Source organism: Amblyraja radiata, chromosome 6 (genome assembly GCF_010909765.2).
Source record: "Amblyraja radiata isolate CabotCenter1 chromosome 6, sAmbRad1.1.pri, whole genome shotgun sequence".
Taxonomy (NCBI): Eukaryota; Metazoa; Chordata; class Chondrichthyes; order Rajiformes; family Rajidae; genus Amblyraja; species Amblyraja radiata.
Window position 1 is genome coordinate 88,719,002 of NC_045961.1, and position 288,358 is coordinate 89,007,359.

Genomic DNA, 288,358 nt, shown 5'->3' on the forward strand with positions numbered 1-288,358 from the left:
AATGAATCTGGAAATATAAAAGATGGAATTAGTGAAAGGTAACATGAAACTTATAGAGTGACATAGAAATCTAACAGGTTCACTGAGATGAAAACGTTGTGTCCTTGTGCAGTTTGCCCTTTTGCAACTCCTAACCCACATTGTTAACTGCCCTCAGAGGCCCTAGTAAATCAAGCAAATGAACAAACTGTAATAAAGACTGGCATTGTGGTAATACCTCGTGACACATGCTAGAATGATTCACGTGCAAAAGTAATCTCAAAGATTGCCAATAATTGCCAGTCTTGCTAGTGATGCCCATTTCTTGGAAATTGGTTAAAATAAATGTCACATAGGTTTAATGTGAAACGAAGGAACTTTAAAGAGGATTTGAGGGGATTTTTTCTAGTGGTTAATATCTGAAATTCGCTTCTGGAGGATGTGGTGGAATCAGATACAGTCACTGTTTAAGAGATTTTGACAGGCACTAGAACAGTCAAGTCTCAGAACGATACAGATCTAATGTGGGCAAATGGGCTTAATGAAGATGAGTAAAAAGGCTGGATGTGGTGGGCTGAAGGCCCTGTTTCTGTGCTGCATAACTTTATATGACTCTTTGATTTTGATAGAGATGGAAAGATTAATAATTTAATAAGGTGGTGAAAATTTCCTTTATTCTCACAGTGATCCTATTTCATTTAGTGTAGCGCAAAGCCACAGTTAGCAGAGTTGCTACCTCACAGCACCAGAGACTTGGGTTGAATTCTGACTTCAGGTACTGCCCATGATTGGTTTGCATGTTCAATGTTGTTTGCCTTTGGGTGCTCTGATTTCTTCCCATATCCCAAAGATTGTGGATGGAAGGTTGATTTGCCATTGTAAATTGCCCCCAGTTTATAGATGAATGATAGAATTTGGGAGATGTTGATGGGAATGTGAAAGAATAAAAGTAAAAGGATTAATGTAGGATTAGTGTAAATAGGTAGTTGATGGTTGGCACGGATTTAATGAACCAAAGGGCCTGCTTCCACGTGACTCCATATGAATTATTACGTCCACACTGTGCTGTATCTTCCCATATCAATATACTTATAAAACTCTGATCTTGGATGTGGATGTATTTGTGTGTGTGTATTTGTGTGTTTTTCTGTGATTCGCATCCCCTCGAAAACACGACGTGCTAACGGTGACATTTTTACATATTCCGATAGAGATTTACCTCATGATCTTGAAAATTGTCTCATCTGAAAATTTGATTAATTATTCCTTGAGTTTTTATTAAAATTGTTCACAAATCTATGATCTTTTTTAAAGCTAACGAGCTGATGACGTCACAATGGCTCTGCTCTTCGCGGCCAGCTGCGCAGAGTTTTCAACGCGCAGCCTGCTGGGCACTATTTTCCACAAGCTACGAGTTATGTACGCCCCCCCCCCCCCCCGACTCGCAGTCATTTGTTGCCTCCCGCTCAGAGTCGACTCACACTCGGCAATTTTTACCGCAGCCAATTAATCTTCAAACCTGTATGCCTTTGGAGTGTGGTGGAAACCAGAGCACCAAGGGAAAACTCATGCAATCATGGGGAGAATGTACATTTGCTCCGTACAGACAGCACCTGTAGTTAGGATCGAACCTGGGTCTTTGGTATTGCTGCACCACCGTGCTGCACCACATTTTATGTAGAATCAATGTAAGAAGATATATTAAACAGATATGCCTATATTATTTCTTAATATTCCTTTTCACGTGCTTCACCCTTGCAACTATATCTCTTTGAAATAAGGTACTTTATAAACTGCAAGATTCAGGACCTTGAAGTAAGGATTAGTCCATGCTGATATTAATAGAGTGCAATAAACCCAACCCTATAATGAAATCAGGCAAGCGTTGTGACCCCTTGCAATTGGGAACAGTAATAGGAATTGATTCAATTTGCCATGTCGCAAATAACTTTTATTTTAAAGGTTTTCAAAAATAGTGCTTGAAGAAATGTGATAATACATCGACATTTGCAATCAGTTACCTCCTGTTGATCCAAAGCTTGATTAATTACATCCCTGTTAATTTCCATAGCTATCAAACACTCATCCATTCTTGCCTCCTCCAACAATCCTGATTCATTTCCCATGATGACAATGATCATTTTGCTTTCAGGCCTCTACCATTTCCACAACTGGGGAAACTTTTTTGACCCAAAGAGTGGCAGCAAAGGAAAATGCAGCAAGATTTCATTGCTTCAGGTGTGATAGAATTGGAGGGGCAAGAGGTGGTGGTGTTGCATTGCTAGTCAGGGAAGATATTACAGCAGTGCTTTGGAAGGATAGATTGGAGGGCTCATCTAGGGAGGCTAGGGAAGCGGAAAATCAAAATGTGACAGGAGGATCCAGAATGTGTGAAGATAAAGCTCTAGATGTAAAAGGGGCAAAAACGGAAAGGAAGGGTAGTAAAAATCATCTGAAAGTGCTTTATCTAAATGCGCGGAGTATTCGAAGTAAGATAAATGAATTAATGGTGCAATTAAGTATATATAGTTATGATATCGTGGCCATTACGGAGACATGGCTGCAAGGGGATCAGGACTGGGAGTTAAATATAGAGGGGTACTCGACAATTAGAAAAGATAGGCAGGAAAGAAAGGGAGGAGGGGTGGCCCTTTTAATAAGGGAGGGAATAACGGCAATGGAGAGGAAGGATATTGCGTTGAAGGATCAGGATAGTGAAACAGCTTGGGTACAGATAGAGAATAACAAGGGGAAAAAAACACTAGTGGGTGTGATTTATAGACCTCCAAATAGCTGTGACGCTGTTAGTCAGAACATAAATCTGCAAATAGTTGACGCATGTAAAAAGGGAACTGCTGTAATCATGGGGGACTTCAATTTTCATATTAATTGGGCAAACCAAACTGGGCAGGGTAGACTAGAGGAAGAGTTTATAGAATGTATTAGAGACGGGTTCCTAGAACAGTATGTCACAGAACCGACAAGGGGGGAGGCAATCTTAGATTTGGTCCTGTGTAATGAAGCAGGATTAATTAAAAATGTCATAGTTAGGGACTCGTTGGGAACAAGTGACCACAATATGGTCGAATTCCATATTCAAATAGAAGGGGAGCAGGTTGAAACTCAGGCTAGGGTGCTTAGTCTAAATAAGGGGGATTATGAAGGTATGAGGACTGAGCTGATCAAAGTTGACTGGGATAGCAGACTCAAGAATAAGACGGTACATGAGCAGTGGTGTACGTTTAAGGATCTACTGTATAACCTTCAAGAAAAATTTATTCCTATGAAGAAAAAAAGGGGTAAGGGTAAGAACAGTCAGCCATGGCTCAGTAAAACTATAAAGGATAGTATTCGGCTGAAGGCAAGGGCATATAAGGTAGCCAGAGATAGTGGGAGGGTAGAGGATTGGGAAGCATTTAAAGGTCAGCAAAAAGTAACTAAGAGATTAATTAAGACGGGGAAAATAGACTATGAAAGGAATTTAGCGAACAACATAAAAACTAATAGTAAGAGTTTTTATAGCTATATAAAAAGAAAAAGGGTGGCTAAGGTGAACGTTGGTCCATTGGAGGGTGAGACTGGAGAGTTGTTGGTGGGGAACATGGAAATGGCAAAGGCATTAAACGAGTATTTTGTATCAGTCTTCACCATAGAAGACACAAAAAATATTCCAACGCTGGATAAACAGGAGGCGGTAGGAATGGAGGAGCTAAATACTATTAAGATCACCAAGGAGGTGGTATTAGGGAAATTAATGAGACTGAAGGAGGATAAATCCCCTGGGCCTGATGGATTACATCCAAGGGTCTTGAGGGAGATAGCAGTGGGGATTGTGGATGCATTGGTGATAATTTTCCAAAACTCCCTGGAGGCAGGAACGGTCCCAGTGGATTGGAAAATGGCCAATGTAACACCTATATTTAAAAAAGGAAGTAAACAGAAGGCGGGTAACTATAGACCGGTTAGTCTAACATCGGTGGTGGGTAAAATGTTAGAGACAATTATTAAAGAAACACTAACGGGGCACTTGGATAAACATGACTTCATCAGACAGAACCAGCATGGTTTTGTGAAGGGGAAATCGTGTTTAACGAATCTGCTCGAATTCTTTGAGGAAGTAACAACCCGGGTGGATAAAGGGGAACCGGTGGATGTGGTATACTTGGACTTCCAAAAGGCTTTTGACAAGGTGCCACATAAGAGACTATTGCTAAAAATAAAAAATTATGGGATTGGGGGTAATATATTAGCATGGGTAGAGGATTGGCTAACAAATAGGAAGCAGAGAGTGGGGATAAATGGTTCATACTCGGGATGGCAACCGGTAACTAGCGGGGTTCCGCAAGGGTCGGTGCTGGGACCCCAGTTGTTCACAATTTATATAAATGATTTGGAGGAGGGAACCAAGTGTAATATATCAAAATTTGCGGACGATACGAAAATGGGAGGGAAAGTGGGGGATGAGGAGGATAGGAAGAGTCTGCAAAAGGATATAGATAAGCTAGGTGAGTGGGCAACAACTTGGCAGATGAAATTTAATACTAATAAATGTGAAGTCATTCACTTTGGGGAAAAAAATGATAGGGCAAGTTATTTTCTAAATGAGGAGGAGCTGCGTTGTAATGCAACGCAAAGGGATCTAGGGGTATTAGTACATGAATCACTAAAAGTCAGTATGCAGGTGCAGCAAGCAATCAGGAAGGCCAATGGAGTTTTGGCCTTTATTGCTAGGGGGATTGAGTATAAAAACACGGAGGTCTTGCTGCAGCTGTACACGGTATTAGTGAGACCACATTTGGAATACTGTGTACAGTTCTGGGGTCCATACTTAAGAAAGGATGTACTAGCCCTGGAGGCAGTGCAGCGAAGGTTTACAAGATTAATTCCTGCAATGAGGGGATTGACATATGAGGAAAGGTTAAGTAAGCTGGGACTCTACTCTTTGGAGTTTAGAAGAATGAGAGGCGATCTCATTGAAACGTATAAGATCGTGAGGGGCCTTGATCGGGTGGATGCACCGAGGATGTTCCCAATGATCGGGGAGGCTAGAACTAGGGGACATAGTTGCAGAGTGAGGGGGGGCTCTTTTAAAACTGAGATGAGGAAGAACTTCTTCACCCAGAGGGTGGTTAGTTTGTGGAATTCACTGCCCCAGGGAGCAGTGGAAGCAGAAACGTTAAATATATTTAAGTCAAAAATAGATGTTTTTTTAGCTGCCAAGGGGATAAGGGGCTACGGGGAGAGGGCAGGGATATGGACCTAGGTATGGTTAGTATAGTAAGACCTGAGTGATCTCCTGGACAAGTGTCGATCGCCTGGATTGGGGTCGGAGAGGAATTTCCCGGATTTTTTTCCCGAATTGGACCTGGGTTTTTATCCGTTTTTTTGCCTCCCCCAGGAGATCACGCGGTTCTTGGGGTGGAGAGGGGTGATAGCGGTATAAAGGGGAGGGTAGTGTCTTGTGTTCTGTGTCTTGTGTCTACTGTTTGTGGGTAAGTGTGTCTGTTTAGTGTTCAGCCATGAGTGAATGGCGGTGCGGGCTCGACGGACCTGGTGGTCTACTCTCGCACCTACTTTCTATGATTCTATGATTCTATGATAAGACATAATTGAGACAGATATCACTGATGTGCTTATAGATAAATTGGATAGCACGTGACGGATGGAATAAAATTGATATGTTGAAAGTACAGAGGGAGGCACTGTTTTAGGAGCTGTCCTGGTGGTGTTGGTTGTAAGGTTGAAATAATGGAGAGAAATCCGTTGCCTAATGGGCAGCAGGAGGCACCCCAGGGACTGGCTCAGAGGATTTGATCAGAGATAACCATGGGTTATTTTCTGCGGGGAGAGTTCCAAAATCATGGATGTTGGGCAGCTGAGAGCTTCAGTGACTTACATAAGCATTCAAAAGCAATGATTGAATCATTACATGCAGATAATTTTCACTGCAATATTAGTCAAGGCACTGCTCAATTTGGCACATAACAATCACTCACCTATCAACACCCTATCAATCAGAACTCATAAACTACATCTCACTCTTAAACGGAAGCATTCTTACAAATCCCAGTTCTGTATGTTATGATCTGTGTAGTCTGACAGCCAATCCGTCAAGGCAGGCATATCATCCAGTCATCTTGTATGAGCCTCAAAGCTCCCTTGCCCCTCTCGTAAGATAGAAAGTGATACACAACTGGACACAGCATTGACTAATGGTAATGGGGCTATGGGAAGCACCTGAGGTTTTTTTTAATATTTATTTTATTAGAAGCAATTGTACAAGGAGAAAGTAATCGACATAACAATTATACAATTTTCGTACAGCTTCAGTTTTAACATTTTACAAACTGATAAGTGAATCGGTAAAAAGTTAAAAGGAAAGAATGAAAAGGAAGAAGAAAGATACGAAAAAGAAAGAAGAAAACCCCCCTAAACTAACAAAGAAGTGGGGAAAAAAAGAAAAAAGCAGAGATATATCCCACTACCCTTCCCTACACCCGCTCACCTGACCCTAGCGTCGGTTTTGAATTTGTGTTCAACCATTCTGTGTTGAAGAAATTCAATGAAAGGAGACCATATTTTGGAAAATTGATCTGGCACCTGAGTTTTTTAATCTCACTGAGGAGATCCAGCTTCTGAAATCCATCTAATTATGCCCAATTAAGTTTTGCTTTTCCTTGAGTGATGTTCTTCGACCTAAATGTGAAAGAAATTGATCTGTGAGTTGATTCTGATCCATGCATGGGTTTTATTTAACTTGAAGGTAGACACAAAATGCTGGAATAACTCAGCGGGACAGGCAGCATCTCTGGAGAGAAGGAATGGATGACGTTTCGGGTCGAGACCCTTCTTCAGACCAAAGATACTAGAGGAGCTCCTCTAGTATCTTTGCTTCAGACTGATGTTAGGGGAGTGGGTGGGACAGAGATAGAATGTAGGCGGAGACAATAAGACTGGTGGGAGAACTGGAAAGGGGGCGGGGATGGAGAGAGAGGGAAAGCAAGGGCTATTTGAAGTTAGAGAAGTCAATGTTCATACCGCTGGGATGTAACCTACCCAAGCGAAATATGAGGTAATATTCCTCCAATTTGCGCTGTGCCTCACTCTGACGACAATGGACAGGGCAGAAAGGTCAGATTGGGAATGGGAGGGGGAGTTAACGTGCTGAGCAGCCGGGAGATCAGGTAGGTTAAAGTGGACTGAGCGGAGGCGTTCAGCGAAACGATCACCTAGCCTGCGCTTGGTCTTGCTGATTTTATTTAATTTTATTTAAATTGACGTGATTTTATTTAACTTGCTTGCCTCGGGGCATACATAACTGTGAGACAGTGAAACACATACAAAGTTACAGACTATTATTTTGTTTTTATATCTTTCTCTTTGATCAAAAAACCATAGTTTTTACTGAATGATTCATTGGCATTGACTGGGGCTAACAATCAAAGTCTGCAACCAATTACAGAGGTAGCCCTTACATATTGGCCTGGAAATCCATTTAGCTTGACACAATACGATTTTATATTTTTTAATTGTTTGTTTTGGAAGATTGGGAAATTGTTGCTTTTTTTGCTATTTTCCTTCAGGGTTCTCTATGAGACTTACAACCTAATGCACAGATGCTCCCAGATATGGGTGCTGGGGATTAACAGCTGTCAACACAAGCCTTCACAATCGTTGTCCTTTCTTGTGTGATTCTCAGATGCCATGGAGTGCATTTGCTGGAGCAGGCCTTTCCAGCAATTGTGAGGTAAGCATTAACATTGGTTGAAGGGGTTTTACCTGAGTAAGTCCTTGGCCATGGAGTCCATCCTGGGGGCTTACCTCCAACAATCACACAGTGGCTCTCCTTTCTATTTGATTCCCTCCCCTATTTTGCCACTTCCACCCTCCTTCCCTGAACAATTAGCTGATCACACCCTCCTCTGAAGTTTAGGTTTATTATTGTTACATGTACAAAAGCTTTTGTTTGCACGCTATCTAATCAGAACAGATAATACTATACATGAATATAATCAACCCAAACACAAGTACAACAGGTAGAGCGAAGAGAAAGATTTCAGAGTGCAGAATATAGTTCTCAGTAGTGTAGCGTAACCAGTTTTAGAGGAAAAAGTCCAATGTCTGCAATGAAGCAGGTTGGAGAATTGGGACTGTGCCCTAGCTTATAGAAGGATCATTCAGAAGTCTGATGATAACAGAGGGGAAGAAGCTGCTCCTGACTCTGGTGATACATGTTCTTCAGCTTCAGTATTTTCTGCCTGACGGAAACGGAGGGATGAAAGAATGACGGGTGGGAACAGTCCTTGATTATCTTGGCTGCTTTCCCGGGGCAGCGTGAAGTGTAGATGGAGTCAATGGTGGGGAGTGAAGAAATGGCTGGAAAGTGAGGAGAATCAAACATTATTAGTTTAGGATTAGTTCCTATAGATACTTAATAATTTGTGAATGAGCATGGAAGGTATGGTTTTCTGTTGTAGGACTCCATAATGCAATTACCAAAACAAATCCTCCCCAAATCTATTATCACCTTCTTTCCTGACTGGATTCCAGCACTTGTTTCCTTTGTGTTCCCATATACCACCATCCAGCTGCTGTCTCCACCATTGCCCTTCTCTTCCACCACCTGGCACCTTTTCCTTTTTATTCCTTGTCTGCTTCCACCCTCACCTACCTGCCTCTATCTCCCAACCCTATCTCTCCTCCTGCCGCACCCGTCTCCTACTGCCCATTATTCCTCATCCCTCCTTCCTTCCATCTATAATCACTAGCCTCTGTCTCACCCTCTCCTCTTTATATCAGCTACCGTTCCTTTCCGCTCTTAGTCCTGGTGCAGGGTCTTGACCCAAAGCACCGACAATTCCTTTTCTCACATAGATGCTGCTCAGTCTGCTGAGTTCCTCTTACTGTTTGTTTTTTGCATCAAATCTGGTTTGTGGAATAGACTTTAGATTGCTAAATGAATACTTTACCATAAGCCAGACTCCTACCTAAGGACTATTGGAAATTACAGTACAGAAAATAACCTGCTTTTATCTTTAAGAAGCTGCTGTGGTGGGGCAGGCATGGCATTGTGTCAAGATAACAATCTCTCCCTCATGTCAGCAACACAAAGGAGCTAGTGATAGACTTCAGGAAATCAGGTGGTGTACACACCCCAGTTGGCATCAATGGTGCCGTACTAGAGAGGGTTGAGAACTTTAAGTTCCTAGACATACTGTAAATATCATCAACAATTTGTTCTCGACCAAACACATTGACGTTATGATGAAAAAAATAATGTCTCTATTTCTAGAAGACTAAGGAAGTTTGCCATGTCTCAAATAATTCTTACTAACTTCTGCAGACGCACCATTGAAAGCATCCTATCAGGACGCAACACTGCTTGGTTTGACCACAGCTCTGCCCAAGACTACAAGAAATTAAAGAGAGTTGTGGATGCAGCTCAAACCATCAAACAACCAGCCTCATCAATTCCATCTACACTTCACCCCAACAGATCAACAGGGCTATTTGCATACCAGTCATTCTCTCTTCTCCCATCTCCCATCAGGGACAAAAAGGTACAAAAACTTGACAGCATGCACCGCTATATTCAGGAACAGCTTCTTCCTTACTGTTATCTGACGCCCTCCCATAAGCAAGGGTGTAATCCTGATCTCCCAACCTACCTCATGGTCGACCTTGCATATTTTTATTATCTCCACTTTCTCTGCAACTGTAATGTTTATAATTTAAAGCTATTGTACTGTAACACTGCACTCTGATATGGTTTTTCTTTGTATTGCCTCTTATGCTGTGTATGGTCTAATAGTACTCAGTTGTAGTATGATTTGACTGGATAGCATGAATCCAGGCTTTCACTGTATCTCAGTACACATGACAATAATAAACCAAGACCAATACCAATACCCTTATTTAGCTCTTGTTAGACAATAGAGAGTTTAGGGCGTGTGTATAGCTTTGAAATTACAGTTTTGGCATCAATCAATATGTTGCATAGTGTCGACCTGCCATGCACCCTACTGTCAGGTATCAGTGTTTGTCACCACTTGCTTTCATGTCCAGTGCACCTCATGGGATGAGTGAATGCATAGCATGGATTCCTTTCTCAGCCAATTAAGAGTCCACAGATTAATTTTTTAAAATGGGTATCATAGCATTCAATTTCCTAAAAATTATCTGCATTAAATAAACTTCTCGAATGAGATTAGCTACGTTCTCTCACTTCATTATTTTATTATCTTAGACATGCCCACTGGGTGGCAGTGCAGCACAGAGACTCAGTTTCTTTATCCTATCCTGACCTCTTGCACTGTCTGTGTGGTGTTTGTAAAATTCATCTTCTGAATACGTGGGTTTCTCTTGAGTGCTGCGGTTTCTTCCCATATCCCCAAAATATGCTGGTTAATTGGTTGATCACGATGAACAACCAGTGGTGTAAGAGGGGTGGTGGAGAATCAGGGCATTAATAGCAATGTGAGAAAGGCTAGGCTACAGGGAAGCAAGGCAAGTGGGAGGAATGGGATTGGTGTGATTGAACATAAGAAAATAGGAGCAGTAATTGGCCACTCAGCCCCTCAAGCCTGTCCTGCCATTCAATATGTTCATTTCATAGACCTTGATTTTTTAATTTTTCAAAAAATATCTACTCCCTCTTTAAATACCCCTCGAAGAGTAAGCACAGAAATAAAGTTCTGAACAATCTCCTTCTGTTTTGTAATGAATTTGAGAAATAATAGTTATCAACCAATTGGATAGTTGGAACAACATTTGACCATGTCTCCAAAACTTTGAAGATCTTTTACAATCCTCTGAACCTTTCTTCTTTCTCTAGTCTCCTTACATAAGGCAATAGCTTCCTCCTTCTGGTTATCGTCTTGGAAGATATTTTCTCCATTACAATGACACTTTCCCATCATGGAAGCACAAAACCAAAATGAATAGCTAATTTTATAATGCAAAATTGTGGTGTAAGATTACTTCCATATAGGCAGCAAAGCAGACACTGCAGCCCTTGATTTCCATTCCCCAATCCTGATCAGGACATTTGTGTGCTGTGAGGATATTGTGAAATCAACTTTACTATTCTAATTGTGGTCTAACCAATGATTTGCATTGCATTAATATTACCTAAATGCTTTTGTTTTAAACACCACAAGCCCATTGCTAAAACCTGTGATCCGATGTGCAATATATGATTAACATTTTAACATATTAAATAACACTACAATCCAACACCATGAACATTAAGGTGTTCTTCTGAACTTCTTCAATAAACCATGGCTGCCGAGTATGCCATTTACAAAATGCTGGTACAGATTCTCCAGTACCATCTCTCAAATCCACAATCTCTGCTACCAGGAAGAACAAGGACAAAAGTAAGAGGCAAGAGCAGCATGGAAATGGAAACACTGCCAGTTGTGCTTCCCCCCTCGCCCAAGTAACACACCATCCTAATTTGGAAATACATTGCTGTTCCTTCATAATCTCTGCGGTCTAAATCCAAATGCCACAGAGGGTAGTTGAGGCCAGTTCATTGGCTATATTTAAGAGGGAGTTAGATGCGGCCCTTGTGGCTAAAGGGATCAGGGGGTATGGAGAGAAGGCAGGTACGGGATACTGAGTTGGATGATCAGCCATGATCATATTGAATTGCGGTGCAGGCTCGAAGGGCCGAATGGCCTACTCCTGCACCTATTTTCTATGTATCTGTGTAACATCGTAAAGTATCTTCACCAGAAGGACTGTAGCAAGAAGGCAACTCACCAACTTGGTTGCAAAGATATTTAAGGATCATCAATAAATGCTGGCCTCACCAGAAATGTCCAGATACTATAAATAACTAAGAACACTTCAATCGAGAAATGTTTGTGTATCCAGATGCCTTTGTCAACCTACCTTTTTCCTTTCCTTAAAATCTGACCTTTGTCCCTTTAGTCAGAGTGTCATGGTGTTGGAGGTTATGGGAAGAAGGCAGGAAAATGGGGTTGAGCGGGAAAGATAGATCAGCCATGATTGAATTGGGCAGATTGAACTTGATGAGCCAAATGGCCTAATTCAGCTCATATAACATGATTGATTAAATGTGTTTCTGCTCATCTTTTTTTTGAAGCATGTCATAGAAACATAGAAAATAGGTGCAGGAGTAGGCCATTCGACCCTTCGAGCCTGCACCGCCATTCGATATGATCATGGCTGATCATCCAACTCAGTATCCCATCCCTGCCTTCTCTCCATACCCCCTGATCCCTTTAGCCACAAGGGCCACATCTAACTCCTTCTTAAATATAGCCAATGAACTGGCCTCAACTACCCTCTGTGGCAGAGAGTTCCAGAGATTCACCACTCTCTATGTGAAAAATGTTTTTCTCATCTCGGTCTTAAAGGATTTCCCCCTTATCCTTAAGCTGTGACCCCTTGTCCTGGACTTCCCCAACATCGGGAACAATCTTCTTGCATCTAGCCTGTCCAACCCCTTAAGAATTCTGTAAGTTTCTATAAGATCCCCTCTCAATCTCCTAAATTCTAGCGAGTATAAGCCGAGTCTATCCAGTCTTTCTTCATATGAAAGTCCTGACATCCCAGGAATCAGTCTGGTGAACCTTCTCTGCACTCCCTCTATGGCAATAATGTCCTTCCTCAGATTTGGAGACCAAAACTGTACGCAATACTCCAGGTGTGGTCTCACCAAGACCCTGTCCAACTGCAGTAGAACCTCCCTGCTCCTATACTCAAATCCTTTTGCTATGAATGCTAACATACCATTCGCTTTCTTCACTGCCTGCTGCACCTGCATGTCTACTTTCAAAGGTACACAAAATTGCTGGGGAAACTCAGCGGGTGCAGCAGCATTTCTAAAAAAAAAATTTGTGTGTTCAGCGGGGGAAAGATTAGAGTGAGACAGGGGAGTGGAGAAGTTGAGGCGGTTGACGTCGCGGCGGCAGTTCTGGATAAAGAGTTCCAGAGCCGGGGCTTTATGAGCGGGGTTCCACGAGGAGGGGGTGCGTTGGAGACGGGAAAAGGGGTCATCATTGGGGGGCGAGGACTCCTTCCCATGGAAGTTCTTAAATTTAGCCAATGAACTGGCCTCAACTACCTTCTGTGGCAGAGAATTCCACAGATTCACCACTCTCTGTGTAAAAAATGATCTTCTCATCTCGGTCCTAAAAGACTTCCCTCTTATCCTTAAGCTGTGACCCCTAGTTCTGGACTTCCCCAACATCGGGAATAATCTTCCTGCATCTAGCCTGTCCAACCTCTTAAGTCACCACATGATTTTCTACCTTAAACTTCATAAACCTACTCAGTCCCATGCTGCACCATATATGTTCTGCATAAGTCATATATGCATATGCAGGCCTGTGTGTATGCAGGTTAAAACAAAAACAAAAAAATAAGATTGTGCGTAAAATATCTTCAAGTCCAGAAATGGTTCTTGTACTTGCAAATAGAACTGTATTAAAATCACACACTCATAGACCAGGATTCAAAATTGAAACAAGCGATTCAGGCCAGGAAGAAACAAAAATAAATTGTGAGACAAATCGAAAAGTTTCAGTTCCTATATTTGTTAAAGAATAATTTAACGATTTGAATGAATCTTGTATTCCATCCACGGAACACAGTGTTGTACTGACATAAGACTGAGCCATGAGATTCAGTAGTTTCTCCTCTTCTCCAGGGTGTGGCGCCCTTTTCTGCTGCATTGCTTTGTTTTAATCCTGCGCTGAGCCAAACAGCACACTGCGGGATTCTTCAACTGAATTTGTTTGAAGATGATTCCTATTTCTAGAATCCTATTCCTGAATCTACATAATAAAATTGCAGCATATCATACAAGCATTCTAGTGGAAAAGAGACTTTTATTACCACGAGAGCAGGTTATCACAAACAATGCTAATTAAACACAATTAATTCTGACTTATCATTCTGTAACTTGTTCCGCTGCATCAGCTTTCATAAAGGCAAAATACAATCCTGGCTGTTCAGTTTAAATTAAACCCTTTTCAAAGCAGAGGGTGTTTTGGATGGTCTGTGAGTCTTGATATTTGGAATTGAAACAAACATGCAGTCGATGGCGTTAAGTTAACTAATTGTGAGTAAGGCACAAAGTGCTGGAGCAAACCAGCGGGTCAGGCAGCATCTCTGGAGGACTTGAATTGGTGACGTGAGCTATCCATGTTCTCCAGAGATGCTGCCTGACCCGCTGCGTTATACCAGCACTTTGTGTCTTTTTTTTTTTTGTAAACCAGCATCTGCAGTTCCTTATGCCTACTCTTTTAGAGTAAGTTTGTGTGTGAGTATGTGTGTATGTGTAAGAACATGTGCATATCGAAAAATGTGTGTATGCATACCCAATAGTATTTATCTATGTAGAAACAAAGAACTGCAGTTGCTGGTTTATACCAAAGATAGACACAAAGTGCAGGAGTAACTCAGCAGGTCAGGCAGCATCACCTGAGGAAAAGGATAGGTGACATTTTGGGTTGGGACCCTGCTTCAGACTGGGGTCTCGACTCAAAACGTCACATCCGTTTTCTCTAGAGATGCTGCCTGACCCGCTGAGTTAATCCAGCACTTTGTCACAGTCTTCATCTATGGATCTGTTTTAAACTGGTGATGGGAAATGAATTGATCTTGCCTGTCTCACATCAATAGTGAGGGTTGTAATGTACCCTTGATATTTTAAGACAATTTATAGTCTGAATTTCAACCAATGCTGGCCACTTAATCATCGCCATTTCACATTGAATCACCAAAGCACAAGAATTCCTTCCCTCAATCTTCCCATCTCTCTCTTCTCCTTCAAGATGCTCCTTAAAACCAACCACACTAAACAAAAATGTGATCATCTACCCTAATACCTTACATGAATCAGTACCAAATTTTATTTAATAATGATCCTACCTTACAACATTTTCCTGTAATAAAATCATTGTTTAATGCAAGTTGTTGTTATATTACTTAAAACAGACTTATAATTTACTGATTGGGTTAGTGAGCACTTCCATTGAAGTTTTTGCATGAAAATAATATCCTCTGTTTTGTTTTTGATGGTAATGAAGTTACTCAGGTCACATGAGGCTCTTTTCAAACAAATTTGTACTGTAGTAGGAAAATGGAAGATGCTGTTTTAACTTACCAGTATGTCACAAGGGCAGGGTTTTCATGCAAGTTTGTTAATGTAGGTCAGAACAACAGAATTTTAGCAAAAATCAAATTCTCATTGACGGATTAATGCTTTTTTGTAAATCCAATGTTTGCTAATTACTTCTGATCTCCAATTTTCTTTTCCCCCTGCAGTCTGGGAAATGTTGGCTCTAACAGATATATACCTCTATTTACTGCAACTTAGAATTCTGGGAATTATACAACATTTATGAGATAGGCCAGTTTTATTCTATGCCAGTCAAAAAATAGCTAGCCAACCTAATACTGCTTTCCAGTACTAGATCTTTACTAGATCCTTAGCTTATCCTAGATCATGGCTTTTACATACACATCTAGGTGTTTTTTATATGCGAAGAGGGGGTTTATTGATTTATCGTCATTCAGCCAATGAGTTCTAGAACTCTCCTGCACACTGGATGAAAAAGCTTTTCCTCATCTCCCCTCTAATCTTTTTAACAGTTAGTTTAAGTTTATACCTGATGATGTTTTGATCGCTCTGCTATGAGAAATACGGCCTACTTATTCACTCTGTCTTGGCAGCTTGTAATTCAAAACAGATGTATTAAATTATGTTTTGCTGCCTTCAATGTCATTGAAATCAAACTGATCGAACACTAAAAGCAAATTCCGTGTGACTGTCACATGGCACATGATCTCTCCTCATTCCCTTCCCAATAATCTGTGGTCTGCAACATGATCAAGCATGTCATTTTCTTCCAATATCTCTCCCGTTGCCCGCTTGGGATTGCTCCAGTTTGATGGTACTCCCATCTATTCAATAATATCTGTGTCAAGGCTTATCTTCTCATGCCTTGACTAGTGAGTCTGACTCTACTTAAGATTTCAATTAGGGGCTTTCTCTTTCTTATCTGAAGATTACCCATTTCACATGACCAATTGTATTGTATACTGTTGGCATCATCTTGGAAAGAGCAGAAGGACTTCCACTCTGTGGCATTGTCTGCCTCTGTTTTGCATCATTTTACGTAGATTTTAAAGCATTATCCATGTCTCTCAACTTCATTGTTCCAGTGCTCTTCTGCCCAGCTATTGACCAGGTTGAGCAGGCTAGAACATTATTCCTTGGAGCGCAGGAGGGTGAGGGGTGGATGTTATAGAGGTGTACAAAATCATGAGAAGAATAGATCGGGTAAACAGAGTAGGGGAATTGAGAACTAGAGGACACGTGTAAGGCAAGGGGGAAAGATTTAATAGGAACCTGAGTGGTAACTTTGTTACAGAAAGGATGGTGGATGAATGCAATGAGCTTCCAGAGGATGTAATTGAGACAGGTACTATCATAACGTTTACGAAACATTTAGACAAGTACATGGATAGAATAGGTTTAGAGGGATGAGGACCAAATGTAGGCAGGTGGGACTAGTGTAGATGGGACATGGTGGTTGGTGTGGACAAGGTAGGCCCAAGGGCCTATTTCCATGCTATATGACTCTCTGAATGTATGACGATACATTCTAGGGCCAACTTATCCATTACTTGTATAGAAAGAACCGATGTTGCTTTTCATGGATCTTGCTCCAAATTCTGTTTGTCCTTAAAGTACTACATTTCCTCTGGGTTCTCTCATGCCTTAATCTAATATGTCTAAGTAATCCCCCTTCCTATTTCTACAAACTCATGCATCTTTGCGACCACCTGCTCTGCTTGACTCTCTGCTTTTCTGACGCTTGCCTTAGCGTTATCTATCCTCCTGTTCTTTTGCAGCACCAATGGTGCCCATCCTTTTATCAGCTCCATAAAATCCTCCTCTTTACACCTTCTCCTTTAAGAAACTTCCTTAAAACAACACTGTGACCAAGTTTTTGATCTTCGTCTCTTAATCTCTTCTCTTGCTTGGCATCTGTTATTCCTTAATCCTTTCTGTGAAGCATCTTGAATTGTTTTTTAACGTTAAATGCGATATATAGCTAAATCGTTGTTTGTTGTTGTTAAGTTGAATTTATATATATAAAAGTGAAATTGAGACATATGGATTGGAAGTTCACTCTGACCTGTGAAGGAAAATGAGTAACCCAATATTTATAAGTGTGCACAGGTCAGCTTCAGTTTTGAGTTTTCTACTTTTTTTTCGGTTTGATGACTCGGGGCAAAACATGTTAAATGTTAGAAGGTAGGAGAGACCGAAAATAAAATGCAAAAATTGAAATTGGTTATAAGACATTTCACTTCAAATTGAGCCATTTAAGTCAAGCTCTGCAGTTGTTGTTAAGTTGCATGAAGCATCAATTGGATTGATTCATGGTTATTTGGTGTACTGTACGATTTGAGAAGTAAGCCCGTCTGAAACCAGCAGAGCAGTTGACAGGAAATTGAAGTGAAATGTGTATAAATGAAAATTAGCAGATTAACTCAGTGTAAATGAGAAATGGAATAATCTCAAAAGAAGTGCCAGGTCAGAGATTTTCATTAGAGAGAAGCTCGATGTTATGTCTTCATTGTGTATTACCACATACTCAAATTGTTATATCAGAAAAAGTATTGGACATTTAATCTTCTATTAAACTTAGGGAAATGAATTTCATGCAGACCTTTTATTAACTGAGTTGAGTGAATTTGGAGGATGTGGATGGGGTGGGGGTTAAAACTGCTCTGGTCACCAGGTGATAACAAAATTCGAAATATTTTAAAATGTATTTAACATATTGCTACACACAGCTAACAAGATAACTCTTAGCATGGTCTCCTTAAGCCTAATAAGCTGCATTTTTAGGTGAGATGACTTGGGTTAAAATATGTTAAATGTTAAAAAGTGGGAGAGACAGAACAGAGATAGCAAAAATTGAACTTCTCTTTGTCTGTCTAGCTATTCCAAATTCTAGGTCAGCCACGGAGCTAAACCAATGGCAAAGTGTTGGTCATTTAGTGGGAGATAGTACTCCACTCATAAATCCTATACAGCTGATAATTGCCCACTATACTATTCATCACCATGCCCTAAAATAAATGGCTTTCATCTCATAAAGGTTCAAAAGGTTCAAAAGGTTATTTATTGGTCACATACACCTAGGTGTAGTGAAATGCTTCTTGCCAATGCAGCACATAAAGAAAGAATACAGACATAACATTAATAAGAGATTTAAACATAAAGAACATCCCCCCACAATGGCTCCCACCATGAGGGAAGGCACAAAGTCCAGTCCCCAACCCCAGTTCACCCATAGTCGAGCCAATTGAGGCCTCCACAGTTGCCTCTACGGAGGCCCGATGTTCCTGGCCGTTCTCGCCGGGTGATGGTGCTCCGGCGTTGGGAGAATCCTCACAGCGGCTTGGGACACCTGGAACGGCCGCTTCCGTACTGGAGGCCGCGGCTTCCGAAGCTGACAAGGCCGCGCCGGTTGGAGCTCCACTACTGCCGATCTCCTCTAGAGATCCCAGGCTCCCGGTGTACAGTTCGACGCCGCCACCCGCAGCTGGCCGCTCCTCAGACCCGCAGCTCCGCGATGTTGTTCCCGGCGGTCTTCAGCTCACCGGAGCTCCAGCGCGGCGACCCAGGCAAGGCATCGCCCGCTCCACGATAGCGCTCCAGCGCTGTGCCACTGCCGAAGCCGTGGTTCTGGGCGGTCCCCGTCAGGAAACACCGCTCCAGGCCCGCTGGTAGGCCGCGAGGACGGGTCGAAACTGCAGCCCGGAGAAAAGCTGCCTCTCCGACCAGGTAGGGACCCTGAAAGGTAGTTTCCCCCTTCCCCCCCCCCCACCACCCACATAAAAAAGTCTAGAACTCCAGAAACAAAAACACGTTAACTAACTAAAAATAAAAAAAAGATGAAAAGACAGACAGCTGCTGGCTGGGCAGCCGCGCACAGGTCAGCGCCCCCCTGTTGGTGATGATATGAGAACCTATTCGCCCCCAGGGGTGCTGCTTGGCTTGCTGAGTCACGCCAGCATTTTGTGTCTTTCTTTGAATTGTTCATTGTTAGGTGGGCAGTAAACTAATTAAATTCCAGGTCTAAATGTAAAGAAATGATGTGGCTTTGAATATGTGCTATTTTAGTGCTGTTTGGAACAAAATGATTCCGTTTGGATGATTGCTTTTCTGGAAACGGAGTCAGTCTCTAAGGGACAGCAATCTACTTGTGGGCTCTACTTCCTCCACACCCGCGCCATCAGAATCACTTATCAATCTTCTGCAGCATTCCCTCGTTGTGCTGTTGTCAACAGTCTACACCATCTCTTATCACCCAAATCTCAACCTCTCTAATATCCTTCTACCCCCATCTCTAGCCAAATTGCAATGACATTGAAATGCCTGCATCTTCCCCCAAACAACTTGTGGTTCTGGTATCTCCATCATCTCTGGGCAACATCTCTGGGCAACATCTTCCTTGCTCCAATGAAACTGGGTTCTGAATTCTTGTTCTCACTTTAAAATTGGCTCAATGCTCTGCTTCACGCTATGTTTATTACCTGTGTGCTCTGACACATTGTCAGAGGGATCAAATTTTAGATAAGTAGGTTTAGTTGACCAGGTGAATGTTAAAGACCCCACGTCAATATTCCTAGCACAGTAAAGCTATTCTTGTGTATGGACAACAAATATCACTTTGCAAATCTTTCCAAAAATATTTTTTTACTCATACATAGATACATAGAAAATAGGTGCAGGAGTAGGCCATTCAGCCCTTCGAGCCTCCACCGCCTTTCAATATGATCATGGCTAATCATCCAACTTAGTATCCCGTACCTGCCTTCTCTCCATACCCCCTGATCCCTTTAGCCACAAGGGCCACATCTAACTCCTTCTTAAATATAGCCAATGAACTGGCCTCAACTACCCTCTGTGGCAGAGAGTTCCAGAGATTCACCACTTTCTATGTGAAAAATGTTTTTCTCATCTCGGTCTTAAAGGATTTCCCCCTTATCCTTAAGCTGTGACCCCTTGTCCTGGACTTCCCCAACATCGGGAACAATCTTCTTGCATCTAGCCTGTCCAACCCCTTAAGAATTCTGTAAGTTTCTATAAGATCCCCCCTCAATCTCCTAAATTCTAGCGAGTATAAGCTGAGTCTATCCAGTCTTTCTTCATATGAAAGTCCTGACATCCCAGGAATCAGTCTGGTGAACCTTCTCTGCACTCCCTCTATGGCAATAATGTCCTTCCTCAGATTTGGAGACCAAAACTGTACGCAATACTCCAGGTGTGGTCTCACCAAGACCCTGTACAACTGCAGTAGAACCTCCCTGCTCCTATACTCAAATCCTTTTGCTATGAATGCTAACATACCATTTGCTTTCTTCACTGCCTGCTGCACCTGCATGTCTACTTTCAATGACTGGTGTACCATGACACCCAGGTCTCGTTGCATCTCCCCTTTTCCTAATCGGCCACCATTTAGATAATAGTCTGCTTTCCTGTTTTTGCCACCATAGTGGATAACCTCACATTTATCCACATTATACTGCATCTGCCATACATTTGCCCACTCACCCAGCCTATCCAAGTCACCTTGCAGCCTCCTAACATAGATAAATAGATAGATAAATACTTTATTAATCCCCCTATTCAGGGGAAATTCTGACATCCTCCTCACATCTAACCCTGCCCCCCAGCTTAGTGTCATCCGCAAACTTGGAGATATTGCCTTCAATTCCCTCATCCAGATCATTAATATATATTGTAAATAGCTGGGGTCCCAGCACTGAGCCTTGCGGTACCCCACTAGTCACTGCCTGCCATTGTGAAAAGGACCCGTTTACTCCTACTCTTTGCTTCCTGTTTGCCAGCCAGTTCTCTATCCACATCAATACTGAACCCCCAATACCGTGTGCTTTAAGTTTGTATACTAATCTCTTATGTGGGACCTTGTCGAAAGCCTTCTGAAAGTCCAGATACAACACATCCACTGGTTCTCCCCTATCCACTCTACTAGTTACATCCTCGAAAAATTCTATAAGATTCGTCAGACATGATTTACCTTTCGTAAATCCATGCTGACTTTGTCCAATGATTTCACCACTTTCCAAATGTGCTGCTATCCCATCTTTAATAACTGACTAACAGTTTCCCCACTACCGATGTTAGACTAACTGGTCTGTAATTCCCCGTGTTCTCTATCCCTCCCTTTTTAAAAAGTGGGGTTACATTAGCTACCCTCCAATCCTCAGGAACTACTCCAGAATCTAAAGAGTTTTGAAAAATTATCACTAATGCATCCACTATTTCTGGAGCTACTTCCTTAAGTACTCTGGGATGCAGCCTATCTGGCCCTGGGGATTTATCAGCCTTTAATCCATTCAATTTACCCAACACCACTTCCCGACTAACCTGGATTTCATTCAGTTCCTCCACCTCCTTTGACCCGCGATCCATCATCTTTTAACAGCTTGTAGTGGTTGTTAATTTTATGTTATTGTAATACTGTGTTTGTATGCTTCCTTTTTGCAATTACTTTATATATTTTCTCTTGAAGTGTTTGTACTTTCTGAGACAGCACAGTTTGTGAGATGTTTAATTAAAATAACCATCATCGATTTCAGTCGACAGTGAGTTTGCATAATTCGTCACAGGTGCAAGGGCCAAACTGTCGGTTTATACTGACAACAAGGATGAAGGACCTGGGACTGAAGTTGCTATCAATCTGAACATTTAGTATGTGTGAGCACCACCTTCTGCAGATCAAAATGTAGAAAGAAGGAATCGCTGATGTTGGTTAATACACAAAAGGACGCAAAGTGCTGGAGTAACTCGGCAGGTCAGACAGCATTTCTGGGGAACGGATAGGTGATGTTTCGGGTTGAGACCCTTCTTCAGATGGGTTTCTTCATTTGAAGAAATGTCTCGAGCCAAAACGTCACCTATCCATTTTCTACAGAGAAGCTGCCTGTCCCGTTGAGTTACTCCAGCACTTTGTGCCCTTCCGTTGATTACTTAATCAAAAATCCATTACGTAAAATTTCTTTAAGATACACAAAAATGCTGGAGAAACTCAGCGGGTGCAGCAGCATCTATGGAGTGAAGGAAATAGGCAACGTTTCGGGCCAAAACCCTTCTTCAGACTGATGGGGGGTGGCAGGGAAAAGAAAGGAAAAAGGAGGAGGGCAATTAGAGAGGAGGTTGTGAAGCTGTCTCCGGAGAGAGGAGGAGAACTTCTTTAAAGTAGGCATGCCTTGAGGAGATTTCGCAGTGGAGTAGACAAAGTGTTTAAGAAGGAACTGCAGATGCTGGAAAATCGAAGGTACACAAAATTGCTGGAGAAACTCAGCGGGTGCAGCAGCATCTATGGAGCGAAGGAAATAGGCAATGTTTCGGGCCGAAACCCTTCTTCAGACTGATGGGGGGTGGCAGGGAAATGGCAGGGAGGTGGCAGGAACATTTCTTGTTGCTGTGTCTATGACATTTACTCCTGCAATTGCTAAAGATTCAATAAATGTTCACACCTTAATCTGAATTTATGCAAGCCAACTAAAATAAAAAACACACGTTTACCAAAAGAACAATAATCTGTTAATTCTGTATATTTATGCTGTATTTACATACTGTTAAAATGACAATGTCCATGCTTAATCTCATGGCATTCCACATACATTCTGAGCCATCATCAGTCATAATCATCTCGGTTAAAGGGTTTTGTAGGTTTGATCGGACTTGGAACCTTGGGTCATGTTAGAAGAAAAAAAATCACAGCATCTAGTGATCTACACTCTGGTGGTGAGGATTTACATGATATTTATGACATAATCACTGTTCAAGTTCAAGTCCAAGTTTATTTGTCACATGCACCAATTAAGGGACAGTGAAATGCGTTACCATGCAGCCATACAATAAAAAACAACACAATACACAATAGAATTTAAAATAACATCCACCACAGTGGAATCAACATTCTTCACTGTGATGGAAGGCAATAACGTTCAGTCAATCTTCCTCCTTTGTTCACCGTCGTCGGGGACATGAACCCTCCGTTGTCGCCGCTACGGACAGCCCGATGTACAAGCCCTCTCGTCAGGATGATCAAAACTCTGGCGTCGGGACGGATCGGAACACATACGCTTGGAGTTCCCGAATCGGCCACTTTCTTACTGGAGACCGCACAATGTTATAGGCTGCAAGCCGGCGTTCGGAGCACTTTTTCTGGCGATGCCCGGCAAGGGATCCCAGGCTCCGCGATGGAAAGTCCACGCCGCGCCCACGGCTAGAAGCTCCGTAGATCGCGGCTTCACGATGTTATAGTCCACAGGCCGGTGGTCGGAGCACTTCTTCTGGCGATCCCCGGCAAGGGATCGCCCCGCTCTGCGATGTTAAAGTCCTGCCGCGCTTGCTGCTGAAGTCTGGGCCGGTCTCCGAGTAAGGTCGCACAATCCAGTTGTAGGCCGTTAGGGGAGGTGAAGATGCGACAAAGTGAAAAGTAGCATCTCCGTCGAGGTAAGTGACTGAAAACGGTTTCCCTCTATTCCTCCCCCTCACCCCCCCCCCACTAAGACATACATTGAGACATACTAAAAAACAAAAAATGTCAAAAGGACGAACATGCTGCTGGCGAGGCTGCCGCTCGCGGCGCCACCCGATGTCTCCATAGGAGCTAACATTTCACCAACTATATATTTTCTGGTAAATGAGAGCATTGTGTTCCGTTGCCCAGTGCAAGAAGCAAACAAAAGTTGATCAAAAGATCAAATCTATACATTTGATCAAAAGATTGGTTGGGCTGCACATGGAGTTGTGTGTGCTTTTCTGGTCGCCAGACTATTAGGAAGTGTGGGGCACAGGCGAGATTCACCGGACTGATGACTGGATTGGAGGACTTTAGTTATGGGAAGAAATTTGATAGGTTGGGCTTATTTCCCCTGGAGCGAAAGATATTGCGGTATTTTCTTGAGAAGTATTGACGATTATGAGAGGCATAGATAGGGTAGGTAGTCAAGTTCTTATTACCATGGCAGAAGTATCAAAAAACAAGAGAGCATAGGTTTTAAGTTGAGAGGAAGGAATTATAAAAGGTAATCTGAAGGATAAGTTTTTTAACAAAGGGAGTGATTTATATTTTGAATGTGCTGCCTGAGGAGAAGGTGGAATCAGATAGAGTAATACCTTTAAAATGATATGACACTAATGCAGGCAAATGAGATTTGTGTGGACAAATTAAATGGTTGCCTTAGACGTGGGCCGAAAGGCACATTTCTGTGCTGTATGAATCTATACATGTATCCGTGACAATGGCATAAAATGTGAATTTTTCATCTAGATTAGATGTAAAGTGCATATAATCGAAGGATGTATAGCACACAAAATTGATGCAAAGACCTTGAAAAGGATATCCTGATTGCTTGAGTTAGCAAAGTAATTGTTACACTTAGAAAACAGAATCGACAATGTAGAATGACCACAACATACTGCTCTGAATAGAATTAGAGGAGGAAACAAACACTGGGGTAGAACATCACATTCAAAACGGTAAACCGTGAACAATCGCTGGTATCAGCAGGTAAATAGAGCTTCAAGCTGTGCTACAATTATAATGGCAATTCCTCCTGTGCTATAGTGTAAGTCAACTCAATCATTTTGTAAGACTGTCATTCAGCAAATCAGACACATAGCACGTCATCTATTCATGTGGAAAGTTGAAGCAATGCAGTTTGAATACAAATCTGATGATTCTGTGTATGTTTTCATTGTTCCCCACACTCATTAGTGCATTCTTCCATGGAAAGAACATTTGTGGCTCACATCAATGTTCAGTTTGATGTTTGTGCATCTTTCACTGTGAACACACATTCATCAAACTTCTCTATTGTCCTAATTTGTAATGTAATAAAATAAAGACTAAAAGAAAGTATATATTTTCATTAAAATGACAATAATGTTAAGTTCTTGTTATGTTAAGCTAGTAGTTTAGTTAGGAGATAAAGCACGGAAACAGGCCCTTCAGACCACCGAGTCTGTGCCAACCAGCGATCTCCGCACACACACCATCAAATACACACTAGAGACAATTTACAATTATACCAAGCTAATTAACCAACAAATCTGTACGTCTTTGGAGTGTGGGAGGAAACCAGAGATCCCGGAGAAACCCCACGCAGTTCACGAAGAGAGAATACCAACTCCGTACAGACAGAATCCGTAGTCAGGATCGAACCCGGGTCTCTGGCGCTGTAAGTCAGCAACTCTACCACTGCGCCTTTCGTGCCGCCTAGTACTTTTCATTTTTAAATTAACCAGGTGTTTTTCCTCTTTAAGACAGTATAGTTTTGAACACTCCTGATAGCATGGGTTTGGACAATAAAGCAAACAGCTCATTGTTTTGATGATGTTCTGCAGCAGTCTGGATAATAGAATGTAGTCACAGAACACAGAACAGTACAGCACAAGGACAGGCCCTTTGGACCATAATGTCTGTGCCGAACATGATGCTCAGACCATCTCTCATCTACCTTCACATAATCCATATCACTTCATTCCTTGCTTATCCATATGTCTATCTAAAAGCCTCTTAAATTTCACTGTCATAGTGTCTCCACCACCAACCCTGGCAGCACATTCCAGGCACTCACCACCCTCTCTGTAAAAAAGTCATCCCTCGCATCGCCTTTAAACTTTGCCTCTCTCACTTTAAGGCTATGCCATCAAGTGTTTAGTTTTTCTTTACAGGGAAAGAGGTTCTGACTGTCTACCCTATCTATGTCTCATAATTTTACATACTTCTTTCAGGTCTTTCCGCACCCTTTGGTAAGTAATCACAAATGCAAAGGGCCAAGCCATTGCTGGTCTGCAGTGGTCTTACATTGGTTTCTGTAGCATAAACTGTGTGTGCCAATATGTGTGAGTTTCACTGCATTGAAATCTCCTTTATTGGTCATCACCGCATTAAATGTTGTGAGAAGTTTATCTACTTGAACTTGAACCTGTAATTTAAAATAACTGTCCCGTTCTCTCACACTAAGATGAACATTAAGGTAATGTAATAATGTATACTATAAGCATATAATTTGCTATCAGCATAATATTAATTATTAAAATCCCTGCATGTTGGCCAATCAAATGCTAAATGTTTCCCAAATGTAACATGACTACTCGATGAATATAACCATCTAGTCTCCAAAATAAACCATAAAGAATTGTTATAATAAATAATCAAAATGTAATAGGACATTGACCATTATCATAAGGAGGTTGAAATGCAAAACTGAAGAGGTTTATGGAATTCCCTGCCACAGAGGGCAGTGGAGGCCAAATCACCGGATGGATTTAAGAGAGAATTAGATAGAGCTCTAGGGGCTAGTGGAGTCAAGGGATATGTGGAGAAGGCAGGCACGGGTTATTGATAGGGGACGATCAGCCATGATCATAATGAGTGGCGGTGCTGGCTTGAAGGGCCGAAAGGCCTCCTCCTGCACCTATTTTCTATGTTTCTAAGTGATTCTTCCATTGCATGGATCCAAGAAAAGACTGTATTTAGATACTTTCTGAAGATGTGGGATTAACCTCAAGAAGGCCTTGGAGGGAGTAAGGTGTAGATTCGCTAGATCCATTCAAGGGCATCAATGGTAGAATTTAGTTTGTATTCCATTGAGTTTTAAAGAGATAACAATCAAGGTATGTCAATCCAGATGGCAGGAAACTTTCCAAAAACTGTTGGAAACAAATATCATCCCCTCAACAGAACTGGTATGTTTGCAACAAATAAATCTGGAGAAATCAAAACTATCAGCCTTCCCTCTCAATCCACTTCTTGATCTCCACAGTAGATGCTTGGCCAGGAACCCTTCCAACTGATGATGACTTGGTTCTCCTGACCTTCCTTGGATTCTTGACACTCCGTGATAGTTTAGTTTAAATTTAGTTGAGTTAAGAGATACAGCATGAAACAGGCCCACTGAGTCCGCACCGACCAACGATCATCCCTACACTAATTCTCTAGTCTCTGGCGCTGTAAGGAAGCAACTCTACCGCTGCGTTACTATGCCAATCATTGCCCACTGGGGCAGGAGACATTAACAGGACATTTGGATGGAACATATGAAAGATTGCTGGTTCCTTTGATTGCTTTTACTGGCTTCCACATATTTCTAGTGAAGAGACTCAAGATTCTCAGTGCCATCATCAAGGCTCCTTTTCCATTTTCAGCCGTCAGGGCCCAGGATGAGTCAATGAGAGTGGTACATCATTTCAAGGGCTATCTTTGTAGCATTCCCATGATTTCCCTGGTAATCTCTGGCTGTGATGGAGCTTGGAGTGGAATGTGAGTCATGTGAACGAGGTGACGCACCCATCACAGCTGACTTTGAGGCTCAAGGTTTGGGATATTTGCCTGGGAGAGGACACTAATGTTAGTTTACTCATCCTGATTTGCTGATAATACAATCAGATCTTACACACAAACCTTCTCTCCAAATCAGAATAAAATTGAGCTGCTCTGTCTCGATTCTTCTGGCCCATTCATGGAATAATTTGAACCCATTCCCTGCCTTCCCCCAATGAACATTAAAATCATCCCTGTGTGAGAGTGTAGAAGTAGTGGGCGACACAGTGACTTAGCGGTAGAGCTACTGTCTTACAGCGCCACAGCCCCGGGTGATGTCTGTACGGGGTAATTATATTCTCCCTGTGACCGAATGTGTTTCCTCTGGGTGCTCCGGTTTCCTCTCACACTCCAAAGACGCACCAATTTGCAGGTTAATTGGCTTGGAATAAATGTAAAATTGTCCCGAGTGTGTGTAGGGTAGTGTTAATTTGTGGGGATCGCTGGTCGGTGCGGACTCAGTGGGCCGAAGGGCCTGATTCCATGCTGTATCTCTAAAGTAAACTAAACTTATAAATTGCCACCTTTGATAATTTCCCCTTTTTTTCCTTATCTGACCACAGTTCCACGTTTACCTTTGTCCTCCATATTGCTTACTTTCCTTTCTTCTTATTCCCCATCTCGTCCCTCTCTTCCCTACCCCATTTCTCCTCTCTACTCCTCCTGTTTGCTCCTTCTTCCCTAATCTTCAATCTTCTTGTTAAAGAAGGAACTGCAGATGCTGGAAAATCGAAGGTAGACATCTTCTTGCTTGGCTCCAGCTTTCCCACTGATGAAAGGACATTGACCCAAAATGTTAATTCTGTGTCTCCACGTATGCTGCCTGACCTGTAGTGTACTTTCAGAATTTTATATTTTTATTCCATTAATTCATAAGCTGCTCAATTTGAATTTTGCGCATTGCCACAACCACCCATGGTTAAATAAAGGCCACAAACAAGAAGTAATGCTTGCATTGATATAATTTTTTAAACCTTATGAACAATTGTGAAATGTCATGAACATTACAGGTAAAATATTGGATACAATGAAATGCATGAATTATGTGTAAAATATTATATGTGAAATATTGTTACAGTCAAACCTGGCCAAACAAATGACATTGCCAAGATTTACCCGGTATGATACTAAATAGTTGTTGGAAGCTCATAACCAGCTGGTGAACAATTGCTTCTATAGGTTTTGCTTAAGTGAGAATATTTAGTGGGTGCAATTGACTTAAATACACGATGACAACAAATCCTTTTATTGTGGGGCTCATGACAATCTGTCATCTCTGTACTTTCTATACATAGTACGGTTATATGATTTATTCATAGTATTGCTGATATTATATTATATATTCAAAATGCATGTAACTTGTACAAGCTGCGCAAAAATGTTACTATGAGTAAAGTGCAGAGTAAAGTGCCATTGAAGTACAACGTAAATTGCTCTGGGAAGGATTCGCTACCCGATTGAATTAATCTATGCAAGCTTTCAAGAGTCAAGAGTGTTTTATTATCATATGACCCAGATAGAACAATGGAATTCTTATTTGCAGCAGCACAACAGAATATGTAAACATAGTACACTGTAAACAATATAATAAACGAGAAAATAAAGTTCAATGTGTGTATATATACACATACTCACATATACACATATATACAGATATATATACACACACACACACGCGCACATAAAAAAACAAACAAACAATAATAGTGCAATTATAACAATAATAGTCTATGTAGTTCAGAGCTTATTTGAGGTTGGAGTGATTGATAGCCTAAGAAGAAGCTGTTCCTGAACCTGGACATTACAGTCTTCAGGCTCCTGTACCTTCTTCCCAATGGCAGGGGTGAAATGAATGTGTGGCCAGGGTGGTGTGGGTATCTGATGATGCTGGCTGAATGAAATTGACTTTGACTTTGGCTGCCTTTTTGATGCAGCGACTCCGATAAATCCCTTCGATGGTGGGGAGGTCAGAGTTGGTAATGGACTGGGCAATGTTCACACGTTTTGCAGTCTTCTTCTCTACTAGGCATTCAAGTTGTCGAACCAGGCCGTGATGCAACCAGTCAATATGCTCTCTACTGTACACCTGCAGAAGTTCAAGAGAATCCTATCTGACATACCAAATCTCCATAATCTTCTCAGGAAGTAGAGGCATTGATGTGCTTTCTTTATAATTGCATCAGTGTGCTGGGTCCAGGAAAGTTCTTCAGAAATATGTTTGTCCAGGAATTTGAAACTTTTGACTCTCCCCACCATCATCCTGTCAATATTGACATGTTTGTGGGTCCTCATCCTTCCTCTTCCAAAATCCACAATCAGTTCTTTGGTCCTACTGACATTGAGAGCCAGGTTGTTGTGCTGCCATCATTTGGTCAGTCGATCGATCTCACTTCTATACTCTGACTCATCGCCATCTAATTCGTCCAACAACGGTGGTGTCATCGGCAAACATGAGGATGGAGTTCGCACTGTGTCCGGCTACACAGTTATGAGTATAGAGTGAGTAGAGCAGGAAGCTGAGCACACAGCCTCGAGGTGCTCCCATACTGATTGTTATTGAGGAATTTTGCCAATTCGAACAGTCTGTCATCTGTTGGTGTGGAAGTCGAGGATCCAGTTACAGAGAGATACACAGAGACCTAGTTTCATGAGCTTGGTAACCAACTTGGTGAGGATGATGGTATTGAACACCGAGCTGTAGTCTTTAAACAACAGCCTGACGTATGTGTTTTTATTATCCAAGTGATCCAGTGCAGAGTGGCGAGCTAGTGAGATCACATCCTCCGTTGACCTGTTGTGGCGGTAGGCAAACTGTAATGGGTCGAAGCTCTTGTTGAGGTAGGAGTTGATATGCACCATAACCAACCTCTCAAAGTACATTAGTACATGGACATTAGTGCCACTGGTCGATAGTTATTAAGGCACGTCACCTTGGGCACCGGTATTATTGATGAACCTCCGTAATGAGAGGTTGAAATTGTCCACAAATACTCCGGCCAGTTGGTCTGCACAGGTTTTGAGAACACGACCGGGTATACCGTAAGGTACAGACGCTTTCCGAGGGTTCACCCCCCTGAAGGATCTTCTGATGTCAGCCTCTGTGACTGTGACTGTAATATCATCAGGGTGTATGGGGGCTCGGAAAGGCACATCAGTGTTCTCCCTATCAAAGTGTGCTTAGAACACATTGAACTCGTCAGGGAGTGATGCGGTGGCACTGCGCGCAGCAGCCTATCCAGCAGTCTGTCCGTCATTTCACCCTTTTGTTATTTTTTAGTGTGTTAAAAGTATGTTTTACAAGGCTTCTTAGTTTTTTTAATGTGGGGAGTGGGGGAGGGGGGGGAAGAGGGGAAACCGCTTTCTCAGTCACTTCCTGGTCGGACATGTGTCTTTTCTCCGAGCCGCATCTTTGCCCCCACCCCCCCTACCATCTGGATTGGCGCGGTCTTTCCTACTGGAGACCGACCAGAGCTTCAGCAGCGGCACAGCACTGAATTCCATCGCGGAGCGAGACGATGCCTTACCGGGGATCGCCGTGTGGTGCTCTGGAGTGTTGGGCCTGCTGTTTAACATCATGGAGCTGTGATTTGCAGAGCTTCCAGCTGATTCTAACATCGCGGAGTCCTGGGATCCTTTGCCGAGGGTCACCAGCGTTGAATCTCCACCCAGCCTGGCCTGTGGACTTTGGGAGCCGCGGTCTACAGTAAGAAGTGGCCGATTTGGAAACTCCAAGCCGCTGAGAGTGTTCTTCCATTCCGACGCCGGAGCTCCGATCATCCCGGTGAGAGGGCCTGAACATCGGGCCGCCGTAGCGGTGACTGCAGAGGGTTCAAAGGCCCCGACCGTGGGTGGACAAATAGGAAGAGGACTGAACTTTATTGCTTTCCCTCAAAGTGGGAAACATTGATTCCACTGTGGGGGATGTTTATGTTAAATCCTATTGTGCATTGGGCTCTTTTTTTTGTATGGCTGTATAACTCAAATCTCACTGTACCATTTGGTGCATGTGACAATAAATGTAACTTGAACTTGAACTTGCTTCGCTACTGGTTGAGCTGCCCCCTTAATTCACATTGTAGGAAGTGATGGCATTCAAGCCCTGCCACAAGTGCCGAACCATCCGCCTTATCCTCCAGCTTAGAGCGAAAGTTCCTTTTGACCTTTTTGATGGCCTTGTCAAGGTCTTATCTGGACTTCTTGTACACCATTGCATCACCAGACTTGAATGCCCAGGATATGATCCTCAGAAGAATGTGGAACTCCTGGTTCATCAAGGCTTCTGGTTAGGGAACACTCAGATGTTTTTTGTAGGCACACACTCCTCCACACATTTCTCTATGGTCTCTAATAACTGTGTCCATTGCCGAGTCCTTGAACATTACCCAGCCTACGAACTCTAAGCCGTCACGTAGTCCATCCTCTTCCTCCCCTGACCAGCTCTGTGCAGTCCTCACCACTGGGGGCATGCTCTTCAGTTGCTGCCTGCATCAGGAAGAAGCAGCACAGCTGAATGGTTGGATTTCCCGAAGTGAGGACGAGGGATGGAGCGATAGGCATCTCTAATGGTTGTATAGCAATGGTCAAGGGTTCTTAATCCTCTGGTGCTACAGGAAACGTGTTGGTGGTAGTTAGGGAATGCTTTCTTCAGGTTGGCTTTGTTGAAGTCCCTGGCTATGATGGTAAAGGCCTCTGGGTATGCTGACTGGTGTTTGTTGACCACGACATGCAGCTCCTCCAGTGCTAGACAGACATCTGCCTGGGGTGGGATGTAGACCGCGGTCAGGATGATGGAGGTGAATTCCCTCGGGAGGTAGAGGGTGCGGCACCTCTCCGCCAGATGTTCCAGGTGCAGGGAGCAGGAGTTAGACATCTAACCTAGTCTCATTTGTCTGCATTTAGCCCATATCCCTTTAAACCTTTCCTATCCATGTCCAAGTGTCTTTTAAATGTGTTACATAGAAACATAGAAAATAGGTGCAGGAGGAGGCCATTCGGCCCTTCGAGCCAGCACCGCCATTCATTGTGATCATGGCTGATCGTCCCCTATCAATAACCCGTGCCTGCCTTCTCCCCATATCCCTTGACTGCACTAGACCCTAGAGCTCTATCTTACTCTCACTTAAATCCATCCAGTGACTTGGCCTCCACTGCCCTCTGTGGCAGGGAATTCCATAAATTCACAACTCTCTGGGTGAAAAAGTTTTTTCTCCCCTCAGTCTTAAATGACCTCCCCTTTATTCTAAGACTGTGGCCCCTGGTTCTGGACTCGCCCAACATTGGGAACATTTTTCCTGCATGTTGTTGTACCTGCCTCAACCCTCTAGCAGTTTGTTTCATGTACCCACCACCCACTGTGAAAAAATTGGTCCTCAGCTTAAACCTATGTCCTCTGGGTTTTTGATTCCCCTACCCTTGGTAAAAGATTACTGTATTGTGCTCTTTAGTTTGTATTGACTTTTCCGAACAAAATATAATGCTATGCATTTCTTGATGTCACCATTTATCTGCTAACTTTCAACCCATTCCACCAGCCTGTCTATATTTCTTGTAGGTTTCATACTGTCCTCCTTACACCTCACCGTGCTTACAGATTTTGTTTCACGTAATAATTAGGGTTAATTATACCCCATACATCCAAGTCCAAGTTATTAATACAAATTAAGAAAATCAATCGTTCCAGTGCTGATCCCTGTGAAATTCCTTTTACGCATCTCTTTGGCCTGAAAACAACCTTCCTTCCACTCCAGCTCTTTTTCCTATTGCTTGACCAATATCCCATACATGTACTTGCCACCCCTATTAGTCCATGGTCTTTAATCTAATGACAAACTTGTTTTCTGGTGCTACATCCAGGAGGAGGCCATTCGGCAGTGACTTGGCCTCCACTGTGGCAGGTAATTCCATAAATTCACAACTCTCTGGGTGAAAAAGTTTTTTCTCACCTCAGTCTTAAATGGAAGTTTAGTATAATTTAATTTAGTTTAGTTTAGATTAGTTTAGAGATACAGCACGGAAACGGACCCTTCCGCCTGCTTGTTTAGTTCACTCGTTATGAAATGGGCTATTGTATTTACGTGCACTGTAGCTCTGCCTCCGATCTTCATGCTCTCTCCTTTAGTCTAGTCCTATCATAAAACATTTTATTTCTTCTTCTGGTGATATTCATCTCTCCCAATTTCATTTTCCTCCATTTAAAAACCTCCTTTTCCAAGACCGTCTCTCTGTCAAATTAGTTTCTACCTCACCTCGAGGCACCTAGCAAACATCCACATGGGGGTATTTGGCCTGAGCTCTATTGAGATGCCATCCATCCAACTTGCACCAGTCCCACCATCCCCAGCACTGATTCCAATATCGCAGAAATTTAAACCCTCCCTTGCACTTATTTCTTCAACAATATCTGTGCTATCCTTCTGTTTAATCGTCAAAGGTTTATAGTACAGGTACCAGGAAAGATCAGAAGGTTACTACCTTTGAGGACTTGTGTCTAAACCTCTTTCTTCTCCTTAAAATATGGCATAATTATTTTTCCTATCCAGGTCTTTGGTATTATTTTGGACTCCAACCTCTGTTTGTTTAGCTTCCCCATTGAAATTTCAAGCTGCATTTCAAGCAAATTTTAAGGATCCATCCTTAACCAGATAGACAGCTTACCTTCCCGATATTATTTCTGTAACCAGAGAAACTGATCCCCAATCTATAGAATCCCTGAAAACTATCATCTCTTGACCTTTCTACTCCATTAATGTACAATCATGCTATGCCTCATGTAGTGGTTCTGGCTTTTGCTGCACTCATCACCGCAATACTCTCCCTCATCAATTATCAAAAGTGAAAACGGATTGAAAAACAATACCCCTTCCTTCCCCAGAGGTGTCTTGAACAACCTGTCTGCACTTTAGTGGAGAACTGGGAGGGTCACTAACTCAATAAGGGATCAGCCATTCAGAATCGAGATGAGAAGGAATTCCTCATCCTGTTGGTGCTGAACCTTAGGAATTCTCACAAAGATACTGAACAGAAACAAGCTCTTTGACCCATGCAGCTATGTTAACTATCAATTGTCCACTTACACTAATCCTACTTTAATTGTATTGTTTATTCAGTTTTGTTCAGATTCAGCTTAGTTTATTGTCAAGTGTACAGTGAAAAGTTTTTGTTGGGTGCTATCCAGTCAACAGAAAGACAATACACGCATATAATCAAGCCATTAACATGCAAGATACATGATAAGGGAATAACATTTAGTGAAAGGTTAAGCCAGAAAAGTCCGATCAAGAATAGTCTGAGGGTCAACAACGAGGTGGATAGTAGTTCAGCACTGCTCTCTGGATGTGTATTGTATTGTATATCTTTATTGTTATTTTCCTGAGTACTCACATACCCAGAGGAAACAAAAAAACGTTACTCAAACCAGTGTCCATTCAGTGTGCAGTAAAAAATAAATAGAAATAAAAATACATATATCATGAACAAGTTTAACACTACTCTCAACTAAACATCAACAGGCGTTCCGATCGGCAGCGGCACGACAGTGGCTCTGTCCAGGTTGGTGGTTGGTGCGTGATACTTTGGCAGGGGGCAAAGTCCGTTTAACAGTCTTATAGCCTGCGGGAAGAAGCTGAGGAGCATCCTGCTGGTTTTGCAGCTAATGTTCCTGTACCTCTTCCCAGATGGCAGGATGGAGAATATGTGATGCGATGGGTGGTAGGGGTCTTTGATGATGGAGATGGCTCTGTTGATACATCTCTTCCTGTATATGTCCAGCAAGAAACGGAGTGGAGCACCAATAATCCTGCTGGCGGTCTTCACAATTCTGTCAAGTTGGTGCCGTTCGTACGCCTTGCAGCTCCCGAACCAGGAAGTGATGCCGTTGGTTAATGTGCTCTTGATTGTCCCCCTATAAAAGGTTCGTAGATGTGTAGTGGGGAGACCTGCTTTACGTAGTCTTCGGAGAGGGTGTAGTCGCTGCTGGGCTCTCTTGACCAGTGCTGTGGTGTTGGTTGTAGACATCAGGTCATCTGACAGGTGGAGTCCTAGGAACTTCACGCTGCTGACCCTTTCCACATCAGCTCCATCGATGTGCAGAGGTGTATGGTGTTGTTTTCCCGCCCTCCTGAAGTCAACCACCATCTCCTTAGTTTTTCCCACGTTGAGAATGAGGTTGTGGGATTTGCACCATCCTGTGAGCAGCTCCACCTCCATCGGTGGCACGGTTGCCTGTTTATTCTCCTCATTCTCATTAGCACCCCCCCCAGATTCTACATTTATCTACATGCTAGGAGCAATTTACCGTGGTCAATTAACGGCAAGCCCTTATATCTTTGTGATTTGGAGGAAATCCACGGGTCACAGGGAGAACATACAAACTCTCCAAAGATAATCAAACTCTAATTGAGTCTATGTCTCTGGTACGGCGAGGAAGTAGTTTCAGTGGCTATATGTCTACTTTCAACCTAGGAGAGGAATAGAAGTTTCAGTCATTAAATTCAAGAGAGATTTATATATGTTCAGATATAAAGGAAACCAAGGACTATAGGATAAGTACATTGAGTGCCATTGAGGTAAATGATCAGCCATTATCTTATGGGCATGGAGTTGAATGGCTGACTCCTGCTTCCTCTTGATGTCTGTTTAAGTGATGGGGGATAATTTGTGCTTTGATATCACTCTGAGATAGTTTGTCACAGTAAAGGTGTTATATGAATGATTTGTTTTTAGTTGCAGGAGCTTGCTGTGGAAAAATTGGTTGACTTATTTTACAGTTAGTCCTGATTCTTGCTGGCTGACACAAGATTTAAGTGGATTTCTTTTCCATAATTCAATTACTTCAATCTAAATGTTATTGATGCATAATTTCAAGGTATAACCACAATCTATCTTTGAAACTTGAAGATAGACACTAAATGCTGGAGTAACTCAGCGGTTGAGGCAGCATCTCAGGAGAAAAGGAATGGGCGATGTTTCGGGTCGAGATCCTTCTTCAGATTGATGTCTGGGAGGGGGCGGGACAAAGATAGAATGTAGGCAGAGACAGTAAGACAGTGGGAGAACTGGGAAGGTGGCCGACGAGAAGTTCCCGGCGAGAGGGCCTGAACATTGGGCCGTCCGTAGTGGCGACTACGGGGTGCTCGGGAGGCCCCGACCACGGGTGAACATTGGGGAGCATCAGTGAGGAGGTTGTCTGGACTTTGGTTCCTTCCCTCACAGTGGGGAACTTTGGTGCCACTGTGGGGATGTTTGTGTTGTGGACTACTGTGTTCTGTGTTTTGTGTTTTTTTTGTTTTATTTTATTTATTTTTTTTGTTTGACTATAAGGGAAAACGAATCCCGTTGTCTCTTCATTGAAGACAATGACAATAAATTATTTAACTTTAAATTTCTTTATTTATATAGCACATTTTTAGTCAACTTGCATTGACCCCAAAGTGCTTCACATAATTACATCCACACACACAGGCAAAGGTGGGTGAAGTGTCTTGCCCAAGGACACACACAGGCAAAGGTGGGTGAAGTGTCTTGCCCAAGGACACAACGACAGTATGTAACATAACAATTGATTGGGTTCTCAGTTTACAATATTTTAGCAGATCATCTTCCAAGGGTATAATTTAAATTTTATGACCACCGCCAGTTGGATAATAATGACAGGACACTTAAAACTAATGAAGCACCAAAAGATCTGCTGGAGGAACTCAGCGGGTGGAGCAACAGCTGTGGAGGGAAATGAAACCTATGTCTGGACTGAAGGATCCTGATTGTAATCTCGACTGTAATCATTTCCCTCCACAGATCATAAGGTCATAAGTGATAGGAGCAGAATTAGGCCATTCGGCCCGTTCAGGGTACTCCGCCATTCAATCATGACTGGTCTATCTCTTCCTCTTAACCTCATTCTCCTGGCTTCTCCCCATAACCCCTGACACCCATGCTAATCAATAATCTATCTTTCTCTGCCTTAAAAATATCTATTGACGGCCTCCACAGCCTTGTGTGACAGATTCACCACCTTCCGACTAAAGAAATCCCTTCTCATCTTCTTCCTAAAAGAACGTCCTTTAAATCATGGCCTCAGCCATGACTTCTAGTCCTAGACTTTCCCACAAGTGGCATCCTCTCCATGTCCACTCTATCCAAGCCTTTCACTATTTGGTAAGTTTCAATGCGGTACCCCCTCATCCTTCTAAACTCCAGCGCGCACAGGCCGTCAAACGTCAAACGCTCATCATATGTTAACCCATGCTCAGTCCCCTCAGTTCCTCCAGCAGGTTTGTTGCTCCAGACTCCAGCATCTATAGTCTCTCGTGTCTCCATTAAAACTAATGAATTCTTCAGTTTTCGGCAATGCATTCCTTTGGATTGAGAGAGTTAATGATGCTCGTGGGTTCTGTGTGTGCGTGTGTGGAGTCGCTGGGAGTTCCGGCCCCCTGACTGTCATTCATGCAGCATTGAACCAATCGACTCGGTGCCGCCTCCGGGAGGCGGCAACAAGAGTTTTGACTCCAGTCAGAGTAAGGGCTGTGAGGCTGGAGATTGAGAACTGCTCGCGTTCAGGACGGGACGCGCCAACCAGCTGCTAAAACATTCACCCCGCGTGTGTTCCCCTGGCACTAGATGGCTCGGTGCAATGCACTGGCTGCCCGTGTGGCACTGGCCCTGTGGATTACAGCCGGATGGAGCTGGGCTGGTCGCAAGCAAGAGGAATCGTTCGCCACGGACAGTGTTTCCAAAGCTAGATGTACATCGCGTTGTCTGAGCCTGCACATCACTCGTCTCTCAGCTTTGTTCAAGAACTTTCAGGTAGACCGGACATCCCCCTTCCTAACCCCACAGGTAGTCACACACACACATAAACACACACAGTCATTGTTGTGGCTCTTGGGAGCTTCGACACAGAGCGAAGTTCTGATGAGCTTTCGTTGTAAACAAGTAGCCCTGAGAGAGAGAGAGGTTTTATCAGGTGCTGAAGACAGGTTCAGCAGCGATCGGACATATCCTGCTGAACACAATCACTAGTCTGTTGCTTGAAATGAGTTTGGTTGATGCCGTCTCATTTCACCTGCTCGGTTGCCCAGAATTAGAACTGAACCGAATCAATGGGAACCTTGTTTCATTTATAAAACGCTATCATTACTTTTAGTGATTGGAAGTCGGATTGCAGTTTGTTCGTCATTGGGGAGATACCAAAGTTGATGTCTGTTTCTACATTTTTGGGTAAATATCTAGTCTAAGTAGAATTTATGAAAAGGGGGTTGAAGGGGTCTCGATCCGAAAAGTCACCTATTCCTTTTTTCCAGAGATGCTGCCTGTCGCGCTGCGTTACTCCAGCATTTCGTGTGTCTCTTCGTTGAATGGGTCTGTCAGATTAGGTGAACCGACAGGAATGCTCACTTGATTTTATTGGTACATTTTCGAGCAAAAAATCAGGGATTCATAGTGGATATATTCCGGAAATACTGCCAGGAACTCAATCAAATCTCATGCTACATTTTCTTCAATAGAAAGTAATTTGAAGTTATTAAAACCATATATTTCGTGGAATTGACATTTCTGTATCATATTATTCTGTCGCGATTGTATTTCGCAACCCAGGTTGAATTCAATTCGGAATGATCCCAGCTCTCGCATGTTGTCCAACCGTGCCTAGTATCTGCGTAGAGGCGCGTTCTGCTTTATTTTAGTCTGGTTGGGCACTGGGCTGCAGGAGGGGTAGTAGGCGCTAGTTAAAGTTACCTGTTTCAGCGACAGAAGTCGCAACAGTCGCCCTCGTCGGAGCGGCGGTTGGTTTAGAACAAGGTGGTAACTCGAAGCGTAGGGTGGGGGCTGGGGCATGGTGCGATTTTTAAATTACCTGAAGCCATCGGTTACCCCGAGTACATTCAGCTACCTGTATCTCGCACATGCCGCCAATAGAAATAGAAACAAAACACAAGAACTGCAGAGAATCACTGAGCGTGTCAGGCAGCACCTGCACATATAAAGGGGAGAAACATTTCAGGTAATAATACTGGCCTAAAACGACCATTTCAGATAATGATATCGCTGACGTTACAATACAAAAATGTAGGAACAATTTTATTTTTTACATCCCGGTTTGTGATTCTTAAACTTTTAACGCAGAAGTTTAGTTGTAAAAGGCAGCCAAAAAAAAGCGTATCGAAAACGGAGCCAAACTTGGACCCTGGCAAGAAATTAGCAAACAGTAACATCTATTTTAACAACACATGTTCAATGAAAACTCGTAAATCCTCCCCTGTCCCAGCGCACCCACGTCATGTGAAATCTATGCACAGAAATCTAGGACTAATGAAACGGGCGCCGAAAATCTACAGCAGTGTGTGCCCCGTGGGACATCAACATTATTCACTCGGTTGCGATAAAGCAAGCATGCTTTGCATTACAGCTCCCAAAATGATTTTCCGCGGAATGCGGAAAATTGCAACGGCACATGCTTCTCCGTGTACAGTTACACGGAGAAGGATGAGCCGAAGAGACTTCTCGTCGCGGGCAACGTCTTGCTAGTTTTCTGGCAAGCTGCGTGGTAATTAACTTATTCCCTTGCATTTGAAACAAATAACTCCACTGTATTACTCGATGGAGAGAGAGAGAGAGGGAGGGGGGCGGGGTGAGGAAGAAAGAGAGAGAAAGATTATGGGAAGAAGGCAGGAGAATGAAGTTGAGAGGGAAAGGTCGATCAGCCATGAATGAAACAGAAACATAGAAAATAGGTGCATGAGTAGGCCATTCGGCCCTTCGACCATGCACCGCCAGTCAATATGATCATGGCTGATCATCCAACTCAGTATCCCATACCTGCCTTCTCTCCATACCCTCTGATCCCTTTAGCCACAAGGGCCACATCTAACTCCCTCTTAAATATAGCCAATGAACTGGCCTCAACTACCTTCTGTGGGAGAGAATTCCACAGATTCGCCACTCTTTGTGTAAAAAATGATTTTCTCATCTCGGTCCTAAAAGACTTCCCTCTTATCCTTAAACGGCGACCCCTAGTTCTGGACTTCCCCAACATCGGGAATAATCTTCCTGCATCTAGCCTGTCCAACCCCTTAAGAATTTTGTAAGTATTGTTGTGAATGGCGGAGTAAACTCGATGGGCCGAATGGGCTAAGTCTGCTGCTATGACTGACTTGTGGACATATCCCCATATCCTTGAATGCGTTTCGTTTGAAGGAGCGTCTCGACACGAAACGTCAACTATTTATTATCTCCAGAGATGCTGCCTGACCTGCTGAGTTGCTCCAGCATGTTGTGACTATCTTCAGCGTTTGGGTCTGCCTGACCACACCTGCATTGTTCCTCTCCTTTGAAAGTATCGTAATTTGTTAAACCTTTGTAATGAAAGCAGAAAATACTGGAAGCAGTCTGCAGGTCAGGTTGCATCGTTGCAAATAGAAACCGAGTCAATGTTTCAGGTCGAAGCCCCTTCGTCAGAATTTTTTTTGCTGGCGTCAAATGTCAGCAGTTCATGTCGTCGGCACCCAGTGAGGCTAGAAATAGGCTCCTACATTCGGTGTACATACAAAATAGGAGGAAGATAATTATTTGTCACTTTACTCGTTCTCCCTTGATCAAGTACTAACCTAAAACCAGGCAGACCGAGGAGAGTGGAGAGTGAGGAAATATGCACAGCAGGTCGGAGGGCAGTCACTCCAGCATGGGTGGGAGTGAACACCAAATGACTGGGCAGCTTTCAGTGATAGGGCCCAGCTAGAGGAAGGAAAGACAACAGGAGATGTCATTTGGGTGCGTTCCATGCCGCCTTTTCACATATAGACCACCCCAAGCTTTGCAGTAGATAGATCAAAGAGACTTGCTGAGATACGTGATTATTTTGAACAAATAGAGAGTTACTGTACATGCTTGATCAATGGTGTTTTTATCATTAATGTTTTATTATTATTATTAATGTTTAATGTTTTCTGACTCGTTCGTAACTGTCACTATGTCATGTTGTTACTTGTGGGCGGAGCACCAAGGCAAATTCCTTGTATGTGAATACTTGGCCAATAAACTTACTTACTTACTTAACGGTATCAAGAGATATAGGGAGAAAGCAGGAACGGGGTACTGATTTTGGATCATCAGCCACGATCATATTGAATGGCGGTGCTGGCTCGAAGGGCCGAAATGCCTACTCCTGCACCCATTTTCTATGTTACTAAATACTGTGGGTAAAATATTGATCGCGTGCTAACAGTTCCTGTCTAACAAAGATTAGTTCACGACAGATCTCCACAAACGACAACGCACGAGACTGCAGATACTGGAAACTTCAGCCACACACTAAGTGCTGGGGGACTCAGCGGGCCAGGCAGCATCTGGGGGGAGAATGGACCGGTAATGTTTCATAAGGTCATTCAGCGTGGAAACAGGCCATTCGGCTCAACTTGCCCACACCGACCAACATGTCCCATCTACACTAGTCCCACCTGCCCGTTTGGCCCATATTCCTCTAAACCTATCCTATCCATATACGCGTCTAAATGTTTCTTAAACGTTGAGATAGAATCTGCCTCAACTACCTCCATACTCCAGCTCGTTCCCTACACCCACCACCTTTTGTGTGGAAAAAGTTACCCCCCAGATTCCTATTAAATCTTTCACCCTGCACCTTAAACCTATGTCCTCTGGTTCTCGATTCGTGTCGGGATCCTTCAGTGACTCGCTGACGTCCTCCGGCACTTTATATTTTCATCTGCATTAATATTGCCAGGCGCCCTCCAACCAAGTTAAACGTGGCCGGGGCAACTCGCACAGTGGTCCTGGTTTCAAACAACCTTCGGAAGGGGGGGGGGGGGTCGGACATTTCAGCTCAAGAACCTTTAGAAGTATGATCTTAGATTGAACTGTGGCTGTTTAAGGTCCAGCGCGGACATTAACCTGCTCACCGCGAGCACAAGTTTATCCGGCAGCCAGACCACCAAGTGTTAGCTCAACAACTGGCGAACGCCTTCAGCTGATTGAATGCAGCCGTTGGGCTCAGCCGCTCAAGGTTCACTGGTACTGGTTCACTGGTAAACTGATTCCCTCCGACCTTGTATCCCCGCCTCTTCTCTGCACCTACCATCAAAGATCATACCATCGCGTTCCTCAACTCTCCCGCCCACCAATTCGCAATTCCCACCCCATACCTCATCTTCTTCATTTCTAAAGAGCGACAGACGTGTAGTTTTGAACGGACGCGAAACTGTGCGAGATGTTCGCGAGTTATGTCATTTAAACTGTGGACGAAACCCTTCACCTGAATAAACAATACGGGTCAATACCACAGGTTTCTTGCGTAAGTTTACCAGTCGAAAGAAGCATTCTCCCACACTGATATACTGTGTCGGCTTGAACGAATATCAGGTGGAGCTCAGGCCCGATGGAGTAGAGATAACTGGGGAAGATAGATGAAGGGAAGGGGTGGGGAGGAAATCGAAAAATGTTTAAGAAGGGTGAGCTCTGATGCCTTTCTGATGGGGAATGGAGGTACAACGGCACTGGACATCCATGGTAATTATTTTTTTTAACATAGACATTAGGTCTGGTGGCAATAGACAATAGGTGCAGGAGTAGGCCATTCGGCCCTTCGAGCCAGCACCGCCATTCAATGTGATCATGGCTGATCATCCCCAATCAGTACCCCGTTCCTGACTTCTCCCCATATCCCCTGACTCCGCTATTTTTAAGAGCCCTATCTAGCTCTCTTGAAAGCATCCAGAGAACCTGCCTCCACTGCCCTCTGAGGCAGAGAACGGTGGTCTAGGTCTGGTGGCATATCATTATGATGCAGTGGGGGCCTAATAATTGGAGACTAATCAGGTGATGTAAGGTGAGGTGTATTTGAGGTGACCCAGATGAGGGTGGGAAGGAACAGGACAAGGGGGGTCAAGATGGAATTGAGATTTTGGACAGGAGAGGTCCTTGTCACATTTAGGAGAGCAAAGCCCGGAGCAGCAGGAGCGACTGAGAAAGGGCAGAAGGTATCGACACATGGCAAAGAGTACAGAGCATAGGGCACAGAGGGAAAACTGTTGGGTGAACCGTGAAGCAATGGATGGAGTGTTGGTACTTTAGATCCTGGCTGTGCTTTGGGAATTGGGAAGCCTGGAAATGAAACTAGAAGATACTTAGGACAAGATGGTTACGAGGGCAAGCATTGGGGAAGAGCAACAAGCTGTGGGTGGTGAGCCTGGATATCGATTGAGAACTTGATTGAAGAAAAGAAAAACAGCAGGAATCATAAATGGGGAGCAGTGAGAATGGGCCTCATCAGAAAGAGCAGGAGAAGTGGATGTAGTGTACCTGGACTTTCAGAAAGCATTTGATAAGGTCCCACATAGGAGATTAGTGGGCAAAATTAGAGCACTTGATCTTGGGGGTAGCCCCCCCCCCCCTCGGTCATGACTGACCATGGGTGATGATGCATCTTAGTTTGCAGGTGATGTGTGGTCGGATGCAAGCCCTGGCAATGTCATATGGAGGACAGGCTGTTGCCCATGCAGCACGTCCCCCCTATCCATGTCGCTGATCGAACCAAAGGAACAGCAGGGTTGTTACAGTTTGGCACCAGTGCCGTCGCAGGAGCTGTCAGAGCGAGGTTGTAGACAACGGCAAACTGCCTTCGGGGCTACGACTCCGGTTTTTCTTGAAGTTTACTCCAGGAGCCTTTTCCATGACTGGATATGGCCATAAGGTTTTAAATCAGAGTTTTCCCATTCCTAGATTCCCTCTTCTCAGGCTGACGAGCCCCATCTGCCCAAGACTCATGGGGGCGGGAGCGTCTACCTTCCCATGCAGGTCTATAGCACCTGCTCACTGTCCTTTTGGGAGTAGGATGCTGACATGGATAGAAAATTGGTTGGCAGAGAGGAAACAAAGACTAGGGATTAACGGGTCCCTTTCATAATGGCAGGCAGTGACCAGTGGGGCACCGCAAGGCTCGGTGCTGGGACTGCAGCTATTTACAATATATATTAATGATTTAGATGAAGTGATTAAAAGTAACATTAGCAAATTTTCAGATGACACAAAGCTAGGTGGCACTATGAACTGTGAGGAGGATGCTATGAGGATGCAGGGTGGCTTGGACAGGTTGGGTGAGTGGGCAGATGCATGGCAGATGAAGTTTAATGTGGATAAATGTGAGGTTATCTACTTTGGTGGCAAAAAACAGGTAGGCAAATCATTATCTAAATTGTGTCAAGTTGAGAAAAGGGACAGTATCACGGAATCTGGGGGACCTTGTTCATCAGTCACTGAAAGTTAGCATGCAGGTACAGCAGGCAGTGAAAAAAGTGAATGGGATGTTGGCCTTCATAACAAGAGGTGTTGAGTATAGGAGCAAAGAGGTCCTTCTGCAGTTGTACAGGGCCCTAGTGAGACCACACGTGGAGTGTTGCGTGCAGTTTTGGTCTCCAAATTTGAGGAAGGACATTCTTGCTATTGAGGGAGTGCAGTGTAGGTTCACAAGGATGGAGGGACTGTCATATGTTGATACAATGGAGCGGCAGGGCTTGTATACTCTGGAATTTAGAAGGGTGAGAGGAGATCTTATTGATAACATATAAGATCATTAAGGGTTTGGACACGCTAGTTGCAAGAAACATGTTCCCGATGTTGGGGGAGTCCAGAACCAGGGGCCATGTTTAAGAATAAGGGGTGAGCCATTTAGAATGCAGATGAGGAAAAATGTTTTCTGTGGAATTCCCTGCCTCAGTGGAGACCGGTTTTCTGGATGCTTTCAAGAGAGAGTTAGATAGAGCTCTTAAAGATAGCGGAGTCAAGGGATATGGGGAGAAGGCAGGAACTGGGTACTGATTGTGGATGATCAGCCATGATCACATTGAATGGCAGTGTTGACTCGGAGGGCCAAATGGCCTACTCCTGCACCCATTGTCTATTGTCTATTCTTCAAGATAGGCATATTTTGAGGACATTTCACAGCGGACCAACAAAATGGAGACAAAAGAGATTACAGATGCTGAACTCCAGCAACAAACAAAGTACTGGAAAACTCAATGGATCAGGCAGCATCTGGTGAGGGAAATGGACAGATGAAGTTTTGGTTCAAGACCTTTCCGAATGAGGGAGCCACCCATTTAATATAGAGATGAGATTTTTTTTCCCCCTATCAGGGTGGTGTCAGTTTTTAAACTCCATTCCCCAAAGGACGGTCTGAACAGAGTTTATTTATTAAGAATTATTCTTAAAGCAGAGGTATATTGATACTTGACAAGCAAGTGGGTGAAAGGCTATCCTGGACTTGAATAGAGAGTTGAACATAATCAGATCAGCTATGATCTTACAGAATGGCAGGGCTGAATTTGATGAGTGGCATAATTCTGCACAGAATCCATTTCTATGTATAGTTAATTTATTCATTTCCAGACATATGAATTATGAGTTATAAGTATAGAGGGAGAGATGAACATACAGAAATCAACACACAGGGAGTTTTTTTAGCATAGAATCCATCATATAAAATCTCTTGTGTTGATTATGTCTCTTCAGGTGGTATTGTATTATATCTGCTCAGTCCAACAGTGGTCTGAGTGCATTTGCCTTCTGTGTTTTATTTTCCTGAAGAGGGAGCTAGATTGCGATTGTAACATTCAACAGCTTATCTAAAAAAAAACCAGACTAAGCACTAGAACTGTGATTCGTGTTAGGCTAGTTATTTACTTATAAATTTAATGAGTAACAGCATCAAGCAAACACACAGTGCATTGCTTGTTAGCAGAAGGGATGGAAAAGTGACTACAATGGTTTATGTAGACAAAACACTGGTTAGCTGGGAACATCACTGTTATAATACTGTTCAAATGGAAAACAAATATTTCACATGTTCAAGATAAAGTAGATACTAGTCACAGTTAGTTATGTGCAAATAATAAATTCCAGTCTTTTACATTCAAAATCTTGATACAAAATATTATGATAGAAAAACTTGAAAGCATGCACCACCAGATTAGGAACAGCTTCTTCCCCGCTGTTATCAAACTACTGAATGGTCTTCGCCTAACCTAAAGGTGTAGTCATGATCTTCCAACCAACCTCATTATGGCCCTTGAACTTTTAAAAAATCTGCACTTTCTCTGTTGCTCTAACACTGTAACACCACATTCTGCACTCTGGCAGTTTTCTCTCTGTACTGCCTCTTGTGCTTATGTATGGTTCGAGTGTACTCATGCATAGTATGATTTGACTCGATAGCAAAAAACAGTGTTTCACTCAATATCAGTACGCGTGACAATAATAATTCAGTACCAATCCAAAAACCATATGGCTTTTTTCTCAAATGCACACTACACTTATTCTCTTGAATAAAAGGTCAGCAATAAAAATGCAAAATTGACTTAGGGATTGAAAACATATTGTTTTTGGACAAAAGGTACGCAGTAGAATTACCCAGGTTTTAGTACTAGGAAATGTTGCTTTTGATGTACATTTAGAAATGGTACGGAATTTTCATTTTCCTTAGCCAATTTTGCATTTTTATCGTTGACCTTTCATTCAATGAGCTTCCACTGTGCCCAGAAGGTCAAATGTGGGATGATTTAACAAAGTTATTACAGGGAAAAAAAGCAAGAGATGCATTTAAATGGCACTGTGTACTACACCCTAGGATAACTCTTCTGCTATTTTACAAGTTGAGTTATAGAATCCTTTGCTTCAATCCAAAAAAAGGGAAGGGGAATTAGGGGGCAACATGGCTTTGATTTGTCATCTCATCTAAAAAACGCACTTCTGGCAATGCTGTGTTTTCTGTGCATCTAAATGGGTATGAGCACAGTTGACAAAATACTGAACTATTAAGTAGTGAGAGTGGTAGTAATAGACACAGGCAGGTGGATGCAATGGCAAACACATGGCAGATGAAATTCAGCAAGAAGTATATGGTATTTTGGTGCAAAAAAAATCATTTATTATATTCCTCCAAAATGTGAACAGCTACATCAGGGTGACCTTATAGAGGTGTGTAAAATCACAAGGGCCATAAATAGGATGAATGCACGCAGCATTTTTCCCAGGGTTGAGGAGTCATAGAGTGATGACAGTGTGAAAACAGGCCCTTCGGCCCAACTTGCCACACCAGGTAACATGTCCCAGCTACTGTACACTAGTACCACCTGCCTGCTTTTGGTCTATATCTCTCCTAACCTGTTCTATCCATGTACCTGTCCAACCGTTTCTTAAATGTTGGGATAGTCCCAGCCTCAACTACCTCTTCTGGTAGATTGTTCCATACACCCACCACCCTTTGTATAAAGAGTTACCCCTCAGATTCCTATTAAATCTTTTCCCCTTCACCTTAAACCTATGTCCTCTGATCCACTGTTCACCTACTGTGACGTGCATCTATCCGACCGATTCCTCTCATGATTTTATACACCTCAACCTCGTGCACTCCAAGGAATAGAGGCCCAGACTACTCAACCTCTTATTCCAACTGTTAAAATGTGGATTAGGAATATGACGGACATAGCACGCCTTGAAGAAATGAGACCCCGACTAATAGATAAATATGACCAATTCTTAAGGAGTTGGTCCCCTTTTATCGACTTTTTGGAATCATGTGATGCAGCCGTACCATAAAGATTACTCATTTCAGGTCGTGGATAGATTTACATCTCCGAATAAAGATTTGAAAATTTCTCTTTTAAGGGTCTTTTGCTCCTATTTCTACTTTCCACTTTTTCTTTTCTTATACACACACTTCACGTTTTTCTATTTTCTACTATCTATTTTTCCTCTTTTTCTCTTCTCCAATTTTTTTTTTTCCCTTCTTCTTGTCTTTCTTATTTTCTTTTCAAAAACATAAAACTAGAGGTTGTACATAGAATGTATAATTACGTTATGACATAGTTGGCACCTAAAATTAAGTCCCACTGTATTGTTTTGTATTGTACTAACTTCTAATAAAATAAACAACAAAAAAAACAACAACAAAAAAACAGAATCAGGAATAGTGGCCACGGGTTTAAGGTGAGGGGAGTAAGGATCAATAGGAATGTGAGGAGCAACATTTTCACAGGAGGATAGTTTGAAGAAGGTTCTCGACCTGAAATGCCACCCATTCCTTCTTTCCAGAGATGTTGCCTGTCCCACTAAGTTACACCAGCATTTTGTGTCTATCTTCGATGTAAACCAGCATCTGCAATTCCATCCTACACAGGGTATATATATATCTATTATACACACACCAGTGACGTGCGGTGAGGTCAATGGCTGGGGAGGCACTGGCTTCTACCCCATCCTAACTTAGTTGTGTGTGTGTGTTAGTTGTGTGTGTGTTAGTTGTCTATGCGCGATGTGTCTGGGAGGAAAGGAGAGGAGGGAAGGGAGGGAGGGAAGTAGAGAAAGGAGGGAGGGAAGGAGAGAAAGAAGGGAGGGAAGGAGAGAAGGGAAAAGAGAGCGAGGAAGGAGGGGGGGAAGGAGAGAAGGGAGGGAGGGATGAAGGGAAGGGAGGGAGGGAAGGGAAGGAGAGAAGGGAGGGAGAGGGCCGGCGGTGGGAGTGGATGCCGGGGTCCCGAGCCGAGAGTAGATTACTCCAGCATGGGGCCCAATTGGGAGCTCTCAGCGGCCCAGAGCCTCCGAATTGGCTGCTACAAATCAACGCATCAACCCACCAGTCCACACCGCCCGCAGCTGGAAAGTCAGCGCCGCCAGCGGTGGAATCCAGTACTGCGCCGCCGCTGCTGAAGCTAGCTAACGTGGAGGGAGAGTGAGGTAGCGTCAATTACGTGGGCTGAGCCTACGTAATTGACTCTCGCTCTTCCTCCACTGGGCTCAAGACACGCCCCTCAGTGATGCAGATGGGATCGCTGCCTCCCCTGCTGCTTTTTCATTGCATTATTATGATGAGACCAGCGAGCCTAAATTTAATATATTTATATGTGAAATAAGTTACCTCGACTATGGAAGGTGAGGACATGAAGGACACGTTACATTGGTGACATACATAGAGATAGTAACAGGCACACGCTTATTGCCCGCACTCCATACAGTTTCTGAGGGGTTGCGCAATCAGAGGGGAGGCTCAGCTTGCCGCTGCCTCACCTCTCATTTCTCCCTGTATTTACAGCGGAGCTGCGCATATTTGGTGATTTTGACTATAAAAAATTATTGGATTCATATAGAAATGACATTTATAACACAGATCAGTGAAAAATCTTTATATTTATTTTATTTTATTATTATTTTTCTTTACGTTTCTTAACAGCTATTTTCATTGGGAGTGTGACAGATGAGGCTCTGCCTCCCCTGCCTCCTCTGACTGCACGTCCCTGACACACACACACACACACACACACACACGGAATGAGATGCCAGAGGAAGTGGGATATGGGTAAAATGTGAAGCATGTTAATTGGCATGGACAGATTGGGCCAAAGGACCTATTTTCCTGCTGTATGACTCTATGACAATTGAACACGTTGTATTGAACCAACACATTATTATTTGAATTGGAACATTGTTTAGTGTTGGTAATAAAGGCATATCGTATGTATGGGTCAGAATCCCTGTCAAAGATATAAAATGAACAGCTTGTTTTGATATACAGTGAAATGCTTTGTCATGAATTCCATTGTTCGTGTAAATGGAATATATAATAAAAATAATAGTCATATTTTTAAATTAATTTTCAAGAAAGCAATGATTTTGTAATAATTTGAACACTGGCTCTGAATGAATGAATGAATGATACTTTCTTCTAGAGAATGGTATTGATTTATTTTTGACAAATTATTTGAACAATAGAATTTATCTTTGAGTGAATTATAGGGTCTTTATCATTCATCAAACAAAAGCCAATATCACATGTGTGATGACCTATTGCCCTCTTGTTGCGGTAGGTTGTAAAAGTCCTTAGGTTGTAAGAGACATTTTAAATTAGATACCTTAAGGTTACCAATCGCCCCTAATGGTCATTGAACCTATTCACTCTCATTTTGAGAAATGATTTTTTAAGTCCCCAAGCACAGATCCTTCAAGGAATAGCTGTTAATTTACAAGATGGGATAAATAAAACTTGAATTGAAACATCTCCTAATTCCCTAATGTGTGATTTGTAATAAATAGAACGTACCCCTCAACTCATATTGTTTTCTTTTGCTGACCTCCAACATCCTGTGCTCCATTTGAAATGTTGGTCATTGTGTGGAATGCTGATTATGACTGCAAGAAATAGGCGTGTAAATTAATTATTTTATTGGAAAATAAGAATTGATTTTTAATGCACACCAAATGGGCAAGAGACTTATTTAGTTACACACAGAGCTTTCTCCCTTTATAATTATATCTGTTGCAACAGGAAAGAACACTTTCCTTATTTGGACACGGACACACACACACACACACACACACACACACACACACACACACACACACACACACACACACACACACACACACACACACACACACACACACACACACACACACACACACACACACACACACACACACACACACACACACACACACACACACACACCCTTGCCTTTCGCTTTGTTCATATTCTCCCTTCATATTTCTATATTTTAAAATGTGACCTCTCTCTTTCTGCCAGAAACAGAGCATATTTTGAATTTTCTGCCACTGTTTTAGTTTCTAGTCACGTGATTTGAATGCTTGGAGAGATCTTGCCCTGTTCCAGATCCTGCAACTGACAATACAACTTTGGGCATGGGGCTGGTAATTTATCGGGCTAAACAAAGTTGGAAGCAAACAGCAATTAGAGATTGCGGTCCTTAGATTTGTGTGGGTCCTTTCAGTAGGAAGTCATCAACAGTAGAGTGGTATTTGTGGCAATCCCTCTTTCTATTTTTGTGCGAAAATGTTTGTGGTGCAACACTCCCTAATTACAGGGGCTCTTTAAGAGGCCTGGAATAATGATTCACTGTTCCTTCATGAAATCTTCAGCGCATCCCTGATTTATGAATAATTCAGAACTCTGCTATGAAGCCCTTTTTGTTTAAAAGTGGTACAGAAGTTGAACCAGAAAACTGTCAGCAATGCTTGGGGCTGGAAGGTGCCGTGCAAGCTGTTGTACTCACACTGCTGTACTTTAAATAGTGGATCTGGTGGCTTATTGTAAATACTTCAAGGCTCTTCACATTTTATTATAGCAAATGCCTTACCACAGTAAAAACAGCACGGCTGAATCATATCAGAGAAATTAATTCGTATAATAGTATGGGACCTAATTTGTGAATGAACGCCATATAAACATGAAAGTACATAGGGACATAAAAAGAAAGACATGTCTGGTGATTGATAAATGGCTACTTAAATGAGATTACTACTAATTAAATTATGGTCATTTATATAGCTCTTTCTCTAACATTGGAGTGCCAAGGGTATTAATGTCAATTAATTAATATTGTAAAATGAATTGCGAACAAGAGGAAAATGGAACTGACAGCTCACAAAACTTAATGGATTAACAAGGTAATCAGAAGATTGTTGGTTAGCTGTTCTAAATTGCTTCTTAGATTCTATTAGCCCTTGCCATTTTTTACATGCAGTCCTGCACATTCTTCCACATCTTGGCAATCTCATTGTGTTGAAATCATGTCCCTTCACATCATTTTCCAGTGACTATTCTTTCTCAAGAAATTAATGTTGAGAGTTTTCAACCCTTCAGATAATCTATAGGTGTTTTAAGTCAACATTTTTGCGCCACATATATTTCAGATCTTGATTCACTCTGCTCCTTGTTGTTGCTCTTTTTAGCTTTGGTAGCATCTGGGAGAATGGGTATCTGATATAGAGTCACAAAATCATAGAAAGTCACAAAGTGCTGGAGTATCTCCAGAGCTGTGATCTGACCAGCTGAGTCACTCCAGTGCTTTGTAAACCAGCGTCGGCAGTTCCTTGTTTCTACATGTTTCCACATAATCACAGAGTTTTACAGCACAGAAACGGCTCACCACATCCTTGCTGATGCCTTCCTAATTCTCTACATATACGTTCATATTCTTCCATGTCTATTTGAAATTATTTCAAAATACATTGATTCTTCCTTCCTTTCCATTTTTCTCATATTTTCCCTGAAAGAGGCTATTCTGCCCATTATGCTGGCTCTCAGAACACACGTATTAGTTCTTCCTCAATACTGTATCTCCCTACACCCTGTTCTCTCTTACTTGCCCATTCCCTGTTTAATTACCTGTTAATTCTTGATTCTCTTGGCCCTCCTACATAGAAGCAATTCATTACAGTCAAGCAACCCACCAGCATATTTCTAGAAGAAAACAGGAGCATCCAAGGGAAACAGACCTGGCTACAGAACATACAAACTCCACACAGACAGTGTTGTATAGAAACATATACAATTCTTAAGGGGTTGGACAGGCTCAATGCAGGAAAAATGTTTCTGATTTTAGGGGAGTCCAGAACCAGGGTTCACCGTTTAAGAATAAGGGGTAGGCCATTTAGGACTGAGATGAGGAGAATCTTTTTTACCCAGAGAGTTGTGAATCTGTGGAATTCTCTGCCACAGAAGACAGTGGAGGCCAATTCATTGGATGTTTTCAAGTGAGAGTTAGATATAGCTCTTAGGGCTAATGGAATCAAGGGATATGTGGAAAAAGCAGGAAGGTAGTACTGATTTTGGATGATATTGCAAGGATCATATTGAATGGCAGTGCTGGCTCAATGGGCCGAATGGCCTACTCCTGCACCTATTTTCTATGTCTGGTTCAAACCACTGAACCACTACCTGCTGCACCAATGTGTTGCCTTCCACTTCATCGGCAGTTTATTGCGATTGAGGAAGACTTGCTTCTACTCTGTGTCTGTGGATTCTGCGCCGACTAATGAGACCAGTATGTGAATCACAAACTTCACCACATATGGGGAGGAAGGCACCTGATGGAATGGCTGGATGTAGTTTATGAGCTGGTGCACTCCTCTGCTGCTCATAGTTTAGTTTATCATTATTGTCATGTGTACCTAGGTGCAGAGAAAAGCTTTTTTTATTGAAAGACCTATTTTACCTCATTGTTTTAATCTTAAATTTTGACTTCAATTGATGATGCGTAGAAATGTAAACCTTGTGTTTTCCCTATTGTGTGCACTTGCTTTACATTTCGTGATCTGGCTCGATGAGCATCTGTACATGTGTAAAGTGGAATGTGTAAGCCTGTCATATGGCACAGCAGATTGGATTTCTGTTTTTAGCTAAGTCTGCAACACTTTTTTTCCCCCTCTGAAATAGCAGCTCGTTGTCATTATCCCTCGTCACATCAAGTACAGTATGTGTTATGTTTCTTATCTCCAGGAGAGGAGGGAAGGTGATGCATTCCTACTCCTGTGGGAAACCTGGGTGTCCAGAGCGCCTCATTCCTCCCTTCTGAAAGCAGCAGGAAACCAACTGGCTAGCTTGTAGTCAGCTGCACAAATATATTGTGCCTTTCAGCAGTAAATGAGATCCTGATGAGAAACCGAGTGTGCAGAGGTGAGGTTTATGCTCTGCAGTGTACTCAAACTGTGTTGTTATCACTTCCCTGTTGACTAGTCACTAGATATCTAATGCAAATGTAAATGCTTTTACAAATTGAATTGCAATGAACGACAGATATGAACAGCAATTTATATAGAATTGTGACAATGTTACTTTCAATAATTATTTTACTTCAATCTAATAAATCCTTACCTTCACCTTGCATCTTATTTAAACAAAGACAATTTGTTAACTTTGTTAACTATGATGTGACTGTTTTCAGTTGCCATAGTATACTTCAGACTTTTTTGCTGTTGTAATAATATTAACCATATAACCATATAACAATTACAGCACAGAAACAGGCCATCTCGGCCCTTCTAGTTTGTGCCGAACACTTATTCTCACCTAGTCCCATCTACCTGCACTCAGACCATAACCCTCCATTCCTTTCCCGTCCATATACCTATCCAATTTATTTTTAAATGATAAAATCGAATCTGCCTCCACCACTTCCACTGGAGGCTCATTCCACACAGCCACCACTCTCTGAGTAAAGATGTTCCCCCTCGTGTTACCCCTAAACTTCTGTCCCTTAATTCTCAAGTCATGTCCTCTTGTTTGAATCTTCCCTACTCTCAATGGGAAAAGCTTATCCTCGTCAACTCTGTCTATCCCTCTCGTCATTTTAAAGACCTCTATCAAGTCCCCCCTTAACCTTCTGCGCTCCAAAGAATGAAGACCTAACTTGTTCAACCTTTCTCTGTAACTTAGTTGCTGAAACCCAGGCAACATTCTAGTAAATCTCCTCTGTACTCTCTCTATTTTGTTAACATCCTTCCTGTAATTAGGCGACCATTATGATGAGATGCCACCAAAATTAAAGCAAAACTTTCAACACAACATTCATATATGAACTCTCTCCCAAATATCAGGGAAAATCTGTGGGCACAGTAAAGCATTTCCATCCTTGTCTTCATCTGTCCCATGATTTTGGCAAGAAACGTTGTCTAATTAATTTATTTGGTTTATTATTGTCATGTGGTCCGGGATACAGTGAAAAGCTTTTGTTTACATTCTTTCCTGTCAAGGAAAAGACTCTACATGAATATCATCAAGCCGTTCAGCGTGCAAAGATAAGGGATAAAGGGTTAACTCAAGAAGGACCATACTGGACCTTGTATTGGGAAACCTGCCTGGCCACGTGTTGCAGTGGAAGAAGAATTTGGAGATAGTGACCACAAGCAGGAGCTGATTAGATGGCTTTGTTTATTGTCATGTGTACTGCAGTACAGTTAAAGGCTTTTTGATTGTATGCTATTCAGTCAGTGGGAAGACTATACATGATTACAATCAAGCCGTCCTCAGTGTACAGATACAGGATAAATGTTTTGTGCAAGGAAAAGTCTGATTAAAGATAGTCAAAGGGTCTCCAATGAGGTGGATGGTAGGTCCAGACCGCTCTCTAGTTGGTATTAGGATGGTTCAGTTGCCTGATGGGAAGTTCCTGTATCTGGAGGTGTGCATTTTCACACTTCTGTACTTCGTACCTGATGGGAAAGGAGTGAAGAGGGAGTGTCCGGGGTGAGACTCGTCCTTGATTCTGCTGGCGCCCTTGCCAAGGCAGCGTGAAATGTAGATGGAGGCAATGGAAAAGAAGTTGGTTTGCATGATGGTCTGGGCTGCGTCCACAATTCACTGCAATTTCTTGTGATCTTGGTTGGAGCTGTTCCCAACCGATTCTGTGATGCATCCCGATAAAATGCTTTTTACTGCGCATCTGCAGAAGTTGGTAAGAGTTGCTAGGGATATGCCCAACTTCATAAACCTTAGAGGCATTGGTGTGCTTTCTTGGCCATTGCTATAATATGGCTGGCCAAGGACAAGCTGCTGGTGATATTTACTCCTATGTACTTGAGGCTTTCAACTATCTCTACTTCGGCGCCGTTAATGTATACAATGGGTATGTGTACCGCTTCCCTTCTTGAAGTCGCTCACAATCTCCTTTGCCTTGCTGACATTGAGGGAAAGGTTGTTGTCTTGGCACCAGGTTACGAGATTCTCAATCTCCATCCTGTACTCCGTCTCATTTGATATCTGGCCCACTACGGTGGTGTTATCTGCAAATTAGTAAATTGAGTTTGTACATGGATGCACAGTCGTGGTTGTATAAGGAGTTAACAGGGGGCTGAGAACGCATCCTTGGGCACATGAGTGTTGAGGATTATCATTGAGGATGATCAGTTACCAATCTTCACTGATTCTGTTGGTCAGGAAGTCGAGGATCCAGTTGCACAGGTGAATGGTGACTCCAAGTTCCATGAGGTTGGAGATGAGCTTGGATGGGATAATGTTATGGAGAGCAGTAGTCTATATAGTCTATGAACAGAAGTCTGACATAGGTGTCTGTCTTATCCAGTAGTATTCCAGGGATGAGTGCAGGGCCAGGGAGATGGCATCAGCCTGTTGTGGCGGTAGGCAAACTGCAGTGTGTCAAGGTTGTTTGGTAGATTGGACCTATTTTTCTATGTTTCTAATACATTCTATAACCAGCCTTTCAAAGCACTTCATGATGGTGAATATCAAGGTCACTGGACAGTAGTCATGTAGGCATCTTGGTTTTTTTTGGCACCGGCATGATAGTGGTCTTCTTGAAGAAGGTGGGTTCCTCAGAACAGAAGTTAAAATGGCCATGAACACCCCCGCTAGTTGGTTCGCGTAGTTCCTGAGGATGCAGCCAAGGACTCTGTCCAGGACAGTTGCTTTCCGTGGGGTCACCCTCAGAAAGGCTGATTTAACTTCTGTAACAGTGACCCCTGGGAAGAGGCACACATGAGATGGATGGCCTTCTGCTCAAAACGAGTGTAGAATGCATTGTTCATCAGGTAGGGCCGCACTATCAACAGCGATGTTGCCTGACCCTTTTGTACCAGTTATAGTATCCAGACCTTGCCACAGTGACACCTGCAGGTGCCCGAATGAATATACTGGGACTCCTCCCGGTATTGTCTTTTGGCATTCTTGATGGATTTGCGAAGATCATAGTGAGCTTTCGTGTACCACTCGGGATCACTTCACTTGTATACAGCGGTCTTGGCCTTCACCTGGGAATGTACCTCAGGGTTCATTCATGGTTTTTGGTTGGGATTGTCTTCTTCGGCACACACTCCTCTACGCCCTTGTTGATGAAGCCAATCACGGCAGTGGTGTACTCATTCAGGTTAGCTGCAGAATCCCTCAATATGGACCAGTCCACTGACTTGAAGCAGTTGTGTAGCATGTCATCCGTGTATGCAGACCAGCATTGAACAACTTTCGGTATCGGATCTTCCTGCTTCAGTTTTGGTTTATAGGCAAGGAGTAGAAGCACAGCTAGGTAATCAGATTTCCAGAAATGTGGTAAAAGGCATTTTTTAATGGATGTGTAGCAGTGGTCGAGGGTGTTCTGGCCCCTGGTCAGACAAGAGACATGCTGGTAGTACTTTGGTAGTGTGCCCCTGAGGTTGGCTAAGATAGGCCCATCTGGCTTTAAGTTCATTCAGCTTGTTTCCATAGATTGTACATTAGCCAGTAGTATTGTAGGGAGAGGGGTCCATATGGAATAAAATGATAATTTTAAAGCTAATTTCATTTGTTACCCTTATGATTCATCAGAAAAAAAAAGATGCTGGGTTGGATTTGAACCCAGTCTCGGAGGTGAAAAGTACAAGTTCCCCAGTCTCTTTCAAGTTTATTAAATAGGATTCTGCAGAGACATTAAAAGAATCATCTGTTAACTGCATTGTATTGCTAATGCAGTTTTCACAATCTACTTACATTGCAGAAGTATCAATTGTGGTAACAATGCTTAAAAATATATTTGGAAAAAATACACAACTCTATAGCATGGTTAACATTATCTTATTGATGTAAAAATAGTTAAAACAAAAAGGAAAAAACAAACCATTTGCAAGTAAACCATACATCAACATCAATTGAGTATTTGTATCAGAATGTAAATACCCATAGTTTCTATTTAAAGTCTTCTATACTTAATACCAAAGATATGATGTTGAACTAAACACATATTTTTTCAAGAAAATTGTACCAAAAGCTTTTGAGTCTAGAATTTGATTTTATTTTCTCTGTGCATAGGAGGTTGGCATTGTTTAAGCTGTTTAAAATGCTATCGACGAGACTTGGCATGATATCCACTGGACTTAGATACGGCTAGACCCTGTGGAAATTATATTCACAAGTCTATACATTAATTAAAGATCTGTTGAATCCATTCAGAAGTGCACTGTTGTCTAGACAGCCGCACGTATAAAATTCTTTACTTCCCAAAAAGAATGGAAGTTTGAGTCATTGACATGACTAAGGTTGAACAGGAGCTGAGTCATAAAATACTTAATGCTATCTCTAGTACTTCCCACTGTTGTGGTGGTGTTAATGGAGACCCCATTTCCATTCAAAGCACCTTTTCTTTTCAACATGACAAATATTAGTTTGATGAGAACATCTACTCCTTTTGTTCTCTGTTCACTCCATAGTGTTTACCAAATACACACGATCAGATAAAGAAGTATTTTGCTTGCTGAAGGATGTTCTAATTGAGAGCTGTATGTGTATTTGAAATTATCTCTTTAAATTTGGCTGATCCATTGTTTAAAATAAAATTAGAATTATGTTACCACAAATTTTATGGGATTATAATTTTGACTCAATAATTTCTGTAGAGTTTACTTTTATGCCAAGGACTTTGAAGAATCCTTAGGAAATATTCCACTTGGCATAGATCAGTTTGGACAGTAAAAAGTGTCCCTTTTGAGAATTGCTGAGTCCTTAAACAAGTACATTTCTTCTTGGCTCTTAAAGCACAATTTTTGATTTGTAATGCTAACCAAATTTTAAAAGCATTTCGCATAAACACAATTCTGTTTTTAGAAACATAGAAACATAGAACATAGAAATTAGGTGCAGGAGTAGGCCATTCGGCCCTTCGAGCCTGCACCGCCATTCAATATGATCATGGCTGATCATCCAACTCAGTATCCCGTACCTGCCTTCTCTCCATACCCTCTGATCCCCTTAGCCACAAGGGCCACATCTAACTCCCTCTTAAATATAGCCAATGAACTGGCCTCGACTACCCTCTGTGGCAGGGAGTTCCAGAGATTCACCACTCTCTGTGTGAAAAAAGTTCTTCTCATCTCGGTTTTAAAGGATTTCCCCCTTATCCTTAAGCTGTGACCCCTTGTCCTGGACTTCCCCAACATCGGGAGCAATCTTCCTGCATCTAGCCTGTCCAACCCCTTAAGAATTTTGTAAGTTTCTATAAGATCCCCTCTCAATCTCCTAAATTCTAGAGAGTATAAACCAAGTCTATCCATTCTTTCTTCATAAGACAGTCCTGACATCCCAGGAATCAGTCTGGTGAACCTTCTCTGCACTCCCTCTATGGCAATAATGTCCTTCCTCAGATTTGGAGACCAAAACTGTACGCAATACTCCAGGTGTGGTCTCACCAAGACCCTGTACAACTGCAGTAGAACGTCCCTGCTCCTATACTCAAATCCTTTTGCTATGAAAGCTAACATACCATTCGCTTTCTTCACTGCCTGCTGCACCTGCATGCCCACTTTCAATGACTGGTGTACCATGACACCCAGGTCTCGCTGCATCTCCCCTTTTCCTAGTCGGCCACCATTTAGATAATAGTCTGCTTTCCTGTTTTTGCCACCAAAATGGAGAACCTCACATTTATCCACATTATACTGCATCTGCCAAACATTTGCCCACTCACCCAGCCTATCCAAGTCACCTTGCAGTCTCCTAGCATCCTCCTCACAGCTAACACTGCCCCCCAGCTTAGTGTCATCCGCAAACTTGGAGATATTGCCTTCAATTCCCTCATCCAGATCATTAATATCATTAATATTTTAATTGCTCGTTTCTTAACAATCAGGATATAGAATCATAGAAACATAGAAAATAGGTGCAGGAGTAGGCCATTCGGCCCTTCGAGCCTGCACCGCCATGCAATATGATCATGGTTGATCATCCAACTCAGTATCCTGTACCTGCTTTCTCTCCATACCCCCTGATCCCTTTAGCCACAAGGGCCACATCTAACTCCCTCTTAAATATAGCCAATGAACTGGCCTCAACTACATTCTGTGGCAGAGAATTCCAGAGAATCATCACTCTCTGTGTTATCAAGTGTTATTTGGATCCACAATAATATTCATAAGAATTTTTTGGATTTAGTCAACTGAAATATATATATTTTTCACATTTTGGATCCACGAAGTGCAGCTGTTCTAATTATCTAATGTTAGAAAGCTACAAACAGCAGAAGTGTGTGCTTAATACTCTTCTCAATTATGTGACTCTTGCTGGATGTCATATTGACTTCAGTGCCTCAGTGCTTCAGTGCCTCAGGCTGGACAATGGAACAATTATTAGTTTCTCACTCCTCTGGTTCCCATCCAGTGACCCCACTCCTAAGACTGTGTGTGATTTTGAGTGAGGCCAAGATTATGCTCAGTAATGATACTCTCCACAGCCAGCCTCGCCAGCTGACCTACTGTGTGACATGTTAGAAGATCTCCAGAACAGGTTCCCAGTAAAAGTGGGAGGGGAGAGGAATAATTAGAAAAAATAAAAAAAAGAGATTATAAATTAAGAAAATTAAAATGAGATTATTACTATTTTGCTGAGCATTGATCTAGAACTGTTTTGTTTGTAGACCTTATAGAAACCAATATAGAGTGGCAGAGCAATAAAATATGAACTAAAGTATGTAAGAAGGTTCCCGATCCGAAATATCACCTATTTTTTCTCCCGAGATGCTGCCTGACCTGTTGAGTTATTCCAGCACTTTGTGTCTATCTTTATGTATGTGAACATGCGATTATTTCACACTGCTGTACTTTCCTCAAACAAAGAGAGAGCAGCAAATTTACAGGCATTTATAAATGGTATTGGCTAGTCGTGAATTCATCGAATGCAATAGTACTCATCAAGAGAGCAGTTCCAAAAAATTTGACTTAATACTTCGTAAATCTTGAGATATTAAGGTACATTTCTCCAACCTGCATTAACTCCAAAGAAATGTCATTTTGTGTATGGAGTTGTCTGTTTCAAGCTAATTAGCCACAAATGTCATATTGCATGGTAGGGTATTTAACTCAACATCTATTAATGGTCAGAGCTAAATGGAGGTCACACATTACTCTCGGAATTAACCGGTCGTGGGCTGTGTGTGATCTTTTACTGGAATGCATTCAAGTATGCTTTGAACATTTGTCTTTTTAGCTAATGACTTCTGCGTAGTTATCTACCAAACTTCCAACAAATGAGCATCTGTTGAAGCAAGCTTTCCAAAATAAATTGCAATAAAAATCAATTATATTTGCTTTTGTTTCATGGTAAGAATCTCAAAATACTTCACTTTGCAAAGGCAGCATCTGTTGTCTTCTGTGCCCTAATGTGAAGAACACCTCTGTTTTACTTTAAGATGCTTCTTTAAACCCACCCATTTGCCTGGGGTTTTGTGTGGCCCAGTGTCAAAGTCTGTTTATTGTTTCCCCCACAAAGCCGCTTGGGACATTTTACCACATTTAAAAAAAGCTGTAAAATGCAAACTGTTGTTTTGTAGCGCGCAGTAGGTTCCACAAACCCCAATTATGTGAGTGGCCCGTTACTTCATTAATAATTGTTTTAGTTCATTGAAGGAGTAATGTTATCCAAGGCTCTGGAAGAAATGCTTGCTCTCCTTTTATTACTACTGTAAAGTCTTAGGTTCCCGTGAAGTCTTTGGTGTTGGTCTGAAACATGAAATGAAAAAGTGGGAACATTTAAATACCTAAACAAAAATTAAAATATCTCAAAACATGCAATATATCCTCAGCACTGTACTAGCTGATCAGCAGAGAATATTGTCAGAAATCATATATTCCTCCTATGTCACTGTTCTATCTAACAATCATAGTCAGTAAATACTCTATCTATGCATCATAGTTTGTCAGTCTTTACTTTACACTGCCAGCTGTCACTGAGTTAACTAGCAACTTATGGTGTTGTAATACATTTTTTCAACTGTTGGTTGTTAGTCCAGTATTTAAGAGTTAGATAGAGCTCTAGGGGCTAGTGGAGTCAAGGGATATGGGGAGAAGGCAGGCACGGGTTATTGATAGGGGATGATCAGCCATGATCACAATGAATGGCGGTGCTGGCTCGAAGGGCCGAATGGCCTCCTCCTGCACCTATTTTCTATGTTTCTATGTTTCTATGTTTCCAGTAGAACCAAAATTATAAAGCTGGTCTTTTGAGTCATCTCTCTATTTATCTGAAATGATTGATATATTTATTATTACAACATTGAAGGGGGCCTTTCGGCCCTTGGAGTCGATGCCAGTTCTCAATCCATCCATCGATTCCATTTGCCCCCATTTAAAGTGCGAGATTCTTAGTATGCCTGTAAAGTATTCTCTTCCACATACACATTAACTCCAACCTAATTCTTCTGTTACCCCACAACTTTAAGGGATAATTTATAGCAGTCAATCCAACTAGCACGTCTCGGAGTTGTGGAGGGAATAGAAACATAAATAAATACACCATGAGTATAGGCCCTTCGGCCCACTGAATCCACACCGACTATTAAGCATCAATTTTTACTCTTGGCCTATTCTGGCCCATTTTATTCTCCTCACACTCCCACCAGCTTCCCCCATGACCCTACCTCTTATCTATCTACACACTCGGAATAATGTACAGAGGCCAATTAACCTACCAAATTGCTTTTTTTTAGGGATGTGAGGAAAAAACTGCTGCACCTGTGGGAAACTCAAGCAGCCATATGGAGAACATGAATTTGCTGCACAGATAACACCAGAAGTCAAAATTGAATCCAGGCCCCTAGTGCTACAATGTGGCAGCTCTAATTGTGCTCCATGATGCAGCTCTTGGCATAACATATCAGTTTGATTTAAGTGCAAAAAATAACAATTCATGAAATCACCTTTTTAGATGCAGTTTTATTTATGCAAATGTAGCATCCTTAAAAATGATTAATTCTGACAAGAAACCCAAATGAATTTCAGTTTACAGACATTCTGTTATTCCATCAGCAGGGAACAAAAGTCACCAGCTTGTTAGACAAGGATTTATATAATATTTGATTTGGAAGAAAAAAAATCTGTATATACCACTGTAATGGCGTAAAGGATTGATCCTTGCACATTTGTTTGTTTTCTTATATTTTCTGACCTTTTATGACAGTGCTTTCTGGATGTGATGTGATTGGTATCAAAATACACAAACCTATGTTTCAGCAAAGGAAATGTGAGCAATTAATGCAAGTTTGTAATTTGGTTCAGTTAAAAACTTTTATTATATTGTATAATTTTCTCTGGGTAATTACATATTTTGAAATAGAGGTCAGAATTTATTCCAGCCCATAAATGATGCTTCCTCACTGAGATGATGAATCTTTGCACTGTGAAACAAAATATAAATCAAAGTAAAGTGGGACTAGTGTAGCTGAGACACACTGGTCAGTGTGGGGAAGTTGGACCGAAGGGCCTGTTTCCACGCTCTATGACTATGACTCTATGGCTCAAGAATAATAAATGTAAAAAAAAAGATGCATCTCAAAGCTAGCAGAATTATTTATTAATAAACTGGTTTTATATATTTTTGAGATTTTGGTGTTATTTAAAATAATCTATAGTATGTTTTTCAGAGAGTGGAAAGATTCACATTGCATCAGAGCTATTGAGATTTTGACTTTATTAAATTTACAACCAAATGTGTGCTGTTACTGCACCTCTGCATTGACTCATTAGGGACATTTATGTTATTTTAATTGTGTTATAAATACAAAATTAAGTATTTGATGTAACTTTTACGTAAAAGGTTTGAATGATGGACAATTATGGATTCAAAGCATTTGATCACTTCACAACCACTTAAAACATAATGCACCTTCTGTAATCTTTAAAAAGAAAATTGCTACCCTCCCCCGAAAGTGGTCTGTCAACTAAGACTCTAATGGTGCTTAAGCTTGGAACTTGTGCAGGTTTATTTACGGGTTTAAACAGGGCACATTTAAACAGACTATTTGACACTGGGAGTTATCCCAGCCAAGATCAATAGTATGTTAATCTGATATCAGTGTTTGTACACTTAGTATCCTGAATCACCGAGCAGTAATCAGGCCGAGTGGCTTTTGTGTCTCCCTGCCGAATGTCTTGTTGAACTGTTTTTAGATAAACACAATTTTTCCTCCGCTCGTTTCACACAATTGTTCTTTCTGTGTTGGTTGACTTGACATCTTCCTGCCTGGTGTAGGCTTGCCGAGGTTAATTATATTGCTCTCCCCCTCCCTCCTGCTGCTCTGGCTGAGCACAGATAGGTTGCAAGCCAAGGATTTTGTTGGTCATGCGATTCGGTGAGAGCTGCAGGCGAACACCTGAGAAATTTCCCTGGGAATACGTCATTGCTAAATGACATCAAAATTAAGGGTAACATCTCACCTCCATGCTCCTGATATGGAGCCTCACTCACCGGGATCACGTAATAAGGCCATTGGAAGGGCACAGGTCTCAATTTACAATGGAAAAATTATGGGTTCTGTCTGTTCAATGTTTTGATAGACCCTTGAGGCAAGAGCAACACAAGAGAAACAAAATTACTCTGCAATATCAATGTTATTTGCAGAACATTTAGCTAGTACCTCCAGCTTGCCACTAGTATGCAGAACTGTTATAGGAATCTTTGCAAGAACTGTACCGAAGTAAATGCTTGTACTTTGTGTAGGATACTGTCAGTCATTGAAACAATGTTCTTGTTTTTGCATACATTAATGTAATTACACTGGGTATGTCATAGATTTGAGATACAAAGTCGTACAGGATTTAACAAATTCTCCATTTTTATTCGCAGAACAATGGGTCTTTCAATTGGTGTCAAAATCACAAGCAATGCTCAAAGGTGAGTGCATGAGAAACAAGAATTACAAAAAGGATGTATCGTGTAAGTATTTGCCATATTAAATTGCACCCAAATACTAAATACTAAAAGGAGCAGAACACACAAACCAGGCAGACATTCAGCTGAATCTAAATTGGCTCGCCTCCTCCTTCTCCTCCTCCCTTTTGCTGATGTTGGCTTTAAGAGCAGCCAGCTCCCGGACAAACATTTAAATGTGCGTACCGATGTAATGACTGTGGCCAGGCTGTCGGACTCTAGCAGAAAAGGACAGTCTGATCTCACCCAGTATTTAAACCGCTGCATTTCTCAGCAGAAGTCAGTGGTTTATGTGCTCGAGTGAGAGACGTCGTGGCTTTAAACCCACAACTAAAGATGGTGATCGTTGGTCAGTCTGAGTAACTAACTCCACATACACCGGGATTGAATGTGAAACATTGCTGGCCTGTGTAATCTGCTTCCACAACCTTGTAACCTACGAATTTTGATAGTTTTTTTGAACTAATAATGTTACCAGGATACGTTGTGGTATTTTCGAGATGTATAATGTATTGGTTAAAAATAAGTGTTTTTCAAATCAAATGATTGGAATTGATTTCTGCAGCAGCAGTGATCTACGCCAGTTCCTCTGTGCCTGGTACTTACTCAGTAAAGTGTTTACCACCTATTGTCCTGATCCTTGCTGACTCTTTGACCCCAATAGATCACACAGTAACAAAGCCTATATCTTCCTGGTCAGCTTGCGTTCAAAACCCCTGGTGAGAGGACACAATATGCAGGCAATGCCCAAGGTCAGAATAACACTGAAAACTGCAGGCCTGGATTGTTCCTTTCACACAGATACAAAGGGGAGATCACCCTTCTCCAGCTTCAGAAGATTATTTCACTCAAAGCTGTGAAGAATGAGTGAAGACAAGCTGTCAGCTTTGTTTTCCTATCAGTTGTGTAGCACAGCACATCCGTGACAACCATTGCTGGAGGTGTGATTGAATAACTCACCTCTTCACTTTGAGAAGTCCTGGTACTTGAGTGTAAAGAATTTATTATTTCATTCAGCTTTCTGTCATATTATATCAATATATATAAATAATATGGCAGAAAGCTGAAACACACGTGCACACACACACACACACACACACACACGTATATATAGATAGATAGAGAGGGGTGTGTGAAAATGACATATCAAAGCGGATGATGATAAGGAAATAACCTTACCCTTCTATATCTCAAGACTCCCTCTCCCCTGACTCTCAGTCTGAAGAAGGGTCTCGACCCCAAACGTCACCCATTCCTTCTCTCCAGAGATGTTGCCTGTCCCGCTGAGTTACTCAGCATTTTGTGTATATCTTCGGGTGTTAACCAGTATCTGCAGTTCCACAATATATTTAATGGATCTCTGCCACAAATTAGCTCACAGAACGCTGTTCAATTCAGCATTACATGATTGTACATGGACTTGCAGTGGAGCAAAACGTGACAGTAATTCCAGGTGGTTTCGCCTCGCACTGCTTATTTGGCTGGCACTTGACGATGTGTGCCATACTTTTGGTGTCAGGCTAGCATCAAGTTTCCAGTGCCATGCTCCCATTGGAATACTCCCATTACAGAACTTGTCCTGGGAGCACACTGCAGTGTCCCATCTTTATCTTTAATCTATGGTGTCCTCATTCCCCATGTATCAACACTTCCCTCTCCTGCGTTCCCCCCCCCCCCCCCCACCCCCACCCACCCCCTCCCCCCCCCCCCCCCCCCTCCACCCTCTCCCCCCTCCTCCACGTGTCCACTGACCTCCCTCTTAATCTCCTGGGTTCCTGACCATGTTATATCTATAAAGTCTGAAGCCAGTGTATTTGCTTTGTGACGCTCTAATCATTCCCTTGATTCTCTAATCCACACAGTCCCCCCAAATCCCAGTTGGAGACTCTAAACTCGAACACCATCAGTCCTACCTCAGCCAGTTCTCCAATTGACAATCCTACCCTGGGTTCCAGAGCTCAGGCTTTAACTGGAGTAAGTGTCCCCTTTGGGTCTGCACCCAGGTGGCCCATTTTCATCCCAAGAAACCTGCAGTGTACATTCGTAACAAGGTCTTGGGGGTTATTGAAGTTTGCGTTGGTGGTCCCATGACTGACCCATTATTCAACCACCCAGCACACCCATTAAGGTGCACTAGAATTTATTTATCTGAAAATGAACTCTTCATCTAATTTAGAAAAAAATGCTATAATTTAATAATATGCATGAACTGCAACAAACTGTGGGAATGAAATGCAAAAATGCTAAGGGGTATGTAGACAAAAATGATTTGCTAACAATCAGTCACCGTGCTTGATAGTTTGCCTATGTTATGATATAAACAGAGAAATTGGAGCAATGGATATTTGTTTCACTTTTTCTATGGTTGTTAACCTGTTTAAATATTTTAATGTTTATACAGTGCCCTCCATAATGTTTGGGACAAAGACCGATCATTTATATATTTGCCTCTGTACTCCACAATTTGAGATTTGTAAAAGGAAAAAACGAATCACATGTGGTTAAAGTGCACATTGTCAGATTTTATTAAAGGCCATTTTATACATTTTGGTTTCACCACGTCGAAATTACAGCTTGCTTATACATAGTCGTTCAAAAATAGGATGGCCAGGTTACAGTTTGCCAAGAAGTACTTAAAAGACCAACCACAGTTCTGGAAAAAGGTCTTGTGGACAGATGAGATGAAGATTAACTTCTTCAGAGTGATGGCAAGAGCAAAGTATAGAAGAAAAAAGGGACTGCCCAAGATCCAAAGCATACCACCATCTGTGAAACATGGTGGTGGGGTGTTATGGCCTGGGCATGTACGGCTGCTGAAGGTACTGGCCTACTTATCTTCCTTGATGAAACAACTGCTGATGGTAGTAGCATAATGAATGCTGAAGTGTATAGACACATCCTATCTGCTCAAGTTCAAACAAATGCCTCAAAACTCTTTGGCCGGGGGTTCATTCTACAGCAAGAGGTTCACCTGCATCAACCTCATCTATTGCATCCGCTGCTCTAGATGTCAGCTGATCTACATCAGTGAGACCAAGCGGAGGCTGGGCGATCGTTTCGCCGAACACCTCTGCTTGGTCCGCAATAACCAACCTGACCTCCCGGTGGCTCAGCACTTCAACTCCCCCTCCCATTCCGTATCCGACCTCTCTGTCCTGGGTCTCCTCCATGGCCAGAGCGAGCAACACTGGAAATTGGAGGAACAGCACCTCATATTCCGCTTGGGTAGTCTGCATCCTGAGGGCATGAACATTGAATTCTCCCAATTTTGTTAGCCCTTGCTGTCTCCTCCCCTTCCTCAGCCCTTGGGCTCCTCCTCCTCCTTTTCCCCTTCTTCTCCCCACCCCCCCACCCCCATCAGTCTGAAGAAGGGTTTTGGCCCGAAACGTTGCCTATTTCCTTCGCTCCATAGATGCTGCTGCACCCGCTGAGTTTCTCCAGCATTTTTGTGTACCTTTGATTTTCCAGCATCTGCAGTTCATTCTTAAACACAATGATCCCAAACTTACTGCTAAAGCAACAAAGACGTTTTTCAAAGATAAAAAATGGTAAATTCTTGAGTGGCCAAGTCAATTACCCGATCTGAACCCGGCACACAGCATTGGGGGTTCAGTATTGATGTGGATAGAGAACTGGCTGGCAAACAGGAAGCAAAGAGTAGGAGTAAACGGGTCCTTTTCACAATGGCGGGCAGTGACTAGTGGGGTGCCGCAAGGCTCAGTGCTGGGACCCCAGCTATTTACAATATATATTAATGATCTGGATGAGGGAATTGAAGGCAATATCTCCAAGTTTGCGGATGACACTAAGCTGGGGGGCAGTGTTAGCTGTGAGGAGGATGCTAGGAGACTGCAAGGTGACTTGGATAGGCTGGGTGAGTGGGCAAATGTTTGGCAGATGCAGTATAATGTGGATAAATGTGAGGTTATCCATTTTGGTGGCAAAAACAGGAAAGCAGACTATTATCTAAATGGTGGCCGATTAGGAAAAGGGGAGATGCAGCGAGACCTGGGTGTCATGGTACACCAGTCATTGAAAGTAGGCATGCAGGTGCAGCAGGCAGTGAAGAAAGCGAATGGTATGTTAGCTTTCATAGCAAAAGGATTTGAGTATAGGAGCAAGGAGGTTCTACTGCAGTTGTACAGGGTCTTGGTGAGACCACACCTGGAGTATGGCGTACAGTTTTGGTCTCCAAATCTGAGGAAGGACATTATTGCCATAGAGGGAGTGCAGAGAAGGTTCACCAGACTGATTCCTGGGATGTCGGACTGTCTTATGAAGAAAGACTGGATAGACTTGGTTTATACTCTCTAGAATTTAGGAGATTGAGAGGGGATCTTATAGAAACTTACAAAATTCTTAAGGGGTTGGACAGGCTAGATGCAGGAAGATTGTTCCCGATGTTGGGGAAGTCCAAGACAAGGGGTCACAGCTTAAGGATAAGGGGGAAATCCTTTAAAACCGAGATGAGAAAAACCTTTTTCACACAGAGAGTGGTGAATCTCTGGAACTCCCTGCCACAGAGGGTAGTCGAGGCCAGTTCATTGGCTATATTTAAGAGGGAGTTAGATGTGGCCCTTGTGGCTAAAGGGATCAGAGGGTATGGAGAGAAGGCAGGTACGGGATACTGAGTTGGATGATCAGCCATGATCATATTGAATGGCGGTGCAGGCTCGAAGGGCCGAATGGCCTACTCCTGCACCTAATGTCTATGTTTCTATGAACCCAATTGAGCATGCCTTTTATATGCTGAAGAGAAAACTGAAGGGGACTATCCCCCAAAACAAGCATAAGCTAAAGATAGCTGCAATACAGGCCTGGCAGAGCATCACCAGAGAAGACACCCAGCAACCGGTGATGTCCATGAATCGCAGACTTCAAGCAGTCATTGCATGCAAAGAATATGCAACAAAATACTAAACATGACTACTTTCATCTACATGACATTGCTGTGTCCCAAACATTATTGTGCCCTGAAATTGGGGGATTATGTATAAACTGCTGTAATTTCTACACGGTGAAATCAAAATGTATAAAAATGGCCTTTATTAAAATCTGACAATGTGCACTTTAACCACATGTGAGGCATGTGAGGCAAATAAATAAATGATGGGTCTTTGTGGAGGGCACTGTATATAACACTCTCTTTAAGTATATCATTGTGGAATTAAATTCCTCCTGTTGAAAATTGTGCTAAAACTGTTAAGAAAGGGCAAGGGAAATCCGTGTTTATGCTTTTCGCAGTTATTTTGCAAATAACGTTTAGCGAATAGATTTTTAATCTCTCATTCATTACTTATGACAATGATCACCAAAGATTAATTGTAAGTTAATCCAGAAATAGCTTGCAATTAATTTATTTCACATCTGTTCAATTTACTTTTTGGAGCATTTGTGGGTATTTTTCAAACATTTTATGGTGTAAATATGTCCGCGTTATACTACGTTTATGTGAATATATGTTCATAATGCTGTTTCATTATAGAGCCTGTACTGTACAATTGATACTCTACACTAAATGCATCTCTGGAATCAATGTCTCCTCATCCATGGCAATCACTCTGCTCTTTGAGCACTGTGAGGGTCGGGCACCAGAGCAGTTCAGGGCAAGTACCATATATTCCCAAAGCTTGGATGAGTTAAGGGTGGTGTGGTGTCTGACGCCAGAGAAGTGGTGGCCTTGGGGCAGTGACTATGGGGATTTGAGCTGAAGAATGCTGAAGCCATGAACTATGCCCACAGGAGGCCAAGTAATCCGATTTAAGAGTTGAAAGGAGACGTTTACTTGTGGAATAGCAAAGTAGACTTTTACGTCTGCTCCTGCTCCTCTCTTGTTCTTATCAAATAGAATCATAATGATAGATTTTCATGAATCCCAGTTATTGGCCTCGATGGAGTGGATGTGGAGAGGATGTTTCCACTAGTGGGAGAGTAAAGGATCAGAGGTCATAGCCTGAGAATTAAAGGATGTTCCTTTAGGAAGGAGATGAGGAGGAATTTCTTTAGTCAGATGGTGGTGAATCTGTGGAATTCAGTGCCACAGAAGGCTGTGGAGGCCGTCAATTAAAATTTAAAGGCAGAGATAGATAGATTCTTGATTAGTACAGGTGTCAGGGGTTATGGGGAGAAGGCAGGTGAATGGGGTTAGGAGGGAGAGATAGATCAGCCATGATTGAATGGCGGAACAGACGATGGGCCGAATGGCCTAATTCTGCTCCTATCACTATGAACATGAATTTATTGAAAGAGATTATGTTGGTGTGTAATTGCTGCATGTACTTGTCATAGTGTTGGACATATTTATTTCATACTTTCTCATAGATGTAGTCAGACAGGTGGTTGAAAATGTAACACCTTAGGTTGTAGGTTATTGCTGAGGAAAGAGTCTGTTGTAGTGAAGAGCGTTATGATATATTTGTGTTGTCTTTGATTAGAATCCCACATTGTTATTTAAACATTGTTGAATCTTTAATTTGACTCAAAGCTGAAGAATTGAAGTCCTGAATTCCGAAACATATCTTAACAAATATCCCTGAAGAGCACATTGTTTACACTTTGACTAAAGTACAAACAATAGCAACTGTGTTGACCTCAGTAGACCAGAGGTTGGTGAGCCATTGTTAAATCATAATTTCATAAGATCATAAGTGATAGGAGTAGAATTAGGCCATTCGGTCCATCAAGTCTACTCCGCCATTCAATCATGGCTGATCTATCTCTCCCTCCTAACCCCATTCTCCTGCCTTCTCCCCATAACCTCTGAAACCCATACTAATCATGAATCAATCTATCTCTGCCTTTGCTAGGGGTTACAGTTTAAGGATAAAGGGGAAATCTTTTAGGACCGAGATGAGAAAAACATTTTTCACAGAGAGTGGTGAATCTCTGGAATTCTCTGCTACAGAAGGTAGTTGAGGCCAGATCATTGGCTATATTTAAGAGGGAGTTAGATGTGGCCCGTGTGGCTAAAGGGATCATGGGGTATGGAGAGAAGGCAGGTACAGGATACTGAGTTGGATGATCAGCCATGATCATATTGAATGGTGGTGCAGGCTCGAAGGGCCGAATGGCCTACTCCTGCACCTATTTTCTATGTTTCTATGTTAAATAGACCCACTGACTCTGCCTCCACAGTCTTCTGTCGCGAAGAATTTCACAGATTCACCACCCTTTTTTACAGATTGTTGTGAACATAAACTGCAATCCTGATAAAGCAGAGGGGAAACAAATATAGAAATGTGATTAACTGAACAATTCCATTAGAGATGATATTACTCGGTTGTACACGGAGAGAAATATGATGCTATGATAAATGTGGGATTGTTTTCAAATGTTGCCACCAGGGCAGATTCAAAAGACTGTTAGACACATAAAATATGTTATGAAGGCAGGTGGCAGGCTGTCTATTCTTCATATTTCCTCAAGTCATCTATTTTCTTTTGACCACTGATCAATTTGCAAATTTGCAATTTAGTCATTTTTCTGTAATTCCCGATGAGCAAGCCTCACCTTCATGCATAAAGGCAGCAGAGAAGTGAAGTAATTACATTTTCAGTCATCAAAAAATATTACAGCTCCCAAGTTTATAGTTGCCTTAGCATATGGAGAGGTGTTTCCCAGTAGTGGAGACACTTTCAATGATGGCCTGCAAAGCACCCAGCTAACGATTTAACACAGGGATTCTAAGACTGTTATGTGTGCCAGCTACTTCATTGCATGACTTTATTAATAGCTGCAAATTGAATATATTCTATATTAATAACAGTCATGATGTTATTATTTTCATTTGTTTGTCTTGTTTTATACTAGGGGAATGATAAATGCGTTTTAAGTATTTGCAGCCGAGAATGATTAAAATTTATCGAAAGCTTTACATAGTCATTATTTGATTTTGTGGACTAAGTGCAGGTTGCGGAAGGATCACACAATCAGATTGAAACTTGTGGCTGAGATTTCCACATGAAGGGATCTTGTACTGAAGTATCTTGAAGCATCACTGATTCTTCTAATTAGTTGAAACCAGAATGATTAACCAGACATGTAATATGCTCTTGCATTTTTTTGAAAATATCCTGACATCAAATGTACAATCTAATAATCATCCACTGAACTAATTTATCCCAGGCCATAATAATTAGATGCTCAGCTTCCTAGCTCCGCTTCTGTATTGGGATCATATATTACACTTTATTTGGCGATATAACAGGATTTTAAAGCTTTAAGAATATTATTTATTCTTGTGGATATTGTTAACCAAATAACTTGACATTCCTCGCTTATGCTTTTCCCGCTTAGCCAGAAGGATCTAACGTTTAATGCACAATATAGTTTCAATTGCCCTGGCCATGAACTGTGACTTTGACCCTTTGTTAATCACCACCACTCCTTCCCTAATCACCTTTAATCAAAGTGGATACCAAATGTAGGGTGTTGAGGCTGCACTCAAAAAAACCCACAAGCTTTTACAATATTCATTGTATCTGGTTGATCATTATGTTTTAAACGTTTGAAGAACCCGAGTTATGTATAGTTTATTTTCGAAATACTGCTTGGAAACAGGCCCTTCGGCCCTCCAAATCCATCCCTACCATCGAACACCCATTCTCACTAATTCAACGTTATCTCACTTTTGCATCCACTCCCAACACACGAGAGGCAGTTTACAGAGGCCAATTAACCTTCAAACATGCATGTCTTTGAGATGTGGAAGGAGACTGGAGCACCTGGAGAAAACCCATATGGTCACAAGGGGAACATAATATTCCACTCAGACAGCACCCGAGGTCAGGATCGAACTCAGATCCCTGGCGCTGTAAGGCAACGGCTCCACCAGTACGCCACTGTGCCACCTTATGTTTTGGTATTATGCATTGTGCTTGCAGTTTATGCACGTATTAAATTGCCATAATTGCAACACTCATTTTGGAAATGCCCTGAAGTGCCTTTAGACTTACATTTAAGCAACAACTGCGAGGGAGCCAGCTTTATTATTGAAGCACCAATTATTTAGGGTGGCATGGTGGCACAGCGGTAGAGTTGCTGCCTTACAGCGATTGCAGCGCCAGAGACCCGGGTTCGATCTCGACTACAGCTGGTGTCTGTACGGAGTTTGTACATTCTCCCCGTGTGGGTTTTCTCCGAGATCTTCAGTTTCCTCCCACACTTCAAAGACATACAGGTTTGTAGGTTAATTTGCTTGGTATAAGTGTAAAATTGTCCCTAGTGTGTGTAGGATAGTGTTAATGTGCGAGGATTGCTGGTCGGTGCGGACTCAGTGAGCCAAAGGGCCCGTTTCCGTACTGTATTTATAAATGAAACTAAACTAACTTTTTTTTACCTTTTATCAAAGGCTTGGTATCATCTGCAAATTAACATGGTCTAGTTTAATGCAAATTTTCCCATATTTCATACAAGGCATTTTCTTTAAACATTCCTCAGAAACTTTGTGCCACAGCAGTTATAATCTCTGTTATGCTAACAAGTTGCTGATAGTGTGAAGTAGACTAAACTATATTTGGTAGAAGAGCTACTGTTCGTCAACTGCAAGATCTCCAATTTGTATGGAATGCAGAGCAGCAAAAACACTGCCAATTGAACCCATCAGTTATGGCTGTGAAACTCTGTCAGTGTTCGTCCAGTCAAGGGGAGGATTCTGAATGGCAGCTGCCTGCTCGAGTAACAAATGGGCAAAACACTGTCCATCTCTGACTGTTATTTCTGGGGCAGAGGTGATTAACCGGCTTTCCATCACTGTCACATTCAGAAAATAATTCATTTCTCAGTGAGAATAAGTAATGCACAATCCATCTGCCCAGATTTATTGACTAGATTAAATGTTTTGTTATTGTTGTGTTAAACATGCTGCCACTGAATAATTTAGATTATTGTTAAAATGGAGATTGAATACAAGCAATTTGAAAATTATTGGCATGCAACAACATGCAATATAAATTTTAGGCTTATAACATGGGATAATTGATTAAAACGATCAAGCAGTATTTCTGCAAAAAGTTTATATGCAGAAGATGTAAAGTTTAAATTTTGACAGCCATTGACATACATGTTTTATTTATGTATATATTTATGAATAAAAGATAGGTTATTCGCATGCTAATTTCTGCTATTACATCCAAGACAGCCTCTTGTCATTACAGAGAATATTGACGGATGCTTTCACTCATTGATACAAAGGCACAATACCAGATAGAGGAAGTGTGTTTGGAATAACTGTGTCTTTTCTGTGTTCCGTTAGGTGAAGCTCACTTTTTTTTAACAATGCAATCCTGGGAGCAGAACCTCCTTCTTAGAAACCTACACTGCTAAGTTTTTTGCTGTTTACGCATTGGTCTTCTGACTACTTGTGATATCAAACAACTCGGGTTGAATTATTTGCAAATCACACTTTTTCATTTGATCTTCTACGGACTTTTAATTCGCTCCTTTCACAATTTCCTGATCGCCTATTAGGCCTACTGACCTTGTCTAATAAGCTGGGCTGATTCATGCACTATATTTTTAACCTCCAGGTTCAAAAACATAAAAAATATGAACAGAAATGTTAATTTGCTTTGCCATTCATTATGATCATATCACCCTCTATCTGAAGACTGCTTTCAACTTAATTCTTTACATGCCTTCATTCCCTTATTATCCCAGTTTGTTAGTCTCACCCATAAACATACTAAGTGACCAACCATCCATGCCCTTTGAACGCAGAGAATTCTAAAGATTCACAGCCTTCTGAGTGAAGACATTTCTCATCGGCTCAGCCCTAAATGGCTGACCACTTTTCCCACACAACTAACTCTACACATTCCAGCCTTGGAAACACCCGGTCAGTGTTAGATACATCAATCACTCTCACAACCTCACCCTTCACTGAGACCATCTCTCATTTAACATGACTCCAGTGACTATAGACCCCATTCAGCTCAATCTCTAATCATAGGGCATCACTGTCATCTAAATCTAGTGAATATACACTGGCTGGATTGAAAAGGAAGATTGTGAGTCCATAGGTAGAGATAACATAACTGCACTCAATCTTCTTAGATAGTCCCAAGGGTTTGAGGATGACTCATTTCCATTGTAGTTCTTAGATGATTAACATGCACTCAATATTTCAAGCATGTCATGTCAAAACCCTCTACACCTGCAGTAACTTCATTGTCATATAAAGCTGAAGATGTATTTCTAATTATTTCCTATACTGATGTTATTTTTCTGTATGTTGTGCACCTGCTCTTCCAGATTACACTGTTCACTTACATTTACTCAATATTTAAATAATTTAAAAATAATCATTATACAAAATTAATAACACTGTATTTTTCAGCATTAACTGTGCTAATCACCTTGCTAATCACTTAGCCTGTCTATATCCCTTTACTGACCTGGTAGTGTAACTAGGAGGTAACTCAATATAACTTGGACTTTTGCCACCTGCAGAGATTCTCAGATGACTGCAATTGTGGACTGCTTCAATGAGGGGAGGTAAGCTGAATATAGAGGTGTAATCAACGGCTTTGTTGAGTGGTGTGGACTGAATCACCTGCAGCACAACAACGACAAGACTAAGGAGTTAGTGGTAGACTTTAGGTGGAGAGGAACACCCCTGTCCCCTGTCTCAACCAATGGTGTGGATGTGCAGTTTACCAGGGATTACAAATACCTTGGAGTGTATCTGGACCGTAAACTGGACTGGTCCAGGAATGCTGAGGCCCTGTACAAGAAGTGGCAAAGCTGGTTGTAGTTTTTGAGAAGGCTCCGCTCCTTCAACATCTGCAGTAAGATGCTGCAGATAATAATAATAATAATAATAAATTTTATTTATGGGCGCCTTTCAAGAGTCTCAAGGACACCTTACAAATATTTAGCAGGTAGAGGAAAAACATGTAAGGGGAATGAAATAAATAGTAGAGACATGACTAGTACACAAAGTAAAGACAGAATTCAATTCAAAACACAATATGAGGCAATTAATGCACAGATGAAAAGGGAGGGGGACGTGGGGCTAAGGATAGGCAGAGGTGAAGAGATGGGTCTTGAGGCGGGACTGGAAGATGGTGAGGGACACGGAATTGCGGATCAGTTGGGGGAGGGAGTTCCAGAGCCTGGGAGCTGTCCTGGAGAAGGCTCTGTCCCCAAAACTGCGGAGGTTGGACTTGTGGATGGAGAGGAGACCGTCTGATGTGGATCTGAGGGACCGTGAGGGTTGGTAGGGGGAGAGGTGGTCAGTGAGATATGGGGGGGCCAGATCGTGGAGGGCTTTGTAGGTGAGGATCAGGATTTTGTAGGTGATCCGGTGGGAGATGGGAAGCCAGTGAAGTTGTTTGAGGACTGGAGTGATGTGATGCCAGGATTTAGTGTGGGTGATGAGTCGGGCAGCTGCGTTCTGGACCAGTTGGAGTCGGTTGATGTAGGTGGAGCTAATGCCAAGGAGAAGTGAGTTGCAATAGTCCAGTCGGGAGGAGATGAAGGCATGGATGAGTCTTTCAGCAGCGGGAGGTGTGAGAGAGGGTCTGAGTTTGGCGATGTTACGGAGATGAAAGAAGGAGGTTTTAATGACATGGCGGATGTGAGGCTCAAGGGAGAGGGTGGAATCAAAGATCACGCCAAGGTTGCGGGCCTTGGGAGATGGGGAGACAGTGGTGCCGTCGATGGTGAGAGTGGGGTTATTGATTTTGCTGAGTGTGGCTTTGGAGCCTATGAGGAGGAATTCTGTCTTATCGCTGTTGAGTTTGAGGAAGTTATGTTGCATCCAGGTTTTTATAGCTGACAAACAGGAGTTGATATGGGAGAGGGGGGGGGGGGGGGTTGTGGGGGGATTTGGTGCCGAGGTAGATCTGGGTGTCATCAGCATAACAGTGGAAGTCCAGGTTGAAGTGGCGGAGTATCTGACCAAGGGGGAGGATGTAGATGATGAAGAGGAGGGGGCCGAGTACGGAGCCTTGGGGAACGCCTTGAGTGGCTGTGGCTGTAGCAGAGGTGTGGTTGTGGAGAGAGATGAAGTGGGATCTGTTGTAAAGGTAGGAACGGAGCCAGCTGAGTGCAGAGCCTTCAATGCCGAGGTCTTTGAGTCTGGTGAGCAGGATGTTGTGGTTCACTGTATCGAAGGCTGCGCTCAGGTCGAGGAGGATGAGAATGTTGAGGGAACCAGTGTCAGCAGAGGTGAGGAGGTCTACCGATGTTCTACCGATCGGTGGTAGCCAGTGCCATCTTCTTCACTGTCATTTGTTGGGGCAGCAGGGCGAAGGCTGCGGACGCCAATAGGATTAACAAACTCATCAGGAAGGCTAGCTCCGTCTGAGGGTGGAATTGGATTCACTGGAGATGGTCTTGGAGGGGAGGATGCTCCTCAAACTGCAGAGCATCTTGGACAATACAGCTCACCCCCTCCATGACACACTAGTCAACCTGAGGAGTATTTTCAGCCACAGACTAATTCCACCAAGATGGAGTACAAAACGCCACAGGAGATCCTTCTTCCCTGTCGCTATCAAATTGTACAACTCCTCCCCCTTCTGTCGTGGGGTAGAATGACTCCCTTCCCCCCCTTCCATCCCCAATATTTGCACATCCCCAATCCTTTCCACTCTTCACTCATCATAAGGAAGACATCCCTTTTCCTCAGTATTTCTGTCTCAGCCACTTTTGTTCACATGTTGGGGTTCCATTTTTTCTCAGGAAACATGGCATGTCCTCTACTATGATTGATGGAGCCTTCCCTTGCATTGCCTCCACTTCCTGCACTTCTTAAAAACCTTTCTCCCCATACCGAACAGAGATAGACGTCCCTCGGTCCTCACTTTTCACCCCACCATCCTCTGCATCCAGCGGATCGTCCTTCATCATTTCTGTCAGTCACATTGTTCCCTCCCCACCCCTCCTGTTCTCTGCAGTGACCACCCACTCCACGGATTCGCTGGTTCTCTCATACCTTCCCACCTGCCTGTCCCCGTCTGATCACGACCGATATTCCCTCTCGACACTATTTTCCTGCAGTAATCTGACATCCCTTGATTCAGTTAATATTCACAATTCTATTCATCTCTGCTTTGAATGAACTCAGTTACTGAGCCTCCAGCTCCTCCCCCCGAGGTAGAGGATTCAAAACATTCACTACCCTCTACATGAAGAAACTTCTCCTCCTCTCAGTCTTTAAAGGTGCACCCCTTATACTACCACTGTGACCTCTGGTTCTAGAGTCAATTGAAGCATTCTTCCTTTATCAAGCCGCCTGAGCCCCATGAGTATTTTACATGTTTCAATGAGAACTTGTCTTATTCTTCTAAACTTGAGAGAGTACACAACTAGTCTACTAAATCTCTCCTCATGTGGTAAACCCATCATTCCTGGAATCAGTCTAGTACATCTTCCCTCCACTCCCTTTCAGGCGTATATATCCTTTTTTAGGGAAATAAATTAAAACTATAAGCAGTACTACAGGTATGGCCTCATATAATTATATGCCATTATGCCCTATGTTTTTGAAATTAAGACACCTTTATTCCTATACTCAAACCCTCCTGTAATCAAGGCCCTGTAGCAATTGGCTTTCTAATCAATTGTGGTACCTGCATGTCTTTTAATGACGTGTGTAGAGGGTATCAAGCTTCCTGCTAAATATCATAATTTCAAAAATTACTTTCTTTACTTTCCTGCTTTGTGCACTACACTAGATAATTTCACATTTCTCCACATCATATTGTATTTGCCATGTTCCTGCCATGTTCCTGACAAGTGCAGTCAGCTTGTGTCTGTCACTTGAAGCCTCTTGACATCCTCCTCCCTACTCACACTCACACTAGTTTTATGTCATCAGCAAACTTGGAGATATTGCATCTTGCATAAATTCCAATGAAGTAAGATTAGATAAGTCTGTTTAATTGTCTGTTAATATAATAGCACCTGTTGCTAATCTCTGGATGGACACATCTACAGCATATCTGAAGTTTATTGTTCATGTGACTAGCGGGAAAAATTCAGGGGATTTACTTACTTGATGAAATACGAATATATCTTTTTTGAAAGTTATCCACCAAAGGCTAGAGTCTAGTACTAGAGGTCATAGTCTCAGAATAAAAGGACGTACCTTTAGAAAGGAGATGAGAAGGAAATCTTAAGTCAGGGGGTGGTGAATCAGTGGAATACATTGCCACAGACGGATGTGGTGGCCAAGTCAATGGATTTATTTAAGGCTGAGATTGACATTTTCTTGATTAGTCAGGAGTTATGGTAAGAAGGCTAGAGAATGGGGTTAAGAGGGAAAGACAGATAGGCTGTGATTGAATGGCCTATCAAGTTGTACAACTTATGAACAATTTTTATGTTTACTCCAAATATTATACGGTGGAATTAAGTCAAATATATAGCTTCCAACATTTGCTCTGAGGTTTATTGATCTCATGGAATTCGTTAAGGAGGAAGGAAAGATCTAAAGGATTCAAAAAAATGAAAGAGCAATCATTAAAATATTTTTTCCAGATATTACTGCTTGGTTTCCCTGGCAATGTGTGCATGGAATAGTTGATTGATTATAATGGGAACCACATTTGGAACTGCTTTTGATTCTCAATCCTGAGCTCTTTGTCTGCCGAAAATCAGATGATTTCCAGGCAATTCAAGGATTCAGTCATAAAATCTCTCTGTCACCGCAGTGACCCTGATGCAAGAGGATCAACGTGATGACACTGTGTTGCTGTACAAAAGGATGTACAAGCAGAAAATCCCATGTCTAGGTTCTTAGGAATCCGCACACAAGTTGTCTGAATTTAGGCAAACTGTTCATAATAATAATAATAATAGTAATAATATATTTTATTGTCATTGCACATAAGCGCAACGAGATTTGATATGCAGCTTCCATCCGATGTCATAACATAAATAACTAATAAAATTTAGATTTAGATATCCCGAGAACATGGATTATAAAAAGAACAGTAAAATAGTCAAAACAGCTCAAACAGACTGAAGTGCAGATGTGAGGTCATAACGTCACAAGTGATTGGAGTAGAATGTCTATGACATCATCTATGTCATTCAATCATGGCTGATCTATCTCTCCCTCCTAACCCCATTCTCCTGCCTTCTCCCCATAACCTCTGACACCTGTACTAATCAAGAATCTATCTATCTCTGCTTTAAAAATATCCACTGACTTGGCCTCCACAGCCTTCTGTGGCAAATAATTCCACAGATTCACCACCCTCTGACTAAGGAAATTCCTCCTCATCTCCTTCCTAAAGGAACGTCCTTTAATTCTGAGGCTATGGCCTCTAGTCCTAGGCTCTCCCATGAGTGGAAACATCCTTTCCACATCCACTCTATCCACACCTTTCACTCTTCACTGTTCAAGGAACATGCGGCCAGATATTATTGAGGTCAATTATAAATCGCTGTTTTGGATAAATTGCGGTGAACATTGAATACTAGACAAAATTCCTTAAGATTTTGGCCCAGAAGACATTCTAAGAAATGAACCTTTCAAGTAACTGGTCTGACTGAGGCTCTGGTGAGTTATATTTCCCTGTGCAGCTGACTGTTTAGCCTTGTATGTGCGGAGCCAAACAGACTGAGCATGACTTCCAGCATTGTAACAAGTTCCCATTTTTTAAAGGTCCTGGCATTTCAGAGGCATCTATTTTCAAGTAGACAACCATACAAAACTTAATCCCTCTTCACTTTCCTTCCCCTTTTAAATATTTTAAGTATTTACACATTTTCCACCCTGTTACCATAAGAGAATGATTGTCCCTGCAACATCAATAAAATCAGGGTGATTAGAATTGCCCATTGTCATCCTTTCATTATGTTTAATATATTACCACCAGTGGCCTCTAAAGGACTGCGACAATCAAGGTTTTTAATTAGATTAGACTGGAGAGTGATTCATTTAATCACAGGTGGCCAAGTCAATGGCGTAGATTAAGGCTGTAGCACCATTAATGCCCTCTTAATATCTCTTCAGGCATCACCTTAAACAGTCAAGGGATCTGTGAGCAAATTAGTTAACCGAGCAGCTGTTTCTGGATCATGTTATGTTTACAGTCCTCCAGAGACGTATCTTTACCCCTTGACCTGAAAGGAAAGCAGAGAATTTGAGGCATCCATTAGTGAATGCTTTGGCAAGAGTGTAGGTGCTGCTGGCTGATTTAAAATTCTCATCGATTCCCCAAGGATTAGGTACTAGAATTGGCGTGACTTTTTATGATTACATCTGCCAAATCTGAATCGCTCCCTCCCTGTCAGTTTTGGTCAACTTTGGCCCTTTTATTTCCCTTTCTTTTTGTGACCATTGCTGGAAAGGTGACTGTGGTATTCAGCAGTATGGATGCCAAACTTCTTTCAGCTTACTCCATGTGTTATCAGGAAATTGCTGCTGGAATCTTGAGGTGCACTGGAACTATTCCAGTTTAGTTTTAGTTTAGAGATACAGCATGGAAACAGGCTTCTTGGCCCACCGTGTCCACGCTGACCATTGATCACCCGTTCACACTAGTTCTATGTTTTCCCACTATCTGTTTATACTCTAGAGACAATTTGCAATGAACCTACAAACCCGCACGTCTTTGGGATGTGCGAGGAAACCAGAGCACCCGAAGGCAACCCACACCATCACTGGCAGAATGTACAAACTCCACACAGACAGTACCTGAGGTCAGGATCAAACCCAAGTCCCTGGTGCTGTGAGACAAAGGCTCTACCAGTGGTACCACTGTGCTGCCCTCAATGCTTGCACTTCAATTGTAATGTATGTGTACCATCAATTTAAAACAGGAAGAGATTTGGATGAGAATGTACAAAGTATGATTAATAAGTTTGCAGATGACACGAAGGTGGGTGACATCGTAGACAGCAAAGATAATTTATGAACTTATGATCAGTTGGGCTGAGGAATGGTTTATGGAGTTTAATAGAGGGAAGTGAGATGTGTTACATTTTGGGAAGTCAAACCAGGGCAGGATCTTCACAGTGAATGGCAGGCTCTGGGGAGTGTTGTAGAGCAGAGGGATCTAGGTGTGCAGGTACATAAGTGGCATCACAAGTAGTCAAAATAGACACAGGTGATCACAAGGGCTTTTGGTACATTGGCCTTCATCAGTCGGTTGTGAGTATAGAAGTTGGGAGGTTTTGTTACAGTTGTACAAGATATTGGTGAGGCCACATTAGGAGTATTGTGTCACCCTGTAATAGGAAAGATGTTGTTAAGCTGAGGATTTATGAGGATGTCAGGACTTGAGGGCCGGAGCTATAGGGAGAGGTTGAGCAGGCCATAGCTTTATTCCTTGGAGTGGAGGAGAATGAGGTACTATCTTATTGAGGTGTATAAGATCATGAGGGGAATAGTTAGGGTAAATGCACTGTCTTTTACCTAGAGTAGGGGGATGAAGAGCCAGAAGACATCGGTTTAAGGTGAGGTGGGAAAGATTTAATAGGAACTTGAGGGTCAACTTTTCTGTCAGTTGTAAGATTCCCTTTGCAGCCATTGGAGAGAGTAATTTGTAACAATTGCAGCATTTAATCCCTTTTGTCTTGCTTAAATAAAGTTTGTTTATCCATCTTGGAAATGCCCAGTGGAAGAGTGTTCTGCAGATGATTCGGGCCCTGCATTGCAAAGTATTAGATAATTGTTTCCATTCTCTGACATGATGGGTCTTTGGCCTTTCTCTTCATTAGCCCCAAACAACTCACCTAGAAGAAGGAGAGCGAGTGTCTTACCTGAGAGAGATACCTTGGCTTGCACACCACACATGGGAAGTTGAGGAAGAATTGTTAATAACAAGACCTTCTCATCCGGGTACATAATATGAATCAGTACATAGAATAGGGACAGTGTAATGAATCGGGACACAGACACAGGAAACTGTCAGGGGAAATGCACACATGCGTAAATAGAATGATGCAACATAGGAGGGATCTATTCAACCCATGAATGCACATATATCCCCAATACTTCATTAAAACATTTGATGTTTTCTGTAGGTACACAAAAATGCTGGAGAAACTCAGCGGGTGCAGCAGCATCTATAGAGCGAAGGAAATAGGAAACGTTGCCTATTTCCTTTTGCTCCATAGATGCTGCTGCACCCGCTGAGTTTCTCCAGCATTTTTGTGTACCTTCGATTTTCCAGCATCTGCAGTTCCTTCTTAAACAACCTGGTGTTTTCTGTATTTCAGATCAAGCTGTAATAAAATGTGATGATTTTTCTGTGGTGTCTATGTGGAGTTTTTTCCGTTACCAGTTAATTCACTTCAGTCTGAAGAGGGGTCCCAGCCTAAAACGTCGCCTCTCCATTCCCTCCACAGATGCTGCCTGACCTGCTGAGTTCCTCCTGCAGAGACAAAGAACTATAGATGCCGGTTAATACACAAAAGACACAAAGTGCTGGAGTAACTCAGTAGGTCAAGGAGCATCCCTGGTGAACATGGATAGGTGACGTTTCAGGTAGAGATCCTTCTTCAGTCCTTTGTATTTTGCTTAACATTCCAGCATTTCTTGTGTCTCCAATCCATTTCAATCGTTGAGTGGGTGGCACGGTGGGGCAGCATTAGATTTGGTGCCTTATAGCTCTCCCAGCCTCAGAGACCCGTGTTCAATCCTGTCTACGGGTGCTGTCTGTACAGGGTAGTGTAGTAGCTTTCAGTCTGTCTGTACGTTCTCCCCGTGACCGCGTGGGTTTTCTCCTGGAGCTCCGGTTTCCTCCCACACTCCTAAGACGTGCAGGTTTGTAGGTTAATTGGCTTCAGTAAAATTTGTAAATTGTGTGTAGGGCAGTGCCAGTGTCTGGGGATGGCTAGTCGGTGTGGACTCGGTGGGCCGAGGGGCCTGTTTCCGCGCTGTATCTCAAAACTCTAAGCTCTAAACATTTCTTACATTTTGTTGTCATTACAATTTCACGTTTGAAATGGTTGTTGTTTCTGTTTGTGCTGGATTTATTTTGAAACCTCTGGCAGAAATTATGTGCCTCTGCATTAACTCAAAGCAATTGGGAACATATGGCATAAGACTTGCGGTTGGTGGTCAGGATCACAGTATTTGCTCACTCTAAGCATGCACAGTAATATTGTGACAGTCTGCAGATCGCCCGATTACACCAACTTCCCCCTTGCTGAATACAGAGAAGAAGGGTGTGAAAGAAGAGATAAACAAGATTGAAATGCGTTTAGCTCAGGAAATCCACACACATGGACTTGCTTTGCTGACTGCACAATCATGCAATCAGTTTTCGGCCGTCCGTTTCTCAAGTTGTGAAATACTGCGAATTTTGTTAATCGTTGGAACAAGTATAAATTTTCCAACACTGCACCATCTGTCATTTTGATGGGTAAGTGTTTCCACATTTGGTGTGAAGTTTGAGCCTCACACCCACTGTGAATGGTGATAATGGGATGTCTTGCTGACACTTTGACAATCAACAGAGTAATTGTTAAGATGCTATTACACCGTGAGGCCTATGACAAGAAACTGCACACACTTGATCTCTTTTGTGTAGTAGCTTCCAGTCTTTTTCCAAGGGAACTGTGCAAAGATATTTTGGGCAGCTTACAACCCAGTAGTATGAATATTGATTTATCTAATTTTAAGTAACCCTTGCATTCCCTCTCTCTCCGTCCCTCCCCAACCCTCGTTGCCCTACTAGTTTCACTGTCGACCTGCTTGTTCGTTACCCCTCGTTATCACTTCCACAGCCAACAATGGACCATTGTATGCTTCACCTTTCCTTGATCATCCCGGGTGGCCTTGATTTGTTCTTTTCATACCTTTCATTCTTTTGTTCTTTGTACCTTTTTATGCCTCTAGTTTCACTCTCCCCTGACTCGCTTTCTGAAGAAGGGTCACCTATCCATTTTCTCCAGAGATGCTGCCTGGCTCACTGAGTTACTACAAGGTGTCTATCAAAGATATTTTACTGTTTTATTTTTATATTATATGCTGCAGGGAAGGAAGGCAAGCTTAATTTGCTGTTGCTTGTGTCTCTATATACAGCTGTTTAGAAGTGGCAGTATTGCTATAACACTGAGTGACTCTCACTATACCTTCATGTGGTCCGCCCTGTTTCGACGAATGCAATCAACCCGACGTGCACAATCAAATAAGATCAAATAGAGCAAGTTGTCCGACAACTTTAGGCTGTGCACGCCATACGCAAGAAGAAGACTCTCACTATGTCATCTGTTGCATGGAGTTGTAAATTCACACAATACAGACACAGAACCTTTGGCCCACTGAGTCTGCACTAAATATCAAGCATCCATTTTACACTAATCCACACGAATCCCATATTATTCTCCCCACATTTCTATCAACTTCCTCTAGATTCTTCTACTTGCCTACAAACTAGGATATATTTGCTGTGGCCAATTAACCTACATATGTTACGGGATAAAATCAGAGCACTTGTCGGGAACCCATGCTGTCGCAAGGGAGTGTGCAAGCTCTGCATAGACGGCACAGTCAAGTGACTGAAGCTGTCCCCGTCAAGTATACTTGTGGCTTTACAATGGTCAAAGAGCTGACAGGTCATGTTGCTGTATTTTCATTGACTAGGTGGAATTAAGTTTGAATCCTTTTGTGAAGAAATGAACTGAATGTGGAGCTGTTTAGAAAAGTTAGCTCTTATGAGTAACAGAGAGATCGTTTTTGCTTTCAACAACGCTGACTTGGCATTATCAACTTGGGATCGGGGCTTTGGTGTGGAACAGCACACAATGTGTGTGTGTCTCTGGCTAATCTCACACGGCTTTGGCCTGACATGAGCCGCAAATCTTTAGAGAGCAGGGATTCAACCCTCCTCACTTTATTGGCACTAAAATGTCAAACATTTGGTAGACGGCTCAGCTCAAGTGTGATAGCTTCCTCTTCTAAATAAGACGCTCAAGCTCCTTCCACGCAAGATCCCGGCAATCTTAAAAGTCATTCTGCTTAACAAGAAGACACATTGCCGCAACTCTTCTGGAGGTTGGTGGTTGCAGGGAAGTATTCCCAAGTAATGTCACAAAATGTTGCATGATTGTGCAATGGGATATTAAAAAAAAACCCATTGATGCCTTAATAAATCCCTTTGCAAGTTCTTCCAATGTCCAAAGACCTTTACAAGTAATTAATGAATTTTGGTTGACTTGCTGTTGTCATACAAGATGTACAGCAGGGGAGCTACCCAAAGCAAGGTCCCCAAAACAACTATTCGATATTGATTAAGCATTTGAACTGGCATTAAAAGAATCTTTTATGCACTCTTGATAAGGAATCTTGATGTAACACTTCCACACATTCAGTAGTGTAGCAGACACTCTATACTACAACGGCAAAGTAATTGGAGTGGAATATGAATTATTAGCCTTTTGATTCAGAAGTATAAGCACTATCTCTGAACGACAAGAACTCCAGGATGAATATCCCATGATATTTGGCATTACCCAATTTGAAGACACTAGTTGTAATTAATGATGTAAGTTAGCTGCTGAAATGTGACATGTGCAATGGCTTTCTCGTGTGGATGAACATCATTGCATAACCTGGCTCACATAGTTTAAAAAATATATCATTATTTGGATTTAAACCAGGGCAGCTCCTTCCAAAACACTTAGAAAGCACAAACCTGGCTTCAGATTCAAAGTGCAAAATATATTTTTTTTAAATCTGGATTTGATCAGCCATTAGCATGCAGCTGCCTTACATGGGCATGTTTTATTGAAACTATCACATCATAAATTAGCTGCACTAAGTAACCTATTAAAATGACACCACCTCCATAATGCACAAGCCATATATTTATATCAGAACACTACTGTAACAGATTTAGTTGCAACTCAGTTCTTGTGAGCACAGGTTTAAGTGGAACAGTAAATCCACCTGAGTACAGCTGGAATGGGACACACATCTGAATAGAGGTCAGTTAGCAGCAGTTTACTTCAAAATTAATGCACGTTTGAAGGCATGCAACCAACTTGTTTCTCGTTGTTAGAACTTTGATGATCTCTTCCCTCTCACCACTTCCAAAATCACTTAGTATATTTAGTGAACTCCTGCATGGCTTCTAACTTATCAAGTTTTACTGATCCTCATTAAATTCATCAACAATTCTGGAAACTTTTATATCTAGTACCAAGTCACTACTGTTTTATAGTAGGCCCCCCTCAGTCATGACTGACCATGGGTGATGCATCCTGGTCAGATGCAAGCCTGGGCGATGTCATATGGAGGACAGGCTGTTGTCCATGCAGCACGTCCGCCCTCTCCACGTCGCTGATCGATCCAAAGGAACAGCAGGGCCGTTACAGTTTGGCACCAGCGCCGTCGCAGGAGCTGCCAGAGCGAGGTTGTAGACAATGACGAACTGCCTTGGGGGCTCCGACTTCGGATTTTCTTGAGGTTTACTCCTGGAGCCTTTTCCATGACTGGATACGGCCACAAGGCAGTGGAGGTTTTAAATCAGTTTTCCCTCTCCTAGATGGGCTGACGAGCCCCATATGCCCGAGACTCGTGGGGGTGGGAGCGTCTACCTTCCCGTGCAGGTCTATAGCACCTGCCCACTGCCCAGTTATCATTACTGTTATCACAAACCTAAATTGGTAGCTGGACCCTCAAAGCTTTGGGCTTAAAATCCCGTGATCTTCCTGTGTTGGTTTTGAGATACAACATGGACATGGGCCCTTTGGTCCATCATGCTGACCATTGATCACCTGTTCACACTAGTTCTATATTATCCCACTTTCTCATTCACTCCCGGCAATTTTACAAAGCCTATTGGCCAACATATCGGCACGTCTTTAGGATGTAGGATGAAACTTTAGCACGCAGAGGATATCTATGTGGTCATAGGGAGAACGTGCAAACTCCACCCAGACAGCACCCAAGGTCAAGATGGAATCCGAGTCTCTGGCGATGTGAGGCAGCAGCCCTGTTAGCTAAGCCACTGTGCCCCCCCTTGTAATTCTTGTAACCAAATTTCTTGTTAAATATTTCCGTTCTTAAGACTCAGGACAATCTCTCGCTGTAACCCATTTCTGGGTATTGTCTCTTTAGCTATCTGTCCTCTGTTCTCGATCGTAATTACGTACCATGACTTAGAAGACGGCCATTTGACCCATAAGTCCGTGCCAGCTCCCAGCAAAACAATCCCATTGGCCCTATTCCTCCCCCATATTTCCTTGTGACCTTGCAACGTTTTCTTTTGCCAATCCCATCAATGCCTGCGGGCATTTGTTGCCAGGCCTGATCGATCCTGGTGTTTTCTCATCTCCAGTTCTTCTCCCCCCCCCCCCCCCCCCCCAAGTTCAAGCTTGAAGAAGGGTCCCGACCCGAAACATCACCTGTTCTTTTCCTCCAGAGATGCTGCCTGACCCGCTGAGTTACTCCAGTACTTTGTGTGTATCTTTACTGTAGAAATCCACAGTCACACAAAGTGCATACACCACATGAGATTAGGATTTAACCCTGTCTGATGGAGCTATGAACTGCTCCTGAAGTAATAACTGCTGCATCATTATTACTACTAATCCTTACTCTAACCCTATTGCTCCCATACTACCTTTGGAGCTGATTTTAATCTGGTTGTGTTTTAGGAGACTTCTGTAATCAGGTTGGGTATGTGCTTCAACACTAGAAGCACAATACAAGAACAAGGTGTTTTTAAATACTGTATTTTGCCTAATAAAACGAAAAATACTCTTCCCTGATAAAGCCAAATACAGTTTTCCTGACTTGGCCAGCAGCACAATTCCACATCACATTAAATCAACTGAGTTCGAAGTCTAATATTTGATGTCAGCTTCACTCCTTGTTGGAAAGATTTATGTCAGTAATAGGAGAGGATTTGTCTGAAGAAGAATTAAGAGGTGTGTTGGGAGGTAAACGGCTTGTTTGCTTTTTAAATGCACTTACATTAATGTGATGCTTGTTAAGACTGAATTTAAAATTTAAATTGATTCTCAGAATTTCAGTAGTGGCCAATATATCTGAATTGACTTCAAAGGGTGATATCAAATTATAAAGTCTATTAGTATTTGTTGATAGTACATCAATAACTTGAAAGGCTCATTGGTACTTGTTTTAAATTGGAAGCAGTGAGAGCTTTAGCTTCTCATAACTTTAATCCTTTGAGGATCAGGAGACCTGTTCATTACTCATAAAAGAAAATCTCATTTGTAAACCATCTGGATGAAGCAGTTTACTCAGTTCTGTATTTGTTCATTGACAGAGGTTCTGCAATCAGAGAACAGATTTGAGGTGATTGAATAAAAGAAGCAAACACAATGTAACATTAAAAAAAATAAAAGCAAAACTGCAAGGGATGGATGCCTTCAATAAAAAGAGAAAATGCTGGAAATACACAACTGGTCAGGCAGCGCCACTGCAGAGCGAAACAGAGTTAAGTCCATCTGGTCAAAGTTCAGTTGGTCAGTTCGTTCGCTCGTGTGTCAGACGACGTATAGCTCGCTGTTGGCTTCTGTCGCCGTCGAACATGTTGACAGAATTGGTCACCTGACGTGTCACAAGTGCACCGTGTCGTGGTTTTGGGGGATCGCCACGAGGATGCTTCTGTCATCATCCAGTGAAAACAGATTTTATTTTAAATTAATTGCAAAAGGTAGTAAGGGCAGAAATTTGTGGAACAATAAGGTCGAGAGCAACACTGTTCCAACAAGCAATGACATATGTAGGTGCTATTTATTGGGTCAAACATATGAGGAAGAAATGTTAACCGCTTATCACACTAAATGGAAGGGCTTGATTCTTTTTCTTATTTTTCATTCAAGGGGTGTGCGTTTCACAGGCTGAGCCAGCATTTGAAAGACATATAGTGCTGGAGTAAATCAGTGTGTCAAACAGTATCTCTGGAGAACATAGATGGGTGCATTTCAGATTTGGATCCTTTTACAGACTGATGGGGGAAAAGGCTGGAAGAGAGGTGGTGCAGGACAAAGCTTGGTGAGTGATATGTGGATACAGGTGAGGGGGTGATGATAGCAGATATTGTAGATGGGCAAAGGCAGAGATGAACAGACAAAAGGTGTAAGATAAGGAAAGAAGAGGTGCCAATTGTGACAGGTTGAGTCCAGATAGGGCACGGGTAAGAGGGAGGAAAGGAAGGAAGGGTTGTTTGTAGGATGGTTACCTAAAATTGGAGAATTAATTGTTCATACTGCTCAGTTATAAGCTACCCAAGCAGAATATGAAGTGCTGTCCTCCAGTTTACATGCGGCATCATTTTGACAATGGATGAGACCCGGGACAGGAAGCTCAGTATTGGAATGAGAAAGGGAGTTAAAATGGATAGCAATCGGGCGATTCAGCAGGCCTGGGTGAACCAATCACGTGTTCGGCGAAAGAGTCACCAAGTCTCTGCTTAGTCTCACCGATGTAAAGGAGGCCACAGCGGGAACACCCAATGCAGCAGATGAGGATAGAGGAGGTCATAGAGTCATAGAGTCATAGAGTCATAGAGTGATACAGTGTGGAAACAGGCCCTTCGGGCCAACTTGCCCACATCGGCCAACATGTCCCAACTACACTCGTCCCACCTGCTTGCGCTTGGTCCATATCCCTCCAAACCTGTCCTGTTCATATACCTGTCTAACTGTCTCTTAAAACGTTGGGATAAGACAAAGGACAAAGGACATTTTTTGTCACATACACCAATTGGTGCAGTGAAATTTGAGTCACCATGCAGAACACAAATAAGATTAACACAACACTTTAGAATTTAACATAAAACATAAAAAACATCCCCCCACAACGGAATCAACTTTCCCCACTGTGAGGGAAGGCACCAAAGTTCAGTCCTCTTCTGTTCACCGTGGTCGGGGCCTATTGAGGCCTCCGCAGTCGCCGCAACGGCGGCCCGATGTTTGTTTCAGGCCCTCGAACGGAAGAACACTCTCAGCGGCCCAGAGCCTCCGAATCGGCCACTTCCTACCGGAGACTGCGGCTTCCGAAGTCCACAGGCTGAGCTGGGCGAAGATTCAATGCTGGCGACCTCGGCGAGAGATCCCAGGGCTCCGCGATGTTAAATTCAATGCCGCCCGCGGCTGGAACGTCAGCGCCGCCAGCGGCTGGAAGCTCCGCAGACCACAGCTCCGCAGACCACAGTCGGCAGTCCCTGCACTCTGGAGCTCCAACACACGATGACCCCGGTAAGGCATCGCTCGCTCCGCGGTGGAATCCAGTGCTGTGTCGCCACTGCTGAAGCTGAGGTCTCCGGCAGGAAAGGCCTTGCCAATCTAGGTGGTAGGCCGCGAGGAGGGGGGCGAAGATGTGGCTCGGAGAATAGTCGCATCCTCAACCAGGAAGTGACTAAGAAAACAGTTTCCACCCCCCCACCCCCCCTACAAAAAAAATACTAAAAGAACTCCAAAACCAAACTTTAAAACAGACTAAAAATAACAAAAAGAATGAAAGGACAGACAGCTTGAGGCTGGGCAGCCACACTCGATGGTGCCACCACTCAGTAGTCAAGAGTCAAGAGTATTTTATTGTCATGTGTCCCAGATAGAACAATGAAATTCTTACTTGCTGCAGCACAACAGAATCTGTAAACAAGTTCAAGTTCAAGTGAGTTTATTGTCATGTGTCCCTGATAGGACAATGAAATTCTTGCTTTGCTTCAGCACAACAGAACATAGTAGGCATTGACTACAAAACACATGAATAAATAGACACAGTAAACATAGTACACTGTAAACAATATAAACAATATGATAAATGAGAGAGAAAAAAAACCCTCAACTTCATCATCTGGCAGCTTGTTCCACACACCCACCACCCTTTGTGTGAAAATGTTACCCCTCAGATTCCTATTAAATCTTTTCCACTTCACCATAAACCTATGTCCTCTGGCCCTCATTTCCCCTACTCTGACCAAGAGACTCTGTGCATCTACCCGATCTATTCCTCTCATGATTTTATACAGCTCTTTAAGATCACCCCTCATCCTCCTGCGCTCCAAGGAATAGAGACCCAGCCGACTCAACCTTTCCCTACAGCTCACACACTCTAGTCCTGGCAACAAATTCGTAAATCTTCTCTGAACCCTTTCAAGCTTGAAAATATCTTTCCTATAACATGGTGCCCAGAACTGAACACAATATTCTAAATGAAGTCTCACCAATGTCTGATACAACTGCAACATGACCTCCCAACTTCTATACTCTATACTCTGATTGATGAGGGGCAATGTGCCAAAAGTCTTCTTGACCACCTTATCTGCGACTCGACCTTCAAGGAACCATGCACCTGCACTCCTAGATCGCTCTGCTCTACAACACGCCCCAGAGGCCCACCATTCGCTGTGTGGGTCCTGCCCTTGTTAGACATCCCAAAATGCAAAACCTCACACTTCTCTGTATTAAATTCCATCAACCATTCCTCAGCCCATCTGGCCAATTGATCCAGAGCCTGCTGCAATCTTTCACAACCATCTTCACTATCTGCAAAACCACCCACTTTTGTATCATGAAAAGGTGCATATGAACCTGAAGGATTGCAGGCGTCCTTGGATAGATGTGAGGGAGGAGGTATAGGGACAGGTGCAGAGGAATGTACCTGGGGAGCGGTGGTTGGGTGGGATGGGTTGAGTGAACCAACGAGTTATGGAAGGAGCATCTCTAATTGCCCATGAGAGGGTGATGGTGAGCTGCCTCCATGAACCACTGCGGTCCTTGAGGTGTGGATATATCCTCAGTATCCTCTCTGGTGTCAAACTTCTTGAGTGTTGCTGAAGCTGTATTCATCCAGGCAAATGGAGTGTACACCGTCACAACATAATATAATATAATAATATAAACTTCAATTTAGTCTACACCTTTTGGTCATGGCTTGCACCATAGTGTAGGATGATTTATCCAGGTAGGGATACTACTGAAATACATTTGAATACATTTATAATGTCCTAATCACTGTCTGTAGAGACAAGGGAAGTGCAAATATTTCTTAGGTAGACAAAAATGCTGGAGAAAATCAGCTGGTAAGGCAGCATCTATGGGGTGAAGGAATGGGTGAGGTTTCGGGTCTAGACCCTTCTTCAGACATTTCTTGTGCAGATATTTCTTACATTGTTTAAGCAAATTTGTCCTAAATATTTTCCATCCAGGTTGTTTATGTCCTCTATATCTGATCACTTTTTCCCTTTTGTTAGATTCACTCACATCAATTCTTCTGTAGAAATCCTCCTCTGTGCCACTGGCACCTCTAGACATGATAATATCATTTGCTTCCCTGGTCAGCCTCTCTCCCCTTGTTACATACATATCAAACCATCTAAAACATTGCACCAACATCCATCATCCTCGTCCTCACTGTCCTGCAGTGGCTGCTGGTTCTTCAACACTACATATTTATCTATACACCCTTGTGTTTAAATTGGTTAGTAACCTAACCTTTTCCTATCCCTTTTTCCAGCCGTACAAACCTTCCTCCACATTCTTCACTTGTCTAAGCCTCAACCTCTAATGCATGTGTTCCTCGTAAAATGTTCTCAAAGCCTCCTTTGATCTTTGCTTCAACTACCTTAGTCCCATTAATGTTTAGTGTTTGGTTGTTTGGCCATATTAAAATGTTCGGCAAATACAACGTACTAAAACCTGGTTCATTTACACAAACTGTACTTGTTCCTATTGCATAATCTCCAAAAACTCTGTCATCAGCTCATGTATTTGGATCTCATCTCTTGGCAATTACATAGAGACTCATTGGGGGAAATAGAAACATGTCTGTCCGCCATTAGTGTTAGTGAGTCTTCAGCACTGTGAATCCAATAGATCTCTTGGGGCGACTCGTCTGTGCAGTCGTGCAGGAGACCATTCAAAGGCACCCTTAAGACAAGCACATTGAAGCATTAATTGTTCCTTTAAGTTCACTTTATCTGCATCAGTGAGTTCAATGTGTGGAGTCAGGGAAATACAAGGGTGTATACAGCTCTTCCATTGCCTTTTAATTTATCCAGTCAGAAGTCATTGCTTGAAAGCAGTCTTTTACTCATGACCTGAGCAAGTTAATCGACTGTAAATTCTAGCCAAATGGCATGAAGCTGTTGATTGGTGAGTTCTGAAGTACCTGCCAAAACCTTTCGTATCCCTTCTTGCTGCATTGCCGCTCAAGAGAAGGCATGAATTTAAAACTTGACAACAAAAGCTTATATAATGGATACTTTCAAAAATAATTATGATGTGTTTTAAGCTCCCTTTCATATTATTTTCAAAAGCTATTCAAAGAAGGAAAGCTCTTTTTTTTCTCCAGAATTGTTAGAGACTTCAAGGCTAGTCGAAGGCAAAATATTTGTAAAATTAGTGATCGCATTTTCACGGAAACCATCTTGCTTACAATCTCAGAACAAGGCTGAAGGCTTCTTTCGCATGTTATCACCACAAGCACATCTTTTAACTGGAATGATGCCTGAGAGGGAGGTAAGGAATTGCATGGCCTGAATACACATGGCCTCGGGGAGGGACAAAGAAACAGCCAGTTTGTGGATTTTATGTTAGCTGTTGCTGGAAGGAAGGATTAAAAATGAGGTTAGATTCAGCAATCATTTGGCTAAGGTGCACTGTCTGCACTCACATCTGCATGATGATCACATTGTGCTAGGTATAACTAGATAGTTAGCATGAATCTTCAGGATTGAAGAGGAGAGAAATAACTATCTTGCTTTGCCATGTGAAAACCTTGCTTTTAACATTGGTGTCCGAAGGATCATTTACTCCCGGTGTGCTATGTTTCTTCCTACTGATTCATTTCTGAGCAACGGTTGACCTAATTTTCAGTCCTTTAAGTTTGAAAGGCAACAGCGATTAAAGGGAGTAAATGAGAACCGACAAAGAGAGCAAGTTTACAGAGAAATAATTGCTGCTGTAGGAATATTGCGCAGTATTTGGAAAGTTGAATTGCAGTACCTTCTGGGTTGAAATGGTGAGACCTAATATTAATAAAACAGATATTCATTCCATTTGTAATGACATTTCTTTGTCTGATGTTTTATCAAGAATTTTATATGGCTCAACTCCTGTTAAAATAACAGGAATTGAATTTCATGTGAACATGTTAACATTTATGAAATTGGATAACAATTCAACCCCTGTGATTTTACTTATAATTGAAAGAATGTCAGGTATGATTGCACTACCGTGACCAATATTAGAAGTGGAAATTTATTTTGAAGAATTCTTTAAGCCTCTCAGACTCACCTCTGCTTCTTTCTTAAAGCCAATTCTCAGACAAATCCAAAAGCCTCTCCTCTTGTTCACCCATTCTTGTACATTGCCATTTTCCTTAAGTTGATTCTGGAGTGATGATTCACTCGGGATATGTCCTTTGATCATAGCGCTCCATGAATAAAATGTAATGCTAATGACTTAGAAGAGAAATTGTAATGGCGACGCAAGAGTCTGCATATGCTGGAATCTTGAGCAAAAAATAATCATAGAGGAACTCAACAGGTCAGGCAGCATCTATGGAGAGAAATGGACAGACAACATTTTGTGAGGCAATGCTTCTTTGATGGTATTTCCATATATTTGCTACCCTGCTCCTTCTAGGCAATAGAAATTAAGGGATTGGGAATTAAAAAGTTCAAGCACTCTTCTTGCTAACCATCCCAGTTGCTAATCATTCCCATACTCCCACTTCCCTTCCTATTCCCATACTGACCTTTCTGACCTGGGTACTCTCCATTGCCAGATAGAGGCCACTCACCAACTGGAGTAACAGCACCTCATATTCTGCTTGGGTGGCTTCAACCCAATGGTATTAACATTGAATTCTATAATTGTTGGTAATAATCCTCTTTTCTCCCTCTTAAACTGCCCCCCCCCCCCCCCCCCCCCCCCCATGCACACCCATTTCTCCTACTATTGATCCTCCTTTTACAGGCCCACTCCTCCCTCCAAACCCCTTTTAACTGCAGTATACCTCTCCCTCTGGCTTTACATTGCGATCGTCATCTTTCCTTATCTGACACTCTTTTGCCTCCTTTTCACTCCTGGCGGTGCTGGCTCGAAGGGCTGAGTGGCCTCCTCCTGCACCTATTTTCTATGTTTAGCCTCTGTCCACCCATCTACCAATCAAAACCTCACTTACCTGTATCCACCACTTCATTGCCCAGCTTTCTCCCCGCCCCCCCCACTTCTATAATCAATCTGAAGAAGGGTCTTTACCCGAAATATTGCCTATTTATTTCTTCCAGAGATGCTGCCTGACCTGGTGAGTTACTCCAGCACTTTGTATACCATGCAAGATTCCAGCACCTACATCTCACCATGTCTCTATTGTTTGGACATTTGGTTTCCTCTCATGTTGCAAAGATATGCCGATGAGAGGTTAATTGGCCAATTTAAATTGTCCCTAGTGTGGAGGTGAGCGTTGGAATCAGGGGGAGAGTGATGAGGAAATGGAGCGAATAAAAAAAATGGGATTAATGTAGAATTAGTGTAAATGGGTAGTGATGGTCAGCATGGACTTGGTGGGACAAAGGGCCTATTTCTTGTGGTATATCTCTGACTCTAATCATGGGTGTTTATTAAGGATGAAATGTGTTGAGGCAATTGATATTTGTAGCTTCATCTGCAGTTTTTTTTTGTTTCCTTTGTAACTCTTTATCCAGCCTAGAAAAGTAAACGCCAAAACATTGAAGGACATTAAGACCAGCAACATCAAGGGCAACGTAAATGATTTGGCATAGCAAATTATTTGAGGATGTCAATATTAAAGGATCTTAAGTCATATTAAATGAGGTTATTTAAGATGATCTAGTGATGGACAGAAATATTGCTGGTGGAGCAGGTGGCTGGAGGTAACAGTTAGATTTAGGATAGGAAGCTGTGAAGGGATCACAAAGAATTGCTGAAGCTTTTATGGGAAAGTCAACCGAAACACAGACCTTATCCAGGAGCAAATCAAAATTTTATGAAATGATTAAGTATTTTTATAACTTCATTTGAATGCAGATGTTTGCAGTGGAAACATTTGTGTCTGTAATTTTAAAGTCAAAATTGGAGAACTTATAACAATCACACTAGTATATTAAAACATATCTGTGGCACATTACTCCACAGGGTGGTGAATCTATATTCAAGATGCAGATTATGATTGCATCGAGGCATAAACACAGAGATTAGTAGATTTTTAGATGTTAAGAAATTCCTGTGGTATGGGTTATTGCAGGAAAGTGCGGGTAAACTAAAAGATTAGCCATGACCTTGCTGAATGTTGAAACTAGCACGAAGGTCTGAGCAACTTAGTCCTTCTGTTTCTTATGTTCTTATGTCCGTAAATCATAGAAAATAAATTGCTTTCTTAATTCAAGGTGATTTTCATTCAAAGATGCAGCGTACATGTTTGATTTAACAAATGATCATTCTTATGTAGTTTTGAAATACCACTTGCATTGTCCTCAGCACTGTTTATGTTACTCCAGCGGCTCGATACTGAGGTGCAGACATTTCTTGATGTAAACGAGGCATGCTTGGAACTAAATATTCTGTTCTGGAGCAAAATGACACAAACAGCAATGAGCAGCAACTTATGCAGAGGTCTCAATATAAAGTGGAACAGACTTAGCCTGCTCTCCCTTCCAGAATGATGTACCAGTTCCGCTTCTGGGTGGTTTGCGTGCTGATCGGAGGCTGTGTGAATCCCAGCAGGAAGACCTGGATTTGGTTACGCTTGTTAATTTTCATTTGGTCTTGATGTTTATTGCTAGCTGATATCTGTGAGACTCATTATTCACACTCTGGGAGGTGGCATGGATGTAAGCTGCGTTGGAACCTTGAAGACGCGACTGTAATGCGGAACTACAGCTGGGAAGAGGGCTCTGAGGGAAACAGAATGACTTGGAAGTTAAAACAAAAATCTATGTGTGTTTCTGAATCTGGAGAGCTGACTTGTTCTTCAGGATGAAAACTGAGTGGAATCCAATATGTACAGATGTTGATCAGAGATAAACAGAATTTTAACAATACTAAGAATAAAGTGAGGCTTTGCATAGTGGAATATCCAAATTTGACTCACTTCAAAGTCAGCTAGGTCTGGGCATTACGGTATTATCATTGATAGTAATTACTCTTTTTATGAATGAATAGAAAATCCCCTTATGAAAGCATTCTTGTATGTATAAAAGTAACTTTTTTTTTTTGGCAATCTTCTGAATAATTACAGAACCCTATCATTATTGGTTACGTATGAATGTCTTTCTGACATGTGCTCTCTTCTTGTGTTGTACACAATAAAACCACAAGTTACATTGAAGTAAAAGTTTGTAATGTGCAACTTTTGACAGAGAAAGACTAGTCTGTGCTGTCAGTGAGCAGGTTCTGATGAAAGCCCTGATCTTTTCTCTTTAATGTGCTGCCTGCCATCTGTGCTTCAAACAGATTTTGTTTGAGCTCCTGTTTTCATGAAAATTGTCTGCAAATTAATTTACTTCAAGGGTTCAAAGAGTTACATGTAAGATTGTTAGCCCAGGAATGATCCCTGCAAGCAGTGTAGAGGAGGCACAGTAGCACATGTGCTAGAGCTGCTGCCACACAGCGTCAGGTACACTATTTCGATCCTGACCTCGGATGCTGTCCATGTGGCGTTTGCATGTTCTCCCTGTGATCGCATGGGTTTCCTCCGGGTGCTTCATTTTTCTCCCATATCACAAAGATGTGTGGGTTTGAAGGCTGACACAAAGTGCTGGAGTAAATCAGTGGTAACTCAGTCTAAAGTGGGGTCCCGACCCGAAATGTCACCCATCGTTTTTCTCCACAGATGCTGTCTGACCCGCTGAGTTACTCCAGCACTTTGTGTCTATCTTTGGTATAAACCAGCATCTGCAGTTTCTACATTCTGGGTTTGCAGGTTAATTGGCTCTCTGTAAATTGTCCCAAGTGTGTAGGGAGAGGATGAGAAAGTGGGATAACATAGGACTAATGTGAACGGGTGATCAATGGTCGACGTGGACTAGATGGGCAGAAGGGCCTGTTTCCATGCTGTTTCCATCTCTAAACTAGACTGAATGTGTCAACTGAATGTCTTCAGTTGCAGCTATTTGGTGTGGGTGTGGCAGCACCTAACGGCAGCGGCTCGATTGCAGTCCGTCTGCCTTTTTTAAAATTTTGTCTCGTTAAATGTATGTTTTTGATTCGAGTTTTTATTATTTTTTAGCTGTGTATATGTGGGGGGTGGGGGAGGGGGTGGGGGAAACCGTTAATCTCTTCCCTGTACGGGGACCCGACTTTTTCCCTGTCGGGTCTCCGGTGTCGTTGGGCCTAACATCGTAGAGCCGGCGGCAGCCTCCAACCGGAACCAACCTGAGGGCTCCAGTCGTTGAGCATGCGGACTCACCATCGCGGAACTGGCCGACTTCAGAACGGGGAGAGCTGTGGTGGCGTGCAGCTGCAACCCGACTTCGGAGCTTTGGAGGCTCCGGCCACAGGCCCGGTGGACAGGAACATCGGGAGCTCGCAGGTCCCTGGTGGGAGACCGCTTTTCGGAGCTTCCGCAACGGCAACTTCTCCCGCCGGAATCGTGGGGTTTAAAGGACTCGGAGCGGGGCCTAACATCGCCCCGCGCGGCTTAACGGCCGCGGGACCTACGATCGCCCGCCGGGGGCTTTAACATCGTGAGCCCCAGTCGCCTCGACGCTGCAGTTGGACTGCTGGACCGCGGGAGAAGAACAAAGGGAAGAGATAAGACTTTTGCCTTCCATCACAGTGAAGAGGTGTTGGAGATTCACTGTGATGGATGTTTGTGTAAATTGTGTTAAGTGTGTGTCATGAGTATTTTTGTAATGTAAAAGACTATAGGAATGAAATTTTGTTCAAACCATGTCTGTTTGAATTACAATAAAAGGCATTCTATTCTATTCTATTTAGGTGTTTGTACACAAACAAATTCCAATGTTGTGTGAACCTGATCGCAATAAATGACAGGATAACATTGTCATTGCCATTACCCGACTTGCATTGCTACCCAGTACAGCTGCAGCCCACATTCTTCCAGGTGCGATTCTGACATTTTAACTTCAGTTGACCCCTCACAGTAGGGTGGGATGAAAGTTTATGGTTCCAACTGAGCCGACGGACAGATGCCTGGCAGACACCAGTGGGGTGATACCACAGTTTGAGGATGTCATTATTGCTCTAGTGTCTCAGCTGCCTTTTAACAGCAAGGGTTCTGATAACTCTATCACAGCTCTGCCATTAGTCGTGGTTATACTGCCCTGCTTCATACGAAAACCTGGCACTGCATCCATGAGGGCGATGTGCTTAGTTTCCACTTCTGGCAGACTTAACTCTTGAAAATTTAGGATTTCCAAATGGGGCTTCAATGCCGGCCTTTCTTTGCAATGAGCCTCATAATACCCTCCATTTCAGCATTAAAAGCTTCTTCAACTTGCATAAAATTTAAAGACTGAATAGTGCACTGAAATCTTTTAGCATTTGTTAAACTCTAGTGTCGGAGTGGGATCAACACCATCTGATGCAGAGGGAGAGTCTGGATCACGTCAGGGTATGCACAGTTTCTTGATCTCTTCACTCTGTCTTGCATGCATTGAAATCCAACCTGTCAAATTACTCTGACCATGTCATTCATGGGGGTCACATTAAACAATACTCATCATGTTTCAGTAACCATTGGCATGAAAAGATAATTTCCTTTTTCATTCATTTAAAGCAAGGCCAACACGCAAACAACTGAGTGGTTTGTCAGGCCTTTTCAGCGTAAACGACATTATAATGGGTCTAGATTCATACAGCCAGAGCAGCTGAAAACATTTGCTTTCTTGAACGCACACCAAATAGATCTTCATAAGAGTCCAGTTATTGCATGTTTACTGTTATTAAGACCTTTACAATTCCTGCCTTATGTGGTTAACTCAGTTTAGTTTTCCCAGCTGTCATAGTGAGGTTTGAGCTCACATCACTAGTTCATTATCTAGAACACAGACTGGAAGGTTAGTAGCTATGCCACAGATACCCGTTCACCATTCAAGCTTAAATGGAAAGCTAATGAAGCCATGCTTGTAGGAACACATGAGAGAATATTTAGTTTAGATTACTTTAGAAATACAGAGTGGAAACTGGCCCTTCAGGCCACCAGTCCGTGCTATCCAGCAATCACCCGTACACTAGTTGTAATGTTATCCCAGTTTTGCATTCTACACACTAGGGACTATTTACATAAGCTAATTAACCTACAAACCTGCACGTCTTTGGAAAGTGTAAGGAAATTGGAGTACCCGGAGAAAACCCACACGGTCACAGGGAGAAGCTCTGTACAGACAACACCCACAGTCAGGATCAAACCCGAGTTTCTGACACTGTGAGGCAGCAATTCTACCACTGCGCCATTGTGTCACCCCTTCTGTTCTAGGATAATAAGGCTCAACAATGGACTCTTTTACTATTCATCCCTCCAATAAAATACAATACAATACAATACAATTTATTGTTGTTTCTGCAGTCATACACACAAGAAAAAGAACCAAGATACAACACAATTTACACAAACATCCATCACAGCGCATCTCCTCCTCGCTGTGATGGAAGGCAAATACTTATCTCTCCCTGCACTCCCCATTCCCCTCCCGATGTCAGAGTCAAAGCCCTCGGCGGGCGATGGTGAGTGTCCCGCGGACATTTAAGGCCGCGCCGGGCGATGATGTAAGGCCCCGCTCCAGGCACTCTTCAACCCCGCATCTCGGGCGGGAGAAGTCGCCGTTGCGGAAGCCCCGAAAAGCGGTCTCCCAGCAGGGACCCGCGGGCTCCCGGTGTTACCGTCCACCAATACTGCGGTAAGCCTCCGAATCTCCAGGGTCGGGTCACAGCAGCGCGCCACCACAGCTCCTCCCGCTCCGAACTCGGCCAGCTCTAATGTGATTAAACAGGGCTACCAACTCTCACGCATTGAGCGTGAGATTCACGCATTTTGCCCAATTCTCAGGCTCTCATGCTGATCACAAATTTTGCATGTTCTGTCGTCAGAAATTCTGTGATCAACGAGAATTTCAAAACTAATATCAACTGCATGGGCCATGGGTGTTGGAGAGCCGGGGCGGAGGGAGGGATGGAAACAGAAGCAGCGGTGGGGACAGATGCGGATGGGGAGCCGGGGCTGGCGAGTGTTTGCCAGGCTGGCGAGTGTTTGCCGGGCTGGTGAGTCGCTCGCTGCAGCTCCGGCCACAGAGCCACCTCAGTGCAAGGGTCCCGGGCCATCGGAGTCATTGGAAGCGTTGTGCTGCTGCTGTGTGAGTCTCTGTGCCGAATTCTCCCTGGTGACCTGCATGGATCAGGCTGCAGCTCGGTGCATCCTGGAGGACAACTAGTGGCTGCTGGAAGTAGGTACCAAGCACTGGGTAGAAGCGGTGGAAGATAGTGGCCTTCAAATAGGGGTGGTTGGAGAAAGCATCCTGCTTGCCTGCTAGATTTTCACTTACTGTAACTGCAGGAAAAATGTTCCCGACGTTAGGTGAGTTCAGAACCAGGGGGTCACAGTTTAAGAATAAAGGGTAGGCCAGTTAGGACTGAGATGAGGACAAACTTTTTTCACCCAGAAAGTTGTGAATCTGGAATTCTCTGCCACAGAAGGCAGTGGAGGCCAATTCACTGGATGTTTTTAAGAGAGAGTTACATTTGCTCTTGGGGCTAGCGAAATCAAGGGATATGGGGAAAAAATAGGAAAGAGGTACTGATTTTATATGAACAGTCATGATCATATTGAATGGCAGTGCTGGCTTGAAGGGCCAAATGGCCTATTCCTGCACCTATTTTCTATGTTTCTATACTTGAGTATATGGCAATAAAACTCAACCACTTGATTTTGAAGCATTCATGCATGGTGGAGGTATAATGTAGACATAGAGTGATACAGTGTGAAAACAGGCCCTTCGGCGCAACTTGCCCACACCCGCCAACATGTCCCAGCTACACTACCTGCTTTTGGTCCATATCCCTCCAAACCTGTCCTATCCATTCTAACTGTTTCTTAAATGTTGGGATAGTCCCTGCCTCAACTACCTCCTCTGGCAGCTTGTTCCATACACTCACCACCATTTGTGTGGAATAAGTTACCCCTTAAAAAGTTACCTCTTAAAAAGACTTCAAACAAAAACATTGAAATCATACTTCTACAATGCACTAAAACATGATTTTAATACATCAAATTTCAAAAAGTCCCTTATGTGAGAAGGGGGACACCCCCCTCCCACTCCCTCCCACTCCCTCCCCCCACTCAGTTGCTCCCTCTCCCCACTCGGTCCCTTGCCGGATACACCCAAGGCCAGTGATCAGTGATCACTCAGCCCCCTGCACTTTTAAAAACGCTCCGTGGCCCCTGGTTCAGACAGAGAGCACTGCCAGATGTGAGCGGGGAACTGAGGGCAGTTGGCCGTGATGTCTGGATCCTAATGCTCAGCATTTCGTGTTTCGGAGTTGGCTATGGCTATTGATTTGTAATTAGCCTGATTTGTAATTAGTTGACAAAACCTTAATTTATTAATCCGGAATATCCAGGGGATGGGATAAGTGTAATATTAAAATGACATGCAAGGTGTCAGGCTGTCTGTCACAACATACAGGCCCGATAACCCATTATTTCCTTCAGTTAAATATTGGGAAGGTAACACTATTGTCATTTGCCACTCAACTATTATGTTTGATAACTTCACTGACTATTTCTAAACCCCTCCCCCCCCCAAATTCATTTGACAGGTTGAATAGAAATGTCCCCAATCTTGTTGTTTTATTAATTGAACACGTAGATGAACATCCTCAAGGAGTGTAATCAGATAGAAACTGATTCAGATGCGATTTTTAATAGCTTGTTCAAAGAAAGGGCATATTTTAAAGGAGTGACAGAGATACTTGCAGGGGAATGTGTGCGGAGGTTATTATTTGTCTTTAGTTTTAGCTTGAACCAGGACATCTGAAGATTCAATGTTTAATATAGTAATTGTGCTGATACTGACTCCAGCCAACCACATAATGAATATCATCCATTCCGGATGTTTCATTTTTCTGATGCCATTTAAATTTCACTTGGATTTAAATCACTTCAATGTAAAAGTAATTGGGAATGGGGAGCATTGGAAGAATAATTTGCCCTCGGTACATATTAACTGTAATATAATAATGTATGCATGTTGGTAGGTGCAAGCAAAACAAAGATCTTTTTATTGTTTTTATGAATACCACAGAAAATATTATGTACTCTCAAGATCACATTTAATAGAATAATATTGCTTAAATATATAGTTATTGGATTTTGCATTTCGGAAAAGTCCCAGCTGAGAGAAAGACAGCAAAATGCTGAAAATATTGGGGGTGAAAATGACTTCAGGACAGTTTGTTTGGAAAATGAAGTAAATGGTAACAGACTACTTATACAGCTGAGTTAGTATCATTTTACGGATGAGAAATTGTGTTCAACCAATTGATGACTTCTTTGACAAAGTAACTAGCATGTTTGATAACAAGGAAGCCAATGGATGCAGTAAATTTTATTATACAAAATTTGGTCCGTGAAGTGCCCCATAAAAGATGACCGCATTAGATAAGCACCTGTGGACTTGAACATAATAGGTTAAGTCCAGGGGGTCAGATATGGGGCTTTATGTGTGGGCCAGATATATTGTCAGTGCAGAGGGGCTAGGAGCAATGCCAAGTATGTATCCAGAGTCAAGGTCTGAAATAGTACTAGGTGTGCAGTCAAAGCTGGGACAATGGGAGTGTTCAGCACTGGGAACCTAAGCAGGTAAGCAGCTATGATCAAGGTAGAATAGGAGGCCAGGTGTCAGGTTGGACTCAGGGTCAGGAATGAGAGAAGGTGTGCAACTGGAGTCAGGGTCAGGAGTAGTACCAGGTGTGCAGTGAGACTCAGGTTGTTCAACATGGGCCAAGTGTTTGATTATAATTTGATTTCCATACATGAATACACTAAGATCATTCATGTGCTGCACCTGTTGATCAGAGCCTAGCTCTACTATGGAATGTAATTAGGAATGTAATTTAGCCTCACCTTATTCATAGCTAATTAAATTTAAAGCATAAATATTGCATTCAAGTGTAAGTTAAAAGACTCGCTATAGTATGCACCAGATTGCACAATTTCAAGCTGAAAAATGCAAAAGTTCCGTACCAATTGGAGGGGACACACCCCCTCCTACACCCTCCCCTCTCCACCTCGGTCCTACGCTCCCTCGGGCTTGGTCTTTCGCAATTTCTCACTCCCAACTCTCACCCAATGTTGGCAGCCCTGTGATTAGGTCAGTTGTTTAATGGCAAAAGCCGGCTTCACATTATCAGCATCGTTCCTAATGCTCACCAGACATTCAACAGAGTTAACATTGTTTGATTTGCACTGGTTGTCTTTACCCAAGGGGTTATTTGGAACTAGCTGTGTGTTTAGAACTAGGTGACGGTATTCTGAAGTTTCCTTTGTTTGGATTAAAAGGGTATTGACATTGAAAAACAACATTGTGGAATAAGCAAATAAGTATGCACATAACACATGGAACTGTCTAAAGAACAACTCTCGAATGAAGCTTTTCTTTTAATATATTTACTCTAATTCACATTTAATCTGGATTTAGTGATCAGGTTGCAATGTAGCTCCAAATAATCAGCAAGCACACTGACCCATTGAACAGGATACAAAATGATACCAGTAAAAAAAGTTGGTGAATATTTCACTGCTTGGATTCATATCAATTTTTCTTGCTGACAGTTTTTTTCCATTTGACAGTATTTGTCCACTGGACGTAGCACAGTCATAGAGATAAAGGCACTAATGAACGGTTCCAGTATAGTTACAACACTGGCTGCTATCCAGCAATATGGAAAAATGCATTCATGTAAATTACACCTAAACACGCCTCCATTCATCACAGCCAAAATGATGGAAAGTGTCAACAACAGTGCTATCAACAAGCATACTCTGGTCATAAATTGCTTGTTGAATCCATTTTGATTTCACCAGTACTACTCGATCACATTTTTGGTTCCAGATCTCATCACAGCTTTGATTGAAAAAATGAATTCCAATGGCGTGATGAGAAAAACTGCCCATGACATCAAGGCACCATTTGACCAAGTGTGATATCAGAGAACATGGTAAAACTACAGTGAGTGCACTTCAAAGAGAAAGCGTGCTGTATATTTAGAGTCATATTTTTGCACAGGAAGATGCTAGTTATTGACATCAAAGATCATTCATCTCAGCCCGAATACATTGCTCCAAGAATTATTCAGTGAAGTGTCTTAGACCCCATTATCTTTTGTTGCTTTATCAGTGACCTTTCTTCCTTTCCTTTCATCCTTCATAAAGTCAGCAGGGAGGATGTTTTCTGATGATTACAAATTTGGTATTCATAATTTCTCAGCTAACGCCTGCATGCAGCAAGGCATAGACAACATTCAAGCATGGACTGAAGTAAAAATCAAGCCACAAATGTTCCAGGCAAAGACATGTCCAGCTACAGACAGCCCAGCCTAACACCCTTGATATTCAGCGGCATTCTCTACCCTCAACCATCAGTGGATTACAATTAACTGGAAGTTCAACAGGAAACAGTGGGTATCTGAACAGGTCTGAGGCTGGGTACCTTGGGGCAAGTGACACTCCGAATGCTCCGTAGTCTTTTCACCATTTATAAGATGTCGGATGTAATTCTTTCCATTTACCTGGATGAATGCAATTCAAACAACATGCAAGAAGATCAGTATTATGCAAGAGTAAGTAGCTCATTTGACACATCATCAATCAACCAAATATTAATTTCTTGCCAGTGCAGAATGGATGCACTGAGTATTATCTACAAAATACACTGCATTACCTATCTTGGCTACTGAGACTGCACCTCCCAAACACATTACCTCTATCACCAGTAAGGATAAGGCACATGGGAATGACATTACCTAACTCACATTGTTCATGAAAATAGATAGATCCTTCAACATGTGACCTGAGTTGATCATCACTGGGTTTGAATCTTATATTTCCAACCAAACAGCACAGTGGTAATATCTTAACCAGGTTAGCACAGTGGCATAGCTGTAGAGCTACTGCCTTACAGCGCCAGGGACCTGGGTTTTATCCTGACAACGGTCTGTACGGAGTTTGTACATTCACCCCGTGACCTGCATGGGTTTTTTCCGAGATCATTGGTTTCCTCCCACACGCCAAAGACGTACAGGTTTGTAGATTAATTGGCTTGGAGTAAATGTAAATTTGTCCCTAGTGTCCTTAGTGTGTCCCTAGTGTTAATGTTGTGTGATTGCTGGTCAGTGCAGACTCGGTGGGCTGAAGGACCTGTTTCCGCAATGCATTTCTAAACTAAGCTAAACTAAAGGTGGAATCCAGTGATTTCTGAGGTCACCAACTTCCCAAAGGCTGCTCAGATTAGGGACTGGTGTTACCATGACAACCACGTCCTCAAAAATTAACATAGAAACATAGAAATTAGGTGCAGGAGTAGGCCATTCGGCCCTTCGAGCCTGCACCGCCATTCAATATGATCATGGCTGATCATCCAACTCAGTATCCTGTACCTGCCTTCTCTTCATACCCCCTGATCCCTTTAGCCACAAGGGCCACATCTAACTCCCTCTTAAATATAGCCAATGAACTGGCCTCAACTACCTTCTGTGGCAGAGAATTCCAGAGATTCATCACTCTCTGTGTGAGTGAACAATTAACAAATAAATAAATAGATCCAGTGGCCACAGATATATTTCAAATGGCCCATACAGTGGCCATTTGAAATATATTGAGCGTGAGAGTCACGCATTTCATGAAATTCTCATGCTCTTACGCGATGACAGAATTTCTCACGCTCAAAATTTAAAAAAATATATATACATATATGAATAAAGTCACACTCCTCCACCCTCACCAATGAGAATAGTTTTCTGTCGGCTGGTTTCCCGTAAAGAACGAGCAACTTGATTGGCTTAAGGCCATCGCACACTATTTAATTGGCAATGTAGACAAAAATGCTGGAGAAACTCAGCGGGTGAGGCAGCATCTCTGTCTGAGTTTGACCCTTCTTCAGACTCAAGCATTTCTCCAGCATTTTTGTCCACTGCTCCATTAATGCTGCCTCACCCGCATTCACATTCCCTTGCAGATGGTGTGATAGGTGAGACATGGTGGTGGTCCCAGTACCGACCCCCACCCCCACCCCTCCCCCTGAGGCACCGCTCACACCCCCCACCCTCACCTCCGGCGGTTCTGTGTCCGTCGGCCGCTCTGTCTACACCCCATGGAGTTTTAACCCCGGCCCGGAGCCCAGAGCCAGGAGTGGACCGCGTGAGTGGGGGCATCGGTGCAGCCTCCGGAGCCGCGGGAATGACCCGGGTCACTGACTCTCACCTCCCCCGGACCACCGGGTCACTGACCCTCACCTTCCCCAGACCCCCGGGTCACTGACCCTCACCTCCCCCGGACTCCCGGGTCATTGCCCCTCACCTCCCTCGGACCCCAGCTAGACACAGAGTACCTGGACCGGCCTGCATTCCCAGGGGGGAGAGAGGGAAATGCTCCATGGATATCGCCAAGTCTCCGCTCACTCCGGGTGTTGTCGCCGCTTCACTGACACACACTCTCACACATAACCTAACACACACTGACACACACCCTTACAAACACATTGGCACACACAATGTTTAAAGGAATATGGGCCAAATGCAGATAAATGGGACTAGTTTAGATGGGGCATGTTGATCTGCATGGACAAGTTGGGATGAGGGGCCTGTTTCCATGCTGTAAGACTATGACACACTGTAGAAAGGGTGCAATTGCTCTGGAGAGGATCCAGGGGTGATTTATGAACTTGTTGGCAGGGCTGGAATTTTTTTTCACTTTGAAGAAAGATTTGTTAACTGGGAATGTATTCTCTGCAGCAACGTGGGTGAAGAAAAGACTTAGTTGAGGTGAATAATATTATGAGAAGAGGACCTGTTTCACTTAACAAAGAGTGTAGGAAGGAACTGCGATGGTGGTTTAAACTGAAGATAGACACAAAAAGCTGGAATAACTCAGCGGGACAGGCAGCATCTCTGGAGAGACAGAATGGGTGATGTTTCGGGTCGAGACCTTCTTCTTCTTCTTTCGTGTGGCGTGCACAGCCTAAAGCTGTTGGACAACTTGTTCTATTTGATCTTCCATTTGTGCACGTCGAGTTGATTGCATTAGTCGAAACAGGGCAGACCACGTGAAGGTTGCAATCTTCCACCCCTAGGGTCGAGACCTTCAGACTGAAGAGGTTGAAAACCAGCCACATAGATGTAAAACACAATGACTGGAGATGTGGGACAAATCAGAATCATGTGTTCATCTTTATTGACGTGACACCATAATAAATATATTGAAAAAAATAATTTAATGGGGTGGCACGGTGGCACAGCAGTAGAGTTGCTGCCTTACAGCACCACAGACCCAGATTTGATCCTAACCACAGGTGCTGTCTGTACAGTATGTGTACATTCTCCCTATGACCACATGGGCTTTCTCTGGATATTCCGGTTTCTCCCACATCTAAAAGAAATGCAGGTTTGTAGGTTAATTGGCTTCTGTAAATTGCCACTGGCATGAAGGATAGAACTGTTGTATGGTCGTTTGCTGGTCGGTGTGGACTCGGACTTGGACCGAAGGGCCTGTTTCCATATATATGTTTTACATATACTGTATATCTTAATTTCATTGAACCATATACGGTTGAATATGTGGCATTATTTTCACCTTGTTCCTATTGTCAAAGGGTAAGGTTGATTGATTTGTGCAGAACAGTGATGGAAGTCTGACTCCTCTTGTCTTGTTTCTATGTTTTTGTTTCTCTATACATATGCATAACAGCATGAATTATAATCTGATTTCCATACATGAATATACTAACGTCATTCATGTGCTGCACGTGTTGATCAGAGCCTGGCTCTACTGTGGTATGTAATTAGGATTGTAATTTAGCCTAGCCTTATTCATAACTAATTCAATTTGAAGCATAAATGTTGCATTCAAGTGCAAGTTAAAATACTCGCTATAGTATGCACCAGATTGCACAATTTCAAGCTGAATAGTGGAAAAGCTCCCTACCGTGGAAGGAAGGACACCCCCCTCCCACATCCTCCCCCTCTCCCCTTCCCACCTCGGTCGCTGCACTCCTCACAATTTCTCACTCTCAACTCTCACCCAATGTTGGCATCTCCGGCCCATATAGGTCACCATGGGATATTATTTTCAAACATCGTTAGAATTAAGTCCCTTATGTACATTGTCTGTTTTATTTGACACTGTTACTGCCTGCAAAATGGTCGATAATAGCTCAAATTTCTTTCAGTAATTTTCCAGTATCAAACACAGCATAATCCCCCCAGGATTTACATAACGTCTTTTATGATTGCAGGTTTCTCTTAATGCTTCACATCACAGGCAATAAAATATAATCACTGCTGGAACCATAGCCAAACCAGACAAGGGGAGACCCCATATCACAGCTGCACAGTGAACAAAGTGACCAAAAAATTTGTTTTAGTAATGTTTGTTGAGAGATAAATGCCAGCATGACATCTCTACCCTTTTCTAGCAGTATTGTGGAACAAATTACACCGCTTGATCCTGCGCAGTGAATATATTAAGTGAACAATTTTTAAGCATATCATGCATGCTCAGCCAATTGGTGTTCAGTTCAGCTCAACTTAGCTTTGTGATGCGGAAATCTGATTTTAATTTTAGGCAGGACATTCCTTAAGGCAGTTCGAATTAACAGGTGGAATAAATCTGATAACTTTTTCAATCGTTTTCTTTTTGTCCACTAGACATCTTGGTTTATTGGACAAAGATGTATGTGATTTGTGCAAGGTGTGTACTCGTCTATGGGCACAAATGTTATTCAGTACAATGGAGTAGATCTTGTATTGCTGCTCTGTCATGGTATGTTGCCAGCTATTGCCTTCTAGTGGGAGCCTGGCTCAGTGTGGCTCAGATATAGAGCAGCAGGCTCATTCTAGGAATGTCCGTTTTACACTCAGTTGAACCCTGCCCCCAGGGTTACTGGTTATGAAATGTCAACGTCATTCAATGTTTGTAAATGTCTTTGACGTTCACAATCACTAAAGAACATTTGGCATTGATTCGAAAAATAAAGAGCACTCTTAAACATTGAAGATATTATTTTTGGTTTAACATTCAATATAACAAAAACATGTGTATACTACAAAAAATTCAATGTGTAACAAATTCAACTTAACTTAAGGGCATGAGAACCATGCTGAACACCCGGACTCATGTTGAGCTTCACATGTTTGGTGTTGTGTACTCCAGAGTTTGTCTTTGCTGGAATTCCTGAGAAAAAGGCTCTTATGGATATGAATGAGACAAACTCTGGGACCTGGAGGGCAGAAAGAGATTGTGACATCAGATTGATACAAGAGACTTCTTAAGTTGATTTCCACATCTGGCACAGCATCTTTCTCCTTCACTTTACAGATATTACTGGAAACAGCAAATATCTCCCGTTCACATCATAATCACCACACAATTTTATATTCTCTTACGTTTGGTGTGAAGAAAGAAGTTTAGTTTAGTTTAGTTTAGTTTAGTTTATTGTCACGTGTACCAACAATACAATGCAATAGGTAAACTACAAGGTACAATACAAGGTTTTTGTTTCCAGTGGAAAGAACAATACATGATTATAATTGAGCCATCCACAGTGTACTGATACATGATAAAGGGAATAACGTTTAGTGCAAGATAAAGTCCAGAAAAGTCTGAATAAAGTCCAGTAAAATCCAGGAATTCATAGTTTATAGAGGGCAAAGCCTGCATTGCATCATTTTGCAGTTCTGTTGAAGATGTATATCAGCCTCATTGGCAAAACAGAATCATAAGTTTAGAGTTTAGAGAGATACAGCAGGGAACCAGGCCTTTTGGCCCACTGAGTCCGCGCTGACCATCAATCTCCGTGCAACTAGCACTATCTTACACACTAGGGACAATTTACAAATTTATTGAAGCCAATTAACCTTCAAACCTGTACGTCTTTGGAATATAGGAGGAAATCGGAGCACCCGGAGAAAACCCACACGGTCACAGGGAGAACGTACAAACTCCATACAGACAGCACCCGTAGTCAGGATCGAACCTGGGTCTCCGGCACTGTAAGGCAGCAGCTCTACCACAGTACCACTGTGCCACTCCTAATGCTACTCAGAATTGAAAAACTGGAACGGGGTACTAATTTTGGATGATCAGTCATGATCATATTGAATGGCGCTGCTGGCTCGAAGGGCCGAATGGCCTACTCCTGCACCTATTTTTTATGTTTCTATCTCCAATGGGTCTTGGAGTACTAAATCCTGACATTACATTTGATAGCTGAAGTGAATGAAGCAACAAGGCACTCAATGGATCTGATGTTACTGAGATGGCCACTGCTGCTTGACAGCTGTGGGCTGTAATGATTTTGTGACAGTCACTATCCCACACAGCAAAAAGACATTTGACGATGTGAACCGTGGCCTTCCCTTCAGGGGAGTCTCAGCGGAGAAAATTAGCGTAAAAGTTACCATTCAGCACAAAACTATTAACATTGGTGGGCAAGGATAAAACTTTAACTAAGACCCCCAATTTGCACTCTCAGGGAACATAAGATCTAATGGGAATATTTCAAGGAAGAGCAGGCAGTTTTTGTCCTTCAGTCAACATTTGTAGTGGAGATTTTCTCGTCATTATGACAATGTTGTTTCAGAGAGCCTATTACGTATTTGCTACCGGGTCATAGCATTTCCTGCATTAGACCTGTGGCTATATTTTGAAAGTACTTCATTAGCTGTTCGTAAAGGCAATGTGGAAAAGCATTGTGCAAGAGGCGATTCTCTTTCATGATCTAAGAAGTGAAACGTTTACAATAACTGAATGAATTACTGCCAGTGGACCACTAAACATGGGTAGTCAAGAGTGTTACCTCCTACTGATTTCTGAGTGCATTTTCTTTCATCTTTCACAATCTGAATGGACTCCCAGCAAGAGATTAAAACAACTATTCTGAATGAACTGAGAGCTCTCTCTAGGAAAGCAAGTTGAATGAACACAATGGGAGTTCTCACCCCTCACATCATTGCAGTTTAAATTCTCTTAGCATTTACAGATGTGGAAACATCATTGTTGTAACCACATTTGCAAGGAGTTAGCAGTACATTAAAGTACATGAGGTTAAGTGGAAGACCCAAGGGTGTTTCGGGACAATTTAATGTGGAAAGTCCAGTCATAATTTAAAAAGATAACATTATATTAAGATAATTTATTTTGAGAGGACTAGAATATGAAAACAGGGTTGTAATGCTGAGGCCTTATGAGGCACTGGTCAGACCATGTTTGGAGTATTATGAGCCGTTTTGGGCAACATATCAGAGGGGGATATGCTGTCGTTGGAGAGGGTCCAAAGGATGTTTACGAGAATGATCCAAGGGATGACTGGGTCAACGTATGATGAGAGTTTGACGGCACTGGGCCTGTAATCGCTCGAGTTTAGGAAGATGAGGGGGAACCTCATTGTAACGTACCAAATAGTGAAATGCCTGGAAAGAGTGGAAGTGGAGAGGATGTTTCCACTGGTGGGAGAGTCTAGGACCAGATGCCATAACCCCTGAATAAAAGGAAGGACCTTTAGAAAGGAGAAGATGAGGAATTTCTATGGTCAGAGGATGGTGAATACGGGTGCCAGGGGTTATGGGGAGAAGGCAGGAGAATGTGGTTGAGAGGGAACGATAGATCAGCCTTGATTGAATGGTGTATACTTGATGGGCTGAATGGCCTAATCTTGCTCCTATGTCTTATGAACATGACCTTATCCACAACTAGAAACATAGAAAAATAGGTGCAAGAGTATGCCATTCGTCTCTTTGAGCCAGCACCGCCATTCAATATGATAATGACTGATCATCCAAAAACAGTATCCTGACCTTTTTTCCCATATCCCTTGATTCCTTGAGCACTAAGAACTAAATCTATATCACTCTTGAAAACATCCAGTGAATTGGCCTCCACTGCCTTCTGTGGCAGAGAATTCCACACATTCACAACACTGGGTGAAAACATTTTTCCTCATCACAGTCCTAAATGGCCTATCCCTTATTCTTAAACTGTGATCCCTGGTTCTGCACTCCCCCAACATCGGAACATTTTTCCTGCATCTACCCTGTCCAATCCTCTAAGAATTTTATATGTTTCTACAAGATCCCCTCTCATTCCTTCTAAATTCCAACGAATTCAATTCCAGTCGACCCATTCTTTCATCATATGTCAGTCCTGTCATCCCGGGAATTAACCTGGTGAACCTACGCTGCACTCCCTCAATAGCAATAATATCCTTTCCTCAAATTAGGAGACCAAAATTGCACACAATATTCCAGGTGTAGTCTCACCAGGGCCCTGTAGATTTATTTATTGAAATCATATTCTATGTCGCTCTTCCAGGGAGATGCTAACTGCATTTCGTTGTCTCTGTACTGTACACTGACAATGACAATTAAAGTTGAATCTGAATCTGAATCTGAATCTGATCTGTACAACCACGGTAGAACGTCCTTGCCCCTAAACTCAAATCCTCTCGCAATGATGGCCAACAAGTCATTAGCTTTCTTCACTGCCTGCTGTACCTACATGCCTACTTTCAGTGACTGTTGTACAAGCACACGCAGGTCTAGTTTCACCTCCCCTTCTCCTATGCTGACACCAATCAGATAATAATCTGCCTTCCTATTCTTGCCACCAAAGTGGCTAACCTCACATTTATCCACACTAAACTGCATCTGTCATGCTTCTGCCAACTCATCCAATTTATCCAAGTCACCCTGCAGCCTCATAACATCCTCCTCGCATCTCACACAGCCACCCAGCTTTGTGTCATCCACAAACTTAGTGATATTAGACAATAGACAATAGACATTTACATTTACATTTAATTCCCTCATCTAAATCGTTAATATATATTGTAAATAACTGGGGTCCCAGCACCGAGCCTTGCGGCGCCCTTCCATTATGCCTGCCATTGTGAAAAGGACCCGCTAATTCCTACTCTTTGCTTTCTGTCTGCCAACCTGTTCTCTATCCAGATTCCACCTACTCCCTGCCTCACCCCTCCCCCTTAATTCTTTACATTGGCTCTCTACCCTCTACAACCTCAGTCTTGATGTATGATCATGACCCAAAATGTTGAATATCCTTTTTCCTCCACATATTCTGCTTGACATATTTCAGTTTTTGCAGAGATTTATTTTCAAATCATATATCATTCAGTCTGCTTAATTGGGATGAGATGGACACAGATTTATATTTTCAGTATATATATTCTCAGTAATTATTGTTCCTTACAACTGTCAAAGTATGTCTATATTTGACAGTTGTGAAATCTATGACGATGTGAAATCTAACCAATGTAACTCCATAATCAATTAGTTTAGTTTAGAGATACAGCGCGGAACAGGCTCTTCGGCCGCACTGAGTCCGCACCGACCAGCGATCACCCCGTACACTAACAGTTTCATACCCACAATTTTTACAATATTCACCAAAGCCAATTAATCTACAAACCTGTATGTCTTTGGCATGTGGGTGGAACCCGGAGCACCCGGGGGGAAAGTCATGCAGTCACGGGGGGGAAAGTACAAACTGCATATAGACAGCATCTGCAGTCAGGATCGAACCTGGGTCTTTAGCATTATAAGGCAGCAACTCTATTGATGGGCCACCGTGCCACTCAGCCTTCACGTTCTCAATACCTCGCTAAAGGTGAAGTATTTTGGGCTAGTCTGTAACTATAATAATAATAATAATGGATGGGATTTATATAGCGCCTTTCTAATACTCAAGGCGCTTTACATCGCATTATTCATTCACTCCTCAGTCACACTCGGTGGTGGTAAGCTACTTCTGTAGCCACAGCTGCCCTGGGGCAGACTGACGGAAGTGTGGCTGCCAATCTGCGCCTACGCCCCCTCCGACCACCACCAATCACTCACACACATTCACACACATTCACACACAGGCAAAGGTGGGTGAAGTGTCTTGCCCAAGGACACAACGACAGTATGCACTCCAAGCGGGATTCGAACCGGCTACCTTCCGGTTGCCAGCCGAACACTTAGCCCATTGTGCCATCTGTCTCGGTTTCCTAAAGAAATAATGCAGTTCCCCTCATGATGTATCTGTGCTTTTTTTCCTGTTAAACTGCTGTTGCCATGGAATCATTGACTCATACAGGAAAAATGAAATTGGGAGAAGAGAATAGCAGAAAATTTAGATTCATTGAGATCACTTCAGATCTGCAGGCAATAGGGCAGCACAGTGGCAGAATTTCTGTCTTACAGCACCGGAGACTTGGGTTCAATCCTGACTACGGATGTTGTCTGTACAGCTTGTACTTTCTCCCTGTGTCCTCATGAGTTTTCTCCAGGTGCTCCGGTTTCCTCCCTCACCAGACACATACAGGTTGTAGGTTAATTGGCTTTGGCAAAAATTGTAAAGTGTCCCAAGTGTATAGGATAGCGCTAGTGTAAAAGGTGATGGCTGGTCGGCACGGACTATGGAGTCGTTCTCCAGCTGGGGTCAGTACTTGTGTTACCATGACCCAGATGGTAGCTCCATAGCTTTGAGATGCATATTATGAGCCCAATCATCATAGCGCAGCAGGAGTTCACGATGACAGTCTGGTGCTAATTTGAGGGAATTCTGTATTGTCAGAAACGCTGTCTTTTGGATGAGATGTTAAACAGGTGCCTGTGAGTTGGATTGCTGAAGATCTCATGTTATAAAAAGAGTTCTCTGTGCATCTTGGCCAATATTCCTTTCTCAATCATCACTGCCAGTATTGGATTATTTATCCATTCATCTTGTTTATGCATGTGGGACCATTTTATGCATGAATTGCCTGCATGCCAAAAGATTATGCTTTTATGAAATATTTCATGATATTCCACTGATGTGGAAAGGCATTATATAGATGTTAAAGTATTATCTGCATGTGTGCCTAAAAATTGAGTTGAGTGGCATCACATTTTGCATATTGTGAAATCCAATTTATATTTAAAATAATCCAAGACACTACAGTATCTGGATTGAGAAATCAACGATTTTTTTAATTCCATGTCCTCCATGTGTCACATTTAGTAAAGTAAACTGAAACCAGACAAATACAGTGATACCAACTCTTCAGCTGACTGCCAGCCTCTCAGCCACAATCTTGGCAACCAAACCACGTCCTAACCTCCTCTACTAACTCTTGCATTGATCCCAATACTCACTTTTCCCTGACCCTTCTCTCTACTCAAACTGCGGAGCATCTTGGACAATACAGCTCACCCCCTCATGACACACTAGTCAACTTGAGGAGTACCTTCAGCAAAGGACTGGTTCCACCAAGATGCAGTACAGAATGCCACAGGAGATCCTTCTTCCCTGTGGCTCTCAAATTATACAACTCCTCCCCCTTCTGTCGTGACGTAGACTGACTCCCATTCCCCGCAAATCTTTGCACAACTCCAATCCTTTCCACTCGTCACTTTAATTTCATGTTTCATGTACCTTGTGTATTTTGACTGTTGGCAGATCAATTTCCCTCCTGGGATAAATAAAGGGCCTGTCCCACTTACGCGACCTTGGCTCGCAAATTACGCGACCTCGTGGTCGCTTGAGGCATACGGGCACTGTATGGCCGCGCGGGGCCAGTCCCACTTAGAAGCGCGGAGGGTTATGGAGTTGTGCGGGGCTGGTCCTGACATCGCGCGGGGCTCCGAAATTCCTGCAGTGACTGAAATCTTCGTGCAGGCGCATTGCGGACGTACGCAGCGTCTTGACGTCGTACGCAGCGTCTTGACGTCGTACGCCTAGCGCGTGGCGTTACGTGATGACGTCACCGCCTGAGGCCGTGCGACACCCAAATTCAGTCGGCCCGCCTCCTGCCCAGCTGACTTGCAAGCATGACGTAACTGACGTCACTCGCGAACTTCGCGCGAGCTACGCTTCCGGTTGGCCATGCCAAACACACGCAATCGTATGCAAGTGGGACAGGCCCTTTAAGTTCAAGCGCATCTTATCATATCATACCCCAGGACTCATTCTTTGACTCTTCCTTCATGCGCAGGAGAAAGCTTTTGTTTGTATCAGCCATACCATGTATTCAGGCCCTCACTGAATAGTGTTTGTGCATCTTTGTAGATGCCGAGGAAATCCTAGATTTTAATCGTTCCCGGGAAAAGGCTGAAATCTGAAGGGAAAGGAAATCAAATTTGGCAAAATCATTGATTTCATACCTTGTGCTTTACCTGGACATTGAGTATCATTAACAGTAATTATTTGAGATATCAGCTTAATAACTATGTGCTTCTGTTGCTGTTTTGTGTCATGGAGACTTATAGCTCCGCAGAGGGTGGTGAGTATATGGAACGAGCTGCCAGCGTGGAAACAGATCCTTTGGCCCACCGAGTTAGTGCCGACCAACAATCACCCCAACACCCATTCAAGATTCAAGATTCAATTTAATTGTCATATGTGCCAATTAAGATACAGTGAAAATTAAGTTACCATACAGCCATACTAAGTAAAAAGCACATTAGGGATAATTTACAGAGGCCAATTAACCTATGAACCTGTACGCCTTTGGGATGTGGGAGGATACCGGAGCATCCAGTCACAGGGAGAACGTGCAAACTCCATACAGACAGCTGTCATAGTCAGGATTGAACCAGGGTTTCTGGAGCTCAAAGGCAGCAACTTTACCACTGTGCCACTGTGCTGCTTTGTAGAGGCAGGTACAATATCAACATTAAAAAAAACATTTAGACATGGTTTAGAGAGATTTGGACCAAATGTGGGCAAATGGGACTGACTTAGTTGGGGCATTGGTCAGCATGGACGAGTAGGGCCTGTTTCCGTGCTGTGTGATTATGACCCTACGACTCTATTAGGAATCATCAGTTCTTTTACCATTTGATGTCTGGGAATGGTGGGGCATTGCAGAGATCAGTGCAGGGATCCCAATAATTTGTGATACATATTAATGATTTAGATGGGAGAATTAATATATAAAATCTCCAAGCTTGCAGACAATGGAGGGTGGTGAGTGTTGTTGGGAATGCCTTCATTCGCATAAGGGTGATGCATGTACATCTGCTGGGATTTCTCATTCCATAGTTCTTGGCCATTTGTGGGCTATTTTCAGGGAGTAAACCTGCAGGTAACAGCATCCAGAGGGCTCTTATTTAAGTTAAGCACCTGGTCTTGCTGATGTAAAGATCAGCTGCATTAAAATGGAAAATTATTGAAAAGGATGCTAGTCGACATGAGTGTTCCCCATTCTAGGCAAGCCCCAGATTGCTGCGGGCCTCCAGTAATCCCCTTTCTTGGACGTGTGCATCAACCAGCGAACCGACATCTCTCTCCTCGCCTGTCCACCTTTGTGCCCTTATAGATGTTACGCAGCGGCATGGGCAACAGGGGCTTGGTGAATTTAAAATGAACATGGGAAAGGGGTCATAATGCGTTTAAGGGGATCGTCGGAAACAGGTCCTGGGTGAATTTAGAGTGCGCGGAACGGTGGCCCTGGTTAGTTTAAAGGGAGATAGGCAATGGGGCCCTTGTCAGCTTAAAAGAAGCACAGAAAACAACTCTTCGCTAGGCTTAGAGAGCAGCAACAACAACCCAGTTAACCAGATGTTGAAGCATTAGGATTTCCCAACAATTGGATAGCAGATTTTTGGAGTTTTACTATATTAAAGGAGGGCCAAAGGGACCAAGGGATATTAGGAGACTATCGGAACAGGGTAGGGGTGGAAGATTGCAACCTTCACGTGGTCCGCCCTGTTTCGACTAATGCAATCAACTCGACGTGCACAAACGAAAGATCAAATAGAATAAGTTGTCCAACAACTTTAGGCTGTGCACGCCACACGAAAGAAGAAGAAGAAGGAGGAACAGGGTAGATTTAGGTTTAGGCTTATTATTGTCACGTGCATGGAGGTACAATGAAGAGCTTTGTTTTGCATGTTATCCAAGCAAATCATCTAATACAATGCCTAAATATATTCAACCAAGCTCGTGAAGGGAAAAATGCAGAGTGTAGGATATAGTTCTCAGTATCATAACCCAACAGTTCCAGAGATGAATTCCGCTGGCCGCAATAAGGCAGAGGAACTAAATTCAGATGATTAGTGAATGAAGTAGCAGGTTTGAGGCGCCTCTTGGCTTATTCCTGCTCTTATTTGTCAGTGGGGAGTGGTGGGGGAAGGTATTGAGATGAAGAGTCACTGCATGTCACTGTAGAGGATATTGAAGATAGAAAATAAAGTGGAAAATCGTGATCACCAACACCTACATGTTTGAAACCACTTTTTGGATCTTTTTACAAATTCAAGTGGAATTGTTAAATATTTACAATGTTCATTGAAATATTTTAAAATTCATGAATTAGTGAGACATGATTGATAAAAATAGTAACCCGAGCGTCAGAGGGTCACACCACTCAGCAATACACTGCACAGTCTGACCCTCTATTTCTTTTTAACGTTGACTCAGATATTTTCTGTTAATTCAGTGAATTTGCTGGCTCAAATAATCATCCCGAAGGAATTAATTCCAGCAGTTACTTGTGAATGATAGCAATAAATCACCACTGAAAATGTCTGGCATCGGACAAACTAGTGAAATCTGATCCAGGTTTCATACGATTTCCAGCAGGAACCAAAAGGATACACTGAAAGTGGAATGAAATAATTTTATATGAAACTATTTTGCTCGTAAAATGAGTGCACATACTTGAAGAGGTGATCTTGGATGGATGCACGTACAAAACAGGACCAGGTGGTCGAGAAATAAATTGCGTTTCTATGAATTCACGACAGAAATTCTCTCTGATATTTTAAAAAGGGGAATTAACACATTTGTTTTAAATAGATTGAAGCACGTTAGGAATGATGAGAATGGTATTTTGTGCTGATGTGCTATAGTTTTCTATAATAATTTCAGATAGGATAAGTTTCAGATGTAAGAGTAGGAATGTATGGCATTTTTATCATTTAGATTCAATATTCACAGAAGCTTTGACTGTGTTGATTCAGCAGTTCTACATTAGAAAAAAATGAAATGGCAACTTAGAATTAGCATGGTATTCATACCAAGCCATTTCATTTTGCTGTTTATCTCTGAAATGAGTGGGTAATTGTCAGATGGTATTCTGACAACTCATCATTTCTAAACTATTCTCCCAAGAATCATCCTTTCTAGACTTCTGAAATTCATCCCTTTTCCAAGCAATAAATGTCCAGAGCAATAGCAGCTGTATATTATAGTCCAGTTGGACAATTCAATACAGTTCATTTCAGTGGAACTAAGTTTCAAAAGTGGAGTAAAACATGTAACCACTATGCTAGTGCACGTTTATGCATGTAACTCAGGACAATTGTTTTATTTTTTCCCCGCTCTAAACATAACCCATAACAAAACCCATTTACCCACAAAACCCTGTCCAACAATTGACCTTGTTCATAACTGATCTTTCTTTTCCACACTGCCTTCCAGCAAGCTCCTTTCCTTTTTAATATATCCTTCTCGTAGCTTACCAATATTTCCAAGCCAATGGTACTGCCGTGCCTATTTTGTCTATTTATTCCTTTATGGAACTCTATCACGATAAATATTCCAAATTTACTTTGCTAATACTTCTGACTAATTCTTCAAAATACTTGATAGGTTTGGGAAATAATTTACCTTGCTTACCTGAAGAAAGAATGACCATCATTTAGTCACTGTGGGCAGTGTTGTAGCTTGTTGAACTGCTGCCTAACAGCGCAGGGTTCAATGCTGATCTCGGGTGCTGTCTTTGTGGAGTTTGCACATCCTCCCTTTAACCGCATGTGTTTCCTCTGGGTGCTGCGGTTTCCTCCCATGTCCCAAAGATGTTTGCAAGTTAAATGGCCACTATAAGTTGCCTCTAGTACGTAGGGAGTGGATGTGAGGATGCTGTTCATTGATTTCAGTTCAGCTTTCAATACCATAGTCCCCACCAGACTTGCTGAGAAGCTGCTGGAACTGGGGCTGAACACTCCCCTGTGTGCCTGGGACCTGGACTTTCTCCAGGACCCAGGTGGTCAAGATGGGGAGACATACCTCCAACCCCCTCACCCTGAACACAGGATACCCCCAGGGTTGCATCCTTAGCCCCATACTGTACTCCCTGTACACACATGACTGTGTGGCCAGGTTCAGCTCCAACTCCAGCATCAAGTTTGCTGATGACACTGTGGTGGTGGGCCTGATCTCCGATAACGATGAGAAGGCCTACCGGGAGGAGGTGGCTGATCTGGATCTCTGGTGTCAGGACAACAGCCTCCTCGTGAATGTCACAAAAACTAAGGAGCTGATTGTGGACTTTAGAAGGGCTCAACATCCGAGGAAGTACACGCCACTGGAGATAAATGGGACTACTGTGGATAGGGTGAGCAGCTTTAAATACCTGGGAGTTCACATCACAGAGCATCTGACATGGACAACACACACTGCTGCACTGGTGAGTAAGGTGCCTTTGCCACCTCAGGCAGCTGAGGAAATTCAGAGTCTCTCTGAGGATCCTTCAGTGCTTCTACTCTGGGGTCGTGGAAAGCATCTTGTCTGGCAACATCTCAATCTGGTTTTGGAACAGATCTGCCCAGGGCAGGAAGGCTCTGCAGAGAGTAGTGCGTTTGGCTGAAAGCACTATGGGAACTACACTCACCGACATGCAGGACCTATACACCAGGAGGTGCAGATCCAGAGCCAGAAACATAATGAGGGACCCCTACTACCCCAGCAATGGACTGTAAACTCTTATCTCATTAATTTACTGTTGTGTTGTGTCTTTTTTTAAATTTATTTCGTAAATGCTGGTTCTGTTCTATTCTGTTCTGTTCTGTTGTTTTTGCACAATCTGCAGGCATTGCCACTTTTATTTCACTGCACATCTTGTATGTGTATGTGACAAATAATAGACAATGGACAATAGGTGCAGGAGTAGGCCATTTGGCCCTTCGAGCCAGCACCGCCATTCAATGTGATCATGGCTGATCATCCCCAATCAGTACCACGTTCCTGCCTTCTCCCCATATCCCCTGACTCCGCTATTTTTAAGAGCCCAATCCAGCTCTCTCTGAAAGCATCCCGAGAACCTGCCTCCACCGCCCTCTGAGGCAGAGAATTCCACAGACTCACCACTCTCTGTGAGAAAAAGTGTTTCCTCATCTCCGCTCTAAATGGCTTATTCCTTATTCTTAAACTGTGTCCCCTGGTTTTGGACTCCCCAACATCGGGAACATGTTTCCTGCCTCTGGTGTATCCAAGCCCTTAACAATCTGATATGTTTCAATGAGATCCCCGAGTCAAATAAAGTCAAATAAACTTGACTTAACTTGACTTGATAACATAGAACTAGTGTGAACGGGTGATTGAAGGTCATCGTGGACTCAGTGGGCCGAATGGCCTGTTTTCTTGCTGTATCTCCGAACTAAACTAAAACTCTCACATTTCTAAGTTGTCAACATGACACAAACAGACATTAAAAATAAAATAAAATGGAAGTTTAGTCAGCAGTATGTTGATGGATTTGACGAGACCTTTCATCAACACTGAGTTTTTGTTTTCATTTCAAATTTGATAATGAACTTCTGGTTGCCACCCATTTTCCTAATGGCTTCCAAATCCTGGAGTAGTTGAGGCAATGAGCCAAATACACCGAGTCTTCTGAATTCCACACAGTGAGCTTTGTTACCTACAGCCTGGGCTGCACATGTCAGCAGCAGGAAAATATGGAGCTGGGGCACATTGAAGGATACATTACATGTATGCAGCAATGTAGCCTTATAATGCCTGTCTTTATCATATCGAATGCAAAGCTATACCTTGTTGGTAATTGGTGGTTATCTGCAAAATTAGAGATTTAAGTTTGGAGAGTGAATAAAATAGAACATTTAATTCAAGTTACTTCAATTCACCATCTCTCAGGTGAGCTCATTTTAATCTGTAGATTAGAAATGCAACTAGAATTAAGCAATCACATTTTCAGTAAATTTAAACTGTTCAGTTGTGCTACATGTAAAATAATTGTTTTTACTTAATAATGAACCTGGAACTCTAAATCACTGTTTTAGAGTTTGTCCCTTCCAGGGTGAAATTCAGGGTAAAAGTGAAATTCCAGAGTAAAAGTGACAAAATCTTTCAATCTTAATAATGTGTGATCAAAAATGCTGAGTTTTCTCTGCTCTAAAAATGAAACAATGAGCTTTCTCAACTTCAAGAACAATGTATGCACATACTGCATCAACACAATATATACGGTATACCTCTAAGCAAATAGGACATACCAACATTGATTTTTGACTCCCAAGATGTCGATTCATACCAATTATGTTACTGCATCTCTGATTCTATCTGCTTATTAGCCTCCTTTCAAGTGAAACATGAAATTTCCATCAGGTCCATCACAAACAGGCATTGTTATTGTAAGTCAATCCACAGTTAAATATTAAAATAAATATTTTATGCTTGAGAAACTCTGAGAATGAACAGAAAATCTCATATTCCTTGCCATGTGTGACCAATATTGTTTACACTCAGTAAACACACAGCTTTTTGTATATATATATATATATATATATATATATATATATATATATATATATATGCAAAAGCATTATCATTGCTATTAGTGAAGGAACACATATATATATAATTATATGTGTGTGTGTGTATATATGTATGTATATATACATATACAACTAAAGTCTTAAAAGACTCAGTCATGCTTCTCAATAATCCACTGTTAGATGGTAGACAAAAGTGTTGGAGAAACTCAGCGGGTGCAGCAGCATCTATGGAGCGAAGGAAATAGGCAACGTTTCGGCCCGATAGATGCTGCTGCAGCCGCTGAGTTTCTCCAGCACTTTTGTCTACCTTCAATTTTCCAGCATCTGCAGTTCTTTTTTAAACAATCCATTGTTAGATTTCTGGAATTCCTACATCAGGTCTATATATATATACTAGACTAAGTGGTCCCAGCATCACACGGGAGGGCAATATTCCACCTCTCCACCAATTCCAATATTGCTCGCCAGTGGGGGGGCTTTCTGTTGTGCTGGTATGGGTGTTGTGGGCCGAAGGTACTGTTTTCCAGAGGGCTAGTATAGACATTGTGGGCCAAATGGATTCTTACGACTGGTGGGCTGGCAGTGCAGTCACTCACGCCTGGTACGCTGGCAGTTCACTCAGTCACCCCTCCTCTCTTCACACCCTCCCCCCCCCCGCACTCTGCTCCTTGTCATTCACACACACACACACACAGGCTCATTCACACACACACACACAGGCTCATTCACACACACACACACACACACACACACACACACACACACACACACACACACACACACACACACACACACACACACACACACACACACACACTCATTCACACATACACAGACTCATTCACACACACACACACACACACGCACATACACACACACAGACTCATTCACTTACACACACTCACCCAATACTAAAATGCCAAGTAACTTCAGAACGTGTTGAATATACAATGTGTAAAACAAATGTTTAAAGCCTCCTGTAGAGGCTGCTGGTGAAGCAAAAACGTGCTTTAAATAACGTCCAACAAACACTCACCTGAGACAGAGCATTTTAGAACCACATTAAGGGCACTCACCGTGGAGTAGACATGTGTTCAGTGTTATTCAGAGCTCAGAGAGACGTGACCCTCTGGCTTCCTCCATCTTGCAGGGACTGAGTGAGGCACACCACTTCCTGGTTTTATAGTCCCTCCCCCTCCCTCCGGCAGGGGCAGCAGAGAGAATGGCAAATTATTTAAAAAAACATTAATATCTCTCTGATTTTCTATCGATGGGATAAATCCTCTGGACCAGGAAGGCGGAGGGGGGCTCTGAGCGAGGTGGCCAAAAATGACGGCCGTAGGTGGCGGTGTTCTCTCGGAAATCACACCACAGCGAGCCAAAAGCGGTCAAGATCAGACTTTTAGTAATATAGAATATATGTGCGTGTGTGTGTGTGCGCACACACACACACACACACACACACACACACACACACACACACACACACACACACACACACACACACACACACACACACACACACACACACACACACACAATATATATATATATATTCCAGAAATCTAACAGTGGATTATTGAGAAGCATGACGGAAGACTTTCAGTGTGTTTGATATTAACTTGGCATCAAGTTTCAGCCATGGACGTTTTTTCCAATGAAACTCCAGTAATCAGATTATGGCTGCTCATACTGTTATCACGTAACAAGGGCAAGAATTGCTCGACAGCTAGATGGCATGCCAACAGTTACTGCAGGCACAAGAACTACTCATAAATAGATTGTGTTCCAAAACAGAGGTGGCACAGCGGTAGAGTTGCTGCCTTACAGCGCCGGGCCCGGGTTCTACGGGTGCTGTCTGTACGTAGTTTGAACGTTCTCCGCATGGGTTTTCTCCAAGATCATCGGTTTTCTCCCACACTCCAAAGAAGTACAGGTTTGTAGGTAAATTGGCTTAGTAAATGTAAAAATTGTTCATAGTGTAGTGTAGGATAGTGCTAATGTGTGGGGATCGCTGGGCGGCGCAGACTCGGTTGGCCAAAGGGCCTGTTTCCGTGCTGTATCACTAAACTAAACTAAACTATAAGCCTCTGAAACAACCTAGAAAAGTGGCTGCAGATGTTGCTAAAAAAACATCTCTTCTGGGTTTGCAATGAAGTTAAATGTCTCCAAGGGTCCACACAGAGTTTTCACACAAGTCGTCGTCGTCGTCTTCTTCTTCTTCTTCTTCTTCTTCTTCTTCTTCTTCTTCTTCTTCTTCTTCTTCTTCTTCTTCTTCTTCTTCTTCTTCTTCTTCTTCTTCTTCTTCTTCTTCTTCTTCTTCTTCTTCTTCTTCTTCTTCTCCTTCTCCTTCTCCTTCTCCTTCTCCTTCTCCTTCTCCTTCTCCTCCTCCTCCTCCTCCTCCTCCTCCTCCTCCTCCTCCTCCTCCTCCTCCTCCTCCTCCTCCTCCTCCTCCTCCTCCTCCTCCTCCTCCTCCTCCTCCTCCTCCTCCTCCTCCTCCTCCTCCTCCTCCTCCTCCTCCTCCTCCTCCTCCTCCTCCTCCTCCTCCTCCTCCTCCTCCTCCTCCTCCTCCTCCTCCTCCTCCTCCCCCTCCCCCTCCCCCTCCCCCTCCCCCTCCCCCCCCTCCTCCTCCTCCTCCTCCTCCTCCTCCTCCTCCTCCTCCTGATGAGGTCAGATGACAGGGCTCACCATGGGGAGTTCGACAACATGAGCACCTAAGGGACCTATTGATTTGGTTACAAATAAACCAGAGAATTCTGAATCCGACAGTCTTGACTGATTTACAGTTTGCATTTTAGAGCACGCAAAAGGCTTCTTGAAGTATATACAAAGTGGCTCAGAACCATATTGTAACGATCAATGAAGCTCATGTTGTGCTGGACATGTTTTTGATGCTACATGCATTAAATTGAACGTCATTCCACTGGTTTGTGTTTGTTATACCAATGCAAATGAATCATAGGGTATGGGGAAAGAATAGTGTTGAGGTCGAGATTGGATCAGTATGATTGTCCTGATGGAAGAGAAGTCTTGAGCGATTGTTTTTCTAATTCATTTCAATGTCTGAAACATTGTTATATGTCACAATAGGGTATCGAGGAATTAAGTTGTTTATCTGTGATTTTCAGGAAAAAAGTCAACAAATTGATGGATGGGACTACAACTTCTTGAGGTTGGGCCCATGAGTATTGAAGACTCTGGATCTAAGGAGACTTAGAACTCAAAGTCTGTTCATCAGTCCAGGATTGGAAGGTTTCACCTAGGAAGCTGAAGCAGAGGTAGAACTAGATTGGGTAATGGAGTTTGATAAAGAAATCATCGCTGTGATTGCTTGGGAGTTTGGACTGTGAGATTGGCTGAGGGGCCAGGCCACTAATTAGGTTTGGACTGGAAGTGGTAGAGGGGTCACATCAAGGACTGGTAGAAGGATTGGGCAATGAGGTTGGCAGAGGAGTAGTGCCAAGTATTCTCTCTCTGGCGTATGGTGTACACAGCCTAAAGTTGTAGATCAAGGGTAGACATCCAGGCCAGGACAGCATCAGTTACTGGGTGGATGGCTTAGATGCCCCCAGGGAAAAGCCTCAGTGAGCAGTCATTCATGATGTGTGGGATGGTCTGGTCTGGATGTCCGCAGTCGCAAGCAGGGCTGTCTGTCATCCCCCACTTATGCAGGTGATGGGCTGTTCTTGCACGGAGGTTGCGGAATTGTTCAGGGTTAGCCATTGCTTGCGATGGAGGTCAAAACCTGCTGGTTTCACTATGGGGTCTGTGATGTCCTCTCCGTTGTTGGTGTTGGCATCTTTCCAGGCTCTGCGCCACTCTTCGAGTCAAAGTCTTCCAGGGATTTAACGGAAGACCAGATGGGTTTGCGGGACTTTAGGCGCATGCTGGGCAGATTGTTCAAGTCAGCATGCATGGGAAGGTCAGGGTTAGCCTCGATGGTGCACCAATCTTTCAACATCCTCTCCCTTCTGGGTATGCTGGGAGGGGCAATATGGGAGAGGACAGGGAGCCACTGCAAAGGTGTTGACTTAAGTCAACACCTTTGCCAAGGATTGATTGAGGGTTATGGCAGAGATATAGGAAGATACCTTGGACCAGTGATTCAGAGATGGGTTAGGCAGGGAGATTGGTGAGAAGGGTTGAGGCGTGTGTTAGCTGCTGGGAAATTGGAAGGGGTGTGGCAGGTCAGATTGGATGGACAATGCAATGCCTGTTCATGATGGACCAGATTAAAATTTCAAGCCGATAGAATTACAGATGCAGTAACATTATTGCTATGAATCAACGTCTTGGGAGACCAGTAGTCGGGGACAGGTGGGGACAGATGAGGGTTGGAGGAAATAGCAGTCACTGCTGGGGCAATGGAGTTCTCGGGGAAAGTGGGTTAAAGTCATTATTTAAAGGGATCCTAACTGATGTTAGTTTCCATCATTGTTTTAATTTTAGAGATACAGCACGGAAACACTTCCTTTGGCCCACCAAGTCAGCGTCGACCAGCGGTCCCCACTCATTAACACTACCCTACACACGCTAGGGACATTTTTTAAAGCATTTATATGAACCCAATTAATATACAAAACCGTACGTCTGGAGTGTGGGAGGAAACTGAAGATCTCGGTGAAAACCCCCGCAGGTCATGGGGAGAATGTCCGAACTCTGTATAGACAAGCACCCGTGGTCAGGATTGAAACTGGGTCTGTGGTGCTGTAAAGCAGTAGCTCTGCCACTACACCACCATGCTGCCCATTGGACTCCATACATTGTTAACACAATGATTATCACTGATAACATTGGCACAAAGACCAACATTCAACATACAGGAAAAAAAGATTTGTGGATGACTAAAGCACATCTTATTATGGCTTTAAGTAATGAATAATGTATCTGTGGTACTCTTGATCAAGAGCCAAAAAGATATATCTGTACAAGAATGAACAACGTGCCTTGGTTAATATATTCTGCGATACCTGCACTCCAAATATCTCTTTGTTCCACCTCCAGGAAGGTGACTGATGTGGTCGGGGAGAGGAAGCGGTTGGAAAACCATGGTGGAATCACCATAAGCTCCTAACGATACTCTGATCTCAGTTATCCACAGAAGAAATGCACGACTAACATTAATGTTAAAACAGGAAACCACCAATAATGACACCTGGCAATCAGTTTGCTTTGTAGTGTGATGCTCCATACATGCCCCACCCCTGCAAAGATTACATTTATTCTTAAGCTCAACCTCAAGCAGTTCTGGTCTCACTCATAAAAGTATTTCCAGATATGTTATGCTCTCCTTGTGAGCTTTCCTCAATTTCACTGGCTGTTCAATCTATCTATAACCTTGCATACTCCTTCGTAACTAAATATGGAAAAAGGAGGCATTTTGTGCAAAACATAAAGTGCCGGTGGAACTCAACGGGTCAGGCATCACCTGTGACCTGGTGAAGGAATGGGCAGATGGTGTTTCAGATCAGGACCCATCTTCAGACCCATCTTCAGACCCAAAATGATACCTGTCCATATCCTCCCCAGATGTTGCCAGACCCGCTGAGTTCCTCCAGCATTTTTGTGTTTTGCTCAGGATCCCTGCACTGCATTTTCTTCTGTCTCCATCTTCCATTTTGTACCTCTGTGAAGCTTTGATTCAAAATCAATACATGTGCAAATATTGCCCCACGAGCTTTACCCAGCAAATCAGCCACCTATTTCAGTCCTGACTTAGTGAATAACCCTAGATTTAAATTAACTAACCATCTTGCTGCATTTGGTCTTTACAGCCCTAATTGTTCATCTCAATTTGAGTAGGGTGTCCTGCACGAGTGGTTCCTGTTATCACTCTTCATGATGAATGTGGTGTGGTTGCAATACGCGCTTTTGGTGACTACAAAAGAAATTACGAATGCTGTTCATATCACATAGTGTGAAGTTTAAGCTCTATTTCCAGCTCTTTCTAAGTTTCCCCGTGAGATTCAATTAGAGTAAAATCAATTACACCGTTCCTAGGATAAAGCAATTGCTTAGTGAATAGAGATATGGAAGGAGAAGAGGTCATGAAGAGCAACAGCAATTGTATACCGCCTCATCTTAGTGTTTAGAGTTTAGAGATGCAGCATGGAAACATGCCCACTATGTCCGCGCTGACCATCGATCATCCGTTCACTAGTTCTATGTTACCGTGTTGGACATCCGGTGGCGCTGATGCTAGCTGCCTCCACCTTCAGTCCGGTATCTTTGAATACAATACAATACAATCCCTCTTCGCATCTTGAATTTTAGGGTAATTTTACAGAAGCCAACTAACCTACAGACCTGTACGTCTATGCACCCGGAGAAAACCCACTTGGTCACAGGGAGAATAACAAACTCCACAAATGGTGAGGATCTAACCCGGACCTCTGGCGCTATAAGGCCACTCTACCGCTGTGCCACCCCATGAGCTTCTTCTGGCACTATGCTCATGATAAGGTGATACTGGAGAACAGCCATTTGCCACGTCAAGTATTAAATAAATATTTCATGAGTAATTAACGTATGCATTATAAACACCAAGGCTATTACTGGAAAATTTCCCGTATTCCAAGCAAATGAAAACAAAATTCCTGCTCAAAACAGCACACACTTATTTGTTGTTACATTCCTAAGTTTGTGCAGATGAATGTAAAAAAAATTCTGTCACTGGAGCGTGTCCAAAATCCATGACATTATCAGAAATCAACTTCAAGACATCGTAGACCATAAGAAAAATCTCCAAATTAGTTTGGACCACACACAGATTAAAGTAGTACATTTTCTGAAATGATATATGTATGAAAATATAAATCAGGACTCGGCCCATTGGAGCCTGCTATGTCATTCAACTTCAACTTTAATTTCCTGTCTACCTCCCTCACTCCACCCTACTTATCAAGAATCTATCTAAGTCCACCTTCTCTAAGATATCCTTCGAAGAACTGCAGCTCATATTCCACCTGGCTAGGCTACAACCCAATAGCATAAACATTGAACTCTCCAGTTTCAGGTAACTTTCACCCCCTCTATTCCTTTATCTTTTTCTAATGGATCCAAGAACTCTCACACCCACTCCCCCCAATCCTCATCACCTAACTTATTTCCTCTCACCCTTCTGCCCGATTTGCTCAACACCTACAGAGTCCATCAACTAGGTCCCCTCCCCCCCACTGTTACTTTCTGCCCACCACCTCTCCCTTATTTGGTTCCATGCTCCTCATTACCTTCTTACCAGAGCCCATCATTTGCAGCCCTTTGGTTGGCTCCACCTATTGCCTTCCAGCCTCTTGTCATTATTTTCACCCTTCCCTTCCACACTTGATGGCTCCATCTATCAATAAAACCCTCCTCACATGGATATGTTAGCTCTTGCCTCATCTCTTCTCCTCGGCTCTTGAAACTGGCTTCCTCCCTTCTACTCTTTCAGTCCAGATTAATGGGCCCGACCCAAAACATTAATTGTCCACAGATGATTCCTGAATTGCTGAGTTCCTCTAGCAGCTTGCATTTTGCACCAGATTCCAGCACTTGCAGTCTCTTCGATGTCCATTTCTTTTGTTCTCTCTGGCATCCTCCTTTCCGACTCTTAAACCTCAATTGTTTTATCATGTTTCCAATTCTGGTGGAAGATTATTTCTCCTGCTATATTCAGTTTTTATTCCAGGTATCCATCTATTAAACCAATCTACTGAACTTCTTCCCATGCATTTACGTTCTCCCTTTAAAAAAATCAAAGCGGTATGAAGTACTTCAGATGTGATTTTACTAATGCCCTATTTAACTGAAACATAACCTCCCTACTATTTTAAATAAGATACCTTATGAATAATAACATGCTGTTAACTTTCCTAACTACTTGCTTTATCAGGATACAAGATCATTTTGTCAATCATATATTTGGAGACCCAGATCCCTTTCAATGCAGAGTTCGTGCCAAAATGGGCATTTTACGTTTTACCACTTTTTCCATTTGATTTTGAAGATTATGTAACTAAACCATCATTTGGGGATATTTTCCCAATCTGTGCATCCTTTGAAACTACTACCGTTAATAGAAATTACTTTTTAAAGGACATTTTAGCTGATTTGGGACTCATTATGCCGTGAAACTGGTTCAGTTGCTCCATTGCCAAAGGGTTTACTTTCAGTGGCTGTCAAGACTAGCTGACATGACATTGAAATTAAATGCTAAGCCAGCATGTACTTGTCAATGCCAATGTTAGCCCAGTTGAGCTTTCAAGGCTAGCTTTCAGGGTGGTTACTTTTTGGAATTCTCTGTCCTGGAGAGTTGTAACAGTTAGATCACTATCTGTATTTAAAGTGGAGGCGGAAAAACTTCGAAAGATCATTGGAATTGAGGACAGTGGGGAACTATCACAGAAAACGAATTGATACAGGAGTAAAGGAGCCATGTTTCTATTGAATGGCAGGGAAGACTTAAGGCGTTGAGTGGCCAATGCTGCTCTTGTTATTTTGTGCTCAACGGCAGCTAAAATTGTAAAAATCTGGAAATGGATAACAAGAAATGTATGGAGTGAATAACAATTAAAAGGAAAAGCAATTGAGACAGAGAAAGCTAGAGACACAAGAAACTGCCGCTGCTGGAATGCTGAGGAAGTGTTGGAATGCTGGAGGAACTCAACAAGTCAGATAGCATCTGGAGAGGGAATGGACATGACATTTTGGGGCAGCACCTCTATTTAGATGGAGCAAGAGTGATATCCAGATAAATTTATATAATTCTTAATCAGAGCGAGAGTTACAATAAAATAGAAATTGATGGAATTTCATAGAGGGATTTATAATTATGGTTGGTTGATTTAGAATTGATATTTTTATAACCAGATATATACAGAATGAAGTAAAGCAGAAAGTACAGGAAATACTCAGCAAGTCAGACTGCATCTGTGAAGGAAGGAACAAATAACTTCAAATTAATGTTAGTATCTGACATTTACAGCATTTAAAGTTTGGTGGGAAAGGCTCGTTAAACACAATTGCAGTTTAGCAAGCGGGCAATAGAATGCAGATTATTACATACCTCCAAATGTGATTACAAACAAATATTACGACATTCTCTGCATATAGGAATACATTGTGCCAACATAATGCATTTGTCAGTTCACGGTCAGTGAGGCCCAATGCAAATTGGAGGAACATCACCTCATATTTCATTTGGGTAGCTTACAATCCATCCGTATGACTCTGGATTTCTCTAACTGCAAGTAACCCTTGCTTTCCCTCTCTCTCCATCCCTCTCCCATCCTAGTTCTCTGACCAATCAGACTGTCCTCCTGTTTTAATTTTACCTTTGTATGCTTCGTTGTCAGCTTCCCCGAGCTAACAATGATCTATTCTACATTTTCCTTGACCTTCGTCCCCTTTGTTCTCTAATGTTCAAACCTTATCCTTCCATATCTCTGTCTCACTCTCTCATGAGTCTCAGTCTGAAGAAAGGTCTCAACCCGAAACATCACCCATTCCTTCTATCCAGAGACGCTGCCTGTCCCGCTGTTACTCCAGCATTTTGTGTCTATCTTTAATGCATTTGGCATGGTCTTTTCAATTTATGATACTTGCACTTCCACTTGCTTTATAAACCTTTTCTAGTAATTAATCCCTTTAGCAAACTGAGAAGTGGCTGTATTTGATTTCCTGTGATCAATGCCTTTCTGGAATTGCAAACCGCAGAAAATGTAACACAATTTCGCCCAGAGTTTTTTGTATCTCTTCCTGAAAATCTCACTATATATTTCATTTTCTTTCTCTCACGCAGAGCTTTTTGTCACCCCTGCCTCTCGTGTGGAACATAAAAAATTATTTTCTTACTACCATGCCAGCAGTCATGCATTCTAAACGAAGACAGATATCTTTATTGGTCCATAAATAATATATGAGTTTTGGCTTTTCACTGCTGTCAGCATCTAACAAGTTGATGAGTGGAAGTGCAAATATTTTAACAAGTGTGTTGCATAAGAACCTAAACTAAACTAAACTAATTTTTGCCTGATACATTTCTTTGCAACTCTTTTCATCCTCACAACTTGTTTATCTGTTGATCTTTGCATCATCAGCAAATTTGCTGGCAATACACTAGGTCCCTTCATCGAAGTCATTAATATGGATAGTAGAGGTGGAGAGCTCAGCATTCACTAATTATAGCATGTAAACATGAGGAACATTTATCCTGTTTGTAGCCAGTCCTCCATAAATCCCAGTGAAAGAGCTCTGGCCGTGTTACACTGTATTTCAATGTATCGAATGTCTTCTTGAAATCCCAATCCGAGTATTGCTTTTTTTTGCTTTATCTATACTGCTTGTTACATCATCAAAAAACTTTAAATAAATTCACCAAACATGATTTCCCTTTCATAAATCTATCTTATCTCTGCTTAATTGTATTGGATATTTTAATTTAAACTTGCTAATTTTTTTAATGGATTGCAACAAGTTTCTGACAACAGACATCAAGTCTGTACTGTCCCTGCTGTTTGTCTCCCTCATTCGAGTGGTGGCGCCATCGTGTGTGGCAGCCTCGGCAGCAGCTCTGTACTTTCATCCTTTTTGTTATTTTAGTCTGTTTAAAAGTTTTGATTTGGAGGCCTTTTAGTCTTTTTTATGTGGGGGGGGGGGGGGGAGAACCGTCTTCTCAGTCACTACCTGGTCGAAGATGCGTCTTTTCTCCGAGCTGCATCTTCGTCCCCCTCGCGGCCTACCATCTGGATTGGCGCGGCATTTCTTGCCAGAGACCGACCAGAGCTTCAGCGGCGGCACAGCACTGGATTATTATCGCGGAGCGGGCGATGCCTTACCGGGATCGCCGTGTTGGATCTCCGGAATGTTGGGCCTGCCGACTTTAACATCGTGGAGCTGTGGTCGCGGAGCTTCTAGTCAGGCGGTGCTGACTTTAACATCGCGGAGCCTGGGATCTTTCGCCGAGGATCGCCAGTGTTGGAGCTCGGCCTGTGGACTTCGGAAGCTGTGGTCCCCGGTAGGAAGCGACCGTTTTGGAAACTCCAAGCCGCTGAGAGTGTTTTTCCGTTCTGATGCCGGAGCTCCATCAACCCAGTGAGAGGGCCTGCAACATCGGGCCGCAGTTGCGGCGACTGCGGAGGCCTCAATAGGCCCCGACCATGGGTGAACACGAGGAAGAGGACTGAACTCTGTTGCCTTCCCTCACAGTGGGGAATGTTGATTCCGTTGTGGGGGGATGTTTTTATGTTTAATGTTAAATTCTATGGTGTGGTGTTTATCTTGTTGGTGTGCTGCATGGTAACTCAAATTTCACTGAACCAATTGGTGTACGTGACAATAAATGTCCTTTGATCTTGTCCTTTGTCCTCATTTCTTGCATATGAAATGTGCTGCCAGGGATGGTGGTGGAGGCGGATACGATAGTGGGATTTAAGAGGCGTTTGGATAGGCATGCAGGGAATGGAGGGATATGGATTATGTGCAGGCAGATTAGAGTTAGTTTTGGCATCATGTTTGGCACAGACACTGTAGGCCAGAGGGCCTGTTCCTGTCTGAAGAAGGGTCTCGACCCAAAACGTCACCCAAGTTCAAGTTCAAGTGAGTTAATTGTCATGTGTCCCTGATAGGACAATGAAATTCTTGCTTTGCTTCAGCACAACAGAACATAGTAGGCATTTACTACAAAACAGATCAGTGTGTCCATATACCATTATATAAATATATACACACATGAATAAATAAACTGATAAAGTGCAAATAACAGATAATGGGTTATTAATGATCAGAGTTTTGTCCGAGCCAGGTTTAATAGCCTGATGGCTGTGGGGAAGTAGCTATTCCTGAACCTGGTCATTGCAGTCTTCAGGCTCCTGTACCTTCTACCTGAAGGTGGCAGGGAGATGAGTGTGTGGCCAGGATGGTGCGGGTCTTTGATGATACTGCCAGCCTTTTTGAGGCAGCGACTGCGATAAATCCCCTCGATGGAAGGAAGGTCAGAGCCGATGATGGACTGAGCAGTGTTTACTACTTTTTGTAGTCTTTTCCTCTCCAGGGCGCTCAAGTTGCCGAACCAAGCCACGATGCAACCGGTCAGCATGCTCTCTTCTGTGCACTTGTTGAAGTTAGAGCGAGTCCTCCTTGACAAACCCATTCCTTCTCTCCAGAGATGCTGCCTGTTCCGCTGAGTTACTCCAGTATTTTGTGTCTATGGTGAAAACCATCTTTTGTGATTTTGCAATATGCTGAGCCTAGCTAGAATACCCATTGTATCTGCAGCCATTCTTTTAATTTTGAGGATGCAGGCCTTAAAAAGAGGAATGTGAATCAAACACATGATTGTGACATGTTCACTTGTTGCAAGTCTCTGACTTCTTTGCAGTCTGATGAAGTGTTCCGACCCGAAACGTCACCTATTTCTCTTCCCCAGAGATGCTGCCTGATCCGCTGAGTTACTCCAGCATTTTGTATCTATCTGTTGCAATTCTCAATTTGCTTCTGATTTCTCACATACAGTAGGACACAAGAACAACTAGCGTTCATTGTTTAATAATGATACTGTGCAAGCCTATGAGCCCAGAGGAGCTGGGATGTCGTGCAAGCTAGGACAGAACTGAACTAGAATTTTGCATGGCCTCCATTTCGCAGAAGATAATGCAATGGAGGACAACCAACAGGGCATTGCGATATTCAAGGCAGGATGTAACAAAGGCATGAATGATGGTTTTAGCAGCAGAGAAGATCAGGTTACGATCTGAAGGAGGAAAAAAGTGGTCCCAGTGATACTGTTGAAGTGTCACTTGAATATCATATTGGGATCAAAAATGACATGAAGCTCATGTTCATAGGTCATAGGAACAGAATTAGGCCATTCGGCTTATTTAGACTACTGCGCCATTTCAACCATGACTGATCTTTCGTTCCCTCTCAGCATTCTCCTGCCTTCTCCCCATTACCTTTGACACCCTTACTAATCAAGAATCTGTCAATCAATGCAGATTTTAAAGCTTGCAAATAGTTTCGAGGAGAAGGATACACTCAATGGCAATGGAACTGATTTCTAGCTGGGGGTCTGTTGACAGTAAAAATAATTGTCTTTGGTTTCATTAAAGAAGCATTTCAGCTTCTCCAGCTTCTCCAGTGCACAAGGAATGTAAGACCTTCATAACTAGAGGGACAGAGAGAGCTGATGCCATTTTGTGGATGCAAATTTTCATTCATAGCATGTGAATAACAAGAGCTAAGCTTTGCATTGTGAGCATTGCTGGCAAATCCAACACTAATGCCCATGCTTAACTGATCTTGAGAAGTTGGTGCTGAACCTTTTTTTGCCACTGCAATCCTTACAGTGAAGATGCTCCCAATTGTTGGAGAGCTTAGATCCAGCAATTATGAAAGAACAATGGTAGATTTCCCGCTCACAAATGCTATGTCATCAAAGTGAGCCTCATATTGATTTTCCCCAAAGTACTTTACTAATTGCACAATGTATTAACCCACCATCCAATGCTCTAAGGAAAACGCTTCCATGTTAAAGCATTGGAGTAACTCAAAAAGCATTGGAGTGACTCAACGGGTCAGGCAGCATCTCTGGAGAACATGGATAGGTGACGTTTCAGGTCAGGACCTTTCTCTGTGCTGTAGAAGCTTCCCGAACCAAAATGTCACCTGTCCATGTTCTCTAGAGATGCTGCCTGACCTGCTAAGTTACTCCAGCACTTGGTGTCTTTTTGTGTAAGCCAGCATCTGCAGTTCCTTGTTTCCACACTTCCACATTAAATACAAGCCCAGTGAACTGAAGACATATGCACGAGCTGCCCATTGGATTGTATCGTTGCTATCATTCAGCTTATTAAGGCAATGCCAGGAAGCTTGTGAGAAACTCCTACCATCGCATTGGGAAAACGGTTTGCTGTCTATGCTGGCTTAGAATCTCAGGCCATTTGTCAATTGATCATTTTAGAATCCCTGAGCTATAATTTTGGATCATGTACTGGTGTTGATAAAACTGGCTTTGTTATAGCGATGGATCGAGTCAAGATAAGACAGCTGATTTTTAGTAATGGAAATGCCCTGAAATTAGTGCCTTGTGGTACTAATTGCCAGAATTCTGATTGCAAGAAATGTCTTTGGAGGAAAGTGAGAGACTGTAACTACATGGCTGGCACTTTACACTGGCAGAGCTTCACCACTATTCTGCTTTACTGCAATACTGTTGAAAATAAACATGTCATCCAACATTCCCACATGAAGCCACCTACCACCGCACTCTTATTATAGTCCCTGTGACTTTGCTGATTGATTCCTAAGTACTTTATGGGTTCCAACAGTCTGTGATCAAATGAGGTAGCTGATGCTGAGCGATTGTGGGATCCCTTCGAATGTACCTAATTTCCATTCACCATGGTTTCACTTGCTCTGCTGTTCAGAATGGAAGGCACCAGTGTTACAGTTTCCAGATTTTCACTCGAGTGGTAGAATATAATTGCTTCCCCATGGGAAGCATACTCAGAGACAGCTGCTCCTTCCGTGCCATTGGTACATGAAGAGGCACATATGTCTAGTGCCACGATGTATCATTTAATCTGACCATCAAACTTAACTTACATAATGCACCATTCAGGGTCTTTTCAGTCGGGCGACCCCTGCATTTTGTTGCGTATGAATCCATGGTGAATAGCCTCCTTCGACTCGTACTCCTAGCCTGCATGGAATATATTGCTCTGGGGTAAAAGGAACAAATGGTGTGTTAATTATGGACACATTCACTTGTGTTTGGTGGCAAGATAAAACATGAACTGCATCTTATTGCATTCCAATTGAAATGTGTGGTATTAACAGACCCACCAAAGTGTTAGGGCAAACTGTGAAGTGCTAGCATTAGTCTAGAGGTGTAACTTGCACAACCAAGACACTGTTTTATATTCTGCATAGACATTACAGTTGCTTCACATGTACTGTATTCTGCATGCAGAAGGTTTGAAGATTTGAAGGGCTTATAATATGCAAGGCCAAAAACGACATAACGTTTATGGTCATTTGAACTTTAAAATGTTTTACAAATGTATTTACATTTTTTAAAAGAAGTGTAAAGGAGAAGCCACATCCGCTGGAAACTGAGGCTGAAATAGCTGTAAATCTGAAGGATTAATCTATAAAAGTCACAGACCTACAAAAACAACAGAAAAGAAAATGCAGCTTTTTGGATCAACATAGTTTAAGGTATAAGGTGCTAGAAGGGATTGCAGATCCTGGTTTAAACCGAAGATAGACACAAAAAGCTAGAGTAACTCAGCGGGACAGGTAGCATCTCTAGAGTCTCGACCCAAAACATCACCCATTTCTTCTCTCCAGAAATGCTGCCTGTCCCGCTGAGTTACTCCAGCTTTTTGTGTCTACGTATCTATAGTTTAAGGTATAACAGCCAGTGAAATGATCGAAGAAGCAAATTACAGGACCAGAGCAAAAAAAAAAACAAATTGCTGGAAGTGTTCAGCTGTTGAGACGAAGGGATAGTCAACATTTTAGGATGATACCCTACATCGGGACGAAGGGTGTAGAGGGAAGGTAGCCAATATTGAAGTGAGAAGGAGGTGTGAGATAGAGCCTGGCAGGGAATTGGTGGAAGCAGATAGGGAGGGAAATGATGGGCAGATGGAGTGCTGTGGATGAGATCATAAGATCATAAGTGATAGGAGGAATCTGAGGAAAGACATTCTTGCCATAGAGGGAGTACAGAGAAGGTTCACCAGACTGATTCCTGGGATGGCAGGACCTTCATATGAAGAAAGACTGGATAGACTCGGTTTGTACTCGCTAGAATTTAGAAGATTGAGGGGGGATCTTATAGAAACTTACAAAATTCTTAAGGGGTTGGACAGGCTAGATGCAGGAAGATTATTCCCAATGTTGGGGAAGTCCAGAACAAGGGGTCACAGTTTAAGGATAAGGGGGAAGTCTTTTAGGACCGAGATGAGAAAATCATTTTTTACACAGAGAGTGGTGAATCTGTGGAATTCTCTGCCACAGAAGGTAGTTGAGGCCAGTTCATTGGCTATATTTAAGAGGGTGTTATATGTGGCCCTTGTGGCTAAAGGGATCAGGGGGTATGGAGAGAAGGCAGGTACAGGATATTGAGTTGGATGATCAGCCATGATCATATTGAATGGCGGTGCAGGCTCGAAGGGCCGAATGGCCTACTCCTGCACCTATTTTCTATGTTTCTATGAGTAGAATTAGGCCATTCGGCCCATTGTCTACTCCACCATTCAGATCTATCTCTCCCTCCTAACCCCATTTTCCTGCCTTCTCCCCATAACCTCTGACACCCGTGCTAATCAAGAAGTGTTGGGGCTAAGGCTGAGAGTTGATATGACGAAACATAAGACAAAGGAAAATAGGTAGGTGGAATCAGAAGAGGGAGGGGAGGGGTAAAGCTGGTAGATATTAGGTGCATCCTGATAGTGAAGGCATGATGAACAGATAGAACCAGATGGGGAAAGGACAGGAAAGGTGAATCAAAGGAGAAGAGATTCAGGTAGATAGATGTGTGGTTGATGATCAGAGGGAACCAGGTGGGGGAGGGTATTACAGATATAATATTCTGCACTAATGATTGATATTCCAGTAATGTTGGACATCCTGGTTTTCTTACAGCGTTGTGTTTACCTCCAATTTTATCCAACTTTTCTCCGAGACTGATTTATGCTTGCTCTAATTCGGTGCACAGACATTCTTGTTCTCCCATGGCTGATGTTAACCCTTGTGGCTCATGTTTTGCCTTTGCAGTCATTGACTAACCCAGAGTAGATTGAAAATTAAAACTGTGGATTTCCGATCTTTGCTACTCATTCCTAAATTCCACCCACTGAACCACTGGGATGGGTGAATTATGATAGTTGACTTCAGGTATGTTGATGGGTGCAAGATGGGTGGGGAGCAAGTCTATTAAACAGTCAGAGTTCCTCTGGCCATTTCCCTGATAATTAGTCTTGGTAGACTCTTACAACAGGTTAATAGTCCCTTAAATATTTAAATTATGGGCATTAATCTCCATCACAAAATCTTGTTGCATGGGGAAGTCTCTGCTGAAGATACTTCATCGAACACCATAGAGAGGCTTTAGGAAATTACTATCCCAGGTTGTCGGGAGGAAAGGGATGTAAAACAGAAGATGATTTATTGTCAACTGCTTCGTGCCAGAGCCTAAGTTGACTTTAGGCTCTATTCTTTTCATTATTTCTGGCTGTAGAACGTTTCTTTACTTCCCTTTCTTTGGAAAAAGTGCAATGTTAACTTAAATTCAAAGACAAGTTCAAAGTTTACAATTGACTTTATTTTGAAATAGTAAGGTAAATAGTATTGAAGTTGTGTGTGCAATGGTCTATATATGTTTGTGCACACCTGCGGTCATGTGCAGTTGCGCATGCACAAATTGAATTGAATTGAGTGAAACATCGTGGAAATAGGCCCTTCAGTTCACTGAGTCCACACTGACCATTGATTCCCCCAATCACACTAGTTCTATGTTATCCCACTTTCGCATCCAGACCTTACATCAGGGGTTGGCAACCTGGTTCTGCATAAGGGCCAGGACGCATGTCTGTGAGCGGATGGCGGGCCACATCTATCACGTGTACACATGGATCCCGCCCCGGATGGCAGGCAACAAATCATTTGTTCACTTAGATCCCGCCCCTTTGAGGATGCCACCCGCAGCACTAGCCCCCTAGTTACGGGCTCTCACAAACATGGCGTACCTACGGACAATTGCTTTGGCTCTGTCATGAAGGCGGTGGCTCAAATACTCACACTCACTCGTCTCCGGCCTAATGACAACCCCGATTCCGACAGTAAAGTACAGACACAGAAGGTGCGCGGCCTTGCCGGCGGCTTTGCGCAGGATGCGGTACAGTCAGAGCTCGCCGCTCGGTGGCAAGCTAAGGTGCTCGTCGCTGCTCGCCGCTGCTCGCCGCTGCTCGCCGCTGCTCGCTGCTCCCCACTGCTTGGTGGCTCCGCCATTGCGGCTGCCAGCGCAGGGCTCCTTGCGTCCTTGCATCACCGCGCCTGGGCGCCGCGGCCTCGTGCCCGGGAGGTACCGAAGATGACGGAAGTCTGTGGGCCGGATAATTACGGGGAAAATAATACGGCCGGATGATTTCGGGCTACGGGCCGCATTCGGCCTGGGGGCCGTAGGTTGCCGACCCCTGCTTTACACTCTAGGGGGAGTTTGCAGAGGCCACGTTTCTTTGGGATGTGGGAGGAACATGCAAAGTCGAACACAGATGACACCCATGGTAGAGATCAAACCTGGGTCTCTAGTACAGTGAGACAGCAGCTGTACCAGCTTTGCTCCCTTTCACCACTGTGCTGCCCTTTGCTACTGGGCCACCCTTTGTACTTGACATGAGTATTTATGTGTGTGTGTCTACATGCCTGAATGTATGTGGTTAGGTACATGTAGGTGTGTATGGACAGTAATGATTCTCCTATGTGATTGCTTCTCTGCGCTCCTAACATAGCAAAATAATTTGAGTATAGGAGCAGGGAGGTTCTACTGCAGTTGTACAGGGTCTTGGTGAGACCACACATGGAGTATTGCGTACAGTTTTGGTCTCCTAATCTGAGGATAGACATTCTTGCCATAGAGGGAGTACAGAGAAGGTTCACCAGACTGATTCCTGGGATGTCAGGACTTTCATATGAAGAAAGACTGGATAGACTCGGCTTGTACTCGCTAGAATTTAGAAGTTTGAGGGGGGATCTTATAGAAACTTACAAAATTCTTAAGGGGTTGGACAGGCTAGATGCAGGAAGATTGTTCCCGATGTTGGGGAAGTCCAGAACAAGGGGTCACAGTTTAAGGATAAGGGGGAAATCTTTTAGGACCGAGATGAGAAAAACATTTTTCACACAGAGAGTGGTGAATCTCTGGAATTCTCTGCCACAGAAGGTAGTTGAGGCCAGTTAATTGGCTATATTTAAGAGGGAGTTAGATGTGGCCCTTGTGGCTAAAGGTATCAGGGGGTATGGCGAGAAAGCAGGTACAGGATACTGAGTTGGATGATCAGCCATGATCATATTGAATGGCGGTGCAGGCTCGAAGGGCCGAATGGCCTATTCCTGCACCTATTTTCTATGTTTCTATGTTTCTAACATGCTAATTACATGGACAACCCAATATAGTTTCAATGAATTCCAACAAAAATATCACTGATTAAAGTAACTGTTCAGACTGCACAATAAGCATGATTGAGTTATTCTTCATAAAAAAAAATCCAATCATTGTATAAATTGTACTTAGATGTTGAAATTTTGTGCAGAATGACATCCGTTCCACATCTGTGTAGAGTTAGTGTTTGAGTGAGATGGTTTTGGAACTGCAACTTGTACACTTGAAATAGTTTCCGAGAATAGGGGTGTAGAGAATTTAGCCATCAGCAAAATATTATCATGAAATGAAACAAGAACATTCAGGAATTAACTTGTCAAGATGGTAGTCAACAAAAAAATCCAAACTGCCTCAGAGCAGTTGTGAGTCTATCATTACAGATGACACACACACATTAACATTAAAACTGACATGTTCAATTATGCCCTTATTAGTTGCTGTCAAAAGAGTGGTGTTGTGGAATTCAATGCATTGGTTTTGTTTTGGACTGGAGATGCTGTGTTCTGTGTACCGTTCAAGTGCAGACTCTGGCACGGTAGTTCATAGTAAATACAAGCTGGTGCTATTGGAGCACTTTGATTTTTTTCAAATGTACATTTGCGAGTCAGCAACATGTCTTGTGGAGCAGATAATTTACAAACGAATATAAATGAAAAGATTTTTTTACTTGATATTGCCGTCAAGGATGTAATATCCAAAACTCCTCCACTTCATGGATCTGGTATGAATATTGACTTCTCTAACTTCAAGTATCCCTTGCTCCCCTCTCTCTTCATCCCTACCCCCTTCCCAGTTCTCTGACCAGTCTGATTGTCCCTGATTACATTTTATCTCAGTTTGCTTTGTTGTTAGCTTCTCCTGGCTAAGACATTGTCTATTCTAAAATTTCCTTGATCTTAACTCCCTTTGATGTCTCGTTCTCACACCTTACACTTCCTTATCTCTGTATCTCCCCCTCCCCTCCCCTGACTCTCGGTCTGAAGAAGGTTCTCAACCCAAAACGTCACCCATTCCTTCTCTCCCGTGATGCTGCCGGTCCCGCTGAGTTACTCCAGCTTTTTGTGTCTATCTTCGGTTTAAATCGGCATCTGTAGTTCCTTCCTGCGCAACATGGCTGTTGTCAGGAATAAAACAGATGCAAATGCAAAAGATCACAGATTACAGTGTAAAGCTCCTGAAATGACACAAACCCCACTCAGATGCTGTACTTAGTTTCTTGGGTAATCCAACATTTTTATTGTTCTCCCGTTTGGTCTAAATACATTACCTGTTAACGATCACTTTAAAGGCTTGTTAAATTGCTGCCAATAACAATTTCATTATTCTGTTGTCGGTACATATGACTATTCAACACTGTTGACTTGACTCTTGACTGCATTGAAATAACTAAACTTTCTTTGTACAAAGAAGGATTATCTGACACTCCTCCTGAAATTAACTTCAATTTGATCCAATACTTTCCTGATCTCATTTAAAGCTGTTTGCATTGTGAAGAATTGGATTTGCCATTTCTTGGTCAGCTCAAACACCTTATACTCGGGATCAACTCTGCGACTCTTTTAACTATACCCAATCCTTGCAAATGTTCTGTCCAATTCAGAGATACCTCATGGAGACAAGCCCTTTCGCCTGAGCCCAAGCCAACCACATTGATCACTCTTTCACACTAGTTCTATGCTGTCCCACTTTAGCATCCACTCCCAACACAGTCGGGGCGATTTACAGAGGCCAATAAATCAACAAACCCACAAGTCTTTGGGTAGTGAATGCTAAGCATCTGAAATAAACCCAAGAATGCTGCAAGACATAGCAGGTTAGGGAGTAGGTGTGGGAATAAACAATAGACAATAGGTGCAGGAGTAGGCCATTCGGCCCTCGAGCCAGCACCGCCATTCAATATGATCATGGCTGATCATCCACAATCAGTATCCCGTTCCTGCCTTTTCCCCATATCCCCTGACTTCGCAATCTTTAAGAGCTCTATCTAACTCTCTCTTGAAAGCATCCAGAGAACTGCCCAAGGCAGAGAATTCCAGATTCACAACTCTCTGGGTGAAAACGTTTTTCCTCATCTCCGTTCTAAATGGCCTACCCCTTATCCTTAAACTGTGGCCCCTGATTCTGGATTCCCCTAACATCGGAAACATGTTTCCTGCCTCTAGAGTGTCTAATCCCTGGAGTTAAAATATCAGGTAGTTGGTCATTGAGTTCTGATGAAACATTAACAACCTAAAACACAACTTCTATTTCTCTCTCCATAGCCGCTGCATGCTATGTTCAGTATTTTCTAATCTTTTCTATTTGATTAATATGTTTGTATTGATTCATGATCAGAAGCAGACAAAATACTCAAGATACATTAAGGCCAGGAAACTGGACGATCCTCATCTTCTTTGACTTTTTACTCTGTTGTTTAATGATGCAATTTAATAATCCATTGGCTCTGCTGATTGTTTGGTTGGCTGCACATATTAAATTTGAATCTCTTCAGGCTCCTTCATTTCAACATTATTACCTACTCCAAGATCATTTACGATGTGCTAGAGAATCAACATACTCCTCCCTCCACCTTCCCTTTAGCAGATATTGAAAGAGTCAGATATTCTAGGACAAGGTTTTTCATGGTTTTCCAAACTTATTACCATTAATCATAAATCTTTGCTCTCTAGATTATGCACATCTTTAATGGGGAAAAGTTTCATAGAAACATAGAAACATAGAAAATAGGTGCAGGAGGAGGCCATTCGGCCCTTCAAGCCAGCACTGCCATTCATTGTGATCATGGCTGATTGTCCCTATCAATAAACCGTGCCTGCCTTCTCCCCATATCCCTTGACTCCACTAGCCCCTAGAGCTCTATCTAACTCTCTCTTAAATCCATCTGTAAAACCGAGATTCACACATCCAGTGACTTGGCCTCCACTGCCCTCTGTGGCAGGCAATTCCATAAATTCACAACTCTCTGGGTGAAAAAGTTTTTTCTCACCTCAGTCTTAAATTACCTCCCCTTTATTCTAAGACTGTGGCCCCTGGTTCTGGACTCGCCCAACATTGGGAACATTTTCCTGCATCTAGCTTGACCAGTCCTTTTATAATTTTATATGTTTCTATAAGATACCCCCTCATCCTTCTAAACTCCAGTGAATACAAGCCTAGTCTTTTCAATCTTTCCTCATATGACAGTCCCGCCATCCCAGGGATCAATCTCGTGAACCTACGCTGCACTGCCTCAATCACAAGAATGTTCTTCCTCAAATTAGGAGACCAAAACTGAACACAACTGTTTCCTACTATCTACCCTATACATATGCCTTCATAGTATTATATTTCTCTATTGTCCCCCCTCAGCTTCCTGCTCTGTTTACTGAACTCCCTCTGTTACACAATATTTCCTGGGGCTCCACCATTCATTGCATATGTCCTAACCTTATTCATCATCCTCAGTGAATCATCAGTGGGTAGCTTACAACCTAATGGTATGAAGATTGAATTCTCTAATTTTAGGTTACAAAGCTAAAAGACAACCACACCATGTTTTCCTTCCTTCTTCCTCTCTTCCCTGTGCCCCACGGATTCACACCCATTTTTCCCCTTCCTCCTCCCACCTATATTCCTCCCTCTGGTTTCATAATTTGCAGATGAAAGAATGGATCGATTGGGCTTGTGTTCACTGGAATTTAGAAGGAAGAGAAGGGGATCTTATAGAAACATATAAAATTATTAAGGGATTGGTGCAGAAAACATGCTAGATGCAGAAAACATGTTCCCGATGCTGGGGGAGTCCAGAACCAGGGGCCACAGTTTAAGAATAAGGGGTAGGCCATTTAAAACTGAGATGAGGAAAAACCTTTTCACCCAGAGAGTTGTGAATTTGTGGAATTCTCTACGTCAGAAGGCAGTGGAGGCTGATTCATTGGATGCATTCAAAAGAGAGTTAGGGCTAGTGGAATCAAGGGATATGGGGAGAAGGCAGGAACGGGGTACTGATTGTGGATGATCAGCCGAATGGCCTACTCCTGCACCTATTTTCTAAGTATCTATGTATATACCTCTCCATCCTTATCTCACACCTTTTATCTTTTCATCTCTGGCCTTTGTCCAGCCATCTGCCTATCAAATCCCCCTCCCCTGAATTTGCCAGGCTTTGTTCTGCCCCCACCCCTCTCTCTTCCAGCTTTCTCCCTCCCTCAACACAATCAGTGTGAACAAGGATCCCTACTCAACAGATGCTGCCTGACCAGCTGAGTTACTCCAGCACTTTGTGTCTTTTTTTCATCAATTTGCACCATCAGGATTGAGTTCCACTTGCTATTGCTTTGCCCGGATTAGTATCATCCTTTAGCCTGAGACTATCCTCAATCTCAATTAGAATTTTGTTCTAGATTAATGCACCTGTCCCACTTAGGAAACCTCTGGAGACTTTGCGCCCCACCCAAGGTTTCCGTGCGGTTCCCGGAGGTTTTTTGCAGTCTCCCTACCTGCTTCCACTACCTGCAACCTCCAGCAACCACCTGCAACCTCCGGGAACCGCACGGAAACCTTGGGTGGGGCGCAAAGTCTCCAGAGGTTTCCGTTCAGGTTTCCTAAGTGGGACAGGGGCATTACAGTACTTTTCTTAAATTATTGTCTGCCCATTGAAGAGAAATAGCAGTCACATACATTGCAGCCTCAAAGAAAATATGTGAGGGGATGGTTTTGCTTCATATCAGAATGCTACTGTATCTGGTTGTGCTATTGTATGTGGTCATGCTACACTAATTATTGAAACTGTGCAGCTTAATGTTTTTGAGGGGGCTGCTGTGCCCAGTGTTGCCCCTGAGGCAAGTTTGTGCATGATATAAATACCGTGTGCACTGAAGTGGATTGAAATAATGACGGGGGTCAAAGTAAAGAAATCTCTTAAGTAGAGATAATAATCAAAGACTTTCATTAATATGCATATCAATTAACCAAGTGTGTGGGATGACTGCCTGTTTCTGAAGTTGTTAGGCTAATCAAGTTACCACAGAAGCCAAAGTTTACTAACTGGAAGTCAAGTTAAGGGATTCTTTATCTTATCATCACCCTCGTAGGCAGATGTAGGGTTGAAAAAGATTTACTTCCATTATGGTTCTGTGAGTTCTGAGGTGACTGATGTGGTCAATGTTGGACTTAAAAGGACATAAAGTGCTGGAATAACTCAGGAGGCCAGACAACATCGCCACAAAACATGGATAGGTGATGTTTGAGATCGAGATCCTTCTTCAGACTGATTTTAGCGGGATGGGAGAAGAATAAAATACCCTACAGTCAGTCAGAAGAAGGGTCTCGATCCAAAATGTCATCTGTCCATGTTCTCCAGAGATGCTGCTTGACCTGCTGAGTTACTTAATTATGGCCCTGTCCCACTGTACGAGTTTATTCAAGTGCTCTCCCGAGTTAAATAAAAAATCTAACTCGTGGTAAGCACGTAGAATGAACGTAGCGGGTACGTCGGAGCTCGGGGACGTCTCTTAGCGGCTCGTAACGCTAACGGCGGGTACTCGGAAAGACTCGCTAATGGCACGTAAGCTCGGGAAGATTCGTGAAGATTTTTCAACATGTTGAAACATTTTGTTGAAACACATTTTTCAACATGTTGAAAAATGTCCACGAGAGCCCGAGTACTTACAAGCGGCCATTAACGTAAATCTCCGAGTTCGAATCAGGGCAAACTCGGGGAGACTCTTGAATGAACTTGTACAGTGGGACAGGGCTTTTAGCATGTTGTATCCCTTTGTGTATTAATCAGCATCTACAGTTCTTTGCTTCTACTCAATGTTGAACCAGCTCTGTTACAGATGGAGCAATGGGTTCTTGGCAGGGATATTAGGCACGTTAATTTGAGAGGGTTGGGATTTCTGTAATTGTTTTATTCTGGGTTGATGAGCTGTTTATAGCAGGATATCTCAGTTTTGCCCTGGATGCTCAAACCGCATCCTGAGTAGTCCTGGGCCATGAATTCCCATCAATTGGCAGGGACATTAGACTTTTTGAGAACTGTTTGAGAATATCTTTGAGTCATTTCTACCATTCACCACATAATCTTTTGTGATGGAATTCATTGTATTCCCCGATCTCTCTGTTCTACACCTCTCTCCAGGGCACTACTATTTACTGTGTAAGTCCTGCCTTGGTTTGGCAAACCAAAGTACAAAACTTCATATTTGTCAGTGTTAAATTTAATTTGCCATTCCTTGGCCCACCTTCCCAAGTGATCTGAATCGTCTTTCGAATTTATTGGCCAAGTATTCACATACAAGGAATTTGTCTTGGTGCTGCGCCTGGAAGTGACAACAAGACATACAGTGACAGTTAGGAATGACACATAAAATATTAAACATTAATAATAAAACATTATCAATCAAACATGTGAATTAAATTAAATACCAGAGCAAAAGGAGGCTACAGATTTTTGGTCATTGAGTACAGCTACGACTCGTGGAAAAAAACTGTTTTTATGTCTGGCTGTGGCAGTTTTGAGAGATCGTAGTCGACTTCCAGAGGGAAGTGATTCAAAGAGTTTGTGGCCAGGGTGAGAAGGGTCAGAGATTATCTTACCCGCTCGCTTCTTGGCCCTTGCAGTGTACAGTTTATCAATGGAGGGAAGGTTGCAGCCAATAACCTTCTCAGCTGATCGGACGATTCACTGCAGCCTCCAGGTGTCGTGCTTGGTGGCTGAGCCAAAACAGACTATAATTGAGAAGGTGGGGACAGACTCTACAATGGCCGTATAGAATTGGACCATCATTGTCTGTGGCAGATTGTGTTTACACAGCTGCCGCAGGAAGTACATCTTCTGTTGTGCCTTTTTGACTGTGGAGTCGATGGTGGCCCCCCATTTAAAGTGCTTGGAGATGATGGTTCCCAGGAACTTAAAAGACTCCACAGATGTGACTGTGGTGTTGTTGATGGTGAGTGGGGTGAGATGAGGGGAGGGAGGTCCAACTTAGATATTATTCCTTGCTCTCCACTATTTAACAGTTTTTGGTGTAATCTCCGAATTTACTAACAATGTTAACAACATTGTCATCCAAATCATTAATACAGATAACAAACAACAGCCGACCCAGCACCGACCCTTGTGGTACTCCACTGGTCATAGGCATCCAATTAGAAAAAACAAACCCCAACAACTACTCTTTGAAGGTACACAGAAAATGCTGGAGAAACTCAGCGGGTGCAGCACATCTATGGAGCGAAGGAAATAGGCAACGTTTTGGGCCGAAACCCTTCTTCAGACTCCTTCGCTCCATAGATGCTGCTGCACCCGCTGAGTTTCTCCAGCATTTTTTTTTGTGTACCTTCGATTTTCCAGCATCTGCAGTTCCTTCTTAAACAACTACTCTTTGAATCCTTCCTCCAAGATAATTTTGAATGCAATTGTCTAGCTCACCTTGAATTCTATGTAATCTAATCTTCCAGACTAGCCCATGCACTTCCTCATTACCAACTACAGATGCGCCATACAAGGCATCTTATCAGGATGCATGACAGCATGGTTTGGGAATAATTCCTTCCAAGACTGCAAGAAATTGCAGAGAATTGTGGACGCAGCACAGACCATCACACAAACCAACCTCCCTTTCATCTACTCCATTTATACCTCACACTGCCTCGGCAAGGCCACCAGTATAATCAAAGACCAGTCTCTCCCCGGTCTCTCCCTCTTTCCCCCTCTCCCATCAGGCAAGAGGTACAGAAGTGTGAAAACACACACCTCCAGATTCAGGGACAGTTTTTTTCCCAGCTGTCTTCAGGCAACAGAACTATCCTATCAACAACTAGAGAGTGGTCCTGAGCTACCATCGACCTCATTGGAGACCCCCCACCCGACTATCTTTAATCAGACTTTTTGCACCATACGTAATTGCCTTTATCCTATATCTGTATACCTTGTGGACGGCTTGATTGTAATCATGTATCATCTTTCCGCAATTCTTAATGATTTGTTCTCCATTTATCGACTTCTTACAAGCACATGGTGCAACATAACCGTAGAAATTAACTGTTTCAGGATCGGGTGAAGGGTGGTCAAGAATAATAAATAGCTATTTCTCCTTCAGTCCCCTGTTTTCTATCTCCTCTTTTCCTCTCTCTATTTTCTCTCTTTTCTTCTTTCCTTCACCTCACTATTCGATATCACGCACTTCTCTATTTTTCTACTATTCTCTTTCTTTTCTTCCATTTACTGCTAAAAAAAAATAAGTTGTACATAAAATGTAACATGCCAATATATATTAGGCACCACATTGTTGTACTTACTTCTAATAAACCAAACAAATAAATAAATAAATAAATAGACACATAAATAAATAGATAAATAAATGAATAAATAAATAGACAGTTAAATAAATAAATAAATAGATAAATGGATCTTTCCGCTGACTAGATAGCATGCAACAAAAAGCTTTTCAGTTTACTTGGTACATGTGACAATATACTAAACTAAACTAAACTAAACTGAACCGAACTAAACTAAACTAAACTAAACTAAACTAAACTAAACTAAACTAAACTAAACTAAACTGATCTAAGCTAAACAAACAATGTGCATCATTGGAGTTAATAAACATATTTGCTCCCAGAACTTTAAGATTCTAAAAATATTGTTGTATATAATAGGGACGTCAAATAATCCCAAAGATATTAACAGACATGCTAAATTACTTAGTTTAGAATACTTTGTCAGCAAATTGATTTGTAGATCATTCATAACTTGAAACGTGTATAAGTAAATGAGGTTTAAATGCATACATCTGTAAGTGATTATAATAAAATAATCCTAAGGGTCTGGATAGAATTGTAAAGAGTGTGTAATGTTTGAATCTTTTGATGTACACACTCCTATTCCTATTTTGTCTTTTTATGTACAGTTTGTGTACCTTTAAAAGATTTATCAGGAATGTATTGTCTTTTGTAACAAAAATCTTCACTGAGTATCACAGTGGATATCAAATGCAAGGTCACTGCATTCCATTCATGCACGATGATGTCTTCACTGAAGGATTACCTCAGCGATGTTAACACTGCAGCAATAGTGGAACTCGATCAGGTGTGAATTAATGGGAAATAGCACGACACTGTGGCATAAATTTTATGATGCGTCACTTCAGGCAGAGTGCTGCAGATGACAGGTGTATGTAACAGGAGCTGAGGCGTGGAGGTCAGTGTGTCTAAAGCATTGCCCACTGCTTTATACAGAGATATGGGAAGTGAATTTAATGCTACCGTTTCGTCATATAATGGTTTCTGACATGAGCTGAAGAGAATATGAAATAAAGAAAAGGCCATGAAGCTCAATGCCACAAGGCAAGGCTAATATATCATCTCTGCTATATTATCAACTCTGGCGACTGTTCCCATAGACTTTCCTTCCATCCCGCTGGGATAAATTGCACAAACCTCCGGATGTCTGCCTATCCATACATCCCGCAGCATAATTACTACATCCAGTTGTCTTCCTAAGCATAACATTTCCTTGGTCCCTATAGCTCAGGTTCCAACACTTTCCACACAACTTTTAATTGTCCTTATAAACCTCGGTATTTAAAGCTTGCAGGGTCCATGAAGCTCTTTTTAGAACAATATTAATCAACATAGGATTAGCTGACTTAGTTGGGTGTTATTTTCCATATACCAGTGATTCGAGAGGGAAAAGAAAACCCTTTTAATCTCTAAACCTTGATTAATGCTTGTTGATGTAACTTGTGTCCTTTAAGTATGCTCATGTCCTCCAAATAAGTTTTATACATGTTTTTGTGGTTTACAATGTCATAGGAACCTCCCGATTAGATTACAGCATGCTAACTTGCTCAGGGATCGAATAGTTTCCATGTCTTTCACATGATGGCTTGCATTGGGAAGCTAAATATTTCTTGCCTCTCAGGTGTCCAGATAAAAAGGAATATCATGCACTCTGTATCAAGAAACAGGTCAGAGACAGGCTAGAAATAGATCTCAGTCCAATTGAGCAATATTGCCCTACTGTACTCAGACTGTGAAGAAATGTTGCACAGACTTTATTTTTTTTGCTAAATATTTGTATGATTTCCTTCATTTTGCTGAAGGCAGAAATCTATGGTTCCACAAGAATTTAATCCTCGGATTTCCAGTCTCCACATGCACATCTAGACAGTGAGCATTGCTGGGTATTTAATATGTTAACCAATTCATGTAGTCCTATCCTATCCTGAGCTATTGTTCATATATTTTTACTTTTAAAATATTTCCTGTATAGATTCATGTAGAGTCATAGAGACATACGGTATAGAAACCAACTTGTCCACGCTGACCAAGATACCCCATCTAAGCTCGTCCGGTTTGCCCATGTTTGACTCCTATTCCTCTAAACCTTAACTATCTGGGTACCAATCCAAACAACCTTTAAATATTGCTATTGTACCTGCCTCAACTAATTTCTCTGGCAGCTCATTCCACATAGCCAGCATCCTCTGTGTGAAAACTGTGCCTCTCAGGTTCCTAGTAAATCTCTCCCCTTTAGGTACCCTGTTAAATCTCTCCCCTGCCCGATAGTTCTTGATTCCCCAACTCTGGGTAAAAGACTCTGTCCATTCACTCTACCTATTCCATTCATGTTTTTATACAGCTCTATAAGGTCATCATCACTCAGCTTCCTGTACTCCAAGAAATAATGTCCTAGCCTGTTCAACCTCTCCCAATTGCTTCATGCCTCAAATCCTGGCAACATCGTTGAAAATATTTTGATGCACTCTTTCCAGCTTAAAACATAATAGAGCAATCGAAAATAGATAATAAAGGTGGAGACTATTTGACCTGATTTGTCTGGTCACAAAAGACCTACCTGACTAAATTCCACTTTCTAGCTTTTGGTCCGGAGGCCTGCAGATGATGGTTCTTCAAGGACACAAAAGGAGAGGGATTGATGACCCCATCCATTGTCCAGTGTAACTGAGGACTTTTAGCACCGTAGGGGAGACATGGAATCAAGCCTGACTTTCTTGTTCCTCTCTTTACACATTTCTTCTCATTGAGGGGAGAGATGTGAAATTTGCAGAGATTGTGCTGGGGTTTCATTATACGACTCCGCTGCATGGATCTGGTTACTTTCGCAGCCTGATGTTCCCCACTGTTGAAGACTGCGTTGTTTATGCAGCTGTCTGATGATAGGAAACGATAAGCAGAAAATGGTGTAACCAGGATCAGTTATTTTTATCATGTCAGAATGTGAAGTAAATCCGGATAAGCAATAAATCGTCTATCGACATTTGTAAAGCAAATTGTTTTGATAAAAATAATTTGCTGCAAAGTGAATCCGCTAAAGCATTTCCAGAGTCATATTATTGTCATTTTACCTTGGTTTTTGGGTTGTATATCCAAAGACACCCTTCTCATTGTATCTCGATATATGTGACAATGATTAACAATACCAATATCTTCAGCTCAGAGCACTACATATTTTTTGTTTCACGCAGTTACTTATTAAGCACCGGAGTTAAATATGTCTCCAGTTATACTTTCCAGATTGTAATCACTCAATGAGTGTAAAAACATTTTTTCCTCATGTCATTTTTTTTTTTTTTGCCAATCATCGTCATTATATGACTTTGACCCTTCCATGGGAACAGTTTCTCTCTTTCTGCCTCATCCCATTCATGATTTTCCAAGTTCAACTTCTCCCTCTATCCTTTAGGATTAAAGCCTCTTATTCCTGGAATCAATCTTGTAAGGGAATGAAAATCTGCTCAAGCCATCTGAGAAAAAAGCAGCATTTACTAGTCAGTGCCATGTATAGATTCACATTATATACTGTTAGTGCAGTCATTCCCCTGTGAATTTTTTCGCTGCTACAGTTCATCATTCACTTTGATCAGCTTCAATATTATCACTCTAATGTGAGTCTCTGCTCGTGTCTTCTACAGGTAATGGTGAGAAAGATTTGTGCCAAAGCACTTAATGCTATTTGATACACTTTCCCATGCTCTGGGAAGAGAGCAGTCACGGTGCATTTGCTTACTCAGGCATTGCATTGTCCTGGTGTGTGACTGACAATATTGGGGGCGAACGTCTGTTGTAATGATGGTGAAACTGTCAACCTTTGCTGTGACCCTCTGATGGATGCTGGCCATGACCCTCTGATCCTCGAGGCCCTGACTTCCCCATCTGCCCTGTAGAAATTGACAGCAATCTCTGCCATCTGAACTTGCAGTCATGTGGAGACAAGTAAGAAGTTGTTTTCAGTGACATCTTGACCACCCACATGGTCAAGTGTGTACACGAAAGGCTGAAAGGAAACTCCTGATCAATATATTTAACATCATTATATTGGGTATGTTAGCACAATTTTCAACACAAACCTTAACATATATTGTTAGTGTCATTCAAACCAGTGGCTCTGGTGAGTTCTAAAATTTCAAACCCAAATAAGAACAGGAATTTGTAGACCACACAGAAGACTAACCGATCACCGTAAAGAAAAAGGAGAAGTTTTGATAATATTGGTATGTGTCATCTTCATCAGAACCGGGAGATAGAAACAGAGAAACATAGAAAAATTGGTGCAGGAGTAGGCCATTCGGCCCTTCGAGCCTGCACCGCCATTCAATATGATCATGGCCGATCATCCAACTCAGTATCCTGTACCTGCCTTCTCTCCATACCCCCTGATCCCTTTAACCACAAGGGCCACATCTAACTCCCTCTTAAATATAGCCAATGAACTGGCCTCAACTACCTTCTGTGGCAGAGAGTTCCAGAGATTCAACACTCTCTGTGTGAAAAATGGTTTTTCTCATCTTGGTCCTAAAGGATTTCCCCTTTACCCTTAAACTGTGACCTGTTGTCCTGGACTTCCCCAACATCGGGAACAATCTTCCTGCATCTAGCCTGTCCAACCCCTTAAGATAAAGGGCCACAACCTGAAACGCCAATTTTCCATTTCTCTGGGCGGTCAACTGTCCATTTCTCTCCATCCTTTTGGACAGGTACACATGGATAGGATAGGTCTAGAGACCTATGGGCCGAGTGTGGGCAGGTGGGACTAGTATGGATTGGGCATGTCAGTCGGCATGGACAAGTTGGGCCAAAGCGCCTGTTTCCACGCTATATGACTGATTTGATTAGGCTTAAAGAGGGCAAGACGGAGGTTAGAGAATCAGTCAAGACACAGAATTTGTGCAGTGCATTCATCACCTGTTTGATTGAAGGACTTAAAAGATCAACAAGATGAAACAGAGATATAAAAATCCAAATAATTGCAAGAACGCAGATCAATATTACAGGTGTGTAGAAGTTAGTTGAAAAAAATGTAAGCGCTTATTTAAATATTGGTAATGTAGACACTGTGGATCTCACATTGACTAATCCACCAACCCAGTCCTACTCCCAGTGTCTCCTGCTGCTTCTTCATCTTATGACTTTCTTCTCGGCCTTTTCTGTAGTCTGCGGCCATCCTTATGGCCGCTTCATGGTTCTCCATCTTGACAGATCCCAGGGCTTGCTGCCTAAACATTGCTGCCTCTACATCAGACTCCATATTCACCTGTTTTTGCAGCAAACCCTGTGAACCACTTGCTTGCCGCCCACACAATCCCAGGCTCAACATTCACCCATTTCTGCAGCAAACCACGTGGACCAAACCAATTGCTTCCCTGGTCTGGAGCAATGATCTGTAGAGCAGCATGCATTGTGTACTGGAAAAGCAAATACCACGGGTAAAACAGCTCACACTCAGGACTTAATGCATGACTTACATGTTTTAAAATGTATAATAAGTGTTTAAATAGCTTAAGCTGTTTCCCCTCAAGAAACAAACATGCCCACTATATTATGCAAATTATCACAATTAATAAAAGTAAATCATATCTTTCCGCACTGTTTTATCCAGAAGTAAGCACAAAGTTTTAATGTTCAAATGCAATTTACATAGAAACATAGAAAATAGGTGCAGGAGTAGGCCATTCGGCCCTTCGAGCCCGCACCGTCATTCAATATGATCATGGCTGATCATCCAACTCAGTATCCTGTACCTGCTTTCTCTCCATACCCCCTGATCCCTTTAGCCACAAGGGCCACATCTAACTCCCTCTTAAATATAGCCAATGAACTGGCCTCAACTACAGTTGAGCATTTCTCTCCGCATTTACCCGATGTAGTCCGAAACTACAGCATTTAAGTATGGCCTAATCCATTTTACATTATCTGCCAAATATTCTCCATTAGAATGTTTTTATTTAAAAATTACTGCTTTTTCCCCCACACATGAAAGTTAATTTTTAGTGAAGTTCTATCTCCTGTTTTCTTAGTTACGTGCATGCAAAAGTGGTCTCCATCCACCTGGTTGTCCCTTGATCAAAAATCAAGCTGCTGAGGAGCTCACTTTGTCAGGGAGCGTCAATAAAGAGAAATGAACAGTTGACATTTCAGGTCGAGACCTTTCCTCTGACTCTCTGACTCTCTACATTCATATAAACATCTAACCTATCATCAAGCACACATTGTAGGCTTGGGAAACATGTTCAGATGAGAAAGAGATTTCAACACTTGCATCCTTTGAATGAAGAACTGTCACTAGAGGAGCCTCATCCACAAAAACATGAGTAGCCTCAGTGATGGGTAGAGAACATTCTGACTGGTTGCATCTCAGCTTGGTTCAGTAACTCGAATGCCCAGGAATGAACAAAGCTGCAGAAAGTGCTGGACATTGCCCGGTCCATCTTAATTCAGTTTAGTTTAGTTTTAGTTTGGAGATACAGCATGGAAACAGGCCCTTCGGTCCACCGAGTCCATGCCGACCAATGAATGCCCGTACACCAGTTATAACCTAAACACTAGAGACAATTTATAGAAGCCAATTAACCTACAAACCTGCACATCTTTTCAATGTGGGGAAGAAACAGGAGCCCCCCGGAGAAAACCTATGTGTCACAGGAAGAACATGCAAATTCTGTACAAGCAGCACCCGGAGTCAGGATTGAACCTGGGTCACTGGCGCCAGCAGCTCTATCATTGCGCCACCGTGCTGCGCTCATGGATACTCACCTCCACACCATCGAACGGATCTACAAGCTCTGCCTCAAAAAGGCTGCAAATACCATCCACGACCCACACCACTGGGCCTTGCTCTCATCTCGCTGCTACCATGGGGGAGAAGATACAGGAGCCCGAAAACTATGACCGCCAGGTGCTATATCTTCCCAGCAATGATCAGGCCCTTGAACCACATTGCACAATGCTAACCACCCCCCTACCTCAGCAGATTTATTACAAACGTTGTTTTATTTGCATTACTTCTTTTGTGTTTTTGCACTATATTATTCTGGTTACATTGTATTACTAATAATGAATTTATTGTATTATGGTATTTTTATTATTGTGTTATTTCATTTATGGACCTGTAAAACTGCAGTAAGAATTTCTCTGATCTGATCCTAGTGCAGATGACAATTAAACGCACGTGAATCTCTCTCTCTTGACTGAAATGGGTTTTGAACACAGAATACTGAAACCAGAGGTCATTAATTCCCTGGCACTATTGGTAGTTTTACTGGTGTTATAGCAATGGCGTTATAGCTTTGCCTCTTTGTCAACTGCACCCACCCCTTTCTGATTTTTGTCCTTGATATGTATAAAACTGACGGCCATTTTAATGATATTTTAAATTTGTTCTGGAGGTATTTCAGTGGGAAAGTCAGCAAAGTTCTTTTATCTAAATGTCATGCCTGCAGGATAGTTCTGGGACTATTTAGTATGAATGAAACACATTCAGAGTTGGAGAATAATGTAATACCTGTTTACCATGAGCTGCTAGTTAAAGTAAGGATTATATTTAAAAATCAGTAACTCTTTGGGTGGTCAAGAAATTTCCAACTTTTTGAAAAACCAAACAAAAAAAAAGATTTTATTCCGTAAACTGCAATAGGCGCAATTTGATCTTAAAATTGCACATTTTATTTGACAGCCTTTTAATTATTGTGTTTAGAGCACTATCATTATTTCACCGAAAACATCCATGTTGAAGAAAGCACCACAGTAGTTGCAACCATATTGGATTAGATTTGATATTTGAAATGTTCAAATATAATTGGTGCGACTTACCTATTGATTTGAAGATGCATTAATGTTGTTTAGATAAATGGCTGTTTCATTGTGTGTGAGTGAGCCAGAGTCATGCCAGACATGGCCTTTAATGCATCACACCCCTTTGATGTGGCTTTTGACACTGACAGGCTCTATTTGTTCTATTTGACAGTGCCTTGAGCCTTGCAAAGAATCCTGGGACATCCAGGAGACTCACTGTCCAAGCAAGTGTGAGGTAAGATTTGCCCTTGGGCAGTTTGTTTTAGTTTTTACCATCTTTGAAGATGATCCAATGCTGCTTCAATCTGTAGGATAATGGAATTTATTTACAAGGATGTTGCCAGGACTTGAGGGGTTGAGCTGTAGGGAGAGGTTGGGCAGGTTAGAACTTTATTCCTTAAGAGTGCAAGAGGCGGAGGGGTGATCTTACAGAGATGTATAAAATCACGAGGGGAATTGATATGGGTGTTTCGGAAAATACAGCACTCAGTAGATTTTTGGTAGTATAGATCATGGTGTATAGTCAAAATAATGAGATGAAACAAAAATAAATAAATCTGTTTTTACAAAGAAAAATATCAGATATGTCCCTGTGTTTTCTTGGCTTTTTTTGTGACATTTCTCAAGCAGGATTTCATTAAATTCTTAGGCTAATTTATACCAAAGAAGAAATTAATTTTAAAATTGAATAACTCTATATAAGCCAAATTATTATTATGCTTATGATTTTTGATCATTTATCTCTCGATAAGATGGTTTCCTGATGCCCCAAATTTTTGCAGCAGAACGCGAGTAGCAGTGTCCATTTGGTCACTTGTGAATTGTGTGAATTAAAAGCAGAGTAATTGTTTCATATTTATTGTTTCTTTTTTTTATTGTTTATATTTTGTGTTTCAGCTTTCTATTGAAATACTTTATAATGAATAGAAAAAAAATCATGAAATAAAAATCTAGGTTGCTCACCTATTTTAGCGATGTCTAATTCTGTAGTCCCTCCCATTGAGTAATGTTGTCAATGCCATAACAGGGGAATATTTTGCACTCATCGTGATTTTTTAAAGTTCAAATTACGCGATTATAATGACCCAGGCGTGAACTACAGGCCTCGTGGTGCATTAGGTGCCGACATTTTGTAAGGGAGCTTAGAAATCAGTCAGTGTCCCATTATGTTTCATAGATAAAAAATTTTCCTTGTTTTTTTTCCAAGTTTTGAAAATATTAAATATTGGTCAAATTTTGGTCGATTTTGATCACAAATTAGCTCAAAAGAATCACAGGTATGTCCATTTCTAAAGCTGTGGTATTTCATTATGATTGAATAACTTTCAAATTTGGCCACCCATGTCACAGATTGGTACCATTATTTATGGAAATACCCATATGGTGATTGCCCAGGGTAGAGGAATCAAATACCAGAGGATAGACATAAAATGCTGGAGTAACTCAGCGGGTCAGGCAGCATCTCTGGAGAAAAGGAATATGTGACATTTTGGGTCGAGAGGATTCATTAGACTGGTGAAGGGTCTGATGAAGAATCTCAACCTAAAACAGCTTCTATTCTTTCAGTCTGAAGAAGGGTTTCGGCCCGAAACGTCGCCTATTTCCTTCGCTCCATAGATGCTGCTGCACCCGCTGAGTTTCTCCAGCATTTTTGTGTACCTTCTATTCTTTTTATCCTGAGATGCTGCTTGACCTGTTGGGTTACTCCAACACTTGCATCTACCTTTGCTGTAAACCAGCATTTGCAGGTCTTTCTTACATAAAAAAATAGAGGATATAGGTTTATGGTGAGAGGGGCAAGATTTAATAGGAATCTGAGGAGCAATTTTTTCACAGAGGATAGTGAAGCTGCCAGACGAGGTAGTTGAGGCAGGTAATTCATTAGTATTTAAAAGACACTTGGACATATACATGGACAAGAAAGGTTTAGAGGGAGTGTTCAAGAAGGAACTTCAGATGCTGGAAAATCGAAGGTACACAAAAATGCTGGAGAAACTCAGCGGGTGCAGCAGCATCTATGGAGCATAGATGCTGCTGCACCCGCTGAGTTTCTCCAGCATTTTTGTGTACCTAAGGTTTAGAGGGATATGGGCCAAACGTGGGTAAATAGGACTATCTTCGATGGGGCATCTTGGTCAGTGTGGATGGAGTCTGTTTGAAACCACAATCTAAAATGGAAGATGGTACAATATGTTTAATGATGACATCAGTGTTTTTATATGGCTGCAGATGTTCATCAAAGCAAATGAATTATTCTGGAATTTCTCCAGCCGTGGAATTTACAACATGAAGTTTTATGTGGTAAATTAATCTTTCAGCAAATATTTTAGGATTTTTGTACAAATTAAATAATTCAGTTATTTTAATTTCATTCTAGTTTCTTTTCCCAAAGAAACATTATGAGTGCCTGACGAGCTGTGAGTTCCTGAAGTCAATCCAGTCAGCGAAGCAAGGGGACTGTCCGGCTGCAGAGAAGGCCAGTGGGTTTGCTGCTGCCTGTGTGGAAAGTTGTGAGGCCGACAACGAATGTTCGGGGCTGAAGAAATGCTGTTCCAACGGCTGCGGTCATACATGTCAAATACCACGTAACCTGTTCAGAGGTGAGCACCTGTCGTGTACGCTGATAAATGCTTGCGCTGCACGTCAAACATTCTCCCACGTGTAATGTGAGCCTTTATGGAGGCTTACCTTTAAACATAGAAACACAGATTAAAAGTGGCAGCTCCAGCCATAGAGCCATGGAGATATGCAGCATAGATGCAGGCCCTTTTGGCCCACCAAGGCCATACGTACTGACCATCAACCACCCACTTACGGCGCCCAAGCATTCATAGCAACGTTGCTTTTTGATCCTTCGATGTTGGCCCTTTCTACCATTGTGAAGCAGAATTCACCAAGCATTGGATTGTTCACCCATTATTAGGGAACGTAAGCCGGGTGTTAATAAAGGCGGCATGGTGGCGCAATAGTAAAGATACAACGCCAGAAACCCTGGTTCGATACTGACTATGGATGTTGTCTGTACTGCTTTTGTACGTTCTACCCGTGACCACGTGGGTTTTCTCTGGGATCTCCGGATTCCTCCTACACTCCAAAGACGTATGTGTTTTTAGGTTAATTGACTTTGGTAAAGATTAGAAATTGTGTAGGATAGTGTACGGGGATCGCTGGTCGGCGGGGACTCGGTGGGCCGAAGGGGCTGATTCTGCGCTGTATCTCTAAACTAAACTAAACTACACTTATACTTACTATATATACTATATATATCTATATTAAACTAAACCACACATACTTACTATACAGTATATAATAAACTAAACTACACTTATACTTTCCCTGCATTATATTAATTTTTTACATTTATCTCTACAATCTCATCAACACTACCCTGATCTATACAATTGGGCATGTACATTGATATGAAAGGTTAGAGGGATATGAGCCAAATGCAGGCAGATGGTACAAGTTTAGATGGGTCATTTTGGCCGACATGGGCAAGTTGGGCTGAAGGGCTAGTTTCCATGATTCTATGATTCTATGACTATGATTCTGTGACTCTATGACTGCTACACCGTATTGAGGAAATGCTGAGGAAATGAGAAAGGCCTTCTGCCTTCTCGGGTTTGGGGGAAGATCGCATGATACTATTTTATGGGAGGGTAGAGTATTCTGGCCGATATTTATTTATTTAATAATCATAGCAACTGTAATAGATTGGAGAAGTCTGAAGAAGGGTTTCGGCCCGAAACGTCACCTATTTCCTTCGCTCCATAGATGCTGCTGCACCCGCTGAGCTTCTCCAGCATTTTTGTGTACCTTCGATCTTCCAGCATCTGCAGTTCCTTCTTGAACACAACTGTAATAGATTATCTGCTTTACATCACATTATTATCAAAGGGAGCTTGTAGATCAAGATCAAGATACATTTATTTGTCACATGTACCAATTGGTACAGTGAAATGTGTGTTCGCCATACAGCCATACAAATAAATAATAAAGAGCAAAGGACACGATAGTTTTTTAACAGACATCCCCACACAGCGGGATCAAATTCCCACTGTGAGGGAAGGCTCCAAAAATTCAGTCATCCTCCTCTGTTGTCCCCTCGCTGTCGCCGCTCCGGGCGGCCCGATGTTCAGTCCCGCTCGCCGGGGTGATAGAAGTTTGACGTCGGGACTGGAGGACCTCCTCAGCGGCTTGGACATCCGAGTTGGGCACCTCCTACCGGAGTCTGCGGCTCCCAAAGTCCGCAGGCAGCGCTGGGCGGAGATGCAACGCTGACGGCCCTCGGCAAAGGGCCCCAGGACTCCGCGATGTTGTTCAGCGCCGCCCGCACTGGAAGCTCTCCCAAACCACAGCTCAGCGATGTTGGAGCAGCGGCCCAACGGCGATCCAGGTAGGCATCGCCCGCTCCATGGTGAATCCAGAGCTGTGCCGTTGCTGTTGAAGCTCTGGTCCGGTCCCCGGCCAGGAAAGGCCGCCCGCACCAATCCAGGTGGTAGGCCGCGAGGAGGGGGGGCGAGGACGCGGCTCGGAGGATAGTCGCGCCCCCGCCAGGAAGCGACTGGGAAACGGTTTCCCCCTTACCCAACCCCCCTCCCCCACATAGAAAAGTTAAAGATTCCCCAAAAACAAAATTTAAAACTGACTAAAAATTTAAAAAAGTTTGAGAAATAAACGGACTGTAGGCAGAGGCTGCTTTCAAAGCGGCGCCCTGTACTGTATAAAGTGGCTGCAGTTTATAATATTATCTGTTTCTCAAAAGTATGCTTTGGCTCTATAACTTGTTGGGGTGTTTTGAATTTAGCATGGCAGAGGATATTTTAGTGCCAATCTCTTTCATAAGAGCCTGTGGCATTTATTAGATGATTTGCTTAATAAGCGTATTGCAGTAAGGTGGGGTTGGAGAGAGGACGACAGCACTGCAGCCTGATTCTCTGATAGCTGTGTTATCTACTAGCGTATAGAATATCAGATGGAACTGTGCATTTGAACATGTGAGATTGCTGGTCATTTTTAATCCATTACAAAGCCAGCTGTCAGCACACATTTTAATAATGTGCAACAATAGAGTGGTTACGATTGGAATATGAAAGTCAAGAATGTAGTGAAATGCCAGGGAATTAGGTAGTAAAGACTCAGTCACCACTTGGAGCTTTGCAAATGTTGTCAGATAAATTACCCATAACAACTGTCAGTACTGAATAATATTTTGCATTATCATGAAGGAATTTCAAAAATCGAATTCATGGAATTTTATGGGCAACAAAAGAGTATCAATGGCATCCACGATGGCTGATTGCATTTAGCAAGGAAAACCTGATTCATGTAGATTCAAAATGACTGAGCAAGATTCCTGTCCACATACAGTGTGTTCAGGTGGAGAGTAGGAGTGGGACTCTGGTTGACTTCAGATCCAGTTATTATCTTTATTGAAGTTAAGTCGAGTCAAATCAAGTTAATATTCACAAGCACAATTACGGTGAGGTACAGTTTGCCTACATAGAAACATAGACACATAGAAAATAGGTGCAGGAGTAGGCCATTCGGCCCTTCAAGTCTGCACCGCCATTCAATATGATCATGGCTGATCATCCAACTCAGTATCCTGTACCTGCCTTCTCTCCATACCCCTTGATACCTTTAGCCACAAGGGCCACATCGAACTCCCTCTTAAATATAGCCAATGAACTGGCCTCAACTACCTTCTGTGGCAGAGAATTCCAGAGATTCACAACTCTCTGTGTGAAAAATGTTTTTCTTATCTCGGTCCTGAAAGATTTCCCCCTTATCCTTAAACTGTGACCCCTTGTTCTAGACTTCCCCAACATCGGGAACAATCTTCCTGCATCTAGCCTGTCCAACCCCTTAAGAATTTTTTTCTTGCAGCACCTTCACAGATATACACACACAAAAAATGATATATAAATTATACATATATTAATTCAGAGGTTCATGTGCATTGTGACAAAAGAGGGGGGCATCAAATAATATTGGAAGGACTAAAACGTTTGAGATTTGCAACCTTTCCTGTTCGTAATATTTGGAGGCTATCAAATTTGTTAAAAATCATTTCGAAGAGTTAAGTTTAGAAAATAATTTTGGCATTTCAAGGATATTTCACATGATTGAGAGCTGAATATTAAATGATGGGTTAGAATTACTGTTCACATTTCATAGCCGGATTGAAACGTAAGCATCTATCAATCTGCAACAGTTGGTGCTTCTTGCAAATGTAAAAACAATATTGTTGGGAGCTGTTCCATGTTGATATAATTAGCACTGAATGAGAAATTCCGTCCACATTTATCATAAGTGAATGGTAGAATGTGAGAAAGCACACACTGTTTGCGGCTTGATTGTGAGATTCCTGCAGTATTATCTTCTCATTATGACTCATTTTCGTCATAAGCATCAATCACCATGGGTGAAACCAGAGTTATAGCGTGACTAATTACTTCTGTTCCGATCCAGGAAACAAGACCTTCTTTCCTCCAGATTTAACTCTCTAATGAATAGAAGTGCAATCATTCAAATATTGACAAAGAACCAAAGAAGAGAAAAGTGGTGACTAAAGCTTGATAACAGAGATCAGGTTAAATACTGTTATGCGGTAAAACTGATCTTTCTTCCATTGACCTTTGTGGGACTTTGCTAATACATATGTAAGATAATCACAAAAAGCTGGAGTAACTCAGCGGGACAGGCATCATCTCTGGAGAGTAGGAATGGGTGATGAAGAAGGGTTTCGGTCCGAAACGTCGCCTATTTCCTTCGCTCCATAGATGCTGCTGCACCTGCTGAGTTTCACCAGCATTTTTGTGTACCTTCGATCTTCCAGCATCTGCAGTTCCTTCTTGAACAGGAATGGGTGATGTTTCGGGTTGAGACCCTTCTTCAGACTTGACCCGAAACATCACCCATTCCTTCTCTCCAGAGATGCTGCCTCTCCCGCTGGGTTACTCCAGCTTTTTGTGTCTACCTTCAGTTTAATCCAGCATCTGCAGTTCCTTCCTACACTGTACATACACTGCTACATTTTCCGACCAAACAACAATGACTACACTTAAAAATGAATTCAGTGGAATTCATTGCCACAGATGGCTGTGGAAGATATCCATCAATGGATATTTTGAAGCAGGAGATTGACAGATTCTTGATGAGTAAGGATATCGGGTTAAAGGGAGCAGGCAGGAGAAATGGGGTTGAGAGGGAAAGTTAGATCAGCCGTGACTGAATGGCTGAGTAGACTTGATGGGCCGAATGGCCTAATCCTGTGTTGACCCTCCCCATTTTTAATTTGTAATTTTGAGATGACCCTGTTTACATTGTAGTATTTGGAATCAACTAATACAGAAAGGAAACCTTTTATTACTCCACTGCCTTTATTTAGTAGCTCAGCAGGAGAGTTACGCTGGTTTCAAATTAACGATAATATAAAACACAATCAGAGTTATATTTGCATTGAATTCTACACATTGCAGATTGGTGTTCACAAAACATTATGGAAGTCAGTCTGAAGAAGGGTCTTGACCCAAAAGATCACCTATTCCTTCTATCCAGAGATGCTGTACTCAAGCATTTGGTGTCTATCTTCGGTGTTCAAAGGTTCAAAGGTTGATTTATTGTCACATACACCTAGATGTAGTGAAATTCTTTTTGCCAATGCAGCACATAAAAAAGAATACAAACATAACAATAATAAATAGCTTTAACATAAAAACATCCCCCCACAATGGTTCCCATTATGGGGGAAGGCACAAAGTCCAGTCCCATCCCCAATGTCCACCCATAGTCGGGCCTATTGAGGCCTCCACAGTTGCCTCTACGGAGGCCCGATGTTCCAGGCCGTCCTCGCCGGGTGATGATGTTCCGGCGTCGGGAGAGTCCTCTCAGCGGCATGGGAACCCTGGAACGGCCGCCTCCCTACTCGAGACCGTGGCTTCCGGAGCCGACAAGGCCGCGCCGAATGGAGCTCAACTGGCGATCTCGTCACGAGATCCCAGGCTCCCGATGGAAAGTTCAGCGCCGCCGCCCGCAGCCGCTCCTCAGACCCGCAGCCGCTCCTCAGACCCGCAGTTCCGCAACGGACCCAGCTCACCGGAGTTCCAGCTCAGCGACCCAGGCAAGGCACCGCCCGCCCCGCAATGGCGCTCCAGCGCTGCACCGCCGTCCTCAGACCCGCAGCTCCGCCGCCGCCGGTGCCGCCGCCGCCGATGCCGGTGCCGCCGATGCCGAGGCTCCAGGCGGTCCCCTCGCTCCTCGGACCTGCAGCTCCGCAGCCGCCGCCGATGCCGATGCCGAGGCTCCGGGCGGTCCCCTCAGGAAATGCCGCTCCAGGCCCGCTGGTAGGCTGCGAGGACGGGTCAAAAGTGCAGCCCGGAGAAAAGCTGCATCTCCGACCAGGTAGGGACCCTGAAAATTAGTTTCCCCCTTCCCCCCCCCCCTCCCCACACATAAAAAAGCTAGAACTCCTTAAAAACAAAACACTAAACTAACTAAAAATAAGAAAAAAGAAATGAAAAACAGACAGCTGCAGGCTAGGCAGCCATACCCCCTACAGGTCGGTGCCAATCGTAAACCAGCATCTGCAGTTCCTTCCTACACATGATAGGCAAGATGTTGGACTCCTTGTTATTTCTAAGAACAACTAAAATCTACAGATAAATATTATTACTGATTAACTTAGTTACTGGTAATCACCAATGAAAAAAGGATCTAGAGACATTTTAATAAAAATGTGCTGTACTTTCACATATATATATTTCACTTTCATTGCACGTTGCAATTAAACTTGTTTTCTGAAGTTACACTTCAAGTTGACAGAAGGCTAACATAATCAGAGATATGATTTGCGCTGTTAAGTTCCTGGAAGTGTATTTTGTAATCAGTATACCAAAGTCAGACAAAAATACAACAAAATATACATTATAGAATATCAACCACATCAGTTGCATTTGAGGACTTGTCTGGTCTTTGTAATATTAACCAGCACTTAGCTGCTTGTTTGATGTTTAATGTGGAGGGAGAGTATTCGTTCCTGAAATTTTATTATGGCAGAGTACAATCACACCTTCAAGAATGGCTTATTTTTCCCTGTAAGACTGTTGTAATCTATGAAGTGAAATATATTCTGTGTATTAGTGGTAATGTTTCACTGATGCAAATATTTAAAATTATTGCACATGTATGAATTCACATGCAAATATTTTGATTAGTAAAATATTACAGCATTGATGCTCACATTTCCCACTAAACCAGATGAACTCGATTCAATTCTTAGGTTAAAGTTTGGTTTTGCTTGCTGATGGAGCTTTTAAGCACCAGTTGAAGGCAAAACTTGCAGGTGTTCCTTGACTTAAGATTTAAATTCAGTTTAGAGATACAGCATGAAAACAAACCCTTCGGCCGACCGAGTCCACGCTAACCATCAGCCACCGGTTCATACACTAATTCTACGCCCTCCCTACACACCAGGAACAATTTACAGAGGCCAATTAAGCTACAAACCCATGTTGTTTGGATGTGTAAATGAACCTGAGCACCCAGAGGAGACCCACTAGGTCACAGGGAGAATGTGCAAACGCTACGCAGACAGCACCTAAGGTCAGGTGCTGTGAGGCAACAACTATACCAGTTCATATCACATCAAAACATTGTAGGTTCTGGAAATCTGAAATAATAACAGAAACTGTCAGAAACACCCCATAGGTCAGGCATCATCTGTGGAAAGAGAAACATATTTAATGAAACATATGACCTGCTGTCATGCTGTTTCAGTGCTCCAACAGAATTCCTTCAGATATATTGCAACTGATCACTCTGCATGGGTCTGACTGCACATTATAACTCAAGAGTGCCAACCCAAAACCTCATCTGTCCATTTCCCTCCACAGATGCTGCCTGGCCCACTGAGTTCTTCCAGCAGTTTGTTTTTTGCCCTCACTGAACTGCCTGTTTAAGGTACTGGAGTGCATACCTGTAGGTGTCTGTAATAAATATGTGCATTGTTGCAGGTGTTTGGTTAAATAACTGACCCTTGCGTAGTTTTACTCCTGAGGAGTAAATGCTTAGCCAATTATTTAAAAAAACAGAGTTCAGGCCATCTTGATTTCTCTTGTTACATTGTTAAATTTTAGTTAAATCCAAGTATCCATTAAATCTTTCTCTGTGTGTGGAAGTTTTACCTGCTCTAATGATGCTGAACCTTTTTATGTAGGCGTCCCTTTGAAGCCCAGAAAGGAGTTACGTTTTGCCGAGCTACAGTCTGGAAATCTGGAGATTAAATGGTCGTCGAAATTCAATATCTCTGTGGAACCAGTTATCTACTTGGTACAGAGGAGGTGGAACTATGGGATCCATCCCAGTGAAGATGATGCTTCTAACTGGCAAACAGTTGCACAGGTTAGCAATAATAAGTTGTTTATTTTTTAAAATAACTGCTGTAAATTTTCAGCTGGTACATCAACTACTGGACTGCAACAACCAGGCTCAGGAATAGCTACTTCCCCACAGCCATCAGGCTATTACACCTGGCTCGGACAAAACTCTGATTATTAATAACCCATTATCTGTTATTTGCACTTTATCAGTTTATTTATTCATGTGTGTATATATGTATATTATGGTATATGGGCACACTGATCTGTTTTGTAGTAAATGCCTACTATGTTCTGTTGTGCTGAAGCTAAGCAAGAATTTCATTGTCCTATCAGGGGCACATGACAATAAACTCACTTGAACTTGAACTTGAACAACCTTTTGGGGCATTGAGCTCCAGCCTCGTCAGTTGAAGCTTCATTCTTAGATGGTACAGGTCCACCACCAATTTCCCGGCACCCTTAGCTCCAGATTTCTGGATTTTTCCGGTTTGCCGGACCACAGAGGTCATGGCCTCTGAGGGGATTCCAATGGTACCTGAATAATCTTGGCAGCCGAGGAGGTGATATTGTTACAACATTTTGTGCCTTTTTTTTGTAAACCAGCATCTGCAGTTCCTTGTTTCTCCTTTAATTCTTTGTCTCTTAAGAAAGGGTTGCTGACCTGCTGAATATTTACGGTAATTTCTACTTTTAGTTCACTCCTTAAAGGCCTTATTCTAATTCTGAGGTGATGTTCTCTTGTTGTGATACTTCACCAGTGGAGGAAGTTTCTCCATATCTACCCTATCCAGTTTTTTAAAACCATTTAAGTACTTTAATTAAATCACCCTTCCAAACTTAATAGACTAATTTACATTCAAGAATTGCAGGCCATATTGATGCAATCTGAGCTCATAGAAACATAGAACATAGAAACATAGAAATTAGGTGCAGGAGTAGGCCATTCGGCCCTTCGAGCCTGCACCGCCATTCAATATGATCATGGCTGATCATCCACTCAGTATCCCGTACCTGCCTTCTCTCCATACCCTCTGATCCCCTTAGCCACAAGGGCCACATCTAACTCCCTCTTAAATATAGCCAATGAACTGGCCTCGACTACCCTCTGTGGCAGGGAGTTCCAGAGATTCACCACTCTCTGTGTGAAAAAAGTTCTTCTCATCTCGGTTTTAAAGGATTTCCCCCTTATCCTTAAGCTGTGACCCCTTGTCCTGGACTTCCCCAACATCGGGAGCAATCTTCCTGCATCTAGCCTGTCCAACCCCTTAAGAACTTTGTAAGTTTCTATAAGATCCCCTCTCAATCTCCTAAATTCTAGAGAGTATAAACCAAGTCTATCCAGTCTTTCTTCATAAGACAGTCCTGACATCCCAGGAATCAGTCTGGTGAACCTTCTCTGCACTCCCTCTATGGCAATAATGTCCTTCCTCAGATTTGGAGACCAAAACTGTACGCAATACTCCAGGTGTGGTCTCACCAAGACCCTGTACAACTGCAGTAGAACCTCCCTGCTCCTATACTCAAATCCTTTTGCTATGAAAGCTAACATACCATTCGCTTTCTTCACTGCCTGCTGCACCTGCATGCCCACTTTCAATGACTGGTGTACCATGACACCCAGGTCTCGCTGCATCTCCCCTTTTCCTAGTCTGCCACCATTTAGATAATAGTCTGCTTTCCTGTTTCATAATTTAACCCTTTAGAAAATTCTAGAAAATCTATGCCAGACCATTTTGATAACCTGGAGTTTTTTTGCTGAGATTGTGTAAGGGCAAAATTGAACTGAATAGTTCAGATCGGACACAACAAAGGCAATGTACAACAAGGATCAATTCAGAATTATCCATTTTGATTTCTAACCTTTTGAGAGACACCCTTCCAATAATCCCTTCGAGCATTTTTTCACTGGTACACAAGGTGCCATGATAAATAATGCAATGCTCATATAAAATCAGGTTGTGCTGTGCTATAAACCAGATGAAGCAGGCACAAAACTCTAATTGCCAAGCTGCAATTTTTCACAGTGTTGAAGGGAATTATAACAGTGGGCAGGGTTGAGAAACTACAGCTTGCTTGCCTTGTTTCTGCTGACACTATTTCACATGTGTTAAAATGAGAGAAATACAGAGACAGTTGTGTGTGAGATTTGACTCTTCTTTGACTTCTAACCACGGAGGATGACATCCATTATTCCATGGTGCAAATGAGTGTCTTGACTGGCACTTCATTGCATTCGACCTTTCATAACTTATCACTGTGATGATCCATGGTTATGATTATGATTAGTTTAGTTTATTGTCATGTGTACCAACATAAAGTGAAAAACTTTTGCTGTGTGCTAACCAGTCAGCGGAAAGACAATACATGATTACAATCGAGCCATCCGCAATGTACAGATACATGATGTAGGGAATAACGTGAATCACATTTAGTGCTAGGTAAAGCCAGTAAAGTCCGATTAAAGGTAATCCAAGGATTTCCAATGAGGTAGATAGTAGTTCAGGACTGCTCTCCAGGTGTTGTTAGGATGGTCCAGTTGCCTGCTAACATCTGTAAATCCTGGGATGTAGTTCTGATACTAATACCTGTTAAAGTGGTACCGATTTTATTTTATTCACATTTGGAACATGATCTGCAAAATATTAAGAGTTGCATTTTGTAAATATTTGAATTACAGGTAAACTGATGAGTATCTGCCAGATCCGTCTATGACAAAGATCTAGAAGATGAGTTACATCTGGGGGTGAATTGGGACAAGGGAAAGAAAACAAACTAGGTTGGATATTGCAGACATGAAACTCAGCTCATTTGAAATCATTGGAATTGAACAAAAGTATAACATACAACTGGTAAAACCTCCACAATTGCGTTGAGATTCATTCAAGGTCCAATTTCATGCTGGCTGTGTTTCAAGTTTGTGATTTACCATTTTGTAACTGCAATGTTATTTTGGATAAAACTGTGAGTACAAAGGCATCACCAGTAAATTAATATTCAGTTGACTGTGAAGTGGAATATATTTCTCAGAAGTTTTGAGAAATCAAATTAATGATCCGTGTTAATCAAAAGATTAATGGTGGAAATGGTGCTGATGTATTGTCAGCTAACTAGAAGCTCTGATGAAAATCTGAATGTGCAGCTCAGTGGCAGTAATCAGGTTACTGATTGCAAATATTTCCAGAAAGGTTGGATTTTTATTTTGAAGTGTAGAGTACCATTCACCAAATGGCGACACTTTATTGCCAATGTATGCGGAGTCACTTTCCTGGAGCTTTCTTCTAGTGAGACAGTTCTGGGAGCTGGGGAACTTGTGATTTTAAGGAAACAAAATATTACTGCTGTGCAACCACTATATGCTTCTGCCTAATTTAATTTAGCTCGATGTCACTACAAAAGTGAGGGAAGCACAGATATAGATCGCCATGCAGACATCTCTTGACATTTGTGGACAAGATCTATTCCAGTGCCAATAGCCATTTTGACAGCTTAATTTCATTTATTCTTTCATAACTTGACAAAATAATGTGATATTTAAAATAAATCACTGTCTTCTTCCAGAGGCAGTCTAGTATCTACTCTTAATGGAGAACAAATTTTACAAACTCTAATCCCTAATGCTGACTCCCTTCAATTAGCTTCTAACCATCTGAGAAAACATCAGTGTCATTGTTAGTCAAGATATGTTTCAGGCCTTGTACCCATTTCATTGCTAATGCCATCCAGTCGCACATCCAGAACTACCTATCTCTTGTAGGTGTAGGAACCTGTAGGTCTGAAGAAGGTGTGGGTCTGAAGAAGGGTCTCGGCCCGAAACGTCACCCATTCCTTCTCTCCAGAGATGCTGCCTGTCCCGCCGAGTTACTCCAGCATTTTGTGACAACCTATCTGTTGCTGGAAACCACAGCCCAACATTATCCAGTTGTAGTATCAATTATTCCAATCCCGCCTGGCTGACCTCGACATTTTCCTGTCATAAACATGAGTATATTCAAAACTCTGCTGCCTGAATCCATATTTTCAAATCTCTCCACTTACCCTTACCCTTCACTATTTCCATCTCTACCACCCTCCCAATATTTGTACCATCCCAGTTCCAGCTATTAAGCATCCTTAAATCCAATTTCTGCACCATTGTGCTTTTTTTTTTTGATTTTTGGATGCTTTCTGGATTTCCTTCCATGATCATCTCTTTCTTTCATCTCTCCTTCTTTCTTTCCTCAAATTTATATCATGATCCAGTGAACTTTGTATAGAAATCGTATTAAAGTTGCTGTATAATTGTGAAGTATTCATTATTGATGTAGTCATGGACAGATAAGACAGTCCATGAGGCATATCAGAGGCTTTTAGATGGCACATGGAATTATGGATATGTATTACATAGAAACATAAAAAATAGTTGCAGGAGTAGACCATTCGGCCCTTCGAGCCAGCACCGCCATTCAATATGATCATGACTGATCATCCAAAATCAGTACCCCATTCTGGCTTTCTCCCCATATCCCTTGATTCCCTTAGCCCTAAGAACTAAATCTAACTCTCTCTTGAAAACAACCAGTGAAGTAGCCTCCACTACCTTCTGTGGCAGATAATTCCACAGATTCACAAATCTCTGGATGAAAACGTTTTTCCTCATCTCAGTCCTAAATGGCCTACCCCTTATTATTAAACTGTGACCCTTGGTTCTGGACTCCCCCAACATCGGGAACATTTTTCCTGCATCTTCCCTGTGCAATCCTCTAAGAATTTTATATGTTTGTATAAGATCCCGTCTCATCATTCTAAATTCCAGCGAATACAAGCCCAGTCGACCCATTCTTTCATCATATGTCAGTCCCACCATCCCGGGAATTAACGTGGTGAACCTACACTGCTCTCCCTCAAGAGCAATAATGTCCCTCCTCAAATTAGGAGACCAAAATTGCACACAAGGTGTGGTCTCACCAGGGCCCTGTTCAACTGCAGTAGGACCTCCTTGCTCCTAAACTCAAATTCTCTCGCAATGAAGGCCAACATGCCATTACCTTTCTTCACTGCCAGCTGTACCTGCATGCTTACTTTCAGTGACTGATGTACACGCAAACCCAGGTCTCGTTGCACCTCCCCTTCTCCTAATCTGACACAATTCAGATAATAATCTGCCTTCCTGTTTATGCCACCAAAGTGGATAACCTCACATGTATCCATATTACACTGCATCTGCCATGCCTCTGCCCACTCACCCAACCTATCGAAGTCACCCCCCAGCCTCATAGCATCTTCCTCGCAGCTCACACTGCCACCCAGCTTTATGTCATCTGCAAATTTAGAGATGTTACATATAATTCCCTCGTCTAAATCGTTAATATATATTGTAAACAACTGGGGTCCCAGCACCGAGTCTTGCGGCACCCCACCAGTCACTGCATTACATGCAGGCAAAGGTGATTAATGTGACACAGTGATGGAGTAACTCGGCAGATCAGGTCGCATGTGGAGGGAATGGATAGGCAATGTTTCAGATTAGGACCCTTCTTCAGAGTTCATCGTAAATCTGGAGATTAGTTTAACTTGGCATCGTATCTGATACAGACATTGCGGGCCAAAGGGCCTGTTCTATGCTATACTCTATTTTCTATGTTCTATTTTCTATGATCAATAAGGCACAGAGGCCCTCTGGCCCTCTATGTCCATCCTGCCCATGTTCCTATCTGGACTACTATGCCTTGGTGTTTTACAGCCTTCCATGCCTTGGTGTTTCAAGTACTTGTCTTGATGCTTCTTCAATGTTGTGAGATTATCTGCCTCCACCACCTCTTCAAGAGGTGCATTCTAGATTCACCCCATCCTCAGTATAAAAAAAGCCTACCTCTGAAGTCCCTACTTACAAGACCTAGGGACTTTAGGTCAGATCAGGGGGAGATCCCCCTGCCACGGGTACCATGTAATCCCGTGCTACCTGCTCCATGGTCGGATAGTCGGCGACTAAACCGTCTCCCCCACCTGGTTTGCCAGGTGAGCAGGGGGCTATGGACCCCCAGCAGGACCAAAAACAAGACCTGTCAAATGGCGGATGAGCTTCTAGCGAGCCAACGGTCATCCACACTTCAGTAGAAGTTGCGATCACTGTCGTACATAGCATTGTAAGGAATGATGATAAAGCACACACACCAAAATCCTATACTTCCAGCTGCGGAGTCCGCAGGAACTGGAGGACAGAGATGTGTGGTGCGTCCGTCACCGTTCTCGTTGGAAACCAGCACCACTGCGTCGCTATTGGTTTCAACGATGATAAATGAATGAATGAACTTAAATGAGAAATGCACCAATTCAGGCAACATCCGGGTGAATCTCTTTTTATTGAGACCAGGCACGGAACTCGCTATCAAAATATGGAGGGGACCGGGGGACAGGGGGGACACAATTTTTTGGCGGTCGCACGCGCATGCGCACACTCACACACACACATGAGCGAGGCTTCGGAGGCTCAATCCAGCGCTAAATGCAGCTCAACTCTGCCTGTCTCGCCGGGTTAACCTACAAGCCCTGACTGGACTGACGGGATACTAGCGCTGCTTCTCCGCGCTGGTCATATTTCCCGCAAGCCCAGGCAGGTTAACCTGGTGGGACAGGCAGTTGAGCTGGGTTTAGCGCTGCTTCTCTGCGCTGGCTGTGGGCCTGGGAGTACAGCTCGCATCTGACTCCCGACCTCTCTGGCCACCCGTGGGGGGTGGCACTCGGGTGGGGACAGGACAGCGCCGGAGAGCTGGCCGAGATCGATCCTGGCTGTGGATGAGGCGCAGGTCTGTGCCATGTCTCCCTCCTCCATCACCGCACTCTATCCTCAGTCCCACTCCTCGCTCCTCCAATCATCGTGCTGAATCATCATGTCCATTGCCTGCTGACCAACGTCTCTCTCGTCGAATCGGCACCCTCGTCCCACCTCCACTGTCTCGCGGAAAATGGAGATTTTAAAATCCGGATGACAAAAACTTGGGGGGGATGTCCCCCACCTCTCAAAACATGTGGGGGACGTGTCCCCTCTGGCCCTCCTGGGTTTTCCGCCCCTGATTGAGACTGCTCACTGCCGTGACACTAGAGGGGAATAACACCAGGGACTTATTGTGGAAAGGATATAATTTACTGAACACATTTAATATTTGTGACAAAGCGTAGAAGTGGTACCATATGGACAGATTTGTTTTCTGCTGGAAATATATTTGATTCAGATTGATAGTTTGAAGTTCTTAAAACTATTTTCACAAAAATGTTTTTATGTGCTACCAGACCACAGAGGAACGAGTCCAACTGGCTGACATTCGCCCCAATAGGTGGTACCAGTTTCGAGTGGCTGCCATTAATGTTCACGGCACACGGGGATTCACAGCTCCCAGCAAACATTTCCGCTCTTCAAAAGGTTTGTATTATTTCTTAACTCTCTCACCAGCCCAGTGTTTGGCGAAGGATAAAAGCTGCCTTCATCTATTCACTGAAACAAAGTCTCAAAGCAGGTGGAATTTCCCAGACTAAGCCAAGTACCTGAAATAACTGTGGTTTCTGTGGTGCATATAGTTTATAGTCTAGCCAGAATGGAGCATTCTTTTCAGCTGTGCTCATAATCCTCAGTAAATCTAGAATATACAATGAAAACCATGTGGTCCTGTTATTGTCTCTGTGAATTCCACTGTTAAACATTAACCTTTACAATACTAGTGAGTCCAGGAACATTCTTGATTTCCTGGTCCAACAATTATAAAAAGATTTAATTTCATAAACTTTGACGTTGAAATAATTATATTACAATATCGAAACAGTTGAATTTCAATTCCTTATAATTGACACGAACTGTTTAAAAATTAATTTCAACTAAACATTTGTAACACTTGCTAGACTGCTAATGAGGGCAGTTAATCCTATAACAGGTGGAAAAATACTCCTTGGCTAGCATCAATATCCCTGACATTATAAACGACCTCTTCTCTGATTAAAGGATTGCTTTAAATTCAATGCAGCTAGCAATAAAGTAAGATTTAAAAAAAATCATGTTTTGACAGATATTATTTGACCTGCTCCACATCAAAGAAGTCAGTCTACATTGAAAATCTGTAATATGTCCTTTTAGAATCGATGCATTGACATTATTTTCACAGATATTTGGTGCTCATGAATAAATATATTGAATCCAATAAGTTTAGATTTATTACTGTTACGTGTATCAATATACAGTGAAATGCTTTGTTTTGTATGTGTCCAAACAGTTCAACCATTCATAAATACAATTTAAGTCAAACTCAAGTACAATAGATAGAGCAAAGGGGAAGGTACAGAGTGCAGAATATGGTTTTCACCAGACTGATTCCTGGGATGTCAGGACTGTCTTATGAAGAAAGACTGGATAGACTTGGTTTATACTCTCTAGAATTTAGGAGATTGAGAGGGGATCTTATAGAAACTTACAAAATTCTTAAGGGGTTGGACAGGCTAGATGCAGGAAGATTGCTCCCGATGTTGGGGAAGTCCAGGACAAGGGGTCACAGCTTAAGGATAAGGGGGAAATCCTTTAAAACCGAGATGAGAAGAACTTTTTTCACACAGAGAGTGGTGAATCTCTGGAACTCCCTGCCACAGAGGGTAGTCGAGGCCAGTTCATTGGCTATATTTAAGAGGGAGTTAGATGTGGCCCTTGTGGCTAAGGGGATCAGAGGGTATGGAGAGAAGGCAGGTACGGGATACTGAGTTGGATGATCAGCCATGATCATATTGAATGGCAGTGCAGGCTCGAAGGGCCGAATGGCCTACTCCTGCACCTAATTTCTATGTTTCTATGTTTCTAAAAGGTGAGCACATAGAACAGGATTAGACCATTTGATCCCTTCAATATAGGTCTGTTATTCAACGCTATTTTTCTGGCCCGTCCTCAATTTCCTTGATTCTTCTAATACCCAAAGATATATCAACTAATAACTGATCCTCCCCAGTACGCTGGGGTAGAAAATTCCAAACTTGACCAGGTTTTGAGGAAGTAATTTCTCCTTATTTCCATTGCCTCTTATTTTGAGAAAGCAGCCTCTTCTCCAAGATACCTTTTGTATTGTATTGTATTCAATTTATTATCATTATCTCATAAGAGACAACAAAATGGATTTTCCTTACAGTCAAGTAACATAAAAATAAATAATAAATAAATAAAACATATTTTTAAAAAAAGCACAAACACAGAAGTCCATGGCGCAACATAACCCCACAGTGGCACCAAAGTCGAGGAAGGTACCATAGTCCAGCCAGCCCCCCCGCCGATCTTCCCAGATGTTCACCCGTGGTCGGGGCCTCCCGAGCACCCGCAGTCGCCGCCACGGGGTTAAGAACATCCGGTGGCGCTGGGGCTAGCTGCCTGCAGTCCGGTATCTTTTTGTTTTTTTGTTATGTTGAAGTGCGTTTTCTGTGTTTTTTTTAATGTCTTTATGTGGGGGAAGAGTGTACGGTAAGGGGGATACCGTCCTTCAGTCGCTTCCTGGAGAGGATGCGACTATTATTCAAGTCGTGTCCTCGCCCCACCCCCCACCCCCAGCGGCCAGTCAGGAGAAGCGTTCTCTGAGGTTGAGGTTTCATTTTTCTAACCTCTATAGAGTAGGGAACTATCCAACTCAACATCTCCACACATGCCTGTAATCCCAGGACCCAATCTGTTGAAGCTGTGCACTCACCCTCCCCAACAACAATCCCTTTTTCTTAAGTAGGGAGACCAAAAATATCCAGGTGTGGCCTCAAATTAATTACGGTTAAAAATAACTTTACCCTTGCTCTCAAATCATGTTGCACTAAAGGCCAACAAACAATTTGCCATTAATTGTCTGCCGCAGCTGCATGTTCCCATGTGCACAACCACATTTCCCAATCACTCACTTTTAAATAAATACTCAACATTCCTGTTCTTCGGGCTGTGTAAAGTAGTGTTTGATAGGATATTAAAGTTGCAGAGCCAGTGCTCTTGTCACCAGCAATCACATCGATAATCATTCAGCATTAATGAAGGCCAAAGATGAACTTGAAATGCGTTATTACTTTAAGTTTGTCGGAGAATATTGGCGTTATTTTTTTAATTCAAATTTCAGGGCACAGCCACTAATTAGGGAAATATTTCTTCTCTGCATTATATCTGACATAACTATTGATTTGTATTGAAAGAATGTGTATGATCACACAAAATGCAAAGCTAAAACTCCCTCCTGCCAGCAGCAATTCCCATTACTACTATAACTACAGATCTTTTCTTCTCATTAACACAGAAATCTGCAGAGGAACTCTATGTGCAGACAAGTGGCAGAAAAGTTAGGAAAGCTTTGAGTTGAAAGGGATATTTGAGCACAAAAGTTTGCATCTGGGTTTCCTTAACAGCTCTATGACAATACTTGAAAGAAATTCTAGAAATGGCATATTTGAAGCTTTGTAACATTTTCAGCTAGTCACAATTTTTCTTTCTGAAATTAAGAAGACTAATAACTCCCAATTAATTGAAAGCCTTTATCTTGATTGTTTTTGTGCCCACTAAATACATATCAATGTGCTTATGTCATTTAAGGACAGACTGTAATATTTTTGTACAATATTTATTTGCATTGATATTATATCGAAGTCTTCTGTGCATTTCCCGAAGTATCGCAAGAAAGTGAACACCATCTGACAATTAACACCCACGTCCTCCTCTGTAATTAAAACATAATTCTGACTTCACAGGCAGCACCAGACACCTTGCAGCATCTTACCCCTAGGAGCCGGGAATATTTTTGGTGGTGATTTTAATCATCAAGTCATTCACTATAAGAGTTCAACACCTTGTGGGTGTTAATTGTTAAGTAGCGTTAGCTTCCTCCATCTCCATTAAACTGGGCATAGGCATGAGGTAAATCTAATCTAGTAAAAACCTCAACACCCGTTAATATGCCTACATTCTAAAGAGGTGCACAGAGCCTATCGCTCATAATCTGCTGCTCATTTAGTATTTTTATAGACGTAAGGAAGTGCAGATTCTGTGCCATAAAAAAGACATAACGTTGAGGAGTGACTCAGTAGGTCAAGCAGCATATCTAGAGGACATGAATAGTGTACTCTTCAGGTCAGGTTCTTCTTCAGACTCAAAACGTCACCTATTCATGTCCTCTAGAGATGCTGCCTGTCCCTGTAACTCAGTGCAGTATTTCTGCTCATTTTTTCATAGATTTTCTCACATCATCGGAGGCCATTTCATCCATTGGCTCACAGCACATTCCTACTCCCCAACTTATTTCCTTGTAACCTATTATCCCTTCAATGCTCCTGGATTTACCTGCCACTCATATGCGTAAGGAACAATTTATACAGTATTAGCCTATAAACCTATCAGCACACCTTTGACATATGGAAGGAAACCAGAGGACCCAGGGGAAACCCACTTGGTCACAGGGAGCATGTGCAAACTCCACACATACAGCACCTAAGGTTAGGATTGAACCTGGATCACTGCAGACATGTGGTCTTGTCCATCTCAGGTAACATCATGAATGATATCTCTTAATCTTTCTGTACCACTTTTGCCAAAATCCAATGTAGATGGAGTTAGCTTTACTTCTATCTGAGCATCCAGCATTTAAGGTTCTGGATTAGTAACCAGCCAATTTGGCATTTGATTTACTATGAATGCGACCTAGTTGCCTTTTTATGCCAATGAACAAATCCTTCAACGTGCCTTCCTAAAGGGCCTGTCCCATTAACGTGACTTTTCAGCGACTGTCTTCGACCTTAAAGCTCGAGGGCACTCGCCTGAATAACCTCGAGCTGGATCGACCGTCAGCGATGAAACCGCGAGTCTGATCGACCGTTTACACACACACATACACACACAAACACACCGCAAAGGCAGGGGCCAGAGAAAGCGGGGGAACGCTGTCTGAAATTCACACCCGCGATGAACAGGAATGTAAAAGACGGCTGGCACAGTAACGGAAGTCCTTTAGAGAGCGCGGAGAGGGGGGGGGGAGAAGGGGAGAGAGGAGGAGAGAAGGGGAGAGAAGGGGAGAGAAGGGGGGGGGGGGTGGGAGATGGGAGGGAGAAGATGTGGAGACACTTTTAAGAAGCCAGATAACTTTTAATAAAGTTTAGCGGGCATTGAACATTACCGTTTGGTTTACGTACCTTTTTTTTCTCAACGAGCTTTACCTTCGACTACCCTCGATTACCTTCAATTGCCGTTGATTACCTACGAATAACATGCTGACCTACTATGACCTACCTCGACTAAACCTACGAGTAAAAAATATATAGATTTTTTCCATGGCGATCTTTCTTTACTCGTGGACATTTTTCAGCTTGCTGAAAAAAATGCCGCGACCTAACAGAGGCCTCGAGTACGCGGGGACTACTCTCGAGCATGAAGGAGAGTTAAAAAGACCTCCTAGGACCTTGTGTCAACCATACTGCGAGTATTAGTCGAGGGCAAACTCTTCTAAAGTCGCCGCAATGGGACAGGCCCTTAATGTTCACCAAGCTTCACTAAACGTGATCACGATTCATGTTAAATATAGTTTTCCAATTCAACTTGGCCTCTCCCTCCACTGGAAAATTAGGATTATTCACATAATCGGCCACTATAATCAGCAGCCTTGCCTTTTTCCCATTATGAAGGATAATTTTCCATTTGTCCTAATCATCTGAGAGTCTTGCCAGGGCATGTTCTCAACTTTAATGGGTTCCTCACTAATAACACCTTCTTTAACATCTGGTCACACTTATCCCATTCCATATTCGAGCAGACAGCAGCAATCCCAATATTCATGTAAAGTAAGTATAGTACCGGCATCAGGGGTTATGAGGAGAAGGCAGGTGAATAGGGTTAAGAGGGAAAGATAGATCAACCACGATTGAAAGATAGGTCAGCCATGATTGAATAGCGGAGTAGAATTGATGGGCTGAATGGCCTAATTCTGCTCCTATAACTTATGAACATATTTTTTTGACTATGAATCGGCAAAGGGAATTTGTTTAGATGTGGCATCTTGGTTGGCAAAGACAATTTTGGCCGAAGGGCCTGATTCTGTGCTGTATGATTCCATGATTTTATGCTGGATTGTTTGATCACCCACAATGAATTATGTTTGTATATAGACTAACTGATGATTATATTCAATCATCGCTAAATACATTTAATTATCTTTCAAATGAGCATAGACGTTAAAGAAAAAAATAAGAATAAATTTCAATTTGCACAGACAATTAGTGAAAATCCATTACGCAGGCCAATCTTTATCATTTTGAAAATGAGTTTTTTTTTAATACTTGACCTGTGCACTATTTAAAATTAACTCCTCATATTGTCTTTATATTTTATGTACCGTTCTGAGCCAGAACTTAATGTTGGTGGTCCTACCATTGCTTCTGTTATTGGCCTGCGTATTGAATTTTCACAATTTTTTTGTGCAAATTGAAATTTATTCTTGGTTGTTTTCTTTATTTGCTCATTTGAAAGATAAGGAAATGTATTTAGCGATGATTGAATAGAGTCATCAGTTGGTTCAAATACAAACATAATTCATTGTGGGTGATCAAACAATCCAGCACAAAATCATGGAATCATACAGCACGGAATCAGGCCCTTCGGCCAAAATTGTCTTTGCCAACCAAGATGCCACATCTAAACAAATCCCCTTTGCCCATGTTTGACCCATATCCCTCCTTGATAGACTGGATAGACTCGGCATGTACTCGCTAGAATTTAAAAGATTGAGGTGGGATCTTATAGAAACTTACAAAATTCTTAAGGGGTTGGACAGGCTAGATGCAGGAAGATTGTTCCCGATGTTGGGGAAGTCCAGAACAAGAGGTCACAGTTTAAGGGATAAGGGGGAAGTCTTTTAGGACAAAGATGAGAAAAACATTTTTCACACAGAGGGTGGTGAATCTGTGGAATTCTCTGCCACAGAAGGTAGTTGAGGCCAGTTCATTGGCTATATTTAAGAGGGAGTTAGATGTGGCCCTTGTGGCTAAGGGGATCAGGGGGTATGGAGAGAAGGCAGGTACGGGATACTGAGTTGGATGATCAGCCATGATCATATTGAATGGCGGTGCAGGCTCGAAGGGCCGAATGGCCTACTCCTGCACCTATTTTTTGTATGTTTCTATGTTTTCTATCCATGTACAGTACCTGTCCAAGTGTCTTGTAACGGCTATTCAGGGCTCTCGCTTAACTTTTTTTTCCCTGTTGCCAGCCGGGCAACCTTGGCAGCTTTCTAGGTTGCCAAATGACAGTTTAGGTGGTCATTCAAGTTGGCTTGCATGACGCGTGCGATAATGTGCTCGGACGAAGTGCGTAGTTACCAGTCGGAATTATGCTCAATGAAACATTCATATATTATTTCTGCTTCAAATAAAGTCACAAACTAAACATATTCACCAATCAAGACATGATATATACCACAATGACATGCAGCAAAATTATAATACAGTATCTCAACTCTTTTTACACATTGCAATTCATGCAATTTCTATTATTTCTTTCCACTTCCAAACAAAAATGTGGTTGGATTATTCAGTGTATGATCAACTTGTGTCAATAAATCCTGGACCTTGATAACATATATGCTTAACAATGCACACTACAGATTGATGCAAGCATGTTTTCTGTGAAGGACCGAAAATTATCATGACATGGCCATAGCATGGGTCGTTATTGCTATTGGTACAGAAATACTCTCGCTTCCCACATAATTTATTCACAACAAAATATACAGGTTGCAAGGAATTTTCTAAAGGCATTTTATGATAATAGCTGTTAAAACTGACTATACCCATCTGACAGGTTAAACATTACACTAACTAACAAGAGATGGCCAAAGAACATAAATGCAGCAAATGTTAATTCTGAAATATATTTAAAGGTGTCAAGACGCCACATTACCGGGCATTCAGATTAGATGTATGTTTTGTGAACAGCAATGAAGATACCCAGTTTGTAAGAACCAAATTTAAAAAATTTCCATCATTCCCACTTCAGAATTAACGTTAAAATTTCAACTGAAATATCTCCTGACCAAATTTCTGATGTATATGACTGACTGTAGAAGTTAAACCTGGATCAATCCAACGTATAGTTGTGAATGTTGCTCATTAAATAACTACAGTACTGATACTCCATTTTAAGAGCTATGATTTGCCATTAAAACGATTATGTAATAACGTGTCAACAGTAGCAGTGACAATCGAACACTGCGGTTTTAATGTTTCACATGTTCACAATTTAATTAATCCATCGTTATGGATTAAAACAAATAATTACTTTGGGAATTAAAACATATTTGATTGCATTCCGTTATCAAACAGTCAATGTTCGCTCTGAAGACATTTCCAGCACAATAGGGTCGGGGGGGGGGGGGGGGGGGGGGGGGAGGTGTAAATCAGTGCAGGATGAATAGATGGCAGGGGGGGGTGGGTGAGAAGGCAATCTGTGTGGAATGGATGGATTGAGGCAGGGGAATTAGTGCGTGTTGGGTGGAGTAGGTAAAATTATGAGGGGAGAGCGCAGGGGATGACAGTTGGGTTGAATGGGGGGAATCTGTGCAGGATGTATGGGGGGAGCAGTGCAGGATGGATGGGAAGGGGGGTCAGTACAGGATGAATTGGGGGACTTGTCGGATTGGTGGGGAGTGGCAGGAGAATCAATGCGAGGTGGATAGGGAGATCAGTGCAGGATGAATAGATGGGGGGGGGTAGATGAGGAGAGGAGCACACGGGATGTCAGTGAGGACTGAATAGAGGCGGGAATGGGGATCAGTGCGGGATGGAGAGGATGAGTCTCAGGATAAGGGGGGTGGAGGGGGGCGTACAAGAGAGAGAGAGAGAGAGAGAGAGAGAGAGGAAGGGGCAGAGGAGGTGGGAAGGAAGGTCAGCGCTCCTCGGACAACACCGGCATCATTGCTGCCTTGGCCGTCCCTGTCCATCGCCAAGTGCCGCCGCCAAAGGGGGAGGCAGTTGGGATCTCCTTGCCACCGCCTACCCTCCTCCGCCAACCAACAGGAAGGTGCAGGGCCGAGCGGTGCAGACGCTTCAGACAGCGGAAGGAGGCCTCCCCCTTCCTCCCTCCCTCCTCCCGGCCTCGGCGTGCGAGAGGGTTTGTTTTGAAAGCGCCGTTGGCGGAGTGGCAGGCAGCGGCTGCTATCAGAGCGGGCGGGGTGCGGGAGGAGGAGATGGAGCCGCCGTCGCCGCTGCAGCCACTGCCGTTGCCGCTGCTGCTGTGCGGGGCCCGTCATTCGCTCCGACCCTCCATCACGCCACACTTAGCATCTTTCCCATGCATTACAGCCGTCGCCGACACAAAACGTCACATTCTTTTTCTCCAGAGATGCTGCCTGACCCGCTGAGTTACTCCAGTTTTTTGTGTCTATCTTTAGTATAAACCAGTATCTGCAGTGCCAAGCCGGGCAAAATGACTCGCCGTTTAGGTTGCCCCGCGGCACTTTGGGTAGTCAGTGGCACCTGGGCAACAGCTAATTTCGAGCCCTGCTATTATGACACCTGCCTCAACTACCTCCTCTGGCAGCTCACTCGATATACTATGTGAAAAGTTGCTCCTCAGGTTCCTATTGAGTCTTTACCTTGTTATCTTAAACTTATGTTCTCTGTTTTTTGATTTTCCTACCCTGAAGTAAAATACTTTGCATTCATCCTATTTTTTCCCCTCATAGGCTTAGACAGCTCTATAAGATCACTCCTCAGCCTCCTGTGCTCCAAGGAATAAACCTAGCCTGCCCAACCTTTCCCCTAAGTTCAGGCCCTCGAGACCTGGCAATACCTTTGCAAATCTTCTCTTCACTGTTGCATAAATTGCATAATTGCATTGCCTCAGTAATGTTTTTGAACAATTATATAATTGCTAATTTTCTCTCTTGATCTATGATTATTGATTCCAAACGTGTAACTCTGTGCATTTTCCAGCTGTGAGTTGCAGGCTTTCTGTGACTTGATATCACACATTGAAAATGTAGTGCAGCATCAGTAAGTTTGCCAACATTGCATAAATACCTGGCTCAACTTTGACTGAATAGACTGCCTTTGTTCGTATGGCTTTATTCCAATCCTTTATCCCCACACCCTCAATTTTGACAATGTTATTTCCCCAATAAACATTTCCATCTGTTCCATCATGTATTGCTGAATTGGTTCCTTGCCTTTGTTATGACCACCAAGATTTTCATTCTATCCAATCTTGGACGGTTATGTTATATGATACCAAAACAGAAAATACTCTAAACAGACAGCAGGTCAAGCAGCATCTGAGGAAAGGGAGATAGGATCAATGTTTCAGGTTAAAGACTCTATTAAATCTATTTCTGTAAATGCTGCTTGACCTACGCAATTTTTCCAGCATTATCTTTTTTTTTTCCAGATTTACAGTATTTGCAGTATTATTGATTTTCAGGTTGTACTTTTATGCTTTAGCAGTTACTGGGCTTCTCTACAGTGGAGCTATCGTTTCCCATCTCAATTCTGCAGCTGTTACTGGTTTTTAATTGTGAGCTTCTCAGGTTCACGCTGCTAGTATGTCCGTGCTATCACTCAAAGCCTTCACTGGTTCCTTTACTTTTGCTGGCTATGCTTTTTCACTGTGCTATCTTTGTCGTCAGTACACCTATGCTACCTTTAAACAATGTCATCTGTAAGGTGTCTAACCTGGTACATATGAGACACAAGGAGCTCATGCATGTGGTGTTTAATTTATCATACGGTTTCTCCCATGATGTCCATTATACACACATGATGTAATATATCATAAATGATATAAGCATATTTTATATATTACAATTATGTAAATTATATTTGCTCCTATAACACCAGATGAAGGATATTATAAAGTACTTATTGCTCCAATCATCCCTGTCATTACTCCATGAGTTATTAACATGACTAAGTCCTTTGTCTGGTGTCTAGATGGATGCATATGAGACACGAGGAGCTGAAAACAAGATGTGTGTAGATATGTAGACACACAGATATGTAGGTAAATTGGCTTGGTATATGTGCAAATTGTCCCTAGTGTGTGTTGGATAGTGATAATGTGTGGGGATTGCTGGTCAGTGCAGACTCGGTGAGCCAAAGGGCCTGATTCCATGCTGTATCTCTAAATTAAACTAAAACTAAATGAAGAGTATGGCCATATGAAGCGTTGTAGAGTAGAGGGATTGAGGAGTACATACAGGAGAAGATAGAGAGGTGAAGAAGGCTTTTGACTCACTAGCTCTCTTGGATAGGTACATGGAAATTTGAGGTGAGGGCCAATGGGACTAGTTTGAATGAGATATCTTGGTCAATATGGACGAGTTGGGCTGAAGGGTCTGTTTCCATGCTGTATGACTATGACACTACACACATAAAATATGAATGTTATAGGACATATTTACATTATACTATAGTTATAGATGATTGGTGTAATACATTTTATGAAACTTTCTCCAACATAATACAACCAATTAATTAATCAGCTAGGTACTGCATTGTCTCACTGTGCAGGATTTTGACACTTTATATTTCTTGCCCTTAAATATTACCTTCAATGTCCATCCCTATAAGTACAAAACAGATGTGCTGGTAATTACAAACTTAATTCTGTAATCTCACCTACCCTCAGTTATCTTACACCTCTTTGCTTATGAAAATCTGTTTCTGTCATGAAAAATACGCTTCTTCCATTGCCATTTGAGGAAGACACAGAAAGAAAAAATACCTCTGCCTTAAATGGATGGGCCCTTGTATTTAGATAGAGTCCTCTAATGCCAGATTCTTTCATAAAAGGAGACATCCTCTCCATATTCACTATGTCAAGACCTTCTGTCAATTTCACATTTTTCTATATTATACTTCATTTGCCAGTCCTCAGCCAACTCAATTAACTGTCTGCAGCCTCTTTACCTCCTCCTCATAACTTACTTTCCTATCTACCTTTATGCCATCATCACATTTACCAACCATATATTTGGTCTCTTCATCCAAGGAATATATGCAAATGATAGAAAGTTGAGGCTCCAGCATTTGTCCCTGTGTTACACCACTGATTTCAAATCTGAAATAGACCCATTTATACCCTCTCCCCATTTCTTGTTATCCAGCCATTGTTCTATCCATGCCAGTGCATAATGTAAAGAAAATAATTTATAAATAATTAAAACAGATACTACATCCAAATTTAACTCCAAATTACAAAAACAGGGAGTATCCATCAATGCAGCCCACTGATGCCATCCCTGAGGTTTGAGAGCTGCATTGAAGGGAAAGCATGATAAATGACCAGGGCAGGGCATTGTGCAAAATACAGCAGTCATAATTAATCGGCCTGTAAAGATAAAGGCCTCCTGGATTGAGTTTATTACTTGGCAGACCACTTATTCTCAAAATGAAGTATTGTCTGGCAGGAGGCCATGTTCGTGTTAGCCTAAAACCATTTAAAATCTTATTTTCATCTGCTCATCTATTTTTTAAAAAAAGTACCTTTGCCTTCTTGAAAACCACACTGTTATTGTTAAAAGAAACACATTTCCTTAGCATGACTTTGAAGCCTTGCAAATTTGTTGGATGAGATGACTCCATGAGATTGTTGTCAGTTTAGATCGAGGGGAAATAATCTTAATCACAATCACAATAGTAGAGGAATCATTGATAGTTTCACTCATTCAAGGTGTGTTTTTGTTGTCAATGTTAGTTGATTCAAGGTTTATTACGAGCAAGGTGCAGGGATTTTGGATAACTTAAATATCTCTTTCTTAATCTTCTGATTAGCTTTAAATTGTCCTGAAATTCCTTCCCATTGACATCTGAAAGTCTTTAAAATAAAAACACGAGCCATTGTCATGGTGCATAATCCAAGACTATCCTAAATGATATTAGATTTTTTTTTTTTTTTTTTTAAATCATCTAGCTCAGATATTTGTCAACGCTTTCGTTCAGTGATATTCAAGAAGATGTATTTATCAAATATTCAAATCTGTTAATGTCATGGAACACTCAAAGAATTGTGTTCAAGGAACAGCAGATTCAACAATGAAAATTAAGTAGATTTGAATGAAATCAAACTTTTCTTGCAAAAGGACTTTTGATCAACACAAAAAGCTATGTAAAATAAAAGGAAGATTCCCCAAACAAGGCTTGGAAAAAAAATCAGCACTTTAGAATTTTATTTTGTTTGGATCATCAGTTTATCACAGGAAGATTGTATGCCAAAATAACGCAGTAATCATGCTTACCTCAGTCTCCTCAGACTGAGTCAAAGCTTGAATGAGTGATACAATCAGGTAGACTTTCAGAATTAACTATGGGATGTCCCTTTTAAAAGCAATCCATAAAATAATGAGGTTTACTTCAACACATTCCTGCATTCAATTACTGGAGGCTAAATTCATGATAAGATTAAGTTAATCCTCTTATTTTTCTCTGTAGTGAATAGATTACCAGACTCCTGAGATTTGAGCTCAACAACACTGATTGATGGCTTGGAGGGTTTCTCCTGTACCCAGTAGTGATCTGTGATCTAAGCCTTGAAGCTTTTCAGGAATTCTGCCAGTTTCCCACCATAATTCTAATAGAAAAACGGGGCAGACATGACTGTGCCATTTCTAGTGTGCTTACTTTGTAAATCGGAGAGGTCTGGGGGCTGGGGATAGAGGTTGGCAAAGCAAAGCAAAGCAGTGTCAGAGGCAAAAGCCCCCTAAACAGAGAGTTTTCAAAGGCTGGGAAGAGTCCTGACACTTACAAGTCTTAAATGTGTTTATGTTGGGGCAGTGATGCTGCTAAAATAACCTTTGTGCCTTCATCTGAGACACAGAGAGAGAGAGTGAAGTGGACAGAGAGAGGGAGAGTGGTTGGCGTGGGCAAGTAGGGCCTGTTTCCACACTGAATGACCATGACTCTTTATAACTCTGTGCCACACTCTCAGTGAACCCAATAGAATCTGGGAGGTAGACACAGTGCTGGAGTAATTCAACGGGTCAAGCAGCATCTATAGAGGAAAAGGATACTTTCAGACTCCTGACCCAACTACAGGGTCACGACCTGAAACGCCACCCATTCCTTTTCCTCCAGAGATGCTGGCTGACCCGCTGAGTTACTCCAGTACTTTGTGTCTATCGTTCGTATACTGTAAACCAGCATCTTCAGTTCTTTGTTTCTAGAATCTGGGAGGTTCAATCTTGGAAGATACGAAGGGATCATGTTCCATAGATTTTGCCTTCCTTATAAAATAAGAAGTCTCACTCCACTGACTAATGGGTACAGGTCTTCAAAACTCAAGTAATCAATAGATGAAGCCACAGGATGGTCACTGTGAAGATTATTTTCTGGCAGTATGGAAATTCACTTTCTGATTGGGGCGGCACAGTGGCAAAGCGGTAGAGTCGCTGCCTTACAGCGCCGGAGACCCGGGTTCCATCCTGACTAAGGGTGCTGACTGTATGGAGTTTGTACGTTATCCCTGTGACCTGTGTGGGTTTTCTCCAGGTGTTCCAATTTCCTCCCACACTCCAAAGGTGTACAGGTTTGTAGGCTAATTGGCTTGGTAACATTGTAAATGGTCCCTAGTGTGTGTAGGATAGTGTAATGCCCCTGTCCCACTTAGGAAACCTGAACGGAAACCTCTGGTGACTTGCGCCCCACCCAAGGTTTCCGTGCGGTTCCCGGAGGTTTTTGTCAGCCTCTCTAATGGTCGAAAGCGGCTTCCGCTTCTTCTATGTTCCGGCGATTATTTCAGAAAATTGATAGGTTGCCGTTTTAAAAATCGGTAATTTTTTAGTCGAAGCCAGTTGCGATGCCATGTCCTTCCACTACCTGCAACCTCCAGCAACCACCTTGAACTAGCATTGCAACCGGCTTCGACTAAAAAATGACCGATTTTTTAAACGGCAACCTATTTTTAGTCGCGGCCGGTTTTGAATTTTTTGAAATAATCGCCGTAACATAGAAGGAGCGGAAACCACTTTTGACCATTAGGGAGACTGACAAAAACCTCCGGGAACCGCACGGAAACCTTGGGTGGGGTGCAAAGTCTCCAGAGGTTTCCGTTCAGGTTTCCTAAGTGGGACAGGGGCGTTAGTGTGGGGGAGATTGCTGGTCGGCGTGGACTCGGTAGGCCAAAGGGCCTGTTTCCAATTGTTTAATGTTGACTGAGGGACAATGTTCCATTCTCTGGCTTGGGTGGAGCAGAAACAGATTTTAAAAAATAACAGTTTCTGCTTTTCAAACAAGAAGTTAGGAAGAAAAGGAGGATTTTAATTTTGAGACCAGATGGTAGAAGGAGACATTGAAATTCCTGCTGTGGCTTCCCACAGTAGCCTCCTACTTTGTCATACATTGTGCATTATGAACTTCGCCACTTACAGACGTATGATGCTCACATGTAGGGTGGTAGAACATTTAGCCACAATAGAAAAATAAATGAATTACCCTCAGTAAATTGAAATTTTATTTTGGTCTCAGTATGCTCTTTGGGAATGAAGTGATGTTTACTGGAGATTGCCGAATCAGAGCTGGTGTTAAATGCTGTCATCTTGACATTTTAAATTCAAGTTGCAGTGCGTTTTCTGACTTTTAGAAGCTCACAATTAGACTCACCGCTCTGCTGAATCGTTAGCATACTCACTGATACTCTCTCTACCTGATTTCAGATCCTTCAGCCCCGGCTGCACCCTCTAATGTGAGAGTCAGCAACTTTACTGCCAATAGCGATGGCACCATTACCACAAGGATCCTCTGGGAAGTGCTGGAAGAACCTGATATTCCTATACACCATTATAAAGTCTTCTGGAGCTGGACAGTCAACACAAAGTCTATGGTGCCATCCAAAAAAAAAAGAAGGAAAACTATAAATGGAGTGAGTGACTGAATTGTTTAAAGAACATATAAACTACAAATGCTTTGTCTGACAAACTACTTCCTGTGCAGTGAAAGACTAGATATATTAGACTTCCTAGATATTTGTTGTAAATCCAACTAATACAGGAGTGATACATTATCTTTATCCTTCCTTTCTTCACTTAAGTTTGAAAATGGGAATGTTATTTGATGTTATATGTTTTTGATGAAAGTAATAAATTATAACTTTGTTTCTCACTCATGACTATGCACTTAGTTTGGAGTTTGAAGGTTCCAATTCAATCTATAAAGACTGAATCTATTGGGTAAAGCATAAGCGTTCTGCTTTCAAATACCACAGTTGCATTTATTGCATGAAGTCAGAGTTGAAAACTGAACTTAGAAGTTTTGTGCTAGGACCAGGTATTGTACACACATCAATGGTGTTTCCTATTTCCTACAGTCTCAAAACCACGTGGTCCTGGACGGACTCCTGCCTAACAATAGCTACATGGTGGACCTGCAAGCTGTAGCATATTGGAGTCAAGTACGTCTAAAAAGTGCCAAAGTGTCTCTGTATTTTGGCACCCCTCGGATACCCAGCACGAGTAAGGAATCATATATTTTTCTGACTATTGTAGCGGTACTAGCTGCAGTGACTATAAATGATGACGCTTATATTGTGCTAATTCTTTGAACATTTATTTATTTAACTGTAATAACCTGTCCTTACAAATTTTTACCAAAGCTAATTAACCTACAATCCTGTACGTCTTTGGAGTGTGAGAGGAAACCGGAGCACCCGGAGTAAACCCATGCGTTACAGGGAGAGCGTACAAACTCTGCACCCGTAGTCAGGATTGAACCCGGGTTGCTGTAAAGCAGCAACTTTACCGCTGTGCCACTCTAATGGAGCTACCAGCAGCAGTGGGACCGAGTTGGTTGGCAGTAAGCTTTGGCCCTGGCTGGACAATGCAGGAGAGACACAAAGGGACACTGCATCAACTGCACCAGGGGGAACCTCATTGAAACATACAGAATAGTGAAAGGCTCGGATAAAGTGGATGTGGAGAGGATGTTTCCACTGGTGGGAGAGTCTAGGACTAGAGGTCATAGCCTCAGAATTAAAGGACGTTCTTTCAGGAAGGAGATGATGAGACATTTCTTTAGTCAGAGGGTGGTGAATCTGTGGAATTATTTATCCACAAAAGGCTGTGGAGGGCGTCAGTGGATATTGCTAAGGCAGAGATAGATAGATTCTTGATTAGTACGGATGTCAAGGGTAATGGGGAGAAGGCAGGAGAATGGGGTTAGGAGGGAGAGATAGATCAGCCATGATTGAATGGTGGAGTGGACTTGATGGGCCGAATGGCCTAATTTTACTCCTATTCCTTATGACCTTATGATCTGTTGTTCAAGGGGCCATGCAGAATGATTAATTTATGTTTGGTCTAACAAATACCTATAAAGGTTTTTTGCTTTTATGAAGCCGCTCAGGATAAGAAAGCACAGAATAAGATATTCAATCTGTTTCATATTTGGTGGTTAGATTGAAATTGGAAGAATTTTACTTTAAAGGCTGCAAAAGCACAAACATAATTTTCATTCTTTTGTTAGAAAATAATTTGATTAAATGCAGAATGCATATCAGTCATATTAAACAGGCATTGATTGCCAGTATTGGCTTCAGCAAGTGAAAGTTGGGGTCAGTGAAGGCAGGGTTGCAAAGTTGGGACAATAGACAATAGGTGCAGGAGTAGGCCATTGGTCGAGCCAGCGCCTTTGACCATTGCAAAAATGCGTTCGCTTGCCCTCTGAGTTCTTCAATATCTCACGTGATTGGCTTCTCCCAGTTCTTGTGATCTATGCAGCCCCATACTGTACTCTGAAGGGATCATACTTCCAGGAAAGTTTGTTGGCTTTGTAACTTTTTGGATATAAATAGTAGACTTAATGTTCTGAAAACCTGTCCATTTTCCATGATGCACCCCATCAGAAGATATTTGGGCAGCAAACAACCTGAGAAAGTCCCTCTCGGTGGAACATTACTTTGCAGCACTGGGTTCTAAGGTGCTTGATGAGGCCAATGTGGGACCTGCCTAGATGGGACAGGAGATCTTGATGGACGAGGAAGTGGAGTCACTTCTGTCCTTCTGTCACTTATGCTTCGGCCATCTTGTTTTCTTGATGGAAGAACATGACGTCCTCTGTGTCATCCTGAATATTCCTTGTCCATTTTGGGAGGTCACAAGCCAAGGATTCCCAAGAGGTCATGGGAATGTAATATTTTTTTATGAGGAGATTTTGTGTATATCTTGTAATCATTTTCTCTCCCAGATTCCAGAAGCAAACTCCAGTGACTGAGTTGTTCTTTCAGATTAAACCAATTTCAACAGAATATATTCATTGTGCATGTTGTACTTTGCTGGTTCTGAGGGTTGCAGTGTGTGAGTTACTGTGCGTTGTTTTGCTTGGGACTTCCAGAGAGCAGTGCTGGTACTGTGGTATTTACCCAGAGGTTTGTGGAGGAGAGATTATTTGAGGTATGTAAAGGGAAGATTGATAATATTTGGATGGACAAAGAATTGAGGACCATGTGGAACTGGCACAGAAGAGGTGTTGAGCTTGAAGCATATCAGCCATGAATAAATTGAATAGCAGGGGAGATTTGAGGGGCCAGGTGGCCTATTCCTAACCTCTTATGGTCTTATTGATGGATAACTTGAAGTCTTTATTTCAAAATGAGAGCAAGTGTAACGGTGTATTGAACCTGCTGCCAGAATGGTATTGCCCCTTGTTGAGCTTCTGCTGTTGGAATAACTTAAGTCACACACCGTGATTGAGATCCAAAGACTTTATTAACGATACAGCATAGATAACCATCTTTGCACGTTACTCTAAAAGTGAGAGAGAAAGGCAGGGAGACTTTCTGTTAAACTAGTGGGCATAGCTACAAAGTATGACTCATAACATGAGTGACACTGATCTACATCCTCCCTCTTAAAGAATTAAATGTCAGTACAAAACCATTGACTAAATAAGGCATGCATAGCCTTTGATAATAAGCTGGAGGAAAGTCAAACATAGCCCGGGTACTTCACGGTGGGCTTGCAAACACGACCAGCACGTGTGCGATAATGACCATCTCCGTTTTCCCCCACCGGGACAGAGCCGATGGCTTCACGGTTGAGGGAGACTGAACCAGCATTCCCGGTGATGAAACAGGAGACTTTGGCACAGGTGGAGGGGAGCATCACCACTGGCAAAGCAGCCGTTGCAGAAATGGGTTGTTGTGCTGGTGTAGTTGGATTAACGTCACTGGACATGGACGGAAGTACACTTGTACGGTCTGGATAATACGGCGGTGGAGCTGGCTCATTCACAGGCAGGATTTGTTGTCTGTTACTCCTGTAGGTGCCGCCATCGGCACTGACCAGATATGAGCGTGGCTCAGAAGCAGTTCCAGAAATTACACCGATACGGTCATGTCCTTTGTCAGTCTGCAAACGAACCACTTGCCCCTTGGTTAATGGTGGCAGTGGCCTACTTGTTTTGTCAGACCACTGTTTTTGAATGTCACGCTTTTGTTGTAACCTGGACTGGACATCCGATGGTGGAACTACCTGTCGGATCAATGCCTGATCCACCACAGACACCGTGGCTCGGGTCTGCCTCGACAATAAATGTTGAGCAGGTGAACCCAAAATGGGGTAACGAGAGATGTTGCGTAAGTTGAGTAGATCCAGGAACACGTCGGAATTAGCTCTGTATGAACATTCCATGAGCTGTTTGGCACTCTTGACAGCCCGCTGAGCTAGTCCATTCGACTGTGGATATTCAGGGCTGCTGGTGATGTGGCAAAAACCCCATCATGCAGCAAATTCCTTGACGTGTTGGCTGGTAAATTGACTGCCGTTATCAGATAACAGTATACACGGAGCTCCGTGCTCTGCAAAATGGCGAGCAAACTTCGAAACTACCCCGCAAGAAGTGGGGATGCTAAGAAAATCAATGTCAAACCATCCTGAATACGAATCGACAAATACCAGGTACTGCTTGCCATGCCACTCAAATATGTCAGTTACCACGGTAGACCACGGGAGTGCAGAAGCCGGATGTGAAAGAAGTGGTTACTTTTGTTGATGAGGTGCCAAGCTGTTGCACACTGCACAGGACGCCACATTCTCGTTGATGTATTCGGCCATGCCAGGCCAGTAAAACATGTTTCTTGCCCATCGGACGGTAGCTTCAGCACCTGGGTGCCCTGTGTGGACAGCGTTAAAATACTTGCTGTGCAGCGAAGCAGGGACTACAGCCTTGTGTCCTTTTACGATAATGCCATCCTGCTAGCTCATCACAAACGGCAAAGAAAGGCCGAACTTGCAGCGGAACGTTGTAGTGTTTGTCTGGCCAGCCGCGCTTAATGACGGAGGCAAGTGACCGTAAAGTACTGTCAGCAGCAATGTGGGCAACCAAGTCCTCCATACACGACGAGAGAATAAATGACACAGTCATTGCGATAAAGTCATCATCCAGCGAGGACGGACCCTCGCAGATCTTTCGGGGTGCATGCGAGAGAGTGTCAGCCAGGTGCATATCCTTATCACGTTTGCAGGTCAGAACAATGTCATATTTTTGAAGTTGCAGCAACATCCGCTGTAGGTGTCCTGGAGAGGCATGAATCAGGTTCGTTAAAGATGCTGATCAGAGGTGGTGGTCAGTTTCAATAGTGACCGTTTGTCCGAAGATAAAGTCATTAAATTTCTTGCAGGCGAAAACAACCACCACCAGCTCTTTCTCAATTTGGGCATATCGTTGTTCTGTGTCAGTCATAGTGCTCGAGGCATAGGCGGCAGGCTTATTGCCGCTACCGTCATTTTGAAGACATGGGGCGTCTAGTCCGTGTTGTGAAGCGTCACAAGTCAGTGTGACCGGTCGTTTAGGATCAAAGTAAGAGAGAGTAGGAGCACAAGACATCTGCTGCTTAAGAGTGTCGAAAGCCCTCTGCTGTTGCTCATGCCAGGTCAAAGCGGTGTCTTTGTGTGTAAGCTGGCGCAACGAGGCTGATATTTCACTGAAGTCCAGAATAAATTTGCTCAAGTAGTTAACTATGCCAAGGGATCTCTGCAGACCGAGCACGTCTATGAGTGCTGGGAGCTTGTTGATGGCACTGGTTTTCGCCGGATCAGTTTTTAGGCCATTTTTAATGAACACATGGCCTATGTATTTCACCTCACTTACCCTGAATTTGCATTTTTGAGGGTTTAGCGTGAGGTTGATGGCCTTGGCGCAATCCAGGACCTTCGTCAGATTAGCATCGTGTTCTTCGACAGTTTGTCCCGCAACGAGGATGTCATCTACTACAATGGAGCATGGGTAACCTGCAAACAACTGCTCCATAGCTTGTTGAAATACTTCGCTAGAAGAGCTTATGCCAAAGGGCATGCAAAGAAATCTGTAACGCCCGAACGCTCCTGAAAGTGGTTAACTTTCGAGTTGTGTTCCAGTGAAATCTGCCAGAATGAACTCTTGGCATTTAGTACTGTGAATACAGTTGCCTCAGCCATCTGCACTGCAATCTCCTCCACAGTGCGCATGGGATAGTGAGGTCATTTAATGGCTGTGTTTAAGTCCTTAGGATTGATACAAATCCGTATTTTGTCTTTATTCTTCTTCGTGGCCACGACCATGGTGGAAACCCAATCCGAGGGCTCAGCGACAGGAGCAATCACACCTAGAGACCATTTTGTTGAGTTCACTTTGAACATGGTGCCGCATAGCATGGGGAATCTTATGAGCTGGACGAACAACTGGAATGACCTCATGGTCAATGGTAATTGTAGAAACATAGAAACATAGAAAATAGGTGCAGGAGTAGGCCATTCGGCCCTTCGAGCCTGCACTGCCATTCAATATGATCATGGCTGATCATCCAACTCATTGTGTACCTAACTAGCAACTAATTGCGTACCTAATAGGCAACCTGCCCAGCTTGTCGTGAAACAAAGTTTTGTATTGTGTCAGGATTTGTTGGCTAAAGTCACAGGCTGTGGTCAGATGACAAACAGAAAGGCTGAAAGAGACAAGTCCTAGGTCTTGGCATGCATTGGCTCCCAGCAGAGACGGCACATCCTCACGAACAACATAGAAACTCAGGTTGTGGACACATGAGTTAAGACAGCAGCGTAACTCAACTTGACCGATAGGGTTTACTGGATCTCCTGCAAATGGGAGAAGGGAGGCAGCTGTCGGAGTGACAGTCTCTGTTTTTCGAAACTTTTTAAACACAGCTAGTCAAATCACATTCCATCTTGTGTCCACTTTCAGATAAAAGTTCTTGCCATTAACGGGCAAAGCAACCTTGGGGTCTAGTTGTTTGTGTATGAAATCAGACAAGGAATGTACATCGAAGTCAAAACCTTTGCCAGCAGGCTGCAAATCCATGGGAGCTGGTTGAGAGCATACTGAGAGCAAGTTCTCATGGCCAAGTGAATTAACAGATTGCCTTGTTTGAACTGTTGCTACATGAATGACAGCATCTGAAGAAATGGTTTATTTTGTTGCAAAATCAACATAATTTTCCATACGCACGGCAATGATCACGAGCAGCAGCATGTGAACCCCCACAGTTAAAACAATTGTCAATTAACCTCACTATAGAGTTATCGGGCACCTGAGGAGAACGGCGAGAGATTTGATAAGACATACCGGCAACATTAATTTCACGACCAGCAGAGTGGCTTAAGACTTTTGTATGAGCATCAGCCATTTCAGCGGTTTTCAGCAGTCTCTAAAGTAAATTCAGCAGCTCGCAGTAACTCTTTGTGTAATTTATCATTGCGGACATCATAGACCAAACGGTCACGGACTAGGCTATCACATATATCCCTGAAATCGCATCGATTGGCAATGTGCTTCAATGCACTGACATACATCTCCACAGGTTCTCCCTGTCTCTGGCTTTGGGGAAAAAACGAATGCCTCTCCATGACCAAGTTAGTACGTAACTCACATAACTGTCGGAATTTGCGTAGTAGACAGTCAGGGTCTCGGATAGACTCAGCGGGTCAAATCTAGCCAGTTCATAATGAAATCTTCTGGCACGTCGAGCAGCTTCTTTGTCTGCCAGATTAAGAAGAATTGACCCTCGAACACCAGGAGCAACAGTAGGGTGAGCCGCTTCAATGTAAATTGAGAAATCCTCTTCAAATACGCACCACCGTTCTGCAAGGTCCTCGTCAAACACCATGATCTCTGGTTTTCTGAGAACAGAAGCCATAGTAATATATACTGGAGAAAACAACAAACTAAATTAAAAGCAATATAATTAAGCAAGGAGTGAGTACGTACACTCTGACACCATGTTGAGCTTCTGCTGTTGGAATAACCAAAGTCACACACACCATGATTAAGATCCAAAGACTTTATTAACGTTACAGCATAGGTAACTTCATCTTAGTACGTTACTCTAAAAGTGAGAGAGAAAGGGCAGGGAGGCTTTCTGTTAAACTAGTGGGCGTAGCTACAAAGTATGACATAACATGAGTCACTGATCTACACCCGTATAGTTAAATGTATAGATATTGGGGCTAGAAGACATTTGAGGTGGCTCAAGAAGCACTGACCAAATGGCATGGCCTGTGTTTGTAAAATTAAATTAGGCCTTTAGAAACTGATGCAACATTATTTTAAGTGCTGTTACTCAGGTGACAACGGCAATGTCTTATAGAAACATACACAATTCTTAAGGGGTTGGACAGGCTAGATGCAGGAAGATTGTTCCCGATGTTGGGGAAGTCAGCAAGGGGTCACAGTTTAAGGATAAAGGGGAAATCTTTTAGGACCTAGATGAGAAAAACATTTTTTCACACAGAGAGTGGTGAATCTCTGGAACTCTCTGCCACAGAAGGTAGTTGAGGCCAGTTCATTGGCTATATTTAAGAGGGAGTTAGATGTGGCCCTTGTGGAGAGAAGGCAGGTACAGGATCATATTGAATGGCGGTGCAGGCTCGAAGGGCCGAATGACCTACTCCTGCACCTTTTTTTCTATGTTTCTATGTAATACAATGGACTTAATGGCTTAATAATAACAATAAAGAAGTCATCATTCAAAATGTCCTTCAATAGTGGGTTTGGGGCCATCCAAACCAGGCTGAAAAAGCGAACAGGAATTGCGCTTGTATGGTGTAATCCATCAGCTGGTGAAGACTTGACGTGTTATTTTGAAGTAATCGTTTTAACATTGACCTTATTTCTTCAAAGGAGACCTTTCAGCTTCAACAACAAAATCCAGACATGGTGTTGTCAATGCCCTCCCAGCATCTCTTGGGAAAAGAACTATGCGCCTCATTGATGTTGGGGCCCCTTTCTATCAGGACAATCAGCTTCAGGTTAAAGTTTACTGGAAGAAAATGGAAGGTATGTGTTACTGTATCTTGCATATCTTTAAAATGAAGTATAGTAAAATTGGTGCGTACATTTACTTTCAGGGCATCGACACAAACTGCTGGAGTAATTCAACGGGTCAGACAGCATCTCTAGAGAAAAGGAATAGGTGACGTTTAAGGTCGGAACCCCTCTTCAGACTCAACCCTTCTTCAGACAGAGTCCGTAGGATGGTTCTGACCCAAAACATCATATATCCTTTTCTCCAGAGATGATACCTGACCTGCCGAGTTACTCCAGCACTTTGTGTCTACCTTGGGTATAACCAGCAACCACAGTTCCTTCCTACATGCTTTCAGGCCACATTTGGAAGGGATAAGGGAAACTTTGTACATGTGTGACTTAGACATCAGTGGTTTGTCGAATGAAATTGGGCTGGTAAACGTTGATCTTCCAGTACTTGTTGATGACTATTTTTATTTTTATTCCTATTTTGCTAATCTTGAAACAATGTATTTGTACATGAATGGAACAGATAAGGTGTTGTTTCTTTTTGGAAGACATAGATGAAAGAGCAGTACTGACACATTTCAGAGTATAGGATCTTCAAGAAGGATAGAGGCTAGATTGCTATCCTTCAAGAAGGATAGAGGCTAGGTATGGCAACTGCTCTGTCTCCGACCGGAAGGCATTGCAGAGGGTGGTGAAAATTGCCCAACGCATCACCGGTTCCTCGCTCCCCTCCATTGAGTCTGTCCAAAGCAAGCGTTGTCTGCGGAGGGCGCTCAGCATCGCCAAGGACTGCTCTCACCCCAACCATGGACTGTTTACCCTCCTACCATCCGGGAGGCGCTACAGGTCTCTCCGTTGCCGAACCAGCAGGTCCAGGAACAGCTTCTTCCCGGCGGCTGTCACTCTACTCAACAACGTACCTCGGTGACTGCCAATCACCCCCCCACCCCCTGGACACTTATTATCACTTATTATTATTTATTCAAATCATTTGCTATGTCGCTCTTCCAGGGAGATGCTAAATGCATTTCGTTGTCTCTGTACTGTACACTGACAATGACAATTAAAATTGAATCTGAATCTGAATCTGAATCTGAGAGGTTGCAAAAAAGGAAGAGGCATTGCAATATTGATTAAGAACTCTATTGTGCGATAATCCAGCAGGAAATCATGGAAAACTCTTCAGGTGAGTCTGTATGGATAAAGCCAAGGACCAAACGAGGGACAATCATTTTACTGGTGTATAGTACTGGTCTCCTAACAGTCTGCTGGAGATAGAGCAGCAGAAATGCAAACAAATTATAGATAGTTGCATAAGTAAATGGGTTGTAGAAGTAGGAGATTTCAACTTCTCCAATATTAAGCGGGATTGCTTAACTGTGAAAGGCATAGAAGGAGGTTTTTTATGTACGTCCAGAGAAGCTTTTTTGCACTACTGTGAAATTTGATCTAATCTTTGGAAATGTAGCCAAGCAAGTGGAGGGAGTGGCAGTGGAAAAATATTTTGGAGATTGTAAACTTGGCTCAGTAAATTTTAAAATTATTGTTAGAAAAAAGGTCAAACGTGGATTGGAAATTACGTTCCAAAACTTGGGAAAAGTTGTTTTATTATAAGATATGACATGTTAAAAGTGGACTGGGAGCAGTTACTTGCAAGCAACCAGTTGCAGGCTATCAGAAATGAAGTATTTAAGAATATCAGAGGCATAGATCGGGTAGATAGTCAGAATTCTCTTCCGATTAGGGCTATCAAAAACGAGGGCTTAGATTTTAAGTGAGAGGTAAATGTTTTAAATGGTATCTTCGGGATAAGTTTTTTTTTACACAGAAAATAACTGATATTTGGAATGTGCTGCCAAAGGTCACGGTGGTGCAGTGGTAGAGTTGCTGCCTTACAGCGAATGCAGTGCCGGAGACCCGGGTTCGATCCCGATTAACGGTGCTGTCTGTACGGAGTTTGTATGTTCTCTCTGTGACCTGTGTGGGTTTTCTCCGAGATCTTCAGTTACCTCCCACATTCCAAAGACGTACAGGTTTGTAAGTTAATTGGCTTGGTAAATGTAAAAATTGTCCCTAATGGGTGTAGGATAGTGTTAATGAGCGGGGATCGCTGGTCGGCGTGGACCTGGTGGGCAGAGGGGCCTGTTTCCGTGCTGTATCTCTAAAATAAAGGTGCAATCAGATATAATCACTATATCAGAGATGCATTTAGACAGACACTATAATAGGCAAGGCATAGAAGAATATAGTCCTAATGCAGGGAAATAAGAATAGAGTAGATGGGTAGAAAGATTGGCATGGATGTGGTGAGCTGAAAGACTCGTTTCTGTACAACTTTGACTAATCATACACAACTGTATGATTCTAAGAGACAGGAAAATGCTATTCAAGCAGAGGATATTTGAAATAAGGAACACTGCTTGAGTGGCTGGTGAAAATAGGTGCCCTCACAACATTTAGGAAGTGTTAAGATGAGCATAGAAGGCTTTGGGCAAAACACAAGGCGAAATACAGGGTAATGGGGTTCATGTAGCTAGGTAGAGTCATAGAGTGATACAGTGTGGAAACAGACCTTTCAGCCCAACTTGCCCACACCGACCCAATATGTCCCAGCAACACTAGTCTCACCTGCCCGTGCTTGGTCCATTTCCCTCCAAACTTGTCAAATCAATGTACCTGTCTAACAGTTTCTTGGAGGGTAGCTAATGTTGGAGGGTAGCTAATGTTCTCCCACTTTTCAAGAAAGGAGCAAGAGAGAAAACGGGGAATTAGCCTGAGATCGGTGGTGGGGAAGATGCTGGAATCAATTATTAAAGATGTAATAACAACGCATTTGGATAGCAGTAAAAGGATTGGTCCAAGTCAGCAAGGATTTATGAAGGGGAAATCTTGCTTGACTAATCTTCTGAAATGTTTTGAGGATGTGACAAGTAAAATGGATGAAGGAGAGCCAGTGGATGTAGTGTATCTGGACTTTCAGAAAGCCTTTGATAAGGTCCCACACAGGAGATTGGCGGGCAAAATTAGAGCACATGGTATTGGAGGTTGGGTATTGACATGGATAGATAATTGGTTGGCAGACAGGAAACAGATTAGGAATAAACGGGTCCCTGTCAGAATGGCAAACAGTGGCGAGTGGAGTGCCGCAAGGCTCGGTGCTGGGGCCGCAACTATTTACAATATATATTAATGATTTAGATGATGGGATTAAAAGTAACACTAGCAAATTTGCAGATGACACAAAGCTGGGTGGCAGTGTGAACTGCGAAGAGCATGCTAGGAGGTTGCAGGGTGACTTGAACAGGTTGAGTGAGTGGGCAGAGAATGTAGATAAATGTGAGGTTACCCACTTTGGCGGCAAGAACAAGGAGGCAGGTTATTATCTCATTGGTGTCAGATTAGGAAAAAGGGCAGTGCAACGTGATCTTTTACACCAATCACTGAAAGTAAACATGCAGGTACAGCAGGCAGTGAAGAAAGCTAATGGCATGCTGGTCTTCATAACAAGAGGATTTGAGTATAGGAGTAATGAGGTTCTTCTGCAGTTGTATAGGGCTCTGCTGAGACCACATCTGGAGTATTGTGTCAGTTTTGGTCTCTTAATTTGAGGAAGGACGTCCTTGTGATTGAGGCAGTGCAGCGTAGGTTCACGAGATTGATCCCTGGGATGGCGGGAGTGTCATATGAGGAAAGATTGAAAAGACAAGGCTTGTATTCACTGGAGTTTAGAAGGATGAGGGGGATCTTATAGAAACATATAAAATTATAAAAGGACTGGAGAATCTAGATGCAGGAAAATTGTTTGCAATGTTGGGCGCGTCCAGAACCAGGGACCACAGTCTTTGAATAAAGAGGAAGCCATTTAAGACTGAGGTGAGAAAAAACTTTTTCACCCAGAGAGTGGTGAATTTGTGGAATTCCCTGCCATAAAGGGCAGTGGAGGCCAAGTCACTGGATGGATTTAAGAGAGAGTTAGATAGAGCTATAGGGGCTAGTGGAATCAAGGGTTATGGGGAGAAGGCAGGCACGGGTTATTGATTGGGGACGATCAGCCATGATCACAATGAATGGCGGTGCTGGCTCGAAGGGCCAAATGGCCTCCTCCTGCACCTATTTTATATGTTTCTATGTATTCACTGGAATTTAGAAGGATGTGACGGGATCTTATAGAAACGTATAAAATTATTTAAAAAAGGCAGTAGAGGCCAATTCACTGGATGAATTTAAAAGAGAGTTAGATAGAGCTCTAGGGGCTAGTGGAATCAAGGGATATGGGGAGAAGGCAGGCACGGGTTACTGATTGTGGATGATTAGCCATCAAAGGGCCAAATGTCCTCCTCCTGCACCTATTTCTATGTTTCTATGATTTTATACACCTCTATAATCCAGCCACCTCATCCTCCTGCGCTCCAAGTAATAGAGACCCAGCCTACTCAACCTCTCCCTTTAGCTCAGATCCTCTAGGCCTGGCAACATCCTCGTTAATCTTCTCTAAACACTTTCAAGCTTGACAAAATATTTCCGGTCACATGGTGCCCAGATACTTGAAGATACTTCGGGTACTTGAAGGCTGGTGTGCTTAGTGTAGGTTGAAGAGTCTGTTTCCATGTTGTGTGACTCTGGCTGTATAACTCTCATGTATATGGAAACTCAACCCATATATATTTACAGTATGTATATGTGTAAGGAAACTCAACACGTTGAAGCAAGACTTAAAACAATACTGTTTGTGATTTCCTTACCATTCTATTTGACGGAACAGTTTATGTACACCAATAAATGTTCTTTGATAGGATATATACATTGTTGAATAAAAATCATTGGAAGTCTATGAGGAAAATTATCCCATGAAATGCTTGTTCAGTCCTCTTACTGTTACAACACCTGTATTATTGCCCCAGGACATTCAGAAGGATCCGATTGTTGTAGCTCCTTAGTTTGTTATCTTCTATCTCAATCATTATTCACTTTCTCTCATACGTATGGTTACGTCTTTGTAACTTGGAGAACTGCAATGTGGATAATGGAGAGTTTTTAAATTATTTTTAGCAAATTCTTAGTTATACGAGATAGAAAGAAAAGGATTTAGAATACAAGATAATGTGAAAGTAAGAATTTTCAAAGAACTGCATAAAATGATAATAGATTGCAAGTTGGGTGTTGTTTCATTTAGTTTAGTTTAGAGATACAGCGTGGAAACAGGCCCTTCAGCCCATCGAGCCTGCACCGACGAACGATCACCCCGTATAACTACCACACTCCAACACACTAGGGACAATTTACAATTTTACTGAAGCCAATTAGCCTACAAACCTTTACATCTTTGAAATGAGTGAGGGAATCGGAGATCCTGGGGAAACCCCACGCAGGTCATGGGGAGATTGTAGAAACTCCTTACAAACAGCGCCCATATTCAGGATTGAATCGGGTCTCTGGCGCTGTAAGGCAGCAACTCCACCACTGCTCCAGGAAAAAAAATATCCTGCAAGAACTTTAAACAATACCATCTGTGAATTTCTTACCATTGACTGAACACTTTAAGTACACCTGATATCTGTTTTTATATGGTTTATCGATGATCTACCATATGGTCAGCTGCATTTACAATCATATTCTGTGACAGACGCGTATCATAACCTTTCATTATTTAGTCACAATTATAATAATCTGTGCCAGAATATCCAATAAACAGTATGTGTGCAAAGGCCAGATAATTGGCCAGCTGTCATAACAAATACTGAGTATGTAATTATCCAGAACATCTCCTGACCAGTGCAATATTTCTAATATTATAAAACTCAACACTTGGCCACATTTTGGTATTCTGCCATAGTATTCTGATGTTTACCTTGAATAAATGGCGCCATTTTTATTTGAAAATTCTAATGCCACTAATGGTATCCCCTCCTAGATGTGCTACTGATTTTGAATCTGTTTGGTAAAATCGTTTAGAAGTCATAGCAATAATTCATTCTTAAAGTTGTCCAAAGTCACAATAAACGCTCAAAGGCAGAAACTATGAAATAAATAGCAGAAAATGGTAGAAATACTCAGCAGGTCAGATAGCATCTGCAGAGAGAAAGGTAGTTCCATCAGAACCATTCCCAGAAACTTATTTGGCTTTCTTGCATTGAACGAGCAGCTTTCCTCTTTATTTAAAACCGGAATTTATATTTCAGGCAGCCAACACCTTCCCCTAAAATTGTTCAAGTGTAAACTTCCCCCGCTTTCCCTTCCAGCTCTAAACAGTCAGGTAACTAAGTTTGTGTAGGTTGGTACTGAGCCATTGAATCATGTATTAGGTTAGTTTAGTTTAGTTCAGAGATACAGCGCGGAAACAGGCCCTTCGGCCCACCCAGTCTGCGCCAGCCAGCAATGCCCGCACACTAAAGGGCCTGTTCCTCCAGCATGCGACTGCATGCGGCAAGCTCGACCTAACGTGGTCGCTTGAGCCGTACAGCCTCGTGGGGTCGGTCCCACTTCGATCGCCGGAGCCGTATGGAGTTGTACGGAGCTGGTCCCAACTTCGCGCGGGGCTCCGAAAAACTGACCGTGTTCAAAAATTCCGCGCGGCAACGGCCTGCTGGCTCGCAGCCGCCTCGACGCTGTACGCACCGCCTCAACGGGCACACGCAGCGTCTCGACGCTGTGCGCAGCGTCTCGATGCTGTACGCAGCGTCTTGACGGCGTACGTTACGCGTGAACTTCCAGCGGACTATGCTCGAACTTCACGAACTCTCACTCGACCTCCGCGCGGCCCACGCTTCCGGTTTGGTCGCGCTTGCCGCATGCAGGTCGCATACTCGTGGGACAGGCCCTTTACACTATCCTACATACACTAGGGACAGTTTACAATTATATCAAGCCAATTAACCTACAAACCTGTGCATCTTTGGAGGAAACCGGAGATCCTGGAGAAACCCCATGCAAGTCATGGGGAGAACATACAAACTCCGTACAGACAGCACCCGTAGTCAGGATCGAACCTAGGTCTCTGGCTTTGGAAGGCAGCAACTCTACCACTGCGCCACATTGATTTGAACAGATTTCAACATTCTGAGCTGGAGTGCTGGCTGGTGACCTTTGCCCATTTTGGATTGAAAACTGGTTGTAGAGGAGAAAAAATTCCTCAGTCAGGACAGTCTCATGCTACAGACATCAAAATCAAACCAGCTAAAATATATCATTCCCCACTGGGAACATCACAAATTATTTCCCTACTTTTGAATCTAGATCCCATCAACAATAATTATAGCATGTTAACTTTCATTAATAAATGATTTAGTACATGAAAAGCTTGTTTGTAGTTTTAGGATAAAAGCAATTACTTGATGAGAAGGATGTTCTTTTAGCAGGTGAATAACAGCCTACTGGAGAAACTCAGCGGGACAGACGGCATCTGTGGAGGGAATTGGACAGATGACATTTTGGGTTGGAACTTTCTTCAGATCCGAAACCTTGACTGTCCATTTGCCTCCACAGATGCTGCCTGACCCTTAGAGTTCCTTCAGCAATTGTTTTTTTTGCTCAAGATTCCAGCATCTGCAATCTTCTTTTTCCCAAAGCTGCAAGGCGCAAGTCACATTGTCTTTTCTAAATGAGTGTAGCTGCAACAACATTGAAGAGGTGCAGTGCCATCCAGGACGAAGCAGCCTGCACAACTCCAACCCTGCTTGACTTCCACCACTCTATGTGTTCGTTAGTTCCACTACTAGCACACAAGTTAGCGTGTACCATGTACAATGCACCACAGCAAGTCACCAATACTTCTTCAACAGCACCTCCCCAACACAGTTTCCCTAATACATCAGGACAGTGTGTGACTTAGAAAAAAACAGAATATGTTGATGTTCCCTTGTGTCTGATTCTCTTGTCCTTTCTTGTGGTAGAGGCCCCAGGAATGGAGGGCACAAAAGAAGCCCTAGCAAGTCACTGCAATGCATTTGGTAGGCAGTACACACTGTAGCCATGATGCACCAGAGTGAATGATTAGAGTCATAGAGAGATACAGTGTGGAAACAGGTCCATTGGACCAACTTGCCCACACCAGCCAACATGTCCCAGCTACACTAGACCCACCTAGTATGGTCCATATCCCGTCAAACCTGTCCTATCCATGTACCTGTCGAACTGTTTCTTAAATGTTAGGATAGTCCCTGCCTCAACTATCTCCTCTGGCAGCTTGTTCCATATATCCACCACCCTTTTGTGCAAAAGTTACCCCTCAGGTTCCTGTTAAATCTTTTCCCCTTCACCTTAAACCTATGTCCTCTGGTCCTCTATTCACCTACTCTGGGCAAGAGACTCTGTGATCTATTCCTCTCAAGAATTTATACACCTCTATAAGAGCACCCCTCATCCTCCTGCGCTCCAAGGAATAGTCCCAGCCTACTCAACCTCTCCCTATAACGCAGACCGTCTAGTCCTGGCAACATCCTCGTAAATCCTCTCTGTACCCTTGCCAGCTTGACGCCATCTTTCCTATTACATGGTGCCGAGAACCGATCACAATACTTCAAATGTGTAAAGCTGGAGTTTAGAAGAATGAGGGGGGACCTCATTCAAATGTACCGAATAGTGAAAGGCTTGGATAGAGTGGATGTGGAGAGGATGCTTCCACTTGTCTAGGACTAGAGGTCATAGCCTCAGAATGAAAGGCCGTTCCTTTAGGAAGAAGATGAGAAGGAATTTCTTTAGTCAGATGGTGGTGAATCTGTGAAATGTCTTTCTCTTCAACATGCATTTCCCTAGATTGTGTGCTATTCTATTATAGCTAGCTGTGGTTTTAATGTTATTCCACTTCTAAACGGTCAGACAAAGGGGCTGGGATAGATTAATAGCATTAAAACCCGACCAAGAGTGGTAACAGCCAAGGGCACGTCTAATTTGAACACTAGGAACTATCTATGTTGGATTGACATAAGACAGTGCACAAACTGTCAGCAGTTCCTCTCAGTCGGGCAAACGTATGTGTCTAGAGTATAACTAAAAAAGAAAAATAATTATTAACTCCAAAAACACTTCAACATTATGGTAAGAATTCAAAACATGGCAATTTTTAAAATTTCATTTCCTTATCCTCTCAGTCCAGTATGGAACTGGAACAAACAGGAAAAAGAAAAGCAAATGGAATTAAAAACATATACCACTTTTAAACGGTGACAGAAGCATTTTTCAATCTTGTTACAAATTGAAAACACTTGGGGTGAATCTTATTGCCAAAAAATTGCAGTGATGAAGGATAGGAAATTGGCATTTGGTTTGTACAAAGAGGTTAACAATATGAAATACCTGCTATGGGAGTTGGCATCAAACCCAGCCATTTGTTGATCCATATGGCAGAGGGGGTTATCAATTGATAATAATGTAGATATTGTAATGATGCTGTCCATCTTCAATTAACAGTTCTACATTTAACTCATTCCTGCCTGATCTGCCAAGCCTTATGCCCCTGTCCCACTTAGGAAACCTGAACGGAAACCTCTGGAGACTTTGCGCCCCACCCAAGGTTTCCGTGCGGTTCCCTGAGGTTGCAGGTGGTTGCCGGAGGTTGCAGGTAGTGGAAGCAGGTAGGGAGACTGACAAAAACCTCCTGGAACAGCACGGAAACCTTGGGTGGGGCGCAAAGTCTCCAGAGGTTTCCGTTCAGGTTTCCGAAGTGGGACAGGGGCATTAGGAAGCTGGGCAGCTGTAAGGAGGTGAGAAATGATTATCTGTCCATCGATCCAGAAAAGCAGGAATAATTCCTCTGAAACCAACTATTAAAGACATTCATTCTTCAAACCCCATGATCTCCCTGCTGCCTACTGCCCAATCTAAACATTGCTGGGCACCGTTATAACACTTCACTCATACTCCTACACCCAACTCCTCTGGCCCTCAGCACCAAGCCCAGCATCTCTTAATCTCACTCATTCATTCTATATACCCAACTGACCTCCTGAGCTTCCTATCAGAGAAGCCCCTTACCTTTCAAGCAGGTTGCGTGTGCTGGAGAACCTGATTGAAAAGAACATTAAATGCACCTTCATGCATATGCAGCTTGTGTAAGAAGGAACTGCAGATGCTGCTTTACACCAAAGATAGACACAAAATGCTGCAGTAACAGCAGGTCAGGCAGCATTTCTGGAGGAAAGGAATAGGTGACGTTTTGGGTTGAGTCCCTTCATCAGACTGATGCAAGATACCTTGCTCTTGTTTTAAAACACTCTCGTTGAACAATCCATCTACTCTAGAATCTCCCTATGTGGCTCAGTGTCAAATTCTCATTTATTATACCTGTACGACATAGCCAAGGATGTTCCACCATGTTATGCAGCTGTACAGATCCAGGTTTATCATCCAAAGTTACTTCTTGCAAAGCGACAATGAGCAGACTTCAAAGCTTCAATTGTAAATTATCTTAGTTAAAGCATTAATTGTTAGTGCATTTCTCCCAGTTTCATGTGTACAGCCATCTAATTTTCTGGCACCAGATCTCCTGCACAAATTCCAGCATTAGCATCCAGCATATTGTTAGATTGTACATAATCACTAATTTAATTATTGTGCAGACAGTCTAATGTGATCTTTGTGCACATTGACATTATGTTCAGTAATCTTCTTCCCTACATATGCTAATAATATGTTCAAATTACAGCAGAGCTGAAATATTCAGATACAAATCTTGATATTTGTATTCATATTTCTAATAACTTTAGTTTGCACTGAATTGATTAAGAAATAGATAATACTGTTAAAATTGTATCAAAAAGTATGGATATAAGGTTTACACAGTGGCCTTAAGGACTGTTCAGACTCTTTAAAAACAATAATTATCATAAACTAATGCTGATGGGGAGGGATAGATTTATTTGCAGTTATGTTTTGAGTCAAAGACAATTATCCAAATATTTGGCAATACCAGAGTGGATATGTCATTGAACTTTTCTGTCACATCTGATTAACATATGGTTGGCAGAGCACTTTTGTTGCAATGTAAATTCTGTCACTAGTGTTGGCTGATGATAATATGTGAGTTACTTTGTCCCTAGATCCTGGTGGCATTGCGGAGCGATATCTTGTCCAGTGGATGCCAGAGTCTTGCGTGCACAACGAGACGAAGATTTCCAAAAAAGTAATCGCCCATGTAGGTTCCAATGTATCTGTGTTGCATGTTTTCGTAATTTGATCCTGTGAGCTTCGTGAATGAGCTTTTATGTTAGCAAACTCAGCAACTAGAGTCTCGTAGCTCATTTCTTCCATTTTCTCTCTTTTATTACTAAACCCATTGACTGACCAACAAGACATTATCAAATCTGTCACCAGGGTGTAAAGTAGGGATAGGGAGGGAATTCCATGTATTCCTTTGGCCTGTTTAGGGCTCGGTAACATGATAGAATGGCACAAATTCTTAAAAGCAGATGGGTTAGCCCTTACTTGGTGGTCCTATCGCAGTGGCTGCCTCAACAGCAGCTTGTCAGTCCTTTTGCCTTTCTTGTTATTTTTAGTGCGTCTAAATGTATGTTTTAATGTTTCTCAGTGTGTCTTATGTGGGGGGTAGTAGGGGGGAATAGGGGGAAAACATTTTTCAGTCACTTACCTGGACGGAGAAGTGTCTTTTCTCCGTGTCGTATCTTCGCCCCCCCCCCTCACGGCCTACCAACTGGATTGGCACGGCCTTTCCGACCAGAGACCAGCCCAGAGATTCAGCAGCAGGCACAGCGCGGAATTACCATCGCGGAGCCTGGGGTCCTGTCGAGGATCGCCTGTGTTTGAGCACCGTCCAGCGGGGCCTGCTGACTTTAACATTGTGGAGCTGTGGTCTGCGGAGCTTCTAGCCGCGGGAATGACGCTGACTTTAACATCGCGGAGCCTGGGATCTTTTGCCGAGGATTGCCAGTGTTGGAACTCCGTCCAGCAAAGCCTGTAGACTTCGGAAGCCGCCATCTCCGGTAAGAAGCGGCCGAATCGGAAACTCCAAGCCGCAGAGTGTGTTCCAATCTGTTCCGACGCTGGAGTTTCGATCTTCCCGGCGAGAGGGCCTGTACATCGGCAACCGCGGAGGGTTCTAGGCCCCGACCACGGGTGAACAAAGAAGAAGATGCCTAAACTTTATTGCCTTCCACCACAGTGAGAAATGTTGATTCCACTGTGGTGGATGTTTATGTTAAATTCTATTGTGTTTTGTGTTATTTTTATTCATATGGCTGTACGGTAACTCAAATTTCACAGTACCAACTGGTGCATGTGCCAATAAATGTGAACTTGAATTTGAACATATATGTGACAATATTAGAATCACAAAATGACAGAGGAAATAACATTTATTAAAGAGGTTATTTACATGGATTTTATTTACATTTATGAAGGATTATAATTGGATTTCTTTTTACCTTTAACAAAGATTCACAATTCAATTACAGTTCAACTTATAAAAATAATTACAAGGCATATTCAATATGTTAAATTTTACATTATCTTTTTTATAGGAAACTTTTGTAATCCTCCCAGGACTGATTTTCTCTTGCACGTATAAAGTTATGGTTCAGCCAATAATGGCCAGGGGCCAGGGGAAAGCAGAGGCTGTGATCTTCACAACTCCAACATGCTCATCTCTTCGAGGAAAAGGTCTAAAACAAAGCAACTGTCCCAGCGATGGGGGTGAGTACAGCCACAGGAGCCACAGACCTTTGGCATCCGGTGGCGCTGTTGCTAGCTGCCTCTGCCCACGGTCTGGCTGTCTTTTTTAATTTTGTTATGTTTAATGTGTGTTTTTGTTTTTAGATTTTCTTCAGTATTTTATGTGGGAGGAAATGGGTAGGGTAAGGGGGAAGCCGTCCTTCAGTCGCTTCCTTGTGAGAATGCGGCTATTATCCGAGTCGCGTCCTCGTCTCCCCCCCCTCGCGGCCTACCATCTGGATTGGCACGGCCTCTCCTGCCGGGACTGGACCTGAGATTCAGCAGCGGCAGCGAGGCGCTGGAAACATCGCTGAGCGGGCGGGGCCTTCCTGGGATCGCCGCTTGGACGTCCGGTGTGCTGGGCCGCTGCTCCAACATCGCGGAGCTCCCAACGTGGGCGGCGCTGACCTCGACATCGCGGAGTCCTGGGACCCATTGCCGGGGGTCGCCAATGCGAATCTCCGCCCAGCGCGGGCCTGTGAACATCGAGAGCCGCGGACTCTGGTGGAAGGGGCCGACGAGAGGTTCCCGGCGAGAGGGCCTGAACATCGGGCCGCCCGTAGCGGCGACTATGGGGTGCTCGGGAGACCCCGACCACGGGTGAACATTGGGGAACATCAGCGAGGAGGTTGACTGGACTTTTGTTCCTTCACTCACAGTGGGGAACTTTGGTGCTGCTGTGGGGATGTTTGTGTTGTGGACTACTGTGTTCTGTGTTTTGTGGGGTTTTTTAAATTTTTGTATGACTGTAAGGGAAAAAGAATTTCTTTGTCTCTTCATTGAAGGCAATGACAATAAATTAAAACAAATCAAATCAAGGAGGGAATAATAGCCTTCCACCATGCTTTTTTACTCTATTGACAATTACGTTTCAATGCCAAGGACACACGACAAATGAACATAGGTCATGCCAAAGATTGATTAAGCATGAAAGTTAACTCCAACCAGAAATGTATTAATTTTGGAGCCTGCAACACTCTCTCACCGTGTGAGGAAGATTAGATGGGCAAGATTCTTAGATGATAGAGCAATTCTTGCTATTTTTTTCCCTTTACTTGGATACACAAAGTTAGTCAGATTTGGTAGCATCTCAATGTTGAAGCCCCATGTATGATTCAGTCCTCATTACAGTGTAGTAATATTCTGAAGGCTCTCCAAGAGTGTCATCTGGATCTGGCAGGGACTGTACTCTGGGTGGCAATATTCAGAAGCAATAAAAATGAAATTTAAAACTGCAAAAGCAGCAGAAACTGCCAAGTGGCAAAACCCTGACACATACAGCTTTCTATGTAGACCTTATTGCATCAGATCCCTTTCTAAGCCTTATTCATAATGGATGATGCATTTGGCTTTATTGTGATCTTTCTTCTCCAGTTTGCATTTTTCCATCTTGTAATCTATATGCACATAACTGATAATCAAAAAAAGGCATTAGTATTATCACAGTCAAATCTATCTGAGAGTGTACCAAAGATCGTTTTGAGACTATTTAATTCTCTATGGCACTTGCATAATTGAGGCAGAAATTGTTTTGAAAATAATCTTGAAGGTATATTATATGATGTCAATATACACCTTGAACTAACATGCATCCTGTCTATACTGCCTGGTTGAAACTATATAATTCAATGCGTTCTCCTTCTTACTACTGGGCGTATGTTGTATTCCCGATTGTATATTAATACTTAATCTGCTTTCACCACCTTTTCATAAGGCACATTCCAGACCATAGGAAATTGCTGCACAAATATTTATTTCTGAAACTTTCGCTCATGGAATTTTTGCCAATTATCTTAACTCTGGTTATTGACCCTCATTCTAGTGGAAACTGTTTCCATTTCAAATCCCTAAATGAACAGCTCTATCAAATCTCCACTCAACCTTCATTGATTCAATGAGGATAATAATGGTCTCTCCATATAACAGGAGTCTTTCATCAATTCCTGATACTTTTCTGCTCTGCATCTCATTCCAGAACTTGACAACCTTCTCACAGTGTGGCACTTAGAGTTGGACATGAGCTAAGACGTAACCAGTGGCTTTTTTTGCCACAATGTTAAACTCCGTGTCTTTATTAATAAAGTTGGGGGTTTTAAAACTCTTTTTAGTATTGTTGTGCAAATTTATAATGAATGCAGCCCTGCTCATTGTTGTAGGGTTTCCTAGCTCCTAAATATTTGCCAACTTTATGATCAGATTTCACAGTTTTGGATGGAATAATATTATTAGCTTGTGGAATTACTGTAGCTGCTTCCCAAACATTGGGAAGCAATATTCTTCATTTCAAAGCCCAGTCATCTTGTAGCCAACGAAACAATTCAACATAGTCCGGGTATCATATTTTTCCAGTGAAAATGATCCAGAAAAAACATGCAATAACAATTGGAGAACTGTTTGGTCAACATGGATATTAGCCAACTCTAATTGAGGGTAATATTAAGCAGGGTACAATGCACACAAAATGGGCTCTGATTTTATATGGAGGTGGTCTCAGGGTTACAACAGGGTTCTGTTGCTGAGATCAGTTCATAACACAAAGAATTCGTAAGTCGTAAATTAATTAAAAAATTGTGTAGGAGAGAATCGCAGGAACACCTGTGATGGGAGAGTGATCAGGCGTGGGAAGAGCGGCCGCCAGCCTCACTGACTCACTGAGTGAACGAGTGCTCAATGCTCCCAACTCTGCATGGCTGGACCCAGACCCCGATTGGTGCTGCTGGGAAGTTGTGGAATGGAGAGAAGGCCAGCGGAAATCTCCCATTCTTACCTGGCAGAAGATGCCTGCAGTCTTGCGATTCTTGCTGTTGAATTTTTATTTTTATTGCCTGCCTGCAATTCTTGCTGTTGAGGGAGTGTAGCGTAGGTTCACCAGGTTAATTCCCGGGATGGCGGGACTGACATATTATGAAAGAATGGGTCGACTGGGCTTATATTCATTGGAATTTAGAAAGACGAGAGGGGATCTTATAGAAACATATAAAATTCTTATGGGATTGGACAGGCCAGATGCAGGAAAAATGATCCCGCTGTTGGGGGAGTCCAGAACAAGTGGAAGGCCATTTAGGACTGAGATGAGGAAAAACCTTTTCACCCAGAGAGTTGTGAATCTTTGGAGTTCTCTGCCACAGAAGGCAGTGGAGGCCAATTCACTGGATGTTTTAAAGAGAGAGTTAGGTATAGCTCTTTGGGCTAACGGAATCAAGGGATATGGGGAGAAAGTAGGAACGGGGTACTGATTTTGGATGATCAGCCATGATAATATTGAATGGTGGTGCTGGCTTGAAGGGCTGAATGGCCTACTGCTGCTCCTATTTTCTATGTTTCTATGTTTCTTTGTCCCGTGGCAGCTGATACACCCATCACCATCCATCCGACTGGTCTCCCAAATACTCACCCGTATGTATGAGATGTCCATAGGTTGGGTGTTCATAACCCAGGGAGCACCTGTACACCTGTATCGAGTTATCTTTCAGAAAGGCATTCTGCTAACAATTAGCCTATTTGATTAGGTGACTATTCCTCTTTTTCTTTGCATTACATTCTAGATTTGATATTTGAAATAAAATTGTTTGTTGTTCTTCAGGTTAAAAAATAATATTACTCCATTAGCGTGCCTGGGTAGTAATAAATTAAGCCTGACTAGGATTTATCCGAGTTTGCAAAGAAATTGTCATACATTAGGTATTTTATCGTTAATAGTGACATAGACATCAATTTGCAAGGAACTATTAAAGATATGAGTGTTAAAGTTTGACATTTTGTGAACTATGTACTTCTTTTGCAGTGACAACCATTCCCAAAGTGCTTGTCAAACCCGAGAACCTGTCGGCATCATTCATAATTCACGCAGGGAACATTACTGGACATTTCCACTGGAGGATATCTAAAGTACAACTTCATCAGCCTGTTACAGGATTTCAGGTTACATGGGCAGAGGTGACTACAGAAAGCCGACAAAACAGCTTGCCCAACAGCATTATATCCCAGTCTCAAATATTGCCACCAGTAAGTAATTGGTTGCAACTCATTTATACTCACTATGTATTTATACATTATACGTGTATTTTTGCTGCAATGTATGCTCAGGATATTCAATATCCTTTTCCAGCCAGAGCATTAAGTAATCTCAGATAGAAACAAAGAACCTGCAGGTATGGTTAATAGACAAAAGGACACAAAGTGCAGGAGTAACTCAGCGGGTCAGGCAGCATCCCGGGAGAACATGGATAGGTGATGTTTTGGGTCGAGACCCTTCTCAGGTCATGGTCAAGCATGGAGCTTGGTCAACTTGATTTGGGGACAGATTAAGGATGTGCTTATATTTCTGTGTGTATAGTGCGACTGCTTGTCTGTGTGTGTGAGTGTGAGTGTGATGAGCAGGTTGGGTTAGGTCACAAGCAGATATACCAAACACTAGCAAGCTATAATCTGGCATGAAGTGCAGGGAGCATGGTGGGGAGGGAAGATCCTTGTATCTATACTGCCCAGGAGCACTCAGATGATGACCACAGTTGGAATACTTCCATGACCTGACCAGTGAGGCTTTGCAAGAACTCACTGCCAATCCCATCACTTAAGAGCACACGAGTGCATATACTGTAACAGCTACTCCGGAGCTACACAAAGACCATTAGACATTGTTTTGCTTTGAGTTTCTCACTCCAAACAAGCTATTATCTCTGTCTTGTGGAAGCAACCTGAGGCTTGTCAGGAGCATTGGAAAAAAGCAAGGAGGCAGCCTGATGTCCTAAGTGAGCTGGGAGATGCCATTTGAGAGCAGGTTGCTGCTGTCATTGGAATAGGAGCAACTTGAACTCCTCCAGGAACCAAGGAACACCACGCGTGCACAGCTCGTTAGTCAGCATGAGCAAAGAGATGCTGCGTGTATGTGGAATGCTGTTCTGAGTGAGCAGAGGGATGGCACACGTGAACTTATTCCTCTTCTGAAGGAGCACGTCTGCCCCCCCCCCCTCCCAACCCATGCAACTCTTCATGGAGAGTTGATTTCAAGTACGGAATGAAAACAGAAACTGATTTGGCATCCTAGGCGACAGAGTGACACAGCAGTAGAATTGCTGCCTTATGGAGCCAGAGACCCAGGTTTGATCCTGACTATGGGTGCTGCCTGTACATTCTGAGTTTGTACATTCTCCCTGTGACCAGATGGGTTTATGGGTTCTGGGTGCTCCAAAGACATACAGCTTTGTAGGTTAATTGGCTTCGGTAAAAACGGTAAATTGTCCTAGGTTTGTAGGATAGTGCTTGTGTATGGGGCAATCACTGACAAGGACTCGGTGGGCCAAAGGGCCGGTTTCCACACTGCATCTCTAAAGTCTAAAATAAAGTCAAAATACTGAAATTCTGTGTTTTCCTTTCTCAGGACCACCATTCGCTTATTGTGCCCGATCTGAGGCCATCAACTTGTTATAGGCTGGAAGTACAACTACTGACTACAGCTGGAGAGGGTCCAGCAACGGTCAAGACATTCCAGACACCTAGCTTATCTTCATCCTTGTCACACAGTAAGCTTCAGTATCCCCACCACCCTAGCTGTAGTACAGTTCCACGTCGCGCATTTCGATCTGATCAAAACCCGGAACACAAAAGGAAACTAATGCTTAAATTGTAAGATGCGGGATCTCTCTTTATAACAATAATATTTATTGTTAAACTACTTAGTGCTTATTGCTGTCTGGCAACTTTGATTCTGAAACCTTTGCATCTTGTTACTTGTCACTGGCAAAGTGATAAAAGTGTCTTTGGTACCATTTCTGTACTATGGTTGTTTATGGATGCCCATCTCTTTACTGTAGGCTCCAGACTGCAACATCATCAGCAACAGAAGCCAGTATCAGTAAAGCACTGAAACAATTATAATTGCATTATGGAGGTTGTTTAAAGATTGTTGATGTGAAAAAAACAATTAAAAAAAAGACTCATCTCCCTGTCTGAAAAAGAGAAAAGAGTAGAAGAATGTCTCCCTCCAACTCACCTTTTAAAATTCGATTATCAAACCTGTGCCATAAAAAGTATATTCTTCAATGTTATCATCACTGTATTGTGTCTTCAGAGGGTGGCTTTGAAATTGTGCTATTTATTAACCTGTTTTGTTAAATGTGCTGATCCTGATATATGCAAAATTCACATTTTTCCTATGGATACCTGTACTCGGCAAGCTGCCTGGAAAATATGTCTAAAACCTGCATATTTTAACTGCGAGTGAGAATTCTGTCAGTTTATTAATCTATTGCATGTAATAAAGTTATTAAATTATAATGTAAATGAATCTTATCGGATGTTGGCAAAGCACAGTTGCATGGTAGACCTGTCAGTGTTCTATATGGCATGATTTGTATGTCGATGTTACCTCCACTGAGTATATTAACATGATACAGTTTACAGAATAATTAACAAAGTCTATATGCACAAATTATTTACTTTTTAATATTGGAATGTTAATGTAGTCTGGAAATATCAGTACTGTTTTGTCCATTGGTAAACTAGCTGTAGAAATCATGTTCCTCATTGCAGTCGTGTTTTGATCAATATTTATTACTGTATACACCACTTTGGTTGACTCATTTTGTGCAGCTTTGTCATATTTGGGATAACAGACCTCTTGTAAAGACATTTTGTAAAAATGGAATTTGTAAATAGAGTTTGTTGTATGTTGCATTACCCAATATTTTCATGTTAGACTTTGTACATATTGTTGACGTATTAAAGAGCTCTCCGGAAAACGTACATGGACAACATGTCCACCAATGGAATTCCTTATTTCATTTTAAACTTTCCAACATGTACTTGCATATCAGATTAATTCAATTGTCATACTGTTTGAAGCACTTTATACATTGATATCTTACAGATGTGCCTCGAGATTGTTAGCAAGATAATTTTGTCAACTAATGAGAGAATGTAATAGAATTTTGGCTGGGCTTTACAGGAGGGTAGACTATCATGGGATGATGAGTGGTAGCATAGTGTTTAAATTATTGAACTGGTGAGCTGGAATTCATAAATTTAAATCCTATAATAGCACTAGGAAATTTGTATGCAGTGAATTAAATAATCTTCAACTTTTCAAAGCAAAAACAGTGACCGTGAAACTGCACGGGTAAGCTTCAGATAATGAAATGTGTCTCTCTTTCTTGATTTTGGCTTTTGTGACTCCAGTGGTGCCTTTTAACTATTTCCTGAAATGGCCTAGCAAAGTCATTCACTTGATGTAACTTAGTGATGAGCAATAAATGCAGACTTTTCCAGCAAAAAAACCCCATCACTTCTTGTAAATAGTTAAAAACAAAACTCAGCTCTACACACCTTAAACTAGGGCATTGAGAGCCAAGGTTCTTTGCAAAGTTCTTTGTATCCAGTATTTCATGTTTTTAAATGCAGTATGGATGCCGCCAATTTCTTTAATCTGCACTGTGAAGGGGTTGTGAATCTAAGCACACAAGGTATCAATTATTACTTAAAATAGAAGCACAAAATACTGGAAACACTCAGCGGACAAGGTAACATCCATCAAGAGCATAGCAGAATGGAGACTTATGCTTGATGACCTTTCATCAGCTCTTCTCATCTTGGGGAAGGATGGTTATTCAATTGCTCTCAGGAGCACACGGCTGGCCTCAATATTGAGCATAATTAAAATATTCAACAAAGAGTTTAATGCTGTCCTCACCTAATGTCCACACACATGAACCTTCTTTCAAAAGTCATTGGAAAGTGAATTACTTTTACTCCCTTCAACCAGGAATCTGGTGGGTCAGTCTCATTGACTGTTATCAACTAACTCAACACTGGTATTTGAATCTACAATTTTTTAACATGAGTGTGGTCAAATATTAGAGAACATGGAGCACTTTTAGTGAGTTGTTGAGCAGTTCCTTCTTAATAATAATTATGTTTCAGTTCTGTTTCCAATTTGCCTGCATATATGTTATAAATTCTTAGCACTTTCCTCCACCATTCTTTCAGAGAATTGGGAACAGAGTCTTTAAAATGTGAAGAGAGGAGCAGAAGAATTGTGAGAGGAAAAAAAAAAATCAGACTAAATAAAATCAGAGATTAAGTGGAGTTTTTTTCTCAGTACATTTCCTTAGAAACACATCCAACTCTTGATTAATAGGGGCGTCTATAGAATGGCAAAGAATTACATGCAAGATACAGCACAGGCACGATGCATTTGGCTGAAAGCCCCAGTCAAAACCCTTAACTTACATGTAAATGTAACAATGAGAGATTCGTCCCCTAAATAAAAGGTGAGTTGTTTGAATTTTGGAAATATAATCCAAGTAGTGTAAATATGTTGAACAATGTAGATTACAATCCTAGATTGATATCACTCAGTTCTTTTAAGATGTCAAATACTACATTTCCTGTGTTACTTCTCTTAATGAAATGAAATATATAGGTATGAGTTTCCTTTTTTTGGAAATTCTGCAAGAACTTAGATGAATTATTATATTATCAAACTATTATATGATTTCCTTAACTTTAGTTACATTTCACTTGCTAATGTAAGGCACTGTTTGATTCAATGATAGGAACAGCAAATCTATCCATCTATACATCTATCTTCTATACATAACTAAAACTCTGATCTTGTGCTCTTCCGGTTTGCGCGGTCTTTCTATTTGCGCAAAAACAGTACGAGATAGAGCTACTATTTTTCGTCAGCTCACTCACCATTCTGTGCTTCGAGTGCACCGTTTCGTTCTGATCGGTGGTATAATGTAACGGTTAGCGAGGTTTACAAATCGTGAAAAACACACGTGCGCAGATCGATCTGTTCTCCTGCCAGTCAGTGCCGCGCGGATTAATCCCTTCTGTCACTCCCGGGGATGGTCCGCCACTTCCTGCGCCATCGCATCTGGAGCTGAGGGAGGACGGTGAAGTTCTTCAACCAGACACAATTTTCGGAGGGACCAGAAGCAGCCCAGCGCGGCGCGTCGCGGCGATGTCACCAAACGGAAAGCTGTGAATCTGATCCTGGTGGAGGAGAGTGTCCAGCACCCGCTGTGAGTCCCAAATGCACCACCATCGCAACGCCCCGTAGCTCTAGCCCCTTCCCCTCTGGTCCCCCTCGCTGGCTCCTGCCCCCTCCCCCGCGATACCCCCCTCTCCCCCATGGCTCTTCCCCCGTCGTTTCACCGGGCTCTCCCCCCACCCACACACACCCCCCACCCACACACACCACCCACCCACGCACACCCCCCACCCATGCACACCCCCCACCCACGCACACCCCCCACCCATGCACACCCCCCACCCACACACACCCCCCACCCACACACACCCCCCACCCACACACACCCCCCACCCACACACACCCCCCACCCCCACACACCCCCCACCCACACACACCCCCCACCCACACACACCCCCCACCCACACACACCCCCCACCCACACGCCGGTGCGGCCGCCATAGCTGCTGGTGATTCCGGGCCGATCCGAGGATCTGAGGCCTGGCTCTAAGGACGCCGACAGCTGATGCTCCTCTGGGGCATGCAAGAAGGGAGAGGAGCGGCAACCTCGAGATCCTGGGGGGGGGTTGAGAGTGGGGGAGGAGAGGGGATAATAGAGGGGGCAGGGAGGGGAGAGGAGTTATGGAGGGAGGGAGGGAGTGAGGGTAGGGGAAAGGAGAGGTAAGGGAGGGATTGGTATATGGTAGGAGAGGGAAAAGAAGAGGGAGGAGGTGAGGAGGGAGAATGGGGGAGGAGGGGGAATTGAGAGAGAGGAGGGGGGAGTAGAGGAGGGAGGAGTGAGGCAGGTAGGGAGCGGGGAATAGAGGCAGAGGAGGGCAGTGGGGAAGGTGAGGAGGGATAGGGGGGGGTCGGGGGAGGTGAGGAGTGGGGGATAGAGGGATGGGAGGGGGTAGGGAGGGGAGAGGTGTTATGCAGGGAGAGAGTGACTGAGGGTAGGGAAAAAGAGAGGGAGGGATCGGGGAAGGGAGGAGGAGAGGGGAAAAAAGAAGGAGGGTGAAGAGGAGGGGGAGAGAGAGCTAGTGATGAGGGGAAATGAGGTGCGCCTGTGCAGTTGGGGGCTATGGGTGAGTGGTGGAATATTGTGTTGGGGGATCAAGCCTCCTGTGTGACGGACCCAACGGGTCCCACTACGTCTAGTAATTTAATAACTACAAGAAGTCTCACAGCTAATGATTACAAATTTCCAAGGGATTGGCTGAGCATTTACCCTAATAAACCAATTTATGATTTTGGACTGGCAAGATGTATCCAAGAAATAAGTAAATAATGTTTAAGGAACAAATGAGTACAACCTTTGTTTCTGTAGATGTTGGTTGTATGAAATAAGTAAAAAGAAGTAATGGTAACTTTCATAGACACAAAATGCTGTAGTAACTCAGCGGGTCAGGCAGCATCCCTGGAGAAAAGTAATAGGCAACGATTCGGGTCGAAACCGTTCTGCAGACTAATGGTAACTTTCATTGGACTGAAATGCCCGAGTTCCACATGCGCCAGGCAGTATTTACCTTTCTACCTGGTAAAACAACAACACAAACACAATGTTTAATCTTGCAGCACAGACACCTTTAGCGTACTGAGTCCATACTGACCAGCAAGCACCCAAATACACTGCACTAAATCCACTTTTTATATTTTCCGCACATTCCCAACAACTACTCACTACTTTCGACTACTCACCTACAGACCAGTAGCGATTTACGGAGGCCAATTAACTTCCCAGCCCGCACCTCCTTAGTATGTGAGAAGAAGCCAGTCCTGCCAGACAAAACCCATCGGATAAACATGCAAACTCCATACAGAAGCGTCAGTGTTTAGGAATGAACCCTGGTCACTGGAGCTGTAAGGCAGCTGCTCTTCAAGCTACGCCACTGTGCCACTCATACCTGTCAGCCTTTACTCTTAGAATCATACTGATTGAGGTATTTTGCAGATTGTATTACCGTTTACTTTGCCAACCAATCTCTGTTTTATGAAAACTATCAGACACATGGACTTGTAATCAAAGAACCATGTTGCCACTTCTAAATCATGAGTCTGTTATTAAGGCCAACTTGAAATGTGGGGTGGTTAGATTATCCTATATCATGATATGCAACACACTTTAAGTGAATCCAACTCATTTCTCAATAAATGGCTGATCGAATGATATTTCCACCATTTCTACCAAGGTCTAAGCGGAAGCTCAGAGGGGATAGAGCCTTTTCTGTTGCTGCTCCGGCACTCTGGAACACCTTGCCGTTGCACATCAGACAGGCCCCATCACTGTCCATCTTCAAATCCTCCCTAAAAACTCATTTTTATTCTCTGGCTTTCGACACTGGCTGAGACATTGCTCCTGTTCTTAGTGCTTTTAATGTCTTTTAATTTTTACTGTTTTTTAGTCCTTCGTTTTACGATTTTTAATGGTTTGTAATAACTTTTTGTCCATGAGTTCTCATGTACAGCACTTTGTGGCAACTGCGGTTGTTTAAAGTGCTTTATAAATAAAGTTATTATTATTATTATTATTATTATTATGTTAATACTACTTACTATGTTAATACTAATTACATTAGTAGGACCCAAACAAGACTTAATGACCTATTGGCAGTTATGAGCAACCAAGATTTATTAATTGTAGAACTGCACTTGAGAACCAGAGGCTATTGATAATTATCTGAATGTTCATGGAGGCAATTGATAATTATCTCAATGTTCATGAAAGGTGCATGACAGATATGCTGCAATTATAGATGGTCAGGTCAACATTTATAGAGGAGAACATTTTACAGATGCTACCAATGTTCGTCTAATGTGTTAGTGGCCATGAGGAGCTGTTAGAATAGTTTTCAAAGCAATAGGTCATGCCTCATGAATTTACTGGAATTCATTGAAGAGATAACAGAACTGCAAAGATAAGTTCACAAGTAGCTAGATTTACTTGAATCACAGAAAGCATTTGATTAGAAATATTGTGCATAACTTCTGCGAGACAGGTTGCAGCTGATGAATTGATAGCAACGAACAGGATATGCAAAAAAAAGGGATTTAATGCGAGAAAAATTACTATACTAACTGATAAACTTATTTTGATGTTTTGTGGAGAGTTTCGGTAATGAGTTCCCTTTTAGGTGATGGAGACTATTGAGCAGCCAGTCTTATCTCATCTTATGCTTAAACCTCCGAGCATAGAATTTCTGAAGGCTACACCTGCAACTTTAACAGAAGATTGGTATAAATGACTCTTTGCATAGCTACACTGGGATTTCTGTCAGGCAATCTGCGGACAGTAAAAGTACAGTAGTTAACATCAAGGGTGATGTTAGCTAATCAAGAAAAACCCAGAGAAATTTGGAAAGGGCAGACTATACTTAACTGTGGATTATTTTTAAGGTAACTAGGACTGCATTGATGAAACAACGAGATGAAAATACAAATATATTTTCGTAAGACTTATCCAGAAGTGTGTTGCATCTCTCCATTAAATAATAAACCATGTAATATTAGAGAACGTGGCTATAGATAAAGAGAAATATCCAGGGTACAATACCACATGATAAAATAATCCTACAGAATAGTGAAAGGCTTGGATAGAATGGATGTGGAGAGGATGTTTCCACTAGTGGGAGAGTAAAGGACTAGAGGTCATAGTCTCAGAATTAAATGATGCTCTTTTACAAAGGAGATGAGGAGAAATTTCTTTAGTCAGATGGTGGTGAATCTGTGGAATTCTTTGTCACAGAAGGTTGTGGAGGCCAAGTCAGTGGATATTTTTAAGATATATTAGTACAGGTGTCAGAGGTTAAGGGGGGAAGGCAGGAGAATGGGGTGAGGGAGAGATAGATCAGCCATGATTGAATGGCAGAGTAGACTTGATAGACAATAGGTGCAGGAGTAGGCCATTTGGCCCTTCAAGCCACCACCAGCATTCACTGTGATCATTGCCGATCATCCTGCCTTCTCCCCATATCCCTTGACTCCGCTATCTTTAAGAGTTCTATCTAACTCTCTCTTGAAAATATCCAGAGAGTCGGCCTCAACTGCCTTCTGAGGCAGAGAATTCCACAGATTCACGACCCTTTGTGTGAAAACTTTTTTCCTCATCTCCATTCTAAATGACTTACTCCTTATTCTTAAACTGTGACCCCTGGTTCTGGACTCCCCATATAACCATATAACAATTACAGCACGGAAACAGGCCATCTCGGCCCTACAAGTCCGTGCCGAACAATTATTTTCCCCTAGTCCCATCTACCTGCACTCAGACCATAACCCTTTTAAATGATAAAATCGAACCTGCTTCCACCACTTCCACTGGAAGCTCATTCCACACAGCTGCCACTCTCTGAGTAAAGAAGTTCCCCCTCATGTTACCCCTAAACTTCTGTCCCTTAATTCTGAAGTCATGTCCTCTTTTTTTCCCCCAACATCGGGAACATGTTTCCTGCCTCTAGCGTGTCCAAACCCTTAATACTCTGATATGTTTCAATAAGATCCCCCTCATCCTTCTAAATTCCAGATTATACAAGCTCAGCCACTCCATTCTATCAACGTATGACAGTCCCGCCATCCCAGGAATTAACCTTGTGAACCTACGCTGCATTCCCTCAATAGTAAGAATGTCCTTCCTCAAATTTAGAGACCAAAATTGCACACAATACTCCAGGTGTGGTCTCACTAGGGCCCTGTACAACTGCAGAAGGACCTCTTTACTCCTATACTACACTCCTCTGCTCTACCTGCATGCTTACTTTCTGCCAAATGACCTAATTCTACTCCTATTCCTTATGGCCTTATGACCCTATGACAAGTTAAAAAGAATTGTGTGCAGAGCAAATGAATGGGAACATATTAATTAGATTCTGCCAATATTCATCTAATATATTAGTGGCATATGGACCAAAGGCTATCAACGATGCAGGAAAGACAGGCAATATTATATATTTTTTTGTTATACTGAGATAAGAAGCAAGAGAGTAAGATACATCCTTGGATCCATAGTCTTTTAAATAGTTTTTAGTTTTTAGAGGTACAGCGTGGAAGCATGCCCTTCAGCACACTGACTCCACGCCGACCAGCGATCTCCGCACGCTAACAATATCCTACATACACTAGGGAAAATTTACTAATATACCAAGCCAATTAGCCTACACACTTGTACATCTTTAGCGTGTGGGAGGAAACTGGAGTTCCCAGAGAAAACCCACGCATGTCACGGGGAGAATGTACAGGCACTGAACAGTCAAGCACCCGGGGTCGAACCCAGGTGTCCGGCACTATAAGGCAGCAACTCTACCACTGCGCCACCGTGCGAAATGATTTGAAAATTTGAGCCAGCTATCCAGTTGGAATATTAAAAAAACAGATTCAGATTCAGATAGATCTATTGCCGCATGCAGAAGGGTGTAGGGTGCAATAGAATTTGCTGTGCACATGAAACTCAGTGTAAACAATATACATACAGTAATAATAAATACATCGATAAATACAATGACAAGTGCAAGATTGATGTGCGATCCGAAGTAGTGCAAAGATAAATTAAAGTGCAACAATGGAATAACTGGCTGAGGTAGAATTAAGAGCACGTGGTAGCATCTCCAGGAATGGGGTGTGAAAGAGGTAAATACTTCAGGAGTTTGATAGGGGAAGTAGCTGCTCTTAAGTCTGGAAGTCCAAGCTTTCAAGCTCCTGTATCTTCTCCAAGATAGAAGAGAGAAGAGAGAACAGCCGGTGGTAAACATCCTTGACAATACTTCCAGTCTTCCTGATGTAACGCGGTCATGAAGATGGACTGGATGGAAGGAAATTGGAAGGCATTGTTCAACTCTCTCTGCATGTTCAGGCAGTCAAGAGCAGAGCAGTTGCCACACCAGGCTGAGATACATCCCATCAGAATACTTTCCATAGCACATCAGTTGATGTTTGAAAGATCCTCAGGGACATGCCTGATCTTCTCAGAGATAAAAACCATGATAAATATTATCTTTCAATATAATGTCTTAAAGTGCTTTGTAAATATAGCTGTAGATTCTTAATAAATATCTTCACATTGTCTGTATTTCCTTCCATCAGTAATTGACTCCCAGTGGGATTTGGTCTTGGTAATTCTTATTATTTACCTCACGTATGAGATCAGACAGCCTGCTAAAAGGAATTATTGCATTCCACAGCAAAAACCAGAAAAGGAATTTGGAACGTTGCTCATCCATCTTTGGCTTACTCTTATACATAAGTCTTTGCCTTTCTCCTAGGTAAGAGCCAAGGAGTTAAATTTGGTTTCAACTGAAAAGTTATAGAAACCAAAGAAAGGTTAGGTGAACTGGCTCGAAACCATCTTTATAGAATTGTAAGCTTATAAGAGCAGAACAGGTGAGAGAAGACGTTGATCAAGGTGAACACTTGACATGTTCCAGCAGAATCAATCTTCAAAATGTGCTTGTAACTTTCATCTCAGTTATAAAATCTTACTCATGTGTGGACTCAGCTGGGTCCAACCTGTTGCCCAGCATGAGTCCAATATATATCATAAATTTGATTCAGGCTTTAGCCTGAGGCTATTCCTTTGTTTATTTTTGTCCATTTTAAGATACAAAGTTAAATAATTGAAAACATGACCAAAATAATTACTGTTACATGTTAAGCTCATATCGAGGAACGTAGGAAAGTGAAGACAGCTGCAAAAGCAGAAATATTGGGGAATTGTGCAACACAAAGAGCAAGGTGGGTAAAAGCAGATTTTCAGTGTTATAAGGTAAAATGTTAATTTAACATACTAAATTATATAATAATAATAAATTAACATATATGTTTTATTAATATTAAAATGATTGCAGCACTTGGCCTCTCTCAGATATTTCCATCATCAATGTAATGTTAATTGATAAAATGTATAGTCCACCTTTTTGTATTCCTTATTCAATTAATATTTTGGACAGGTGAGTATATTTGAATCACCATTGCGATTAATCTATTTTTGAAAGATAGATAATCAGCTGAAGTCAACAAGGTTTGTCTCTTCTCACGTTGTGGTTCGTGGCAGCTTAACAGAAATTACGTTGGCTCCTGTAAGTGTCGACATTTTTTAGAATTGAGTCCTTCCACTATATTAAAACTTCTCAGTGGTTGTTTGGCTCTGAATGAAATGATGTGAACCAGGGTCCAAAGAGATAAATCATGAGGATAGGTTGTGTAAATTGATGTTATGGTCCATAGCGTAGAGGAGATTGAGATGTTTAAAAATCACTAACAACATTGAAGGGATAGATAGATGAAATATATTTTCTCGTGGAAGATTCCAGATCAACAGGGCTTTTTATGTCGTGGGACCATTCACAACTGATACAAGGAAATGTTTTCACACAAAGGGAAATTGCTTGAATCATTGGAAACACAAGAGACTGCAGATGCTGGTAACTTGAGCCAAAAACATAATGCTGGAGGAACTCAGCAAGCTAGGCAGCATCTGAGTAGGGAAATGGACAGATGACATTTTGGGTCAGAATCCTTCTTCAGAAACAAGGTGAATAGCTGGAGATAGGACTCCAATCGATAAATGTATTTGGATGATGCAACAGGATTGAGGGGTACACTGCAGACTAGATACGGGAAAACTCATGTACTGCCAATGGTTGGTGGAAAACTGTGATGCCGTGTATGAGTCTTTATAGACAATAGACAATAGACAATAGGTGCAGGAGTAGGCCATTCGGCCCTTTGAGCCAGCACCGCCATTCAATGTGATCATGGCTGATCATCCCCAATCAGTACCCCGTTCCTGCCTTCTGCTATTTTTAAAGAGCTCTATCTAGCTCTCTCTTGAAAGCATCCAGAGAACCTGCCTCCACCGCTCTCTGAGGCAGAGAATTCCACAGACTCACAACTCTCTGTGAGAAAAAGTGTTTCCTCGTCTCCGTTCTAAATGGCTTACTCCTTATTCTTAAACTGTGGCCCCAGGTTCTGGACTCCCCCAACATCGGGAACATGTTTCCTGCCTCTAGCGTGTCCAAACCCTTAACCATCTTTAGAATGAGTTGATGCTGCATTTGCTGGAAGTCATGTTGTATTGGAGTATTATGTGCACTTCTGACCCACACACAATGGGACGACTTTAGAAAGGGCACAGAAGAGGCTCACTAAGATGTTTCCTTGCATGGAATGTATTCACCATAAGGAGAGGTTGGCCAAACTTGGATTCTCTGTGTTCTCTGGAGCATCGGAAGCTGAGGGGCAAGCTGATAGAAGTTACATAGATTTATGAGAAGCATGGATAGGGTAATAGTCAGTCAAAGAATCATAGAGCTATGAGTTCCATGCATAAATCAGCGTGGAAACAGACATTGCAACAATTCTTGCCCATGCCTATCACTGGGCTAGTCTCATTATCCTGCATTTCAATCACAGACCTCTAATCCCTTCCTATTCGTATATCTGCCCAAATATCTTTTAAGAGCCATAACTGTATCTGCTTCTTCAGTTTCCTCTGGCATGTTCATTCCAGATGTGGACTACCCTTTGAGAAATAAAGTTTTCCCTGAGGTTGCTCTTAAATCTCTCCCCTCTCACCTTGTGCGTGTGCTCTCATGTTTTAGAATCCACCGCTCTATGTAAAAGACTGTGAAAGTTCACTTTATCCATGTCCCTCACGATCTTGTGCACCTCAATGTCACCCTCAATGTGCTGCACTCCAAAGAAAAATGTCTCAGTTTATCCAACCTCCCCCTATAATAAGATTTGTAGTTTATATTACGCACCGTTTGTCATTATGTCTGGCGACCCCAATGTTTTTTATTCTCTTCTTATGAACTCACTCAAAATGAACGAGGTGGCAGTTTGATTACTGGGGGTGAAATCACAGATGTATAGAGATAATTCAGAAAGCGCTCATGGGCTAAATACAGTAATAAATGTTTTCATTCCAACACAGCGATTGGAAGCAGTCCTAGGTCAAACACATAGCCTGAAGAATCAGAAAACGTGGTATATATTTTCATTTACAAAGCTTTGAACCAATATGAGGAATGCAATATTTTCTCGCTCAGCTGAGTGTTCACTGTAAGTGAGCTCGAACCTGGTGCCTCCTCCACTTTATGAAACTGTCAGTCAGCAGTGCCCAATCAATGGACTCATGAAACAGTAAAGCACCCAATGTAGTAAAACATTGTCATGGCAAATAATAATTCACTCTTTAAGAATTCCAAATAAATTCCACCAACCCTTAGATGTGAAAGTTAGTGTTTTACAGAATGTCTTATATGTCTGCAGAAAGATGACAATCCTTCAGTAACTTACCACAGCCACTTTTAATCATTGCCAGAAAACTGTTTGTATTCCATTTCCATCAGTGTCATTTTTCACCTTGATAAGTACAAAATTCACAGCAGGTACACGCTTCTGCTCTTTTAATATGCAGTAGGTGTCGACTACCAAAATGATTTAATCTCTGCCATGCATCAGTCTTTAACCTTTGATTTCAGATCTTCTGAAATTTATTACTCCGTTTGAATAATGGCTTTATTATTCGTTAAAATTTTAAATACACAGGCGTCACTGATGTGACACGGCAACTATAACAGTGGATTTGCAAAAAGTGTAGTTGTGCGTAAATATATCACATACAATCTAGTTTTTCTAGTTTTTACTCTCAGTGAAAAAGTTATTCCAAACTACTAATTTTTTTCCCTGCCTTCCTACTTTATATCTTCCTTTCTAAAAATGGTAACTCACACAGCATTATCACCCTTAAGAGAGCTCTCCTGACTCAAATGACTATTTTTATAACCATATAACCATATAACAATTACAGCACGGAAACAGGCCATCTCGGCCCTACAAGTCAGTGCCGAACAACTTTTTTTCCTTAGTCCCACCTGCCTGCACTCATACCATAACCCTCCATTCCCTTCTCATCCATATGCCTATCCAATTTATTTTTAAATGATACCAACGAACCTGCCGCCACCACTTCCACTGGAAGCTCATTCCACACCGCTACCACTCTCTGAGTAAAGAAGTTCCCCCTCATGTTACCCCTAAACTTCTGTCCCTTAATTCTGAGCTGTGCTGTGATCAGGTTTTAATGTTTTATTCTATAATTTCAGTGGTTTTACCATCTCAAAAATTGCCTCTGACCCCTTAACTTCTGGATATTTTATATTTTATCTCTGTACATCTGTGAATTCACCCCCGGATACTTTATATTTGTGTTTTTTAGTTTATATGTCCCATGTTCACAATTAAACCAACAGCAATAATCTGAGTGTTGGAATTGATACATGTTGCCTTAGATTCATCACATATTTCATAAAGTGATAAAGTACCAAAGTTGCTTCAAGGACTGAAACACTACAGTGTAAAAATAAGAATTTGGCACATCATTATAAATCAGAAATGTGGACACGGTAAATGAAAGATGGCGGTGGGAGTTGTTGGACACTGGAGTTATTACAGCCTTCTAAATAATTAAGGTTATTAGGATTGTTAGTTACTAAGTATGTCCTAAAGTAATTGCTGCATTTGCTGAAAAGCTGTAAAGGATGGCGAATCTGTGAAATGCATTGCCACAAAAGGCTGTGAAAGCCAAGTCAATGGTATTAGTAAGGTAGAGATACATAGTTTTTTAATTCGCACAGATGTCAGGGGTTATGGGGAGAAAGCAGGAGAATGGAGTTAGGAAGGAGAGATAGATCAGCCATGATTGAATGGCGGAGTAAACTTGACGGGCTGAATGGCCTAATTCTGCTCCTGTCACTTATAAACATATGAACAAGAATTTAAAAAAGGGTAGAAAATGGAGGAAATACTCAGCAGGCCAGGAGGTGTGTGTGTGTGTGTGTGTGTGTGTGTGTGTGTGTGTGTGTGTGTGTGTGTGTGTGTGTGTGTGTGTGTGTGTGTGTGTGTGCGTGTGTGCGTGTGTGTGTGTGTGTGTGTGTGTGTGTGTGTGTGTGTGTGCGCGTGTGTGTGTGCGCGTGTGTGTGTGTGTGTGCGCGTGTGTTTGTGGGGGGGGGGGGGGGGGACATCAGTTAATGTTTTGGGTTGATGAACTTTCAGCAGAACTGTGAAGTTATAAATGAAATAGACCAAAAATGGCAGGAAATGGGCGAAGGAGCAGAGGGAACAGAGGGAACAGAGGGTAGATACAAAATGCTGGAGTAACTCAGTGGGTCAGGCGGCATCTCTGGAGAAATGCGAAAAGAATCGGTGATGTTTCGCGTCATAACCCTTCTGCGTACTGAGAGTCAGGGAAAATGGAAACTAAAGATATAGATGGTGACTTAGAGAAATATAGAGCAAATGAATGAAAGATATGCAAAAAGTAACAGAGGGTATGTTTGTGATGGGATGGAGGTCAGGAGGAAGTTAAAGGATCCTGGCGGCAGTGGTACTGGATGAAAGAGGGTGGCAAAGTCTATTGAATGACTACAGGTAAGCCTGGAAGAACTAGGAAAGAATGTATAAAATTAAAGAAGAAAAAAGAGAACAACAAACTAAGTTTTGTAAATGTAAGGTACAAACGAGTGTATTCAATATGTGTTTTTAACAGACTCCAAATAAGTCAAGAGAAGATACTAAAGACCACAGGTACTGGAATCTTGAGTAAGAATCAAACTACTGGAGGAACTCAAAATTCCAGATTCAGTAATTTTTTTTTAAAGAGTTAAATCATTGCCCTGAGCAACACACAATTCCTAATGATACTGATCAAAAACAAATCTAGCCTTCATTTACTCTCGACTTTTGGAAATACTTGATAGCCCAGATAATATGATTGATTCACTTCAACTGTGGCACACTGTGGACATATCCTGATGATGCAAGCTCATTGAAATTATGTGCAAAAAAAGACACAAAACTGTACAAACTCAGCGGGTCAGGAAGCATCTCTGGAGAACGTGGATAGTTGAAGTTTTGGGCTGGGACTCTTCTTCATACTGATTGTGGTGGGAAGGGGAAGAAAGCTGGAAGAGAGGAGGGACAGGACAAAGCCTGGCAAGAGATACAGCTGAAAGGGTTGGAGAAGGAGTGGGTTGATGGGCAGATGGTTGGACAAAGGCCAGAGATGAAAAGACAAAAGGATAGAAGAGTTCTTCTTCTTGCGTATGGCGTGCACAGCCTAAAGTTGAAGGACAACTTGTTCTATTTGATTGTACACACCAGGTTGATTGCATTTGTAGAAACAGGGCGGACCACGAGAAGGTTGCAATCTCCCACCCCATAGAATAGATGTGAATTGTGAAGTCAGAGGAAGGAATATAGGTGGAAGGGGATGTTCCAGCAAATGTTCCAGGTTTCATTACTGGTTTATTACAACTAATGTGTGTGAATCCAGGTAGGGCACAGGGAAGGGAGGGAATGGGGAAAAGGGAAGGGGGGTGGGGTGTTTGGCTAGTTATCTAAAATGTCCATGCTACATGATAATGTATATTTGTGTACTTGTTTGCACTTTTTTTTGGTGGCACAGTGTTGCAGCAGGTAGTACAGTGCCTTGCAGAGCTGAGTGGGTTCATTTCTAGGCAGTGCACTAACACAACTGGCAGAGTTGCTGCCTCAAACTCCAGTTACTTGGATTCCTGACCTCAGGTGCTGTCTGCTGGGAATTTACAAATTCTCCCTGTAATTACAAAAGATTCCTCCCACATCCATAAGGCTTGTGGGTTGGTAGTTAATTGGCCACTGTAAATTGCCACAAGAATATGGGGGAGTTATTACAAGGAATGAGGAGACAAAATCATATGAATGTAGGATTAGTGTAAATGGTTGGTCAATGAGCTGATGGACTAGGTGGGCCAAAGGGCCTGTTGCCATGATTCTATAGCAACAGCAACCCAGGATTGATCCTTACTTTGGGTGCTGTCTGTGTGGAATTGGCTCATTTTCCCTGTGCTTGTCGGCTTGTACTCGCTAGAATTTAGAAGATTGAGGGGGGATCTTATAGAAACTTACAAAATTCTTAAGGGGTTTGACAGGCTAGATGCAGGAAGATTATTCCCGATGTTGGGGAAGTCCAGAACAAGGGGTCACAGTTTAAGGATAAGGGGGAATTATTTTCGGACTGAGATGAGAAAAACATTTTTCACACAGAGAGTGGTGAATCTCTGGAATTCTCTGCCACAGAAGGAAGTTGAGGCCAGTTCATTGGCTATATTTAAGAGGGAGTTAGATGTGGCCCTTGTGGGATCAGGGGGTATGGAGAGAAGGCAGGTACAGGATACTGAGTTGGATGATCAACCTTGATCATATTGAATGGCGGTGCAGACTCAAAGGGCCGAATGGCCTACTCCTGCACCTATTTTCTATGTTTCTATGTATTTCGCAGGATGCTCTGGTTTCCATCATTTTCCAAAGTCATGCTGGATGGTGGTTTCTTTATTTTTCTGAATTACCCTCAGTGTAAATCAATGGCAGGAGAACTAGTTGATGGACGAGAGAGAGAGAGAAAAGCTTACTGGGAAATAAGTGGAAGAAGGTTACAATAGGGATGCCAGCACAGAGTTTATGGGCCAAATGTTCCCCTTCCACGTCATAAGATATGAGGTATTATTCTTCAACTGATGGAAGGGTTAATTGTTTATTCCATTCTTGAACTTAAAATATTTAATAGATTCTTAAACATCTGTTGATGCTTTGTAACTATTTTTTCTTATGATAATTAGATACTGATGCAGCCAAGGCTTTATTCCTCTCAATTTGATGGCAATGTAATCTTGCCGCCTCTGTGGCTTTGCCAGTATATCAGCCACAGGCACTTGATTCATGCTGGAGCAGAGATTGTGCAATTCAGCAAAGTTCCCTGCATGTGGAAATCCATCTTCACAAATGTCACATCGCAAGCCCGAAAACATAAGGGATTACAGCCTAGAAACAAAATGCTGGAGTAACTCAGGGGGACAGGCAGCATCTCTGGAGAGAAGGAATGGGTGACGTTTCCGGTCAAGACCCTTCTTCAGACTGACCCAAACCCGAGACAGTCTCGACCCGAAACGTCACCCATTCCTACAGTCCCACTGAGTTACTCCAGCATTTTGTGTCTTCCTTCCGATTTAAACCAGCATCTGCAGTTCTTTCCTACAGATTACAGCCTGCTGTTTTCTACAGAGAGAGTGGCTGATATCAGTTAGAAAGAATCCCAGAAATTAATCAATTTCAACTGCATCGAATCAGCCCACCACCCCCTCCTCCCATCCACGTCTCTTTATCCTGCAATACATGGCTTTCACAGACTGACGTTTGGCACTACTTAAGCACTGCTGCTTAATTGATCTTGTCCCCTTTCTTATCCGCTTTCAACCAAAACTTCTTACCATGACATATGGACCACAAATCCTTCCCCCATATTTTTTTAATAATAGGCTTTTGACACTTTATGAACACTGGTGACTGTGCCATCAAATCTTGAAGGCATCAAAAATTATTTGAAGGGAAAGTGGAATCCTGAACTGAAGCCCGATAGAATGTTTAACAATGGGAATTTTAAATGATATTGGACAAGCTAATAATTTGAAAAATATGATGTGATATCCGAACAACAAATTTGACCAGAAATACACCCAAAGTGCTAGAGTAATTCAACAGCTCGGGACCCGAACCGAAACATCACCTGTCCTTTTTCTCCAGGCCCGCTGAGTTAATCCAGCACTTTATATCTAACTTTTGTTTAAACTAGTATCTGCAGCTCTTTGTTTCTAAGTTTGATCTGATTTCTTTATGGTGAGTGGGATACAGGAATATCATTGTGAGAATTTTAATTAGCACATGCAGCTTCAGGAATATATATATTTTAAAACATTTACATCTTATCACATGTATGTTTGTGAAAGCAATTGTGAAATTTGAGCAGCAAACAAAAATCACAAAGGCTATTTTATCACAAGGCTAAATCTGTCACTAAGTCCCAGGCTTTTAGCATTTAACTCTCAGATTAGTGGTGTAATTGCCCATATGGTGGAATTCCTAAATCTCCGATAAACATGCTGCTATAATGTTTTTCTCTCACTCTGTTTCAGTAACAGCATCCTGAGGCTAGATCTCTGGATGCTAATCCTTTTAGAAGTTATTATTCATGGTTTTGTTCCTGCTCACTCATCAGTCACTGGGATACACCTCAACTTCTGGCTTTAACCCAGTTTCAGGTGGAAAATCACTTGCATCAAAGGGCGAAAGATGAGCAAGCTCCTGACAATGACAAGGTATGCAAAGAACAAAATGACGGAGCATGATTGCTTGCGTTTTAATGGTTGAAGTGGGGCAAATGGATGATCAAATGATCCCAGAGTTTAAAATACTTTGCCAAATTCCTTTCTAAAACTGTTCCTCCATCCAATTTAGACTGATCCTGTACTATGTGACCACTTTAATTATGTTTTAGGCAAATATAGGATAAGTATTTGTTTTAACATCAGAGGTTTCACATTGATCTTCTGAGGAGGATCTTCACAACTTGTGTGGCCTTAAACCCTTGTCCTACTTTCCTGAGTTACTCATGAATTCTCCCGAGTTTTCCCCTTGATTCAAACTCGGGGAATGTCCGTAACGAGTCCGTAGGAAGCCGTACGAGTCCATAGATATTTCGTAGCGGTTCGTTATGCTAGCCGTAGGTACTCGGGGCATCAGGTAAGTCGGGACATTTTTTCAGCATGTTGAAAAATGTCCACGTGTAAAAGAAATAGCCCCCAGTACCTACGGCTGGCATCTCCGAGTTTGAATCAAGGGGAAAACTCGGGAGAATTCGTGAGTAACTCGGGAAAGTGGGACAGGCCCTTAACTGGCCTAACTTAATATCTCTAGCCAGTATCTTTTCAGTCCTGCAGGTCTCAATACCCTATTGTCTCTCTTAATCATTTAGAGGTTGGACATGATCACACATTTATTCCACTGACTACTGACAGTCCACTCCACACAAGAGGCCATTATTTACATCAAAACCGTGGCAGAGAATGGTCTCAAAACTTGAGCAGGGTGATCTTACTTGGGCACAGTTGCCAGGACAATCCTACTGCAGCTGTGGAGTCGAGCACCTAGCAGTATTTCAGTGAATACAGAAGACAGACACAAAATGCTGGAGTAATGCTGGAGGGGGGATCTTATAGAAACTTACAAAATTCTTAAGGGGTTGGACAGGCTGGATGCAGGAAGATTATTCCCGATGTTGGGGAAGTCCAGAACTAGGGGTCACAGTTTAAGGATAAGAGGGAAGTCTTTTAGGACCGAGATGAGAAAATCATTTTTTACACAGAGAGTGGGGAAACTGTGGAATTCTCTGCCACAGAAGGTAGTTGAGGCCAGTTCATTTGGCTATATTTAAGAGGGAGTTAGATGTGGCCCTTGTGGCTAAAGCGATCAGGGGGTATGGAGAGAAGGCAGGGATGGGATACTGAGTGGGATGATCAGCCATGATCATATCGAATGGTGGTGCAGGCTCGAAGGGCCGAATGGCCTACTCCTGCACCTATTTTCTATGTTTCTATGTAACTCAGCAGGATCATCCTGGGCTCTCTCCATAAATCTCACCTCAAACCTTTGCATGACTTGTGCCTCGTCTAATCGCTTTCCCCAGTCCAGCATGGGCCATCTTTCCCCTCAGCGTGTCTTTATTGATTTGGAGCCTTACATTCTCTTCTCATTCGACGCTTGTTTCCCTGTCCCTGGGAAGACTTTTGACATGAGTTGTTCAGTGGCACAGCTGGTTGGGGCCTCTACGTCACTGGGTTCGGAGTCTTAGGCTCAATTCTAACTTCTGGCACTGCCTGTGTGGAGTTTGCACATTCCCCCCGTGACTACAGAGGTTTCTTCCGGATGCTAAAATTTCCTCCCACATCCCAAAGCTGTGTGGGTTAATTTGTAAATTGGCCACTATAAGTTATTTCTGGTGTGTAAGCGAGTGGTAGAAACAGATGATGGGAATATGGGGAGTATGGGGAGAATAAAAGTGGGATTAATCCAGGCTTGGTGTAAATGGATATTTAGTGGCCAGCGTGGATTCTTGGGTTAGTTTCTGTGCTGTGTCTTCCTTTGATTCTATTACTGTTTGATGATTCATCATTATTAAGTACTTTACCACTGCTCAGTACTCTGTGCTTTGTGACATACCTCTGGAGGGTATATTAGAGTAAAAGATAACACATAAATGTAGACATTTCTGCTGACAACACTTGTACAATGCCCTTGCTCTCCAAACTGTAACCAACATCGAATGTAATCGTCATTATCTGAATCATCATGGATATCCATTTTGTTCTGCTGCAATCTCATTCATTGAACATGTAACATGTTCAGTTAAGTATCTACTGCATTTAAAAAACACTTGGAGAAATACATGGATAGGAAAGGCTCAGAGAGATATTAGCCAAATGTGATTAGCTTAGATGGTGCATCTTGGTCAGCATGGACGATTTGGACCAATGGGTCTCTTTCTATACTGTTTGACTCTTTCTCTAAGCCTCTAGGTCATTTCCTCACAGCTGTCTCTGCACATGTGTACATAGACATTCGGTGCAGGAGTAGGCCATTCGGCCCTTCGAGCCATCTACAATCAGTACCCCATTTCTGCCTTCACCCCATATCCCCTGATTCTGCTTCCTGAGCTCTATCTAAAGGGTCTGTCCCACCAGCATGTGACTGCATGTGGCAAGCGCGAACTAACGTGGTCGCTTGAGCCGTACGGCCTCGCGGGGCCTGTCCCACTTCGATCGCCGGAGCCGTATTGAGTTGTGCGGAGCTGGTCCTGACATCGCGCGGGTCTCCGGAAAACTGACAGTGTTCAAAAATTCCGCGCGGCAACGGCCTGCCTGCCCGCAGCCGCATTGAGGCCGTACGCACCGCCTCGACGGGCATAGGCAGCATCTTGACGCCGTATGTCACGCGCGAACTTCCCGCGGACTTCGCTCGAACTTTACGTCACTCACTCGACCTCCGCGCGACTCCAGTGCGGCCCCAGCTTCCGGTTTGGTCACTCTTGCCGCATGCAGTCGCATGCTCGTGGGACAGGCCCTTAACTCTCTTTTGAATATATCCAGTGAATCGGCCTCCACTGCCTACTGAGGCAGAGAATTCCACAAATTCACAACTATCTGGGTGAAAAGGTTTTTCCTCATCTCAGTTCTAAATGGCCTACACCTTATTTTTAAACTGTGGCCCCTGGTTCTGGACCCCCCAAATTTTGGGAACATGTTTCCTGCATCTAGCGTGTCCAATCCCTTTATAATTTTGTATGTTTCTATAAGTTACTCTCTCATCCTTCTAAATTCCAGTGAATACAAGCCCAGTCGCTCCATTCTTTCATCATATGACATCAGGTGAACCTACACTGCACTCCCTCAATAGTAAGAATGTCCTTCCTCAAATTAATAGACCAAAACTGCACACAATACTCCAGGTGTGGTCTCACCAGGGCCCTGTACACCTGCAGAAGGACCTCTTTGCTCATATACTCAACTCCTCTTGTTATGAAGGCCAACATGCCATTCGCTTTCTTCACTGCCTGCTGTACCTACATGCTTAATTTCAGTGACTGATGAACAAGGACCCCCAGATCCCATTGTACTTCTCCTTTTCCCAACTTGACACCATTCAGATAATAATCTGCCTTCCCGTTTTTGCCACCAAAGTGGATAACCTCCCATTTATCCACATTAAACTGCATCTGCCATGCATCTGCCCACTCACCCAACCTGTCCAAGTCACCCTGCATCCTCAAATCATCCTCTTCACAGTTCACAATGCCACCCAGCTTTGTGTCATCTGCAAATTTGCTAATGTTACTTTTAATTCCTTCATCTAAATCATTAATGTATATTGTAAATAGCTGCACCGAACCTTGCGGTACCCCACTATCACTGCCCGCCATTCTGAAAGGGACCCGTTACTCCCTACTCTTTGTTTCCTGTATGTCAACCAATTTTCTATCCATGTCAATACCTTACCCCCAATATCATGTGCTCTAATTTTGCCCACTAATCTCCTGAGTGGGACCTTACCAAAGGCTATACTACATCCACTGACTCTCCCTTGTCCATTTTACTTGTTACATCCTCAAAAAATTCCAACAGATTTGTCAAGCATGATTTCCCCTTCATAAATCCATGCTGACTTGGACCGATCCTGTTACTGCTATCCAAATGTGCTGCTATTACATCTTTGATAATCGACTCCAGCATCTTCCCCACCACCGATGTCAGGCTAACTGGTCTACAATTTCCTGCTTTGACTCTCGCCCCTTTCTTGAAAAGTGAGATAACATTAGCTAACCTCCAATCCACAGGAACTGATCCAGAATCTATACAACAATGGAAAATGATCTCCAAAGCGTCCGCAATATGTAGAGCCACCTCCTTGATTACCCTGGGATGCAGACCATCAGGCCATGGGGATTTATCAGCCTTCAATCCCATCAGTCTACCCAACACCATTTCCTGACCAATGTGAATTTTCTTCAGGTCCTCTGTCGCTCAAGAAAGGAGGGAAGAGAGAAATCAGGGAATTATAGACCAGTTAGCCTGATATCAGTGGTGGGGAAGATGCTGGAGTCGATTATCAAAGATATAAAGTAATTTTATATTATTAATATTATTAATATTATCAAAGATTATCAAAGATTATCAAGTAATAGCGGCGCATTTGGATAGCAGTAACAGGATTGGTCAAGTCAGCATGGATTTATGTGGAAATCATGCTTGACAAATCTGCTGGAATTTTTTGAGGATGTAACAAGTGAAATGGACAAGGTAGAGCCAGTGGATGTAGTGTACCTGGACTTAGTGAAGACAGAACCAACGTACCTGTTCAACTCATGTGTCATTTCCTTGTTTTCCATAATAAATTCATCTTTTTCTGTCTTCACTATTTTTTTTCGCTTCACATACCTAAAGAAGCTTATCAAAGATGTAATAATGACGCATTTGGCTAGCTTACCTTCATACTTCATCTTTTCTCCCCGTATTGCCTTTTTAGTTACCTTCTGTTGATATTTAAAAGTTGCCCAATCCTCTGGCTTCCAACTCATCTTTGCTATGTCTTCTCTTTTATTTTTATGCTGTACTTGACTTCCCTTGTCAGCCACGGTCACCACTTACTCCCCTTAGAATCTTTCTTCCTCTTTGGAAAGAAATGACCCTGCTTCTTCTGGATTATTCCCAGAAACAACTGCCATTGCTGTTTCACTGTCATCCCTGCTCGGGTCCCTTTCCAGTCAACTTTGGCCAGCTCCTCTCTCATGCCAACATAGTCCCCTTAGTTCAACCTCAATACTGACACTTCTGATTTTACCTTCTCCCTCTCAAATTGCAGATTAAAACTTATCATGTTAAGGTTATTACCTCCTAATGGTTCTTTTACCCTGAGTTTCCTTATCAAATCCAGTTCATTACACAACACACAATCCAGAATTATCTTCTCCATGGTAGGCTCCAGTACTAGCTACTCTATTGTAAGAATCCATCTCAGAGGCACTCTACAAACTCCCTTTCTTGGGGTCCAGTACCAACCTAATTTTCCCAGTCTACCTGCATGTTAAAATCTCCCATAACCACTGTAGCATTACCTTTGTTACATGCTAGTTTTAACTCCTGATGCAACTTGCACCCTATCTGTTTAGGGGCCTGTAGATAACTCCCATTAGGGTCTTTTTACCCGTACAATTTCTCAGTTCTATCCAAAATGACTCCATATCTTCTGATTCTATGTCACCCCTCGCAAGGGACTGAATTTTGATCCTTACCAAAAGAGCTACCCCACTCCCTCTGCCCACCTTTTCGATGGGAGGTATACCCCTGAATATACAATTCTCAGCTCCGATTCTCTTGCACCATGTCTCTGTAATTCCCACAATATCGTACTTACCAATTTCTAACTGAGCCTCAAGCTCATCCCCTTTATTTCTTATACTTTTGCGCATTCATATATAACACTTTTAATCCAGTTTTCACCTCCCCTCTCACACTGGTTCCTATTTTACCCAACCGTACTCTCTTATCCCTTCTGGAACTTTCTGTCCCATTAATTCGGGCGTCTTTAGTAATTTTTCCTGTACTCTCTTCCCCTTTAACTCCATCCTTATATTTCCAATTTGTCGACCCCTCCCCCCGCTATTTAGTTTAAACCCACCAATGTTTTGTTATTTTAGCTACTTTTCCAGTAGAAACAATGAAGCTGATAAGGCTTCAGTATCATTCTCATAGGATTGTATGAATAGTAATTAAAAATATTACTTTAAGAGCAAGGATTTGGTAACTATTTTGGTGGAGCATTGAAGTACATCTGCAGGTTTAAATATTCATCATTTCCCCAGTTAAAACGTCATTGAAGTATTTCCTATCGTTGACAGTGCAATTGAGCAATCTTTCACAGCTTCTACTTTAACAACAGTTAACCATGCCTTAACCATTGGCTTTTCATCCATTAATGCTGTAATTTTTACTTTCTTCTGAAAGATAGGGTAACTGAAGCAACACTAAACGAGGATATTTTTTTCTCCATAATGACATTCCAGCAGCTTTTCCAGCAAAATTAGAGATCACAAAATTGTTGTAGCATTAGTTTCCATGATTGCACGAACCTTCAATCTGTTGGATAATCCTTGCCAAGAACTCAAGCTTATGAAGTGAACAGAGCCGCATCTGTCTGAGTGCCATTACGATAAACTCATATAAGGTAAGTCGCTGGGGAAAAAGCTGTGGAATAAATGTCTTAATGCTTTGTGCTCCAAAATTCTTCGCATGATATATGGAGCAGATTTCTTGTTTTATGCTTTGCATTGAAAGAGAGCCAGCCCCACCTCTGATAGCCCTAGGGTCTGTGAGTTCACTGAAAAACCTTTAACTGCACGCAATAAAGAAAATGTGAGTCAGTTGGTGGATTCCCAATGAACAGTTGCTTGTTCTCCATTTCAGAGGAGGAGATAGAGGAGCAGTGCAGAATGGAGGAATGGAGAAAGAGTTGGGGTATGTGTAGGAAATTGGCCCTCATGTAAGAGATCAGCCATGATCTTATAAAATGGAGCAATAAACAATCTGAGGAACAATACTTCATACTCCAAAGCAACGAACATTGAATCCTGAGAAGATTACGGAGAGTCGGTTTGTCAAGGAAGACTCTTTAACTTCTACAGGTGCACAGTAGAGAGCATGCTGACCGGTTGCATCATGGCTTGGTTCGGCAATTTGAGCGCCCTGGAGAGGAAATGACTACAAAAAGTAGTAAACACTGCCCAGTCCATCATCGGCTCTGACCTTCCTTCCATCGAGGGCATTTATCGCAGTCGCTGCCTCAAAAAGGCTAGCAGTATCATCAAAGACCCACACCATCCTGGCCACACACTCATCTCCCTGCTACCTTCAGGTAGAAGGTACAGGAGCCTGAAGACTGCAACAACCAGGTTCAGGAATAGCTACTTCCCCACAGCCATTAGGCTATTAAACCTGGCTCGGCCAAAACTCTGATTATTAATAACCCATTATCTGTTATTTGCACTTTATCAGTTTATTTATTCATGTGTGTATATATTTTTATTATGGTATATGTACACACTTATCTGTTTTGTAGTAAATGCCTACTATGTTCTGTTGTGCTGAAGCAAAGCAAGAATTTAATTGTCCTATACAGGGACACATGACAATAAACTCACTTGAACTTGACTTGAACTTGAACTTGAATTTTCCAATTTCATGTAAAACGTATCTCCATATTCCCATCTTCCTCTCCTTCCAATCCACCTCTGGTCCTCTCATTTCTGTTCCCACATCCCCCGCACTTAGCCCCCATCACCAATTTTCTCTTACCCTCCCTCTGCTGGATTTAACCACCTTCTGCCCATACATTCACCCATCCGTTCTCCTCCACCACCCGGTTCCATCTGCCCCTCATCTCTCCCTTAATGTTTTCTATGATCAAGAGTCAAGTCAAGTCAAGATTGATTTGTTAGTCATAGGTCCCAAAACAGAACAATTTAATTCTTACTTGTAGCAGTACTACAGAAATGTAAACATATCCTATTTCTTACAGGTTCCGATCTCACAGACCTTTTGATCTCCTGACGCACCTGGCCATGTTTTCTACCCATATCCAGCGTATCAACACACTCTGCCTTCAACCCAACCGTTCTACACCATCCTGGCCTCTGACCTCCTGATCTTTCTGGCTTGTAATCTCCTGACTACCCTGCCTTCCTACTGCCCACTTTTACCTCCCACTACACTGACCTTTCTGATCTTTGATCTCCCCACCCTCAGCAATGCACGTCACCTCTAATTCGCATCACCCAGATATCACAGCCTGATGGATGTTGGGCTTGTCCCAGCAGCTTAGTTCTGGTCTTGAATGAGGAGGTGTTGCGATCCCGGACTTCTCCCTGCAGTTCACCCTTGCCTTGAGAGGAGATGCTGGTGGTCCCAGGTTTATCCTGGCAGTTCAACTTTTCGACTTGGAGAGGCAGCACCGGCGGTGTCTGGATTATCCTGGTGTCCCAGTCTTTGCCTCCGTGTGTGGACACTGTCCCTTATTGTCCATGGTCAGGAAGAGACGCTGGCATCTCAGACTTCCCCCCAGCAACTCAGACTTAGCCTCAGTCGAGGCACTGGTTGTCTAGGGCTTGTTCCCAGCAGTCCAGTCTTGACTACACAGTGGCGCGAGTGGGCTCATGTTTGTACCAAGGGCTCAGTCTTCCTCAAACCTGTGACAGGGAAACATAGCTAGCAGGGAGGCACCCTACGTTCCCTCCTTTCCTTTCTGTCTTATGTTCTCACTTGACAAGGATCAAGTGGCCAAACCAATTTCAACTAATTGGACCCAGCTTTTTCCAACGATGCTGAGGATTGGCCTCTCCTGGCTTGTCAGTCAGAGATAGGGATCAGAGCGGCATCTGAGGGAGGGGGCGCATCACAAAGGTCATGCACACATTGTGTCTATAAGGAGAGCTACTTTGATGGATAGTTCAGAACAACAGTGCCAGAGAGGGTAAGCAAGCTGCTCCAGGTCTCCACAGCTTCCGACAGGGCTGATTGCAGCTAGGCAGCAGTTGCCAAATTTCACCACTGTCCTGAAGGATCATGACTCAGCCTATCTCCCTGTGCAAGATACAGACATCATATTAATCCGAGATGGTATTACATTCCCCATGAGAAAGCCCTAGGATTTAAAGCAATGACTGACTTGTATCATGAACAGATTAAAAATGGGTGCTTGATGGATGCAGTGGGCAGAGAGGGAGGGTCATTGAGTTTCTGTGATGCATCTCTCTGTGACACCATGATGCAATGATACTGTGGTCATTGGTTTCTTTAATAGAGAAATAAAAGGGTCAAATAACTTTACTTCACTGAGCCAACAGTTTCTAGTTTCTGGACGAACACATCTTTGATGATCTGGCCTGGACCTAGCACATTTATACAATCACCGTCAGTTGGGAGAGAATCATGGGGTCATTAGGAGAATCGCTGAGCACGTGTAAATCACAGACATTTTGAGTAGACAAAACAGAGTGGGAGGGTCATTGAAACCATACTGGTTCTATGTGACCACATGACTGGGCCCACTATCCCACTCCCATGGTCCCGGATACTCTTCTTTAAGATCTTATTCCATTCCGATTGATTTTGTTTCTCTATAGGAGAAATAAAGGTCCACCTCAAATTTTAACCATTCATTAAGTAAACAGCAGTTAGGGTGGCACAGTGGCATAGCAGTTGAGCTGCTGCCTTACAGCGCCAGGGACCAGGGTTCGATCTATGACTATGGGTGCTGTCTGTATGGCGTTTGTATGTTCTCTGTATGGCGTTTGTATGTGACTGCATGGGTTTTCTCCTGGTGCTCTGGTTTCCTTTCACACTCCAAAGACATGGAGGTTTGTAGCTTACTTGACTTTGGTAAAATTGTAAATTGGCCCTAGTGTGTTGGGTATGTTACTGTATGAGGTGGTGGCTGGTTGGCGCAGACTCAATGGGCAGAAGGGCCTGTCTCCACACTGTATCTTTAAAGTCTAAAGTAAGCAGGCTTTGCCTATGTCACTCCTAGTCATAATATTTTATCCCCTGGTCTTTACCAATTGCAATGGTTTCTTCCTTCTTATCCATACCACTCCATGAATTTGTATACCACTACCAGGTTCCTCCATTCCTCCACTCATGACTGCGTAGCCGGTCACAGTGCGAACTCCATCATCAAGTTCCCGGACGACACCACTGTTGTGGGACGTATCACTGATGGGGATGAGTCAGAGTATAGAAGAGAGATCGAGCAACTGTCCATATGGTGCCAGCACAATAACCTGGCCCTCAACACCAGCAAAACCAAGGAACTGATTGTGGACTTTGGAAGGAGTAGGATGGGGACCCACAGCCCCGTTTATATCAACGGGTCGATGGTTGAAAGGGTCAAGACATTCAAATTCCTGGGCGTGCACATCTCTGAAGATCTTTCCTGGTCCGAGAACACTAATGCAATCATCAAGAAAGCTCATCAGCGCCTCTACTTCCTGAGAAGATTACGGAGAGTCGGTTTGTCAAGGAGGACTCTCTCTAACTTCTACAGGTGCACAGTAGAGAGCATGCTGACCGGTTGCATCGTGGCTTGGTTCGGCAACTTGAGCACCCTGGAGAGGAAAAGACTACAAAAAGTAGTAAACACTGCCCAGTCCATCATCTGCTCTGACCTTCCTTCCATCGAGGGGATTTATCGCAGTCGCTGCCTCAAAAAGGCTGGCAGTATCATCAAAGACCCACACCATCCTGGCCACACACTCATCTCCCTGCTACCTTCAGGTAGAAGGTACAGGAGCCTGAAGACTGCAACAACCAGGTTCAGGAATAGCTACTTCCCCACAGCCATCAGGCTATTAAACCTGGCTCGGACAAAACTCTGATTATTAATAACCCATTATCTGTTATTTGCACTTTATCACTTTATTTATTCATGTGTGTATATATATATTATGGTATATGGACACACTTATCTGTTTTGTAGTAAATGCCTACTATGTTCTGTGTGCTGAAGCAAAGCAAGAATTTCATTGTTCTATCAGGGACACATGACAATAAACTCACTTGAACTTGAACTTGAACATATCCTCCTCTCTTCCACGGGGAACAATCCTAGCTTATTCACTTTATCTACACAACCCTTACAATCTTCCCTCGGGTAAATGGACCAGATTCTGCATTGTGCACCACATGGAACTTCATGAGAAACAGCAGAAGGCGTTATCTAACCAAAATAAATTGTGTGACCATGTGGCAAAAACAGAGAACTAGCACAAAAACAACATCTGGGAACTCTCTGTATTTTCAACGCATTGTGTCCACTCATTTGAAAATGTCTCATTCTATAACTATGATTCTTTCTGCATCGTTGGATGTTTTGTACAGATTCAAAATTTATTGTCAAGTTATTAATGCTAAAATGTATTCCATTATATATTGAAGTTAGACACAAAATGCTGAAGTAACTGAACAGGTGAGGCAGCATCTATGGAGAGAAGGAATTGGCGACATTTCGGGGCGAGACCTTTCTTCAGACTAATGTCGGGGAGGGGGAAGGACAGAGAACGAATGTAGGCAGAGACAGTAAGACATGCGAGAACTGGGAAGAGGAGGGGATGGAGAGAGAAAGCAAGGGCTACCTGAAGTTAGAGAAGTCAATGTTCATACCGCTGTGGTGTAAACTACCCAAGCGAAATCGAATTATATATTCATCTGTTGAATCAGAAATCTTCATGCTAAATAAATAAAATATATAGAACAATCCAAATAATCCAATTTGCAACAGTTATTCAGGAATGTTATTGGAAAGATAATTAGTATTGGTATTGGTATTGGTTTATCATTGTAACATTTACTGAGATGCAGTGGAAAACTTTGCTTTGCATGTTATCCAGGCAATCATACGATACATGAATACATCAGTTAGTTCAAAGAGAAAACAGAGTGCAGAATATTATGTTACAGCTACAATGAAAGGATAGGTTAAAAAAATTGGAAGGGCTGCAATGCGGTAGATTGGAAGTTCGGATAGTTCATCCCTAGCATGAGACTCCATTCAAGAGTTTGATGACAGCAAGAAAGAAAAATTGTTCTTGAATCTAATGGTATAAGTGTTTAAGCTTTTGTACCTTCTGCCTGATGGGAGAGGGGAGAAGAGAGAATGACTGAGGTCTGAGGGATCTTTGTCTATGTTGGCTGCTTTCCCGAGGCAGCATGATGTATAGATGGAGTTGATGAGGGGAGGCTGATGTATGAGATGAACTGGGCAGTGTTCACAACTTTCTGCAATTTCTTGTAGTCCTGGGTAGAGCAATTGTCTTATCAAGTGGTGGTGCATCTGGACAGATACTTTCTGTGCTGTGTCTGCAGAAATTGGTAAGAGTCATTGAAAACCTACCAAATTTCCTGAGGTTTCTTCAGAAGCAGAGGCCTTGGTGTGCTTTCTGAGTAGCATCGTCAATGCGCTTGAAGCAGGACAAATTGGTGGTGATAATTGCATCTAGAATCTTGATTATCTCCACTTCAGCACCACTGATATACTCCACCCTGGTAGCTGAAGTCAATGACCAGCTCCTTCATTTAACTGTCATTGAGGGAGAGATTGTTGTCTTCACACCATGGTCCTAAGATTGAATTGAATTGAATTGAATTGAATTTTATTTTTGTCATTCAAACCTTTCGGTCTGAACGAAATTTCGTTGCCTTGCAGTCATACATATAATAAAAAAATGACAAAAACACACAATAAACACAAATTTAACATCCACCACAGTGAGTTCACCAGGCACCTCCTCACTGTGATGGAGGCAAAAGTCTTAAAGTCTCTGTCTCTTCCCTCCTTGTTCTCCCTCTGCGCCGAGGCGATCCAAGCTTCGGATGTTTTGACCCCGCCGGGTGATGGTAAGTAATGTCAGTCCCGCGGCTGAATCCAAGCGCCGCGAACAGGCCGGTTCAAACTCCGCGGCCCGGGGTGGTCGAAGCCGCTGATTACTATCTATTTCCTGTACTCTGTCTCATCATTGTTTCAGATCCGGCCCACTCTGGTGGTGTCATCTGCCATACAGTCGTGAGTGTGCATGGAGTATTCTATGGGGTTGAGAATATGACCTTGCGGGACAGCAGTGTTCAGAGTTATCATAGACGATGTTTAGATTAGATTAGATTAGATTAGACTTTATTAATCCCCTTATTCAGGGGAAATTCAGATGTCCTTGCAGCACATTAATAAAAATACAACATAGTATTCATGAAGAAATTCCACACCAAAACATAAAAACAGGCACAAAGTCCAGTCCCCAACCTCTTGTCCACCCAAAGTCGGGCCTATTGAGGCCTCCACAGTCGCCGCCACGGCGCCCGATGTTCTCACCGGGTGATGGTACTCCGGTGTCGGGAGAACCCCCAGCGGCTTGGGGTGCCAGGAACGGCCGCCTTCCCACCGGAGCCCGCGGCTTCCAAGCCAACAGACCGCGCCAGATGGAGCTCCGCACACTGGCGATCTCGGTGAGAGATCCCAGGCTCCGGGATGTAAAGTTCAACGTCGCAGCTGGCCGCTCCGCAGAACCGCGGCTCCACGATATTTTCATCGGTGGTCCCAGCATACTGGAGTCCCAGCGCGGCGACCCAGGAAAGGCATCGCCCGCTCCCCGACAGCGCTCCAGCGCTGCGCCGCCGCCAAAGCCGATGTTCTGCGCCGCCGCCAAAGCCGATGTTCTGGGAAACGTCGCTCCAGGACCCGCTGGTAGGCCGCGAGGACAGGTCGAAGACGCTGCTCGGAGGAAGGCAACCCCTCCGACCAGGTAGGGACTTGGAAAAGCAGTTTCACCCTTCTCCCCCACCACCCCCCCACACATAAAAAGATTTAGACCTCCTGACTGTACACTTAACGAACTAAAAATAATAAAAAAGAAGGGGAAAAAACGGACAGCTACAGGACAGGCAGCCGTTCAGGACAGCACCTCCTCCTGCACTAGTATTAATTTATGAAAAATTAAATGAGGCAGGAAGTGATTCAGTAATTATTTACATCAAAGAGTTTTGGCATTTTCTCACAAACACTTCAAAAATAATCGTGTGAAACATTTTGATGTCATTGTGCGCTAAAACTTTATAAAGTTTCAGTGTTATATATGTTGGCAGATCATCTGGCATTTATAGCTTTGTACTTTCCACTAACTTTTACTTGAAATATTAACTATCCATTCGACGCTTGACATGGATTAATAGGTTATCACATCCAGTCACATCTGTTGGTATGAGTTTGCAAGTTTGCCATTTTTATTAAATAAAACACAAAGAGCTGGAGGATCTTGGCGGGTCAGGCAGCATCTCGGGAGAGAATGGACAGGTGAACCTTCTTCAGATAGCTGGTTATAATCTTCCCTCTGACTATATTGTAAACAGCTGATGTGTGTCCATTACATCCTTAAATTACAACTAGTAGACTCCAACCAGATACCTTCAGGTATCCTGTGGATTTTTTTAATGGAAGGCAATGGGCTGGATTCCACAAGTGTCTGCTACTTAATCATACCTCCTGTGGTGCCCATCCACTTGAACTGATCCAATTTGGAAACAGTAGTTTGAACGACTCAAGCCTGGCCACCCAGCCCATGTCCGACGGATTCAATCATGTGTGCTAGGTTTAGGTTGTTTGAATATTGAATGAACTGTAAACCTTCAGACTTGGATTAGACCAGGCCCATCAAACCCATATTAATAAACTCATTAGACTCAATGCTGTGAGATGCATTAGGGATAGTGCGGATAGCACAGAAGTGTTACCTAATTCTCAGTGTGCTGCTTCATTGTATAACCTGGTGATTCAGCACCAGCCTGGGGGATCTGACAGAGTCAGCTACTCATTTTTATATGCTCCATCGGGTGGAGCCATCGAGTGTGGCAGCCTCACCAGCAGCTGTCCGTCCTTTCACCCTTTTCGTTTTTTTAGTGCGTCTAAAAGTAATGTTTTAAAGGTTTCTTCGTCTTTTTTTATGTGGGGGATGGGGGGAATACGGGGAAACTGTTTCCTAGTCACTTGCCTGGATGGAAATGCGTCTTTTCTCCGAGTCGCATCTTAGCCCCCACCCCGCCCCCACCCCGCCCCCCCCCCCCCCCCCCCCCCCCCCCACCCCGCGATCTACCACTGGATTACCATCGCAGAGTGGGACGATGCCTTGCTGGGGATCGCCGTGTTGGAGCTCTGGAGTGTTGGGCCTGCTGATTGACACCGTGGAGCTGTGGTTTGCAGAGCTTCCAGCCGTGGAAGCGGCGCTGACTTTTACATCGCGGAGTCCTAGGATCCCTTGCCAGTGGTCACCAGTGTTGGAGCTCCACCCAGCTTGGCCTGTGGACTCAGAAGCCGCGGTCTCTGGTAGGAAGTGGCCGATTCGGAAACTCCAAGCCGTTGTGTGTGTGCTTCCATTCCGATGCCAGAGCTCCGATCATCCCGGCGAGAGGCCCTGTGCTGTCCATAGCGGCGACTGCGGAGGGCTCAAAGGCCCCGACCACGGGTGAACAAGAGGAAGATGACTGAACTTTATTGCCTTCCCTCACAGTGGGAAACGTTGATTCCGCTGTGTGGGGATGTTCATGTTAAATTCTATCATGTATTGTGTTCTTTTTATTCGTATGGCTGTATGGTAACTCAAATCTCACTGTACCAATTGGTGCATGTGATAATAAATGTAACTTGAACTTGAACTTGAGTAGACCTCTGAACCAGCCATCCCTGTTCACAACCCGCATCTTCCCTTCAGCACTATTAAATCCAACGGTGCCCAAGCATCTGTCTCTTAGCTTGTCTCACTTCCCAGTTTCAATGTATAAACACATTTCTGGTGAACGACACGCTCCAATGTGACTGTAGTCCTCCCTTGAATGCCAGCTAAAAGTGTGCACAACCTGGTTAAACACATTTTTCGCAGCTACTGTTTGTTTCATATACGAAAACTGACCATATGCGCAGATGCAAAATAAAACAATCTTGAAAACAAACTTGCATATCTTTGGGAAGCTGGAGCACCCGATAAAACCCAAGCAGTCACAGGAAGAACGTACAAACCCCGCACAGACAGCACCCACAGTCAGGATAGATTGGTCGCTTAGTAGATACAGTATGTTGTGTTGAAAGCATTCTTTTTTTTTTTTTTTAAATCAAAAATATTTATTCAAATATTAAAATAGTATTTACAATAAAATAAAACAAAACACCACCGTAATACAAGACAAACAAATATGCTAAGCAACTGCTAAACAACTATATTGCAATCCTTGTCCAGGATACATTCAACCCCCCTCGGTGCCCAGCGGTCGTGGAACTCCCTCAGGGTGCCCGTAGACAGTGCGTATTCCCTTTCTATCCGCACCCGGGCACGGACGTATCCCCGGAAAAGGGGCAGGCAGCCGGCTCGGGTAGAGCCCTCCACTGTCTGGCGCCTTGACTCGCGGATGGCCAGCTTGGCCAGGCCCAGGAGCAACCCAACCAGGACATCTTCAGCCCTACCCTCTCCCCTACGCACAGGGTGTCCAAAGATGAGGATGGTGGGTGAAAAATGCAGCCAGAAGGCAAGGAGCAGCCCCTTTAGGTATTCAAACAGTGGCTGCAGCCTCACGCACTCCATGTACACGTGGTACACAGACTCTTCCAGCCCGCAACAGTGGCAGGCGGCTGGCGAGTCTGTGAACCGCGAGAGAAACAGGTTGCAGGGAACACCTCGGTGCAATACCCTCCACCCCAGGTCCCCAATGTAGAGGGGGAGAATCCCTGCGTAGAGGGACCCCCACCAGGGGCCCCTTGAAAGCATTCTTGGAAGGTATTGATGGCTTCTATAGTGAGGACATTGGAACTTTCATTCCCCCTAGCCAAATAAGAGTAGGGCTGGCACTCACTTCCCTGGCAATGTACTACCAGTGTTCTGAGTAGACTTATATTGCTTTATACCAGAAAGTATCACTCTCTTTATGACAGTAGGTACACAGTAGACAGTAAGTACATTGCTTCATCATATGATTTGGAAGCACAACCAGAGCAGACAGCTATTTGCAATCTTTAGACTATTTCCTAATGTCTAAATTGTTGCAATCATTTAAATCTTTCAGGGCCACAAAACATTTTGCCCTAGCCAATGAACTCCAAAGCATATCCATTTGTAAAGTCTGGAACTCACCCAGAATGCAGTAATATTGCCAACCACAGTCATTATGCAAGGTCGATACTCGTTTGGTCTCACAAATTGGAATAGCTATTTCTTATGGAGAGACCTAAATGGAAAATCCATGCAACATGTTTCCGAGTAGCGATTTATATAGACTCATAAGGAGGTTTATTGCATGAATGTGGTCTGTGTTAGTATTTGCTGATGCAAGCATCAATAGTAAAGTTTTGTCCTGTTCCTGTCCCTTTACCAGCAGCAGGTTTTCAAGCAACTTGTTCTGGAATTACATTTATTGTTGAAACACGTCACAGCCTAGACAGATGCTAACAAAATCATTCAGTTTAATTCTGTATCTATAGGATACAAATTAAATATGAATATTTTAGAATTTATTGTCTTTTGCGTTTGACTCACTTTTTTGAGCAGGAATATTCTTCAAATTCAAATTTATCAATCTGAGCTGAAAGAACACTAATGGGCCTGTCCCACTTAGACAACTTTTTAGGCGACTACAGGAGAATATGCAGTTGCCACATGGTCGCTGGTGATCGCCGGGGTGTCGCCTGTATGGTTGTGAGTAGTCTTCTCAGTCGCCCAAAGAGTCGTAGCATCTTTCTGGGCGCCGAAAATGTTTCAACATGTTGAAAATGTTTCGGCGACAGTGGCGACCTTGGGTTTGATGCCAAATGAGTGTTGCTTGATGTAGGTGCTGTCATAGGTTGTCGCCAGGTTAATGTAGGCAGTTGCCAGGATGTCGTAGGGTGTCGCCAGGATGTCGTCGGTTGACGACAGGTGACATAGGTTGTCGCCGGTACTGACATCAGTGAATTTCAATGTCGTATTCTCCAGCAATTGCCTAAAAAATTGCCTAAGTGTGACAGGCCCATTAGTCCAGTCGCCAGTTTTTCGGCGACCTGCTACGACTATGACAGTCACCGGCAGTCACCGAAAAAATCGCCTAAGTGGGACAGGCCCATAACAAATTTTGTATAGGAAGGAACTGCAGATGCTGGTTTAAACCGAAGATAGACACAAAGATGTCAAAACCCAGCAAAGTCTAGGAGTGAATAATTGAATCAGGTACCTATTGATACAAATGATCCAAAACCATTTTCTCCGTCACTGAACTTCTGAACTTTTACAGGACAGTGAGTTCAACTCTATTTGCAACATTTACCCGTTCAATTGGTTTATGATACTTTTTTCATGGTTGTAAAATTCAAAAATATTCCTTGATTCAGATGCTTCTCGATTTTGAAGATATAACGAGGTGAAATATCTCAACAGACCAACATTTAAAATCTACATTTGAATGAGCACAAAAATGAAAATGAATAATCGATTGCACAAAAAGGATATGCTTATTTACTTAGGATGTGTCGTCTGATAGGTTAAGAAAAAATGAAGTACTTAAGATTTACTCAATCAAAAACAGATTATTTTTCTTTCAACTTCTTCAGATGTTACTGACAATTTGATTTAGGAAAGCAGTGGCTTGGGTCCCAATTCTCTGATTGAATTTAAAACAAAAACAAAAAAAGTAAAGGACAATGGTTTAAATTCTGCAATGAGCACGAGACATGAAGTTTGTTGATAAAAGTTTGTCAGCGCCAGCCTTGAAAAATATTTCACACATTTAAAGTAACAAGCCCCCTCCATAATCAATGCTGTTATTCAAAGTAGTCTTAAGTATTGTTGAAATTAATCAAATCCAGCAGGTCATTTTCCCTTATGACTTCCATTGGGAAGCTGGACATGTTTAAAATACCGACTATGGTGTTGTTATTTTAGATGAAGCATTTATGTCAGTAGCAGCTGTTTAGTATTAACAGTTATACTAATGTTTCACAGATGTATTTTCTTTGAAATACATATTTGGAACATTTTGCTCAAACAATATACAATTATTAATACTTACAACTTTGTTTTCCCTTGCTCGCTCCAGGTCCCCCACCAATGCCACTTATTTTTTTCACTCTCTATCCTTGTCTCGTCTTAAAACATGGTAGAACTCATTCTGGCTTATAAATCTACGAGCCTTGATAATATCCTAGTGGTTCCAAAGTGACCATATTTTTGATACTGAGTGAACCTGGCTGCCAGGATTGGGGAGGGAAAAGCACAATTCTGCCCCGTTCTTACCTTCAGACCCTGCAGCCGCTTTTGAGCTGATCGATAGCCGTGTGAGGCAAGGGGGACGACAGTTCGCGGGTCAATATGTCCGGAACGAGGCAACAGTGGAGTGGGCCGCTGGAGGCCCTGCTGCAGCCTGGGACTCGATTGTTTTTGACGTCCACTCCACGAGGCCAAGCACAAGGATCGGACGCAGCCTGCAGTGGCATGGAGCGGTGAAGCAGCATGCAGAGGACATCAACAACTTTGCACGGTCAGGATGACTCAGCTACATCGCCAAGACAACGGGCCTTTATGGTCAAGTTAAGGGCTCTACGTGTCTAACAACTTTAGACTTGAATCATGAAATACGGCACCAGAAACATAGCAACTCCTGCATACTGTTGCGGTGTACTCTTCCTATACACTTGTACTTAATTATGAATGTACTTATGTAAAGTGATATTTTTATTGAACTGTCTGCAATTAAGGAATTTCACTGTACCTTGGTACATCAGTTCAGTTTAGTACAGTTTAGTTTATTGTCACATGTACCGAGGTACAGTGAAAAGCTTTTGTCAGTCAGTGGAAAGACAATACATGACTGCAATCAAGCCATTTACAGTGTATATGTATACATACATGATAAGGGAATAACGTTTTGTGCTATGTGACACTAGAGTATCATTAAACCATTGGTCCACAGCAATTGATTAAGCCTTCTCTTTGTTCTAAACCAAAGGATGTGTTACTAGTTTACTGCATCCAGATTTGCTCCTCTGCTGAGCAGCATGGATAAGAAATTGAATCTGTGTTCTTTATCACACACACACAGGGTGGCATGGTGGCACAGCGGTAGAGTTGCTGCCTTGCAGCGCTAGCGGCGCAGGAGACCCGGGTTCGATCCCTACCAAGGGTGCTGTCTGTATGGAGTTTATACATTCTCCCCGTGACCTGCGTGGGTTTTCCCTGAGATCTTTTTTTTCCTCCCACACTCCAAAGACATACAGGTTTGAAGGTTAGTTGGCTTCGTTTTTGTGTAAAATGTCCTTAGTGTATGTAGGATAGAAACATAGAAACATAGAAAATAAGTGCAGGAGTAGGCCATTCGGCCCTTCGAGCCTGCACCGCCATTCGATATGATCATGGCTGATCATCCAACTCAGTATCCCATCCCTGCCTTCTCTCCATACCCCCTGATCCCTTTAGCCACAAGGGCCACATCTAACTCACTCTTAAATATAGCCAATGAACTGGCCTCAACTACCTTCTGTGGCAGAGAATTCCACGGATTCACCACTCTTTGTGTAAAAATGATTTTCTCATCTCGGTCCTAAAAGACTTCCCTCTTATCCTTAAACTGTGACCCCCTAGTTCTGGACTTCCCCAACATCGGGAATAATCTTCCTGCATCCAGCCTGTCCAACCCCTTAAGAATTTTGTAAGTTTCTATAAGATCCCCCCTCAATCTTCTGAATTCCAGCGTGTACAAGCCGAGTCTATCCAGTCTTTCTTCATATGAAAGTCCTGCCATCCCAGGAATCAGTCTGGTGAACCTTCTCTGTACTCCCTCTATGGCAAGAATGTCTTTCCTCAGATTAGGAGACCAAAACTGTACGCAATACTCCAGGTATGGTCTCACCAAGATCCTGTACAACTGCAGTAGAACCTCCCTGCTCTTATACTATAATCCTTTTGCTATGAATGCTAACATACCATTTGCTTGCTTCACTGCCTGCTGCACCTGCATTCCTACTTTCAATGACTGGTGTACCATGACACCCAGGTCTCGTTGCATCTCCCCTTTTCCTAATCGGTCACCATTCAGATAATAGTCTACTTTCCTGTTTTTGCCACCAAAGTGGATAACCTCACATTTATCCACATTATACTGCATCTGCCATGCATTTGCCCACTCACCCAACCTATCCAAGTCACCTTGCAGCCTCCTAGCATCCTCCTCACAGCTACCACTGCCCCCCAGCTTCGTGTCATCCGCAAACTTGGAGATGTTGCATTCAATTCCCTCATCCAGATCATTAATATATATTGTAAATAGCTGGGGTCCCAGGACTGAACCTTGCGGTACCCAACTAGTCACTGCCTGCCATTCTGAAAAGGACCCGTTTACTCCCACTCTTTGCTTCCTGTCTGCCAGCCAGTTCTCTATCCACATCAATACTGAACCCCCAATACCATGTGCTTTAAGTTTGTATACTAATCTCTTATGTGGGACCTTGTCGAAAGCCTTCTGAAAGTCCAGATATAACACATCCACTGGTTCTCCCTTATCCACTCTACTAATTACATCCTCGAAAAATTCTATAAGATTCGTCAGACATGATTTACCTTTCATAAATCCATGCTGACTTTGTTCAATGAATTCACCACTTTCCAAATGTGCTGCTATCCCATCTTTAATAACTGACTCCAGAATTTTCCCCGCCACCGATGTTAGACTAACTGGTCTGTAATTCCCCATTTTCTCTCTCCCTCCCTTTTTAAAAAGTGGGGTTACATTAGCTACCCTCCAGTCCTCAGGAACTACTCCAGAATCTAAAGAGTTTTGAAAAATTATCACTAATGCATCCACTATTTCTGCGGCTACTTCCTTAAGTACTCTGGGATGCAACTTATCTGGCCCTGGGGATTTATCGGCCTTTAATCCATTCAATTTACCTAACACCACTTCCCGGCTAACCTGGATTTCACTCAGTTCCTCCATCTCATTTAACCCCCGGTCCCTTGCTATTTCCGGCAGATTGTTTATGTCTTCCTTAGTGAAGACAGAACCAAAGTAGTTATTCAATTGGTCTGCCATGTCCTTGTTCCCCATGATCAATTCACCTGTTTCTGACTGCAAGGGACCCACATATGTTTTAACTAATCTTTTCCTCTTCACATATCTATAAAAACTTTTGCAGTCAGTTTTTATGTTCCCTGCCAGTTTTCTTTCATAATCTATTTTCCCTTTCCTAATGAAGCCTTTTGTCCTCCTCTGCTGGACCCTGAATTTCTCCCAGTCCTCTGGTAGGCTGCTTGTTCTGGCTAATTTGTACGCTTCATCTTTTGTTTTGATACTATCCCTGATTTCCCTTGTTATCCACGGATGCACTACCTTCCCTGATTTATTCTTTTGCCAAACTGGGATGAACACTTGTTGAAGTTCATCCATGCAGTTTTATATGCCTTCCATTGCATATCCACCGTCAACCCTTTAAGAATCATTTGCCAGTCTATCTTGGCCAATTCACGTCTCATACCCTCAAAGTCACCTTTCTTTAAGTTCAGGACCCATTAACAATGAAATTAACAACTAATGAAGAACTCAACCATATTATGGTCACTCTTGCCCAAGGGGCCACGCACAACAAGACTGCTAACTAACCCTTCCTCATTACTCAACACCCAGTCTAGAATAGCCTGCTCTCGCGTTGGTTCTTCTACATGTTGGTTTAGATAACTATCCCGCATACATTCCAAGAAATCTTCTTCCTCAGCACCCCTCCCAATTTGATTCACCCAATCTATATGTAGATTGAAGTCACCCATTATAACTGTTTTAACTTTGTTGCACGCATTTCTAATTTCCTGTTTGATGCCATCTCCAACTCCACTACTACTGTTAGGTGGCCGGTACACCACTCCCACTAGCGTTTTCTGCCCCTAAGTGTTTCGCAGCTCTACCCATATCGATTCCACATCCTCCAAGCTAATGTCCTTCCTTTCTATTGCGTTTATCTCCTCTCTAATCAGCAACGCTACCCCACCTCCTTTTCCTTTCTGTCTATCCCTCCTGAATATTGAATATCCCTGGATGTTCAGCTCCCAGCCTTGGTCACCCTGGACCCATGTCTCCGTGATCCCAACTATATCATATTCATTAATAACCATCTGCACATTCAACTCATCCACCTTATTACGAATGCTCCTTGCATTAAGATACAAAGCCTTCAGGCTTGTCTTTACAACACTCTTACCCCTTATACAATTATGTTGAAAAGTGGCCCTGTTTGATTTTTGCCCTGGATTTGTCTGCCTGCCACTTTTACTTTTCACCTTGCTACCTATTGCTTCTACCCTCATTTTACACCCCTCTGCCTCTCTGCTCTTGCACCCATCCCCCTACCACATTAGTTTAAATCCTCCCCGACAGCACTAGCAAACACTCCCCCAAGGACATTGGTTCCATTCCAGCCCAGGTGCAGACCGTCCTGTTTGTACTGGTCCCACCTCCCCCAGAACCGGTTCCAATGCCCTAAAAATTTGAATCCCTCCCCCTTGCACCATCTTTCAAGCCACGTATTCATCTGCAATATCCTCCTATTTCTACTCTGACTAGCCCGTGACACTGGTAGTAATCCAGAGATTATTACCTTTGAGGTCCTACTTTTAAGTTTATCTCCTAGCTCCCTAAATTCATCTTGTAGGACCTCATCCCTTTTTTTACCTATATCGTTGGTGCCAATATGCACTACGACAACTGGCTGTTCACCCTCCCCCTCCAGAATGTTCTGCAGCCATTCAGTGACATCCCTGACCCTTGCACCAGGGAGGCAACATACCATCCTGGATAGTGATAATGGGCAGGGATCGCTGGTCGGCACGGACTCGGTGGGCCTGTTTCCGCCTTGTATCTCTTTTAAAAAAAATTATTATTTGTATTTTTATTAGAAGCAACGTACAGTAGTATAGACTGCGGCATGTGACAAAACACATTTAATGTACTTCTTCTATTTTAAATTTAACAAGAGGAAAATAGAATGAGAGAGAAAGAACGAACAAGAGAGAGAAATAAATAGTGGTGTGTAAACCCCTAGACTAAATTAAAATGAAATGTCTTTATTTATATAGCACATTTTTAGTCAACTTGCATTGACCCCAAAGTGCTTCACATAATTACATCCACACACACAGGCAAAGGTGGGTGAAGTGTCTTGCCCAAGGACACACACAGGCAAAGGTGGGTGAAGTGTCTTGCCCAAGGACACAACGACAGTATGCACTCCAAGCGGGATTCGAACCAGCTACCTTCCGGTTGCCAGCCGAAGGTAGACTAGCCTAGTGCAGACTAGCATAGTGCAGTCCAGGAGTGAACAAGTAAAAGCCTATAGAAGAGTAAGAAGACAAAAAACAAAAATAATATTGTATCTCTAAACTAAACTAAACAGGAGAACACTTTTATTTTCAGTAATAGTATCTTTTGCAGCTCTGCAATCTATACAAATACTTCAACCTGTGCAAGGCATCATATGGGTTTCCCATTGCATTTCATTAAATCCTTCAGGTGGGGAAACTAATTGGTGGAAATTTGGCTTGAGCGCTGGTTTAAAGCAGGTGACACTAAATCGGAGGTTGGATTTATATCCTTCAAATCTTTCATTCCCAATGAGGTAAATGGAAATAAAAATTGTGGGAGATGCAACACAGATTGCCAATTTGCTCTCACATGGTTCACGTTACTGCACCGTCAAAATCAACCCTATTGTATTGATATAGTGAACAATTTCTTTCAATAAAAAGGGCCTAGCTGCTCTAATTGATTGAAGCCTTTGGAGTCCTTTTGAAGCAGTTCTTTCAAGCCCAGTCTGACATTTGCAGTTGCACCTTCTTAGTAAGGTTTACGACAGCGTAAATGCTACACTCTTGTGGTGACTGAATATCATCTGCTTTTAATATGGAGGCAGCACCATGCAGCTGCACTCAAGGTTGTCCGCTGCAGTACATAAATCTCGTCAGCTCCAAACGTTTTTAAAAATTATTTTAATTTCCTCAACGAAAAGCGGCTGAAGGCAACCTGTGGCGAGTTGATACCACTTTCCAATAAAACCTGACCCTCTTAACTGTGGTGCAGCTGCAGCCTCCTTTTATTTTTTTAACCATCACGCCCCAACTTCAGAAAAATATAACTCACAGATCTGTGGAAGCACCTGTTAGGCATTCACCCACATCTGCCAAGCGAGAGTTCATTAAAAACCAATTAAACATTCCCATAGCCTATTGTTGAATCTGCTGGTCAAATAGGAAACATTTGGAAATTACCGACATAAAAAGAGAGAGAGAGAAAAAAAACACACACTTCTAAGGAGTAACCAGAATAATTAGTGCCGACTTCATGTCAGAATGATTGTGGCAATGTGATGGATGGCCACATTTTTTCATGTGATGGTCTCCTGGATAGGACTGCTGCAATAGTTTAAAGCAATTTGTACGCTGCTCCGTCATCATGTTCCTCGGACACTGCCCGCAATAATGTATCACTGGAGGTTTGCCCATTAGTCTCTGGAAACCATTTGGATAATGTGCTTAAACAACATGGCCCCCACTGCTGATAGATAAATATGTGCACACTCAATCTACAAACACAAGTCATCATCTTGTTTTTTTTTTGTTCTGCTAATCATCAGGCCTGCAGATTGAGGAAATTGGTCACAGTTCGAAAACACTGACACAAATGGGCCAGTTACATAAACACGAAGGACTCCCTCTTTTCCTGGCTGTAAACACTGATTGCTATCACACAAACAAACCATTGGGAAGGGGTGTTGGGTGGAGTGTGGGGGTCAGGGCGGTGGAAGAAGGTGACACGTTCTGTTTGCTGTGGCTATCAATAGACACAGAGGGAGCACATGACAAAAACAGTGTTTATACTCCACCTCAAACATTTGTGCAAGAATCACCAAATGTAGAGAGGAAGTCAAAGCTCATATAAACAAATGGGTCAGTGGAAGAGCTGGAAAAATTACTGAGTCAAGTTGCTTCATGGTGCCAGAAGAGGTGGCTGCATCATGAACTTCATAAGTTCATAAGTTCTAGGAGCGGAATTAGGCCATTCGGCTTATCAAACCTACTCCGCGATTCAATCATGGCTGATCTATCTTTTCCTCACAACCCCATTCTCCTGCCTTCGCCCCGTAACCCCTGACACCCTTACTAATCAACAATCTGTCAATCTCCGCCTTAAAAATATCCATTGACGGCCTCCACAGTTGTCCGTGGCAATGAATTCCAGAGATTCACCACCCTGTGACTAAAGAAATTCCTTCTCATCTCCTTTCTAAAGGTACTTCCGTTAGGGTATGGTCTCTGGTCCTAGCCTGTCTCACTAGTAGAAACGTCCTCTCCGCATACACTCTATCCAGGCCTTTCACTGTTCAGTAAGTTTGAAGATGTTGCACGTTTGTTCCAGGGACACAAATTGGGATTACAGATTTGTAATAAAATCATTTCATACTGCCATGAACTCACCATTTTCATTTAGCTACATTGGGAGAAGAAAGGGAATGAAGGGCCTGAGGTATATTTCAATAACATACTATTATATCTCTCAGAGATGATACTAAGTACTTAGGGAATGAGAATGAGTTTGATCTAGATCTGAGCGTGCGGAATTAAGGGATATGGGGGAAAAAGCAGGTATTTTGGATGATCATCTGTACAATACAATACAATACAATATGGTTTTATTCGTCACATTGCACATAAAGTGCAAGTGAAACTTCTGCACCTATCGTTCTATGTTTCTACGTCTAAGATAGGATTGAACCGAGTTCACTGGTGCTGTAAGACATTTGCTCTACTGCCTGACACACTGTGCCACTCTAAGCTAACTCTACTTGTGAGAGTGCGTAAAATCAAGGGTTGTAAGTGATCATCAGCGATAAATCCAGATGGAGCCTTTAACTCAGACAGTGGCCAAAATATGGATTGGGCTACCTCTTGGGATGACCAACAAGGAAGATCAGGAAAGAAGAAATAGACAACTATGCTGATGGGGTTAAATGAAGAGTATTTGAGAAGGCTCATGTCATAAATACCAGCATGTTTCTTTACTTTCCATAGAAACATAGAAAAATAGAAACATGGAAAATAGGTGCAGAGTTAGCCATTCGGCCCTCCAAGCCAGCACTACCATTCAATATGATCATGGCTGATCATCTAAAATCAGTACCCAGTTCCTACCTTTTCCCCATATCCCTTAATTCCTTTAGCCCAAAGAGCTAAATCTAACTCTCTCTTGGAAGCATCCAGTGAATTGGCCTCCACTGCCTTCTGTGGCCGAGAACTCCACAGATTCACAACTCTCTGGGTGAAGGTTTTTTCTCATCTCAGTCCTAAATAGCCTACCCCTTATTCTTAAACTGTGACCCCTTATTCTGGACTCCCCTAACATCGGGAACATTTTTCCTGCATCTAACCTTTCCAATCCTTTAAGAATTGTATATGCTTCTATAAGATTCCCTCTCATCCTTCCAAATTCCAGTGAATACAAGCCCATTCTTTCATCTTATGTCAGTCCTGCCATTCCAGGAATTAACCTGGTGAACCTACGTTGCATTCCCTCAATAGCAATAATGTCCTTCCTCAATTAGGAGACCAAAATTGCACACAATACTCCAGGTGTGGTCTCACCAGGGCTCTGTACAACTGCAGTAGGACCTTCTTGATCCTAAACTCAAATCCTCTTGCAATGAAGGCCAACATGCCATTAGCTTCCTTCACTGCCTGCTGTATCTGCATGCTTACTTTCAGCGACCGATGTACAAACATACCCAGGTCTCGTTGCACCTTCCTTTTTCCTAATCTGACACCATTCAGGTAATAATCTGCCTTCCTGTTCTTGCCACCAAAGTGGATAAACTCACATTTATCATGGCCGTCCGATGGGTGGGTGCGATGGGTGCGGTCGCACCCCCTATTTTTTCCAGAGTTAAAAAAAATCCAGAGTGGTGAACGGGGAGTGGCAGCAGCTACTGGTGCCTGACGGCCGCCCGGTACCTGGTGGGGTGGGTGGTACCGCGGGCCGAGCCCGGGGCCTGGGCCTGGGCCTGGGCCTGGGCCTGGGCCTGGGCCTGGGCCTGGGCCTGGGCCTGGGCTGGAGCCGAGCCTGGTGCTGGAGCTGGAGTGAGTTCCGAGCCTGGGGCTTGGGATGGGGCCGTGACCGGGGCTGAGAAAGAAGCCGCTGTTGGAACCAAGGATGAGCCTGGGTCAGGGACGAACCCGGAGATGGAGGAGGGAGGTGGGTGGAGGGTGGGGTGGAGAGGGGAAATATCCTGGGGAGGTGAGGGAGAGGAGGGGGTAGGGAGGGTAGTTGCTACGTCTACACTCCCTCTATCGCCCCCTCCCTCTCTACCCTCCCTCACCCTCTCCACCCCATCCCTATCTACCCTCACTCCCATCCTCTCTACCCCCCCCTCCCTCTCTACCCTCTCTCCTTCTCTACCCCCCCTCCCTCTCTAGGGATGGAAGAGGGAGGGTGAAGAAGAGGAAGAGGGAGTGCTGGGGGATGAGGAGAAATGAGCCGCACCTGCGCAGTTGGGGGCTATGCGTGAGTGGTGGAATATTGCATTTGGGGAACGGGCGAGTGGTGGAATCTTGCATTGGGGGAGTCTGCGCGGTCTAGTCACACATACATTTTACAAGACAGTGAAAAGAAAAAAAAAGCTGGCAAAAAAACCCGACATTAATGCAAAATCACAATCAGAAAATAGTCCATAGTAATGAAAGTGGTGGTCCATGGTGTTCTGTTTCCATACCAAGGTACGATTAGTGTTGTGTAGGTCAGATCAAGAACCTGACAGTTGTAGGAAAATGGTTCTTCCTGAACACAGTGGTGTGGAACTTCAGGCTTATCTACCTCCAGCCCAACAGTAGAAATGTGAGGAGAGCTTGGCCCAGACGATGAGGCTCCTTGATTGTCGATGCCACCTTCTTGCAGCAGAGCCCCAAGTAAATACATTTTATGATGGGCTGGGCTGAGTCCTTCACTCGCTGCATCATCTTTTATTCCAGTGAGTTGGAATTGCTGTACCAGCCCATGATGCTCAGTCAGGATACTTCCTACTCGTTGACATGCTGAATCTCTTTAAACTTCTAAGTAGAGGTGCAGGTGCTCCTTCTTTGTGATCATACCCACGTGCTGGGCCTAGGGCAAGTTATCTCAACGTTAGTGCACAGGAACTTGAAGCTGCTAAAGGGGCTGTCCCACTGCCGTGATCTAATCCGCGAGTTCTGGCGAGTTTGCCCGTGACTCATATTCGCAGCATGATCGACACGAGGTCCTAGGAGGTCTTTGTAACTCTCCTTCATGCTCGAGAGTAGTCCCCGCGTACTCGAGGCCTCAGCTAGGTCGCGGCATATTTTTCAACATGTTGAAAAATGCCCGCGAGTAAAAAAAGCCGCCATGGAAAAAAATCAATACTTTTTTTACTCATAGGATTAGTCGAAGTAGGTCGTAGTAGGTTGGCATCGTAGGTAATCAAGGGTAGTCGAAGGTAATCGAAGGTAGTTGAAGGTTGTCGTAGATAGTCTTCAACATAGTCGAAAGGAGGTCGAAGGGATGTCTTCAACATGACATTTTTTCAAACTCTCCTAAACTCTTCTAAACTCGCCAATGTCACCGCAGTGGGACAGCCCCTTAGCTCTCGACTGCCAACTCCCCAATGAAAACTGGAGCATGGCCTCCCGACTTCCCCTTTCTGAAGCCATAGATTAGTTGCTTGGTTTTGTTGATGTTGAAGAGGTTGTTGTAGCGACACCACTCAACCTGGTGTTCTATCTCTCTCCTTTACGCAGACTCCCCACCACCTGTAATTCAGCCAAAAAAGTGATGTCACCGGGAAAACTATAGATGGCATTGGAACTGTGTTAGCCATACAGTAATCATTACTGGAAAACATGATTTATGGCTAAATGACAATATATGCTGGCCTGCCACGAGTGTTGTCAATGTCTGTGAGAGGAACCCTGAACTGTCTGCTAATCCCCTCACACTTTGGGAGCCCAAACAGGGCACTGCAAGAAGAAGTAGAAGTCGGGCCACTAATATCAGTGTACAAGCTGTGGAATGACACAGGCCTTGGACAGCATTAACGAACTGAGGACTGCCATTAAAGATAAAGTCACACTTTGGGAGACCAAGCGAGGCATCGCAAGAAGAGGTAGATGTAGGGCCACCTACATCAGCGTACTGCGGAACGACACATGCTTTGACTGCCATGCTAGATAACTGGTCTGAGATGCTATATTCGTGGAACCATGGATGGCATATAGGCTAAGGCCAACGAATGCCCTTGGATTAGAAGAAGTAGTGGTAAATGGCAATATACATTCACGACCACCTGAATGAACTTTGCAGCATCATGCCAGCATGCTGAGTGCTGTATGACACATATTGCTGTTTTTTTCCCTTTTTTCCTTCCGTCCACAATATTTAATATGTAAAAGAATATGTGATTCTGTTCCATTCTGTTTGTGGTTTGTTTGGTTGTTTGTTTGTTTGTCTTTTTGCACAAAGTCCGTGAGCATTGCCCCTTTTCATTTCACTGTGTTGAAAAATCTCGGCCACCTGCCGTGAATATGACAGGTGCCGGCAAGTCTCCAAAAAAAAAAATCAGGTAAGTGGGACAGGCCCTTTATTTAGACATAAGAATAGCAAGACTCCAAGGAGGGAGGGGGCAGAGGAGGGAGGGAGGGAAGAGAGCGACATGGGGTGGGAAGGAAAGGGAGGAGTAAGGAGGGATTTTAGAAGATTGAGGGGGGATCTTATAGAAACTTACAAAGTTCTTAAGAGGTTGGACAGGCTAGATGCAGGAAGATTGTTCCCAATGTGTATGTGACGAATAAACTTGACTTGACTTGACTTGACAGTGAACTAAGAACTCATTCCAGTCATGCTAGTCAGCATGGCTCAACAATATTAACACTATTGTACTTACCATGCTACTCACCTTTATGTGACATTTACCAGGAGCACCTGAATGATTATGCAGCGTCATGCCAGCATGTTTGATTGTTTGGTAAGCTATATAATGAATTGTGAATTTTATATGTTATGTTATTATATATTTTTATATGTTATTGAATCAAAATCAAGAATTATAAATTCACATTTCAAAAATGGTTTCACAATTCAGTAGTACTGCTTTTCAGTATTCCATACTGATTTTGGGAATACATGAGGTTGCATGCAAAATACTGATTTTCAAAAATCCAGTTTCTAGCACGTGTAGTACGTTCTATTGCATTTATGAGAGAAATACCAATTTCCCCAACAAAATACTGATTTTAAGCCATCAAAATACAGAAATGCTCAGTGAAACATGGCAGCTCTGCAATTATTCACAATCACATTGTGTTTGAGAATTCAAAATGTGATTTATGATATTGTTTACATCATGGAATTTGTTATATTAATATGACAGTAAAATAGGTTAGTTTGAAAGCGATCATAGTAAAGCGATAATGTAAATGCACCATTTAGCTTGACTTTAATTGAACTAATGGAAATTGGTCGAACTAAATGTTGTATTCACATCACTATTCCATGTTGAAATTGATGTGATGTGAAGTTGTTAGGTCAGGAGGACCATTAAATGTGCACTGTACACACTAACACAGTCTAACAGTAACAGGCAATCAAATCAACACACAAAATATTTTCTAAAAAAAGGTTTTCTTTACTGCAAAAACTTACATTATTTTATTTGCAGTTTTTGACTGATTCTTATAACATTTTACATAACATTTTATATCAAAGTCTCGTGATGAGACTACGTGAAGTACCCACCAGGCCGCATGCGTGTCAATATGTCAACGCATGGCACGGTATTCGGAGCCATTCGAAAATGCTCCGGCAGGTAAGCTGTTTTTCACTTCAGGAATGGCCCGCTGGCTCCGAAAATGTATGCAGCGGGCTCGGGGAGGCTGACAGGCGCGCCTGTACAGCTACCGCCGTTGAGGCTCCGGGAGGGAGCAGGCGGCTGGCCTGGGTTTAAACTGGCAGTGGCGACCTGCACAGTAAGCTCCACCAAGGCTCCGAAGGAGCAGCCTGTCGAACCAGGTTTGGAGATGCTGGCAGGCGCAACCTGCACAGCAATGTCCGTTTAAAGCTCCGAAAGGGAGCAGTTTGGCAAGTGTGGGGCCGAAGATGTGAACAGGCACGGCCTGCAAAAGAAACTACGTTGAAGCTCTGATAAGGAGGTCGACCCGGGCTCGGAGATGCTGGCAGGTAAGGTCTGCTTATTAACGTCCGTGAAAGCTCCGAAATGGAGCAGCCTGGCAACCCAGGCTCGGAAGCACTGGCAGCATAGTCTGTCCAGTACCTTCCACTGGCTCTGAAAAAGAGCAGGACAGCTTGTTGGAACCGGGCTCAGAAACGCTGGCAGGGTGGCCTGCACAGCAACCGCTGCGAAAGCTTCCTGAAAAGAAAAACAGCTTACCTGCCGGAGCAGCTTGTCTACCTTGGGGAGAAGGCAGGAACGGGGTACTGATTGGGGATGATCAGCCATGATCACATTGAACGCAGTGCTGGCTCGAAGGGCCGAATGGTCTACTCCTGCACCTATTGTCTATTGTCTATTTTACGTCTTTAGTGTGTGGGAGGAAACCGGAGCACCTAGAGAACCAATTACAGGTTGTCATTTAATGTCCTACATACGCGTCCTTGGCTTGCAAATTACGCAACCTCGTGGTCGCTTGAGGCGTACGGGCACCATATAGCCGTGTGGGGCCGGTCCCACTTAGAAGTGCGGAGGGGTATGGAGTTGTGCGGGGCCGGTCCCGACATCGCGCGGGGCTCCGAAATTCTTGCAGTGAACGAAATCTTCGCGCGCCAACGACCTGTCGCGGAACTGATGGCCAAAGTGGGACAGGCCCAATACCCTGGCACGACACAACATCTCACCTTCAACAGCAGCAGAAACAGGCAAACGATCGCCGAACTCGGCATGGGGCTCACGGCCGTTGCGGTCCGGATCCGCCCCAACTTCTGCTTAATTTCTGGGATTCTTTCTAACTGATATCAGCCACTCTCTCTGTAGAAAACAGCAGGCTGTAATCCGTAGGAAAGAACTGCAGATGCTGGTTTGAATCGAAGGTAGACACAAAATGCAGGAGTAACTCAGTGGGACCGGCAGCATCGACGCCGGAACATCATCACCCGGCGAGGACGGACTGGAACATCGGGCCTCTGTAGAGGCAACTGTGGAGGCCTCAATAGGCCTGACTATGGGTGGACATTGGGTATGGGACTGGACTTTGTGCCTTCCCCCATAATGGGAACCATTGTGGGGGGATGTTTTTTATGTTAAAGCTATTTATTATTGTTATGTTTGTATTCTTTTTTATGTGCTGCATTGGCAAAAAGAATTTCACTACATCTAGGTGTATGTGACAATAAATCAACCTTTGAACCTTTGAACCTGTAGAGAAGCAATGGGTGACGTTTCAGGTCAAGACCCTTCTTTTCAGACTGAAGAAGAGTCTCGACACAAAACATCACCCATTCCTTCTCTCCAGAGATGCTGCCAGTCCCGCTGACTTACTCCAGCTTTGTGTCCATCTTCAAATGACGTCACGCGCTCCAGACTGTGCGTACACATGAAATCGCGCCCGACCTTCGCTGGACCGTCTCGGCTCAACGCGACCACGAGGTTGCGTAATTTGCGTGCCAAGGACACGTAGGTGGGACAGGCCCTTTAGTCACCCAGTCTTAGCGAGAACATACAAACTCCGTACAGACTGTACCCATAGTCAAGATCGAACTCGGGTCTCTGGCGCTGTATGGCAGCAACTCTACCGCTGCACCACTCTGTCGCCCTTTCTTCTGTCCCATTCCTTTTCAAAGTCAGTGTCTTATTGTCAGTGTCTTAATCAAACAGGCTCATCTAATGCCAGATTTCCATTCTCTACTGCTGGTCCTTGATTCCACTCTTGGCTAATTATTTATGGTATGAGGAACTCTAGCTATAGCTCTCTTACTATTTCTAAACATCTCCCAAAGATACATCTTACCAACTGGAAACTCAAATTCCTAGAGTACTTGTATTTGTAATTAATTATACAGACATGTATACTTATTGTTATAATTTCACCGATCACCGTATAAACAGTGACTGCTTTCTTGACTAGATAATATTATTTGAACTATAATCAGTATCCTTAAAATTGATCTTAATAAAGCAATACTTTAATATAGCATGACAATGACATAACAACATTACATGTTGTTCAAGAAGGAACTGCAGATGCTGGAAAATCGAAGGTAACAACATTACATGCCTTGTTAATTAAAAGAAAAGTACTGATTTTCTTTGGCCTTATATTTTTTTCCTTAAATCTAGATCACTGCAATACAAAGCTATTCAGATATAAAGGGGTTTGTGCTCTCATGATAGGTAAAGACTAGTGACTTCGCGGTTTGAAGACATTGAAGTGTGGCGCAGTGGCAGAGCAGGTAGAGCTGCTGCCTCACAGCACCAGAGACTTTGGTTCAATCCTGACCTCGGGTGTTGTCTGTGTGGAATTTGCACGGTTTCCTTGTGCCAATTCACACCTCGTTAATCTGCTAGCTACACAATTTGCAACTCTTTAAGCCTCTTGGCTCACACTTTGTGTGTGTCCATCTCTGGCCTTTGTCCAACCATCTGCCTATCAAAATCATGAGAGGAATAGATCGGGTAGAATCTTTTACCCAGAGTAGGGGAATCAAGGACCAGAGGACATGGGTTCAAGATGAAGGGGAAAAGACTTAATACGAATCCAAGGGGTAACTTTTTCACACAGAGGGTGGTGGGTGCATGGAACAAGCTGCCAAAGAAGGTAGTTGAGGCTGCGACTACCTCATCATTTAAGAAACATGGGCAGGTACATGGATAGGACAAAATGTTTAAGAAGGAACTGTAGATGCTGGAAAATGGAAGGTAGACGCTCGGTCCGCATTAACCAACCTGACCTCCTGGTGGCTCAACACTTCAACTCCCCCTCCCATTCTGACTCCGACCTCTCTGTCCTGGGCCTCCTCCATGACCAGTGAGCACCACCGGAAATTGGAGGAACAGCACCTCATATTCCGCTTGGGCAGTCTGCACCCTAGTGGCAAAAACATTGAATTCCCCAATTTCCAGTAGCTCTTGCTGTCTCCTCCCCTTAATAGCTCTCACTCGGCCATCGGGCTCCTCCTCTTCCTTTTTCCTTTCTCCCCCCCCCCCCCCCCCCCACCCTCCATCAGTCTGTAGAAGGGTTTTGGCCCGAAACGTTGCCTATTTCCTTCGCTCCATAGATGCTGCTGCACCCGCTGAGTATCTCCAGCACTTTTATCTAACATGGATAGGACAGGTTTGCAGGGTTATGGATCAAGCGCAGGCAAGTGGGAGTAGGGTAGATGGGATATTGTTGGCCAGTGTGGGCGAGTTGGGCCGAAGGGCCTGTTTCCACGCTGTATTACTCTATGACTCTATAACAACCCCCGCCATAAGTGAACAACTGTGTTCACTTATGACCTGCCATGCTTTCTCCTGCCCCGCCACTCTTCTATCTTTCTTTCTTCCTACTCCTGCAATCAGTCTGAAGAAGTCAACGTCAACTGAAAAACGTCAACTATCCATGTCCTCCAGAGATGCTGCTTGACCCACTGAGCTACTCCAAAATTTTGTGTCTTTCCTTGGTAACCGAGCATGTCCTTGTTTCCACATTCTCCCTGTGATTGTGTGGGTTTCCTCCGGATGCACCAGTTTCCTCACTTATCCCTAAGACGTGTGAGTTTGTAGGTTAATTGTCCTCTGTAAATTAACCCTCATGTGTAAGGACATGGGATAACATAGAACTAGTGGGAAGATAGACTCAAAAATGCTGGAGTAACTCAGCGGGACAGGCATTATCTCTGGAGAGAAGGAATGGGTGATGTTTCTTTGTTTGAAGGGTGAATGACAAGATTTGGAAATAAAGATTACATAAACAAAAAATCCTTCACTTCGAGACCAGTCTGAAGAAGGGTCTTGTCCCAAAATGTCACCCATTCCTTCTCTTCAGAGATGCTGCCTGTACTGCAATGTTACTCCAGCTTTGTGTGTCTATCTTCCAGCATCTACAGTTCCTTCTTATACATGGAACTAGTGTGAGCAGGTGATCAATAGCCAGTGTGGAGTAGGTGGGCTGAAGGGCCTGTTTCCATGCTGTATCTCTAGACTAAATTAAACATTGGCCTACAAGGTCGTCAGTATTATCTCTAATCTTGATATTATCTATTTCAGATTCAGTAACTGGTTGATTTTGAGTGAATTAACGAATAATGCATTTTAAGTGATGCATTATGAACCACATAAAGATGCTTACATGGTGATTCCTTCAATTGGCTGCAAGTCATGGCAACATAGAAAATAGGTGCAGGAGGAGGCCATTTGGCCCTTCGAGCCTGCACTGCCATTCATTGTGATCATGGCTGATCATCAATAACCCGTGCCTGCCTTCTCCCCATATCCCTTGATTCCACTAGCTCTCTATCTACCTCTCTTTTAAATTCATCCAGTGAATTGGCCTCTACTGCCTTGTGTGGCAGAGAATTCCACAAATTCACAACTCACTGGGTGAAAAAAAAATTCTCATCGTAGTTTTAAATGGCCTCCCCTTTATTCTTAGACTGTGGCCCCGTGGTTCTGGACTCCCCCAAGATTGGGAAAAATTTTCCTGCATCTAGCTTGTCCAGTCATTTTATAATTTTATACGTTTCTATAAGATACCCTTGTAAATAGCTCGGTCTAAGCTCCCCCCCCCCCCCAGTCTATTTCAGTCAAAAAAACACTGAATCAAGCACTTGCGCAACTAATCTTTATTTTGATAAAACACAATCACGATACCTAACCACCGCGGGTTCGATCCTCGTATCTGACTGATCAAGCCCTCTTGGCCTCGCTCAAACAGAGACACTCCAGAAAGTCACGCAGTCTCAAGTGCTCTCCCAGAACATCAACGCAGGACCTCGTGGTAGCGGACTTTTATAGGTCCCCGGACCTCAAGGGGCCGAACCACATGGGGGTGGTCTCTTTACAATCCAATTACAAATATCGATTAACCCCATACATAACAGACATTTCCCTAACCCAATACTACAGTGGCTAATACATTGTATTCAAACAGGGCTTCTCGGAGGAAGCAAACATCGCAACATTTACCCTGATCTGCAAGAAAACCAGACAAGGCTCAATACCTCATCCAATCAACATTCAGTAACATAAAGCTTCGCAACATTATTTACAATTATTTACAAGGTGTATGTCTGGTTTGCAGTCATCCAATCCATTCTATGCATTTTGCACCTAATTGACAGGGTCTGCAGAAGTTCCCATTCCCTTCCTGCAGCTTGGATCTGGGCTCTAGACAGGCTGGCTCCACTCTGCAGCTTGTCCAAGTTCCACAGAGAGTAGTTTCAAATTGATCAAATATCCAATCGGAGCCCGGAAGCCTTTACCCAATTTTAAAGTCCTAGCATCTCCAATCTGGCCAGGGTTAACACCCTCTCATCCTTCTAAATTCCAGTGAATACCAGCTCAGTTTTTCCCATCTTTCCTCATATGACAATCCCGCCATCCCGGGGATTAACCTCGTGAACCTACGCTGCACTGCTTCAATAGCGAGGATGTCCATCCTCAAATTAGGAGACCAAAACTGCACACAATACTCCAGATGTGGTCTCACCAGGGCCTTGTACAACTGCAGAAAGACCTATTTACTCCTATACTCAAATCCTCTCGTTATGAAGGCCAACATGCCATTTGCTTTCTTCACTGCCTGCTGTACCTGTATGATTACTTTTAGTGAATGGTGTACAAGGACACCCAGGTCTCGTTGCACTTCCCTTTTTCCTAATCTGACACCATTGAGAGAATAATCTGCCTCCTTGTTCTTGCCGCCAAAGTGGACACCCTCATACTTATCTACATTATACTGCCTCTGCCATGCATCTGCCCACTCACTCCACCTGTCCAAGTCACTGTGGCACAGCAGTAGAGTTGCTGCCTTACAGCGAATGCAGCACCAGAGACCCGGGTTCGATCCAATTATGGGTGCTGTCTGTACGGATTTTGTACGTTCTTCCCGTGACCTGCGTGGGTTTTCTCTGAGATCTTCGGTTTTCTCCCACATTCCAAAAACGTACAAGTTTGTAGGTTAATTTGTTTGGTAAAAATTATCTCTAGTGGGTGTAGGATAGTGTCAATGTGCGGGGATCGCTGGTCGGTGCGGACCCGGTGGGCCAAAGTACCTGTTTCCGTGCTGTATCTCTAAATTAAAAAGTCACCCTTCAACCTCCTAGCATCCTCTTCGCAGTTCACACTGCCACCCAGCTTTGTGTCTTCTGCAAATTTGCTAGTGTTACTTTTAATCCCATCACCTAAATAATTAATATGTATAGTAAATAGTTGCAGCCCCAGCACTGAGCCTTGCGGCACTCCACTCGCCACTGCCTGCCATTCTGACAGGGACCCGTTTATTCCTACTCTTTGTTTCCTCTCTGCCAACCAATTGTCTATCCATGTCAATACACTACCTCCAATACCATGTGCTCTAATTTTGCCCACTAATCTCCTGTGTCGGACCTTATCCAAGGCTTTCTGAAAATCCAGATACACTACATCCACTGGCTCTCCTTCATCCATTTCACTTGTCACATTCTCAAAAATTTCCAGAAGATTAATTAGTCAAGCAGGATTTCCCCTGCATAAATCCATGCTGACTTGAACCAATCCTTTTACTGCTATCCAAATGCGCCGTTATTATTTCTTTAATAATTGACCCCAGCATCTTCCCCACCACCGATGTCAGGCTAACTGGTCTATAATTCCCCGTTTTCTCTCACACGCCTTTCTTGAAAAGTGGGATAACATTAGCTACCCTCCAATCCCCAGGAACTGATCCCAAATCTATAGAACATTGGAAAATGTTTAAGAAGGAACTGCAGATGCTGGAAAAATCGAAGGTAGACAAAAATGCTGGAGAAACTCAGCAGGTGAGGCAGTATCTATGGAGCGAAGGAATAGGTGACATTTCGGGTCGAGACCCTTCTTCAGATTGATGGAAACTGATGGAACATTGGAAAATGATCACCAATGCGTCCACGATGTCTAGAACCACCTCCTTGAGTACCCTGCTTGCAGACCATCAGGCCCTGGGGATTTATCAGCCTTCAGTCCCATCAGTCTACCCAATACTATTTCTCGCGTCATGCAAAGTTCTATCAGTTCCTCTGTCGCCCTGGATCCTCTGTCCTCCAGTACATCTGGGAGATTGGTCCTGTCTTCACTAAGGAAGACACAAACAAAGTACCTGTTCAACTCTTCTGCCATTCCTTGTTCTCCATAATAATTTCACCTGTTTCTGCCTTCAAGGGACCCACATTTGTCTTTACTAATCTTTTTCTCTTAACATACCTAAAGAAGCTTTTACTATCCTTCTTTATATTCTTGTCCATCTTACCCTGAATATGAAGAAGGATAGTAAAAGCTTATAAAAAGCTTATCAAAGCTTAAAAAGATAGTAATAGCGAAAATTGTGCTGCTTGCTTGCCTATATGGTTATCATCTTTCAGAGAAATTGCATCCTCAGGTCGTAATGGAATGAATCTAAATTTTATGTGTTCTCTGTGATTGTTTTCATACTATTTCCCTTGGCTTCATGCACTGGAATATCATTGACTCATGAAGAGAATTCTGCTTCAGAATAAAATGTGCAGTTAGCGCATTTTTCCCCTATGTTTTCATCAGTTGCGGTGATAATGTTTCGTAACAGGTCCACATTCAACCCCACTGAGAAGCAATAGGATTTTTTGTTTATGTAATCTTTGTTTCCAAATCTTGTCATTCACCCTTCAAACCAATAAAAAAAACAGTTTTCCCAGCTGGATGTGATGGAGGAATATGGGAATGCCATGTCCATCTCAACATCTACACATATTAGTGAAGGTAAGCAGAATATACAGCACATTACTAATTGGTGTGGGCAGGTGCTATAGACCTGCACGGGAATGTAGATGCTCCCGCCCCCACGAGTCTTGGGCAGATGGGGCTCATCAGCCTGGTAAGGCAGTCCATCTAGGAGAGGGAAAACTCTGATTTAAAACCTCCACTGCCTTGTGGCCATATCCAGTCATGGAAAAGGCTCCAGGAGTAACCTCAAGAAAAATCCGGAGTCGTAGCCCCTAAGGCAGTTCGTCGTTGTCTACAACCTCACTCTGGCAGCTCCTGCGACGGCACTGGTGCCAAACTGGTTCCTTTGGATCGATCAGCGACGTGGATAGGGGGGGACGTGCTGCATGGGCAACAGCCTGTCCTCCATATGACATCGCCCAGGCTTGGATCAGACCACACATCACCTGCAAACTAGGATGCATCACCCATGGTCAGTCATGACTGAGGGGGACCTACTACTACTACTATTTGGTTGAAAATATGTTCTTAAAATGAATTGGCTTGCACAGATTTAATTAGATTAGGTGTGAGAATTAATTGTTTCCTCAGAAGTAACAATTTTGAAGTGTAACTTATAATGGTATATAAAACATCCCAAACAGTCATTTATTGCTGATGGCACTGTGGTGGTGGGCCTGATCTCAGACAACGATGAGAAGGCCTACCGGCTAATCTGGCACTCTGGTGTCAGGACAACAGCTTCCTCTTGAACATCAAAAAAAAACGAAGGAGCTGATCGTGGACTTTAGGAGGGCACATCATCCGAGGACGTACACACCATTGAGGATAAATGGGGATACTGTGGATAGGGTGAGCTGCTTTAAATACCTGGGAGTCCACATCTCTGAGGATATGACATGGACATCACACGCCACAGCACTCGTGAGTAAGGCAAGGCAGCACCTTTACCACCTCAGGCAATTGAGGAAATTCAGAGTGTCTCCGAGGATCCTCCAGTGCTTCTACTCAGCGGCTGTGGAAAGCATCTTGTCCGGAAATATTACAATCTGGTTTGGGAATTGCTCTGCCAAGGACAAGAAGGCTCTACAGAGAGTAGTGCGCTCGGCCGAACGCACTATGGGAACTTCACTCGCCCCCCTGCAGGAACTATACAACAGGAGGTGCAACTCCAGAGCCAATAAAATCATGGGAGACCCCTTCCACCCCTGCAACGGACAGTTCACGGTGCTACGGTCAGGCAAACGCCTCCGTTGCCATGTTGTGAGAATCGAGAGGTTGAGAAGGAGTTTCTTCCCAGAGGCCATTCGGACTGTAAACTCCTATCTCACCAGTGACTAACTTTACTGTACCACTCTACTGCTTTTTTAAGAATTGCTGTTTTTTCCCTTTTTCCTCCCGCCCACAATATTTAATATGGAAAAGAATATGTGATTCTATTACATTCTGTTTGTAGTTTGTTTGGTTGTTTGTTTGTTTGTCTTTTTGCACAAAGTCCGCGAGCATTGCCACTTTTCATTTCACTGCACATCTCGTATGTGTATGTGACGAATAAACTTCACTTGACTTGAACTAAAATCCAGTCATGTGCACAGTCTATAAAATATTCAAAACAAGTAGCAAATGTATTTCAGTTCATTTATCCTCATTGCCAGTGTAAACTCTGGTAGGTTTTGCCCTTATACGTGTGATTATGTATATATATATATATATATATATTGGGACAAAACTGAATACATTACGAATGCCGACGAAAATGCTGGAGAAACTCAGCGGGTTAGGCAGCATCTATGGAGCGAAGGAACTAGGCAACGTTTCGGGTCAAGACCCTTCTTCAGACTGAGTCAGGGGAGAGGGAGTCTAGAGATATGGACAGATAAGGTGTGAAAATGACAGATGAAAGCAAACGATGATAAGGAAATGTAGAATGGTTCAATGTTGGCTGACGGGTAGGTGACAAGGAGGCATACAATCAGTAAAATTAATTTGAAGGACAGTGAAACTATTCGGAGAACTAGGGTGGGGCCTCCTTACCATGGCTACTGCATCTGTTATGTCACGCTGTTTCTCCAACATTCAGCCATCAGTTACTTTTGGGAATCGAAATTCCATTATATTTAGCCCTTAGCGCAAATTCAGTTACCTTGTCGCTGATTCCATCTCCTTCCAAGCCAGGACATCAAAGGCTATTTGCAAACGGTGTACTATAGTATTTGTCCCTGAGCTGAACTTCTGACCTTGCATTCTCTCCATCATGAAAAAACACACATTTCTATGTTCACGCGGTTTTATGGTTTATGGTACAAATAATTTACCTAATAATATTCTACATTATTCCAGTGACTGCATTCAGAAGTAATTAATTGGTTCCAAGCATTTTGTAGCATTCTGAGTTTACTAAAGGCATTTTATTTATGCAAACTTTCACTGTTATAATTGATATGTTGGTATATCCAGCATATAAATTCACGCGTCATCAAATCTGTCTATTGGAAAACCATGTTTGTAAAAATATCTTGATTTAAAGAGCTTTGTTATCACTTCATATTAGTGCATTTTTCTTTGTTTTTCTCAAACCTCCAATGACCAAAAATTATTCAAATTAGATTTCATATTATTAAGTGACAATAATGTTTACAACGCTGTAGAAAATGGCAAGATAATTCTCCCTTATTTGAATTGTAATGAATGAATGAAGGTTCACAAGGTTGTGAAAGAAGGCTATGGCAGCAACAGCTGTAATCAACTTTTCGCCTTTTGCACTGGATAAAGCTTGATAACACTGGAATGTGAAACAAGGTTGAGTAATGAATAGGATAGACTCTGAAGAGAGCACAAGAACCATGCAGCTATATTTAAATCCTACACAGAAAGTAATAATGAACAGCAAAATTCATCAATGATGTTTCCGCTTTTCTTATTCAGTTTATTCAATCCCTGGAGAAAACCATTCTTCCAAAGTTAATCAAAGCTCCAAAATATCAATGCACTATCTTCATGCCCTGCAGTGAATGATTTCCACAGGCGAATTCCTTGAGGACTACAATACCCCCAAAGCTTTGTTGCATCAAATATCCTTATCTATTCTTATCCACAGAGCCTAGAATTTTATTCCTTTTCAGATGTCTATTGAAAACGTTTTATAAAAATCATCAATACAATATTGACTCCTGGGAGTGTGTACTAGGAAAAGAAAGAAATTGGAAAATAAATTCAATAAAGTGGATGAAGCAGGAATAGAGAGAGAGAAGAAACTATAACCAAGAAGATGAGAAGAGTCTGCATTGAAATAGGGCTTTATAATCCAAATGTTGCTGGAATTTATAGTCCTATTATGATGACTTTACTGGGCTGTTGATTGTTACATATTCAACACTAAATATTCTCTCAATTTCATTTTCTATGTTTTAATGTTATTACTCAATATCAAGTCACATGAAATCACATAATACCCTTGTCACGTAAAGCAGATGTTGTCGGTTGTAATGAGCATCTCGACTGTCATCCACAAGACAGACTGATGAACACTCCAAGTCAAATTTGTACAACCAGGGATTTATTTTTCATTTTTTACAAAAGGCATGACATAGCAGAACCCTAACCTTCGTACAAAGCCTGATTTTGATGAAAAAAACAGGGAACATTGTCATCCTGTAAATCCCCCCTTGTCACCACTTCTTTGAACACCAGGAAACATCCATGGAGTCAAAGATGGATGTAATTGTCCTCTTACCTTAAGAACAGGCTTTGTGTGAATGACAACCTATGTTTGGTTCTGTCTTGTGTCAATCAACACAACAGCCTGCAGAAAAGTTTCACTCAACCGAATGAACTGATCCAAAAGTAATAGGTTAGGTTTCATGCAAGCAATTATTGCTTCGAACTGACACATATTCAATGCATTTACGAAGAGAGCAACAACTAACAATTGGCCTTCTTGTATTTGTCGTTGGTTTCAATAAGCCAATTAACTATATTGACTTATTTCACCATGAAGCTTTTCTGGCATCTGTCAAAAACTGGTGCAGGTGCTGAGCTACGATATTACTTAATCTTTGTAAATGATTACCTCATAGCCGAGTCTCGATTTATAAATGATGTGCTTCAGGAAGATCCATTGCTCCCATTAATCATCACTCTTGTTGATTACATCATGCATAATTTGGACTTCATCGCTGAATGTATTTAAATCAATATTTACCAGGAGGTCTAATTCATGTTAACTATAAGCATGTTCTAAGATGCAGAAAGGATTTTTTAGGAATTTCAAATCTAAGCCACCTTTTGGAGCCATAGAACCACACAGCACGAAATAGGCCCTTTGGCCCAATTTGTCCATGCCAACCAAGATGCCCCATCTAGGCTAGTCCCAACTGCCTGAGTTGGACCCATATCCCCCTAAATCTTTCCTATCTATGTACCTGTCTAAATGTCTTCCAAATGTAGTTGTGGTACCCATCCCAACTACCCCCTCTGGCCGCTTGTTCCATATACCCACCACCCAAACTATGTGAAAATGGTGCCCCTCAGGTTTCTATTAAATCCTTCCTCTCTCACCCCAAACCTTTGTACTCTGGTTCCCGATTCCCTTACTCTATGCATTCACCCTATCTATTCCCCTTATGATTTTATACACCTCTTTAAGATCAACCCTCAGCTTCCTACGCTGCAAGGAATCAAGAAAGTCTTAGCTTCTCTCTAAAGCCCAGGCCTGCGAGTCCCGGCAACAGCCTTGTAAATCTTATTTGGGCTTAATAATATCCTTTCTATAAAGCAGGGTGACCAGAACTGCGCACAATACCCCAAATGTGGCCTCACCAACACGTTGCACATAATTTGTGGTACTTCACGGTACATGTGTAATAAATAGACCACTGATGGTGCTGAATATGACATCTGTAATAGTTCAGTCTCTTCCTAATGTCAGGATGGTAGTCAGATGGAAATTATGCACTTTTTTCAAATTAGTGGATGCAATCATTTGCAACCTACTGAAAATAGTAAACTCTGTTCAGATTACCATTTGCTTCCAATAAGTTTGGAAAGCTAGGCAATGGGCCAGGCGAACCTATAGATCCTGTTTTGCTGCAGTGCTTGAAGAGCCTAGTCAAGTATCTCATCTGTTTTTGGTTAGCACCTACTTGATCACTACTTTATAAGAGTGACGAGACACCTGAAGCAGAATAATTTTTTTATTGTAATGAGTTATCAATGCCTGATTTCCACTGCACTAAAGTAATATCTTTGGTTGTGCATCAGGACGGTCTGCACCTGGGCTGGAATGGAACCAATGTCCTTGGAGGAGTGTTTGCTAGGGCTGTCGGGGAGGATTTAAACTAATGTGGTAGGGGGTTGGGAGCATGAGCAGAGAGACAGGGGTGTAAAATGAGGGTAGAAGCAATAGGTAGCAAGGTGAAAAGTAAAAGTGGCAGGCAGACAAATCCAGGGCAAAAATCATAAAGGGCCACTTTTCAACATAATTGTATAAGGGGTAAGAGTGTTGTACAAACTAGCCTGAAGGCTTTGTATCTCAATGCAAGGAGCATTCGTAATAAGGTGGATGAGTTGAATGAGCAGATAGTTATTAATGAGTATGATATAGTTGGGATCACGGAGACGTGGCTCCAGGGTGACCAAGGCTGGGAGCTGAACATCCAGGGATATTCAATATTCAGGAGGGATAGAAAGAATGGAAAAAGAGGTGGGGTTGAGTGGCTGGTCAGAGAGGAGATTAACAAAATAGAAAGGTAGGACATTAGCTTGGAGGATGTGGAATCGATATGGGTAGAGCTGCGAAACACTAAGGGGCAGAAAACACTAGTGGGAGTTGTGTACAGGCCACCTAACAGTAGTAGTGGAGTTGGGGATGGCATCAAACAGCAAATTAGAAATGCGTGCAACAAAGGTAAAACAGTTAGAATGGGTGACTTCAATCTACATATAGATTGGGTGAATCAAATTGGCAGGGGTGCTGAGGAAGGGGATTTCTTGGAATGTATGCGGGATAGTTTTCTAAACCAACATGTAGAGGAACCAACGAGAGAGCAGGCTATTCTAGACTGGGTATTGAGTAATGAGGAAGGGTTAGCTAGCAGTCTTGTTGTGCGTGCCCCCTTGGGCAAGAGTGACCATAATATGGTTGAGTTCTTCATTAGGATGGAGAGTGACATAGTTAATTCAGAAACAAGGGTTCTGAACATAAAGAAAGGTAACTTTGAGGGTATGAGACGTAAATTGGCCAAGATAGACTGGCAATTGATTCTTAAAGGGTTGACGGTGGATATGCAATGGAAGGCATTTAAAGACTGCATGGATGAACTACAACAATTGTTCATCCCAGTTTGGCAAAATAATAAATCAGGGAAAGGTATTGCATCCGTGGATAACAAGGGAAATCAGGGATAGTATCACAACAAAAGATGAAGCATACAAATTAGCCAGAAACATAGAAAACATAGAAACATAGAAAATAGGTGCAGGAGTAGGCCATTTGGCCCTTCGAGCCTGCACCACCATTCAATATGATCAAGGTTGATCATCCAACTCAGTATCCTGTACCTGCCTTCTCTCCATACCCCCTGATTCCTTTAGCCACAAGGGCCACATCTAACTCCCTCTTAAATATAGCCAATGAACTGGCCTCAACTACCTACTGTGGCAGAGAGTTCCAGAGACTCACCACTCTCTGTGTGAAAAATGTTTTTCTCATCTCAGTCCTAAAGGATTTCCCCTTTATCCTTAAACTATGACCCCTTGTCCTGGACTTCCCCAACATCGGGAACAATCTTCCTGCATCTAGCCTGTCCAACCCCCTAAGAATTTTGTAAGTTTCTATAAGATCCCCCCTCAATCTTCTAAATTCTAGCGAGTACAAGCCAAGTCTATCCAGTCTTTCTTCATACGAAAGTCCTGACATCCCAGGAATCAGTCTGGTGAACTTTCTCTGTACTCCCTCTAAGGCAAGAATGTCTTTCATCAGATTTGGAGACCAAAACTGTACACAATACTCCAGGTATGGTCTCACCAATACCCTGTACAACTGCAGTAGAACCTCCCTGCTCCTATACTCAAGCCCTTTTGCTATGAATGCTAACATACCATACCCCACTAGGCACTCCCTGCCATTCTGAAAAGGACCCGTTTACTCCTACTCTTTGCTTCCTGTTTGTTAGCCAGTTCTCTATCCACATCAATACTGAACCCCCAATACCGTGGGCAAGAAAAAGCATCCTACCAGAGGACTGGGAGAAATTCAGAGTCCAGCAGAGGAGGACAAAGGGCTTAATTAGTAAAGGGAAAATATTATGAAAGAAAACTGGCAGGGAACATAAAAATTGACTGCCAAAGTGTTTATAGATATGTGAAGAGAAAAAGATTAGTTAAACCAAGTGTAGGTCCTTGCAGTCAGAAACAGGTGAATTGATCATGGGGAACAAGGACATGGCAGACCATTTGAATAACTACTTTGGTTCTGTCTTCACCAAGGAAGATATAAATAATCTGCCGGAAATAGCAGGGGACCGGGGGTCAAATAAGATGGAGGAACTGAGTGAAATCAAGGTTAGTCGGGAAGTGGTGTTAGGTAAATTGAATGGATTAAAGGCCGTTAAACCCCAGGGCCAGATAGGCTGCATCCCTGAGGGCTTAAGGAAGTAGCCCCAGAAATAGTGGATGCATTAGTGATAATCTAACTCTTTAGATTCTGGAGTAGTTCCTGAGGATTGGAGGGTAGCTAATGTAACCCCACTTTTTAAAAAGGGAGGGAGAGAGAACACGGGGAATTACAGACCAGTTAGTCTAACATCGGTAGTGGGGAAACTGCTAGAGGCAGTTATTAAAGATGGGATAGCAGCACATTTGGAAAGTGGTGAAATCATTGGACAAAGTCAGCATGGATTTATGAAAGGTAAATTATGTCTGACGAATCTTATAGAATTTTTCGAGGATGTAACTAGTAGAGTGGATAAGGAAGAACCAGTGGATGTGTTATATCTGAACTTTCATAAGGCTTTCGACAAGGTCCCACATGAGATTAGTTTGCAAACTTAAAGCACACGGTATTGGGGGTTCAGTATTGATGTGGATAGAGAACTGGCTGGCAGACAGGAAGCAAAGAGTAAGAGTAAACGGGTCCTTTTCAGAATGACAGGCAGTGACTAGTGGGGTACCGCAAGGCTCAGTGCTGGGACCCCAGATATTTACGATATATATTAATGATTTGGACGAGGGAAATGAATGCAACATCTCCAAGTTTGCGGATGAAATGATGTTGGGGGGCAGTGTTTGCTGTGAGGACGATGCTCGGAGGCTGCAAGGTGACTTGGATAGGTTGGTTAAGTGGGCAAATGCATGGCAGATGCAGTATAATGTGGATAAATGTGAGGTTATCCACTTTGGTGGCAGAACAGGAAAGTAGACTATTATCTGAATGGCGGCCGATTAGGAAAAGGGGAGCTGCAACGAGACCTGGTGTCATGGTACACCAGTCATTGAAAGTAGGCATGCAGGTGCAGCAGGTAGTTAGAAAAGCGAATGGTATGTTAGCATTCATAGAAAAAGGATTTGAGTATAGGTGCAGGGAGGTTCTACTGCAGTTGTGCAGGGCCTTGGTGAGACCACACCTGGAGTATTGCGTACAGTTTTGGTCTCCTAATCTGAGGAAAGACATTCTTGCCATAGAGGGAGTACAGAGAAGGTTCACCAGACTGATTCCTGGGATGGCAGGACTTTCATATAAAGAAAGACTGGATAGACTCAGCTTGTACTTGCTGGAATTTAGAAGATTGAGGGGGGATCTTATAGAAACTTACAAAATTCTTAAGGGGTTGGACAGGCTAGATGCAAGAAGATTGTTCCCGATGTTGGTGAAGGCCAGAACAAGGGTCACAGTTTAAGGATAAGGGGGAAGTCTTTTAGGACCGAGATGAGAAAAAAAAAATTCACACAGAGAGTCGTGAATCTTTGGAATTCTCTGCAAAAGAAAGTAGTTGAGGCCAGTTCATTGGCTATATTTAAGAGGGAGTTAGATGTGGCCCTCGTGGCTAAAGGGATCAAGGGGTATGGAGAGAAGGCAGGTACAGGATACTGAGTTGGGTGATCAGCCATGATCATATTGACTGGCGGTGCAGGCTCGAAGGGCCGAATGGCCTACGCCTGCATCTACTTTCTATGTTTCTATGTTTCTATCAGCTTTGTTGATGTCATCTATAGAATTTCATCCATATGATAAGATTTGCCCATGGACTGCAATCTTTAAAGTCAATTTTTATCTTTGATGATTCTTTAGCAATATAATGTTAAAATACAGGATTCTTTGCTAATGGACATGACAGTGTCAATTTATTCTTTGAATTTACACCTATGAAACCGTTTGATAGTTACTTCATTAATTCGACAGGTTTTGAAATGATCACAGTTGGAAGTGAAGGATCGGGGGTGATATAG

The 288,358-nt window shown here is 42.7% G+C and overlaps 1 protein-coding gene and 1 long non-coding RNA gene across 5 annotated transcripts; one reads left to right on the top strand and one right to left on the bottom strand.

Annotated features, from left to right (window-relative positions):
• Positions 1–37,913: 37,913 nt before the first annotated feature.
• Positions 37,914–221,765, top strand: anos1 (anosmin 1). Of its 4 annotated transcripts, XM_033023161.1 has the most exons (14): positions 37,915–38,207; positions 64,795–64,842; positions 160,914–160,976; positions 163,119–163,341; positions 170,961–171,145; positions 178,390–178,519; positions 193,773–193,978; positions 194,423–194,567; positions 202,222–202,377; positions 213,390–213,484; positions 214,827–214,998; positions 218,801–219,021; positions 220,397–220,538; positions 220,830–221,765. In XM_033023161.1, exons 1-14 carry the CDS (start codon positions 38,022–38,024, stop codon positions 220,880–220,882), a joined length of 2,025 nt encoding a protein of 674 aa, XP_032879052.1. In that variant the 5' UTR covers positions 37,915–38,021; the 3' UTR covers positions 220,883–221,765. The 4 variants fall into 4 exon arrangements, with proteins under 4 accessions (XP_032879049.1, XP_032879050.1, XP_032879051.1 ...); XM_033023158.1 differs by lacking the exon at positions 220,830–221,765 and having other exon boundaries at positions 37,914–38,207; positions 220,397–220,823; XM_033023159.1 differs by lacking the exon at positions 220,830–221,765 and having other exon boundaries at positions 37,914–38,207; positions 163,134–163,341; positions 220,397–220,823.
• LOC116974561 lies at positions 175,601–187,842 on the bottom strand. Its single transcript, XR_004412389.1, has 3 exons — positions 187,781–187,842; positions 176,987–176,995; positions 175,601–175,611 (listed from the first exon to the last, which is right to left on the bottom strand). It is a non-coding gene; the product is annotated as an uncharacterized LOC116974561 (long non-coding RNA).
• Positions 221,766–288,358: the final 66,593 nt, after the last annotated feature.

What these genes read in the sequence shown, in the direction of transcription:
- anos1 (XM_033023158.1), top strand. Translation starts at nt 38,022, where the DNA reads ATGGCTCGGTGCAATGCACTGGCTGCCCGTGTGGCACTGGCCCTGTGG. An exon ending in ACTGTCCAAGCAAGTGTGAG is followed by an intron (nt 160,977 to 163,118) that starts GTAAGATTTGCC and finishes ATTTCATTCTAG; the next exon opens with TTTCTTTTCCCAAAGAAACA. An exon ending in GAAGGAAAACTATAAATGGA is followed by an intron (nt 193,979 to 194,422) that starts GTGAGTGACTGA and finishes TATTTCCTACAG; the next exon opens with TCTCAAAACCACGTGGTCCT.